Below are 212220 nucleotides of genomic sequence, written 5' to 3' on the forward strand. Positions count from 1 at the left end.
AGCAGTTTAAGACTTTTACTAGAGTGCCACCTTGTGGTGATCCAGGTTTCTTTGTGAAAGTCTCAAGTTCTGCATTTGCTGGTTTCTGCTTTGAGTTGTGCAACTCAAGTCTCACAAGCATCCAAACCCACAATCGCTGCAGTAAAGCAGTTTATCAACGACCCCAGAAAAAACATACTCCAGCATCATGTAGGACGCTGGAGTATTTCTCTGATTTTAATTAGAGAAATGCAAATGGCATTTCTCTAATTAAAATCAGCTTTTGTATGATTTTCACTACAAAAAATTTATCTGAAACAGACCTGAAAATGCAAGCCTGTTCATGGTTTTTAAGTTGCAATATTGCATTATTGTTGTGACAGTTAAGCAGCCAGCTGCAATTCTGACAATCATTTCCCAAAGAAGTCATAAATCATTGTATACAGATTTAAATACTTATAACCAAGGCATATTAAAAATGTTAAACATGTTCTCTAGTCTGTTACTTCCAACCACTTACATAATTTAGGGGTTTATTCAGCAAAATATCAGTAGTAACAGGAACCTTCATGTCTTAAATATTTTGTAAACCAAGTATTTACTTTGGGTTTTGCAAAAATACAATTAAAGTGACCAAAATATCTTATTGTTGTGACATTGTAGATGAACAGAGGAGTTCACTTGTGCTTAACCAATCCACTTAATAAGTTAAATACAACACTCCTGTCACCCAATAATACAAAGACCACCATATCTCATTTACAGTGAGATATCCATAAGAAATATCCAGTGAGAATGCTTGAAATCCAAAATATAATTTAACAAGACAAAAGTCCAACTGGCAATAAAAATAAGGTCATTTCTTGAAGTATAACACAGTTACAACATACTACCTTGGTAAATATTAATAATATCACATGCAGACAATGTGCTCATTATATAATGTTTGTATTAAGTTACCATGTCATTGTTTGCACAAACAGTGGTTTCACAGTGGACTCAAAGCATTATGGACCCATGAGAAAAGAAAATTCAAGTTGGCACTTCAAATTTTTATATATATATATAAATAGAAAAATGTGAACATCTGTTGAGAAATGGCAGCTGACAACACAATAAATAAGGCACTCTTGATGTTGCGATTTTGGCATCTCAGCAGATACTCTCCAATACATTCATTCACACACTGTATGACTCATAATTTTTAAATGCAATAAATTATGAATGACAGAGAGAGGAGAGCTGGTGGAGTCCATCTTGATTGGTGATGGGGTTCCTTTCAATAGTCCCATTTTATCTTATTGGGTCCAGCCATTAGGTCTCTCTGACAACTCCACGAACGAGGCGTCAGCAAGTCCAGGAATGAAGACTGGAACAGAAACAATTATAAATAGCTGCACTGAGTTCACACTTCAGCTAAACAACAACAGTGCCTCTAAAAACTGTTCATACTTCTGAAATTGCTTCTACTATAGTCAGGTAGCAAACCACAAACTTTAATATTTTTACTGGGATTTTAAGGAAGATAGACTAACACAAAGATGCCCAAAATAACTGCGTAAGGAAAATTATATATTCAGGTGTGTTGGAAAAGCTATGCATTTAAAAGTTGCAAGACATTATGCCTTGACTGGGGCACCCCTAGTTGAGATCAAAGCTTCTACATGTTAAAATACCCTAGTCAAAGTCCAGACCTAAAATCATTTTGAGGTAAGAATTATAAAATGGTGCTCACAGACACTCCCCATCAATCTAAATTGATGGAAAGCTTTGAAAATCATGTATATTTTTGGTCTACTTGGTCATATAAAATCCCATTAAAATTATTTATGGGCAATGTATACTGGGAAGGTAAAGTGTAAAATCTCAAAGTCCTGGTGTTACCTCTTTGAGTGGACAGTACTGTCTGGCATACCACTCTTGAGAGTACAGACACATTATGACCCCCTGACCCAGAAAGAGGGACGTCCACATTAATATGTTCCAAATGGGGCCTTTCCTTTGATCGTGCAAAATAAAGTTGAACATCACTGTTGAAAGAACAAAAATTAAGAAGAGGCTTGGAAACGACAAGATAAATGAGCCTTACACATTATTTTCCCCCTTACTTCCAAAGCACATAAAGAGGCAGAAAAGCACCGGATAGAAGAATCCGAAGCTAACTGCAAGAATGTACTCATGCACCACTGCAGACACAGTAAACACAAAAAACATAGCGGCTGGTCGGAAACGCTTCTGAGATATCTGGAAGGACAGTAACAGAACGAAAAGAAGTGAATACTCTTACATTTAATAAAAACATTAAAAAAAAAGAAAAAAGTATACTAAAATGTTCTGGATTTCAACATAAAACCCACTTACCGAAAGGAAGTCCTTGTACACATAGTAATACAGCCAGTCATGGACCACCACATTCCAAGTACGGTAGTAATTGGCATAAGATGTTGAGTTCCACCAGTCCTATAATGTGCAATAGTAAAATTAATGCACATTTTATTTGTAACTTGAGTAACATCTGTTGGAGTGACAGCAGTACCTTGTAGAACATTCGGTCTGCAAAGCGAAGCATCTCAGCAAAAGCATTGAGCCAGCAGTGGAGAAAGGCAAAAAAACCCAGCAAGAGAACCAAAACGCCTGCAAAAAAAAAAAAAAAAAAAAAAAAAACCAACAATTTATTATTTCAAGCCAATAGTTCATTAAAAAGTTTAATTCAATACAAATCTGATTAAAATTTACCTGGCAGTATAGAGTTAAAGACACAAAGGACCATGGCGCGCAGATTGAACAGCTGCAGACTGATGCTGCGAAACTGTGGGATGCACAACCTCACAAATATGTAGTAGGTATAAAAGAGACAGCCGAGTACCTGTGGAACATTGAAGGAAGGCGGAAATATTAGACAGTTATCTTTTACGTCAAATGTTATGCAACAGCAGTACCTGAAGTAACTTTGAGGCCACATAGCCCCATCTGGTCACCGGGTTTCTAGTGGAAGAGAAAATAATTTGTCTTATGCCCTAGAAGGAAGTCACAATTGAAACTAGACAAATAACTAAGAAAATCAGTTACCTAGGGTATTTGTCTCTATAGATAAGAGTTGGTGCAAACAAGAAGTAGAGATACTGGGAAATTTGAGGAACCACAGGTCCATTGCCTATAAATGACAGCAATTAGAATGACAAAGGGACAATAAGTCCAGTGCAAGTCCTTCTGAAGTCACCCAACTAGTAAACATTTCATCTTATTATAATATTAATAATTCACATTAGCATAAATATGTCTATACTGCAAGGTTAATACATAAATTACACAATAATAATTAAGTTTAAGTGAAATAGCAACATACTTGTCTTGTCTTTTTGCCAGGCTAACACTTTTGGCACATTCTCTCTGACAAAGGAGTGGGCTTTCATCATGAGGCGAACCTGAAACGAGAGAAATATTCCAAGATTAAAACATGCACATCGAAATATGAAACCAAAAGATGAAGGTAAACATTTCAGTCAAAATAAAAACAACCTTCACCAAAATACCAACCTGTTCTAAGGTGACGATGAAGCAAGAAGCAGGCGGCAAACTGTTGGTCACTACCACATATGTTGGTAGGAACCCCAAACACAGGCCTTGGTACAGCAGGAACGCAGAGCCAAACAACCAAGTGTACAGCCTCTGCTGACCATGGGAGCCCGACTGGCTTTGTGACCACAGATGGAATAAGATGTAGGGAACCAGCAGTACGGACAGGAACATGCAAAGCCATGTGCACACCACTAGAGGGAACTGTCCAAATGCATAGACTAGCAGGTCAAAGTCCAAGACCAGTCTAAGGCAGAAGAGATTAAGAGAACATGCAAATGATTTATTATGATGTCTAGAGAATAATAATAATAATAAAAAAGATAGTACAAAAGAAAGTGTCTTTCAACACAAATGCAAAGTGCTCACATTACTCAGTATTACCTGCCTTCATCAAGGAAATCTACCACGAATGTGCTGAGAATAAAGAGAATGAGCAGAGCAATAAACATGTGGTAGATGGTCCTGATGTGGTTGACCTCAAACAGCTCACTGTGGAAAAACACACATCATAAATCCAGTAGCTGTACAATGCAGCAGCGTGAAAAAGATGTTGCAGTCTTTAGGAAAACCAAATTACCATATAGCACTCAAATTACAGAGAATCTCATTCAAATGTCTCACGTAGTGAAGTATGAACTTACTCTAGCAGGGATCTCCGAGTAACAAAGTGCTTCCCGTGGCCGTGAGGAGGCTGAAAGTGCCTACGGAAGGGAAAGTGGGGAAGAAAGGGCTAAATGTGTATTTTCTTGTCAGAGGATTATCACCATGACAAGAAAATAGGCAAAAGTAGAGTGGTCTGCACATTTATACAGGTTCAGGGTTGATGAGGAAATGCAGTACCCAAGTTTGCTCCTCTCCTTGTCCGGCAGTGGTGATGAGAAGGCTGCAGGTAGAGGTGTGGACTCAAGGCTGGCTGATTCTTCAATAAGACTGTCCATAAAATCATGGACTTGGCTTTCAAATTGACGCATCAGGTCACTCTTCAGGCCCTGACCAAACAAAAAGCACCCATAAACAATCCTTTTTAGGTGCTTAATCTGATGAGGGATAATATTCTTCCATGGTATGTGTCACTGCAACTTTCACAAAGTAGGGCAGACATACTAAATCAGCATAGCTTGAAGTGTTTTGCAACAGATCAGTGTGTCATGGACTTTTTCAACCTTTAGCCAAACTGAACACATCTTTTGTAATCATCCTTCCAGTACCCCTTTCTGCTCTGGTTTGACATTAATCAAGCTGGTTTATATTAAAAAAAATGAGGCAGAAAACAGAAAATTAACTGAATGTTAGTTTATTTAAATGATCTCTTTCTGTTCTTTGTTTCAGTCACATAGCCTAACCAAATACTGCACCCATGTGGTCCTTTGGAATAGCAAAAAATTCCCCCATTGATGTTAATGTGGTGATTATGAATATATTGTGTAGTTCTGGAACCAACTAACCTCTGCCTTCCTTTTTAGTTGCAGCTTTTTGCTAATCACATGCTCCACTTCAATTTTCCCTGAAATTGAAATAACACATGATAATGCCGTTAAAAACAAACAAACAAACAAAACAAAAAAAGAACAGCATGAAACATTTGGTAATCACATTTGGAATATCAATGCAGCTTTGTGCTGTGGACAGACCTAAATTTGGCATGTTCAATCATCAACAAAGCCTCCAATGAGCAATCCTTCAAATCAGTTATCATCAAAGTCAGCTGAGCTAAAAGACCGTTCTGAGGAACAATGATTAATTTGAGTTGGGGAAACAAGCCGTAAAATAAATCATAACAAAAGCGGTAAATCCCAAAACATCACAACTTCTCCTAGTTAAGGTTACTGTAGGTCAATAGCATCTATAGATGCCTGATGACTGACACATTTGTTCTTTTATTGACGTCAGCTTTGGTGGAGTAGTACTACACCCATGTATGTCATGTGAAAACCTGGACAATATCTTTGAAAACGACATACATAAAAAAAAAATACAATGTTTTTAGTTTGTTGTTTTCACTGTACCAGGATAGTGTAACTATATTAGAATGACATACACAATGAGAACAGTTTCTTAATTTACTTGTTTCCACACAGGTAAAGTTTTGCCACATAACAGAAAAAAAGCTTTAAAGACTTCATTGTTGAAGTCGTTGCAAGGCAGTGCAGTGACTACTGTTGCTTCCTACTGTATGCTGCCACAAACTGTTCACTTAGGAACAGATCATCACAATTCAGTCTTTAAAAAAAACATTAACGGAAATATACAGATGCTAAAAAGAAGGATGTGAATCATCTAAAAATCTGCAACAGAGGTTAGTGTCCCCTTACGCAATGTGTGTGTGTGTGTGTGTGTGATATTTGCTCACCATTGCTTGTGATATGGTTATCGCCATTCCCATGCGGATGTCTCCCAGGACTAGATCCTCCATCCAAGTCTGGGAAGGTAGACAAACTGTTGACGGCTCGGCTGCGGGACCTGAGCAAACTTTCTCCTCCGGTTTCCATCCTACAGAAGCAAAAAGATTGAATTTATTTGAGCCAGCTTTGAAGCAGAGAGGTTAGATACCATGAAGAAGCCAAGTTAGCAAATATATCACCCTTCACATGTCAGTGAAAGGAATGAGGAGGATTTTAAATGACGGACAAAGCAAACTCAGTTCACAATGAAATCACTCTCACATGAGCAGCCTCTCAACAGCGGACAGAGAGATAGCTAACTAATTACCTCCCGCCAGCTTATCGAAGATAACATGCAGTTGAAAATGAACAACTACCATAACCTAGCTCACTGCTGCTGAAACAATATCGCTGCTGTATGAATGACAAAGCTAGTCAAATTAGCCTTCTATGGTCAACCACAGGAGACCTGACACCGATTAGAAATATAAAAATGTCGACTTCCTCAAGTACTTACTCGCTTCCGCAGTCTGGTCCTCTCTGTTAAGGCTTTCCCTGGCTACTAAACAGACAGGCAGCTGTCTTGGTCTAATATCGACAACGAGAGTTCACCTACTGCTCCACGGTGCAAACGCTGACCAGATGATGTACTGGACCCTCGATGGTGATTGGCCGAAACCTCTCCTCCTTTTTTACGTCACCAATAACGGCGGCGGGAGAGGAATGGGGTTTCAAAAGAAAAGTGAAAGAATACATTTTTATGCAACCCCAACTCTGTCACAGAGTATAATGGAACAAATATAAACATCATAAAAAAGACATTTATATTAAAGGCATTCATATTTTGCTACTGCATTTTTTAAAGCATGTGACCTAACACAGCAGTTTTATTCGAATAATAATTTTACGAACATAAATTTGTCTTTCGTCTGGACAAGTATTGGTCACCCAACAAGGTAAAGGTTTACTTTAAAATATTTAATTGAATATATTCCACAAAACCACTTTACTAAAAAGTCTAGAAAGGATTTTCATGAAGCATTTACCTTTTGTAAAACAGCGGCAGAAAGTTTCAAATCTTTTCTATGAATGTATGGATGTTTTACGGTTTTGGACTCGAAAGAAACACTTGTGGCAAAAAAATGAAGTTACAATATAAGGATATTATATTTTTAATGATTAAAAAAATACTAATTCTTTAATTAAAAAAAGAGATTTTAAACATCTACCCAATGAATTAGACAAAACCCTTTTAATACAATCAGATGTAACATGAGGTGGTTTATAGAAGCTAAAAACAGAATCAGCTTTATTGGACAAGATTGTGTGCACAAACAAGGAACAACTTCAAACAGTGAAATAAACATCAGAAAATAACATTAACTTGTCCAAGTACAGCATCTACTCTACATTGTGAGCACTGTCAATACATAAAATGTATATCCAGATTAAATATATTAATGTAAATAGGGAAAAATACATATAAAATAACTGTACACTATCAATCAAATATCAAACAATGATGTATTTGAGCAAATAATAGCTTTACGTCCAAATAAATACTTACGAAATATACAAAAACAGCTCAAACTAAATCATATCTAACAAAATTACCCTCCTGACACATACAGTATGGATTGTATACAATAACTTCCAGAATTTTATTGAACCACGAGGAATATAATCCTATACATAACATACTGCTCACAAGAAGCAGAGAGGTCCCAAAACTACAGAAATCTCAGAGATACTCCTGGGTGTACTGCTCAACTCTATTCCCAAATCTCTGAGAGGAAGTAACTCCATATTCCCTCGATGCAACTCTGTGCTTCCTCGAACCTTCACCACCATGTGCAGCTAGAAAAACAGATGGAAAGGAAAGATGTTGACTTTGTTCTTAAAACAAACATGTACACGGGGAAAAGTTTTCACAGCATTTCCAGATTGTTTTTTTCATGTTATAATAGTGACAAAAGAAAAAACTATTTAAGTTGTCTCAACCATTTATTCAAATATATCAAATGTGACCAAAAAGTCAATATAGACCAGGGGTCTCAAACTCCAGTCCTCGAGGGCCGCTGTCCTGCAACTTTTAGATGTGCCTCTGTTGCAGCACACCTGAATAGAATAATTAGGTCATGAGCAAGGCTCTGGAGAACTGATCTACACAAGGAGGAGGTAATTAAGCCATTTCATTCCAGCATTTTTTGTACCTGTGGCACATCTAAAAACTGCAGGACAGTGACCCTCGAGGACTGGAGTTTGACACCTCTATTATAGACATTGTGAACCATTTTTTTAAACTTATGAAGAAACTAATTGTTTCCTTCTGCACACACATTTACTTTTTGAGACTATTTATATTTATATTGAGACTATATATATTTAAATTTATATTTATATGTAAATATATGTATTTATAAGATGGCTTCACCCAATTTGATTACAAAATGAAGCTGGTCTTGGGGGATGTTATGATTCCAATCTTGATTCATCTCAGTATAATCAATCAGAATTGTAAAGAAGCCCACATAATGACACTAGAAACAGTCTGTACAATGATTGAGGAAAGACAATTCACTGCTCATGGTAACACAGACTTTTTCTTCTCCAGACACAGAAGGACAATTCCTCAGAGAAAATAACCTTTCACCAGTTTTCTTCAGTCCAGTCATGTACTTCAATGTGGGAAGTTCTAGTTTGTTTTTTTCCCAAGGACAGAAGTGGCTTCTTTGATGGTCTTCTTGTTTCAGTCTTTTTTCTGTGCATTCGGAACTATCTGTTACCAGTTCAAGTTCTGCACTAGTAGTGACCGTTCTGCAGCTCACTTTTCAGAAGGAGATGGTTCAGGCTTTTCTTCACTGCTATTGGATCTCTTATGTTCAAATTCTTGACAATCCAAAAAACTCATATTTTAATTACAATATCCTTATCCATCAGTTAGTCACATTTAAAGGTATTTTAAATTCATTACTGTAATTCTTTTAAATAGAAGCAACAAGAAACAGATGGATGCCTGTGTAGTCTATGCTCCTTGCATATCATTGAATGTTTTGTCTACCTTGACATGCATTTCTACAAAGAATGCCTTTACAACTGCAGCAATTGCAGATTTTTTCTCTCTCACCTCACAGGTTTTCCTGGAAACTGCAATGAAGCGTGTGTCGATGATTTTGCCAGAATCCCCCTGCAAGTTTACAATCCACTTGGCTAAACCTGCTGTGGCAGTGGGACTGGACTGGTTTCCTGCACATCTGATGGTGATGTGCTGGAAAGAAGTGTGACTGTGGAACCTCAAAAACCTCAGCTGTACTATATCCACAGTAGTATACTCGAACTGTCCAAAAACAGAGAACAAAAGAAATTTAGAGGAAAGAGACAGAAGAAGCAACTATTCATTTGTCCAGATTATTCAAGAAAATTTCTGAGACTTACTCCGTATTTGTTGTATTGAAGAGTAAACCACTGCACCGGCGTTCTTGACTTCATGTCTAGTTTCAAACTCATTTTGAGCTATGGAAATGACACTCATTTAAATGAATGTAAGGTAAATATTTAAACTTGTGCATATGTTTCACACACCTTTCATTGGTTAACACTTATTCCTCTGACGTACCTGTGAATGTTGAGGATCTATGCAGGTTGCTCCTCCAGCTGTGAAGTTGCAGAAGACTTTCACTGCATCGCACGCACAGCCTTGATTGGGGTCCATATAAAAATAACCTGGACGCTCAGAATAATTTGAAACAGAAAACCTCATCAGTCCTATAACAGATACATATTGCTGAATTTGATGACTCCAAAGACCTACAGGTGCTCACCATCTTCCAGATGTGGATAGATAAGTTTCAATTCATAGCAGGTCGTGCCTGGATCATCTTTTGTTCCCAAAAGCAAGCTGGAGGTTTCCTCAGCTTGCTCATCTGCAGACCGTGATATCAACCGGCTCTGCTGCAGAGGAGTCAGTAACCTTCTTACAAATTAAACTACAGTGACTGACAGACAGACAGAAATATCATTCAACACAGCATCTATATGACAAGAGAGCTTGTGCAACCTTTTGTTCATCTGTTTTTAGTGGATTAGGAGAATCCTGGGAATTTTTCAGTCTGTGCCTGGATCTGGGTTTGGACTTGTGCCTTTGCTCAGTTGGTAGATCAGGTCCTGACTCAGGTTGTATTTGTTTATGTCTTAGTCTGCCGGGTAATCCTGGTTGTCCCTGGGAAGAAAATAGGAAAATACAAACTAATTCAGCTGCATTACAATAAGATGTTTCTTGATCAGACTTAATTTTCAATCTGCAAAATTATTCATACCCCTTGAACTTTTCCCAATGTTGTGCTATAGTAACCAAAAACTGCAGCACATTTTAGTAGGAATTGGTTTTCGAATACTTCAGCAAAAAGTGAAAAGTGTGGCATGCATCTTTTCTAGAAACGCCTTTATCTTCAAATAGAGCTGCACGGCTTTTGAAGTATATTTATCAGCTTTAAATCTAGAAATGTAAAGTTTGTCATTCTTCTCAGTCAACTTAGAAAACCAGTAAACATCCCTCTCTAAGTCTAGCCACAGATTCTCAATTGGATTTATATCTGGACTTTGACTGGGCCATTGTAACTCGTTTTGATCGAAACCATTTCATTGTCCTTTGCAACCTCTCAGATATTCTTTTAGGATTTTGCTGTACTCATCTCTTACTAGCTTCCCCACAGCATGATGCTGCTACTACCATGTAGAACTGTGGGAATGGTGTGTTTATTGTGATGATTCAACTATTTTGAGTTGTACACTAACATTTGTGGTTGTACACCTACATAGGTTTAATGTTCAAAGTGCATGAAGTTTTTTTTGTGCCAGGAACAGTGCATATATTTGTATCATTACAATGTCTCTTACAGGAGGTCCGGGTTTGCCTTCAGCTCCCTTTGGTCCTCTTTTTCCTTCGACTCCTTTGATCCCCTTTAAATATCAGTTTAAGTTAATGGCGATGAAACAATTTTACATGTGCAAATGGTAACAATATAAGTACATATCCGACCTGAATAACAGAATGCAAATAAATATTTTAGAAAATTACCTTTTTTCCAAGATGACCCTGTGACAAAGATGGTTAGACAGTGTTATTGTAGAAATTACATTTAAAAAACAAAACAAAAACAAACAGTACATTATTTACTATGCATAAAGTCAAAATTTCACTTTTAAAGAGTGTGATATGTCAAGAACATACAGTTAATCCAGGAGAGCCTCTTTGCCCTGGTGGACCATAAGCACCCAGGTGTCCCTATAGAAAACAGATATTGATTTTTAACGTTCAACTACTTATTAAAACATTAGAAAACAAACCTAAACAACAACAACAAAAAAAACTTACACGAGGTCCTTTTTGACCAGTTTGGCCTTTTAGCCCCTGCAAACCAGGATTCCCCTGAAGACAAAGTTAGAAATTAATTAAGTCTGGATTAAAAAAAATCTTATAAAGGATGCACCTAAATTATTTTGCACTAAACTCAAATTACCTTTGGCCCTAGTGGACCAACCGGACCCAGCATCCCAATTTCACCCAAAAAACCCTGCAAATATTAATAATAAACTTGTGCATACTTTTATCTGGGTTCACAATAAAAGTCTAGAATCTATTCATGCACAATACACTGTTTTGTAAAAACAGTATTGACGTGTGAGTGTAAATAGTTTACCTTTCGCAGCACAAACAATACAGAAGTATATTGGAAATATTTTAGCCTATTGCTTGTGAGGTGATGATCATGTAAAATCTATATTTTATGTCTTCTACCTCAGTGCCCACGCTGCCTGTTTCACCCTTTTCTCCTCTCACCCCAGGAACTCCCTAAATAATAAGTGATCATTAGTGTTAAAGATGCTCAGAAATATCTCTTTATTTTTTTTAAAAATTAACAAGCTTACCTTTGGCCCAACTGGGCCAAGTGGTCCATTTGCTCCTTTTGAACCAGTTTTACCCTGAGAATAATAATAATAAAAAGAATAAAGACAAATATGTTTTTATATTGTTATTGCATTATCAAATTATTCTTAGCTGCAAATGTATGGATAAAATACCATAACCCCGATAGCTCCAGGGTGCCCTCTAATCCCAGGAGGTCCAGGTTTTCCCTATAATAAACATAAAACTATTTCTAGTTGGCAGAATCCCCTCCACACTTTTTTTTTTAATTCCAGATTCAACATTATCAAGAACTTACTGTCTCTCCAAGGCTGCCAGGAGCCCCGGGAGCTCCTCTCAAACCAATAGCCCCCTTTAGAATGAGCAGAAGAGAAGAATAGTGTTTGAACACATTAATCATCATCTGAAATAGAAATTTGAAAAGGGAAAAGCAAAAACCGTTCTCACCGGATACCCTTCATTTCCGTCAACCCCCAGCAAACCATCCAAGCCATTTAAGCCCTGACATGTAAAAAACAAGCTTTTACATTTGCATGACAAATCATGTAACGCTTTAAATTAATTTCTGCATGATGTCAGTTTAAAAGATGTGTGTTTGTGTTTTATTCGGTTGAGATACTTGCTGGTTTTCCAGGTGTTCCAGGAGGTCCAGGCCTCCCTTTTTGTCCATCAGATCCCTATAAGGCAATTTTCATATTTATATATTATGGAGTTTACCTCTCTATATCTAATTTGTTAAATCAGTCAGTCAAGTTTATTTGTATAGTACATTTCAGCAACAAGACAGTTCAAAATGCTTTACATCATAAAAACATAGCAACTGCATAGACACATCACATACTCTTCAGATAGGTCAAATAGATGGGTCATTGATTATGAACAATAATTTACCCTTCATATTCATCAATGATTGATTTGGGGAAGATAATATTCCCTGAAGATAATAAGATTTTGATGCGTAAACAACATTTACAAGTCTTAGCTTGTCTGTCTTTCACAGATTACATCTTTAATATAAAAATCACCAGACTGCATCACCATTATAATGCAACCAAAAACTTTCTGAAAGGCTAAACAGTTTGAAAAATTTGTAAACAAAATTATTTTTTCTTTAAGTCTGACCACAAACCTATACAGACACCTTTTAAAATGAACTTGAGCAGAGTAATCCTCCCATGAGCTAATAAGGCCAAAGTAATTATTAGTAATCATGGAGTTTCTCTGTTTGGCTTTAGGATTTCTTACAGACATATAGTTTCTTTATTGTTTTTTTTTGTAAAATATAAATTGTTGTACATTTTAGAGACTAAGATGAAACAGAGGATTGCCACAGGAACATGCTGCCACCACCTTCTTTCACTATGGAAAAATGTTTTATTAAGCTAATTTACAGTCTCTGATTTCATCCACACACTTTAAAAGAATAGAGCCTATGTAATTTGTTTAATACTCTTTAATGTGTGTACTGCACAACAAAAATATAAGGATTTTAAGAGACAAATTATTTCTTTCTGGATTTTATATTTCTGTTTCTGCCTGATTGTTGGGAGCAGCTGCTCAATGATTGTCTCTGTGATATTCTGCCATTTTTCCAAAGAAATGCCACATCTTACAGCTTTTACGTCTTGACATTTTAAATTAAGTCTAATAATTTTACCAAGATTGAAGTAAAATTGGGGGAATTATCCGAAGAACAAAGTATTTTAGAATCTCGCAGTTTACTCCGGTTCTGTGTTTTGGTAAGTTTCTCATTTTGTAACCAGTAGGATGCAACATAACTGTGTTCACAAGATCATTTTTAAGAAAAGACTGATGTCAATTTTAAGAACATAGATTTATTTTGATTTCCGGATCAGCTCAACTGGATGAGATCTCGTTTTTCCTCAGCAAAATGAAACTCACAGTTTTCCCAGGAGCTCCTTTCGTTCCCTTCCTTCCAGACTGGCCAATTTTTCCCTTTATATAAAAAAAAACACCACACAAACACATCCTTAAATATCAATCTTCAAACAGGATGAGAAAACCACATATGCTATACCAAACAGGTGAAATATAAACATTGATTTGCTAAACTATTTATTTTAAGTGTTATATATCTGTTTTACTTTAATTCAGGTTCACAATTGAAACTTTTCTTACTTTTGGTCCCTGGATTCCTTTGGGTCCAGGAGAACCAGGGAGACCAGCAGGTCCAGGTCGACCTTTAGATCCTGGAGACCCAACAAATCCTAACTTTCCTACAGTGCCCTGAAAGTGTATTATTGCACAAAAAGTGAGCACACTGTCACGTGGGTTGGGTTTCATGTTCACGGTTAAAAAGAAACAATTACCACTGCGCCATGTTTCCCAGTTTCACCCTTTGCACCTTGTTGGCCTCTTGCTCCCTTGCAAAGACACAATTACAGAATCATTGAACCAGTTTGTCATCATTCAGAACATAAAATAAGCCTGACCAGACCAAACAGTTGCCACAGGGGTAGAAATAATGAAAACCCACCATGTCTCCTTTAATGCCTGGAGGACCAGTTATGGCTTTCTCCCCATGACTGCCCTGAATTAAAGCAAAGGGCAGAGACACAATTAATCAGAAAACAGAAGACACATTCACAGAAGTAGGATTGTCATGTTTGTAGATTAACAAGTTCTACAAGATGTATGAGAATAAAAGGTGCATTTTACCTTTTGTCCAGGCTTTCCTGGTTTGCCCTCTTCTCCTTTTATGCCTGATAAACCCTGAAAACAAACAGCGTTATGTTTTTTTCTGTGCTAAGGAACTACAAGTAGATTATTCTATGAACATAAACATACATAGTGAGGAAGTTTACTAATCAGCCTGAAATCAGCATATACAGCTGAAACTAGGCTGTTACTATATAAATACATCCCTTTTCCTCTGTTTCACATTAAATCAGATCAAACTTTTTCTGTTTTAGGCAAGAGGATTACCAAATAATTTCGATTTGTTAAATTGCAGAGTAAGTTTTGTTTATCCTTCCACAAGCTGTTAATTAAACAACAGCTTGCTGGAGTTCAGCCCCATTGCTCCTGACAGAACTGGTGTAACTTTGTGAGATTTGTATTCAGTCTAGTTCTCATATATGCGCTCAACTGTGCACACAGATTTTCTATGGGACTGAGATGGCAGCTTTGTGACGGCCACACCAAAACATTGACTATGCTGTCCTTAAGCCATTTTGTGACTGATTTAGCATTATGATTAGGATCATTGTCAACTCTAGCCCAACCTTAAGCTCTCAAAGTCACGTATTGAGACGTTGCTTAAAATATTTCCACACAACACAATATCCTTTTATGATGGCTTCTCTTCTGTGAAGTGCACCAGTACATCCTGCAGCAAAATACCCACAAAACAGGATGCTGCCACCTTTGTACTTTCACAATTTGTTACAAATGAGTGGCAGACTGAAGTGCATAAAAGAGGTTGGCAGCCAAACTCTAAAACACTTACAGGTCAACTCAGGAAACTAAGGCACACTGGAGCCCATATGAGTGGATATAACAATGGTGCAGTTGAAAATATTTATACACACAGGGGTAATCAGAAAGGTGAGGCACAACTGGGAGTAATTATAGAGGAATGAATGTAGTGTTCTACAAATGAATGTAGAACACTAAAATACTAATGAAAATTTAAATGCACAAGGAATAAGAACAAACACAGAAACTAAATACAAGGAAATAAACAAAGGAGGCAAGATCTGTATTTAAGAAAAAATATAACAAATAAATAATCTAAATACATACACAGATGCAACCCAAACACCATGGAATTATGAAACACACTTCACAGCTGGGATAGTGTTCCTAGGGCTGTATTCAAAATTTAAAAATGATTATTATGACATACACTTCAAATCAACCTTTATCAGACTACATGACTCATTTTTAGAAAGTAGGATTTTTCTTTCTGAGTACTTTTCCATCCTTTAGACTGGTTTTTATGTTGCTTATAGGAGAAATGGATTCTTCCTCCTTGAGGAATCTGTCATCTTCATTAAAGTCACAATGGCTGAAGATCCCCTATGATGTTTATATTTGGGTGTAATCGTTTGAACCAATGATCAACCAGACCAGCTCCTCCATTCTCTTCCTGATATTTTTGCTGAATTTATTTTGGATTTTCTCATGATATCCCACAAGGAAGAAGTGGGTTTGATGCTTGTCTGACTTTAAAGATGTACTTCTAACAAACTCAAAATTAACCAATCTGGAGTCTACAAATTCATGACAACATCTCAGTTTCCCAAATAGTTTAAAGACATAGTACCTTAGAGTATATAAGCAACACAATATTTGAACAAAAAGGTTACTCCTTTTATTATTCTGATATTTACTGACCAGAAATTATTTTAATGACCCTATGATCAAAACAGAAAAGTTTAGTCTGAATTGACTTCAGGGTCTTACTTAATATAAACAATGCATGTAAATATCTGGCTTCAACTGCTTGTGTTGTTATTTGAGGCAGGTAATGGAAACATAATATACAGTTTAAAACTAATATTATTTCTGATATTATATTAATTTCCAAGTTCATGAATTAATTTATCTTTTATCTGTAAATGTTTTGTTACAAATGTCATTATGCCCTAGTAAAATTAAACTATGAGAGTAACTACGCATCATATACTTTAATGGGAGTACAAAATATAGCCATTATCTTATGTTGGCAATAAATCAATGATCATAAATAAAATCAATGTTACATACAGACGACGACGGTCCAATTTTCCCAGTGGGACCGGCCCTACCAGGAGGGCCCTAGAATAGAAAGAGACTGTGATTATTCTCTGCTGTGTCACAACTAAGCATGCATTTATGTTTCACATTGTGACAGATCATGCTAAATGTAACAGTAGTATGTAATGCTGTCTCTCTTAGTGTTTCCAACAACATAAATCATCACACTGACAGCCTGTCCCTGGGTCCCCTTCTGCCCTTTGGCCCCTGCTTCTCCAGTTTTGCCTCCAGGTCCAAACTGTCCAGGGATTCCTGATGAACCTCCGGTGCCTGCCTCTCCCTGTGAATGTATCATGTCAGATCTTTATCACTGACTTGATACACATGCAGCATTATTTATGAGGTTATAACACATAAACTGTCCAACCTTTGGACCTGGAAGACCTGGTTGTCCTCTGTCTCCTGAAGGACCCCTGTATCCCTGCAAAGGACAACACATGATGGCAAAACTGAAGAAACTACATAATTTAAACCTCATGCAATTATCCAGAGCACTACTCATAACAAATATGTCTGACATTGTGGCCTGAAAACTTTTGTATCGTGTGACAGGGATGTCAGGAGCAACAGGAGCATCAGTATCTTAACCTGCTTGCCCAGAGGGCCCTTTGGTCCTTGTGGTCCTCGGTTTCCTTTTTCGCCCTCGTCACCCTTTAGTCCATTTGGCCCTGTCAGTCCAGTTGTTCCCCTGTCACCCTAAACAGTTTATAAATTGGTTAATTAAAAGAACTTTAATTGTGATGGATTTTCAAATCTCAAAATATTATATCAGCCAAAAAAAAAAAAAAAAGTATAAGTGAATTAAAATTTGCATTCAGAAACTCACAGGGAGGCCTTTTTGACCAGCTGGTCCACTGGGTCCCATAAGTCCAATTTTACCCTGATCACAAAAGTAGTAAGTTGCTTTCATACAACAAGCATCAATATTTTTACCTCCCCAAATAAATACATGCTGTAGTATAATCTAGCTGTGAACAGGTGTGGTTCAGTATGCTATTTTACGGTCCGACGTCATTTGGAGAGTGTTTCCACCACCAGTTGGATTCTTACTGTATGGTGCTGCTTTATTATGGAAATAGACAAAGTTATGTAAAGAACTGCACCAAAGCGTGTACGTTTAGGAGAGCGACTGTTTTATAGCCATTTTCTGATTTATAAAGATTGTCAAATATATATCTCATATCATACACTTAAAAATGGCATGCACTTTTTTCTTTCCTGATTTGAATAAGTGGGTAATTGACATATCTGTCACATTATATTTATACACCAGAAAAAAAGAAGGTAATGAATTGATTATTTAAATTTGACTGCAATCAACTTAAATAAGGTATGAAATTTAGAAAATATGAAAAGGATTTGTAGGAATTGTTAATTTGTAGGAATTTGTTGGGTGAGCATGTGGAGGTGATTGTTTTGATAAAAAAACTAACAATTTATTCAGTTGCCTGCTGAATAAATTGACTAAAATTAAATGCTGAATTTTCCAATTTTTGTTTTTTCATTGTGGGATTATAGTACTGAAATAAAATCTGGATTCACTTTAAGATTTTAACAACTGAATCCCAACGGACTGGAGCACATCGAAAATACTCCGATTTTTCGTAATGGTTAAATTACCAGCACAATAAAAAGAAATCAGGTGATCAGCAGAGTTTTATTAATATACCTCCTCACCATCGAGACCAGAAACTCCCTCCTGACCCACAGCTCCTCTAATCCCCTAAAGATACAATGATTACAGACATTACTGTACATTACCCTGCTAGTCTTGTGTATAGGCAATAAAAACCAAAACAGAAACAGAAAAGGTGATAAAGGAGATTTTCTTTTATATTCCTGACCTTGTCACCTTTAAGACCAGATGATCCTATGAGTCCTAGAGGCCCATCTTTACCCTGTGGGGGAAGAATAACATTAATATGGCTTTGCAAAGATCTTGCTAACCCTAACACTATGACTAACTAAGATTAAGTAAAGCAATGACGATAAAAAAAAAAAAAAAAAGTTCTGCTTTTATTCAACCTCTCTCACACAACAGCCTCGAGGCTCTGAACTGATCTGGTGACTAACCAAGAGAAATCGTAGACTTTCAGCAGACTGACATGAAAGACGCATCCTGTTTTCTGGTCACATAAGATGCTGTCAGCAGATATCCTAGGAGATATTCTGTCAGTCAAAAGATTAAAAACATTTAAAGCTAATTAATGTTGCGTTATATGATATTTGACTTTCAACATTTCAGCTCCGAACTGAACGAGATTAGGTCTCAAACATATGGTGTGATTCTGCAAAGCACAGGGTGATTAAGTGATGAAGTTGACCGCTGTACACACTGGTTGTGTTTCTACATCATAGAAACACCTTCTTGCATATTTGAATAGAGTTTTGTTATTTAGTTCTAGCAATATTTTGGTCAACATCGTGACCTCTTAGGTTAAACAGACAAGCAGACATTTTGACTGGCAGAAAGAGAAAGAAACTAATGAAACCAAATAAATGAAGTCCAGCAGTAGATAATAAAGATTAAACTCACAAGATAACCAGTTTCTCCATCTGGCCCAACTGAACCTTGCAGTCCTTTGTCACCTGAAGGACCTCGTGGTCCTTCCTCACCCCAGCGCCCAATGTTACCCTGGATACCCTGTGAGAAAAAAAACAAAATTACGAAAACAGAGATTTAACAGAGAGATTGTGGTTTTTAATCATTATGGTAAATGTGATAATTTTGAAAAAAAAAAATGCTTTCACAACCCATAGATGTGGGTCAGTGATTGATTAGCAGTATTTATTTCATGTATACTATCTAATTAATGAAACTCCAATATCTTACAGGAGGTCCTGTGTATCCTTTTGGTCCAGGAGTGCCAATTTCTCCCTGAGGTATAAAATGTTAATTAATAAAAAATAAAATAAAATCAGAATCTCAAATAGACTTTCAATATTTGTCCTTTGAAAATACTTCAATGTTAAATAGCAGCAGCTAATTTACTCACTGGGGGCCCTTGCTTTCCTCTTGGCCCTTTCTCACCTCTTTTGCCCTTTAAAAATCAAAATTACTTGACATTAAAATGTATCTTATCTTCTGTGGCTGCAATATGTAATTGAATACCTAAAATATGAGTTCTTAATCCTTACCTTTGATCCCTCATTTCCTGCTTGCCCCCTGAGGCCTGGTTTACCTTTAACCCCCTGAAGAAACAAACATATGTATTTTTAAGTATTTCAACATAATTAATGGCACACACAAAATGTCAAAAATAATCTAATTTAGTTATGAGGGACAAGTGCTACGAATTAGCTGTTGCTATTGCACTATGACGCAAACATGGGACTGCTGTTCTGTTCTGTTTGTTTATGTCGATGTGTGACTGTTCCCATCAAATAATCTTAAAATAAAAAAAATAAAATAAATAATGTAGCTAACCAATGAGAGCTCAGATACTTAAAAAAACAATGGCCACTGCTTTTCATCATCTATAGATTCCCTATGGTGATGTTGGTCAGACGTACTCTGTCTCCAGGTCTTCCTGCTGTCCCCTTCAGTCCTGTGCTGCCAGGTTCCCCCTGGTTATCAAAACAAACACATTTAATTAATACATGATCTGTATTTTGATCTATAATTTCTCACGAAGAAAATAACTTCAGGTAATTCTGTTTCCAGTCAAATACTCACACTGTTTCCTACAGGCCCTTGAATGCCAGGAGACCCTATTTTTCCAGAAGATCCCTGTGGAAAACACCAAGTCATCAAACAATGATTTCAGTAACAGCTGAGCAGAAGTTTATCACTTGGAAGCCCAGAAAGAGGCCTTTCTTGTTTAAATCTAATATGTGATATTAAAAAACGATGTTTAATAATTTTAGGACTCACTACTTGGTGGATAATTAAAAGTTTGATGGACAAGTTTTAGGAAAAGTACAAAATCATTCTAAAGTGAGCATTTCCTCAAATTTGAAACACAGAAAAATATAAAAATGTAAAGAAAAAAAAAGTATATAATTTTATAAATTTTCTATATCATATTAAATCAATTTTGGGTTCTAGAAAGCCTGGTGTCTATGCCAGCAGTCACTGACTATAACTATGTAATTGCGCATTAATTTGTATTGTCCCATTTTTAAGAATAAACAAAACTGAAACTGAAACAAGAGTTGGCCACCACTCCATCGTAGGACCAAATGATGCTAAAACAGCTGTGAGTTTCCAGTTCACTATACGTACATGTTTTAGCACATTGAGAAAACCTACAATTACGTACACTGGAGCAAAATGCAGACTACACAGAGAAAGGTTAAGATTTAAACTCAATACCTTTTAGCTGCGATGCAAAACTATTAACATCACTCAGTAGTGCAGTGTAAACATTCATAGTACAGTTAATTCATGTTTTGAAGTGTCAGCATTTGCTGATGTTCTGTAATCATTTTGACTACTTGCAGCTAAAAATGTTCCAGCTGAGGAGGAAGCTGGAACATTTCAGCTTCCTCCTCATCTCTCTGCAGACCTTTGGTGGGTCTGCAGAGAGCCAGCCCCACAAAGGCCTCTAACCTTTCGACACATTAACAAGTGTAAATTAACATTAATGTTGTTGGGAGTGAGCTCACTTTTGGTCCTTGAGGTCCAGCATCCCCAGTCGTTCCACTTTCACCAACTGGTCCCTAAAATATAAAAAAGCCATTTAGCAGTTTATTACACAAAAGCCAAGTTCTCAATTTAAAACATAAATTGACTTAAAGGTAAGTCGTTTAGTGAATGGCTTACTTTTGCTCCAATTTCACCATCCTGCCCTCTGCTGCTTGAATGACCCTCAGAACCCTAAAATGGGACAGGACACCAACAATAAGCAATCTAACTAACTTTTCTATTTCTTATCTGTATTTAGTGGATGAAACTTGGCTTTTTACAAAAGTTGGATCTTCAGGTTAGATAGATACAGTACAGACAGTGCAGACAAACCTTTGGTCTGTACTGCAGATAGATAGATAGATAAATCTTTATTGTCATTGTCACAAGAACAACGAAATTTAAAAAGTGCCATCAGTCAGTGCATATGCTTAAAAAACTGTCTCAAAATTACGTGCAATGTAAGAAATACATAACAAATAACTGATAAAAAACTAATAGATAAGAATAGCCACATTCACACACACACATCATTCATGATGATTAATGGTTGTTTTTGATTGCATTTAGTTTTGTTATTGCTGTAGGGTAAAATCTGTCTGGTTACAGTTGTTGCTTCAAAAACTTTGCCAGGATATATTTTCTGTAGCTGATGAGTGTAGGAGCAAAAAAGTTTCAAATAAAAAAATTCTGAACACAGTTTTAAATTAAATAACCTTCATCCCTTTTGGTCCAGAAACCCCTGGAACGCCATCCCGTCCCTGCACAAACATGACAACATGACTTTTTAATTATTACATTTGCTCTAAATAAAAAAACATCTGTTAATGAATCTTTTCACATTTTCAGTGTAGAAATCTTCATGCTTATGGATAGCATGGATTATTATGATTTTCATAATAAACTTGGTCACATTTATTATGGAAGGCATATTTTTGAAAGCCTACTCTAAATATATGGAACACTATTCTTCATGTACCCCAGTTGGTGAATGCTTTTGGATGAAAAAAATGATCATAAATTCATCAAAAATAAAAAACAAAATAAAATCTGCTTCTGCAACCAAGTTGTTTAAGTTGTCTCATTAAAAACTATTTGACTATCCCCACTGAAAATTTATTTGCTATAATCTGAGGAAGGATTCCACCTGCACTTTGTGTAGATGAATGATGGTATTTGCATATTTGTAATAGTGCACAGACGTAATTGTCAGACCAAGGACATGCTATACCAGATGACGTCTGTATTTTGTTCTATTTTAGAGGACAGATATATGACAATATCTCCTGATTATATAAAATGCAACCTTTAATATTTAATCTTTAAAGCCTTCCTTAGGATTTTAGAAAAACAACAAAAGGAAACATACTTCAACTAAAATGAACTCGATGTTGACAACTGTGATGTCTTACATGGTTATCTTGGATTTTTGTGCTCTGCTGAATTACTCATCATTCAACCACAATTTCTACTTTGCAATAACATTCCTTTTACTTACGCATTTAAAATGATCAATTTTCCACTTCTTTTCATGCTTTTACATTGCATATTTAATGGAGGTTTAATAAAAACAGTTTATTCTTGGAAGTTATATATATATATAAAAAAACCAAGAGCAGATCTTTATCTTTAAGCTGAATATTGCTGTCAGGTGTGAGAACAGCTAAGGAAATATGGCCACACAGGAACCTTAATACCAGGTTCTCCTTCAGGTCCTCTCTCTCCTGATTTGCCCATCTCCCCCTGCAGGCAGAAAGCACAATCACAGCATCAGCTCAGCCATCAGCATTTAAATTAAACAAATCCTTCTCTTACTCTGACTCACAATGGGTCCAGGCAGTCCAGAAAATCCAGCTCGACCGCTTCGGCCCTAAAACACAGCAATAACCATAAGTCGCATGGATGTATTATTCACGCAGTAATCTCACTTTATATCAAAAGGCTCTGGGCTTGAATCAGATTAGATTTTTCTGCAGGGTGGCTCGGTCGGGTCATGCAGCTGTCCCCAGTAATGCATGGAAAGAAACCAAGAAATCCCATTTGCAGTTAGCTGAAAACCATGTAGGTGACAGATTCTGCAATCACTCTGAAAACACAATGAAACATGGCGGTGGCAGTATCATGCTGTCAGGAGGATTTTCTTTAGCAGTGACTGCTGTAGAATTTTGGGAATCTGTCTAAATAATAAGAAAAGGATTAATCTTTCTCTTTAAGTTTCTTTATTCAAAGGCAAAAGCTTTCGAAAACCCACCTCACTGAGTTAGGAGCAGAGTCCTGAATGACACGCATCACATCATTATATAGTCACAGCAAGGCAAAGACCCACCCAAAGTCTGATCTTATCTCTATTCCACAGAGAAGCTGATGGGGAGATGGATAAAGCTAATAACAGGGTTTATCTGGGTGAAAAATCATGTTGGGAAAAGACTGGAGTCTGAGGTGGAGATTCACTTCCTGTAGGTCTAAGACAATAAAGTCACAGCTAAACCTACAGTTGAATATTCAGTGTTCAATTGTTGATTCATGAGAAGTGAATACTTATGGCAGTTTTATAATTTTTCTTTTCAAATCATGTGTTGTTCTTTTTTCTACATCACATAAAAACACCAACAAAATATGTTAAACGTTGTAGTTGTATCTTGACAAAATGTGAGCACTTTACTGTATTAATATTACCATTAAATACAAACACTTCCTGAACAAATCATGATAGCTTAGCATACGTCTTTGTTCTACCTTGTCACCTCTTGAGCCAGGGCTTCCCTGATTGCCACTCTGTCCTTGATCTCCCTTTATTAGAGAACATAGATGCAGAGAAAAATAAAAATTATTTTTCATTTTTATTTTTCCACTTTAAGTGTGCAAATCCAGAGATTTGATTAAATTCACCTTGGATCCTTCTTTTCCTGGCCTCCCTTGCTCTCCCATAATGCCATCGGGTCCCTTAATCAGAGAAAGATTCAACTTTAGTATCAGAAGTGATTCTGGCTTCATTCATCTAATTTATTTCACTCACAGCGGGTCCAGGAAGTCCCATCAGTCCTCTTGGTCCTTCTGGTCCCTGTAGCCCTGTTGGGCCCTTATGCCCTTTCACTCCCTGTTTTCCTGGAGGCCCTGGAGGTCCCTGAACACAAACAAAAGTCCAAGAACAGAGTCACTGATCTGGTTGACCGTCTAAAAGGACCTGACCCGGGAGGATCAAACTTACAAGGTCTCCATTAAATCCCGTGCTTCCTTTCTCACCTTTCCGGGCTTTGGCACCCTGATTAAAACAAACACAAATATAAAACTCCACATTTAGATTTTTAGTTTCAAAAATGAATTGTTGCAGTTTCGCAGGAAGGAATTAAACATGCATGTTGGACCCATTTTAGCTACAGTAAAAAATGAAATGGCTTTATGTAATCTTACAGGATCACCTAAGGGCCCTGGCTTTCCTGATTCTCCAATGTCCCCCTAAAAAGGAAAATAAGACAATATTCTGGCAAGTTCATGGATAATGTTAGCACATTTTCACTTTTAAACATTGTCAAAGCTGTCCTACATTCAGTCCAGGAGGTCCAGGTTCACCAATTTCACCCTCATCTCCTTGATCTCCCTGGTAAAATAATAAAAATAATAAAACATCAAAGTATAAATCAATGACAACATTTTTTTGTTTCCACTCGCTTGTTTAGACATACTTACAGGATCACCTTTAGGTCCTATAGATCCAATTAATCCAGGGTTTCCCTTCGAAGAAACAAATATAAGTTGCCTTATATTTGTCTCATCACAGCCTTATTTTCAGTTACGGGGATCACTGATAAACATGTAGAAAAGCCTTAAAATATGTACATTTATTGCAGTTGCATCGTCTCACTGAAAACCTCTGAGAAATGAAACCTTTAATAAGCGTATAGTGACTTAGGACAACAAAAAAAAAGTAGCTGCTTTTAACAAAATCAATAATCAGTGGTCCTACCGTCATAGGTATTTTTGCTGTCAGTACTTGCTGGTAAGTACATTTCACAAACTTTCTAGATCATCCACAAGCCTCTGTTTTGCTCTTGTGGTTTCTTGTCTTCAGCTCATCAAACAAGTTTTCCGGAGTTTGATCACGTTTATCTTGTAGGGATTATTACGGGTGCTCTAAAGTGGGATAAACTGATCAATTTGAAATTATGTCCTAATTTGAGTTTTCCCCCTGCTGAAAAAATGTACTAAGATCAAAATAATGTTGAATGTTTCTTATGTTTTCAGTGTGAAATTATGTTACTACAATAAAACATGAAATGCTTTTCACACATTTTGATCAGAGATGCCGGTACCATTGAGTCAAAATTATATCTTATGCTTAATCAATTACTTGTTTTACAGATAGATAGTTTCTAATCAAATGTTTGGACATGTTGTACCTGAGGGCCCTGCACACCAGGAAACCCCACTGCCCCATCTGGACCAGGCTCTCCCTGAATAAAACCAGTCTTTTAGCAAATAACATTTCCTTAAACATTTGCCTGAAGAGCATGGATGTTAATGTCCCGCCACCTGTGGTCCAGCTGGTCCCCTGGAGCCCATTTGTCCTTGATGACCCTGAAAGCATAAACAGTTCTTGTGACGACTGTCTTTTTATTTTCATATCAACATTACCTGCTTTAAAACTTGTCTTACTCACAGGAGGCCCCTTAACTCCAGTGAGTCCCACAAATCCTCTGGGGCCAATTTTCCCCTGATGAGATAGAATATTGATTTACTGAATCTTACTGAGTTTACACAACTCAGATGATGGCTGGTGTGCGATGTGCCGAATCGATGCTGTTACTGACTTACAGGTGGACCAGGAGGACCGCTAAAGCCCGGAGCTCCAATTTCTCCCTAAAAAAAGCAACAGTGATTGTAATCAAGGTGTAAGTTTATGTGTGATTGAATTTTGATAAGTCACTGCGTCCTGTGAACGTTTTTGAAAGACACAAATCATTTACTTTGGTACTTTACTTTAGGTACTGTGTCGATAAGACCGATCCAGTCAGCTGTGTGACACTAACCAAAGTTCCTGGTGGTCCTGGGGAACCACGAGGTCCCCTGACTCCAGGTATGCCCTGAACATTGAACACAACATATTTACAGTCAGAGTACAGTCACGGATATTATTATGTAACGCAATAGCAAGGAAGGATGAAGTCTGTTCATTTCAAGCTAAAACTTACACTATAGCCGGGAATCCCATCAAACCCTTTGGCTCCCTTATTTCCCTGATGTAAACAAGAAACATAAATCAGACGACACGTCCACCTGGTGAGATTTAAAGGGTTGAATATTCAATCTGACCTTTTCTCCTTTTCTTCCTCTTTGCCCCTGAGCTCCAGCTTCTCCCTGATAGCCCTGCAGGAAGAGAACATTGTGTTAAAATGCAAAGAAAAGAATAAAATATCAATGGATATTTAGGGAAGAGTTGATATTTTTAAAATATGCAACAACCAAACATTTATACTTTGATTTTTTGTGTTATATTGAAAACACAATACTGCAATTTTGTAGTTTAATGTCTGTGAGACATAAAGTTCACTGTAATCTTACCCACTCACCCAGCTCCCCTTTGCTTCCCTTCTCTCCACCGTAACCTTTAAGACCCTGTATGAAAAAAACCCCCATACAGAACAATCAAAGTCATAACTAAACAAACACAGGTTTTATAAGTACATGATTTGAAGTTTTTTTTAGTTTAGATGAAACAGACTTGTGAAGGTGCACATTTGTTTTTCTTGGTTGATTTCTTTGGATTTTCTTTCTAAAATGCCACAGAAGGCAGCAGTGTGTTTGAGGGGTTGCCTTAAAAATCATCCATTTGCCGATACATTGTCATCTGGACATTCACAAACAAATTAATAAGCCAATGCAAGTAATTTTGAGAATTCTTAACCAACTTAAAACAGGAAAAGTTGATTTTAATTTTATGTCAAACAGTAAGTGAAACATGTTAATGGGTGTTTTTATACTGTGCATGTGACACAATTAACTGTAACTATTTATCATTTCACAGCAGCTCTTCCAGTGTGCCAAAGCATTTTTCTACTTATTATATGGAAAAGCGAAAACACAATCTAGAAACTTTATGTTTGTGGGCATCAGTACCTGTTCTCCAGGGAAGCCTGTAGGGCCTGATTCAGCATCTCGTCCTGGGGTGCCGTCTTCTCCAGGTCGACCCTGTGGACCCGGCATACCTTGTGGTCCAGGTCTCCCCTGTAGGAACATAATGTTTCAAGAGAAAATAGTCCCTAAAGTTTATTTTTAATATTGAACAACTGCCAAAACTAGACTTTTCTATTAACTTTACATGCGAAAACCACAACTCATTTCTTTATCATTTTTGATCTGAATTATTTGGAGCCAGAGGAGCTAAAGTGCCACTTGTAGCTCTGGATCTGCAGACTCTTTGGTTATGAATTAAAGCATCAGTCTCCAATAAGGAGTTGAACAACAGGTGCTTACAGTTTTCCCTGGATCTCCTTTGGGTCCTTGCTTTCCAGCAATACCAGGTGGCCCCTAAAAAACAGAAAAAAATTAATCCCTGTTTATTTTTCATTTGATATAATTTTATTAGGCAAAATGCACAAAATCCCACAGAATTCTTCACTATCAGTATATTTAGATATTCATTAGCATATGAGTGAATTTTATCATTTGTATTGTCTGCGCCATCATTATTGAGTTTATTTGTGCCACTCCTGTGTCTTGAAATTTCCCCTCGGAGGCAAATAAAGTTATTTGAGTGGAAGTGAATTATGTAATAAGGAGTTTTTAAAATTAAATTGTTTCCCTACAACTGGTCCCTCTTCTCCAGGAAGTCCAGGTGGGCCCGGAGATCCTTTACGTTTCTGCAAAAAAAAAAAAGGATCCAAAAATTATAAGCATAACATTTCTTTCCTTTTACTGAACATTTTAAATATGGTAAAAATCTGAATGTACTGATAAATAACATATTAATCCATAAAGTTGTACTAACTGTCACTACTTTAGAGGAAGATAGTAAAAAAAAACAAACATCGTTCTGTTAATTATCACATAATCTTTTGTAAACAATAAGCTCCTTTGAGATTTGCAGTTAGATGTAGGAAGGATGACATTTTGCTGGAGAAAATTTAGGCAAGACAGTAAAATGCTGCATCCTAATCTGCAAACTATTCAGTGGGATTGCTCTTATTTAAGACAGCAGCAGTGAGCAGTAAATCCAGACCTTAAATGGGATTAAAGGATACAGTGCAACGACAAATGTTTTAGACTAAAATACTATCTCACCAACCACCTAAATCAGCAGCTGAGCTGCTGCTGGACTAATTTATGGTAGACTGACAAATTTAAATAAGTACAATAAAAACAAAGCATTTCATGATGAAAAAAGGAAAGATTGCATTTGTACAGCACTAGGGTGCTTTTTATAAGGTAATATTTGTGGAAAAACATCTTCATGAAAGGCTTTAACAAGGAGGACAGATTTAAAATTAGCGCTTTAGCAGAAATAGTTGAATCATTTCACAGTTTCTGAAATTACTAAAACACACATGGATGTGTTTTAAAAGTCCAACAACACGGTACATTGCTTTAAATCTATTACATTCAGTTTATTGTGCATAGACATTCATACTGTCCAGTCCAAATTAACTTAAAAAAACAATGCTGAGTTCTTCTTCTGGATCAGTCAGTGGTGCTATAAAACTGCAAATAAAACTGGTTCCTTATCAGGATTTATCAGACAGTTCTCATCAAACCATCTTTTTTTTTCCCATACTTTGATTTTATTTTTGAGCACTAGCCACTTCACTGATAGTAGTATAACATAAATGCATCTCAGGGACAAAACAGTCACCTACCGGCCAAGAGGATACAAGCTTTTTGTAGATTTTTTGCTTCTGCAAGAGAATGAGACAAAAAACAGTTGTGAAAAACCATTTTTATTATCCAATGATCAAACAAAGTTAAGTAATGATATAGTTATCAAGGGCAGAAGAAGTGTGAAAAAGCATTGTAGAATCAATCTATAAATAAAATCTGTCAGACAACACAAAGTAGGCTAAAAGATCCCAAAAAAGTAAAAATTCAAGAACAGACTCTGGGAATCCAGTAAACCCCACTGAGAGTCATTATCCACACACGGAGAAAACAAGGGACAGGAGTGGCTGGCCTACCAAAATTATTCTAGAAGAGCATTAGCCCATCCACTGTAGCTGTAGCTTTGTGCCAGAGTAGTACTTTTGTACAGCAATTGAAAGGTTGTAGGTCTGATTTCAGCTTCAGCCTATTAAGTACCCATACGAATCTGCAAACAGGTGAATAAACATGTTTGTGAGAGAAAATGGGTGAATGTGGTGAGTATGACTGGAAAGGTGCCACATAAAATTACTTAATTTATCCAGCAGGTATAAAAAAACATCTGCAGCACAGCAGGTCTCACTTTTCTATTTCAAAATCAGTATTTGTGATTTAATATCAAAGAGACTGAGCAAACATTTTATCTCTTGGAGAACTGCAAGGTAAAACCCACTGCTGAAAAACAAAAGACCTTCCTCACATTTGTCTAAAATACCTCAATGATCCTTTGTTGATGTAATCTGCCAAATTAGGTTAGGATAAACTACAAGAAGTCAATTGTTTGTTCCCTGCAGTTTTATGACTGCAGGGCTGGCATCCTCAATCATATCATAAATCAGCAGGTGATATAAAATTCCCTCAAGATGTCCAACAGAACTGCAAAGATTGCTAAATGAATGCATCCTATGGCGATGTAGTAAATAGACATGAGCAGAACATTTGTTAGTTGTTTTATTTCTTCAATCTACTCTTCAGTAATTCAGTAGCTTCTACTGACCCGTTCACACTGCTGTATATTGTAGATCTTTATTATTTTACTTCAATTCATGTTCACTTAGTTCACAGCCTCGGTTTATCTGTTCTGTCCCAGACCATTTTCGCTGGCTGTTGTTTGTATTTATGGGGTTTGATTACTGCTGGTGGAAATCCACAGAGGACACTTACCTTGAAAGCCTCCCACTCTTCTTCAGAGGTTTTGAACACAACAATGGCGGACATCCCAGGTGGCCCAACAGGGCCTCTGTATCCGGTCTGCCCGGTCCTGCCCATGACGCCTTGGTAGCCCTTAGAAGCCAGAGAACAATGTGTTTCTTTGATGAGGAAAACATGTGTAATTTTAGATCATGTTGTCATCATTTAGATGAGCCTCTATTGAAAAAAAAAAAAAAAACAGCTGGATTTTTGGTGGATCAAAGATTCATTTTTATGTAAATTTATCCTGTAAAGTTTCAGATGGTACAACACAAGACTCCCAGACTCTAAATGATCCAGAGCCATTAACCCAGTGTTGATTTGCTTAGAATAAGGCTTGAAGAAAATACATTGCTATGAATATAAGCAAGCTGTTTAAAATGAACACATTACTTTGTCTCCTTTAGTTCCCGGTGGCCCTGGTAGTCCTGGTGAGCCCTGCTGTCCCTAAGGAAAGAATAAGGTACAAATTTTATTGCCAAAACTTTACAATAAAATTTTCACTTGTAACCTGGAAAAACAGGAAGAAAAATCTCCATCCTGCATAATTACTTTTCTCACAGCTGTTCATGGTTTGGTTTCATAAATGTTTCAGTTATACACTATTTTCAATATCTTTTTTATTTTAAAGTATGTGATAACTATTTTTTAATTGTATGCATACATATTTTGTTGTTTTTTTAAACTACAAAATCTTTCATTTCCAACACCAACAAAGTTAAAAAAGTGAATAAAGATTTTTTATGCATTTTAAAAATTATTTATAGATGTTTCCAAGAAGTGCAGATACTTCAAATATTATTTATGCAGATAAATAATATCCTCTTAAGACGTAAGAGGAAATCTTAGTCATTCAAACGCAAATGCAAAAACTGTCAGAATAATTTGTAATACCAAAGATTGACCACATGAGGGAGGCAAAACTTTTCAATCAAGATACAAATCCGACCTTTATTTGACAACGTCGAACCTTCAAAAGAAAAAGGTTTCGTCTGTCTTAGTCCCATTTGATTTTTATTTTCAAATGCTACAATGGAAATTTTCCGTAATGCATAAAAAAAGTAAATTAATTTTCTGCACACAAAATTCAACGAGCCACTTTTTAGGATCGTACATATTTTACAGCAGTTTTTTTTTCACAAAATATGAATATTTATTGTAGATTTATTAAGAGATGTTTGAACTTGATTGCTGTGTACAAACGTTTCTATTGGTAGATAAAATATCTATAGTTTTATTGTTTCTAATTATTTCTATTGTATGCAGGGCGATTCTAGGATCTGACTTTTAGGGGTGCTTAGCCCCCAGCATTTAAATTAATTTAAATTAATTTTTAATTTAAAAATTCATTAAATTAATTTTTATTAAAAATAAGACCCATGAAAAGATATTCGTTGGTGCAGTTTTCTAAACCTAACTGCTTATTTACATACATTCACAAACAAAATCAAGAGACATGTCAGTAATTCACAGAATAAAAGAACAGTGTTAATTTTACTCATACATATAGTTATACAGAGTAAAATCAGAGAAACTTTAAATTTTTTCCAGAGGTGTATAAACTCAGTTTGAAACAGAATTTCAAGACCCCATCATACCTGCCAATGCTGTACACAATTTCATTCATAAATATAAAAATAATTCTATATTAATTAAGTACTGCATTGCCCATTGCAAAAAATCACTAAGCATAATATTTTGGATTGCAAATTGTCATCTGAATAAAGGCACTGATGATACAAGCCTGACCTCATACAGCTGGTTAAAAATATATATAATGGTCTTTACTGTTTTTTTTAGAGGCTGGTTCTAGACCAAATTTACCACAAGGGCCAGAGCAGACAGTGTCTTTATGGAGACCCTTAAAAAAAGAAGAATTAAACAAAAACAGAGCAATATTTTATCATTTAATAATGTGAACAAAGAGCCACTTGCGTCTCCAGAGATTCGGGTTGCAGATCTCTGATTTAGTAGATGGAAAGTGTGATCCTATCTCCATATAGCAGTTAAAAGAGCAGTACCATAATTTTTAATTCATTAAATTAATTTTTATTAAAAATAATTTTAATGTATTTTCAATAATACCTTAAAAAGAAAATTGTGAAGAAAAAATATCTAACACTAAATATTTAAAAAAAGAGATTGATTTAGTATAATTTCTTTAGAACCCCTCTTCGCCCCCGTCTAGATCCACCCCTGAATTGCAGGTCTGGTGCACTTTTACTTAGCATGTTTTTTCTTCATTGATAGGAAGTCAGATTATCCAAAATGGTAAACCACATTAATAAAATATTAGTGAAATAATACATTAAGTGACCACTGGACAATTATTCATAAAATATATCAACATTTTTGAATAAAACACACAGAAAGTAATGTAATGTAGGAAATACTTATGTATTTACTGTTAATCTATTTGTATGATTCGTTCTTTAAATGGCCACTTATTTTGGCTATTGCTATTATTTGTTAAATATCATCCAAACCTGACATCTTAAGCAAAGAATCAAACCACAATAGTTAACTAAAGTCACAATAAGAAACTTTATCAATCATAACTAAATGTTCTGTACCATGTCAGCGTCAGGAGATGATTGAGGATGAAGAGACGCTGATTTCTGGTTCTTAAGGTTCTGATGGGTCTGCAGTTCCTCTCCTGATCCATTCTGTTTGATATACAGCAGCACACTGAGCCACGACGGACACTTTTTTTTGTCTTTTGATGTACACAGTATCCATCCTCTCTGAAATTGTTCAGCTTATAATGCGCGTCTTTTCACTCACGTCTGTATTTTTCAAAACGTTTTTGTTTCTAAGGACATGGAATCGGGTCGAGGACGTTTTAAAAAGACGCGGGTTGAGAGCAGCTCACCGCGGCTGCGTAGTGTCCGTCTCTAGGCAACCGTGACTGCAGCATCGGTGTGTAGCGTTCAAGGGGTCCTTTTAGCTCCCGCCACGACAATTTAGCTGACCTGTTTTAGGAACCCTAAACAGGGGGGTCCTAGATACGCCACTGCTCTCACCTCTTTCATGCTTTTATATTTAGAAGAAAAGATCATTTTTATCAGGTCTTCATAAGTCTATTTAGTCTCTGCACCTCATCAAAAATGCTGCTGCCAGAATCCCGGCCACAAAAAAATTAAATCAGTAAAAAAAATTTGTTACATTACAAGGGTCCTTTAATTTCTGCAGTGGCTGTTTTATAAATCATCTAGGCACTGAGTTAGCAGTGCCACGCATTTCAGAACTGCTTATCAAGATGAACTTTGCAGGTCAGGTCATCTAAGGCCTGTTCATTCAGTGTTCATAAGGTTCATAAGGTGAGAACAAAACATTTCTGGTCAGCATCTACTTTCGATGATCCCTGACTCTGGAACAAATCCCCTGAAAGCCTAAAATGTGCAGAAACTGTTGGCTCTTTTAAATCCGTACTGAAAACATTGCTGTTTACTACATAAAGGTAAAGACTATAACCGTTACCAATGCATTAGTTATATATTTGTTTAAAATTTACATTTAATTTACACATTTATTTTTCTGTTAACAAGTTTGAATTTACCTTTGTATAAATGGTGACATATAAATTACATTTCTAAAGATTTCTTTTGAAAAGTTGTGTTAAAGTCTTACCCTTTGACCTCGGAGTCCTGGTCTGGGTTTTGCCTGTACTTCTCTGTATTTGATGTCTGAGGCCTGATTGGCTGCTTGAACAGCCTGTTGTGGTGTTTCAGTCTGGGATTGGACTCCAGAATTAAATTGAAAGATTAAATCAGACGAGGACTGATGGTGAGGTTTCACATCCTCATTGTCAAAGACTGTAGCTTCCATTGTTGGATGTTTCAAATGTTCCTCCTCCGTCTTTAACTCTTCACCACCATAATCTGTATCTTCACTTTCATTTCCTCCTGCTTGTGGAAGTTGCGTTGCATTCGCTTTAGGAGAAACAGCTTCTAGATGTTTACCCATTTTTACTTTTTCCCTTGTCTCACTGGCCGAAGTATTATCCAACTTGGTGTCAAAGTCAGTAGTGTTCAGTTCTTCTCCCTTTACTACTTTGGTAGTAATAAAGGTCAGGTTTGAAGCTGGATCTTTCTGGGGTGCAGATAAATCCTCTGATTCTGCCTTTTCTTTTTGCTCCTGCTCCTGTTTAGCTCTGCAGTCTTCTGGGGACGAGGTTGTGCCTGCAAAAAGTGCCGATGCGATAACTGATGATGGTGATTTCTTTCTTACTTCCTTCATTTCTCCTCCACCCTTATATGAGGGAAGTGAGTAGGAGACAAGAGGGCCTGATTCAGTGGTGGAAACAGAAGTAGAAAAGGGAGCAACATGCAGCCTGTTAGAAAAAGCTTCTGTCATAATTGTTTCTGTGGGATTTTCAGATTGAATATTAGGGCTTGAGAGAGTCGCCTCAACACTGTCTACGACAGACACAATATCACTTGTGAAGCTGCCATCGACTGCATGAAGCTCATACTGAGGATTTTCTGGAGTCGGGCTCCTGGTCTTGTCTTCAGAGCTCCACCGACTCCCTGGGTTCTCCACATCAGATTTAAAAAGCTCCTCCTCAGTTAAAGACACAGGATGTGGTTCAGGATTCCTGCCTTCATAATCTTTGTCTCTTTCACTGTCTGGTTTGTCTCCATCTCCGCTGGTTGAGCTTATAGATATTGTTTCCACAATGTTGTGGGTTTTTAGTAAAGCTTTTGTATGTTCATTATGAATGTGTGAAGCAGGGGACGTTCTCACGGTCAGCTCAGAGAAACCAGTCTGGTTTTCTGGGCTTGATTTAAATCCAGCTTGAGTGGTTATCCCGTGAAAAGATCCCACCTGTTTGGAATGTTTTTAACATAAAGAAGTTCAAGTTTTATTCATACATCTTCTGAGAACTGTAATCAAAGCAATAAGGACATTTTTCAAAACAGCTGTATGCAGAAATTACTATGTAGGTCAGAATTGTAAAGCCACAAATGAAAGTTTTCTCTGAAAAATATGATAGGATTGCATTCTCTTCTAATTCATTTGACTTTAAAATGATGAACATGAAATCCTTACTGTGCAGCAAGCATGACATTAAAATTTATGAATATACTGTGAATAAAACTCAATAATATAGGATAACAACAGTAGTTGACTTTAAGTTAAAAAGATAAGCGAGTATAGACAATTCACAAAAACCATGAAAACTGAAGAAAAATCAATTTAAACCAGGGATATAATCAAATAATAGATCATAAACCCAAAACAAATTCCTATCATAAATAGGTTAGACAAGCCAAAACTTACAGAAGAAAAAAGAAATGAGAAATATTGCTATGACGTCACTTGCTCCTGTTTACTCTTAGCCAGGTCTATTAATTACGTATTAGGGGAAAGGACAACAATGAGGAGATAGAATGGAAACACTGACATTAAAAAAAATGAGAAAAACAATTGATTGAGGATATAAACTCTCAACCTTCTTGGTTGTATGGGTTGTACTGTAATATTAAAACTAGGCTTCATTCATGCGTATTTAAAAATAATGTATCTAAATTATGGCAAAGGCAGATCAGTATCTTCTTTGATAAAATAACAATAACTAAGTTAGATTTGAATTGAAAACTGAGACGAAAATGTTCAATAGTGACATTCAGCATTTTGCTAATGCTACACGTGCAGGTAACATTACTTACATCTCATTTAGATATTCTAAATGAGACTCAGTGAGACAGAAATAAATATCAACAACAAGACTTACATAATTCAGAAGAAATATTAGCACCAAAACTTGAGCTGCAGACATGGCCTCTGGTGTGGATAAAAAATGGTTTCCTCTCTTGCAGTCGTTTGTGTCTGTAAGTCGGAGCTCCAACTACTCCACGTTTTACTTCAAAAACCCTGAAGTAAAACTTTGTCCGGCCTGACAAAGTCACAGCTCAAAGCAAAAAAAAATAAATAAAAAATGAGGAGACCAAAAGCACATTCAGACACATATTGATGCGGACGCCGTCTCGTCATTGTAGCATTTCTGTGCCAGACGGGCGGCTGTCCAGCAGTTTATGCTCTTCAACAAATCTGCAAGTGGCTCACGCCTGAGAGTGTGAGCAACACTTATGTGAGCATGCTGATAAACAGAAGGCGTGAATGCTTTTCTGTTTATTCAGCGCAGATTATTGGATGGGAGCATATGATCAGATGTGGTGAGAAACTCAACTGCTCTGCATGTGTGAGTGAGCATGAATGAGCAGGAGAAAGTTTGAAATAGCTAAAGTGTTTAAAGGAGCCTCCATAGAAGACTTGAATTGGCCCAGACATTAAATTAAAGACTTTCTTGATATGTAGCACAGGAGTTTTTTTTTTATATATACAATGTGTTTCATAAATCAACCCAAATTCTCATTAAATCACATTTTCTTGTTATTTTGTCAGGAGAGAGACGTGGAGCCATGATGTCCAGGTGAGAAATCTCACAAGACCATCAGAAGAGCAATAGGCGACTGTATAAAGAAGGGTGTGTAGGGTTGGGTTGGAGCTTACAGGAAAGCATGTGTGATGAGAGGAATCTTCTCCTCCCAGCAGGATCACACTTAAAAGCAAAATGTTCAGACAAGTCAGGAGTGAGTATGGTCAACATTTCATAAAGATCAACAGAGAAGAACTTACAAGGCACAGTGTCCAAACCCAAACCTCAACACACTGCTGTTGTTACCAATCAGACTGGCCAGCATTTATTCACCTCTGGTTGTCTTGATGAGATCCTTACTTGGACACTGATGCCAAGTTTTAAATGGTAATAAAAGTACAACTGGATTAGTTGGCTTTGGTCTTGATCGCTGACAAATTAATTGCAAAAACTATGGAATAGTATGGCTAATAGAAGAAGAAGCTGTAGTTACTGCCAATAAATATTGACTATTAAAAAGGATATAAATTATTGTGTTGAAACAAAAACTTAAAAACCCCCCAACTAATTTACATATCTGTGCATACTGTATTTATGCTAAAGGGCTGTGTTTAACATTTCCTACATGTTTCTTGGTAAAATAACTTTAAATGCTCCTAAGAGTATGAATAATTTTGGGCTCCACTATACTTTGATATGTATTCCCAGGTTTCTAAAAACAGTTAATCACAAAGGCTTCATGGCAACAGCATGTAGAATAAAAATATTTAACATAAATTAAGGCATTTTCAACAGTCTTGATAAGAGTAAAACATCTATAAAAAGACTTCTTAACATCTGATATTACCATAAGACAAAAGTCTTAAACATACAACTTCTTAAATGTTCCAAACTGGACCATGAATTTAAATGTTTAAAATAGGCCAGTGGATATGTGACGGATTGAGAACGCACATATTAATATGCTTCTGAGAAACTAAAGACCTTTCCCACATAGAGTCAACTCACAAGTGAATGTAAACTGTGTCACAAAGCTGACAGACTCAGACGGCAGTAGAGCTTTGTGTAAATAACCCAGGCCAGTTTTAAACCTTCTACAGGGAAAAAAGAAAGAAATTACTCTTTACTCCAGTTTGCAAACACTGCCATATGAAGATAATATTCCAGAGAGAAGATGTGGGTGAGAGCCTACTTTTCTTACATAATCGCATAACATGTGGGAGCCAGCCCCACAAATAAACTGAACCAACTTTATGGGGATGAATTTTCATCACTTGTGGTGGAACAAAACAAAATGCTCAGCGACTCAAGTTTTCTAAAAAAATATTAAAAAGGTGCTTAGTTTAAGTTAGCTAAAATTGGGTTGTGAGGAGTATTTTAGAGTTGATAATATCTTATTTTATTCCATCTTTCTTCAGAAATCTTCATTTTTAAGTTCCAAGGCTCAATTTCTTTTAATCTTTTCTTGTTTTTCTTCAGCAAACCAAGATGAACTAGCTTCCCACAAGCGCTAAAACACAGCTTGCTTAGGTCACAAAAAATTCAGTAAATGTCAATCTATTTTTGGATGTATTTAACTATTTTAGTACATTAAGGTTTTTCAGCCTGAAAAACCTTTGCCTATACATGACCAAAGGCTAGAATCTACAAATAAAATTATCGTTTGTTTACTTTGTAAAGTGCGAGTTTGTAAAATTGTTTCACAGGTTCATTGCTTTATATCTGTATATGTACTACGAAAATATTTACAAACATGCAAAAATTGTTGGTTCTACCACCACGAGCCGACCCCGGATAAGTGGAAGCAAATGGATGGATGGATTTCTAAATAAGTTAGCTCATTTATGACACAAATTAGACAAATTTTGCTTTACTGTTTTTTTTTGTTGTTTTTTTTCTTCAGTTTTATTTTGTAAGGGTCAATGCAAGACCTTAGTAAATCTGCATCCTAAAAGGTGTCACCATGATCTTAATTACAAAAGCACGTCAGCAGACCGATGTGTTAACAAATCATACTAATTTAATTTAACTCGGCACAGAAAAGACAGGGCATCTTTTTAATGTGTCTGTAAACAATCATAAACAGGCATGATAATTACAGTAGAAATCAAAAGATACTATAAATGAAAGATGGATTTTGTACATCTTATTCTACATATTTACCAGAGGGTTTTTCGATCTAAATAATCCAGCCTTGATAGGGAGCTTTCCCAGGCACAGATTAGGCTGTCTGTACAGACCGACATCCAAGTTAAGTCCTAAATTGAGCTGTACATGTGTAGGACATTTCTATGCGATGTATATACTACAGGGAGATTTTACAGTAAACCTATGTGGTTTACTGCAAAACACACTTCAGTGACTTTTCTGCTAAAACTCTTTTTTTTTTTTTTTTCAGAGAATTCCTGGGTCTCAATAGGCCCTGGGTTCACATTTCAAACTCATTATATTTTAACAACACAACAGCACATGATATAAATACTCATCTAAATCAGAGGGAACAACAAACCTTTTGAAGTTTTGCAATGCTCAAAGTATGTGGAAAGTGATTGCTGAGAAGGAGAAATAAATACACTATATTGCTGAAAGTATTGGGCCACCCAGCCCAGTCAGTGAGTTCTGATGTTTCAGTCGACTCTTTTGCTCGTAGGAGGATTAAACCCAGCATCAAGGCATTGAGACTGCTTCTACAAACAACTGGGAAATTCATGAATTCAACATGGCACAGAACGCAACCTGTGCAGTGAATCCAGTCATGACATTTTCACAAGAGTGACGTGACTGCAAACAACTGCAAAAACAGGCACAAAATTTGTGTGCATTGTGTTTTTTTCAGGAATTTGGGTCAGCTTCCTAATTCCATTTAAATTAATCTTTAATACTTCACCCTAACAAGACATATTGGACAATTTAACTTCATAGGAATGGTTTGGAGATGGCAAGATGATTATTGGGATTCACAAAGCAAGGTATGGAAATACATAAACTGTGACATAATGGTAGCAGATGAGAAATTAAGAAGCAGGCAGGTGAAAATAAATATCTTCTTTCTTTTTTCCTAGGAAAATTACAAACAAGAAACAAACCAGGCTGGTATCCATTACAGAGGACCTGACTCAGAATGAGAAAAAACAAGTAATATTTATGGTGGGGTGTTTGATTACTGGAAAGCAAGACAGATGAGTTAATGAGCAGATGAGCTATGGACAGCAGAAAGCCGAGGCACTGAGGGAAGGTACTGGCTAAATAAACAGTGAGCGCCAATAGAATGCAAACCAAAGAATGCACAAAAAATCAAAATACTACAGACATATGCAGAGAATCAGGGAAACCAACAATATAAAAACAAGTGAAATATGCAGTACAGAAAGCATGAAGAATCCTAAAGCTAAAAAATCACAATAAACCTATAAAACCAGAGCAAACTGAAAACAATTGTGACATGGTGAATGAGTGTGGTGTGGAAATATTGGTCAGCACAGACGGCAACAAATAAAACGCCTGCTGGATGAATTAGAGCAAAGAGCATGAGCCAGGCCTTCTCCTCCAACATCAGTGTCTGATCTCACTAATGCTCATTTGAAATAATGATTTAAAAATCCTGTAAACACACTCCTAAACTTTGAGGAAAGCTTTCCCAAAAAAAGTTCAAGCTGTTCCAGCTACAGAGAGTGGGCCAATATCATAACAATCGCTGTGAAATAAAAGTGAAATGCCTCTCACATTCATATTTTTAGGTAACAAGTGACTAAATACCTTAGGCAATATAGTGTACTTCTTTACATATTTGTTTTTTAATATTTTTTCTGTAAAAACCTCTTGAACACCAAAAATAACCAGGCAGTTTCAAGACATGATCATGCATGTGGAAATTACTAAAGCTCTCAAGCACAGAAAATACAATGACAATGTTTCTACAGATGAAACATGATGGGAACAATAAGTGGGTTAGAAATAAAAAAACACCACGGCTGTGAATTCTGCTAAAGCATCCATGTATGGCAGTATGACAATAATTTGTCATAAATTTCATCATCAAAGGAAAGGAGGCAGCACATCTCCAGCTCTGTATACAAAACAAATGGCTTAAATTAGCTCCCCGCCACGCCGTCAACAGTGGCGGTCCAGCACAGAGGCGTGGAGGTTGGACAAACATTTGGCTTGCTTCACATGGCAGCATCACTGGGACATGGCGGCTTCACCGGACGTTGTAGACGGCGAGTAAAGCAGATGAAATGAAATTTTCAGCTGTCTCAATGACTCTGTTTTGATGAAACTTAATTAAACATTTCAGTTCTTAGCTTTTCCTTGACTTCATGTCGGGTCCTTATAATACACACTGGATGCGCCCAGATCCTGAGACAAAACATCTCTCATCAAGCTTATACATTGTTTTCACATTTTAACAGAAAGATCAAGCTGTGTAATGCCCACAAATCATGTAGAAACTCTTACTGTAAACAGGAAAAAACAGGACTGGCTGCTCAATCACTGAATTTTCTCCTCCCACAACTATGCACTGTAAAGACTTAACAGCAACCCACCAAATAAACCCGAACATAAAACTAAAATACATTCATCTTATTACATGTGTATATGCTACCTCTATTTTTCACTTCCACAAAATGCACTTAATCAGATTTTTTTGGTGACATTTGGACATGTTGGACTTATCGTATTTTTGTTCTTTAACAAAACACTTGTTTGGGAAGGAGCTGCAACACATTGATTTGGGCGCAGGGGGCTACTTATATTTGTGTCTCCCCCTGCTTTTCACCTTTTTTTGGCACGTTCTTTATCAAAAGCACACACATGTAAACAGACATTCAGGTCCACACGTCTAGATTCCCTTCAGCTACTACAGATACGCACGGACATGTGAAGACGGACACAGGCGTCCAGATGAACAGCGGGGTTGCTCAGTCCTGGCTGTAATGCTACGGTGCTGAGAACATGAGGTTCTCTGAGCCACAGTGGAGATAAATCCACTCCCTCCAGTGCTGTGAAGCCGCCCTGGTGTGCCCCAAAGCACTGTGCATCGTTTGCATCTCTGTCTCTTGAGTTTTAGCAGCGGTCATCCTCATCTGTGTCACTTAGCAGCTCGCTGTTGTCAGTCGGGCTCCCCTGGACCAAGTGCTTCCGGACATGACCATTGGGAACCTGCCAGGAGTGTCTGAGCTGAGGGGCAGAGCTTATGGCATTGGCCCGTCCCAGACTGGTGGCCATGGCAGACTCAAAGGTCAGTGTTTCCTGTCTGTCACCTGAATCATCACCGCTGAAGTCCTCATGGAATGGGAGATAGGGCTCTGATATGTAGCGATGAGGCGATGGGTGGCTTGGTCCTGAAATCTGACCTCCAGATGAACAGTGACCCGCCGACAGAGGTCTGCTCTCCTTCTCAGCCCGCCATGAGGTTTCTGTGGAGCCACCGGCGGCGTCCTGAGGCTGGGACTGCCCTTCAGAGGAGAGGGGAGCAGCAGTGGGAGAGGTTGATGGTTTGCAGACGAGAGGAGAGTATGAGATATAAGGCCGCGGACGAGAAGGCGTCTGAGGCAGCTGGCGGCGGTTACGAGGGGTACTGGACTCTGAGGCTGAGTTTGCTGGGCTTCCTGTTGCCATTACCTGTAAAAGACATACGAGAGAAGTGGCAGAGAGAGTGCATTCAGGCCTTTTTAGTCTGCTTTAATCAAACTGTAGGTAAATTGCCTATAAAGTCTGATTTGTTTGATGAAGCTTGAATGTGAAATTAAACTCTGATGAGGATCAGAGAAACCAACTCTGGTCCTCCTAAAAACCTAGTACTTTATTCGGTTAGGATTAAGTGAACTCTGCGTTTGTGAATGTCAAGCGGACCGGAGACTGCTCCTAAAGCCGGAAGGGAACTATACCGCAGGGCATTATGGATACATACAACTGAAATTCACCTGTGTCTAGCGGTACTAGGAAAAATGGGTCGTGGTATTTTGCCAAAAACAAAAGAGAAATCGTACAATTGCTATAATCTCACATCACTTCCTTTCTGTTTACATTTTGTGAAGGAAATGCTTCAGAGGTTTTTTTGTTGCTTCCTTTAGTGGTTCTTGGTGTAGAGTCACCACAGGTTGGGTGTTGGGGGCATTCAAAGGTTTGGTTTGTTTTCTGTTCAGTGAGAAAAATAAAACGTATCAGCAGGAAATGTAACAAATGTTGCAATTTTGGTCCTCAATCAAAAAATGCTCTTCTTTACGATATTCAGAATTGTTAACAGATAAAAAGATTTCTAAAAGTCCTGAACAATGTCACAAATAAAACTGCTGCACCTCACAATACCACAACTGCTAAATAAGACTTATTGTACAAAACCCTGACCACTTAACCTGCATTATAAAAGGACTGTATAATCCTCCAAATTCCTGCAAAAAATAACAATAAATTACCTCTCTAGAAAATATTGAGAAAAATATTCAAAAACAAACTAAGACATGCAAAGATCTCCTTTTTGGGGGGCATCCTCATTGTGTGCTCTGGACTCCCACCTGTTTCTGGACGTTGTGCATGCGTCCTTCACTCGGTGAGCGGGACTGCCTCCTCTCACAGGAAGGCTCCCTGCTTCGCTCCTCTGAGTTACAGCGGGACACATCAGGAGACAGCAGGTGGCGCCGTTCTTTTGATCTCCCTCTCTCGTGACTGCTTGTTTCTCTAGGGCTGAGTTTGGGACCTAGAAGAGATAGTTCACATTTCACTCAAAATAAAAATTTGTACCTTTGAACAGTCATTAATTCACTATGACTTTCGGTCTCCAGTAATCAATAACATGTTTTTACTTCCAGGTAAATTTACAAATGCATAAAAGCACTAATGTCTACTTATCTGTGCATTTTTAAGAATACAAATTAGATTTTTTTCATAATAGAAATAATAAACTGAACTTAAAATAATTCATGAGGTGGAAGCTAAATTGAATACCTAATATGCATAAACTTTCAATTTTGTGTTAACAGCTTATGAAACATAAAAACTATGGTACTAGTGAAAAAATAACTGCATTTTTTAAAATGTCTTTTTAGTCAAGGTCAGCTCTCTTTATGTCTGATGTAATTCTTCTGAACAAAACATGAGAAACATAACAACGTTTTATCTGCGGGAAAAGGTTGAAGTGACCTCTGTAACTCCTTTGACGAGCTCTAAATGTGCCGTCAGGGCTGATTTTCTCCAGAGAGTGTTGCTCCTGCCACAGGCCGTTCACACACTGATCTCCGATGGTGGAGAAGGAGCGTTTCATCAGCCTCCCGTCTTCTGACACTGCAGCCTTTATGCATGTGAAACGACCCAAAGACAGACAGGTAACTGACAACAACACCAAACAATGATATTTTCGTTCTTGTTTTGAAAGCTGCTTCGATTTTACGGCCAATCATTTCTCATCAGTGCGGTGGGGCAGTAAATATGAAGGCAATAAATGCAGCTGGGGATTTTATTTGGCCACTGATTTTCACAGCACATATTTGGTCTGCACTGGATTTAGGACTGAATACAGGTGATTACTTTTCATTACCTGTGGATCAACAGCCAGCCTGGGCATGGAAGATGCTCTGATAGATGCAGTGTGCTGCGGTGATTTAATAACTGTTTGGTCCTGCCTGGCTTGCTGCATCAGATGGTTGTACTCCACTACCTCCGGCACCTACACAAACAGCACAAATAGAGTATTTCTTCAGAGGAGCTGCAGACGCTGCACACCTGCAACAAAAAAATCCCAGCCTCTTTGAGTCTAACCTAATATATGTCGCCTTACAGGAGTTTCCGTAAATCTTTATATTGTATTTTGTCACATTAGAATCATGTATTATAGTAGCATATTATAGGATAGGCCAACACAAAGCAGTCCGTTATTGTGAAGTGGAAAGAAGAGGATACATTTTTACAAATAAATACCATAATTACCATAATAACGGCTTATTGGTTGGAATTTTTCAGATAGTGCAAAGTGTGGCAGAATTACAGTACTGCAAATGTAGCTGGATCGCCGGCGCTCCGTTTAGGATTTATAGGGTCAAAGAAGATTTAGGTTAGAAAACCTAATCCCAAGCTGTGAACATGTAGAGGTTCAATCTCAATTTTAAGGGACTGTTTTACCTGAGGCACATCTGAACACCTACCAGTGCATGCAAATGATGATGATGATGTTGTTGGTGGTGGTGGTGATGTGGATGGGGGTACAGGCGGTATGGTGAATGATAGTCGTCATCCTCTTCCTCCACCTTCTGTTCTCTGGAGCGAGGTCGCGGCTGCAGGAACAGTTCTTGTGGAGAAATGGGGCTGAGCGCCACAAACCCTCCTCTGGTGCTGATGGGAACATAAAAAAATTAATTAACAGAGCAGAAGAGCTACCAGAGAAAGATACAGGACATCTAAAAGACGTTGCAGGAATGAAAGTTGAATATTTACAGAGCAGATTCAGCACTGTGTCGGAGAAATGACAGGGACTTGGCATTGCATAGAATTTCTTGAGGAAGAGAGGAAGCATCCATACGCTGAAACATGGGGGCGTGTTTCTAAGAAGAGACAGAAATACAAGTGGGACATGAAAATACCTACACCAAGGGCAAGATGTAATAAACAAGCTTATGTCCTTGCTTCATTGATTTGAACTGTGTTTCTTCATTACCGACTAACCTTACACTCAAAGTAGGGGGAAAGGAAAAAAATCCACAACAGAGAGGTTCATTTTTTAGCTCATTTAACAAATAGTGTACATAGTGTGTTTGAGCCTCAAAACGTTAGGATATTTCAACCATGTGCACCTGATTTTAGGAAAATTAACAGGAAATCTTGACTAAATTCTGTACTACACAATTTTTCACCTGCATTTGGGTCTTTTTATCTTTCTCATGACAAGGTCTGATTTGTGAATCCATGCACTCATTATTAACTTTAACATTTAAAAAGTTTTTTTCATCAGCTGTGTCCAAGTTAAGGTATAAGATTTACCCAAAATACTGATATTTTTACAAACGTAACTTGTCGAACCTGACCTCAGCAGGAAGTAGACTTCAATAATAACACGAAAATATAAACACAAATTCACATAGATGTTTAAACCAAATCTTAGAAAAAGATAAAAACAAATACTTGTTCCTCCAGTTGCTGGCGCAGCTTCTTGGCTTTGCTCTGCTTGTAATAATCCATGATCATCATGGCAGCATATATCTTTCCTATAGTCATGTCACTGGCTGTGGAAGAAGAAACAGAAACGATCACACAATAACAATTAACCATTCAGACAAATTTATTTAGAAGCATGTTTATTTGTCCAAGAAACAAAAATAAGTTGATGTTTTCTGACATACAGTGAAGTAGAGATTACTGTGAGAATTTTACCTTTGTGAATTGGAACCAGCAGATCCAGTGACTTCTGGGAGAGGTGAGGCCAGATAACTCCAATTTCCTTCTGCAGATCCAAATCCATTTGATTTCGATCTTCTCCTCCTGACAATGAAAAGACAGAAACAAAAGCTTAGAGATGAACTCAAGATTTTAAGCTTTATGTGATATTTTATTATGCAGGTGTAAGATTATGACCAACCTCTTGCTATTTTGATCTCGAGCGCAGTGCGAATGAGGGCCATGAGGGTGGATGTGAAGTGGACCGTCATGTCATCGTCCACAGGCATGTTCATCAGGACAAGTCTCTGATGGTAACAAAGAGTTTACTCAGTACATCGATATGGAACAACACCGCAACACCGCAAGGGCGACTAACGATAAATGCAGATTTATTAGTATTTTCTAAAGCTTGCTCTCCTTTTTCTAACAAAATGTTCACTTCTTTATAAAGGGGAACAATGACTTTTATTTCCTTGTGTAGGAGAAAAAAAAATCTAAAATCTTTTACTGGAAGGAAAATTTTAAGTTTTAAGTGTGCATCTATTTATATATACACACTCATATATACAGTAAATAGAGACGCATCAGGAAATTGGTTGGTGATAAGAGATTGATGGATTTTATCCCCAACCTGTCTTGATTAGGTAGAAGATAAAAATGTGATCAGTTGACTCCAGATCTCTGATCTCTAAAACAACACTTTCCAGTGCGGAAGTTATTACTGCAAGAAGAAGAGTATTTAAGTTATTTTTTGTATCAGTTGAGTGTCTAAATATCAAGCTTTAAACAACTGTTGTTTATTTTTAGATGATTTTGCTCCATAAATAATATTTTGTGCTCTCACTACATTTTGTAGTGCAAAAAAATAAATAAATAAATAAAAAAGTGAGCTCTGTGTTGTGAAAAGCAAATGCTATGCTGCATAAACACCACAGTACTTGTATATTTTTATTAAGGTAAAAACCATATAAAACATTATCACTTTCAAAGTAGAAATGTTTTTGTAGAATCAAATAAAATTTGGCTGACTTGAGCTTTGCAAAACTGGTGATTGAAAATCGACCATCAGTCAAATTATGATTTTAAGGCAACCAGCTTAAAATTTCTAAGTGGTCAAATATTTAACATTTAATACAATTATTTTCTTAATATCAATTCGTGAGACGCATGGTGAGCAATTTAAATTAAATAGCTAAAACTCTATTTTGGTGATTACTACTTTATAGGGTCAGAAAAGCTATCTGAATAAAATACTTGCTGCAGATAATTTGTGATTTTACACTATATCAAATAAAATGTTGCATTCCTAGAAAGCTATGTTATGTTTTCCCAGGTCCCTCTTGAAAATGAGATCCAGATCTCAATGGGGTTTACCTAGATAAATAAATAAAATAAAATAAAACAAAATGTTACAAAATGTATCAAGACAGTTTAGAGATAATTTCCTTTTTTCTCTTGTAATTTGTAAAACAAAATCTAGCTTGGTGCAAGCTTTGTTCCATAAAAGAGATAAATCTGCAATTGAAAATGCATCTATATAATCCACACAGCAACACATTGGAACAACAAACAAACTAATGCAACACAGTTGTAGCATGCACATGCAGACTTGGCAATGCATGAGGCTGAGGAGTATGTAGGAAAGGCGAGAGGACAGCTGACTATGGCATCAGGCATGTAGATGTTTAACAACTTTTCTCTTTCATGACCTCAAACTGCCTCAGAGCTAACATGGATAGTCTCTCATCAGAAACCAGCAAACAGATATGATGTTTTATTTTTCTGCCAAGATGCAAAGCAAACAGGCATATTATCGCTGATGGACAAATACTTTGACAAGCAAATCTTTGTATTACAATTCACACCAAAGATGCTTTACTTTTCTGATGTCTGACACACAAAATGAAGATTCACTGCGCTTATTTCTGGTGACTGAAATACATGGCAGCACCCTTTCTCTGGTGTTTGATCTACCTTATAAGCCACTTTGGAGGGGCATTTCTTGCCCAGGCCTAGAGGTGGCGACATGTTGGTCAACATCTCATACATGTCAGTGTAATGGATACGACCACTGGGGGCGCCAGGTAGCCATGAGGATGTGGATGAGAAAGAAGGGGTTAAAAAAAAAAACAGAGGGTGGGAGAGGAAGAGGAGGGAGAAGGGACAGAGATGGTGTTGGAGGGGAAATTTAATAAAAGTGTGGAGCAATCAGAGGAGTGCATTCCCAAAGGATGGTGGAGGAAAGTAGCACAGGAGAGGGTGAAGGGTGGCAAGAGAGGAAGAGGAATGGAGGATATAAAAGAGAAAAAAATATTTTAAGGCATCACAAACACAGAGAGAGCAAAGTAGGATAAATAAACCGGATTGCATTCTTTCTATGCCAATCACACAGCATAGAAACATAGGAAACGAGGAGTCCTTCAACAGGATGAGCAAAGAAGTGACAGCCTCTCTGGATCTGGTCGAAAAAATTACATACTTACCTTCTGTAGTGCATGTGGCATTTAGGTGACACATAAACCCCAGATCCAAAAGGTAGAGAGAGACAAAATTCCCTCAGCTTGGATCAAAAGCCAACTTTGGGCATCTAGTCAAACCAAGATTGTTCCCACTGTGACTCCAAATGAGGGACATTTTGTGCCTTAATACCCTGACACTGAAGCACTGTCATTCTTTATCCTGAGTAACACATCCCTGAAGATTGAACAGGGGGGTGATAATCAGTGAAGGGATGTGAAGAAAGGAAAAGGAGGAAGTGAGGAAGGATTCTACGTAAAAGAGGCCAAAGGGACGCTTGCTGACATGGGGGAACCAAACCTTGCATGCCACCCTGTGGGGGCAGTTCTTTCCAAAGCCCAGAGGAGGTGAGATAGTGCGTACAACTTTGTACATCTCCTTATAATGGATCCTACCACTGGAGAGAGCACACGTGTCATTATAGAATACACAACAAGGATGGAAAAGGCTCTGTTCTTTAAGTTTAAACATTACATCCCGGATTTTAAAAAAATTATTAAAAATTTCACTTTAATTTCTGATCCATATTATTTTCCAATAAGGGAATTTGGGTAGATGTACAGTTACTTCGATTTAGATCAATTATCAGCTTTCACACTCAGAAAATATAGAAAACAAAAATAAAGAACAAACTGCCTTTCCATTTTTTTCAAAGCAAATATTTTAAGTTAAGACAATACCCAAAATGAGTTTTTAGAGATTGGCTGGTTAAAATAGAAAGAGCATTAAATTATGTGGAAGGGGACAATCACATGTAATTGTCAGAACATATTTTCTTGACATATGACAACACAGTAAGTGAGGAATAGAGCACTCTTCCTTTCCCCAAAGTTCTTCCACACAAGGAAATATAGATGAGATTTGTGAAAGCAAACGTGGATTATGAAACGATTCAAATTATGATTTTGAGAAGAGGAAAAACCAAGGCTAAGGAACAAGGACACACAGATCGTGCCACTGCTCTGACAGATTGCTCTACTGGAGTCAGCAGCCAGACCATCTGGACAAGTGAGTGTGTCAATTTATGAAAAAAAAAAAGAACTTTCTCTCTCAGAAAATGTGCTATTTCATTAAATGAAAACATCAAGCACTCTACCCAAATGTTCCTCCTTTATGCTTACCCATAACATTAAGCTACAGCAGCGACTTGTTTTCTTTCAGTGACTAAGCCAAATGAGCAGAAGACTGTGTAGCAGCATTTTGATTTCCCTTCCAACAATGATATGTGCAACATTAACTTGAAGTGAATTTTAGGGACCATCTGGTGTGTAATTGTGAGTAAACCAACTTTACATGGAAATACAGCGGCAAAACAGTGTCCGCAAACCAACATTTACTTACTGACATAGTGCAGGTGTAATGTCACAGGGGATTAATTTACTATCATAGCGAATTATAATGTAGACTAGGACAGAGAATGCTTTAAATTTCTGAGCTCGGTGCCAGTATGTTAGGTCTCCAAGTTAATACGTTTTTCCTGCTTTTGTCTTGCTTTGCAACATTAAACATTGTCACATTCTGGTAACTTTTCATTGCATGTTCAGCTGCTGTGCCCTGTGTTATTTTCTTTAATGCTTTTGACATATTTCTCATCTCGGAACATTGAAGGGGATGTAACTTTTCCTTATGACCAGATCTCAGTTCTTTGGAGATCAGCCGTGTGATGACCAAAAGACAAGAGAACCTGATTCAATACTATAATGTCTTTAATCAGTTCCTTCCAATCCTCTTTAAAAGTAAGATCTTTAGCTAAATTTTCATTTAAATAACTGCAGTGTAATGCACACTAATGCTTTAAGTTGTGAAAGAACAGCTTCACACATCCTGAGATGACAAACAGCTAATTCTGCTGTTGAGGATGTACACTGTCTTCAGGACAATGAATAAAGAAAACAAGAGAGAAACTGTATAAACCTTCATTGCTCTATTGCACCATTAGAGCAGATTATTTCACCTATAATTTGGGAAAATGTCTTAAATAATCTGTCAGTGGAACTAGTACTTTTTCATTGACATAAAGGAATTATTTACAGAAAACAAGCTCCTATATTTTGTAAGTTCATTTTGTCTTATTTCAAGTGTAATACGATATTTGCACTGAAAACTAGGCCAAAAACACTTTGTAAGTTTTTGAGTTTTCGCTGTGTAATTTGCTCATTTTCAAGTATGTTGCTGTGCCCAGCCCAATATTTATTATTGATACTTCTGACTTTCAGTAGGAACAATTCAAACATTTTGATGACTCATTCAGGGGCATTTTGTATCCAATTAAATTATTTATGGCAAATAAAATTTGAGCAAAGCTGATTAGGAGTAGAACTGTCCAAGGCAGCTGGAGATAATGAGAAAGACTCAGCTTGTAGGAGAAGAGAGGTTTCTGTAACTTCTTCTCTTTCAATAAAGTGGTACTCATGTAGTACGCCTCTGTGACTAACAATGCACTTCTTGCAGAGTTAAGTTTTACAGGAATGAATACATATTTTGAATAAGTTCAGTGTTTCTCTAACACATGAGAATGACTCAAGGACATTCTAAAGTGCAACCCTTTATGTGAAATCTATTTATTTTTGAATAAGACATTTGATTAATTTCTTTGCAGTTATCGTCTTGTTCAAATGATCTCTAGAAATATTAGAAAATGTATTTCAAAAACTCTAAAAAGTTTTTTTTCTAGCACTTTTTCCATTTAGAAATTGTTTAATAGGTTTAAGAAAAAATGAGGAGAGTTTAGAAAGAGTAAGAACGTTTCATCCTCATTAAATTGAAACTGCTACATTTTGTTGTCTTGCTTGAAGTTTCCAAAATCCACTTCCAGGGTTTTGGTTGTTGTCCATTTGCTCTTCCTGTCTTTGACACAAAGCAGATTGGTCAGAGCTTTTCCATCATATTGGATGGTTTTTCTGTGGCCGTCGTTTACATAGAGAGTTTTGAAAAGCAAGTGTTTGTTTCAGGACAACTTATGAGCATTAAATATGATTTGTCCATGGTTCATCAACCTACTTAAGATACAGAGGACTGTAAATTACAAGCGGACACCAATAATACAATTCCTTTATAACATTCTGAGAGGCTGAAAAAGTTATAGGTAAACTGTTTACTCAAAGTTATCGCTGCTAAAAATGGTAACTGAATAATTAGGTCTGCCACACAAACAAATTTTGCACTTGAGGTTTTGCACTCCAGAACTTAGATGTAAATTACAATAAAATCTGATTACTTGTATCAGCAAACCTTAGAACTGGAAATTCAGATTTTTTTAGAGGGTCTGCAGAAACTGGGAGCAAACAGGTAAATAATGCAAACTGACCTGGCAGCTCGATCGTATTCCCCCCAGATTCGGACAAACTCATCCAGGTGGTGTGGACCCAGGATAGACGAGTCTCTCGTAAGATACTCAAAGTTATCCATGATCACAGCCACAAACAAGTTCAGCATCTAGATGGAACAGGAGGAGATTAGAAGCTAATTGTACCAACATTTCATGGAAACTGAAAGTTTTCTGGTTGCCTCCACCCAAGAGAGCATACAAATGTCTCGACTTACCAAAAAAGAGCTGAAAAAGATGAAGGAGACAAAGTAGAAGTAGGCGAAGTCTGAGCCGCAGCTCTCCCTCTGGTCCGTCGTCAGGGCGGGAAGGGGAAGCGAGGGGTCCGTTTCACACTGCTGCCCCCCCAGACACGACAGCATGATCTCCTGCCACGACTCCCCCGTTGCACTCCTGGTTACATAAATCACAAAATATGAGGAGCTGTTTAGGTCCCACTGTATAAATCACAGATTGAGCAACGTTATCACGTCTGCCATCTGGAAAGTTCAACATCAAGGAAGATCCACATTACATCTATGATTCTAAATGTTAGGCTTGCAGTAGATGGTGCTTTAAAATAAAGATTTCGTACCTGAACAGCAGCATCAGGGCACCTAAGAAGGTTTTAAAGTTGTTGTGTTGGTTAATGTGAGTTTCTTCATTCAGTTTAATGTTCCCAAACACCTGATTTTTAACATAAATACACAAAAGACAAGGAGGTCATTGAAATTCAAGAGATGTCACATAAACGCTCCCATTTTACATTAGCATGAAACTGTGATTCGTTGGCTGATATTCGATAAAGCCTGTTTTCTTCTGACCTGCATGCCAATGATGGCGTAGATGAAGAAGAGCATTGCAATGAGCAGGCAGACGTAAGGCAACGCCTTGAAGGACTGAACAAAAGTCCAGAGGAGGATGCGGATGGTGTAACCCTGCCTCAGCAGTTTGATCAGACGAGCGGCTCGAAACAGCTTCAAGAAACTCATGTTGAATGTGTCAATCCTCTGGTAGCGGCGCAAAGGAAAGAGGAGACAACCTGTTAGCAGCACAAACATGACATTTATCTGACTCTTAAACTATAAGGTATAATGAAATCACCTGCAAGTCAACCACAATCTCAGTTATGCTGCCCAAGACGGTGATGAAGTCAAAAATGTTCCAAGTGTCTCGGAAGTAGTTCTTTCGAAACAGAAATCAAGATGATGAGGCTTTTGCACAGAAAGTTTCATAAATTTTATGTCAGGCTACATTATCGTTCTTTCTCTCACCAGAAAACCAAAAGCCAGGATCTTCAAAACGCACTCGATCGAGAAGAGGATAGTAAAAGCTGTGTTTAGATGTTTCAGGAAGGCATCATATGCAGGCGGGGCAGAGTAATACTGCAAACACACAAAAAAGACAGAGGTCTTAATCCATAATTCAAGTCTTGTTGTACAACAAAGAAGACAAAGCTGGAGTATTCCCAAGCCAAATCCCCGCAGGTCAACCTTCCCACTGATATCTGGGTGAACTTCAGCCATGCACCCTGTTGATCTACAGTTTGATGGAAGATTCCTCCAGACCCATAAATAGCGCCTATGTCTCTGCACCTCTCATCTGAGGCGCTATAAAAGGAGTCATTCCTCCGGGGGCCGGCAGCCACAGTTAATGAGGCCATGTTAAATAGCAGCGCCTGGACATTATAGATCAATATTTAATGGAGGCTGAGTCACTGAGCGTTTGTCTGTCTGTGTGTCTGAGGGGCTCAGGAAAAGGCTAGAGCAGGAAATAAATACTGATGAGGGAAGTGTGGGAGTAAACATCAATCAGCCGCTCCAAATGCAATTATCACAATGTGGTGAGGTGAAACTCTGACACCAAAACATACAAGTTTGTCGATTTTCTGGAAACCTAAGTGCCAACCGTGGGAAGTTTAATGTAAGGAGTCAGAAAGAGAAAACAATAAGACGTCCCTTCATGTATCACCAGAACTGTGTTCTGGTTTAATTAACAATTTAAATAAAATAACTTTGTTCTTTGACTTCTTCCAAAGAAAGGCTTAAATGACAAAAGAATTAACAGAAATAAAAAAAATATCAAAGGGACAACTTTACAGCTCAAGACAAGATGAATGCAGAGCCCATTGCTGCTCATCCTGGTTCAATCCACGAATTATGTAGGAAATCTACCAAAACCCCCCAAAATAATCCATATTACACAATTTAACCAGATTAAGAATGTTGCAGCCTAAAGATGCTATCTAGTTGCATTGTAACCAAAATTGTTTCACACATTAGTTTTCATTTGATATCAATTGAATATTAATAATCATCTTGCATTGTAATCTATTTGATTCGGTTGAAAAAGGAAGAAGACAGATTGTTGTTCAACATAAAAAAATAATTGTCTTGTTTGTGGTTATTTATATCATTATATTTTAAGGATCTGGTGAGTGCAAAAAGATTTTGTAGGTTAGGGTTTACATATTAACAAAGCTTTTTAGTTTAAATATTCAGTATTTGGTCTGTGTAAGTTCCTATTATGTTCTTCCAACTTTCAATTCACTAAATAAAAAGCAACATAAACGTGTGTCATCCAAGAGTTTTAACTGTTTTTCCAAGATGCAACATGAAGTCACAAAGTGTGACCTGTTGTAACAAAAGAAATTTGTTGCATTCTCTTCCAATATGAACAGAATTTAACTTATTACATCAAAAATCCATGTTGCACCATAAATGTAGTAGCTTTTCTGTTATTCCATAACTTGATATGAAAACCACTTTATGCTTTACTACCGTTTTGACTAAAGTTGAGCCAAATGCTGATGAGATAAATTTTGTATTCTCCAAAAACATTTGAAGTTTAACCAGATTTTCTTCAGTAAATACATAATTGAAATAGTAAATAACTTGGGTCCTAGTACAGAGCCTTGTGAACGCCACTAATTATTCTGAGACTTAAATACAGACTTTAAATATTATTTAAATATTAAATAACTTCTTTGCCAACCATTTGTCACTGCAAAATGATTACACATAGTTGCTGCTTTATTTTCTCCATCTTTGGTACAGTTGGGAATTTTTCTCTGAATCTATACTGACACCCATCAATATCAGCATCCCCACAAGTAACTTTGACAACTGAGGCTCCGTTTTAGAAAGCAATCACTTGTTATTTTCTATGCTCACCTTCATCATCAGGACAATGGTGTTGAGAGCAATCATGGTCAAGACTGTGTATTCAAATGATGGGGACACCACAAAATGCCACAGACGGTACTGGAACGTGTGCCGGTTCTGTGGCATGTATCGAGTCAGGGGCTTTGCACTGATGGCAAAGTCTATGCATGCTCTCTGAAACCCAGGACAAAGAGAAATGTTGAAAAACAGAGAAAAACAAATGCAAGACTTGAAGTTAACGTTTGCATGTCAGGAAGCTCACTTCGTTTTTCTCAAGGCTGCACTCCTCCATCATCTTATCCCCCTGCTCTTGGAAGGTGATGATGATGAGAGCCACAAAGATGTTGACGAAGAAGAAGGGGAAGACAACAAAGTAGATGACATAGAAGATTGACATTTCCATCCTGTTGCCGTGACTTGGACCCCTGTCTTCTTCTGTCACATCTACAGAGTGCTGCAGAACCCTGCAGAAAGAAGAAGAACCGCTTACTATCAACTTCAATAATAATAATGCAAAAATAAATAAATAAATAAATGTTTACGGAAATAAAGACAAAAATAGAGACTCAGAGCTGTTGAAGAAGATATTCTTGTGCAACCTTCTTCAACTCCTGCATAAATGTTATCTTTATGTTGAATTAAACAGGCACAAGTTTCACACTGAGTAAGTAAATTGTAACCAGATATATTTCAATAAATTGTCTTTTTGTGACATTTCTGTTCTAACTTCCTTCTAACACGAAGCAAGTTAGAAGCAAGTTTGAGAAAGACTGCTCATATTTTCATAATCAAAGCCATATTTAATTGTTAATAAAAACATGTCCCAGATTGTTAAGGTTAAAACACATTGGCCAGCTTAGTAGGGAAAAGTGATGTGTGGGATTGCTCGTTTGTGAATTTGTGAATCAGCCAGAATCCAGTGGATCACTCACTGAGGCCAGCCTTCTCCGGTGGAAACAGTGAAGAGTGTGAGCAGAGCCCAGATGACGTTGTCGTAATGAAACTCGTGCCTCTTCCAGTCTCTCTTCTTCACCTCTTTTTTATCCTTCCCATAGTCAATGTAGTAACCCCTGAAGAGAGAGAACAAAATAGTTGAGCTTCTCATTGAAACTCGAGTAGAAATGTACTAAAATGTAAAAAAAAAAAAAAAAAAAAAAAAGAGAGTAGGCAAAGAGCCATAAAAGAAATTGTAGTAGTAAATTGGAAATTTGGATGTAAGGCGGAGAAATCTAAACTGTGATTACTGGCAGTCTTTCTCTGTGTCCTTTGAACTGTCGGTGCAATAGAAGAACTTCCCCTTGAAAAGCTGCACAGCGATGACGGCGAAGATGAACATGAAGAGTTTGTAGACAATCAAAATATTGAAGACGTTTTTCAGAGATGTCACCACACAGTCAAACACCGCCTGAAAGTAAAGGAAAAGAGGTGTTAAAAACATTTGTATCAAAGATGAACTTTGGTTCAGAGTTGCAGAAACTGACAACTTATTTTCACAATATTTCAAGTCTTTGACTTGATACTTAAAGCCTTTTAAAAAAAAAATCATCATTTCAAAGTTTTTCATTCATAGGTCCGATTTTAAATATATAAGCTTAAAATTCAGAAAAAAATAGAATAATGCATTTTATTTATCAGCGTCTTTTAAAACACCCAAGTACTCTTTATAATGTTAAAAATCTAATTAAACTGTAAAGAAATGGCTACGAGACACAAAACCACAAAATAACTACACCATTAAAGTGATTGGTAAAAACAAAAAATTATTGAGTTATTAACAATGCCTTCATACCTTGAGCTTAGGAAGTCGTTTGATGGTCTTCAGAGGTCTGAGGACGCGTAACACTCTCAGAGATTTGATGGTCTTTATGTCTCGTCCTTTGTTGTTTCTGAGCATAAAAATGCTGTGTTATCACACAACTTCTTTGTTGCACAAACGTTTCAGCTACTAAGGCATGTCTCAATTTGTGAAAGCCAGTATTTGCACAAAATTATTTGCTAAAAGTTACTTTTACCCCATCACGTTGCTATGGGTCGGTCCCACAGAGGGCATCATCAAAGAAAGAGAAAACCAAAAGTGGATTAACACAGCTACAGTTACAAAGCAATTAATAAATAGCAGTAGGCAAAAATGTTTTTGTGCAGAACTTAATATGGGTTAAAATTTTTCACATTATGCTGATTTGTATGTATTGTATGTTCAGAATTCTTGTCGGAAATTTTAAATACCTGGTTTACATACGATAATTAAAACGTTTCTTCTTTACACATTTATACTTTGATTTCTTGTACACTGATAGCATGAGTGAATAGGTCCTTTTAGCTATCCTAATGGATTCAATATAGATGCATACAGTCAGAGCGAGGGTTGATCTGTTCATTAGATAAAACTGTCAAATGGCAAGAATATTTCTCAAACGTCGTCAGAGATGCATCAAAAACCAATTGCCAGGACAATTATACAAGGCATTCCAGGCATGTTCGGCGATGACCTGATGCTGGGAATATATTATCCTTCAGAAAGGACTTTTGCATTTGTGACTTTCTTGTCTAACTTCATATAAAACAATAACAAAGTATAACCTCCTCAAAGACATGCAAACAAAGCTGGTTAACTCAGGAGGAGTACAGGAATAAATCATGTGACTTACGTGAGGGCAAAGGCCACCAGTGCTCCCACCACAACGATGAAGTCCAAGATGTTCCACAGATCTCTGAAGTAGGAGCCGTCATGGAGGATCAGACCCTGGTGAATCATCTAAAGACCACACACAATCACATGAATAGAGGTTACTCCAATCTTAGTGCCATGTATAAGTATTCAGAGTATTACATATGTTGCAATAAAAAAGTATTTATTCACAGTGAGATCGTGGTGATTTTTAGCCAAAAGCTGAATGGGATTTGATTTTTTTTAGACTAACTTTTTAAGTTATTAAGACAATTTAGCCTCATTTTGCCCAGAAAAAAATTGTTTTAAATTATTAGCTTGCTCACCTTTATGATCATTTCAAAGGTGAAGACTCCGGTGAATACGTAATCAAAATAACGTAGAACCTGTAAAAGTCAAGCAAAGATGAGAACAGATGAAAAGACTATCAGGAACATTTTAATTCAAGTTAATACCATAAGCCCAGTATTAACCTCAGTTTGGACAATTTTAAAATATTTTTTTTATTGAATACATTAATAATGTGTAAATTTTTCTTACAATATTCTGATCATCATATGATCTCTAGGATATGAATTCCTAATTTCAGCCATTACTTTGGTCTCTCTTTGCCACCTAGTTCAAAATACTGATGTTAGAATCAGATTTCGAGCAAAATGCATAAACACTATGTTTATGTCTCCCTGCAATGTTTCTCTTTACAATCTCAAAAGTCGTAACTCGCTTTTAAGCTAAAAACAGCGTAAACCTCAGATCTATTTTTCAAAGTTGTCCTCTTATAAACAAACCATACAAATACAGTTGGCATGCTGAGGTCCTTCAATGTCTGCAGCAAGCTCCTCTGGATGGTCTACCAGTCTGTCGTTGCCAGCGTCCTCTTCTAAGCTGTGACATGCTGGGGAGGAAGCATTAAGAAGAGGGATGCTGGACGACTAGACAGGCTGGTAAGGAAAGTCGGCTCTGTTGTGGGGTCTGAACTGGACTGCATTTTGTCAGTATCAGATAAAAGGACCCTGAATAAGTTACTCAACATCATGGACGACTGTCATCCACTCCACAGTACCATCATGCAGCAGAAGAGTCTGATCAGCTGGAGACTTCGCTCCCTGACATGCTCAACAGACAGACTCAGGAAGTCATTTGTACCAAGGGCCATACTATTGTACAATGCTTCACTGAAGGGCAGGGGAGAAGTGGACTTCTCTGCTTAGTACATTGACACAGCAGACTTCACCTCCACACTCCTTATAGTGTCATACAGACTGATGGACTGTACTCTGTCTGACTCTGTCGGCTACATTATAAGTCAATATGCACCAAATGAAAAACGTACCTACAGATAAATTTAAATTTAGCACTTAGGATTTTTAATGTTTCTGAGTATTTTTAGCTCTTAGTAATGTTGGTCTGGTAATTGTGTTAATTTGGTGATTTAGTGTTTTTGTGGTATATTGTGTGAATTGTAGTGTATGTTGTGTGTAATGTCTTGAGCTGCTGGGACTTTGAATTTCCCCTGTTGGGATCAATAAAGTATTCATCATCGTCATAGTACAAGCAAAAGTTTCAGGTGACTTCTTTTTAATTAACACGTAATCTATTTTTCAATGTTTTCATTACAAACACACCTAAGAATATTAAAAGTATTACAAATTATGTGTTAATATATTTCAGCTAAAAGAACTATTGGATCCATGTGAAATCTGCAGAGTGTCTCATAAAGAGGAGGGGTGCACTGAAGCGTCTCAAACCTTATTCCAGTCTGATGATGTGGCTACAGGGTCTTCCGCAGCCAGTGCTATGCTGCTAGCAGCTATCACCAGCAGGATGCACATTTCAAAGTACCTGAGGTTCACCACATAATGACATGCTCGACGCATTCTGGTGGTAAAAAGAGGAGACTGTTAGAGTACATCAACATCTTTAACTAATAGGGAACTCATCAAAAGGTACGGCAAAATTAAAGAGACAAAGATATAATTTAAAAAGGATCAACATGTATAATTCAAGATGAAAGTGATGATGATAACTTTATTAGTTCGGCAAATAAAAGGTAACCTGACCTGAAATAAAATGTTATATATCAGTTATTTACGTAAATAATTCATTCACTGATTCAGCTATGCCTATTTACCAGGAATTATGTTCGCTGCCAAGTTGCTTAGCAACCAATTAACACTCTGTGGCCTCTGTCCAATCGTCAGCTTTATTAACCTCCTCAATTAACTCTTCAAAGTCAAACGGACATATTTTTTTGATACGTGATAATTTTCTGTACAATTTATAAGTCTTTTTTTTTTTTTTACATTAAAAAAACAAAAAAATCATTTTTAAAGCACCACTATTTTTAATCCAAAACCAAAATGATCGAACTTGGAGCTCACGGGTTGTCAGGTTTAAAGATGAACATGCTGTCTGGGGTCACAGTGTTGACAGGTTTTGTCTCTTCTGCCTCTTCCTTCTCTGACTTGCAGGTTTCAGGATCCTTGTTGTTGACTAGAGAAGGTAAAAAAAAAAAAAAAAAAAAAAGAAAATTAAGGTAATCCTCTTACTACTTTTTCCATTTGGGAGGTTTTCTTGAGCTAACTAAAATAATGTGAAGTATTGAAGACCTTGACACTGGTCCTTGAGAAATAAAACTTCCTTTTGGCCAAAATGTGGCTAAATCATATCACCATGTTCTTGAAATAAAATAAAGGAATCTAACCACTAACCTGCCATTCCATCATTTTTATTTAATTACTTGACATTTTAACATATGAGAAAAAAAGATGTTTTTTTAAAATAATATATTTCCAAGCATCAAATAAATGTACTCTCCATCGTCTGATGGTGTGCTCCTACCTGTGATGGTGGAGAGTTCAAGAGACGACTGCACGCCAGGCACCTCGATGATGACACTGGAACTGAGCTTATTGTGGTCCAGCTCTGACTCCTTCTCTTCACTGTTATCCTCTGGTTTGCTGGGTACCAGCAGCTCAGACTGGTTCAGAGCATTGTCTTGCTTCAGAGGGCAGAGGTCACTAGAGAGGACGTCTTTCAAGTTAGAGTTTCCTCCCTCGTTACGGTTGGTCAGTCTGCAGTTGCAACAAAACAAACACAATGTGCACAGATGTGTGGAGGAGTGGACAACAACCCACATTCTGGTGTTGGCATTTAAATAAAAGTCACAAGGAAGAGCATTGTAGCAACAAAGCAGGAGAGAAAAGCAGGAGAAAAAAGTAAAACCAGCAACTACAGCAATTTGGTTTTAATCAACAGATGAAAAATAAAGGTCATCTATTGCCAGACCCTCATTTCAAGCTGAATGTATTTTGTAGTTAAGAATTAATTAATGCAAATAAATAATTGCTCATATAACATTGAATAAACATTTTTAGCTCATCTCTTATCTGAAGATTCTTACTTTAGAAAGATGAAGGTGGGTTAGGGTTAGGGTTAGATGCATGAAATTTTGTGCTTTATTAAGGGAAACAAAATAACTTATTGTGATTCATACCATCTGACATAAAATGAACGTAAGAATATCTCCATCCTCTGTCATTTAGATTTTCATACAATATAATTTATAAATAATCTGACTTTTTTTGTGGATAGTTTCAGGAACAATATCAGGTTATATGATAGATCTATTCTAAATGATGGCCGTCGCTCTGAACATTTCTCCCACCAAACAAGCTTTAATGCATCAGTTATTGAATGACTCACCTGCTCTCCTCGTGCTTGTGCACCTCTCCATCTTCGTTCTCAGGCTCTGGTCCCTTCTCCTCAACTATTCCCGAACTTGTTCTGCTTTCTCCAACATCATAGCTGCCGTCTAACTTTCCTTCATATCCAGGAGAGGACGCTTGATTTCTGGTGCCGCTCCGATGGTCACAATGATGGCCCCTTCGGCCCCTGATCTCAATGTGACCTCCTGTCTCAGGGGTCAGAGTGTCAACGTTATCAGGAGGTCTAAACTTTTTTACATGCCTGTGTTGACGTTCTACGTTCAGTCTCGGGCTTCGGCGCTCAGAAACGTGTTTGTGATTAAGACCTGGCTTTTTGTTTTCTTCGGTGGATTCGGATTCTGGAGGTTCTGGTAAGGTCAGGCATGGCACGTTTGTAGGATCCAGACACTCTGATTCCAGCACTGCCATAGGAGGCTGAGGAATGTCGCCAGGAACCGTGGCATCCAGTGGCACAGAGGAGGCCAGGGGCTGGGTCTGACCTGGTGAGGCTAGAGGGTCAGTCGGCTGCTTCATGCTCCCTGATGGCGTGTGCTGCACAGCTTTCCGGTGCAGCGACAGGGGACGTCCATGAACTGAAGCAGGGGGGCCATCTTTTTCCTCACTGGGACTGCTGAACAAGATCTCTCGGCTGGACATCTGCCGGTGTCTCCGTAGTTGACTGGTCCTCTGCTCCCAAACAGACATGGTCATCCTTTTCCTCCTCTCTCTCCTGGACATGAAAGAGTTAGAGGGTTTGAGTGGTGGCGGTGGGCGGCCCTCCCTCATACTGCCCTGGGCCTCCTCCAGGGAGTAGGAGTAGGTCGGCCGGCTGCGGTGAATGGCTCTTTTCCTGTACAGGTAGGGCCGCCTCCTCCGGCTTCCCCTGGGAAAAATTAGACAAGACATATTATCAATATAAATGGAATCAAACCGGCATTAAGATGCTTAATAGAACCACAACTTTATAATTTCATCCATGACATACCAGACAGTTTGATTCACCTTGATACTAGTCAGACACAGGCCGGCTTGCATGCAGTGTTTTTACCAATAAGTGTCACCCTAGTTTTGGTTAAATGAAACATCAATATTAAATTAAACATGTACACTGAATGTTAGTTTGTTCGAACCAAAGAGTTATTTTTGCTTCAGCATGAAGCCATTTACAGTGGAAAATGTTTAAGTCCAGGACCAGTTGGGTGTGGAAACTGAAGATTTCTGTCCCCACTATATTATTTTTCATGTTTTGCTGTTTTCTGGAAAAAGAATAAATTGCTTTGTTAATACAAAAAGTGGAAATCAACATCTCAGTATATATATATATATATATATATATATATATATATATATATATATATATATATATATATATATATATATATATATATATATATATATATATATATATATATATATATATATATAAAACTCTATTTCCCTTCACAGCTAGATATTATATATATATATATATATATAGTGTCTTAAAAACACACAGTTATTTATTTATTTATTTATTCATTTATTTATTTGTGTGTGTATTAAATGTCTTAATCTGGGCCTTGAGTCTGAATTTCGTACCACAAACAAGAAAACGTGATATGACAATAAAAAAATAATTGAATCCTTAAATTTCTGTCTCTTTGGTCCGCTGTTTCGTTTAACTGATGAGTAATTAGATTGTTGGGGCAAATAGTTATCGCTGTGTTTATTTACATATGTAGATGAGCTGTCATTCTAACTGAAATAATAAATGGATTTGAGCTGAAATATTGTGCCAAACCAAGTTGTTTTTGGACCATTTTTGTGTATTTTGTGTGCATGAATGCAATCTCCTCTGAGCAAATAATTTGTTATGACAAAAAAAATATTCTTTTTCTCATGACAATGAGATATTTTTCTCATTAGATGTGACTCTGTGACTGTAATAACATAAATAAACAGAGTGATGCAGAATGAAATTGGCTGAGTTGATTTGAGACACTTTTATGGACTGAAATAAGGTTGGAGAGGTGGACAGGACAGCATAGGACAGAGCATGGACAGATGACGGACTGAGGGACTTGGTTTAGCAAATCAAACACAGGTGAGTGAGAGATTCAGAGAGCTGAACAGACAGTGTTACTTACTGGAGTGTGGATTCTCGTGCGGTCCGTGTTACCAATGAGCGATTGGTTGAAAACAAGACATTAGTGCTTTTGTGAGCAGAGACAAAACAGGCCAGGAGACACACAGCAAAAATGGCATCTTACTCAAAGACTGGTGGCTGCAAACAAAAAAATCTCCACACCAGCCGCTTTTAGTCTTTATCCATCACCAGAGGATAAAACCGCTCTCCTTAGAGCAACACATAAATAATTAATCCAAACTTATAACACAATGTTATTTAATCTGTTTAATGCTGCTTGTAACTAAGACTTGGGGATTTTGGAGTGTGTCTCCTCTGGAGCCAAGCAAGCACATTGACCAACATGATGGTTACAGCATCAGAGAAACATTTAAAAAACATTTATAAACATCAACATAAGAGCAACATTGATAGAAAGACACTCAAACAGTATGAGAACACACATATGGGCTCCATCAGCAAAAACACAGGAAAGAATAATTCATTTTTGAGAAAAACCAACCAAGCTGGGATGCAGCTCAGAACACCACTCTATTCAGACATGCGGATAAATTTAAATAAGGAAATTCATGTGCAGAGCATCTCCATGTCAGATTAAAGAGGTTAAACAGTGTTTGTCGGGGGAGTTAAAGGCATAATAATGGAAGAAAAATAACACATGCACACTGAAAACACCTGCTTTGCTTTGAATGAGAAGGGTTTTTAGTAACTGTGTATTTCTGGTAATTTTTTTTTCTTTCTTTGATCATGCAGACCTTACGACATGCAGCTCCACATGAAAACCATTATCCGACTTCGACATGCAGGGCTCTTTGAGTTCAGCAGCTGGTGTCATGCAAGTTTCTCCAACACCTTCAGGGCAAAGCGTGTTTAACTTTTTGTTTACATCTTAGATCAAAACCCTAAAGGTTCAGAGAATGACCTTAAAATTTAGATGCCAACCCTGATGACCTCTTGATAATCTCACCATTCCTTTAGACTCTGACAGAAAAAGCTAATTCTTTGTATTTTTCAGTTTAGCTTTTCTTCCTTTGGCTAGCTTTGAAGCAAAAAGCAAGGAAGTATACAGTGCCATACTGTATACATGCATACTACATACGTATTCATACCTCTTAAACTGTTCTACATTTTTTTGTTATGTTACAACCAGGAATATATTCATTTTTTTTCATACACCAGCAAGTTAGATTATAGTCTGAAACTAGAAAATAATGGAAACATAATTTTCTAAATCTTTTACAAATGAAAATTTGAGAAGTTTGACTTTTTGGATTTTAAATCTCATTTACAGTGATATTCCTAAATAAATTCTAATACAATCATTTAGTGATTAAGTGACTTCTGAGGCTCCTGTCCCTCCTGAGCTAAAGCCTCCCCACAGCATAATGCTGCCACCACCATTTTAATATCAGCCAAAAAGTAAAATGATGTTTGTAGTGTCTACTGGCAAATTATTTATGATTCTTCATGACTGACGCTCTTGAAATTGTGCCATATTCTTTTCATTTTCAGATGATGTGTTGAATGGTGCTCTGTGAGAAGTTTAATGTTTCTGCTCAACTTTGCTCCGACTTATCTGCTCTGCTCTTTGGTCTTTGTGATGCTATTTGCTCACTAATTTTTTCTTACAAATGTTTCATAAAATAGGTGAACTCCATTTGTGCACAACATGCTTTTCAGATTTTTTTATTTTTTATTTTTTTGCAAAATCTTTTGAAAACCCTGAGGTTTTGACTTGTAATATAACAAAATATAGAAAATTAAAGTGTTTGAGGACTTTAGCAAATCCTTGTAGGAAAGAGGGAATAAAACCGTAATTATCCCAGGGAACAACACAATTTCACCAGAGAGTTTAGATGGAGCTCAGTGGGTCATGTTGATAAACTCTGTGCAAGCTCTTTCACATGCCCATGCAAAAAAAAAAAGCTCCTTGTTTCACAGCGTGCATACAGAGTTTTCCACTTCTGTTCATGCACATGCACTTCCAGGATGTATGACAAGGCAAAGTGCAATCAGATACTGAGAAACAAAATCTATTCTGCAAGTAGAAAAGACAAAATCGTGTTACTAGACCAATCAAATTATCCACATGTTTATCCAGCATTGCCCAGCTCTGTAAACTGGCTTATAAGCAGTTCTAAATAAAAACACAGTGGTCAGTTTGTTATGCCGTTTTCACACAACAACCCAGAGGAAACAAAACAACCAAAAACTCTTAAAGGATGTTTTCCCTGTTCAGCACAGTGTATTTCTTCAGTAATTCAAACGAAACAATCAAAACTAGATAGCTGAGTCCTTGGCACACATTACCCAGCGAGGAAAAGGAGAGAGAGATAAATGAGTATGGAGGAGGTCAAGCAGAAAGAGCTGCATACAGAACTTACTCTGAAGACATGAAGGAGGAAAGCGGTCCGACCTCCTTTGCTTTCTGCAGAGCATGCTTCTGGTTGAAAGCTGCCTCTGCTTCTTCTTCATCCTGATCAACAAATAATAAAGACACCTGAGCAACTCGACCATATGCACATTTAAATAACTGATCAGAATCGAAGAGATGGGGCTGAGGAACGACAGAAAACACATCAGACCAGGTATGTTCTGTTTAGTTGTATTACCTTGGTAAGTTCCTGTGCATTGGCGAGGTTATCCACAGCAATGGCCAAGAAGACATTCAGAAGAGTATCTGGTCACATATATGTTAAGGAGGCTCAATCCATCAGCTAATATTTATTAAAACAAAACTGGAAAAAAACAAACAAAAAAAAAAAACGTTGAAATTGAGAGGTTGCAGCTGTAATTGCACAGAAATAAAGTTCATCAAAGAGTTGACTCATTGAGAACTGAATGCAAATTCAAGCCACACCTGTTCCAATTTTCACCTTTTTATGTGCAACGAAATTTTAGTCTTTTTCTTCACAACTATGCACCAGTTTGTGCACATAAAGCCCCAATAAAATACATCAAAGTGTGTGGATGTAACGTGACAAAATGTGCAGAAGTTGAAGAGGTACAAACGCTTTAGTGAGGCACAGTAATAAATCCTCACAATTAGTGAAAAATTACAAGTAAAGATGGCAACAAAATTGATTGTGAATGGCAAAAAGTGGATACAGTTTCCAAAAAGAGTAAGAACTATAAAATAGATGGAGGACCACATCCCCGACTTCACTCCTCCTTGGGAGCGAATACCGTCATACATGACCTCATTCCAGTCCTCTCCTGTCAGGATCTGTACAAACATGCCCACACAAAACGACAAAACATCTGTACAACCACCCTGAACTCTGATGAGCTCAGCTGCAGATTTACTGTCAGTAGTAATTTGTCACTTTTATTTCCAGACCTGAAACACAGTCATAATGGCTGCAGGAAAGGTGTCAAAGTTTGTTGGTGTGTAGTCTTCAAAGATGAACCTGTAGAAAAGACAACATATGTCTGGTGCTGTACGTGAGGATCCATCGTAATCAGTTCATTTAGAAAGCATTTTCTCTTCTCCCTACAGAGGAAAGTTTATCACAAGAACATGCTTGTCTATTTCTGCCAGTTTTATGAACGTGTCAGCCAGAGAGAAACAACTCGGGAAAACAAAGAGCAAAACATGTGGGCCACAAAGGTCTCAAATCTTCACTCAGCGAGTTGGTGTAGTAAAAACAAAATTTCCAATGTCAATATGTTAACCTTTACTTCGAATCTACGCAACCAAGAATAATTACATTTTTGGCGATTTAACATATTTTCTGATATTTCACAGAAGCATTCCAATGAGTTGATATTTAAGCTTAGTGAAAGGTGTTGTGAAGTTACCTGCCACCAAAAAGCTGCATGCCAAGGAGTGCGAAGACAACAATGAAGAGAAAGAGAAGGAAGATCAGGGAGATGATGGACTTCATGGAGTTCATCAGAGACACAACCAGGTTTCTCAGAGACGCCCAATACCTTGACAGTAACCAAATATCAAATTTAAGTTAAAATCTAAAACACAGCATTTCTGATTCAAGCTGTGTGTAGCAGAAAGACATTGAAATTAAATGCATTTACTAAATCTACACAAAATGGTCACTGCACAACTCTATCCATGGGGAAGAAACGTCTTAAAGCCTTTTTTGTTGTTTACAAGAAGCATTGATTTTAATTTTAATTTAATTAATTTATTATCACAAGTAATGCATGCATCCAAAAAACATGGCAACACACTTTAGAGGTAAACATGTAAAGTGACTACAACTTCCTTTTGACCATCATTAATAAAAAAATGTTAGTGTAAATTATGTTAGTTGGGACTGAGCATGATGAGATTTTTTCCCCTTGGCATGAATAGAGTCAGTCCTGATACAAATTTAAACAGCTCTTGACAAACCGCAGAATACCTCTTCAAAATCTTGGAAATGCAATTCCAGTTTGGACTGATTTTAATGTCCTTTGATCAGTGTGAAGGAAACCTATCAATGGGAAAAAAGTGAAACGAGCCGATGACTAACTTGGTGATTTTGAAGATCCTGAGCAGGCGGAGAGCGCGAAGGACGCTGATACCAAATGAAGTTCCTGGTCTGAAGAATCCCCACAGCACCTCAAAGATACTGCCAATGATTACCTACAGTAAGCAAAAGATGTGAACAGATTCATAAAAATGAGCATTTTTACTTAAACCACAGCATCTTAACTGTGTGAACTACATATGACAAAGGAAGATGAGGCACTAACACTGCAGTCAAAGCAGTTAAATGAGGAGTGAAAATAGAGACGTGGTCCCAAGCTGTACATCTTCAGGAACATCTCTGTCAGGAACAGAGCGAGGAACAGGAACTCTGCATAGTCTTAGAAAACAGAAACACATATTAACTACTTCCAATGTTGCTAGTAGACAGTTTCCTCACATTGTGTGGTCTTGCTGAACTTACAAAGAAAATTGGACAGCCAGGAGGGCTGGTTGTGGTGCACAATGGCGACACACAGCGTGTTGAGAGCCACAAGGCCGAGCACTGTCCAGTAGAAAGTGTGTGTCTTCACCACGCGGCGAATGGAAATCCGCAGGAGACGCTCTTTACGTCGAAAATAGGCTGTTGGACCTCGCTTTGCACTCCGAACGCTGGCTCTGGCCATGGGCATGCCTTACAGGAGGGACAGTGGGTAGATGCAGAGAAAAGCTGTGGTCTAGCAGCACTTACACAGCATGGCGCTAACAACAGTGACAAATCCATTTTAAACCCCTGCAAAGTTCAAGTCGAATGGAGTTTAACTTCCAGTTAAACCGCAAATATTTCAGATTATATCCACTCACCCACAGAAGAGATATCTCCATAATGTTCCTCCCCTGACTGGCCCTGACGCACATCCATGCCTCTCCTCTTTATGGTGGTTGCTCGCTTCAACACTAAAGACATAAAAGGGTCCAGTGGCAGACTGTTCAACATTTAAACCAACATATTGTAGGTGAAACACAAGCTTAAAGGTAAAATCATTTTGAGCTCTTGGTTGTAAGGAATGTTTGTTCAATTTATTTTTTAAAATCCATTGCAACAAAACCGTCTTTTGTAAGCCCACCTTCATGTGTACAACATGTAACACTCTCTGAACAAGGCAAAAAATCTGATTACTGAATGAATGTAAAACAACAAAGCAAATAAAATGGCCCGAGCCCAACATGCTAAAGGGAATATGGAGTTCATTAATGTTGCTGCTAAATGAGACAAAAATGATCATCTAATTTTAAAGCAATGGGCTAATTGCCTTCCTTTCAGCAAAATCCTAAAATATCTGTCAGGAGGAAAGCAGTGGTTCCAGACAACTTAACTGTGTGTTGCCTTTTCTTTTTTTAGTCAGTGTTTACATAGTGGCAAGCCAAGCAGGACACAAACGCTAAAGCTTCTTACTGACAAATGTGTATACGATTACCTCTCATCTTATGAAATCTCGACGAACACCTTCCTGCTACCTCTGGATCTACTTGCAGTCAATATTTGCTCAAGTTCTTTTTAATAGGCCCCTGATCAAACACAAACATATGCAAAAATCCTGCTGCCGTTTCCCACATAGCGGTGTTTGCTGAGGGCAGGAAGATTCAGTCCTGTCAACACAAACACACATCCAGGCTGCTGCCTTTTCGGACCAGCGGTTGCTAAGGCAACAGCAAAGTGCCACCTTTCTTTATAATCAAAGCTATCAGAGCATCCACATTTATTTCCATCGCCACTGAAGACAGTTTCAATGTGCACAAATGATTTAAACTTCAGGGTTTTTTTTACTTTACAGTGTCGGAGTGACCAGGTTGCATAGAGTTCTTTGTAGCAGTTACAGTGGGTCACAAATTGGCAATTTAAAACATCAGATTATACACATATGTGACCATTTGTTGTAAGGCTTTTGCAAAGAAGCAAAAACACAACAGAGACTAGTTACAAGATCAGGAAAGATCCTGTAATTTGCTCAATAACGTATCTTTTTGAATGGAATAGTTGTTGATGCTTCCTGCTCTGTGAGGCTTTGTGCTTAGACACAATACATTAGGTCCAAAAAAAAAAATCATAATAAAGTCATTAGTTGACCCACTTTGTCAGATAAAAAAAATTGAGTGACTCCTTTTAGCTCCATCAAGCTGTTTTCAGAGATGACTGAAAGTATGGATGGTTGATGCAAATGGAATAACAAGACAACATTTATGATCAAATTATTCACTCCAGCTGCAAATATCACTTGATTTTTCAATCTGCACAACAGAAAGGAATCGCCTAACCTCTACCCCTTAATCTTAAGAGATTCAGTTTGATTACCAAGAATGCAAGCCAGCCTATAATTAACAACTGATGCATGAGCAGCTATTTAAATTAAATCTTGTGGGGGATATAACTGAAAGTGCATCTTAAGATTTATGGTACGCAGCAAAACTGAATAAAAAAACATCCCTGCTAACTCACCATCAAGTGCAGAAGGTCCTGTATTCCTGTTCTCCTCTGCAAGCATAACTTCCTCTGGAAAGAAAATAAAATATTGAATCAGAAGTGAGAATCTTGACTCTGATGACAGAGATAGCCTCACATCATTTCTAACCACATCTCCAACTCGGATGCAGCAAAACAAAAAGTCGACATGCTGCATGAAATAGTCTACAGAGGACAGGGTTAATCATACAAAAAATATCTATTAATGTTCCCATCGTTGTTGAGAAGAAGCATTTCCATAACTTGGACTAGACCCACCAGCTCGGTCAATCCAAGCGCGGTAGCCGTTCAGCTCTCTTTCAATCTGCTGCTGGCGTCTCAGCTTCATGAAGGCTCTGCGATTTTCCACTCTCTCCCTCTCTTTGGCAAATTCTCTGAAATAACCAAAACAATAATTGTTGAGGGCAAGAAACCTTTGCAGCCTTGAAACAAATAAACCCTTTCTTGTTTTGTTCTTTACAATAAGCCCCTCTTACTGCTCAACCAAATGCAGGACAGGAAGAAAGTTAAAGGAGGCGATAAAAGCAAAAGGATTGTTTATCGCTCTTTATATTTTTCTTTCAAGATTTCATGATTTTAAAATCTAAAAGTTCTTGTTATATTTTCTCCAAACTGGGTGGTTCTGTCTTGCAGTCTGACTTCTGGCTACTGATTAAGGAATAAACACAACAGAAGTCATAGAAGTGAAGGCACTCAGTTAATTTCTTTGACTTCTTGGTGTGAAGTAGGATCTACCCAGAAAGGACTCCCAGCACCAGGTTCAGGACGAAGAAGGAGCCGATGATGATGAGAGGGATGAAGTAAAGCCAGTTCCAGGTGGGACCCAAAGCATCATTGGTCTGAAATATCAAAATAAGATCAAAACTCCATCAAGTGCAAAACAATCCCAAAGGTACGTAGCTAGTAGCCATTGAACAGTCCTTTTAAGTGATGGCAGGGAAAAGTACGCAGACATTTTTCTTTCCTCAATCTCTGCGTGCAAAAACTGAAAACAAACTGCTTAACCTTTCCTGCTCGTCCTTTTAACTGATTTTGATATGAAAATTTGTAAAATAATGACACCTCACACATTATAGATAAATTAAATTTAAACATATATTTAAAATTGCAGTTCTCACAAAAAAAGTGTGAGATTTTAGGAAGTTGCCGCTGTCTAGCAACTTCCTAAAATTCTCCACATCTTAGGACATTTTTAAAACAAAGGCAAATTCTCTTGGCAGCTTTCAGAGAGTCATGGTAAATTTACTACCTTCTTACCTTTCTCTGAAGAGAACACACACTCCACTGCAGATATACAAAACTACTGGAGCTAGTAATTTTGCATATCTCTGTATATTTATAAATATTCAAACACGAACGGAGGTGAGTGCTGAGCCAGCACAAAGCAATGAAAATCAAAGAAACCTTTTTTATTTAGTTAATTTGTAAGCAGTTCTTGTTTCACTCTGAAAGAAACATAAAATATATTAGCATCAAATTATTAGAGACTGATAATCATTCAGTACCCATTCATGCGGTATAGCCTTTATTTCCCCGTGAATCGGATTTTATGGATCCTTCTTGTAAGAATCCTCAAAGAATTTGAAGCTAGCCAAAATAGTATCATGAAGAAGCATTTACATAACATGTGACCTTACATTGTAGAGCACGGTGGTCCATCCCTCCATGGTGATGCACTGGAAGACAGTGAGGACTGCAAAGAGGATGTTGTCAAACTGGGTGATGCCGTCATTAGGTCCAATCCAGGTCTCTGAGCAGGCGTACTTGGCTGGACATTGACGCACGCCACACGGGAAGATGTACTCAGAAGAGTCCACTGTCTCATTTTCTGAACAGAAAGGACAAAGTCAGATGCTGAAGAGTTATCTTTTTGTGCCGTAAATGGTGCTCTGCAGTAAACTGACATCTTTTACAAAGAAAATAAAAACGTTTTACATCTCACAGCCTTTAAAACGCAGCATGTTATATGAAAAAGGCTTTACTTCAGTGACAGGAAATATTCATTTCAGTCCATTTTTTTTCCATAGCTGTCAATTCAGCTCAAGTGAAATTGGGGGCAGCTTGGAGGTTAATAACAGCTATGAACTGAACAATAACTCATTGTGCTGCACTACGTTGTTCGTTTTGTTTATAAAGGCCGTTTTGGCTCGGTGGAGTCTCCAGGTGCAGCCTTAAACGTTATGTGTGCTTCTGCTTTTCTGGATGTGACATCACCGTAGAGAAGCTGCTTATTGAGTTGCTCAAACCTGCACAGCCAGAGATACTTGAATAATAACAAAAAACAGCTACAGACAGAGCTCAGGTCTTCTTTTAAGATCTGAGACTACAGACAGACAGAAACCGTTCAGCTCTTTCATCTCTTTACATGCATGCATAATACAAAACTTTAAATTTCCTTCAACATATTAATTTGTTTCATCATAACAACAAGGCTGTGTCATACACTTGTCTGGATCTGAGAAAACCGGATTCAGCTTATTGACACAAACATCTCCTACCATCTTTGAAGCCAGGCACATGCAGAGGGGGTATTGAGGGGGCTTGAGCCCCTGCCTCTTTTATCCTTGATGCCCCTAGTGCCCTTTTTGAGTTTTTTCCCCCCAAAATTAAAAAAAAACAACAACTTTGTATTGTTTTTAATCTGTATGTCAGAAGGCCTGCTTGTGTCCCTCAGGAATAATACTTAGCTAAATATAATAATTTAGCAAAATAAACTTTGAGCTTTTTTGATTTATAACTCAGTCTGCAGCCAAGTTGTTCTAGACGTTAAATAGATATTATTAGGGCTTAATTAGTAAAATGGCATCAAATTTGCTTATTTCATAACTTCATAACCAGCAACCATCTTTCCTCTGGTCTGTTTAACAGCTCCAGTCTCAGATCAGCTGAGCCTCCAGATCTGTCAGCAGCAAAAACAGAAACTTTATACCTGTTGGGGAAAATATACAACATTTGCTTTGCATTGTCCCCACATGATAGCAATGATATAATAAGATCCACTTAGATTCTTGGTTAATATGGGTTGTTGCTATGTTGCTGTATGGTCTTGTTCAATGTGCCTCTTTTTTAACTTTGAGCCCCTGTCCTTCCAAAGGTCTCTGCACGGCCCTGTTTGAAGCACAGTGGAGAATGCACACAACGTATCTGTTCATATCAAATAAACCAGCATGTGTCCAGTGTACCCAGTATTCCTAGCTGTGGTGTGCAAGTCTTGTGCAGTTTTCCGCTGTAAAACTCCAGGCCGATGATTGCGAACATGAGGATGGCAAAGAACAGCAACAGACCGATCTGCAGAAGAGGTACCATGGCCTTCATTATGGACTTCAGGACAATCTGCAGACCTGGAGATAAAAGTGAACATTAACCAGTTGAGTAAAGGTTGCAACCTATGAGCAGCTGTAGAAACAAAAGATTTGGTGGAAAATCTTTGGTTTGCTCTTAGAGGAGAATGATAATTTGAAATGTAGATCTGAAAATAAAAACTAATATTTTATGATTGTATAATTTTTTTTGTACACGGGTAGTTATTCTATTAATCCTATTCATGATTACAATGTTAGCTTTCAAACAATTTATTCATTCTTTGACCAAGTTAAAATAAAAGTCTGTTCAACATTTAGTTGATCAATCATCTTACTATGTTTAAATGGACTGCTGGTGCAAAAAATTCAAGAAACAGAAGATAGGAGCACTTTACAAACAGACAAAAGTTCAAATGTAAAAAAACAACAACTATTATTCCATTTACTTAAGCATGCCTAGCAAGAGTGTCCATAAATATGTTGTCAAATTACAAAAACTTCAATGAATCTCATTGGGATATTATGTTATGTAGACCAACAAAACGTGGTTCATCATGGTCATGTGCAAAGCTTCAATAAAAATCTTAAGTTGACTTGCTTGACCTGTATTCTGATATCCCTAAATCAGATGAAGTGCAAGCAGCTGGCTTAAATTAAATCTGTGTGTAACTATCAAAACAGCAGAGCAAACCAAGCAGGTCAGGAATAAAGTTGTGGTAAAGTCTAAAATATTATTGCGTTATAAAACAAAATCTCCAGTTTTGAACATCTGTTCAAACCATCATCTAAAACTGGAAATCATTTCAGAAAACTGAAAAACTGTCAAGACATTTCCTTCACTTAACCTGACATAAAGGACAGGGAGATCTGGCCAATACACAAAACCCTGCACACCACCTGAAATACACCAAAGTGAAACATGGTGGTGGCAGCGGCATGTTGTGGGGATGCAGGCATAGGGAAGCTGGTCACAGGACCACTTCAGAAGAAACCGGTTGGAAGTTTACCTACCAACAGAACGACAATAAACATGCAGACAGAGTTATATTGACCTCTGTCTGCATAGTTTAGAGCAAAGCACATTCATTTATGGATGGCCTAGTCAAATCAAATCATAATCTGTGGCAAAAAGAACAGTCGCTCTGTTCATCTAATCCGACTGAGCTTGAGGGATTTGCAAAAACAGACAGGCAAAAATGATGATGTAGAATAATAATCGCCACAAAGTATTGACTCAGACAAATGCAACAATTTTCAGATTTTTATTCAAAAAAATCTTTAAAACCACAAATTGCTTTTCCTCCATTTCCTAATCATGTACTGCACTGTGTTGGTATTTGATACTGTGCTGTGGAAATGTTGAAAGGAAATACGCATGTTAACAAAACTCTCTGTCAATTTGTAAAAGCTTCAAATTTGGTAAATGGTAAATTTCCCATAATTTCTGTTTTTAGTTTATGCATGCAGGTATGAAAATGTGACTTAAATGTGTCTAAAGAAAACTGATACAACAAAAACTGGAACAAAACAACTTTCAAACCCTGATAAAAAAAAGGTGCATGACGATGTATTTTTTAGTCTACAATTACTTTTTTGTTAGAAAAGTTTATGTATTCAACACAAAAAATTAAAAAGAAAAAATATTGAACAAATACTGAAAAATATACGACACTCACTCGGTATGCCTGAGACCAGTTTGAGGGGCCGCAGTACTCTCACAGCCCTCAGCGTCCTCAGATCCACTGAGATGTTCATATGAGCCCCTGCTGCAGCCAGGATCCTAAAAAAACACACACAAACAGAACACACAACAGGATTGACACATGAATACCACAATTTTTATGCTTTATAAGCTGTGTGGAGCTGCAGACACACGTAAACACACATATTGTTGGAGGACGGCTGCAGCGCTTAGATATCGGAGGAGATGATGTGAGGTTCTGCAGCGAAGCCAAGATCACAGAACACAAGTGTTTTTTTTTTTGTTTTTTGGGGGGGGAAGTGAAGAGAGGAGGGAACTTTTGCGTGTGTTCTTGTGTGTGGGAGGATGGCGGTGACAACTGCTGTTTAGGAGGAGAACAAAGAATAGCTCCATCATGGGTGGGCAGGATACCCCTAAGCTGGAGAGGCATCATGTTTCTGGACAAACACATCACACAAATATGGGATTTTTTCTCATCTGCCATGCAAACCGAAAGTCCATCCAAAGTTATAGTTTTGCTTTGTTGATCTTGTGTTGTCTGTTCTGCTCTTCAGACGCACCTCTGTGGCCTTTAGCTCTCGGAGTGATGGCTAAAGAAAACATTGTCTGGTGATCTGAGCCCCTGCTCCCTCATTAGTCTGCCCTCCTGTCTCTGTTTTCACCAAATTCTCTGATGTTGCTTTTCATCCCTTAACCTCCCTCTGGTTATCTCTCCCTTCCTCCACTTTTTTTTTTTTATCAAACCCCTTTCCAATTATATCTTCTCTGTGACTTTATTCCCCACTGCTTTTTCCATTTTGCACTTGAGCTTGCATACAAACTGAAAAACAAAGATAAATGGAGAAAGATGCTTATGAAATCAAGTAGAAGAGCATTGAAGCCAAGGAATCTCCAAACTGAGCTTCTTAAAAACCTAAAACTTTAGCAAAGCTTGCATTTGAAATTAGAAGTGGTGTTTTTCTGAATAATGCTGGGCAATGATTTGAATCTTACAATTAAATTAGGGATCACAGGTATCATTAGCTCTGTAAAATATATTGCATATTTATCACTATTTCAATATCACTGTAAATAATATCAATCTTGGAAAAAAAAACCCTGCTAGGACTGCAAAAACAATGTGCTAAGTAAGAATATTAATATTTCATTATCACAAGTCAAAGCACTATCTCGACATATGGTATTGGATATGGTGTGTTTTCCTAAAATCACTTAATACAAATCAGTTCGCTGACTAAAATGTCTGCACCACAAACTGTTTGGCATTTTCAGAGAATATTTCTCATGTTTTTCATGAGAACAATATAGAAACTCAGCTTTACTGCTAGACCCAGAAATGCATTTTAATTATATGCAGGACTGGATAAAGGGAAATAAAACAAGCATACTTATGGAATGAAGTAGGAAAATCCAGTAAGAAGACATTTTCTTAATTTTCTTGCCAAATTTCGTTTAGGAAATTAACTTTTTCAGATTTCACTTGCTGAGTTTGAACTTGGCACTACATGCCATTCTCAAAACTGACAAAGTGTCTCGTTTTTGTCCTGTGTAGGAGTTTGCCGTCAAAGGTCAAGTGTTAGTTCAATAGTTATAGCAGAGCAATTTTAAGCCACTGATGCAGATAAGCGGATGTTACCTGGGTAAATACACAATCATTATAGTACAGTTGTCCTATTTGCATTCACCACAGTATCCAAGCTACATTGTAAACAGTCTGGTAATTGAAGATAACTCATCAATAGATTGTACAAAATGATTATTATCCAGGATTTATGTACACAACAGTGCTTAAGTGCCCTCTTTATGCACTCTAATTTTCCCAACAGAGATTTCACATTTAATCGTATAACAAAGCACCACAAAAGCAATTATATTTCTAGGATGTAGCAGTGAGAATTAGTCTCATCTGTAGTTCTAGCAGAATAAGAACGTCATCTGTTTTAATTAGAAGAATAAAAAGGGAAGGAGAGAAGAACGAGAGAAGATGAGAAAAAGATTAAAATAGCTCATCGTCGTCGATGCACGTGCAGAAATAGAAACATCTTCATGAGCTTCACACCTGCGATCTCTCTCTCTGCCTCGTCTTTTCGTCACATCAAATTGTTCAGCTATTGTCTTTGTTTATTTTACTCAAAGAGTTTGTTCTGCTGCCACATGAAAACTCTGGCATTTACTTTTTCCACTTGTTTTACTGTTTTATTTACACATCACCACATTATCCCTGTATTTTTACTGAATTACACATAATAGACCACTTCAAAAAACAACTGCAGAGGATTATTTAGAGGGTCATCACATCATTTCTGCAGGGTATACTATTTGGATTTTTATTTGGAAACAATAAAAACACAAATTACTTCCTTCCACTTCACAAATAAGGTCAAAGTTTTGTGAACTTTTCAAAATAAAACAGGAGGTCAAACTTCAATAAAACTTAACTAGGCTTTGTGTCTAAAATGAGAAGTAAACAGCAAACTAATGTAAGCTTAAACTTTATATCTTAGTAGCATAAACCATCCAATCAACGCATCGGAACACAGAGGCTAATGGATGAACTATCTCTATTTTACCCTCTTTAAGTTGCTGTGTCGAATTTCTTTGTGAGACTTTCAAAGAGCCTCTGAGAAAATAAAACACAAACTTGATAGATTTGATGAAAAGAATTACATATCATCTCCACGAGGAGTCAAGAATACATAAATACAAGCTGAAACACTCTGCAAAGGGCTGTTCTCGCACTCGTTACTACGGCAAATATGAAACACTAAGCCCGTCTGGACCTTGGCACCTCCTCTCTGTCAGAGACGGGGAAGGTGAAGGTTGGCCACAGAATCTGGCAGATTTTAATCTGCCGGGGGAAGCACGACACATGGCTGATTTGGCGCAAGAAATCAGTTTGGACCACCATTTATTTCCTCCCTGTCGCCTTCCCTCTGCCTCACAAAAAGATGTTCATTTATTATTTTACAGTAGGTTTATTTGGCTAATCAAAATGAAATATCTAATAATATCAGACACTGTTTTGCTCATATTCGACATCCTGATGTTACAGTCCAAGCATAAAGTGTACCACAGATAAATAATAGACAGTGTCAGCAGCTAGTAATTCAGCATACTAGCAAAATACAGTTACATTTTCCTCTGAAAGTGCATTTAAACAATTAAACAGAGCATTACTGAGCTCTGCTAAAGGAAGGTCAGACAAAAGAATTTGCTGTCAGGCTGAAAAGGCCAGTGAAGACACCATAGAGGCATTTAAAATGTCACACAGCAAGGAGGGATAATGTCACTTAACAGGAACCTAATGAGTACACTATTTCAGGTGAGCACGAAGGCACCAATAGACAAATAAACCAGTCAAATTAGTCTATGATGTTGCTGTAGTTTCTCTTTTATGCATTTTGAGTTTTCCAGCATATCAGCTTCTCTCCTAAATGAGTAAATATGTCTCTTTCAGACATATTTTGCTCAAACAGCTTTTTGCTTTTAAACGCTGAAGTCTTGTAAACTCAAGCATCTCGTGTTTTAAAACATTTTGTAGAGCTGTTTTTAAATTAAGGATAAGTTTATGTCCGTCACTATCAAGTAAAAATGTCATAATTCATTCCTACTTATCCATGTCATGTCTTGCCAAGTAAAGTGTTGTCTCGAGTCTCTTTACAGCACTAAACTTTTTTACACCTTAAACTTAAATAGAGAGTTAATTATCTTGTTTCCTTGTGAAATGTGATACTCCTTTCAGAAATCTTCAGATATTCAGGCAATACATACTTTTACATAAAGTACAGATGTTGAGATGAGGTCTGCTAAAACATGTCTAAAATAATTTTTTATTCAGAATCAGCTTTATTGGGCATGTTGTATAAGTGTGAACAGACATTATTTTTAAGCAAATACAAAAAAATTAAAAAGCAAAAATCAAATAGAAAGAGATATAGATCACAATAATGCAAATATACATATTTTTATTCCACATTTGAGTAGCTGACTAATCTAGCTCCAAAGTGTTTATTGTGTTAATATAAGAGGCAACGTCTTTGATCTCTGTCTCTGGTGATTGCAAAAGCTGTAAAAGTCTTAACAGTTTGCATGTTTCTATCTGCTGTTTGAGTGAAAGGGAGAACAGCTGCAAACAAAGCAATCTGTACAAATTTCCTCCCTCTGCAGGACATGTTGTTCAACTGTTGAGTGTATTTGAACCTACATATATTTTGTGTGATATGCTTTATGAATGCAGCGCACAGAAAGCCACAGTGGGGTTACAATAAACAGAGATCGCACCATTTATGAATGGTACGAATACAAATAAAATAGAATTAGAAACTCTTATTTGAAAGCACAAAATGTGGACAGGAGTATAAAGTGCTGATGTTTTAGGATAACTGGGGAATAATGAGAGTCAAATACTTGGGAATTTTCTTAACGTAAGTACAGAAGTATGTAAAAAAGTCAAAGTTGGGATCCACTTCTGAAGGTTGGACCGACCAACCAGATAGTGTTCACTTTAATTGATCTCATTTTCAACATATCCAACAGGTTTTTCACAAGTTAATAACGTAACTTTTATTCAGAGGGAGCTGTCAAACAGATGATGCCCTGCTTGGAGGTGTCAGCCATGAAAAGTGAGTACTGATGACAAACCCTGCTGAGGCGACAGCTTCACACCGCCTGACAAATCTGCTGTGACACTCGTCAGAGCCCGATACTGACAACGTTGTGACTTATGCTCCATGTCACCGTCCAGCCACACATTTATTAATAGGAGCACACCTGATCATTGGAACAAATTTACCTACTCGTCTTACGTGGTTAGCGCTGCAAGTATCTCTCGGTAATAAACAAAACCATGTTTTGGAATCAAATCTAATTTCACAAATAAACAGTAGGAAAAAAAAACATCTGAAAACTTAACAGCTTGAAAAAAGTGACTGTACAAATGGTCTGAGTAAATTATGCTAGTTGAAAGTCTTCAGGTAGGTAACAATAGTCATCAAGCACAGTACAAATATCAGAACTTGTTGGACTATATTTGTGCAACAAGTTATGAGATTTTTTCTTTTACTTTGTTTCTATTGGGCTTTTGTTTTTATAGAAATCGAACTGACTTTCAGCGCCTTTTAGAGCAGCTAAATTTTTACCATATTATGTTATTTAGAAGCATTTCTTCAGAAAGATTAAGAGTATCTTGGAACAATTGTGAGTGCAAAAAGAGCATGGAAAGAACGGCTGCTTCTTTATAAGGTCACATGATGTGAACTGCATGTTGCACTACAGCTTTAACTCGAAACATAATAATGTAAAATAAATAATAATTACTGGTGCAAAGTGATGTTGCATGACTTTGTACAAACTGATTTATCAGAAAAAATAAGGGATTTGGGTAAGAAAGTTAAAATAAGTTTCTTTTTTTTTTTTAGCAATAAACAAAAATGGGTGGGCAAATTAAATGTTATGCATATTGCATGACTGGTTGCCTCTGCTTTACTTTTATTTTGTGTATACCAGTGCACTAAAACCTAAACAATGCATGCCACAGAATCAGCTTCTTAAACAAAGCATATTGGGAACAAGAACACTGAAAGCTAAAATGGACACACACAGAATAAGCCGGGCATTCATTTTGGATTACACTGCCGTGCTGAATTAGTGTTGATGCTAACCTATTTTTGTTTGCTAAATGTATTTCTTCAGAGCAACTAAAGGACATTAATTATCAAAGCACAATATACCAGTGAATAAAATGTCATAACAGGAAGTAGTGTAATGGTTTGTTGGACTTTGTATTTATTCTGTTATCTAGTTAAGTTTCATTAGTAGATTTCTGATTTAGCTTGGTTAATCTGGACCTTTCTATTTACGAGTTTCTCTTCTTAGTTTGGAGTCAATCTCATGTTGACTTTTCTTCTGTCGATGTTTTGTTACTCTACTAGGTTCTCAACACACCAAACAGAATCAATTATCAATCCAATTCTAAGAACATCTGTCCATCAGGACTTCTGCCTCTTGTCTAGTTATTCTTTTTCTTCACAGTTAGTAAAGGCCAAGAAAAGAGACTCAGTTCATATTGTCATTTAGGCAGTAGATTCCATGTTTGTTGTTCTGCTGCAGGTTTAAATATTTTTAGAGAACATATTTATTGTCGAGTCAAGCAATAACAGTGCAAGCATCTCAGTATATGTTGTGTGTGTTGCTGATTGTCTTGACAGAATAAAGAATTGTGTGGAGGAACCTCCTACAGCACTGCTCTGGTCGATTTAGTTAATATAAGCTTCTCTGCCTCCCACAGAGTACTCTGTCCTTTTTTAACTCCCCCTGATCCATCGTTTATTCTCTCCCGCTTTACGTTTGTGCACACAAATCATTGATATTCAGCGTGTTGCATACAATCAAATCATGCTGCTCATTAAAACAACAGGCGTGGATTTGATCATGTTTTCCACAAACTGGTTATCAGCCGAGTGTCAGAGACACCTGTTTGTGTTATGACAACAGCTCTGATCTATCAAAACAACAAACAGTGATACTTCCAAATGCAAACAACATATATATTTTATTATCTGTACTTAGAATCAATAAATATCAAAATATGTGAAACTATTGGTGACTGCGCGTATTGTGTGCTTTAGCAGAACAAATGTACAACATAATGTAACCGGTGTACTGAGCTTGCTTTTGCACAATGGGTACATTATGGAGTTTTCTATGATCTGTTACCAGTAGCAGTCTTTTATCATTTTCACAATAAATCCTGAAAAATATTGTCATAAAATTATTATTAAGTATGTTTTTTAATCTGCTTTCTAGTACAGACCCTTGATAAAGATGGAGCTGCAATGGCCCTGAGGTACAAACCATCAAAATCAGAATAAAAATAATTTGCCAGGTTAAACACGAAGGTCGACAATACTGGATTTATAAAACCTGATAATAAGCTTTAAATCAGAAATCTCAAATCAACACAGATATAAAAATGGTTCATCCTAACAGGCTTACCATTCAAAGCAGAAAGCCTGAGTTATTTTACAAAAGTTACCTTGAAACATGATAATAATATAAAATTTGTTGTTTGCTTTAGGTTTTCCAACATTTTCTGCTTTTGCCCTTGACTTTAAAGAGCAGAACACTGAAACTATTTCAAACTACCTGCAACCTTCAGAGCATCTCTCTCCAATGCTTCGACTCAACTACTTATTCATACAATATACACTCCCAAAAACACTCAAGCATCTTTTCCTTTAAGCAGATGCAAAAAGGGACATGAGACTTAGGCTGTAATGGTAATTTTATCAATAAAGAACCTTATTTGTTTCTTTAAAGTGACTTTTGCTGAATAGCTTAAATAATACAAATGCTGCCTCTTCCAAAAAAGGCAACTATATGTAAACACAAAAACTCTTTGGTATCACTCAGTAGAATAAAAGGGGTTACGTTCCATTATGGATCCACGCAGATGCAAACAGGCACAAGCAATGCAAAGATTTACAGCTCAGGAGACTTTAGAGAGACTAGTGAACTTGACATGTATGCTTTTAGAGAGAGAGGAACCACATCATGCATGTGGAAAACATGCAAACACAATGCACAAATTACCTCCTTTAGCTGCATGGCAACAGAGTTAGCTACACCAACATGGAGACCTTAACTGGAATCAAATTGACACAATTGCACATTTAGTCTTCGAGGTCACTCAATTTGAAGTATGAAAAAGATTCTGGATTAAATTAGAAGCTCCTTGCTGGAAATGAGCAAGTTCACATCAATACTGAAGAAGCCGTTTTACAGAGAAAGGGTGGAATATGTTCAGACATGCATGTGAAGAGAGATTTAAAGAAGGTATTAGGAAAATACTCAGTATTTTTAAGTGAACAAGATCTGAATATGTATTTTTAAAACAATATTCTGCCATTTCTGTTGGCTCTACATCAACAATCTGTCATGAGTTTCTTCTGGAAGGATCAAAATGCAGACTGGAGCTGGAAATGTGGATGATGTTAAGTGTTTAATAACAAAAAAAAATAAAAAAATAAAAACATTTTTACAAAAAAACGCAGGGAATACAGGGAGCCAGAGCAGAACAAAAACAGGAATCCAGTAGCAAAAACAGCAGGGAATCAACAGGGAGATAACAGGATTAGATGGGAGGAACCAGCAAGGAGTGACTGAGAATGAGTTGAATATATACTGGGGAAGTTGATTACTGAACAAAGAACAGATGGATGATTAGAAACGGGTTGCAGGTGTGAGGGGACAAAGCAGAAGGCAGGATGAGGAGAGAAAAAGTGGAACAGGGAGTGAGGGAGTGAACACAGGGGACTAGGAAATAAATCTAACACTAAAGACTTTTTAGACCTAAAAAACATAATTAAACTAGAGTAAAAAAAAACAAACAAAAAACTAAGCACATGAAATAAACAAACAACAATCAGTAAGGAAGGAGTGAACTAAAGTAAAATTCAAACAAGACTGATCTAACAAAGAAACTAAAAGAACCTCAAAAACTTTTCAGGCTCCTAAACATAAACATGAAATTGGATGAGGAAAAACTTGTTATGAATTATTGATATAGCCATAAAACTGACCTAATTATGGATGCATTCATCTTTAAATTTTACTTTTGATCAGCAGTTTACTGTAAACATAATTTATTGCCTATATTAAGTCACTGACATTGCATCAGAAGTTACAGTGTCACACATTATATAACAGTTGCTATAGAAACTTAACAAGGTCTTCATCACTCATTTATGGTGTGAAGAGTGTACAGACAACCTGCTTTGACTCCATCTCTGTCTCTAAACTCTGTTCTTTTATTGAGTCGTGGCTGAAATGCATCAACAATAAATCGGTTCTAGAGCATATTGAGTTGAATTTTGCTCATTACATGTTTCACCTCAGTCGATTCAGACTGAATACTAATAAACTTCAGGCATTAATTAAATTCCCACACAGGCCCTGTTCATCTCAGACTGAATTTGCAGACAAATTGAAAAGTCATAATTGAGAAATATCCATCATCTTCCCTCAGAGCTGGTTACTTTTGCTAGTAAAAAGAATTTAATTTGACAAGAGTCCCAGCAACCAGTACGGCCACTTTGGTCTTGGCATATCACCTCATCTTTTCTAATCAGCCTGCATAAAAGGCCCGCTAAACACTCTTTGTATCACAGGATGTTTTTTTTTTTTACAATGGCTACAAGTGAGGAGAGACAGACGAAGGGAGAAGTGGAGGTTCAGGGACGCAGGTGAGTGGATTTTCATCAGTATGACAATTTTTCAGTGTTCAGATTTAAGATCACAGTTAAAATGCATCATTTAACCAGAGGATCTCAATCTGACTAATCACATTTGAACAAGCTTTTTACTCATGGCGGTCATTTAAAAACCCCTAAAATATAGTAGTACCCCTACAGAAGTTCACTCTAAAAATACATTTTAGTTCAAGTTATGGACTTATTTACATTACTCTCACTTAATTCAATTGGTTTAGTGATGACAGCTTACTTTTTGTGTGGAATTAACTTAAAAGTTACATTTTTAACTTAAAAGAACTTTTTACTTTCACTTTACTTGAAACAGTTAAGTTTAATGATGCGTTTGTATCCTATGTCTGACTTCATGACGCAACCTTCAGGCTGTGTGAGCAAAAACAAAAACCTTTAAAAGAAAGATCCTGTAATAGTTTACTTCACTTGAAGTAAACTAAATGATCTGAGTAAAACTGACTTAAATTTGTCAAATTAAATGAACTTGATAAATTAAGTTAGATAAACTTAATTGAATCACTTGTTACCAATTGAAGCAATTTAATTAAGTTAGTTCCAACTATTTTCTTTTTTTTTTAGTGTACTGCATGCTTAGGTAGAATGACACACAGTTTCTAAATTAAAACATAAATTAAAAATGAAAATGAAACATGCTGTACATATGTATTAAATCTCCCCGACCTGGCTCCGGATTGTTCATTGTAGTTCTATCTAGACTTTAACTAGACCACTTTAGCATTAAAATGTGCTGATGTAAACAGTCCTCGTGTAGCTCAAGATGAACTTTTAGTCTTCCTAAACCCTCAGAAGGGTTTTTTTTTTTTTTCAGGTTTGACTAATTTTTAGTTCATTCAAAGTCTGACCAGCTTCCTTGTAGACACTTAAGAAAAGAATCCACAAAGCATGAAACTTTCACAGCACAGCTGGATTTACACTGAGATTAGGTTACATGCTGATCTACTAGATACCACTAGATACAATCTAGTGTAACAGAGGCTATTTATAAATTTTTTTAGAAAATATCTATAGTTTTCGTTCCACTTCCACTATGCACTGCTTTTACTGCTCTGATGTAAAATCCCAATTAATTGCCCTGATGTTTATTTTTTTTTTATCAATGTGGACATGTTGAAGAGAAATGTATAGTTTTGAAATGCACAGCCCACATTCGACTTTGCTTTGCTTGTGATAAAGAGATATGACAGAAAACAACCCTTGAACTATTCTTCTATTTGTTTGATTTAGATAAACACAGCCCACAAGCTGCAGGTACATTTTCCCCTGGCAAATTATCAGAAAGAAACAAATCTTTCCTGATCCAAACTAATTGTAGAGACGTTAACCAGAGAAGCAGGAGAACTGGAGCCTGTGACAGCCTGACCTGAGGCCGGGTCCTCAGTCACCACAGCAGCAGCTCGAAGGGACATATCCACTCCTGCTGTGTCTGATCTCATCAATCCATCAGACAGCAGATGGGAAAAAAGACCGGAGAGGGTGCATCTGTCTGAATGTCTCTCTGTGTGTGTGTGTGTGTTTGTGTGTGTGTGAGAGAGGCTGATTTGGTTACTACTAACAGGTGCATGAATGCCAAGCAGACATAAGGTGTAGCTGGCTATAGCACATTTGGTTTGTACACGTGACTCCGAAGAACACATGCAAAACACCAAATACAGCATCTTCAAGTTCAGTTCAACCACATGTCAAACTTAAGGCCCGTGGGCCAAATCCGACAAATACTGCAAATATTTCCAAATTAGTGCCACAAACACTGTGATTTTTGTTGCAAAAAAAACACAAAAAGAATCACAAAATCCTGCAGGGACTGAAAAGATGTTCAATATTATTATTTAATTTTAAGAATTTAACTAGATTTTAACAGTTTGTGAACAGGTTTTATCAATACATTTTGGCACAATCGCTCTAGGGCCAAAACAAAATGTAAAAGTTTAAACTGTTTAAAGTGGCAGCAAGAAAATATGCAGCCTTAAAAATATGTGATTTATATACTGTTATCTTTACCGTGATAGTGCAAAATCTCATAGTAAGCTGCTATATTTGTGTTGTGCTGTGTAATTTGCCTAATTTTACAATAACATATATTTCTCAGTTGCAGACTTTCTCTTGCTTTATGGTCACAATATATTAGTGGGCTGTGGATCCTTTGGTTTAATGAAAACATAAAAAGACAATAAGGAACCACAGAAAGCAGGGAAAATATGGACAATTATAAGAAATAATTTGATTACTGCAAGAAACTCTGAAAGAAAACTATATTATGGCTCAGATATAATGTTATTATGTCCTGCTGACTAGTGCTGCAGATGCTGTGATTGATATGAAGCTCTTTGTGTTGACTTTGGCTTCCGGTGTGAAATGTCAAACTGAAAGTACAGAATAAAGCTTGATGACAGCAGCACTGAACTCATCACAAAGCAGAAGGAGTTTTGATTAATGCAAAAAGCCTTCGTATCTCGGTTACTTAATGGGACATAAATCTGAACTAACAATTTCAAAGAATAAACCCAACATGTGACTGGAGCGTTATTTTACTGTTTAAATTGATTTTTTTTAAATTATAAAGATCAATTTCTAAAAGCCAGAGATCCTATTGACAGGGCAACATCTCTTCTTAAATGTAACATTCTTCTACGTCTTGCCTCTGCGCAAATAAAACCGAAATAAATAAAATGAAGAGATGAGAATATGTATAGTCCTGCACTCTACAAATCTTGTGTTTATCGAAGAGTGACAAGAAGAAAAGCGCTGAAATAACGTCGAAATAATTCATATTCAGGAAGAACCAAATATGTGGGAGAAGATGCTCTGGTTAGATGAGATTTTGTAGTTATGCAAAATGTCACATGTATTGGATATCCAACACCATGTTATCCAATCGATCCCTAACTACTAACAGTAGTGGCAGCATCATGCTGTGGAGAGGGTTTTATTCTGCACAGACAGGAAATAAAAGCTCTTATCTAAACCTAACTCATTCATTCTGAAACTAAAATTATAAATAATTAAATCATCAAAGAAACAAAACATACAAGCAAATACTTCAGGCACAAGATGAGCCAAGAATATCGTCACCATGTCTCCAACATGTCAAATAACATAAATAATGCAAACTGCTGTGAAGGATGTCTCGTTTTCCTTCTTTAAAATGTTATCAACAACCAAAGCAAACAGCAGAAACTCGTCGATCTCATCAACTCCCTTTGCACCAAATCTTTGCCCGAGTGTCTGGCACTTTATGGTGACACAAAGCCTCAGTGGGCGTTGCCCTGCGTCTAATGTTGCCAGTCTAATGGAGGGCTTGCCAGCGAGTGAAACTGCCAGGGTGCCAATTAAGACATACGATTACGCACTGAGGCGTCCTTCTCATTTCCTCCTACTACATTCTTTCCTTTTGTTTTTTTTGTGGGTTTTTTCCACAACAATTGCCGTCATACCTCACTGCTCTTGAGCCAGTTTCTCTCCTGCTCTGCTTCATCACCTGCTTGATTCTCTTTTCTGACTCTGCCTCACAGCTTGGCTCTTTAGCAGAAATAATAGGCTGGTGACCTGAGAAAACCCGTCATCCCTCTACGGTCCTCAACTACACAAAAAGACGCCTTTGAGGAAGTGCCATCTGGTTTTTCACATCTCCCTCCCACTCACTCTCTCAGGCCATCTTGAAACACTGAGGAAGCTTGCTGAGGTAATCACGGCCTCCAGCGTTGACACAGTAAGCAAACGCTTCCCATAATTATACATGTTCGCTCATGATGCGGAGTGAGTTAGGGGTATTCACCGAGGAAAGGTTCGCAGGCTTTTGTAATCTGAGCTAACAGTTGAGTAAAGCCTCCACAGGCAGAGATTTCAACACAACTGTTAAATTAGGCTTCCCGCTTGTGTGAATAAAAAGCTTTAAAGGATTTCCAGATGAGCACCTGATGTGTTGTTACATTGCATTAGATTTTAATAAACAAAAAGGCCAGTGAATTTTAAAGTGGCAGTTCTGAGTGAGTTTTGTAATTATTTGCAACACAACAGGAGGGGGGGAAATAAACAAGTGAGGAGAGTAACCTGAATTCAGCAGTTATTGAGTTATTACAAATTGTGGCTATGCAAAAACACTGACACCTAACAGGTTACATTTTTTGTCTATAAAAATGATTTTTGATTTTGTAATTTTTATTGCTGCATTTATAATAATTTTTTTCTAGAGTCAAGGTGGTACAGTCTGGACAAGTGGATTTTTTCATGAAAACAAAACAAAAGAAAAAACGACACAATTATACTTTCTCAAACAAATTTGTGGAAATGTACAGCGGCTAATTAATCTAAGATCAATATTTTTGGATGGTTAGAGGCATTGGGAGGATCAACATGTCTATGTGGAAAACAAACACAAAGATCAAAACTTAAACCCAGTTTTGCAGAAACAACTTTTTCCAATGTGAGGTCTAATTCAGCTCACAGCAGCTATTGTCTTGTAGCTGCAATAATTTAATAAATACACATTATGAACTTTTTAAAAACTTTTCTCTAAAAATCTCAATCCAAAATTTATTTTGTAAAATGTAAAACTGAATATTGGAAAACTGAATCTAGAAAAAAAAAAAAAGAGATTTCAGTATTAGGAACAAGACTTTTTTAACTAGATTGCATTGTTTTATAATCAAGATAAATAATACGCTAAATTAAAGTTGTTCCACGATGAGAGCAGCTCATTTGATGTGTGGGAGGCTGGTCAAGGTTTCACCATTACAAAGTGATCAACAGCTCCGATTATGAATCTAATACTATCAACGCTTCTCATCTAATCTAACTAGTCACTCAACTAAAATTACAAACCTTGAATGATGGCCCACAGGTGAGGTAATGTTTCCATGTGCGTCAATGTTGAATGAACTAAGCGTGGGAGAAAGAAAGAGATGGACCGTCTGCATTCATCTATCCTTACTGAGGCCAAAATGATAATTTAGAGAGCAATCTATCAGGAGCTCACTTCATCATGCTGAATATTATTAAGAAGAAACCTGGAAGGCTGTGTTATTCAGATCAAACACGTCTACTGACTAATTCAAAATTGGTTGTTAAAATTCAGATCATGAACAGATGAGTGGAACAGACACATTTGGGAGCTCGTTGTTTTTGAGATCATGTCTTTCATTGCGACTTCAATTAACAAATAAAAAGAAATTGGGGAAAGTGAAAAGTGACGACTGAATGATCTCTCAAGGAACCACAAAATACAACCCCATTCCCAGCCCTCAAATGAAAATAAATAAAGAATGAAAAAGTCGTTTCTCTTTCTCTTCCTGGTTCTCATTCAGGCAGGTGATATTAGAAATGCATTAGCATGCACCTGTCTTTTAATTAGGCTGCTAATTTAGTCTGGGGTTGACTGTCCTCATCAGCATGTGTGACATCAGCATCAGCTGACCTACAGGAACCCTCAGCCATCGTTCTCCTCGTTTTTCCAAACACCTCATATCCCTTCTCTACCCAGCAGTGAGCAGACCATCATTAAGAAGGCCTGGCTCGACTCATCAATAATTAAAGAGCCAAAATCATGTAGAATTCACTAAGAACCCTTTCTGCCTCGTGTTGTACTTATGAGCCGTGAACTGATTAATATTTCATCTGTGCACGTGTACGGCAGTGTGTACGTGAGAAACAAAGAGAGAAAGAGAGACATGTGTCAAGGTTAATTCGTTCTCTCATCAAGCGAGTTCTTTCGCAGTCAAACACGTCTCCACTTTCTGCTCCACTGGTGACACACATAGCGCTCCTAACAAAGTAGGAGACGTAAAATGTCCTGTAAGAGAACAGCCTGTTAAAGGTAAGCACTTGTATCTGGACTGCTGTGCTCTGCTAAGAGAGAATGAAACCATGACAGATCACAACTGTCTTTAAAAGGGTATTTTGCGGTTCTTAATAAAAATAAAATAAAATAAAACCTCAAGTTCTGCTTAACTTAAACAGGACATGGAGATTGGAACAAGAAACAGGCAAAAGGGCAGAATAATCTAACAATGAGCAAGGAAAACCCAGGAGCTCAAATACAGAGAAACTAACTGATCAGAGGAAATGTGGTACAGCTGTGACAAAGAGACAGCGGGGAACCTGAGGGAATAGATGAATTAACACAAAGGGAGTTCAGGGTATACAGAACAAAATAAAAAGTCTGACAATAATCTAAGAGAATTAAGTTCAAATGTACAAGGAACAGATTAGAAGAATAGACTAACAAACGAAACACAAATATGAACTAGCGAAAGTAAATAAACACTAAGAAAATTATCAAAACACCAAGACAAAAGAAAGCAAAAACCCAAATATCATGACAAACAGAGTCTGTTTCTCAGTTACACACTAATAAATATTCTTCATTGTGTTGTTTGTCTTTAATCATCTTACCTGCTATTGTTTTATGTCAGTATTACTCCCTGTCATGGTGCTGCCACACTGATTAAGTTTTTATGAAAGTTTACTTTATGTCACAATCACCTTCTTTGTACTCGTACCCTTGTGACAGTAAAGCACTCACTGCACTGCTTTTGGCCCTGATCTTAAACTAAACAAACCTTCAACAGAATTTATTGACAGAATAAAATTTAATAAATTCAGCTCAGTGAGAGCTTTGAAAAATTGGATGAATGCAACAAAGTTTGCTTAAAATATGACTAAAGTGGATTCAAATGTTTCAGATCAACAAATATCTGCAGGAAACCCATAAATATGTAAGCTGATGCTAAACCTTACAACAACAGGCAGTTAAATAAAAGTCAAAGAATGAGTTGTTGTACTCGTTCATAACATCTCTCAGAACAATTATTCAGTTCAGTTCAAAATGCTAATCCCATTTCATCGACCACACAGTTGTACAAGCATGATAACGGACTCACCCGCTGAGGACTACAATAAAATCCATGACGTTCCAGCCGTTCCTGAGGTAGGACCCTTTATGAAGCACAAAGCCCAGAGCGATGATCTTTATCCCAGCCTCAAAACAGAACATCCCTATGAAGTAAGGCTCTGTCTTCTCCTGTTGGTGTGAAACAAAGTCAGACAAGCATAAAGAGCTCAAACGTAAAAGCAGCACACTTGCGACGTCTGTCTGCGTTTTAGTTTTCATGTCTGAGTGTCTCACCAGTCTCTTGGACATGGGGGTTTTGTCCTCACCAGGGAGGTGCTGCTCCAGAGCCAAGACAATGCAGTTGGCAATGATGGTGGCGAGGATCATGTATTCGAAAGGAGTGAAAGATTGAAGTTAAGGAGCTCAGCGTTGTGGATGATGACAAAATTCAATTACAGTAAAGTAACACACAGACTGACAAAAACAATAGAAATAGAGGTGATTATTTTTTTAATTACCAATTCTTATCTAAAAGAGGAGGGATTTTAAACTACAGTCCTAGAGAGCTGATCATTTTCGACTTGTTCCCTGGACTAACTCAGCTGAATGTAACGGCTGAACCAATAAATTTCTGCAGACGCATCTAAAAGTTGGAGTTTAACACCAATGATATAGAGTCTATCAGTACAAACACTGCTCCCTTCTTCACTCAATTAACAAAAAGATCATTTTGCAATATAAAACCAACAGTATAAAGTAATCTAACATAGTCAACCTGCTGATTTATAAGTTTTGGGTCTGAGAGGAGGCAGTAATAAACAGCCTGTGCCTTATCTGGGATAAGCTGCAGCGCAAAAAGATGCAGAAATAGACAAAAAGAAAGTCGCTATTAGAGAGGGATGAGAGAGAGGTCCTGAGAAATGATTGTATAAACAGGGTCAGTCCTACTATAAACGGCTCATTGCATCTATTATGAGAGCTGTGCGGGTTGTTGGTTAAAATCTGGCTGGCCTTTATCTAATACTTTGTGTGGGTACTTTCCTCTCACCTGGTTATGTGCAGAAGGCAGCTTAAAGAAAGAAGAACAGAGCAGAGAGAAGAATGCACCAAGAGGAAGTGATAAACAAGAGAAGTAAGCCGATCACTGAAGGAGAAGATTATGTTATACAGACAGTAAGATGCTTGAGAAGCAGCACAGTGAGGAGGAGGCGAGTGGAGCTGGACAGATCGATGTTGTGTTGGCAGTTTTATCCAGCAGGGTCACTCAGGAACAAATGAGTGATGAGAAGTTAAATAAAAAGAGCAAACAAAATACTCCTACAAGCCTATAGGGGCCATGAGATAAAACAGGGTTGCACTTCAGATTGGCTGCTGGGAGGACAAACAACAGTAAACAACAGAAACAAGAAAATAAGTGTGAAAAGAGTCCCAGTGACCTGCCGCTGTAGAAATTCTCACATGAAAGGTATTTTTGATTCTTTTGCTACAGATGTTCATTTTAAGAAGCCTTTTAAATTTGATATTTGGTCCAATGCAACAAAATAAGGAAGGGGAAAGGAAAGTGAAGAAATGAAGATGGAAAGACAGGGGAGGAGGGTATCCAAGCAACAGCATCCTCTTCCAGCCACCGAAAGTCAGCGTTACAAAACTGTTACCGGGCAGCTGACGTGTGCCTGTGGAGGCATCTCATGTGCAGCCACACTGAAGCTAGACTTTGACACTATGCATCGCACTAAACAACAGCAAAGAATTGGTGAGAAATAAATGACAAAATCACTACTAACCATGACTGAAAACACTAATTATTCTTTCCCAGGTAGAACAATTAAAGGATTTCAATTACACCCTTTATTTTTTATTTATTTCTTTGTTGTTGCTATTTGTGGCTTAATCCAAATGTGCAATGCAGAGGTGATTTTTTATTATTATTGTGAAGGAAGTAAAGAATAAATTGACAACTTGTCAAAGAGGAGAAGAGTTCTAAACAATTTTGGGGGGAGGAAGTCTGCTGACTGGACTGATCAGGCAAAAGATTGAACTTTAAGGCTGGGACATAAAGACACTATCAAGGCACAGCTTAGATATGCACAAAAATACCAACAGTGCTGCTTTCCTGCTCATGTTTATACCTTAAAAAACAGGATTTGTCTCATCAGGAACATGTCCATCTACAAGAAAGAGCTTACTGTGTTTTTGTTTTTGACCGTTTCCACACCACTACACCTCCATACCACAGGGTGTCATGATACTTCAGATTTTTGTTGAATTTTTACACATACAAGCTAAATGCTATTCTACTGCTGTAGAAAATTATTGAAACAAGTAACTACTACAGTATTAACACACAAAAAGTAATTCAAGAAGCACAAACAGAACTGATATGTCTGAACAAGAATCGTCAGCCTCTTCTAAACATTCATGATCTAATAATGTTAAAACGCCCACTTCTACAGGAAATGTGATGGATGCTGCTCCACTTTCCACTCGGCTTGCAGGAAAACCTTACTTTCTCATTATGCTCTGGGCATGAGAAATAAAATGTATTGTAATCATTTGTTTTTATGTATAAAATGCCAGAAATTGCTCATTACATGTGCTGGAAATCACCTAAAGTTTTATGTCTGTTGTATTAATAGTACTATAATGACATCAGAGGTCTACTTTTTATGTTTATATATTTATATTTTGGATCAAATCTGCAGATGTTGTCATCCTAATGACGACATACATTTCTTCCTCTCATCAACCATAAATGATGGCATGATTAATTATTAACTCGAGAATACATTTATATTAGCAGGTTGGGCTTCATAACTTATCAGACATTTTTCAATCTTTTCTGAGAAATTCTACACGTTATGGTTTTGAGGTTTTTCTTTGCCTTTTCAGCAGCTCCTGGGGGGAAATGTCTGACTTATTTTTGGTTGGCTATTCTTAGTGCTCCTATCTGACTTGCTTCCTATCTTTCCTGCATTTTCAGTAACTATTGGAAGTTTCCAGCTTCACCCTCAACAATTTCACTGCTTGTCCATCTGAAAAGTCTTTCCTAAACAGCCCTGCAATGCTGAGGATAATTTAAGTATTTATCACTGAAAATACTTTGCTGGTTCTTTACATAGAAAGCAGAGAAGTCATTTAACCTAATTATTATCCACTGAATGTTTTATCATAGTAAAACATTTACAATTTCCTTTACATACAGAAGTGACTTACTCATAACATCAGATAGAAATGCAGCTGATGCTCTCATTTCTCTTCTCCACTTTTTTCATTCTCATTAATCCTCGAAAAAAAAATAAACTTTACTCCCAGTTACAAACTTAACAAGTGTCTCATCAGCCCTTCTTGCTGTTCTGGGTGTCAGCTGACATGCAATATTTGTCGTGATTCGTCTACCAGCTTTAGGAGCGAGGCGTCTCGTGAGCTTTCTGAGTCACAGTGACGCTGGCGCTCTGCCTCGACTCCTCAAACATGCGTGTAAAAATAGACACAGAGACCAGAGTGTGATGCCCCATGCATCTGTGAAAATGCTTAAACACAGATTGGATCCAAACCCCAGTGATTATTGTGTTACGCCGAGGTGAAAATCAAAATGAAGCAAAGGCATCTGAGCCTGGCTTATTGGAAATCTGTAAATGATCTGAGCCATCTGTCGGAGTATGAGCTGGAGCCAGGACTGAATAAATATATACAGAAGAAAAGCCTTGTAATCTGAATTCCTAGGGAAATTGTTCTAAAAAAGAGCAAAGCTTAAATTTGAATTGAAATGGTAAAACACTTAGAAATATTGTGGAATAAATATAAATATAACATTAAAATGTCAGACTCGGCAGAGAGCCGTGATAAAGCTTAATAAATGCAGTAGTCCAGTTAACGCAGGGTCAAACAAGCACTTGTTAGGTGAACTGGTTTAAAGACCGCAGCTCATAGGAACGATGGTAACAACAGGGAGCTTAAGGCAACAAATGGGAGATTCTGATGATTAATGGATAAGGAACAAGATACATGAGCAGAAACCAAGACTTAAACTTTCGTTGAGTCACACAGTACTGTTTTATCATGAAGGACTCTTAGCAGTATGACAGGCTGGCTGTTTGCCAATGTAGCACTCTCACAACCAAAAAAAACAAATGTAAAACAGTGTATGCCACTTTCTGGCAAAGTGCTGTGGTGTAACTGCTGCTGCAACAACAAGTGTCTTGTTGTTGCCTGTTTTTCATATCTGTCTCGTTCTCTTCAACCTTCTCTACGTCTCTCACCAATATGAAAGCAAGCAGCCATAAGTAATTATCGTCTAGTATACATCAATCGATTTTCTAATATCAACTTCATATTGTGACATATTTAAGTGTTAAATTATTTTTTTAAAATCATGTTGTCTGTGGCAATTATTCTCAAAACAGAACATTTCATGCAGGAACTAAAAGCATCCAAACAAACATAAAACCTACCCAAAACCCAAACCCGAGTCATTCTTAAAGCAAAACATAAATATTAAACCCATGAGCAAAAACCCAGATTTAAGCCTGACTTTAAGAGCTTAGTCATGGGATGATTATGGAAAGTTATTTAGTTTCTCAAGTTTGAACCTTTTATACTGTTTTGAAGAGTCATCAGGATACCAGTGAATAAAAATAATAATAATAATAATAATAATAATAATAATAATAATAATAATAATAATAATAATAATAAGTTATTATTATAATAATAATATAATAAAATTATTATTATTATTATTATTATTATTATTATTATTATTATTATTTTGACATTTACAGAGAAATTAGTTTAGGACACAAGGAACACAGGGTCCATCAGGGTCATTTCCATCTTAATTGCCCCTTTTTATTTTCATGCAAGGATGCAATTTAGTTAGAGGAAAATTAATGATCCATCTCAACTCCAATGAGACTCCAGAGGAATATATATGGGTTTTACAACCTTAATGGAATTGTTATTACAATCTTCACCTGTGTAATTTTAATCCTCAGTGAAGCTTAACAAAAGAACAACATCCTGAAAATATAATTGAAGACCAGTGTGGTGACCTTGTTCCACTGTTTTAAACTTAAACCTCCATATCTCCTTATCTGCCTGCACTAATGATGAAACAAACTATTAAATCCAACAATCAATTATTTAGAGGTACATCTTCTCAATGGGAAACTTCCCACTGCAGGGGATCCCGGTGGGGATCAGACAAGAGGAGCAGCTGCCAGTCCTCAGCAGGCCTGCAAGTCTAACCTGAGCCTGAGTGCTTCATTAAGCCCTGGCTCTTCCTGCCAGGCCTCCATCAGCCTCCATCAGCTACGCCCTCAGGCAGCCAAGCTTGAGTCAGACTCAGGCGTGTACAAATGTAACCACGCCTTGCTCTAGTGAGCCACCACTGAGGTTGTTAGTGACAAGGTGCGCTCAAACAAATCCAGAAAGGTGTCATGTGATTGTATAAGCTCACCCACACCACTCAGCCAATCACAGGAGCCTCTGGATGTTCGTTGAATTGATCATCCTCTGTTAATTGAGCACTCAGAGAAGAAAAGAGGCTCTTACTGGGAAGCGACAGCTTCAAGTTGTGCTGCAAACACAAGTCTGACCTTTACCAGATGTCCTGCAGAGATAAGAGATTATAAGAGTGTGTGTGATAACCACTCTACCACTACTAATGTATGTTCATGATTTGCACGACTCTCACTTGAGACAAATGTCTATTGGATACCCTGATAAATAGCATGTATGTGCCAGTTTCTAGCTTTGAGGTAACAAAACTATTCAAAGGTAAAAGCCTCAGTGATATGGACAAATGGAACATTTTCAGGTAGCAAAAAAAAACAAACAAAAGTCCTATCTAAGCAGTGAGAGCAGGGGTGTCAAACTCCAGTCCTTAAGGGCCACTGTCCTGCATAATTTAGATGTGCCACAGGTAGAAAATACTGGAATGAAATGGATAAATTACCTCCTTCTTGTGTAGATCAGTTCTCCAGAGCCTTGCTAATGACCTAATTATTGTATTCAGGTGTGGTGCAGCAGAGGCACATCTAAAAGTTGCAGGGCAGCGGCCCTTTAGGACTGGAGTTTGAGACCCGTGAGTTAGAGGAATGCTATTCTTTACAAACGTGATGCTATGAAGAAACAAATTCTTACTAACAAATGTTTCTTACAGGCTTGGCAGTAAGTCAAACAGGTCATTCCAGGCTGGGCACTGAAGTAAAAATAAAACATAAAAAAAATTTATTTAAACAACAAATATTTTTAGTGTAGTACTATTCAGCTTGTTAGCTAAGCTATTATTTTGTTTCTGTTAAAAATATATAAACATTTTTGACAGCAGTCAGTTACTAAAACAAAGCATAAACCTTTTACCTGTCATTATCATAATTTGATATTCAATCAAAATTACGCCAGAATTTTGTTGATGGCTACATGAAGCATGTGGCTGAGATATAATTTGTATGGGATATTTAACCAAATATCAAAGAAGTGTATAATTGTTTATATGTATAATTTTGATCCAGTTTGATTTAGAGAAACTCCACAATAAATCCAGATTTGTACATCAAAAATTCTAGTTTTACTAAATCCTTGTAGCTGTATAATCCTGGAAGATGAGTGTTTTAAATGTATCATTAAAAGTCCAAGGTCAATGTGAATTTCATGACAATGAAAGCTATTAAGTGTCTGAGCGGATCTGTATCAGTGTGGTTAATCTAAAAGCCTTCTGTTAGCCTGGCAACAAAACAACGACAACAAAACACCAGGAAGTCACTGCACCAAGCTGAGAAAATGAAGATATTCCATAAAAAAAAAAACAAACACCTAAAATCTGCAAATCTATAATTTGGGTGGATTAATGCGAAGAAATTTGATGAAACATGTAAACTGGGGACTTTATCCTTGCACTGGTGAATGAAACATTTGGTCTGGCATGAGCTGCATCTTTCCCTCTCCTTTCCTCTTGGCTCCAGTTCATGATAAACAGACACCGCATCCAACACTCTACAAGGAGCAACTAACCATATTTGCCTAAATGTCAAGTATTCCCTGTAATCCCTGCTGAATATATTAGTCTTGCACTTGCATCTTTCAAGGCTTATGTTTTGCCCCTGAAGCTTCTTATAGGGACTGTGTTGATATCAGTTTGTTTACATGTTTTGTTAAGCTTAAATACATTGCATACGCTCATGTATGCATCTACTGTGGTTTATTGTTCTGATTTTTGATAAGAGCTCAGCACCACTCTCCTCAAAATCTTAATATCAAACAACAGAATATGACGTGGTGAGTTATGACTAGCCGTATGGCACGGCGATCAGACAATATTGCATATAATTCCTTTTAATGCCTGTTAATCAGATACAGTGGAGCTCATTCTACGTAACAGGACACTCCCTACACAGAGCAAATTAACCTGGAGGTTATTAAGCCTGGCCGCTTTCCTTCTGATCACAACAGCACCCACAGCTCTTTGATTTTGATTTGGAAAGGGAAATAAAATGTACCAGCAGGTGCAGTTCTAGTGCAGCTTGGTTAATAGACAAACCAGTGGTGAATTGGAAAATCTCTAGTGTGATTCACACGCAGATCCCAGATTAAAGATTTAAGGCCAGAAAAAAACAAAAAAAACAATGGGCAGCAGTCGTCAACAAAAGAAGGCTCCTTCTATTAGGTGTGTTTATAAGCTCAGGAGTGGAGCAGTCAGTCAGTCAGGAAGCCGCTGAATGGAGCAGAACAATAGTCTGTGAACAGGCCACACCTGGCCTGGACACCTGGTGAGCTGTGCAGCAGCAGCAGCAGCAGCAGCGGCAGCATAAACACGCCGCCAATCGACACTTGTGTGTGCCGCATCCCCTGCAACAGGCGGCGCGAAACAGTAAAACTGTTTTGAAAGTAAAGCAACAAGTTGGTTTCTATCAACACCAGGAACGTAATGGATGGGTTTCATTTCAAGCCTCATGAAAACAACAACAAATACACATAAACAACTGAATTATGTGTGAACATTTAATCTGGGCTGAATTAAACTATACAAAAAGGATTTGGATTGTAATGGACTCTACACCAAACAGGCACAAAATTATGACCAAGCATTGGCAATCTGGCCTGCAGCAGTATGACCCCTTAGCATAGCAATGTGGTTCTGATATCGCATCAGCAATAAAACTTCTTCAGCTCTTTGAACTACTTGTCTTTTGGATCGGCACATATGGGTCAGGCTTTGCTCCCCACATGCACCAGAAGCCCTGATGCATTTCCACTTCTGATGGCCGTCTACTACTGTAAACCTTGTTAAACATACTGAAATCCTGATCCTTGCCACTCATTTCCTGCTTCTAGCACCTCAACGCTGAGAACAAAATGTTCACTTGCTGCCAAAAATATCCAACTAACAGGTGCCATGACGAAAGGATGATCAGTGTTATTCACTTCACCTGTGAAGCCCTGAGCTGACCTTACAAAATAAACTGAAAACATAAACACATATTATGATTTCATTAATTTATCAATGCATAGTTGTGCTTAATTAGTACAATTATCAAGATTATGTTCATCTGCTGACAGGTGGAATCAGCAGCTCTTCATGACGTAACGCTGACAGAAAGGGTTTAAAGCCATGAACAGCAAAGCTCTTGTGTTGCTTTGCTTTGGCACGTTTTTCAGCATCAAAACAGAAGCAAATGACACGTGCATTACTCAGGGACAGTTTCCCATCTTCTATAATTTAACTTCATTACAAAACAAGAAGCTAAATACTTTTTAGTGATCAATCTTTTTAATAGAACAGATTTTGCATAATTAAGCAAAATTAAACACCTCTGTACCACAAGTGCTATCCATGGTGCTGAAACTTCATATGTTTGTTCTACAGGCCAAAAATGAAACAAACATTTCCAAGCAGCCACAACTTTCTGTTTGATAGGCTTTTCTTAAAAACCAGTAAAAGTTTGGTGGATTTTGGAATATATTTTAGGCTAGAAGATTTGCCATGGTCAAAACTTCAATATCAAAAGGACAAAACTAACAACAACAAAAAAAAACAAACAAACAAAAAAAAAACATATTATATGCCTTACTGTTGTGAAAGTTGTGAAAGCTACTTCAAAGGGAAAAAGGGCCTTATTTATTTTTAGATCGAGTGCTCCAGTTTGGATTTGGAGCACTTGATCCAAAACCAAGTGCTCTATAACTGATAAATGACATGTGCAAATGAATGAGATTAGGTAAATAATCCCTTTTATTTTTCTTAAAGGTGAAACTCTGCAGTATTGTGAAAGTAATTAGACGATTGTTATGCCAGGTTGGGTGTGGATAAACTCTTAAAATCAGACTTTGTTGCACAGTGAGTATTGGTGACAGTTTACCTACCTCTTATATTTTCCATTTAGACACTTTGAACAAACAAGGTTAGTGTGATACATCCGTGCAGAGCGAAAAGAAAGAGAAAAAAAGGATATGGCCACTCAGTGATTTTCTTAGCATACTTCCGGACCACGTTGTCCTCTCCGAAGATGAATAGCGACCTGTTGACGGTGAAGCAGTTCTCCCTAACCGGGATGGGGTTGTACAGGGCCATGGTGCGGGCGCGCTGCGCTTTGGTCTGCTTGAACGCCGGGGAGATCCCACCTGTGGACATGGCTGCTCCATCGCGGTTCCTGTTGCGCTCCGATCCTCCATCCCCAGAGCTCAACAAGCCCGGGACGTCGTCTCCAAAGCGGGCCATTCTATCGGGAAGACGGGGTTGAGGAGAGGAGAAGGAAAGCGGGTTATTGGGCTACAGTCCTCCACAAAGCAGGGCGCGGTGCCACGATCACAGCGCCAGCAGCGCGTTGAAGAGATCTTGTTTGGTTGCAGTATTTTGCGGGAACATAATTGCTGATTAACTTCAAAGTTGAGCAAACAAACCCCAGAAAAAATATTTTAAGTCACACAAATTAAAGAAAAAGTGAGTCAACTCCTCATTTAGCGATCCGCCGTTTAAAATGAACCTGTCGGCGGTGCTTCATTTCACTCCATTTGTATCCAGCCGACGACTAACGTCTGAAAAACAACATCTGCAACAGGTCACATCCCCAAACTGCAGGAGAGGCAGCTCGATCCGTGGATTTCGTTAAATAAACCAGCAACACTCCACCGTCTAACTGAGAGCGCATCTCTCCTCTCTCCTCTGCTCTGTTGACAACCTGATCACCATCCTACCACTGAGCACGACGGAAAAATGAACTCAAGTATTTTCCACAACATTTTTCCCTCGAAAACAAGGCGAACAAAAGCCACCTGTTAACAAAGAGGGGAAAGAAGAAAAAAGGGGGGGAAAGACTCAATCTATTGGGCTGCGGGAGGACCATAAAGGGAGCGTGTCCAGTTTCCCTGCAGTGTGTGAGAGCAGAAGGAAAGGACACAACTGCGACAGGATCAACACACCTCACCTAACCTCTGTCCAACCTAGATCTGACGGCACATAAAGAGAAGGAAAACAATTAACCATGCAAGCTGTAATCCACACTGAAATTATAAAACAAATAAGGTAGATTTTGTCCCCATATTTCAGCTAATTATCCATTGCTTAGAGAGTAATGCAAATCAAAGGATGTACAAGTTCTATGATTTCGCAGAACATCTAGTACGTTTTTAGAAAGTAAATATTCATGCGTTTCACTGGTGACCGGTCAGCTGCCATATAAATTGGTGTCACGCAATATTCGTTTGTTGAGCGTGCGTGGTCACGCGTCAGGGCAGACAGCTTCATGCTGGTCATGCATCAGAACTGAAGGTTGGGTGTGAAGGTGGAGGGAGTAAACACCTGTTGTGGAACATCGAGGGACAAAAAGCCACTATAAAGGAAGACAGCAGCAAGCACCTTTAACTAATTACAGGCTTCAACTCCAGTGAGCTGCTGCTGCTTCTGCGTGCTGGCTGCAGATGATTATGCTGGAATCATTTTTGAATGTTTCTCCAGTAGAAGGAATTATTTCAAAAAGAGAAAAAGGTTACTAAAGACAATTCTGGTGTAACATTATAGTCCTCTATCTGTAAAGTTGCTGCAAATAAATCTAATACAAAGGCCAAAATCAACCATAAACGGATTAAAGAGGCATCCGTTTCAAAAAGCTTCTTCCCGAATGTCATAAACTTCCACTACAGACACTAAAAGCTGCAGGCCATGAAGAATGAAATCATTATTTAACAAATCTACTGAAAATGATCTGGGGTTAGACATTATCCAGAATATGCATTTAGAGTAGGATGCCAATCATGAGTGGAGGAATAATAATTTCTTCAACTTTAAATGGTTTATAATAATGTAAGTCCTTTATTTGGAGAGTTTGGTTTACTTGTTACATGAAGAGCATAAATGTCCTCTGCAGATTGGTGACATTTACACAGAAAGTACAAATATGTATATAAAAAAACCTTTCAAATAAATTTCTGTTTTATTCCAGTAGTAAAACTCAAAACTTGGCAAAGACAACAAAAGCAATATTTTAATTTCAGTAGATTTAGTTAGACTGTGAACAAAATCTTGCATTAAAAATAATGCTTTTTAAGAAAAACAACATTTTTACAATTACCAGTCCTTCCCAATGGATGAAATACACTCATTCAAATCTGAGTGTTTTAAACATTGAATTTTTTATCTTGCAATTATGCATATGAATTTTGCTTTTTGCTTTAAATTTGGCACCATAAATTTCACCTGGAATAATTCAACTGCAGAAACCTTCTGGAAAAATTAACCTTAAAAAAAGTGCACTTGCAAATATTGTGACCTTGCGGTGACCCAAGCAAACATAATCAGCACCAGTAAGCAGAGGTGGTTTCTGATATGGGAAACATGGGCAACCGCCCAGGACGGCATCTCGTGGGGGTGGAACGAGACTCCCCCATTCTTCTGTGTTCAAATCAAAGTCAAATGTCTTTTATGATTTTTTTATACATAGTTATTTGATTGTTATGATTTGAGTCTTTTTAGATCTCATATCCATGAAACAAATTTACTAAAGAACAACATTCATTCTTTAAATGCGACAAGTCTCTTATGAACCACTGCATGCTGTGAATCATATGGGAGCAGATTTATAACTAGGCAACATTAGTCTTCCTCACGGGCTTCACTTTAATGGGATTACTAGGAGGGTGGAAGCAGAATACAATCCAGCAGCTATCAGCACTTCATTTAACTGGGAGAGAAAACTGGTGGTAATGGGTAAGAAGACAAGAAAAAAAGGGGAACTGAACCACAGGAGAGAGCGTGAACCAAAACACTGGCACTGATGAGGATTTTGTTGATGGCAGTATGACGAAGGCAGTGATCAATGGCGTGTGGCCTCCAACTCATTAGAGCTCGAACCTATTACAAGAAATAAAAATAGAACAGACGAAAAAGCATCAAGTTTGACATCCTCTGCACCCAATTCTAGAAGAGCTAGTTAATGTGAAAAGTGCTTCATGCCAAACCAGACAATTGTTAAACAATAAATGTGCCTTTCATTCTGTTTAATAGTAAGCATGTTACATACCGCTTCTGGCATGAGGAGAAGTGAAAGGTGAGTTACAATAACTACAAACTCTAGAAGGATAGAGGGTTTTGAAAACATTCAGATGAAAATCTAAAACAAACTATGAAATGGGTTTATGTGCAATAAATTGCCTTCTGAAGTTGTTCATCTATATTTCCATGTCAGTATAAACCCAGGTGTTCTATAAAGGCCTCAAGAGTTCGCTGGAGAAAATTAATGAGCAAACAACATCATGACAACCAACTAGCACAGACAGACAAGGAAGGAAGTTGTGAAGAAATGTAAGACATTTTTAGACTGTGAAACGATATACAAAAGGTTTGAAAATCCCAGAGAGCACAAAAATTGAAAGATTATGAAATAACTGCAAGAAATGGTAATCCACCAAAATTGGCAAGCTCTCAAAGGAGAGCATTAACAAAAGAAAACTGTGGTAACTCTGGAGGAGCTGCAGAGATCCAAATCAAAAGAGTGGTAGGAAGAAAGCCATTGTACAACACATCCAATGGTGACACACGTAAACAGCATCATGCTGTGGGGAAGCTTTTCTTCTCAGAGAACAGGGCAATCCTCAAGAAAGAAAAAAAAATGCAGAGAGGCTTCACTTTCTAGAAGGAAAATGCCACAAAACATACTGCCAGAGTTACAACGAAATATCTAAGATTAAGCCATATTATTGTACAAGAATTGTGAAGTCAAGGTCTAGACCAAAATCCAATCTATAAGACTTGGAAATAAATTCTTACAGATGACATCTATTCCGCTTGCGTGTCAAAAAACTACATTTTGAGGAATATATTTAAAGGTCACCCAAAGTTTTAGATTACACCTCATTTAACACAAGATTCAAGATTGTAATTCATTTATATAATAATTTTTCTATGCACACAGTCTCCCCAACATGACTGTTTCTGCTAGAAGAAGTAAAAGTTGGACCCATCAGCTAACGCGAGGCAAATAAAACACACAATTCACACTTTGCTTCAAGTCCAACAGAGAGACAGAGGTGAGGAATCTGAGTGTGTCTGAGCTCAACATGTCAACACATTTTCATCAGAGTGGAGAATGCTGCTGATGACGGCTATGGGAGGGCCTTTAATTGTGCAGTTACAAACGAGAAGACGAAAACACACTCGGGGAGCAGCAGGATCACACCACGTCAACATCCTTTGAGAGTTTCGCAATAGTTTCTCCAGTGGTGATCTTATTAGTTCATTCCCTTCATTACCACATTATCACAGAGCTTGAATCAGCTCACTTTTAATGAACTTCTCAAGGTTTATGTTGTTTGGTGTAGGAGAATTGAAAACTCAGAATATTATAACGTTTAGCCACAAGAGGACTGGATTTAGTCCTAGGTAGGTTTATGACATAAAAAAAAAAAAAAAAAAAAAAAAGATTAAATCAAGGAAACAATGCCACAGCAGATAAATATAGAGAACATCAACAGACAAAAGCACAGAGAAAACAAAAGATCGAAGAAATATACTGACATTCCAATGCTTCTTGTTGCTTCAGAAAACATTTAAGATGAGCCTTTGAAACGCAGTATGAAGTGAGGCTGCGACAATTCCTCAATCACTCGAATGATTTGATTTCAAAATCTTACCCTTCGGTTATTATGTTGTTTATTTCCCCACGCAGTTACGTGTTTCACGGGGTAAATGTATCCACAGTGTTTCACTGTTAAGATTAATTGTGATGCAATTCCTCAATCACTCGAATGATTTGATTTCAAAATCTTACCCTTCGGTTATTATGTTGTTTATTTCCCCACGCAGTTACGTGTTTCACGGGGTAAATGTATCCACAGTGTTTCACACCATGTTTCTGTTAAGATTAATTGTGATGAAGATAAACAGGAGATTGTAAGTCTCTATCAATAAAAGAGAAGCAAAGATCCTCTACAAGTTGCATTACACGACAACGTTAACAATGACTTTTGCAGATGGATGTATTTCTGTAGACAAAGTGATTCTGTCGTGATAGCTACAGGCAGAAGTATCATCTTGATTCATCTTGAACAAACCTGAGTGCAGATGTGAGTGAGTAAATCTTACATTGATGAGCTGTAATTATTCGCTTTGCAGAAACCTTGGAGAGAAAAAATAAGTTAGACGGTAATGATGCTGAGATAATCCATTATGATATGAAGAAGTTTCATGTCTGCCTTAATTTGTTCCTCTATTTGTTTACTTTTTGGTGTATTATTATGTGTTAGATTCTTTAGATTAATATTCATTTCTTCTCTTCTGGTTCTTTTGTTACTTCCAGCTCTCAAACAGAATTTAAGATCACCGGTCTGCATTGTTTTATTTTTGGTTCCTATGTTATTCTCCATCACTTTCCTCCATTATTACTCCTGTTCTCTGGTCGTCGTTCCATATCCTGTGCCAGTCGGTTGCAACCTCCTGCTAGTGTTTTGTTGTTTTTATCCTCTGCCATCATCTTTGTGCTTGAGTCCTCTTTTAAGACAAAACATAAAATATTCTTATTAAGAGATTATTTCATCTTAAATATGTAGGATGAGCCATCAAAGAAAGATTTTATAAATATTCAATTTTATAAATATTTGCATCCCTTTGCATGAGCCCTTATTGTCTAACTCATTTAAATCTTGTCATTTATCCTGCTTATCATTATATTACATCTTCAAACACACACACACACACACACATACACACACACGCACACGCACACACGCCCACACACACACCATAGCACTATTACATATCCTATTCAGTTTCACATTCTTTTGGATCAAAGTACATTATTTTTAATTTTGCCCTTATTATAAAGTATCATGTGGCCAAGTGGGCAGAACAGCTGCACCATGTACTGAGGCTGTCATCCGTCGGTGCAGCTGTCCCCAGTTTGACTCCCATCTGGGTTATTTACGCCATATTTTCTCTTTTTCCACCCCCTTTCCTTTCTAGTAGCTACTGTCAAATAAAAACCACCAGTGACACAAAATCTCTCTCTAACTCATATGGGGGGCAGTGATAAAAGGTAAATATGCAATTTCAATCAAATTGTTGGATTTTGCATTGATAACAACAACCGATAACATATATAATCCTCACACCTCTCTTACTTTTCCCCGTCGTCGCTGTCAGTGAGCTTAGGTATTCAGCCTACTGTCACCTGCGTCAAGTTTAGGTATGCAGGGTAATGAGTGTACGACTGGCCAAATATAAAGCTGGTGTGCAGAATGTGCATGCATGACAACTGAAAAATAAGCAAAAAAACTTGTTGAAAACCAAACCTTCTCTATAACCCAAACACTTCATATACAGCGGTGTGAAAATGTGTTTCCCCCCCTACCTGATTTTCTGTTTTATGTTTGTCACACTTCAGTGTTTCAGAACATCAAACTTATTTAAATATTAGTCAAGGACAACGCAAAAAAACTTCCATCCATCCATTTTCTAACACACCGTTGTCCCTAGCTGGGCCCGGAGGGGTGCTAGTGCCTATCTCCAGCGAACGGTTCGGGCGAGAGGCGGGGTACACACTGGACAAGTTGCCAATCCATCACAAATGCAAATAAACCAAAAAATTTAATTGTTGAATTAAAGTACTTAATTCAACAATTAAAAAAAATCCAAACCTATATTGCCTTATGTGAAAAATGTATCTTTGCTACATGGCTTGTACTAAACTTCAAACTAGACTACTTAAGATTTTTTCCCCATTCTGACATAAAGGACAGATTTGCAGAGTGCACAACTGATAGTCCTGCTGTCAACAGACCCTAATGTTTCCCCAAAAAGTTATTTCCTCTCCAACATGCCTCTAAATTAAATTAAACTCTACTTGCAGCAGAAGTTACTTCTGCCAACAACTGAATGCCCTGGATCTTTTTTAGAGTTATCAAACCACAAACTATAATGAGTGCACAGTTTTAAAGTGAACACTTTTGTATGTAATGTATCTAACATGTACATCCAAACAGAGTCCTCTGTTTTTAATAAATAGTTTGTGGATTCTGAATCCTGTCACATGTCCAAAACCTCAAAATAAAACCTAGTAAGTTGCCTAAAAATAACCGCAGTGTTGGGTCAGTGTGCTGTCGCCCAGAGTGCACATTTCAAGATGACACAGAAAAGTTTGGGGCAAACAAAGAGAGACCGACAGAGGACAAAGCCAGACCCATTGATGTCGGTGGATGAAGAGGCCATGGGATTGGACTATATTTAGCTTCATTGAGATGTTAATTGTAGAAACATGAGAAGAGCAGAGTGTGAGTGGCTGGTTGTGTGGTAACAATGCTCTATACACGCATCACCAATTGAAAATCTGGGCTTTGCACTGAGAAATGGTTTTTGATCACACAAACATGAGTTATTACCAGAAGGGTTTCTAAAATCAATACTCATCTGTCTGCAGCAATACACTGAAATAAGAGCATCTTTACTATCATGAGGACCAAAAGGGAATGATGATGAAACAAATTTAACCTGCACAATTTTTGCTTTTTGCCTGTCTTACCCTTCCTCTGTTGTCTTTCTCTCCCACGTCTTAACATCTCTCCTCCCCTCTTTACCCAACCCAGATTTCTGTCTTCGACTGTTGTCTTTCCCTTACTTGTTTCCTAGCAACAGAACTGACATGCCCCCTATTCGCAGCCCTGCAAAATCTGTGGTTGTAACTCTGGATTTTATAGCACAGCCTATATAAATCATGCTTCCCACAGGGGTTTGAGTTATGTTCATTGTTTGCAGACATACGAATCCATTCGTGGGCATGCTGCTGACCTGGTTTCTTTCACATTAAAAGTTTAAAGTTTTCGAAGCAACAGTTGGGCTGTGAACAATGTTCACTCGTCCATTGCTAAGGGAAACAAGGAGCTCTGTTGTGCTGAGATGTCACTTAATGTGAACCCAAAGCAAACAGCAAATCATTCCAGGAGGTCTCAGACAGATCCTGAAGCCAAATATAGTTGACATGAAAACACTGCAATGCAGTCATTGGCACTGACGCTGCCCAAATCATCCCTGCCGAAATTCACATTCCTCACCAGTGTGTTTCAAAAGGTCGCTGAAACAATTTCAAAGACGCAAATATTCCAAAACAGCATGTATGTAGTTATGTATAGATGGATTATTTGCATAGGTGTTGGATTTGTAGCTTAAATGCTTTTTATCATTTTATTTTTCTAAACTACTAGTTGACAACATTGTCCTGAATGCCTACACATTATCAGAGAAGCTTATGTTTAAAGAATGAACTACCACACTGCAATTTACACTTCATTTTTCTATTCCTACTAAAACCAGGGAAACTGAAAAATCTATAAATCCTCAAGGTACATAAGAAAACGTCTCTGTTAATCAAATTAAATCTGCAGAGATTCAGCTGTTTTAAAAGATTTGTCTTTGTGCTGTTGATGGTCTAAGTTAAATTTGAAGGCATTATCGTCACACTCATGATGTTTCCTGCCAATATGCAGTTATCTGAATTCCAAACTCTGCCCTACATTGTGTAAGTTTTTGCTTGGACTGAATTCAATTAAGAGCATCTCCTCGGAGAAGCTGAAATAATGATTTTGAAAGGCAGTAGCTACCATCTGCTGGCAGAGAAGAGCTACTGCAATATTTACTGAGCTGAAGATTTGATTAGTTTTATTTAGTATTTAGTAAGCGGGCTTTGCTGTCCGTCTTATTGTTTTCTTATGTTTGGACAGGCTGAAAACATATCTGCAGACATATTTGTGACCAGTTTCTGGGCTCTAGACCTGTGCAAGTCCTGGATGGAGGAAAGCTCAGCTCTCAAGATTGTCTTCATGGACCTGATTGTTCAATGCCATGTAGAAAATGATCACAACTCCTATGGCAACTTGTTCTTCTTGAGTTGTCGCACCCAATATGTAAAGTCTCTGCTGGGCTTTCTTCTGAACAGTGTCTGCACAGAAAGTTGTAAGTTTTAAGTCTAAGATTAAATCCATTTGACAGTCTGACCTTAATCGAGCCGTTCCTGCTTAAAAACTCTCCAATGTGATTAACATAATTATCACAGACACTGGATGGCAACTGTTATCACCAAGAGTTTAACAGCCATCTGATTTGTTTAGGATGTAATTCCTTTTTTTTTTTATTTTTATAGAGGACCAGGCTGATTGGAATAGCTTTACTCCATAGTAAATGAAACCATCATTTGAAAACTGAATTTTGCATTTACTCTGGTTATATTTGTCCAATCTTGAAATTTGTTTGATGTGTGGAAGGGAGGAAATACTCTTCCTCAGAAGTGTAGAAATAAGTAACCTGTTTCATAGGAATAACCTGAGATGACACACTACCATGTCCTTCCATGTTACATTTTTATTAATATTACTCATATTCCCCTTCCAACCTGTTCAAAACAAAGATAAAATTCGTCAGTCATTTATAAACTTCTAGATAATTTAATAAATAGAATTAGAAAAACACAAAACTTTGAGGTCGTCATTGCTCTCCCACATTAACCAGAGCATCAGTCTTTTTTCTATTAGTTCAAGGAAACTCACTGAATTTTTGTTGGTAATGGAACCGTCACTTTCATTCAATCATATTTAGAAATGAAAGTGGTTTTCTTTTTTACCCGAAAAGCAAACTTGTCAGAAATTCATATGAAGGTCCAGAAAGAAAATCTTAGGTGGCTTGTGAATGTGTTTTTTCTTTTTGCTGACAGGATAAAAGCTTGTAATAACCTGTAGGCAGTTTGAGGAATATTTCCATTAGTGCTTCATAGGCCAGTGGTTTGAAGTTATTTCATAAACAACACATGATGTAAAAGCACAAGAAGAAAAATTGGAACAGTGTACATTTAATATGCGATACAAAACAAACTGTTAACAAAATTAGCATTGAGATAATTAGAAATGCACAAAAATGTGGCATGTTATTGGTATTTAAGTTAATTTCTTTTTAAATCTAACCAGCCTTTTCAAATATCAAGTTGGATCAAGACTTGAGTGAAGAAAAGGAGTGATACTTATCACGCATGCGGCAACAGATCGATATAATCAACAGAGGTGGCTGTAAATTAACAACTATGGTTTTGCAAAAGCTGTTCAGTTATAATCCAAAAGGGATGGAAATGTGAAGAAAATAAGGGTGTCTAACAAGCCCAAACATGATTAAAACTAAATCAAAAATTCTCAGATTGTAGATTGTACTATCTAGATTGTAGTGTCTACAATCTAAATTGTAGATAGTCATCACCCGCATAATGAACACGCGAGTGTGTGTGCTTGATTTTGCTCTGATTAGACTCACTATCCCAGCAACTGCAGATTAATCAGGCTTGATTTTTCACTCCACAGGACATTGCATCCCACCATCATAACCTAATGGCTTCTTAAGTGGCAGCTGCCCCAAACTAGGAAACATACTGTGCAGACGAGCTCAACTCAAGCTGCACTGAATCACGCCGTCTGGTGGGTCACAAAATGTTAGTTTAACACAAGCAGGACAAAATCAAAGTCTAGCATGAGCTGGCAGAAATTTGATAGAGTGAATCATCTATTCTTTGTGAGGTTTTATCACTTCTTGTGAATGTACTTGTTACCTGTTGCAGGGTTCAGGTAAAGCAAGCCAAACAGGAGCTTCAAGACAAAAAACATGAAATGTCTTGTTCAGAGACAAAAACAAACAAGCAAAAAATCACTTTGTTATGTCAGCAGCAATGTGAATTTATTCTGTTAGAAGTTTTTCCAACATATTTACCTATTTTATAACAAATGTTTGCCTCGGAGGGAAGAACACAATTCATTTGCCTCATGAATGAATGCATGAGCTCCTGTGTGGGCAGTTCGCAGCAGCTCCACTAGAGTTCGCAGTAATTACACAGTGGACTCCGATCCTCCCACTGTGGATATTGATGACTTTTCAGTTTGCTTAGCCAGCATCATTCTTTCCATTTGTCAGAAAGCTCCCTCCTGGCACAACATAAGTCATGCAGCCGCAAAAGTTGGACTGCATTTGGTTTGTGGAGTGAATTGGATGTGATGAATATCTCACATGCACTTCAGGTGTGTATTTGGCTTGTTTTCCTGCACATTAGTCTCTAAAGTGTGGCTATTGGTGCTGACCACATAATTACTGCAGCCATCACTGAATTGTAATCTTAAAACAAGGGCCAAAAAGGCAATTTAGTAATAGCTGAAGCTCCACACAAACCCCAGTTTTGCTTGAAAGGAGCAGTGTCTGAAAGAAATCCTGCTGCACAACAAAGTAAGCTAACATCACTGAACTCTCAAAGCACAGCACGGCCATCTTTGATATTTTAATCAAGAGCTTTGAATGAGTGAATGGGGAGAAAATTCAAGGTCTGCAGCAGGGAGGACGTTCATTCATTCATACATTCATACCCCCACCCGCCCTGGTGTGTGAGGACTTTAATGTCCAGGGAAGGACACAACACCACAGTCACAGCATGTGTGCACATGTAAACACACATGCAGGAACAAGAAAAGTATATTTTGTTAAATATACATGAAAGTATGGAGAATCATTTATACATTTGAAACCTTTTGAGGTTTTTGAGAGAAAATTACATTTTAAAAATATGCTGGGAACGTGTTGTGCATTCAAATTACTTTGCTGTGGCGTTTTTCTACACCATGAATCATGCAAGTGAATATAGGAACAGGCTTTTCTAACTTCTATGCTAAATAGTCAACTGCTGTGACGGGTTTATAAATATACAAAGTTAAATAAATTTTTCTTATACAGAGAGGCCCCGACGAGCAATTTTATGGCTTATTTTTTAACAATTTTCTTTCACGATTTCTCCTGAAAAGTTACACAAGTAATAAAATATTGTTTTATACTTTTTGAATGACAAATGTACCTATGTAATCAATAAAAAAAATGCTTACAGTAAAATAAGACAGTTATCAAAAAGAGCTGAAATTGAAGAGTCAAATGTTTAGAAATCTACAATTACAGAAAAGAAATTCTCAGGGTTATGTTACAGAGACAACTCTAAATAAAGTTCAAATAAAAAGAACTACAGAATATCTTCTTTTCTTCCCAGCAAGACAAAATGTAGCAATGTAAAATTGCACCATACATTTACAAAGCATTTTTTTATAAGACATAAAAAGACAGAAGCTGTATAAGTTTAATATTTTAGAGGAAAAAGCTCTGATTTACTGCCATGTGTTAGCTTTTTTTTTATATAAATATTATTTTATTTATTGGAGCAATAAAGGGGCTTTAAGAAAATGTTCTGTCATGAAAAACAAGCAAGGCTCCCATTTTTTGTTTTGTTTTATGGGGGTATCAATAAATAAAAATCAAAAATTAAATTGGGATAGATGTTTCCAAACATAATTAATTATTCTGTGGTGTATTTGGCAAGACATGATTTTGATTTTAAAGCGGTGTTTGTTTTCTTGAGATTCAAACTGCCTTTTGAGAAAGATATAAAGTCAAAAACAGGGGGTGAATTTTAAAAATGCTATTTACAATCACATTTTTCATAATCACTGAAAATAACACAAAATGTGTTTTGATTAAACTGGAAGTCCATTTTACTGATAAGTACTTCTCGGTTTGATTTTACAAGGAGACACTCAGAATATACTCGCATATTGAAAAGGCTGAAAAATATAGGTTGTAAATTACTTTGGTTTCTGGTGTTCATTATGAAACGGAACATAAATGTCTTCCTTGGGTGCCTGAACTTAGGCACATAGCAAAATGTTTATTGGTAAGCATCGTATTGTTTTTGAACATGAATATGCACTAGAAAATCAAGAAGCATGTTGCTGTCATGTGATGTAAATGGAGGGAGGTAGAAGCCATATTTCACAGGGTTTTCTCAGGGGAGTGAGCTGCTTCCAGAAAAACAGGGCATGTGCCTGCAGAGATGCATGATAACAGATATGCTGCACTGCAACAACAGAGCTTAAAGAACGAGGACACAAGCAAAATGTTATTTTGGAAAGAGGAATATAGGCCATTACCATTTTGAATAACTTTATTTTATAGTTTAAGTACAAAAGCGCATAAAGGTTAATCGGTTTGCTGCTTTGGCTATGATGAAGGAGAACCTGAATTATGCAGACGTAGCTAAAGTGACTGGCTGATCAGTGATAGAAGCCTACAGCCCCCATTATGTTTTATAAAACCAAGAACATTAATTTGGACAGCTAGAGAGTTAGAGTAGAAATATGCAATGCCTTGTAAAAGTATTCAATCCCTTTGCTATATCAGATAAGGACTGTAGAACATCAAAGCAGAGTTAGGTATCAAATAATATCCCAAGTTTTGAGCAACTCACAGAGCACTGTTTTGTAAACCTGCATAGTCATGGTCATAGTAAAACACTTGGCAAGAAGAGCAATAACCAGAATAGCAGCCCAAGGTAACACTGGAGCAGCTGAAGAGATTTGCAGCTCAGGTGAGAAAATCATTCGATAGGACAACTGTTATTTGCCTATTCTCTAAATCTGGCATAAACAGAAGAGCAAGAATAAAGGCATTACTGAAGCCATAATTTACCACCAAGCATGTCAAGTTTGTGGTAGACTGCCTAAATAAAAAATCTGGAAGAAGATGTTCTGATCAGAGGAAACCACAACTGAAATATTTTGCTTCGTGGAAAATGATGTGCATGACAGAAAGCTGAACACACCATCACCACAAGTAAACAAGGTGGTGGCAGCATCATGCTGCAAACACGACAGACAGGGAAAAGTTGGTCAGTTCATGGAAAACTGACAAAGTAGAGGCTACTTTAGATTAAAATATATTAATTTTTGTTGATGGCCCAGTCAAAGCACAGATCTATGTCCATTTGAGAATAGGTGATAAAAAAGGCATTGATATATGGACAGCCTTGACTCGACAGGGTGAAACAAATCATAAATTTAGTTCAAGACCATGTTCTCAAACTAGAATTATTACAGCAATCAATGTAAAATCCTCCATGCTACAAAACAATCTGGAAACAATTCAGCTGTAACTAGACATAGCAAAAATATTATTGTTTCTCATGATGAATCCCAAGATCTCTATTCCATCACTGCATTGTTTCTGCTCAGCATGCTGAAGAAATATTTAGACATTGTCTCCTGACAGATCAGATATCTTTTGGAAATCTCTTCGTCTCTGTGACAGTCATCAGCAGTGTCAGCTTGCGACAAATTGTCATCCAAACGTAGAGAGACAGGGAGCAAAAATGGGAAAAACAAATAAAATTGGAGGGTAATTGGGAGCAAAAATGCAGGAATAGATCATTTCATCTCATAAATGCAGCAGAGACAGATAGATATACTTGGTCAAAAAAAAAAAACAACTTAACAGCTTGAATGAAGTGAAATGAATGCTGTGTAGACAGTGAGAAAACATGTTTTAAACAACTTTGTCTAATTGCCCTTAATGATGCTGCTGCTATCACTATTCTCTGTTTTTCTTAAGAGATGCACAGTTTTGTGGCAACCAAAGCCGCTATTCAGCGTGTCATCATTAATAATTCAAATGTGACAAACTGCTCTGACATTTACACTGCGCTGGGGTGTCTGTCTGACACTGACAGAGGGACAATAACGAAGTGAAGGGCTCTGCTGCTGCTGCTGTGTGCTGATGCAATTAGAAAGGTTTAGGCCTCAAAAAGTGTTCAACCTTCATTGGTAAAACACTAATGGTGGAAGCTGTGATGACCTTTAGAGAAATCATCCACTGTCCTTTAGTTGAGATTGAGCTGCTTACAGTAGATACAACAACTGGTCACATCCTGTCAGCCAAAGCAGCGTGGAAATGACTCACCAACCAGGTTTTCATGACATTTAGACTCTCGTAGTTTATTTTATTGGAGTGTCTCTGTTTGCAGTTTCACACACTTTTGAGAGATGAAAGTGAATGTGCAAATGAGCTGCAGACAAATTTGGGTTTTAAAAAGCTTGAGACCTGCAGTTCGGAGGGTTGAGAAGAACCGATGAGTGAAAGTCTCAGAGGACGGCAAAGTTCAGAAAATCTCGGAGCTGAAGATTTCTGCAGAGATGCAACAGATTGTGGTAAGAGGCCACGTCAGTGTTTCCCTGACTAAATTGGTACAGAGCCATATGTGGAGCCTATTGTGCAAAGGAGGTAGAAAGGAAACATGGAAAAATGAAAGAGGAAAAAAGAAAGAAAGAAGGGAATGAAAGAATGTGAAAAAGAACAAACATCTGAAGCCTATAACAGCTGACTCCAGATGTTCTGACTCCAGTGTTCTGACTCCAGTTCACTCCTTGTAAATCTCCTTCAAATCTTTGAATAGATTTTGCTATAAAATCCTCTCAAAGCTGCAGCTATTCATGCTCCCGCTTCACCTTTTCATTCCACACTTTTCCCTTCCACTCAGTTTTCTGTGAATAGGCTTGGATCCAGAACTCCCATGATCGTGCAGTCTACTGAACCCAAGTGAGAAACCATTTAGAGCAGGGGTCCCCAAAGTGGGTCCTCGAGGGCCGGCCTCCTGCATGTTTCAGTTCTCTCCCTAATTTAACACACCTGGATCAAATGATGGCTCGTTAGAAGGCCTAAGAAGAACATTGACATCCTGAAAAGGTTGTTGGTGCCACCAGGGAGAGAACTAAAACATGCAGGAAAATTACAAAAAAAAAGGCTTTAAATATTTCCTGCTGTGTGTAATTAATCCATACAGTATATGATGTTCACTTTCTGAAGCTTTTTCATAATTTTCTTATTTTTTCAGATGCACTTGAATGTGTTGATGGACGGAAAGGTGATGTGGGAACATTATTTTCTTATGTCATAATCCTCCCAATGCTTCCGAGAAAGGCAGATACACAATAGTTTATCTGGGGTATAGTACGAGTCCACTCAAATGACAAAATAAGAATCCCTGAATCACTCTTTTCTGCTGGGGGCTGCATGGCTAAATAATGAGGTCTGTGGAAAGGAACAGTTGTAAAAAGACACTATTATAATACCAGCTCCAAGCAGAGAAGTGAGATGTGAGGCTTTATGGATGGTCAGAGACACAGTTAGAGCGTTTGTGTCAGACAGAGATCACAAGACACCGGGATCACAAAGAGTTTATCCAAGCCTCTGAACACTCCTGTCAAAAGCTGTTCCAACAGAGACACACAGCTCTGCAAAGAGTCAACGATGACACAACCCACACACTGTACATAAAAACAGAGATGATGGCTTCACCATTGATCTGCTGCAATTCGTCTGCCATCTGTTTACCTCTGAAGACTGCAGCATTTTCTGAATCTGACTCCTGTGAGGTATTACACAGAATGCATAAGCAAGCATTTGAAGTTTAATGATATTTTTAAATAATTTGGTCCTCAACTTTGATATTTTTATTGTCGATAATCCACACTGGGTCAAAACTCTACGTGGAGACTTAAGCAAACATAGAAACAAATTTGGATAGATGTTGCTCAGCAGATTGCAGAGAAAACATAAACTTTTAGTCATTACCAGCAGGTCTTGAATACGATTCTGTCAGAATGTCTCTACTAGCAAGACTAGGTGGCACGCAATAGAATCGGTTGCTTTTCAGGAACAAAGACAACTTAGAAGCAAAGTGAATATACTTTCAATTGACCTAAGGATTGAGTGATTCCTGAAGCAGACTTTATCCAAGCAGGCTTTATCCATTGCAACACCGATTTCAAAGAATGTTTTTGATCATTGTTGTGTTAAAGCATCAACTGGGCTGAGCAAATTGATCAATTTAAATTAGTTTTTCATCTGAATTCTAACCAATTTGACATGTCAGCTGTCTTGTCTGCTCTGAAAGTGGTAGCCAGAGGGCCTGGTGGCGCCAATTGTTGAATGGCAGCCTCACTTCTGTCAGACTGCTGCATAATCATTTTACCCCGATCCAAATGCATGAATTATCTAAATCTAAATTAATATTAAATTAATCTCAGTTTATTTAAATAGCGTCAATTCATGAAATACTCATTTCAAAAGTATTCTAAGAAACCGTGCAGATTGCATGAAGTCACTGACTTGCAGCATTCACTCGTCCTGGATGAACAAGAGTACATTGTCACTTGCACTGTCGTTGACTTTTGTTTTGCTGTGCATTTCATCAATAGTGCAAAGAATTGTAGATGTATGTGTCGTGCTGTATCGGCCACTTGACTCACTGTAAGACATAGCAGCAATGATGGACAGTGTAAATATGTAAATATGTCTTTGACAATTGCTGGCCAGTAGATAATATAAAAGACAAAACATGAGACGAAAATAGAAACATCAGAGGTGCTATGGGAGAACAACATGCTGGACTCAGCTGTGTCTGCCCTGCAATGCTAATGATTTTTCTGGAAAGAGTCCATTTTTTAAATGAAAGTCTTGTTGCTTCCAGCTCACATCATAAACTGAAAGGCAAGTCAAGCAATTAATTGACTGTCCAACTCTGTGAATGCAGCTTTGTTTTTAGGGAGCCATTAAAACAAATGACAACTGTAGAGAAAATATTACACTTCTCTGCACTCTCATGTCACAATGGCTACACATTCATTCAGTTTAATTCAGACTGTTTTGTACTGCTTTGAGATAACATCATCACAATCAGATGCTGCAGAATCATTGTTCCCGTGTCTCTTTGCTTTAAAGATGAGCTGATAATTTGATAAGAACCTCTAGAGAAAACAAGAATAAAAACGAAAAGAACACAGGCATGACATCTGTGAACCAGGAAGGGTGAAAATCAATACAAATCAAATAATGCATTTATTAAGTAATCTCAGCCCAGCTTTAATTGTATCCACATTACATGAGATTAATATTATCGGTCTCCGACACTGATAGGCACTGGCGCCTAGAAATGGGTCTTGTGACAAAGCTGGAAAGCCCTGCTACTCCCTCAGTCTGCTCAGACTTAATTTCCAAGTTCAGTTTAATGACTCATAGATGTAACATATGCTGCTAGTGCTTCAACAGCCCTAACTGCTTTGAATTTCTGGCTGGCAGCATTTAAATGAACCACAACACACACACGCCTAGTAGCTTTCTTTTACTGATTTTCTCTCCAGTTTTTGTGAGACGATTCGGAGAATTGGACTTCTGTCAGCAGCACCTGCTGCAGGGCTGATGCAGAGTTTGATGTAATTTGCTGATCTTTGCTGCCAACTGGACCCTCCATGATTGTTGATAAGCCTGATCAACAAACAAAAAAACTTATAATAAAGTGTGATGGAGAATTGGCAACTCCAAAATACAATCATGCAGTTTTCTGGAATTCTCTGAAACAGTGTTGTAAGGATGCTTTTTATGCCCCTGTCACCATCCTTGTCTCTACAAAGTTGCATGATAAAACATTGTCCTGCAATGTTTGTTCCAGTTCCAGATGTTTTAAGCTTTTTAGACATTGCTCTGCCTGTAGTCATGGTAGCTTTACAAATCTGGCAGCCCCAATCCTAAAAAACATGCTTTTATTTTCCTAGCTACAAAACCATCAAACTACGAACTCCAACTGTAGTCTGTCATTGAATGCATAAACTGACAATATTAATTTTGATCTGGATATTCTGAGTTAAATAAAACTCAGACTAATTTTAGGGATATTAGTCTGAGCTAGTTGTCCCTCTGAAGCTTTAAGAGGGACAACTTTCAATTATCTTACTTGGTTTTAAAACGACTACCTCTATCAAAACTTTGCAGCAGTAGTGAGGATTTTTTATCGTGCTACTTTTTCACTGTTTACATGTATGCAAAACATAAAGGTCAAAGTAGATCAATAAGTTTTCTGCTGTTCTTGTCTGTTTGAGAATAATATCTTACAATAGTCAAACTGCTAGATTGATTCACCCTGATTACTGTAATTAGAGGCACAATAACGTCAACTCTAAACACAGCTATTTGATAAAATGCTTCCGAGAGGATATCGTAACTTAGATCCTACTGAGATGAATTCTGCAAATGCATTCAGCCTCTACAAATGTGAGGATACATCAGTCTCTTATCTCTTTGCATTCTTTGCTGATGAAGCATCAAAACCGAATGCTTGGACGCTTCGTTTCCAGAAGCTGAGGTTAAAATTCAGGATCCCAAAAGGATCCTCTTCTCAATGAGCATCAAATACTAAGCAAACAAAGGTCAACAAGAGCATGTAGGTAACCTTACATGCAACAATTACTGTGACACTAAAGGGAAAACAGCTAACAACGACTAACTCTCTTGGGATATCAAAGTATCCCAACCCAAATTTCACTTTGCTGTGTTATTTGCAGACAATAAGCAACAGTTTCTCCAAAATGTGTGATGATGAGCGGGTCGTTTGAAACCCACATGGAAGACAATTCCTCTTGGGTGCCTGAAAACAACGAATACATTCAATGACACATTTTTATAACTCTGACCCTGAAATGAAACCTTAGAAACCAGGGAATCATTAGGACTTTACTTATTGCCTTCAGGGAGTCATGGACACCCAAAGGAAATTCAAATGACGACCCTGTCAATTATTTTTAGAACCCAATTATTGACAAATTTCTTAATCAATTTCTGCTTTTACACTGATTGTGACGCATTTGTCACGCAGCAGAGCGGGGTCATGATAATTTCAGCAGCAGGCCATTGGGTGTCGTAATAAGACATTTTTACAAACTGCTCAAGCTTGTTTTCAAACAAAATATTCAGAAAGAGTAACCAAACCTGCAGAAAAACACAGTCAAGTTTTAATGTCACAGTGTATCAGACTGCCCTGCAATCAAGCAAATATTATTTGAAAACTCAAAACAGGTGCAACAATTGGCTCAAGGGCAAATGCTGATTCCCCCCCCCCCCTCCTGCCAGGTAGCTGAGGTCTGCTGTTAAATGGCAGTGAGAGGTGGATGTGCACGGTTGTAATGTCTTCTGACTCACTGTGGTCACTGTCCTCTCAGCAGCTTCAGTCTACATCTGTCATGACGTATTACGATAATTATATTGGACAGGGCGGAGAATAGCTATTTGGTCCATGGTCAAGCATCTCTACAGGCCTCTTGATCCACAAATCGCCCACTTGCAATCTACTGTCACATGAACCTAAATATCAAATGCAAATTAAAGCAGGAAAAGTTCTCATTCATCCTCTGTTTCCTCATTACCTCCCCTGCGTTCAGCGCACGTCATCTCCTCTCTCATCTCGCTTCCCACTCTCTCTGCAATTAGCCTCCCTAAACCTCCGTCTCTTTAGACGTAGCTTATGATAAGATGCGGCATCCTGTACCTGTGGTGAAAAAGGTTCGGAGGGGAGCACTGAGGGTGCCAGCTAGAGGTGAAGCTCTGGCTTCAGCAGGAAAAGACATAGAGGGGTGTCACTGCAATAAACAGCTAGAAACTTCCACCACACCACAGGACAGGAAGCTAATAAACACACACGCATACGCACAGGCTATTTAATATTCAGCACATGGAAAGAACATGGGAATGAGCGCACACACAGCAAGAATATGCTGAATGTATTTAATAGTTTATTGTTTGGTTTTATGTTGGATAAAACATAATTTTTTTGCTTCTAAATTGTTCTAAAAATGTTTCTTTTCTTTTTCTTTATGTTTTTTCTTTATCCTTTACTTTTTGGGGGAAAGGTTATTCTTAAACTTGAGACTAAATTTATTTTCACATTTCTTATTTACACATTCTGTACATAAAGAAGTTGTTGATTTCAATTTGTTTACCTATTAAATGACCTGAATTGATTTTTCCATTTCCATTTCAAGAAAGTATTCAGTCTGTTGAATAGGAGGTGATGATAAAATGTGATCAAGACATTGCATTATAAACTTTAGCAGGTTAAACTATGTGAGCTACTTTGATATTTCTAGTTATGACTCTTTGAAGTTTGTTTCTCTTGAGCGATGTTTTTATACATGAAAATCTGTGATTCACCTTGCATTTTTAGACCAAGCCTAACATAGCATATATACCTAAACTGAAATGATCATGTCGAAAGTTTGGCTTTCATTTGCAAGAGAATTGTGAATCGAATCTTGTTAATTCAACAGAAGAAATTTGGTTTTCAAAAAAAAAAAAAAAAAAACACACACACACAAAAAAAAACACAGAACTTTATGAGCCTAATTGCTTTTTTATGGTATAAAAATTTCCCTCTGTAATGTAAACTTTAGCTCCTGGGTAACATTTTTACCTTCAGGACTTCTAGCAGCAGCTGATGAAACAGAAATATCAGATATACCTGTATTTGTCATAGTGAAGCTAAATGGTAAAGTATGTACAATGTAACTCAATACCGACGTAGCTTAAACTACAAATTTGAAGTTATATTTTAAGAAATCACAATGTAGTATAAGAAATGTCATACTTACTCCCACTCTTTGCGTCGAGCCTGTGGTGTGCTCTGTATTTTGTGGGCCTGGTGTGCTTTGACAATGTCTTTCTGTTCAATCAGGCCTCCCCGTCGTCTCTTGATTACGTTGGGACTGACTACCAAATCTCCATCCACCCCAAGCATCCCACCTCCAACGTCAAATGTTGAGGCCACATCCAGAGAAAGGCCGAGGCGGTTCGGGTGGAGAGTTTGAGCCTGTCCAGTCATCTGTGGGAGGTAGAGGGTGTCGTAGCTGGTGGACAGACTCTGGGGTTCCAGGAGTGGGTGAGGCTCAGAGCAGGGGCTTGAACCTCCAGCCAGTCCTCCCCGATGCTTCTGCCAGCTCTCACAATCCGTTGGTGATGGGTGGAGGACGTGATGCCTGGGGCTACTGCTGCCACACATCTGTCCAAAACCAGCTGCTGGACTGTCAGGCCCTCCTGAGATGGGAGGTCGCCCCAAAGCATTGTGGTCATCTGTCAGAGACTGAGAGCTGACAGAACATGAGCCCAGTTCCAGCATGGTGGTAAGGCTGCCCGGGATCTTAGCATAGTGCTGCAGGAAGGAAAAGGAGCAGAGGTCAGATGGACTTAAAGTTTTATCACAATATTCTGTGGTACTATTTGGGTAACAATAAAATTGATGATAAGAACAATTTATTACTCCTTTTCTAGGTAATCGTATGCATGACACAGCAATCATAGCTTCACAAAAACAAATACTGCTCTTGAAAATCATTCTCATTTGTAACATGTTTCTTTAGGACATCAGTTGTATAAAGAAGTGTAACATATTATGAAAGTGAAGGCATATTTTCAAACTTATTGACATTTATTGGTACTCTCATTGAGAAAACAGTGAAAGAAAACAGCCAAACCAATAATATGGACAGTTTTGAGATTTTTAAACATTATTATCTGGAACTTATTATGAGAACAATAAACCAAAATACATATGATGATAAGAAATTTATCATGATGAGCAATATGATACATGGGAAGCAGCACATGAAGCGCTCACAGACATAAGAGTGATGCATCATTGCTAATTCCAAGTGGCATTCAGACTCAGCCAAAAACAATTTGCCTTAATAAAACGTATAAACTACAATATAATTATTAATATATGTTACACACAGAATTTAATAACAAATGTTCACTCCATTTTGCCACTATAAATAAAACAAAACACCACCTCATACTTTTGTCCTAGAATAGTTGAATGGTACTGCTCTGTGTGTTATCTCATCTCTCTCTAAGAGCCTTTGCATTGCTGTTTCTCACAATTTACACATGAAACACACGCACACACACACGCACATGCGGGCGCACACGCACAAACATGCCCACACACACATATGCATGCACACAATCTTGCCTTAAGGAGACTGCAGTAATTGAACAGGACAAAGATCAAACTGCCAGCCACGTTATTGATGAGCTACCTGAATCGCAGCTGCCTTCCACTACTGACAGAACTACCATGATCTGTTCAAGCTTTCCTTTAACTAAAAAAATCTAAATTCATTTGAATTATAGATGCTGTTTCGTAATTTTCTTAAAAATGTGTTTACAATTAAGTAATGTGTGTTATTTTAATGCTAGTATCTTGTATATAAGCAGACACAATGAGATGTGTCTGCTTACAGCCATTCACAGCCATTCAAAGAAATGTTATGCAGCAAAATTACAAAGTCCTACCAAATATTTTATCTCCCTGTACTCGAAAAAGAACAAAACTAACTTAAAATTAATGTTCTAGCAAGACATTTAAGTACTAGTTCAACTGGAAGATTTTTTCCCCCGTATAAAAATAAGAAGATAGGGTCACTCATTTCAGAAAGTGAAACTCATATAGATTCATTACATATAGAGTGAAATATTTCAGGCCTTTATTTGTTGCATTCTTTACTATAATGGCTGACAGATCCAAATATTTCTCTCAATAAATCATATTATAATTGAGCGTTGAAAAAAGGATATTTTATATATATATATATATATATTTATTAGGTTTTCAGAATATAACATACATAAATCATACATGAGAGTATAAGTAAATATATATGCACATATACACGCAGACTTATATATCCATGTATATACGGTATGTAACAAAATTCTGTATGAAAGCAGTATACTCTTATCAATCCAGTAACAAAAATATAAGAGAAAAAAAAACAAAAAACAAAAACAAACAAAAAAAAAACAACAAAAACAAATATTATAACAGCAAGTCAGGTTACACTGCATTGAGTACTATCTACAGTTAAGGAATGGTATTACCTGTCTATAAGGGCATAGGTGTGCATATATATATATAGACAGAGATATCAATGTTCATTTCTATATGAATCAATGCATCAATGCAGCATGACACGGAGGTGATCAGTGTGTGGCATTGAGGTGTAATGAAAACCCAGCTTGCTTCGATAGCTGCCTTTAGGTCATTCACAGAATATCCTAACATCTTGGTCTTGCCTTTATCAGCTTTTTTGATTTACGCTCTCCCCAGTCAGACTGTCAGCTTAGGTAGAACGGAAATAATATTGTGGGTTTACATTTGTGCTATGCTCTCTCTATGTTCAGAGGATTACTTGAGCAAAGTTCTGTGATATGTTCAAGGCTTTGCAAATACATTCAAATCCATTTTTCCACAACTTTATCCCTGACCTGCCTGGACTGTTCCTCGATCTGGTTTTCCACTGTTAGTCTATAATCTCTGAGACCTTCACAGAACAGTTTTCAATTTCATCCTGTCATGCACAAACACAATGTACAACTACATTTATGATGTGACAAGATACTGAAAGAAAAGTCCAAGACAGTCAACATTCATGAAAGCAGCCGTGCTGAGAATAAGGTGACAGCAAAACATCAGTAACAGATATTTTTTAAGATGTATATTTTTTTATAAAAATGTCAAACCCATGCGTTAACTTTGTACAGTGTGCATAGAATGTGTGGTGTGCAGTAAGTGAGCTGAATAAATGGGTGATTAGTATAAAGTGTGAAGACCTGAGATCCACTCTGCAGCCAGAAATTTGATATGCAAACCCATTCTTGCAGTGTGCAGTGTTGTTCTCTCTCACTGGCCTCAGTCTGTTCAAAATATCCCCAGTCCTCTGAGCATCAAAACCAATTATATAAGCTGTAACCCAGCCCCTCAACACAAATGAGCACATAATACTGCCAGAGCTATGCTTAATTATGCAGTTAGGAAGAAGAAAAACTAACACTGACACCTTATTTAATTATCTTTATGTCTCCCTTATCAGATCTGAGAATTAGTGACAACTTATTTGGTTTTGGTGATGTGTTAAGCAAGCGATAGAATGGAGAGATTTAATTTCCAAATGTGCTGCAGAACAGTGTATACGACTGCTCCTCCTGAAGTCCATTTCAGTTACCTGAATGATGGATTTCTGGTTTTACAGCCCCTCGGAGAGGAAAGCTCCTAAGTAACGTCAGAGCAAAGATAGCGAGCTGTGAAAATAAAGTCCTGCAGTTCACAAAGCTGTAAGGTGGGGGAAGCTGAAGTTAGGCCACTCGGTTCTCTTGCATATGCATACCCAAAAGTCCATCAGGGGACTTCAAGTCATTACATTTTTGGTTGTTAATAAATGAATGTACGCCTATGAATGGAACACTAATGACTAGGGATCTTCTACACCTCATGCTAAAGATGAGAGCTTTACTTTTACATTATTGTGTCCCTCACCTCCACTAAGGCGTTCTTTTATCAAATAAAACAGGCATGGAAAAAGTGTCTGACTTAATGTTCTTTACTTTGTCAGAGCCAGAGCGAAAGCTTTTACGTATTATTCTCTTGTATTATGTAAAGACAGAAAATTACTCTGTTTTCTGTTAATAAGCAGCCACAGGAATGATGCATAGAAAGCCTTAAAACAAATTCTTTTTGACTTGAGTTACATTTTATTGACAAATATAGTCAATATGCTGAGTTTGATATCACAAACACATCAAATCAAATACTGCATCCAAACAGCACTTTGTGACAGCAGTGTTGCACTTACTGCACTTGTAACGGTGACAATTCAATATATTTTGCAGCACTATTTTCAACATTATCATATTTTTCCATTTAAAGTTCCAACAAAGTTTTCTCAACAACATATGTTTACATTTCCGATAAAGGGACAGAAAAGGCTTTTCCTAGCATGCCTCCCCAGAAAAGGTTGACAACTATTAGTGTTTAATAGTTGTTACAAAGACTATGTCACCACAAGAAGCCACTCATTGCTGCAGTTTGCTGAGAATTTATTTTGGAGATTTTTTGATACAGCTCTTTCCATGCATGACAGGAAGATAAACCAAAGTCCTTGCCTGAACTTGTTTGTCATAATTCAGTTGTCTTAATTTTCTCTGACTGCTGGCATGTTTAGTAGTGTAGCATCTCTTGATCACATTAAGTTGTGAATTTAAATACATTTTTGAAAATGAGCTTGTGATTTAATTCAACCACTTTTAAAGATGATGCAGGGCAACTAGATTAATCTGCTTAAATCATCTTATTCATCTTCTCATTCTGAAGTTGCTTAACAAAGGGATAAAGCCTATCATTGCTGGACTCGCACTACAGTTGGATCTTTATCTATAAAGTTATTCAATAGGAATATAAATAAACATCCAATGTTTCATTAACACATCTTCTTTACCAGAATCGCTGATGTAAGAAGGGATTGATCAGAAAACATAAATAAGATTGCAGCGACACATGAATGAAAGGAATCTAAAATTGAAACTGAGAGTCTTACTGTTTGGAAAAACTGATAAGAGATAAATCGAAATCAATTTTACACAACAATTTTTACTATTTGTCTGAGACAAACTGTTGTGTTTTTCTAACTGACTGTGAAATTAAACTGGTTTAAATTGCATAAATTTAATGAAAAGATTTTAAGAAAAAGGAAAAAACAAGTAATTTTTCACATCACTCTAATCCGCCCACATAAATCCCTCCATTCTTTCCCTTCAGTAAACAAAACTACCGTCCAGACTGAGACTGTGAGTACAAGGCCAACCAAAAACAAACAAACATAAAAACACAGTGAGCTTGCACAGGGAATCATATGTTGCGTGATTCCTGGCAGGATTAGAAAAAAATATCGAGGGAACTCTCATTGATCTGGTGTTTATCGAATCTTACCCTATCCATTTGCAGAATTATGTTTTCAAAGTGCCTGGACAGAAATGCCAACACAATTAGATGATCTCTAAGTTCAGACAAATGGATCTGAGCATGATCCTCCCAGATTACAGAGCCTGCCACATAAAAGTGAAAACACAACAAAACAGAGAAACTTTCATCAATAAAACAGAATCAAAGTTTGTGGCCAAACTTGGAAAGTGAGGAGATGTTTCTTTATGATCAGAGAAAAAGCAGAGTAAACAAAGAGGCCCAATCTAAAAAGTTAGAAATCTTGATCAGTGATGGTTGTTGACTTTAAATTACCATCTATATACAACAACTAGTGCAAATATAATGTCATGTAAAGACTGCGATTGTCTGTACACACAGTACAGTTATTAATCCTACTGTGTGCTCAGGCAGATAACGATTTATGATCATCAGCTGTTATTTATGTGGAAAAACAGACAAAGTTCACTTAATATGCAAAGGGTGTTTTTCCTTCTCTTATTGTTTTTTCACAGCTGTACTCTAGTGCCTCACAAAAATAGTCATAGCCCTTGAACTATCTTACATTTTACATATTACCTGCTTAACTGTCCTAATTTCTTACAACAAATTATCGTTTGTTTTGTTGTGATTCCAAAATAACAATGTTTGCCAAAGAAAACTGACTTTTTAGCATAGCCAAGCAAAACATTTTACTGTTAAAGTGGAAAAGCAATGTCAAAATCAGATGGTTATCATGATGGCAGAAACTCAGCATGCAACAGCGATGAATTTTGAGAACAAAAAAGAAAAGGAAATATAAAACCATGGGGGCAAATGCCTAGATGCTGAAGTTGTGGCATTCAGATGTGACCCAAAGAGAAGATGAGACAACTGTGTTACAAACCAGTAACATAATTTCATATTGATATGTCATCAGAATCTTATTTAATTGATCTTTTAGACTCATTATTGAGTCATAGTTGAACAACTTTGTCTTTTTCTCCCCAGACATGCAAGACTGACTGCAAAGGGTCTGATCACATCTGCTTAAGCTAAACATTTTTATATTTTTTCCAAATACGTAAATTGCTCTTGAGTATTATTTTACTATTATCATCAATACTGCTCTGCGCCTTATGTGTGTGGTTTTAATTTCATTTAATTTTATTACTTTTAGAGTGCATGGAGCACTGTTGCCAAGCAATTTCCCCCCCTTGGTTTAATAACATCTGGGACTAAATCTGAATTGCCCCTGTGTGTGCGTTTGTGTGTGTTTGTGGGGTGTGTGTGTGTGTGTGCATGTGTTGGTGTGCATGTGTGTGCACAGATCACAGTTGTCTGACCCTGCTGTAGACTGACAAACTATCCTGCTTCCTGAACAGAGACTGCTTAGTGAACCTTCACAGAGTTTGAACAATGTGATGCAGGAAAAGAAGATGAGTGGATGAACTTAATTTGTTATTTGCTTTTTGTGTGTTTGTCTGACGTAGCTGTTTCAGATAATCAACGACATACTGATAACAAAACAAGGCAGCCTAAGGAAATACATGTTCTGTGATTAACCTCTTCTTATTGGGTTAAATTTCACAAGCAACATTCAGACCTGATAACAACTAGATCCGAAGAAAGCTTCTGAAAGAATGACGTAAGCAAAAAATTGTGGAAAAAGCAAAATGTCAGAACTTCAAAAAGAGAAAGTCATCCATGTCTATCAGCCTGGAAAACATTACAATCTTATTTCTGAGGCTGTTAAACTTTATAGACCACAATCAGAGTCATTCTCAACAAATGTAGAAACATGTTAGAGTGGTGAGACTTTCCATGTGGGCAGTCTAGTAAAATTGCTCCCAGACGTCATTGAGGACTCTTCTCAAAAGAACCCAGAGCAGCTTTTAAGGCACAACAGGCTTTTCTGGCCTTTGTTGAGGTCAGCCATCATGATTCAACAATGAGAAGGAAACTAGGCAAATATGGCATTGATGGGATGATTCTCAAGACTTTAGGGAAAATTTTCAGAGGACTGATGACAAGAATTGGAACGTTTGGGAATTTTTTTTGTCCGGTTACAAAGACTTTCATCAAATGAAGATCATTCCTGGTGGTGAACTGTGGTTCTAATGGTTTCCAAGACCAGGATGTCTTGCCATAACTAATGAAGCTATGAGTTCTCCTTTCTACCAGAAAATCCAGAGGAAAAGTGCCTGATCATCCATTCATGACCATCAGCTAGTATGTGGCACAACATCCAAAGGACACCAGCTAGTCCACCTCTGAATGGCTCAAAAATATCCATAAATTACAATTTTTAAATTCGGCACATAAATTAGATTGAATTGCAGTAGTCCATCCTTTTTATTGCTAACAGAAGCTCAGAAAGCTTCGGTTAGTTGGAACCTCAGCGCCTTGTAAAATGATTCAGTCATTAAACCTTTCCTCATTTTATTAATTTATGCAGATACATTTTAAATGTGATTGCTTTGTCATTTCAGTCTTACCATGTTTAATTGGTATTTGTATAGTTTTTTTTTTCTCCGACGTTTTTCTTACTAACGTTTTCCACTGACGTTTATGGTTTTTATGTATTCCAGCTGTGAGCTGGTCTTTTTATTCTGCAGCATGTTCTCAATGTTCTTTACCCATTTCCTCAAAGTCGCAACCACTCTAATTTCCTCCACAGTGACATTAATGAGTTCATGACTGACAAAGTCATCACAAAAACTTGATGATGGATGTTGCTGAAAAGGGTGGCGCAACCATTTATTAGGTTAAGGGGGGTTAGAAGATTTAAAATAATAATGTATTTATAAAGCTTATATGTGTCTGATATTAAATTGGTTTGATAACCTCAGACATGTCAGTGCAACAAAAAAAGAAAAATAATTTAATAACTGTAAGGGAGAAAATACTTTTTAACAATAAAGTTGGATTAACTGGTGCTACTCATATTTACACTCCTCAACTTTTACCTAGAGAAGTCAAATTAACATTTTATATCTTATTTGACTTCAGAAATACTGGTGGGATGAATCCGGTGACCTTTTTACACAGAATTCACTTTTCTGCTTCTTGAACATTTTAAAGTGTGTATAAATCTGCTGATGGCTCATTTAATAAAATGTCAAACCTGCCATTCCAAGGGTTTATAAAGATTGAAATGAAAAGAAAAATAGATTAATGAGGTAGAATAAAAGGCAATTTGTATAATCTGACATAGATATGAACCATCTGTGCACTAATCTGGCTACTTTCTGGACATTTATTACAGACACCAGCACTCTGAAAACACACCACAACCTCAAAGCTTCATAAAAATCCGTCTCAGAGTCAGACATCAAGGCCCCCTCACTCTCCTGTGGAGGCTCCTCACAATTATCAGAATCATACAGTCAAGAAGGTCAACAATGGTTTGTTCTAATTCTCCTCATTAGCTTTTAAGAGGCCGTTTGCTGATTAGCCCTGGTTGCTTTCCGAACTTTCTCTACCATTACCTGGAATTACTCATAAATATCCAACCCACAGCCTCGCAGTAACTCCTCTGAGTCACTTTGGGTCAAACGAAAAGAAACGAAGAATATGGGTCTTCATTTAAATTAGATCACTGGATTGCAGGAGCCAAATGCTATTTCACGCTCTTCGCTGGACAGCCAGGTGTTTGCAAAGTTAATAACGAGGAGTGAAAGCGAGGCTGAGGCAGGCGAAAGCACCTCCTCGCACCTGCTGGGGCCCTACTAACAGGCCGCATGACTGCCTAATTACACATCATACTGCAGCCATCCGCCGCCCAGCCTGGATGTCAACCTGGTGAGTGGCCAAACACGTGTCAGGAGGGGTTATGTCACCTGAAGCTAATAGATAATGTATTTGAAGACAAGTCAGGTGTGAAATTTCAGCCTGCTGAAAATAACAACGTTGTTTTTAGAGACGTCAAATAGATTCAGGAAACCCCTGAGGTTCAACTTTAATATTCTAGGAGGGAAGTCAAGGAAATATCGCTCATAATAAAGATGGCAAGTTAATCTGCAGCAGTGATAAAAAAAATACAGTCTGAGGATGTCTGAAAATGTTAAAATGGGAACGAAAGGCAATAAAGGCAGAGTAAAAATTCTTATCAACTGAAAATAATATCTTCTTTTCTATTTGTCAGACAGTTTAATGTTTTGCGCATAGCTCACAATAAAGAAGAGAAACAGGAGAAACTTTTCAGTTCATTAGAATACTGTAGTTACTATATGCACTTCAACTTAAAATAAATAACAAATTCTAGACATTGTACAAACAAAATGGTCTCTTTTTGTTAATTAATACATTCAGTCTCACATTATGAAGTCCAATACAAATAAAACAATTTGAAATTTCCATAAACTGCACTGTATCTACTATCAGAACCTTTTTCATGCATGAATTACTGCATCAGTCCAGAGTGACATGAAGAGATTAGGCGGTGGCTCTGTTTAAATTGTAAAGAAGGCCTTATTGCTTTAATAGTTTCCTTCAGCTCATCTGCGTTGTTGATTCTGCTGCCTTTCGGCTTCCTCTTGATAATAACCTACAGATTATCTGTGGGGTTTACGTCAGACAGACTTTCTGGCCAATCGTGCACTGAATTTGGGCATTTTGTTTTTAGCTGTAAACCATAATCACCCAAATTAACTAACACAGATATTTAAGATACATTAATTTATCTGTATATTTATTTTACTTCTTGAATCAATGAAAAATAGAGTGTTTGATGACGTTTTAATTCATTGAGATACACCAAAGCCTCAGTGGTGTCAAAGTTTTAACCTTTGCTCTATCAGATTCAGCGATTTTCTGTATGGGTTTGTCATTTTTTTAACCTTGTTTTGCCCAACAAGGGGACCGAATGAACATTTAGGTCAATAGTAACAAAAATTGACTGTTGCAGATTAGAGACTGAGAAGGCTACATTAAAAGAGTGAGCAGATGCAGAAGTCTAATTTTCCCCTTGCTCAGCTAAGGCCCCCGGACGCTGAGCAGTTACTCTCTGTAAAATACAATCACTTGATATTACTCAACTGTGTTATATGGAGTGCATTAAGCGGTGCCAGAATCTATATAATAAATTTAGAGCTTTCAATAACACACTGTTTCCATTTTAATGAACAGACAGACGCTGCAAAATATGCAAATGATGAAATGTTATGGTTGAGACTTCGGTTCGTTCCGCCCACCGTCACATTCCTGTTGCTATTGTTATCTCTTAATCATTAATTTCCTTCCTTTGTATCTTAAAGTAATCAGATGGTTTTAATGACAGACATACTGAATTTTCCCTGAAGGGCCCTATTTGTGTCACTTCTAATAATTTCTGCAAATTGCAAAGAAAGGGTAGATTTCCTTTATATCTTGCATTTATCTTTAAATAACCTGTACAATTTTGCTACAATTTTTTTCTATTTTATGGTTGGCAAATGCTGTGAAAACCTCTCCACGCAGCTTTTCATTCAGGGGTTTTAACCTTTGTGACGAGCTGAACATTGGATATATAATTCATTTACCACATCCTTTTGATGCTATATTATTTTTATTTGTTTGATAGCTTTATTCCAGTGCTGTGATATTATTCTGCAGAAGCAACAACCCCATGTTCCTGCAGGCTTCATTAAATTTTTATACCATCATTATGTAAGTATTGTGCAGTAAACTGTGAGCAACCATGAGTTTGAATAGATCAAAGTGTTTGACAGTAAACATACTGGGGAACTGTTTCTGTGGATTTATTTCAAATTGAGTTCTTAGACTCTTCTTTTACGGCACATCTTAGCACAAAGTCAGACTGCAAGATTACACTATATGGTTTTGAATTTACTGGATTTATGTGTTTGCTACATTTGCTAAAAAATGTAAATGAATAGAAGCCAGTATTTCTTTTTCATGCTCCAATTAATCCCGCTTTAACTAAAAATGCTTAAAAAGTCTTAAAATGCTCAGACTGAAAGAAAATGAAATGGCAAAAATTTCCCTAATTTGTCAGTTTTTTAATTTAGATATTTTTTTTGCATTTCACATATTAAAATTTATCTCAAATATTTTACAGCAAAGGATTGTCCACTACTTGCTGCCTTGTATGTGTCAATTTTTAAATGAAGTCTGAATTATGTCTAGACACATGGTGAACTAGAATACCGATAAAGATTTGACATCCCATCTCTCATCAGGCTTTGTCTGCATGGGATTATAAGAAAACAAAGCGCTCAAGGTAAACTTACCTTTACCACACAAATCACATTTTACAGCTTGCACAACACACTGTACGTGTTTTTGGTTTTCCCCACTTTATCCCCTTAAAGGTTGTGTTCTTGATGCCCAAGGCAACTACATTCAGAGAAATGAGAAATGGTTTTTTGTTATAACCTATCCACTTGCAAAATTCAAGTGTTTGCAGGACTGATGGTTGTCTGTTCAACAATAACTTCATACTGGAGAAGACTGAAATAAATATGCAGGAATTAGTCATCATCCAACGTAAAAGAGACCAACTCCTGTTTTCAACAAGAGCAGACTGAGTCTCATTTCTTCACCAAGGCTGAATGAAAGGTTTCAAAAACTTGATTATTTTTAAGGTGACTGAAGGTATTACTGTTGATTATTTTTATATGAATCTAACCCTATGAGAAACACTGTTTACAAAACAAATAATTAGAAAGAGCTTATGACTTTCTAGGCTCAGTCGTGCCAATATAACAATATATCCTCTACCCTTACACCACCTAATTTCATATACTCCTTCACTACATCCATAAATCTACATTTTGGTCTTCCTTGTTGCCTCCTCTCCTGTGGCTACAACATTATTCTACTGATATAATCACTGTTTTTCGTCTAAACATGTTTAAACCATTTCAGCCAGGTCTGTCTGACTTTATCTCCAAAGCATAAAACCTGAGGTGTCCCACTGATGTGCTCGTTCCTGATCCCATCCATCCCCCTTGTTCTTAAAAAGATGGAACTAGAAAATGCCTTCCTTACTAATTCTAACTTCGTCCCAATCCACAGCAAGTACCTCTTCTACTCTACGTTCTTTATCTTTTTTTCTTATTCATCAGCTCTTTAAAGTACTATTTCCATCTTTCCATCTAACACTTATCCCTATCTCTCTGATAGCCACTCCTGGTCTATCATTGCCACGTGATTGATTGTCCCCGTAGGCAGATTTGTATGTATTATTTCCCTCTACCTTCCCATGCAGTCACACCAGTGTACCTATACCTGTCAAAGAAAAGCACAGCACCAGCAGAGTAATGTTCTTTTCACTCTGCCTGTTTGTTAGATAGTCTGCCATGTTTTAGTAGGTTTGCTTTTCATTTTCTAATGATGGAATTAACAGAGTTCTATGATGAAAGCCTGGAATATTGTTTTACAGTTTAACTCTGATTTAAACTCATTCACAGATTTCTCCCTCACCTGTCTGGCTTTAAGCTGTTTGTCCACTAATGTTTTCCAACAAACCTCACAAACATTCACACATTGAAGGAGGACGGTAAATTCACGTCTATGTAAAAAGAAAAAACAGGTTTCTGTTGTTTGTTGCCATTATTTCCAGGTATGTAGTACTTTGTGTTGGTTTGTCACATTAAGAAATACATTGAAGTTTGAGTTTGTAATGTGACAATATGTAACAAAGTTCCAGGGTTAGGAATGTGTTTGCAATGTGAAATGATAAATAGTATTTGAGAGCAAATTGATCACAATCTTTATCTGGCATTGAACAGAGCACAGTCAACGAACATAGAATCTGTTCTTAAAATGGGCTTTAAGAAGTGCACTGCCGTTGACTCTTCAGCTGAACAGCTGCACTAATTTATACACCATGAAAAGCAATTTACACCCCTGTCAGGGAGAACGGTGTTATTTAGTCTGGCCAATCAGAGCACTCAACAAGAAACGATTAATAAAACAGGAAATAAAGACACCGGGGGTGGTAACTGGTAAGTGTTCATATGATTAAATAATTAACAAGGCAGTCCAGAAAAGGGAATCGATCAGAGCCAAGATCCATTTTCTCCTTGCAAAAAAAAAAAAAAATAAAAGATCACTAGATTAATTCTAGTTAAAGCCCATTATCCTACAGGGTAGATGAGAAAAAGAAATGTGAGGTGACAAAATCATCTGGAAAGCCGCTGTTTTTCTTCCCTGTCTTGACATCTGAATCACAGACACTCCTCAAACTGTTTTACTTTAAAAAATAGATGTATGGGTGATTAGTTCATCTAGTTTGGATTGATTTTTTAAAGATAATTATGAAAACACCCAATTTATTTAAACCCAGACCATGATAATAAACAGGAAATCTGAAAATGATGTTATTTCATTGACAACTAGTCAAACTAACACTGAAAAAAAAAACTCTCTGTGAAGCTCACTCTTAACAGTCAGAATCTCCTGTCTGAAGGCTGATTTTGCAGAGCTCAAACAGTGCCGACCAGCTCTGTCACTTTGAGTACAAGTCAGACTATAAAGACCTAAAAGATGCAGTGAAGAATGACTTATGCACTTTCAATGGCTGAACATGTTATGCACAATAAGAATGCAGTAAGAAAATGTGAGTAAAGTCTTAATTTCTGAATGGTCTGAAGTGTTAACAATACAAAACAAGAATTTCTTTCCTTACTCCTTCCCTCTTCCCTCTTCAATAATAATAATAATAATAATAATAATAATAATAATAATAATAATAATAATAATAATAATAATACTAATAATAATAATAATAGTAACATTTTAGTTGTGTGCAGTTGCAAAACTGCAAAAATATTTAGAACTAACTATCTAATTTTATTAGAAAGGCAGAATTTCTTACCTAAAAAGCAACAACTGTCCATTCCTGTCCTCTGTCCACAAAATAAATGAAAATGTGTCTGTAGAAACGACCAGCTCCGCGGTAGTATTTCCTCTTCGAGTCCTTAGAGGAAAAGAGAGAGAATGAGGGAGGAGAGTAGGGGGAGTCGGGGTTATAGCAGGTTATTAAAATCCGAGAAAAATCATGACTTGCCTATTTAGCTGCACCATTAAAGGAACACTATAGCTTTAGGTTTAAATTAAATTTAAACTCAAAGGTTGTGATATAATCCAGGCTACAGGCTGAAGCGTTTTTGCTGTTTCACAATAAAACACCAGACCAAAAACCTACTTGTTGCCTTCTGTATGGTTCAACAGGGATCCATAACCTGGAAACCTGAGGGTCTGCCTTCATAACGGACTGCTGCACTGCGGTTTATATATTTATGACTCACCTGTGAACACTGAGCGCACATGCTGCCAAAAAAAGTCTTTCACCGTGAACATTTATTGCCATTAAGACTAATCTAAGCTATGTAAATAACTACGTTTGGATCAGTGGGAAAACAAAAAAAGAAAACTGTTGCGTTGAAAATTGCATAAATTAACCAGATGCTAGCTTATGCGATGACTGTCAGGAAACAAACAAACTAATGCCGTGCAGGCTTCTATGTTTCCACACATCTGTGGTATTTTTCTATGCAATACTAATTGTGACCACAAGAGGGTAGTAAAGCCTAAAGGTCGTTCTTTTTTGTTGTCGCTCATGAGCGTGGGGTAAATGTGTTTTACATTGTTTTACCAATCTTATAGCTTCTTTCATACTTGTGTCATTTCAACTAAACCGTAAATGTGTAGATCACACGCTTTACTAAATTTATTTACGCAAATTGCTAAAAATATCTGAAGAATTTTATAATAAAAACAATTATTAAAGTTATTTAATAAAATATTTTAAAAATATAACTAACCAACTAAACTAACTGAGAAATCTGACCAAACTTTGCTGTTAATTTCGTATTTGCAGAAGGGGAGTGTCACAAATGACGCAGGCCAACTATCGCGCTATTTCGGTGTCAGTTACCTACCCGTCTTGGATACTAGTTTCACCGTTGAAAAACATCAACATAGTAACCCGGGAAAGGCGACCTCTGAAAGACAAGACGACACATTTCTTTAAGGAAACTCCACAGCTGCTTTGGATACGATGGCTTTTTCTAAGGAAAGTTGAAATAATGGATATATGTCGCTGGAAAAAGTTGATAGTTTAGTTGGTGTAGCTTTTGGCTAGTTGACTAGCTAACGTTAGCTGGCTAACGCTAACGGTAGCAAACAGATCGCTAAAGGAAATCAAAAGAGAACTGTGGAGATTTTAGGAGTTTCGTATTATGAGTTCGTCGGCGTAAATGTGGACAATTAGACACACCGGGTCGTCCTCCTAAAGGTATGTGTTTTAAGTGTTGACAAATAAGTTGCTAGGCTAAGTTAATGATTTTCCTGCCACCTAGCGAAACTCTTTCGAGTTTGCGGCACCGACTATTGCTTGGATTGAATTTATACCAATTGAAGTCCGCAGCCAGCTGAGCAGTAGTTACCGTTTTGTTTTAGTTTTTCATACGTGCAGCAATTTATTAGAAAATCTCGAATGCATTTTTAAAATAAAAAATTATTGAAAGTGAATCTGTTTAAATGACAATGTATTCAAACCCGACTCTTTTGTTAGTTCTTAACTATACCCTTAATCAATTTTAGATACTGACCTGTAGATTAAAACAAGAAGTATTTTCCCACTAACTTTAGCTTTAATGTTGTTTTAAAGTCGTAAGTTTTTAATGTAACTAGCAAGTTGCATGTTTTAGCTGCTTGTGTTATGCTAAATACATTTGAATTAAGTAAAATAAGTGTACCTTGTTGTGAATGAATTTTCTGTTGATTTGGTAGGTACACAGTAATAGTTCAGTTATTAACATTAAAATGAAAACAATGGTTACTCTTCCTGTAAAAAGGAAACCCCAACCTCTAGTTCCTCTTCATAAGCTTAGGTGAAGTTGTGTTTTGCATATTATGCCATTTGTGGTTTGCATTTAGATTGCAACAGTTTTCTCTATGCATGTCTATCCAAATGTGAGAGCATTTAACTACTGCTTGGACTGAGTTGCATATTTCTCGTAACTGTTTTGCCACAGTATGTTAGCATATGAAATATTATTTAAAAATAGTACATAATTGACAACTGAATGATGCACTACAACTGAATCTTTGTTTGACACATTCATTTGTGTCAAACAAAGCAGTAGATTGGAGTTGTTATAGATGGTCATGTCAAATAAACCCACCGCTCCCTCGTGTATTACACTGAAAGTAACACATATACGTTATTGTTTGGCCTTAGTTCCAACAGTTAGGAGAAGAGTGGTTTACATTTGACACAGACACCTGAATTTCCACCACATTAATAGAATGTGTAGCATGTGTAAAAGGTTTTAATAAAACACAGAACTTGCATTTCCCTTCTGCCTATGCATTTAAGGGATTCACCTCCTTTATTCACTTTATCTGCTTAATAAGCTGTACATGATCGGACAAGTTGGCATCGCATGCAAGACTTTTCCTAAAAGAAACTCTAGATGTTTGATGAAGTCATAGACATTTACCATTTCATAGTAATTGTTAACTAACTCTAAGAAGAAAATGCACTGCATTTATTCTTGAAGCAACCAGGATGGTGTTTTAGTTGCTCAACAAGAAGTGTTAGACAATGCAGACGTATGCACTTTCAGTTCACATCTTAGCCAAAATGAGTCAGTTTTAATATTTCAGGGAACAACATGAGTATTTCAGTTCTAGTGAATGAACCTATTGGTTTTTGTTTGGTCATATCCCACATCTTAAAAGAAAAAGCTGTCACAAAGAGACCAAAAGTAGTTGTTTTCCTTCCACTGGTTTCACCTCTTGGCTGTGTCACTTGATTGGTATGAGTAAAAGGCATGACTTATAAAAAAAATCACATGACTCTGGGTAGTTTAATGGATTGACAATAAACTAACCAGTAGTGACTTTATTAGAGAGTTGTGTTTATATTGGATTATATTTACAAATTTATCAACACAAAATTTTTATTATTTTATGTAAAAGAGGTTCCCTAATTAGAGCTAAATAATAAGCATCTCTTATGTGATTAAAAACAGTACGTGGGTTGAACCGGTCATCTGACTCAGCTGTTCAGGTGCTTTCAGTTTTGGCTTTGGTGATGATTGCTTTCATCAACAGGGAGTGCTCTGTTTTTTTTTTTGTTTTTTTTTTGTTTGTTTTTTTTTCTTTTTTACAAATTATGTGTTTTTTGTTGATTTATTTGAATTTATTTTGTAAAAAGTTTATAAGGCTGTCTGCCTTGAAGCCTAGCATATATATTTTGTGTCATGATTTCAGTTATTTTTTTTATTTTTTAATTTTTTAATCCAATCTACTAAATAAATTGAATTTGTAACTTTTTAAAAAGTGTTAATATTGACTGCAGGTGAGTGGGAGAGATGAGGAGCAGCAGGAGGACTGAAGTACCCCATACAAGATCTGCTCAACTGCTTACTGATCACAATATTGGCACAGGTGTGTTGGGGAATTGTAGATGTAATTTATGTTAGTAGTCCTACAGTAATATTTGATCTGTTTGTCTTTGGGATTAAAAAAAAAATGTTTTTCAGAGCTGACAACTGCATGGAAAACTTTGGCCCAATCCAAAGCTGCTGTAAGTAAACATAACAGTGATATTTGTTTGTCATTTATTCTTTGATTGTCGCTGTTACCTTGGACTACAGTGTTTCCTACCTGCTCCTGTTTTGTAGCTGCGGCATATAGAAAATCGCTTGGAGGCCACTCCAGGAACTGCTGCTCTTCTGGACTCCATCCCTATCTCCCCCAAGAAGAAAACATCAAGTTCATCTCGCAGCAGGGGTGAGTTACTTCAAAATGTATCAGCTGCATTCTGACACGTGGTTTTTAGAGTTGTGATTACTTGTTCCAACCTCTTTTTTTTTTTTTTTTTTAATAGATGGGCAACAAGGTGATGAATCTAGAGGTACTTCAAAACCCAGAGGTGGAAATCAGCAGAGTCCAGCGAAGAGCAGCTCACGCAGCCCTTTGAGAAATGCCACTCAGGACAGCAATGTACGGAAGAACAGCAATGTGGAGTTCAGAGAACCTCTGGCCTCATACAGGTGAGCTAAAGAGAGTTAACAACAATTATTGCCTGAATTACTGTTACATTGCTGTATTTGAGTTTGGTGTTGACTAATGTTAAATATCTTAATAGATTCCCCTGGTTTCACACTGACTTTAAGTTTAATGGTGGCGAAAATGGCTTTAGTAAATGTGACATATTTTAAAACTTGGAAAGCAGCCGTACATTTATTCATGCCAGACATTTTCAGTCCACTCCTGTCGGTTCAGGGGGCACCTGTACCAAAGGATTGATGATTTAAATCTACACACCTGCAGAACATTTGGTTTCTTGAGCTAAAGTACAGAGATATATACATTTGTGCCACACAACCTTTAAAAGCTATAGCTAAACATGAAGTTTGAGCACTCCCTGTTGTCATTGAAGTATGCTGTTTGAAAACATCGTTTCCCTGTTAACTACAGCAAGTCAACAGGGAACTTGCTGTAGTTAACAGCAAGTTCATTGCAGCAACTTGCTGTTAGTTTTGCCCATTAGTTTTGACTGATGGGGAAAAGTAAAGCTGTATATCAGTGAAGTGTAACAACAATAAAGCATCCAGCTAATTCTAAGTTGAACTTGCCGGTAATGATTCACTTACCAAATGTTACGTAACTTGTGCAAAGTAAAGCAGATCTGAAGTAGATGCCTGTAGCAATGTAGCCAAACCTATTAATCAGCTGATGTTTTATTTGGATGTGAAAAAATGGGGTATATTTGGAAAATGGTTCATGTGATTGGGTGACTGTGTGTGAAAAGCATTTTTGTGTGACAAATTATTTTCAAATATAAGCTGAGGCAAACTCTGATAACTTGTAAAGGTTTTTTTTATTGAGTTCTCAAGGACCATTCATGGCCTTAATCTTCAGCGTGCAATGGGGAATGTATTTTCTTTCACAAAACTCTGAGAGTTTGAATTTGATGGGGTTTTTTTTTTTCAAATTTAGTTTTATTCCTGCCTTTTCTCTCCTACACACTGAAATAATTTTAAACTCTGCTTCATTTGTAAGCTCACTGAGCTGTAAATTAAAACTAAATCTTGTTTCTCTTCTTGATCCCATGTAATCTGGTGTACGTCCAGAGAGGCCACCCCGCCTTCACATCCCTTTTCTCAGCTGGAGCCCTACAATCTGCAGTCTGTGCCAGGGTCTTCATACACATCCTTTCTGCCTAGCTCAGATCCTCTGCCCAGCCAGCTGATCTACCAGAGAGACACCAGGGACAAGCAGACTGACGGGGACTTGGACAGCACACGCTCCTCTGCACTGGAGAGTGCTGAGGTGCGCTACCTCAATGACCAGCCGGTCTTGGACAGCCTGAAGACAGAGCACAAAGCACAACTTGTCATGGATAGTCGTGAATCAAAGAGTTTTGCTCAGACACCCAGCTCTTCACGCCAAGGGGAGAGCACTCCTTCCTCAAGTCCGGGCTCAGTTTCCCAACGGCTGGAAAACCTGAGGCGACATCAGCCGGATGATAAATTAGAAAAACTAAAGGAGCGCATTCGAAGACAGAGGCAACATTTGGAGGAGACAGCAGACAAGGAAAAGTCTAAGCGTTGTCTTGAGAAGCCTATTGTTGCATTTGTAGAGAGTGACAATGTTGGTTCAAGCAGCATGCCAGCAGCAAAGATACGGAAAGTCACAGCAGCACCGCCAGCGCCTATATACAAAGGTATTTTAATAAATGCATTTTTCTCATTCCTTAAGCTTTTATGTTTTGACTGCCTACATTAGCATAATGTTTGTACTTTTCAGTAACAAGTAAAGTTTTGCAATGTATTTCTTTTATTTTTATCCACAGGTTTCAACAGTGCAGAGACAAAGGTCAAGATTCCTGATGGTAAAGTTTCGAAAGAGGAGGAATTTCATAACTTCAACAGAAAAGTTTACAGAGACATATCTCACCAATTTCCTGGTAAATATATTTACAAGGCCACTCAGTGTTTTAGTTTACCTTACTATAACCGTCAAGACCCCAAAAACCTAGTCCTGATTAATTGGACAGGTTTGCAACTTTGTTGTTTTTGTGTTTTGATTAGGATTCTGTGGTGGGTTTTAATATATTTGAGATGAATATGTCTATTAAATCAATGATTGGTTAGGATATTTTTAATTTTGAAACGCCTTTGAATGTTAGAGTTTAATAAAAGAAATGTCTTTAAAAAAACCTTACTATACCTTGGTACAAGTTATCTGGTTATGGCTAGCTGGAAATGTTGTGCTGTTTTTTGTACACAAATAGTATGCAAAATAAGAAATTCTATTTTATTCAGTCTGTTGGGTATTTTCTTTATTTGTCCTTTCTGTATAGAGAGCAGCAAATTCAGGCATCAGCATCAGAGAACCGAACGGTCCAAGGAGAAGAGGCCATCCAAACCAGTCAGGAAGGTCCAAAAAGTTGCCCCGGTAGAGCAGAATTTTAAACCAGGTATAGTTCTATTTACTATTCAGTATGTAGGCTAACACAGTATTTAATCTACATTTAATTATGATGAAAAGTGGAAAGCCACCAGACTTCTGCTTTATGCTTCTCTTCTATTCTGGCTTTCATTTCTTGCTAGAAACATTTTAGGTGAGCTTCTGCTGAATCCAAAGCAGACTTCCATTAATGTCTATAAAATGAGTCCTGCCACATGCCAATGTTTAAAAATACGAAGTGCCAGTTTGCACTTTACATAGAAGTGGTCTGCGTACTTTTGAAATACCATTAGGGAAAGTATTAACAATTTTAGGAAGCAAAAATAAATACAAGCTTAAAGATCAAATCAGTATGTTAACATGGACAAACAAACGATAAAACCCTATAAATGGAGGAATCAGAGGGATCTTTCAGATGCACAGGGATAGTGCAGCTGTGCATCTGTTATATAGATGCACAGTATATTTGAGTATATACTCAGCTATAGACCTTTTAATACAACTCTGTGAATTAATGAGCTACAACAACATTTAATTTTCCTTTGGGATCAATAAATTTTTTTTAATTGACTTGATAATGTCTTATTTTAGTCTTCAACTGTTCTGGTTGTGTGTTGTGTGTAAAAGCTATCCCTCAGTCTGCTCTGCACTTCACCCTTTTGAGGACCTGAATGTGAAAAGTCTGTACTCATATCAGATGAGTTCATAGATTAAACGATGGGCTCTGGGATCTATCCTGCTGACCTAGATTTGTCTTACATGCAATTTTCCAAACACAACATTATTTTAACCGGGGATACTGCTCTACTGACACAGAGTTATGACCCTAATCCCCATAGATTTGTTTTCTATTATGCATTATATGTGCTTTAAAACCAACAAGAGACACAACCAGGCTTCAGCCATGTGATTATTTACCATCTTCATCGGTTTTTGTGCTTCTTTGTGCTGCTTTTGTTCATTTTGTTTCCCCTGGTGTTAACACTTTCAGAGTTTTGGAATCTATGAGTAAAGTGCCTCCCTTGAGTAGCTTTTGTCAGACTAGAGCGTTTGGCAAATTGACATGAACATTTCTGAATACAGCTTCACATTTAAAGGATTAACAAAAGAAAATCTTTGAATCTTTGTTGGTTAAACACCAACTGCCTCTGCATGGCTGGAAACACGACAGACAGTTGTTGGAAATAGATTGCATACAATATTCTGGCTCCTTATTTCAACTTCTGTCGCTGTTTAGTGTGTGTTTGACAAAAGTGGATTATTTGTGATTTAAAATCCCCTTATTTTCATTTTATCAGAAAAGAGCAAAGACTGCTAGGAAGCTAACTGGTTTCTACTGGTTGTAAAGGTCTCACTCAACAGGAAGAAGTCAGATTTTGTTTTTCTCTTATGTTGTTAGACCAGGCGGTTAGGGTGCATAGTGTGCTGTCATGTTTGTAAAAACCTGCTGTGAACAATCTCTTCTGTTGTTCTTGTCATCTACGCCGTGTTTGGTGATTCCTTGTCTTTCTGTTCACCTGAGTTTCACTATTTGTTTAGCAGCTACACAGAGCACATCATATAAGGGAGTTCTAAAGCAAGAATAGTCAGGTCCAAGTTAAATCTAGCCACATAAAGTTCGAGTAAATGAAATTATAACCAAAGTTACTTTGCTGTGTTAGTAATTCTAAACATATGTTAGTACGAAACTGACAGTTATCTTTTGGAGAAATCCAACAGATTGCTCTGAAATATGTGTGCAGTCCTTCAAGTCTGACTGGTCTGTGTTTCATGTTGGGACGCTACTATAAATAGACGTCTGCGATCTGTGGCCAGGTTCACTTGGCTCATCAACTCTGCTCAAACAGCTGCTTGGTTATTTGATGTAGAATACTTGGAACTGTTCTGAATATTTTGTGCACAAGACATTGCAATGCATTGAGTCATCCTTCAGAGCAGGTGAACCATGTCAAAGGAAGTCCTATTAGACAGGACAAAGGTGTTAGGTTGTCAACAAGGCGACCTAACAAATCTAATTTCTACATAAAAAAATATAAAAAACTTCATTTTATTTTAGCTTTTTTCTAGCCACTTTACCTTAAATGCTAATGATCTTTATAGAGCTATACACTTATGTTTTGTTTTACCTTTGTCATTCTGCTTTATCATAATGCCATTTTTAGCACTCCCATCTGAACTGTGTATGTTGTTCCTTTTGCAGTGATTAGTCCTGCATCATGGCGTGAGGGCCAAAAACTGGTAAAGATGGTACTAGGTCCTGCTCCAAAGCTTCCCAGTGAAGAGCACAGTTCCCATCCAGCTGGCAGACAGACCCGAACAGGTGGGGCTCAGGAACATGAACTGTTAACCCGCTATACATACCAGCACATAATGTTCTGTCATGAGCTGCTGTTTGAAGTGGTTACAGGCAAACATCAGACAGTGTGTGTGGTTTCAACAATTCAGAACGGCTTTCTCGATCCAACTTATTGCTAAGTGTTGGCCTTAGCAATAATGTCTGTGTTAATTGTACTAAGAGGTAGAAGGTTTATTGCTTAAGTATTTTATAAACCTTGTGAATAAACTAGCTAGCTGTAATTGTTTCTAAAAATTGTTCCCATGCATATTGCATCTGGATATCAGTAAAATTCTATTTTATTAAGTGCGATCTTGTCAAAAGTCGTGCATCAAAAACTGGCTGAGATAATTAAAACACTGCAGTACAGATACAGATACTTTGGAGTGCATTGGGCATGAGTGCTTATGTCATAAATTCTGTCACATTTTCCCCCGTAGAGCCCTGGGTTAGCCCTCAGTTTATTCCTCCTTTTAGTACAGATGCTCTTAGGTTTTTAAAACAGAACTTTCCTTGTTCTTGGTAAAACGTTGACCTCTTAATACTTTAAGTCAGCTCAGAATTCTCTTTGAGGGCTACTATGAAAAATGACTCATGTTTTTTTTTAATCTAAAAATATATAATTTTTTTTCCCAATCATTATTTCTTATTTTAAGAACAAAGTTATATATGGGAGAAGACATGCTGTAACACAAGGTTTTACAATTTAAAGCAAGAAGTTGGCATTTGGCATTATACTATCTACCAGGACAGATTGTCCTGGATTGTTTATTAAATTGGGAACTTACTTTATATATCATTATTTATTATGTTAAGCATAAATTTTAAATTTAATTTACACTAAATTATGCAGGTTTGGCATTGGTTTTCAACAAAATAAGCCAAAATGACATGAGAAAAAAATCCAGAGCTGTTTCAGGTCTGACTCAGTGTTAGTGTTGCACTCACACACTCTGAGCCGTTGCCTTCCATTTTATTTTGAATATGCCTGCAGTGCGTGTCACTGACCGGAACAAATGCAGATTGACTGGCTTGTCAAGTTGAATGCACAATGATACATGGATTGATATTTATTGACTGCCCAAGTGCATGTGCCATCTAGTGTGTGTGAAGTCCAGTAAAGCTCTTCACAGACATGCTCTAAAAAAATCTATCTGGATTAGATGGTCCATGGGAATGTTCAATTTGGCCTGGATTAAAGTCGCTCCTGTTAACCCTCTGGCCATGCCTCATTCATTATGTTGATCCTTTCTGGATCTGTGCTACTGTTCAGATCATTTTGTTTTAGAATCTAGTCATTTGTTTGAGCATTCAGGTGTAGAGGCCATGTAGGCTTCATCAAACACTGTTTAAATTTCAATAATTTTACATTTCTAAGCAATAAATAAAGTTTTCTTCTAACTTTTTAATTCCATATTTGAATTCAAACTCAGAACTAAACTGATTTAAACAGTATCCTGTTTGTTTTTGTGGTAGGTGTATCATTCTGGATAGGGATGTACTGACATGAACATTTGTGCACTGTTCACTTACGCATCTGACCTCTTTCCTTTTTTTCCCCCCTCACATTTTTCACCAGCTTCCCATCACCACTCAGACTCGCATTCAGAACAGAGGAGACGCTCTCGGCCAGACAGCACAGAGAGGTCTCGCAGTGCTTTCCAGGAGCAAACGGCCAGCCGCCCTACAGCCTCATACACGCCCTCTTCTTCAGCTCAGGACAAGAAGCCAAGGGGAGTGAAGACAGATGTTTTGTCAGTAGACATCCAGGGGATTCTTAATGACCTTCAGCTGGATCGCAAATCAGCTGAAATGGAAGAGCGTGCTCGTAAAAGATCCCGGGGTGTCAGTGGTAGTAGAAGAGGAAGAGGAGGGTCAGGTTCTCGGACGAGGGCCCCAGTCTCTGCTTGGGGATCTACGGGAGTGGCAGACACCACGTCCAGGGTCTGCCGGAGTGCCAGCCCCACCACACGCCAGCCTGAGAATACTGACAAAACAAGCAAAAGTGTCAAGAACCGGCACTACGACGCAGATACAGTTCGCCAATACATTGCACAACAACAAGAGGAGCGAAAGAGGCGACGGGCAGAAGAGAAGAGAGCAGTAAAAGAGGAGACAGCAAAAAGAAATCAGAGATTGCAGGAGCTGTACAAGAAACAAAAAGAAGTAGTTAGAACTGCGACCCTTTCCTCTGAGGCAGTTGTGGCTCCTGTTCAAAAGAGACTGCAGGAGACCTACACCAGACTGCTTCTGGAGGATGCCCGATTCAGCGAGGCAACACCTGAACAACATTCTGCACCTTTCATTCAAATGGTATTAGGCTTTCAGATAAGAAAGCTTCTCTTTTTTATATTTCAAAGCTAATTTGAGGACAAAAAATTGTGAAAGTATGACTAACAATGATTATTTTCCAGAGACCCATGTACCAGCCTTCAGGAGAGTCGGATAAAGAAAACAAAAGAATCGGGGTTTCACAAAGCCCCTCAAGCAGTGACAAGTCTTTAAATGAGCAGCCACCACTGCCATTATTCAGGTACTGACATGCTGCAAAATGTTTGGTAATCTGAGTATGAACTTCCTTTACATTGTAGAGTAAGAAATTTTCATATTGAGTAATAGTCATAATGTATGTGTTTGAACTGGTTTTCTTGCGTTTTGTTTGATTTATTTTTGTTCTGATTATTTGTGAGCCGTCTTTCTTTTCTAATCCCTCGCAGGAATGATCTTGAGTTTACCTCTGTGCTTCATCCTGATCATCTGAATCCAGCTGTTCAACCCACCAGCGGTGTACAAGTAGCTTCTAATCAGCATCTTCTCTCTCAGCTTTTAAGGCTGGAGGCAGCATTGGCCTCTAGTAACAGAAAGTACACTGAACAGCCGGCTGCAGCGTCTCACCTCCTGTCCCCGACCAGAATGTCTCGAATTGAAGCCCTGAAGGCAAAGGCCACATCCCTCTCAAACCGTATCGAAACGGAGGCCCGAAGGTTTGCAGGACAAGGGATCAACTATGGTGCAGCAACTTCCATGGATGTTGACACGGTTTTGCAACCCAGAACCTCTAGCCTTGATGTTGATCACTGGACAGGAACCGTTGCTCATGGTACAGAAAATGGCGACTTCTCCTTTAGGGCGCAGAAAGCGTTCACAAATGCAGCTAATACTTCCTATACTGGCGCAGTTCTTCCAGGAGCAGGGAATCTGCACGACTTAGATGAAAAGACACACACCAGTTTGACAAATCCACATACTGGTTCTCCTGGTGTAAATGGGTTGCCTTTAAACACTTACACCCAAGAAGACAGGAGGATTTTTGGTGACTTGGACATGGAAGAGAGAACAGAAAAACTAGTACAAAGAATAAAAACAAAAAAACCGGAGAATCTGGTGTATCCGTATCAGACTGATCTCCACGATTCAAGTGCTGGTTCCATTAGTGAGGGTCCTCTTCTTAGTGAAGGAAGTTTTTCTGAGGAAGATGAAAGTCCTCCTCACTACACCAGTAACCATGGGTGTAATTCAGATTACTTGGAGGCTGAGGACTACAGCTCAGGTAAAAGAAGTCATAACAAGCGTCTGTTTGAGTTCCAGAGGGAGGCAGCACAGTATACAGCCCTCAGCCCACCCTTTACACAACTTAATGGCAGCAAAGCACCATGGGAAGAGCTGAACAAAGGAAGTCCTCTGAGCGTAATCAATATTTTCACAAAAAATGTGCAAGGCCATGTTCAAGGTAAATTCATCCATCAGTGGTTTCTGTTGTAGGATGATTTCACTGTAAAATCCAGTTTATTTATGAGACGCGCACAGTTGGAAGTGACACGATATCTTCTTTTCTCCACTTTATATTTTAGTGAGTGAGAGAGCTTCAGGGGATAATTCTCCACTTCCTCATTCTTCACACTCCGAAAACAGCCAAGTTGAAGCAGCGGTCTATGAGGATGACTTTGTTTCATCACATAGCAGCAAAACCAGCAGCCATCTAAAGAGAGGCCCCAAGTCACCCAGGTAACAGGAAAAACTGAGGCGTCTTTAGCATGACCACTGGGTGGCATCCATGTCACACAGCTGGAAAGAATGAAAACTTTGCACATATAAATATTTCCTTGAGTTTTAAAAGCGTTATTAGATATATTGTTTCTGTATTTTGGTGTTTGCACATGTATCAGAAAGTGTTGGCTGGTTGTTATAGCGAGTTGCGTATTATAATGCAAATGACGTTTCCATGTGGCCACATATAGGTTTGAGTTTGGGTAATGACATAAATTATATTCATTAATAATATACATCTTATTTAAAATATAATTTAATTTGATCATTTATATAGATATCTATCCTAATTGTCGTGGCAAATGTTTCTTGGTTTTACCTGTGTTGTGTTAGCATGATCACTTTAAAAAGCTGATCAATTGTTGAAGTCATATTAGAACATAAATGATTTATTGCTAACAATAATCTTTTTATTCATCCAGTCAGTCACAGCGCATTTCCCCTGGTTCAACACCTGGCTCCTCACCGCTTTCCAGGCACTCCACCAGTAAAAGAGGTAGAATTGGTTTTTGGCTTCTTTCTGATTTGACCAAATTGGAAATCAATCATTATATAATTAGCAAAGTTTAAGCATCTGTTTTAACAACAAATTAAACTGAGCTGAATTTTTTAAGCTTAGTTTTATCTTTTACTTGTAAAGTTTGGTGCAGAGTCGTCCATAACGAGGGCTCACAAAAGATGGGTTTGAAAAGTTGGGTTGAAACAACAAGTGGTGTGGATTGAGGCAACCTTAAAGAAATTGAAATAGAATTTTGTCTTAGCATTAGTAACAAAGCATAAAAATTACATTTTGCTGTCTTTAATCACTGTGCCCATTTTTAAATGCTTAACAGAGTTTCTATGATATAAAATAAACTGTTTTATGTATCCACAGCAACTATTTCAGACCAGAGTGACGCAACTCTTGTAGAAGAACAGAGGAGTTCACCGCTTTTAGAAACTCTCTCCTCTGACCACAAAAAGAGAACTTCCGACAGAAGTTTGAGTCAAGCTCAGGCCAAAATTGCAGATTCTGACACATTAGGAGAACCTTCAGCCTATTCTCCTCAAAGGTAAAGTCCCATGCAGATTACAATTAAGAAATCAGTTTGTTTAATTTGTTATTGTACAACATGCGCCTTAAATCATTCACACGCTTCTTCAAGGAGACCTTTAGTTCTTGAAAACTCATCCACCTTGTGTTGTAGTAGACTTACTGCCTTCCTCCAGACCGATAAACACACAGTTTCCTCTTGTTAAACACATAATCACATTCACAATGGACTGCTGTGAGAGACATTGTACGACTCTTCAGTGTATTATTCTGATCTTTATGAGGTGTTCTGTACAGTGTCTTGGGAGTGGGCCATTCATGAAAATTGAGTGTTAACATGAGTTTGCTTTTATTGTAGTTAGCTTTCTAGGCTATTAATTTTTTTAAGTATTGCTCCAAATATATGTATTTCTATTAGAATCATTCGAAGTTCTTAAAGAGATGTTTTAGGAAACAGTGGAATCGCTGGTATTTCATTTGAGAAAACATTTGGTGGGAAAACCAGTTTGACTTCATCGTAAACCTGAAACATGAGCTACTACCAAAACTCTATGCCACCATAGAATATAATAAGACCTCAGTGCTTCTAGGAACAGCAGCGTCTGAAAAGCAGGAGTCATCTAATTAGCCGACATTCCTGAAATTACTCAAATTTAGTTTCATGTTGTAAACAAGTCAAATTCAAAAGTTTGGAATATAGTTAAATAGCGGCCTCAAAAAAGGATGATGTTGCTCATCGGAAGAAACAATTATGCTTATTCAGCTGAATTAGAGCAACTCAACCACTATACACAAACCTAAACTTCAGTTTGAGTTTAAAGAAAACATTTATTTTGAAATGCTTTCTTGCTTTATTCTTAAGTTTAAATGCATAAAGCTTCCTCATAGAGTAATATGGCTTATTGCCATATGTATGTATATATAGATTGAACTGTTTTGTTTAAAATTACTTGATTTTTCTTTTTATCATTGATGTAGTCCAGATGGTAAAGTATGCAAGCGTTGTGTCAGGCCTCCTCAATCTATTTTTATTAAAATACCTCCCTACAGTTTTCAAAATTCTTTGCTGCTCTGTAGAGTGACAAGCTGCTACACAATCAAATTAATTGATTACATGAATAAGTTGTAATTTTAATTTTATGTACAAGTAAAATATTCATTTTATGTGGAAAAATTCTAAAAAATTGTGAACACTACCAGATCTGTTGCGACAGTGTAATCTAATAACCAAGGTTGTGTATTGATCCCTTGTGCTAAAGAGGGTAGAGTCCAGTCTAATGCAGCTGTGTCTCTGTGTGTGTGTTTGTTCTTGAATTTATGCTTGTATTTGTGTGTGTGTGTGTGTGTGTGTGTGTGTGTGTGTGTGTGTGTGTGTGTGTGTGTGTGTGTGTGTGACAAAGAAAAAAGGTTCAGGGACAGAATCGAAGGTCTGCATTCAGATCTGCAGCGATAGACTTAACTATTTTTGATAGTTAATAGACAGAAACACTGGTGCTGTAATTTCCCTTATATTTGGACTTTCGCAAAGTATTTATAGTGTTTGGAAACAGCCAAAAGTACAACAAATATTTGACTGTTTACTTCCACATGTAACAGCTGGTCAGTCAGGAAACCTCCTATGTTGTTGCTAGAGATTTGAACTTGATATGTAAATCAAGCTGTTGTAAATAAAAGTCTAACTTCCTTTTCTACTTTCCTAAGCTAAAATAGGCTTCCCTGTGCACTCAGGTTAAATTGATTTTAAAGTTGTTCCAGGCTCTCCACAATCTCTTCTTGGTAAATATTATTTGCCACCAAAGTGAAATTTACAAAAGCACGGCTAATTACTAAAATGCACTTAAACAGGGATGTGTTTGTTTAGCAGCTATTGCCAAGCAACACGAGCAAGCAGCAGTTCAACACAAGTGTAGCAAACAGTGGCCACTTTGTTTTGCAGGTTGGGCGGTATGCCAAAGAGAAGGAGTTTTTTTTCCTCTTAATCTGTCTTCATGAACCCATACTGGTACCATGAAACCCAGGTGGCAGATTCTTTGAATTCTGGGGTGTGTCTGTATTTTCTGTGATGTGAAGGCTTTAAATTCTGGCAAGATTCTGACATTATGACAACCAGCTGTTAAATTTGTCTCTGATTAAAAGGTTTTACATATAAGTTGTACGTTCTCTGACATATTATCTAATGTTTGCTTTTACAAATGGCTTCTTCATTTGCTAATGGTAAATTGCATCTAAATTTGATGAACACTAGCCTGGTAAAAACCAGGCCGTTGTTCTGTGCTTTGCTTTATCCAGGGGGTTTGGAGCCTCGGCCATTGAAAAACTATTTGTTCCGGGAGGCTTGGGCTCTTTTTACTACAATTCTAAAACTGCGCGGAAAATCAGTGTCATCGTTCACAACTTCCCCTTTGGTTCTGTTTGGGCCGGTAAAAAGAAATCTAAAGGAAACTAAGTGAATCAGAGAAAGTCTACACTGAGCTGTGAATAGAGCGGAATAGGACAGGAAGGCAATGGCCAGGCTAGAAAAACACATGAAAGATGCATTTTATTAGTAATTTGAAAGCAAAATAACTAAATAATTTATAAAATGCTAAAGCAACAAGAGCAAAAGTAATGTGTTAAAGACTGAGAATTGATTCATTGTCAGCAATAAACAATATCTGTTCAACTTAATTATATTTTTTCACAATTTGAATATTAAATTATCCATCTGTAGTTCTATTCTTTCATTGGAACATTGTTACATTTTCTTGTTTCCTTTTTCTCTGCTGTGTGCCTGAAAGTGTTTATGGCATTCCTGTCATTCTTTTCACCTCCGAGCTGCTTTTAACCAACCAGATCATTTCTGCAAAGACTTGGTGTCAAATTTAGAAAGTATGTAGTGGTGTTTTAAATTTAATTCAAATCTATAATTTTAAAAAAGATTGATTGAATCTGCTGTGTAACCACAGAAAACATCTTTTAAAATATATAACTGATGTTGTTTTGTTTCCTATATTATTTCTTAGAAGATCTCTGTGGATTAAAAATGTAAAATTGATTCACCTCATGTTGAGGAATTGCCATCAAACACCTGCAAGTTACTTATATGGTTTCCTAAGATGAGCAATAACAGATTTTTGATTTGCTGTTTTCACAGATCCAAACTGGTTTCCTTGTCCTGCTCTCCAGACCGCAGTTCTTCTCTGACGGCAGACTCTCTCAGTGAGCACGTGAGAAGAAGCTCTCATAATCCACAAACATCCAGCAGAGGAGAGTCATGGTCCACAGGTACATGAAAAGCACAAAAATGTTTTATGGATTTTTATTTTCAACCAAATGAAAGATAAATATATTTCAGATATTTCTCATCTTGTGTCTCTTTGTCCTTCTTCTAGGTGAGCTACAATATTCACCTGCTGTCTTGCAGCAGCGCATGGCAGCAGAACTGCATTACTTGGATTCCATTGAAGAGTCAATCAAGCAGCTGGGAGACGTGGAGAAGCTGATGGGTGTGTCCATGGCACAACAGGAGAGTGCATCACTGACCCAAATGCTCAAGGTAATAAAGAACATTTGCCAGTTGGAGAAGATAAGGAGGGGAATCTCTATTGTGTAATTACCTGCATCATTAATGTATAGATAATAGTCATTACGTACAATAGTTTTATCAATAAAATAGTGGCTCCTTGTAGACTGTTGCCTCAACTCAGCTATGCTGTATTCAGAGAATAGTAGGGTATAGATTTAAGTATAATAGCTGAAAAAAATCCCAACAAAGCATTTTTTGCTATTTTGATTTTGCACACATTAATATTGCAGTGGTGTTTTTGATACAATGGATCTTTTGGCTCTTGATTTAGCTATTTTGTTTAGTAAAATAATCACAGCCTTTCAAAAGCTGCAAAAAATCTGTTGTCCCTTGAAGACATTTTGTTTTAATGTTACTGTACTTGTGCTCGTTCCTTGTACTTTAACCTTTAGGCCAAGCAGCACCGCCATGAGCAGGAGCTTTATGAGCTGAAGATCAAGACTGAAAGAGAAGCTCTCGAGACAAAACTCCAACTAGAAGAAAACAGACAGAGGGTTGCCAGAGTAATACTCCCTTTTTCCATTATACATATTTTCTTTGAAGATTCACTCTTATTTTTCATGTTTTCAATTCCAAAATGTAGATGTTTATATTGATGTGTGTGCAATGTTCATGTGTGACTTTTGTCTAGGCTCATTTAGAGCTGCAGGAAAACTTGGCAACATCACAAAAGCAAACTTTGGAAGGTCTCCAAGAGTCAACTTCTAAGATGATGAGCCAACAGACTGAAGCAGCACGATACACAGCAGATGCTGCCCGACACATTAAGGAGGTTAGCAGTTTCTTCCTTCCTCTTTGCCCGAAAACATCTTATGTTCCAGTTTTTCATCAAAAGCTGATTGTTCATATCACATAAAAAAAAGTCAGAGGAGAGACAGAAGAATGTTATGTAAACAGTTGAATGTTTACTTAATGATTGGTTTCTCGTTTTGTTTCTGGCTTGTCAGATGACAGACCTGGCACGGTCCCAGATTGCGGGGCATTTGATAATCCCACCCGTTGCCATTGATTCTGCGATGTTGGTCCAGCAGGAAGAACTAAATAGTTCCTACACAAAGCAACAAGACAAGTCGGACTCCAGCAGGTAAACCACAACATTCTTCGGAGTTCATGCAGACCCTCAACTGAAAATATTTATCTTTACACATTTCCACATTTGTATTGCTAGTTTAAAATGACAGTATTATGCAAAATCAACTTTTTTTTTAGGTTTGCGTGTTCTAACGTTATTTCCTCATTAAAAACATACCTGGAGTGTTACCTTGATTATTTTATGCATATTTGAGAAATCCTTTAATCTCCCATTGCGACCATTTAGCTGTGCAAAGCGCCCGGCGGGTGTGAGGCTCAAAGTTGTTGTTTCCAAGCCTCTGAGCTTCAGCCTTACAGTGCAGTTCTCCCCTGCGACTCCCTCGCTCAGCTCCTTCAGATTAGCCAGCAGCAATTAGCAAACACCTAGTGGATCTGCGCATCAAATCTATATATATGTAGATAGCATTTTTATAACAGATGAAGTTAAGATAGTTTCTTGATAGTGCTTTAAAATGGAAAACACTTAATACTAGAGGTGCACCAATCGCAGTTTCTGGCCAAACGCCGATTACTGATCTTTAAAAAGCCTGACCTGTTGTTTTTGATTTTGCAGATTTTATTTTATTTTTTTCTCTGAAATCTCGCTAGAAATAGCAAGAAAGTCGCTGAACTGGCAACAGTGGGGTGACTATTGTTAACTGTAGACATGAACTGGTGGGCCGGACTATCAGTTGAATTTCTCTTACTGCAGAGCAAAAGAGGCAGAGGTTGATTTTTAGACCTTTGCTGAGGTATATAAGATTAGCTACACGTGTAAGTATCGGTCGATCACCGATCTCCCAAATTTAAGGGAATTAGCACGGATAACTCATCTGGACAATAAATAGGTGCACCTGTACAAAATACTGCACTTTTAAAGTCATGCTGCATCTATACTTACATCTAGGCTAAACTAAATTCTAAATTGAGTAAATGATTCTAAGAATTGTTCAACAAGTTGCACAATTTTTCCTAAATTGTTCCAACCATCTCACAAACTTAACTTTGATGCAGTAAATAGGTTTTTGTTTAACAAATTTTCCTTTTTGGATATTATTTTAGATTTAAAAGTGAGGTTTCAGACCTCAGGACCAAGTCTGGAGAGCCCTCTGCTTCACAAAACAGCCTCAGTCAGTCTGACTCTCCATCTTTCAGAAGACCAAACATCAGGTACCGAACACCTTCCTTCTGTAGCTCTCCATCAAAAAGCAACAAAATACACTAAACCTGCTTAATTCTCCATCCTCAGTGGGTCTCCATATGGAAGCATCCACACCAGTCCATCACACGCTCCATTTGACCACACAGAACGGCCAAACACACAGTCTAGTGAGAGAAAACAGAACAATGAGAGAGTTGAGGAGAGGATAAATGCGGAAGCAGCCAGCAGCTCTGTTGAGGAGGATGTTATAACAGCAGCAAATGACTCACTCTGCAGCGAAAGTATCGCCTCTGCAGGGGACGAGAAAGGTACTGAACAACAGGCACAGCCTGTAGGTCCACACATCCACTTGGTAATCAAAAGCTAATGAATCTCTACCACCAGCATAAAATCCCCCAACGGAAAAGCACTGTTGCCCTTAATATATAATATGTACAAATCTTGTCTGGTCCGTCAGGAGACACTACATCTGTGGCCACTGAGTACTCTCTAAAGTTTGATGAGTCCATGACAGAGGACGAGATAGAGGAGCGCTCTTTCCGTTCTCTGCTGCCATCCGAAGCTCATCGTCGGGGAACCATCGAGAAGAAGTCACATCATCAGAAGGAGGGGGGCGCAGTCTGCCCCAATGAAACGTTGGTCCCAGAGACGGGGTCATGCAGTTCCTTCAAGGTGAGAAGATGCTGCAGACGTCCATATAAACTCTTGTTCTTCCGTTATCAATAAAAATCACTGCAAATAATTACCATTCTGTTTATTTTAAAAACCTAAATTGTGTTTTTGAACATGTTTTAATTTATTTTAACCCCAAACAATAACATTTCTTCCTACTCTTGGGCCTTCTGTAGTCTCACGATGCACACATAGCCTTTTCTGGTGGGCAGGACAGCTTTTCTCAGTTCACAATGGAAATGGTGCGTCAGTACATGAAGGATGAAGAGGTTAGATTGCAGCACCAGAGCTCTCTGCTCCATCTACGGCGGAAAGCTCTTAAGGAAAAGACGAGGACAGAAGTAGCCTGGCTTGAGCACCAAAAGAAAAAGCTGAGAGATAAAGGAGAGGATGACAAAATGCCACCAATCAGGAAGAAGCAGAGGGGACTTCTGCTGAAACTCCAACAGGAGCAGGTATGTTGGGATAAAAATGGTGCTTTGGCTATTACTCCTCTTTCTCTTATAAGGGGCCAGTGTTTTATCTTATTATGCACCATAATGTTTTCACAGGCTGAGATCAGGAGACTCCAGGAAGCCAACAGAGCAGCTAGAAAAGAAAGGCAGTTGTTGCTGAAACAGCAGGAAGAGATTGAACGGATGAGAAGCTCAACACTTAGACTGAAGGAGCGTCTCAAGTGTGCAGAGGGAGACATTCCCCCTGTAAGTACTCAATTACCCTCAGCAGAGGGAAGAAAGAACGTATAGAAAATATGTTTGTATAGTATTAATTCGTATAGTATTTGCTCTACAGAAGTAAGAGTCTAAAGCAATAAAGGAATTCCCTTTGTGTGTCTCTTGTAACATCTGCAGGAGATGCCGGTGTCAGAGCCTTCAGGGTCTGAACTCTCCTCACAGAGACTTCCTGTTGAAGTCCGCACGCCCTCTCCTTCGCTCTCCATTTCTGGAAGTGAGACCAGCAGCATCATGCAGAAGCTTAGGAAAATGCAATCTCACATGGATGAAAAGTAAAGATTTTGTTTTCAATTCTATACTTTTATTGGTACCATTTATCAAGATTTTATTTATATATTATGGAATAGTCCACTACCTATAATTTATGTTTTTCATATAATTTTTTTCCATCTTATCACAACTTTAACATTTCATTTGTGCTTTACTGTGCTTTACTTTAGTGTGCTGATATTGCTCTATTCTTGCACTTATACTGCTGCAGTTAACTTTAGCTTTTACAGCTTTTCATATAAAAAAAAAAAAAGCTTTGTGAGAGATTATGAATATGTCTTAAAATATGAGCAATTAATATTAATTGCTCATATTTTAAAAACAGATAAAGATCAAAACGAATCCCATAGTTTCTTCTGGGCACAGGGATCAAACTTTTACATATAACTCTGCTTCCACACAGAATTCAAGGTGTGACGAATTGAAGGTGTGTGACTAAATCACTTTGTGTTTAAGTCACTAACAAACATAAATACTTGCACAGTTTTTAGTTGAACCGTGTTGGATCAGGGACACAGCTAAAGGTTTTATACCCCTGCGATAGGGTTTAGTCTTGTTTAAGACCTTGCAGTCTGAACTATTGCATTTTTTAAAGTTTTCACATTTAGACCTCTGCTATAAAGGCTAAAGGCCTTGTTGCCAGTTTGTGCTAAAGCAAAACCATTTCTCACATAATACCTGGATTTAATTCTATTTTCAAATATATGTTTACTTATCAATGATGTCATGGAGTCAACAGTGGAGAAGAAAATGGTAAAAGTAATGATTCCAACCATACTGGTAGTTTTCTAGTATTTAAACACATCAGTTAAAAGATTTATCAGATTGTTATAACATTAACTCACGATTCCTACCACAATAACATTTTTCCCAATAATAATAATAATAATAAACAATAGTGACTGCCGTTCCCCAGTCTGAAGCTGATGCTAGCTGAATATTTGTTTTTACCAAAGAAATATTAATAAATCTCTTTACACTTAGCTGTAATGACACATAACCATTTCCTCAACACGTTCTGTGCAATAGAACCACATTTACTCATATTACTCTCTCCCTTTCTCTCTACATGTTCTTTCCCCTTTTTATCTCTTCACAATCTGTGTGTGCGTGCGTGCGTGCGTGTGTGTTTCTGTACCTTTACGTGGCTCTTTTGACTTTGTCTGTTGCGTGCTTGTGTGTTGTAGACACTGTTCCCCTGTCCACTACTTCTTCTCTGTGTTCACGGCCCACCACTGGGCCTCCCTCAGTGTCTGTCTTCCCAACCTCCACCCTAAATTCCAGCTCTTTATCTACAACCAGTTGGTCAGGTACTGTACAGTGCTCTCTTTCTCTACGTAGCTCTGCTTGGCTCCACTCCCTCTCCCACCCCCCACTCCAGGGAACATGCTTGTGTGATCCACTGGGACTTTGTGGAGGGTGGGCTGCTGGTTAATGCCTGATTGAATGTGTGCGAGTGTGTGTGTTTTTCTTCTTTGTGGGGTCTTAGGAGGGTCTTTGGGAAAAGAGTTGAAATGAAAGCTACAAAGGTGCCCATGGAAAGCTGCTAGAATAAAAAAAGCTAATCTTCTGACAGTTTCAACTTTGAGTAAAATTATTTATGTTTATTTTGAGTATTTCAGCATTTACTGAGAAGGGAATCCTTAAGTTTTATTTTGTATGTCTAATATACATGAAAGTACAAATTAATTGCTGCTTTTGATGGTCTGTGGTTATGTTTATCTAATAGGATTCTTCCTTGTTGGATGGGAACTTCACTTATTTCTTTTCTTCAATTTAAGTATTTTCCCCTTTTTTCCTCTATTTATATGAATTATGTTTAAAAAAAATCTGAGGCCCTTTCTAGTTGCTACACATCAATGGGTTGTTCAGCTGCGGCCCAGTTATCGATGACAGACACATTTTGCAATGAAACACTTTGGCTCACAAGTGAAAGATGTTATAGAAACCAGATCCAAGATGGTGTCCTCCATCTCTGTAATGAGCTCTGTAAATCTTATCCTGCTCCTTTACTATCCAACTGTTGCATCGAATGGATAATAAGTACAGATGGTGCCTGGCTGTAATGGAGTTTAGTGTCCGAGTTGTCATCAGTATGCATTAGGTCAAGAGAAAAGCTTCCTAATTAGATTACGGCTAAATAATACTGCATTGTAATAGCATCCACAGCTGTGGTAGATAACACTGCAAACACATCTATACTTGACTTCTGCCTTTATCTACAGTTGCAATGTTTTGCATGTAGCGCTTATAGAGTATAACATGGTTTGGGAGAAAAGGACACATTTTCAGAACAGATAATAAAATATTAGAACGCAGGCGTTTTTCAAAAAGACAAAACTGTCAGTGAGTTCCATATATTTTCATTTCATCTTCCAGTAATTGCTAAATATACCTGATGTGTGTGAGAGAACAGCAACCAATCCCTAGGTTTGAGTTGATGCATGAATTTGAAATCTACACCCTTATTTTTCAACTCCTCTTTCAAACTGAGCAACATTTCATCACTTTTTTACTTTCTGGGTATATTATTTTTATTTGGAGAAATATTTTAGGCATGTATTGAATGTGTGTGTTTTTTTGTTTTTTTTCCTGTGTGTGTTGCACAAAGGTTTGAGGTGAGTTTGCAGTAATAACTGGGATGCATTTGTGATTTGGGTGTTTTTGATTCATTCGAGGTCCTGATTAACATTTATTCTCTTTGTCTCGTTTCTTCTTTTTACCTCGTTTTATGCTGCTATTTTTAATTCATTTTCTTCTTTCACTCTACTCCCATCTTCATTTTATCTTTTCTCCTTACATTTCCATCCTCTTTCTAAATCTATTTATTCACTTCCTCTTCATCCTTTGGTTCTGTTGCTTTTTGTTTCAACCCTGCGCCTCTGCAGGTTTCTGACCAAGCGCGAGCAGCAGCTGATGCAAAGGCGACACCATGCAGAGGAGCTGCTCCAGTGGAAACAGCAACTGGATAAGGAGGAGGCGGAGGTTCGAAGGATGGAGAAAGAGGCCTTGGCTGCCTGGGACCAGAGAAGACCCCGGGAGAAGGACCATAAAACACCTGAGAGCATTGGAAAAGAGATCAGTGAAACTGGACCGCAGGCCTCTCACAACCAAAGCTTAGAGGCCAGATTTGACAGTGAGAAGGGTGAGGCTGCGCTTTCAATCAGTTTATTTCCTGGTTCTTATTGGAGGAGTTTGATTTGTATGACAACTTTGTAATTTTTTTTTTTTTTACAACTTTTCAACCCTAAAGCAGTTAGTTTATTTCCTCTATTCATTACCATAAAACAAGCTTATCTTTGATTCTGAAACAATAAATTCTGCAGCTTTGCTTAACAGTTTCAGGTGTGAATTTAGAACCCATAAATTTATTTTCTAAAATTCATATACATATCTTTAAAATTTAAATTTGTTTACTTTTCAGAGCTTGCAAGCGAGGACAATTGCTCCTCAATTACGACCGAGTCCAGTATACACACAGATGCGCCGACTTCTCAGCACCCACTCAGTGCGTCCTCAGCACAGCCAGCCTCAGTTGCTGAAACTCCTCTGGCCTCAGTTCAGAGCAGCCATCCTGCCTACACACAGGACTTTTACACTGAGTCACAGTTACCTGCTGTAGAGGTAAAAGAAATATTTTGTGGCCACACTTGTAAGTTTAAAAATGTTAAGAATGTTTTGTTCACACACACACACACACATCAGTAATTGATGCACATATTTTATCTGTAGTAAATGTCCCTCTTTCCATTCTTCCTCTTCCTGTTTGTTCTTTGCAGTCCTCTTCAGTCGAAGGCAGCCGCAGCCCTGCTGCCTCTCCATTAAACAGCAGCAGTAAGACCAAGATGCAACCCCGCTCCACCTCACGGACGCACAGTGAGGTTCTCCCTGAGGTCCTTGGAGCCGCCACAGCTATGCCGTCTGGTAAGTTACTCTTCAGAAAGAAACACATTTTAGAGATTTGGTGTTTTTTAAACTTGTCTTTAGATAAATATGGGAGAGATTAAGCACAGAGCGGACATATTGCAGCCTATTCCTGGCACCATGTTGTTGAATGTGATGTGATGCTGCCAGAAGTACATTATGCGAGCACTTTACTGATGCCTAACTGCTTCGCTCTGGGATAGGAGAGGCAAAAACTACATTTTGCTTAATGTACAACTGAAGTTTTGCTGGCTCAGTTTTGCAGTTAAATGTTTTATTCATTTAATTCACCGTCAGGCCACAAGCATAAACCTTTAAGCTGCATAATTCTCTTTGTTCATTGTGTTTATGAAAATGAACTTTACTCTCTCTCAGTAAAGAAAAGGTACACTAATACCCCCAAACATCTGTTCTAGTTTCTCTGAGCGAAATGTGATTGTTTACATCTGAATTTTCTTGTAGAAAACATTTCAGACCAGAGTGACATTGAGAGTCGTATCAAGGCACTGAGGGAAGAGCTGAAGAAACGTAAGATCATGGCCCACCAGCTGAAAAAAGAGCAGAAGAAGCGGCACCAGGAGCGCCTGAAGGCACAGGAGGCTACTCTGTTGAAGAAACTGGAGGTAAATATGTTTGAATAATCTTATATACATTTGAAATAATCTCTAACTCTTTTAATTGTTTTGGCAAATTCTTAAAAATTACACCCAATTCATTTGTGCTTTGTCCTTTTTTTTCCCTCTAAGAACTACAACAACTTTATTGAGAAAACAAAGGCGGAACTGAACAAAGAGCCAGACTCAACCCCTGAGACGACGTCACACATAAACGATTCCAACTACATTTTGGAGCAGTCATCTGTTAAACCCTCTCCACTCAGGTACAGGAACAAAATGTAGGAGCTGCCTTCAGTATAGTTTTGTATAAAATGCAACAACATACAGAATCCTGCATAAATATTTGTACTTTGTGTTGATGCTATTTTTCATGTAATCTGGTGAATTCCGACCACAACTAGTTGCACTGAAGTTTATTCAGGAATGTCTGAGTGAATGCAGACTGAAAGCAAATTTACATCATAATTTTCAGCATTGTATTTGTAAAAAACCATGTATAATCTCCTACGTCACATTAGAATGAAATATAAATGCCTTTGAAAGCCACCCTATGTACATTATATTTTAAAAAAAACATGGGATTCATTTTAATGCAAACTCCTTCCCAGGTCTGACGCAATCAAAAGCTCCACCTCTGACCGGACGCTTATCGATGCATCATTAGATCACAGTGAGTAGTTTATCGATGAGTTGCTTCCATATGAAATCTATTTAAAAAGTAGATCCTGCAATAATGCTGTTTTCCTGTTGTGGCAGATGGCATTCCTCAGCCGAACCACAGCAGAACCGCATCCAGAGATTTGCCCAAAGATTCTCCCAGTGTCGTCGTGTACAGCAGACCAGAGAGCGATCATCTATCAAAGCCTCTCTCAACATCGTTTTTCAAGCCAGAGTCTGAGGAGGAGAAGGCTTTGTCTGATCACAGATCTGACATTGAGGAAGAGTTGGATGTGGAAGTGAACTCCAGGTCTGAGGATGAACAGCCTCACCACCTTCTCAGACTCGACACTCAGGAGAACTTAACTGCATCTGAACGCCTTCCGCCTTTCGCTAAGGAGGAACATGAGCGGTCTCTGTCTGGCAGCTTAGATCAGGAAGAGCTGAAGAAACAAAACAAAATACCCGAGGCGGAGGAAGCCGTGACGTTAAATAATATTACACCCGGAGCTCCTTTTTCAGCTGTTGTCAACATGGAAGCTTCACCACATTTAAGCCGCAGCCCTTCACCCACTGAGCACCTTCTCCCCCCACACTCAGTGGGTTTCTCGCTCAATAAAGATCCACTCATAAAGGATGTTGAGGCTTCTGTTGGAACAGACGGTTACCAGGAGGACTTTGAATCAGCTAACTCTTCCCCTAGGGACGAACATATTTCTAAGCATGAGTCTCAAACCTCCATTCCCCACACAGAAACTAAGCAGTCATCCAGGGCAACCCCTCCATTTGGCCATCAAGGTGATGAAGAAGAAGAAATACCTGAGGAGATGAGTCAGCATTCTGGCATCGATGAAAAAAGCCACCATTCAGAAAAGTTACTGGAACTCCAGCAGAAGGAAGAAGATATAAAATTAGACAATAAGACAGAGTTTTCCAGCCATGCACCTGCTTCTTCTCCTCCCATGGAAGATGAAATGCCAGGTTTCCACGTTGGAGACCGGGTTCTTGTCGGAGGTGTTCAGCCGGGCACACTGAGATTTAAAGGTCTGACCAGCTTTGCCAATGGCTTCTGGGCTGGCGTGGAGTTGGACAAATCTGAGGGGAGCAACAATGGCACTTATGATGGAGTTGTTTACTTTGAATGTGAGGAATCGCACGGCATCTTTGCCCCTCCAGACAAAGTCTCCCACCTCCCAGACAAGTTTGAGCTCTATGCAGATACCACAGAAGATGAGGACTCTTTCTTTGACGACTTATCTGATAAAGGCGGGAAAAAGCACGAAAAGGTTAAAGACGGTTCTCATAAACGGGAAGATCCAGAAATGCAAAATGAACAAACATCTGACAGGGAAACTAAATCTAAAGATGAAATGGTTTTGGATGAGAACGATCAGATTCCACTCAAGACCAAAGCCCAGCTCAATTCACAGCACCAGAAAGAACCTGAGCATCAGATTTGTAACGGCAACATGAAGGACATCATTTTGGACTTTACTGATGAATCCCGCACATTCCTCATCCCGGACGAAGATAGAATGGAGGAGAAGAATGAGAAGACGACCGCCATTATTGAGAGAAACGATGTTGGTATCGAGAAGGATTTGATTCCTACGGATGGAATCAAGACTGATAAGAGAGAACAGAAGAACAAGGATCTGGTGGAGACATTCACAGATGAGCTCATCAACAACTTTATCAAAGATTCCTTTATGAAATGTGCTGAAATAAAGAGGGCTAAAGAAGAAAAGATCAAAAATGCCAACCAGTTAAATGGACCTTTGTTTGTTGAAAATAACGACGAAAAGTGGATCTCTTCAGTGGAGCAAAAAGACAACCTACCCTTCTTTCTGCCAGCTGAGAAGGAGGAGCTGTCTTCTCCTGAACTGTGCAACAGATCAGTGAGTGTGTTTCTGAAACTTGTTTAAGAAGCATTTTAAAACACTTGAAGTAAATCTCAAATAACCTGCGATGATGTAAGTTTTGGATAATGACCTCTGGCAAATCAGTGAGAAAACACAGCTGGGATATGACTTCTAGTTCTGGCAAATAGAAGTTGTTTATTTGAGCTGGAGGTTTTTTAATGTGTACAGTCAAAGTCCAGCCTTGTGTTGACGGACTATTGATACGCTGGTAAAACTGAAAGTTGTTTTATCTTTGGAAGCAGAAAGCACAGTAACGATTAAACTGTAAAAGTATCAAATACATGGATATGATTGGACCAGTGCTGACCTGTTACTTGTGCTTACAAAAAATCTTTGATATTCTCTAATTTGAAAGTATTTTCTTCCCCCCAGGAGAGTCCAGTGTTTGGCCCCAGTGGTCAAGAGAAGCTTGCTAAGCGTCTGGCTGAGCTGGAGCTGAGTCGTGAGCTGCTGGAGGATGTCGGTGATGATCAGGACTGGTTCGATGAGGACTTTGGGCTCAGCTCACGGAGACAGCAGCAGAGACTCAAACAGAAAGAAGAGCTGGGAGGTGAACTTGGGAGGTCAGCCTCATCGTCAGGGCCGCACATGGGGGGGATGGTTTCATCGTTAGGTGGGGAATCACAGGTGAAGACCCCACCGAGACCTGAGCTACCCCTCCCCTTACCTCCCAAACTACCTGAGCAGCCCGCCATGGTTGTGCCCCACTCGGCCACAGAGGTGGAGAAAATGGTCCATTCTGCCACAAAGGAGATCTGGGAGACCTTTGACCTGGGAAGGGAGGGGTCTCTTATCCTTGAACATCTTCCAAAGCCGACGCCTTCTCTGGAGTATTTAGGTAAAGAGTCCAGCAGCCAGGACCAGGAAGCCCTGTCCATCAGCAGCTACAAAAAGGTAAAACTAACACTAAGTTTATTTTAAAAAGTCTCCTGCTTAGTACAGCTCAGAATTATTCCTGTTCATAGCAGATGTTTACTAATTTACTAATGAGTCCGTAAAGAATAGTGTTTTGGATTGGCCCTGCCAGAGTTGTGATTTGGATCTCTTCAATAATCTGTGAACGGAGCTAAATGTTAGTCACATTAAAGAGACTTTCCAACTTCAAAGACTCACCACCAAAAATAGTCAAAATACCAATGGAAGCATGCAAAAGTTGGTCACCAATTATAATGAAGGTTGGCTTGCAGTAGTGACAGTAAAGATTTTTCCATATAATTTTTTTCTATGTTGGTACCCCTTTTATACATTTCCATTATATTTTGAGAGTTGAAGCTTTATGAAGCGCACTCTTGGAAATGGCCCACGACTTTTAAAAACAAATTGTGCAAAAGCAACTACATGGATCGGTGTGGGATCATATAAAATCAAACAACAGGAACCAGGAGTTCAGCGTAATTAGGAACTCTGATCAAGATCATTTAAAGCAACCTTTAAATGATCTGGTGGATCCAGGAATTACATGCCTCTCTCTTTGGGTAATTAAAATAATAGCAGCTGAGCCACTTTAAGGTTCACTGGAGTTTTAGTGACACATTTAAGCGTCTTTATCTGGTCATTTCTTTTCCGTAGGCTGTATATGACCTGACATGGGAGATACTGAAGGAGATTTTTGCTGAAGACCCAAATACTGATCAGCCTCAGTGGGTCAAACCACGCCAAGTCAAGTCCTCCTCCATTCACAGAGTCAAGACATCTGGAGACATCAACAAAATTCAGGTAAAGTTCTGCAGCAGATACCAAATATCCTGTGTGACTTTTCAATACAAGATTGTTTAATTAGACCACTTTAGGACCCATATTAGTGTTTATAAGTAATAACACACTTTATCATGCATTAATTCTGATCTATTGTAAATGGGTTTGTTTTTTTTTCCTTTTTTAATAATGAGTGATCTGTCGGAGGTGAGCTATACTACTGTATTGCTTATGCAGCCTTTTGCACAGCACCAAACCACAGCACCACCCAGTCTGACTTTTCATATATTTTGAGTGACACTTATTTTGATCTATTTTTTGCTTATTTTGCAGTTTGAGACTTTTAGACCTGAGGTAACCTAAGACGATTTTTATTCCCACTTTATTATGCTGCACAGGAATTTGTCACAGAAGAAGTGTTGAAACTGTACGGTCTGAGACAAGATGAGAATCAAAAGACTGACTGGCAGAAAATGCTCAAATTTGGCAGGAAGAAGCGGGACAGAGTCGATCACATACTGGTAGGACCTAAATATTTTACATTTCTGTGTTGTTTGAAATTGTGGGTGTTTGAAACATAAAATATTACATTCAATTTAAAAAGCCTTTTTATGTTCTGCTCTGGGTTGAAACCAGTTTGCCTCTCATGTGTTGTTAATTTAACTTCTTAAAAGTGTCTCTAAAAAGGATTACCTATTTTATGTTTTGCTATTTTGTACAAATTTAAATTTGATATCAAAATGTTTCTAAATTTAAAAGTAGAGCCTTTAATCCTTATTGATTAAGTTAAATTGTGGAACATAATTTGGTCACAAACTTTTTCTTCATTGTTTGAAATCGTTGTACTGCTGTTATGCAAATTAGTGAAATAGTTATGCTTCCATCAGCAGCTTTTCAACTTGTTCAGAAGACAGGCCAAAGCTTTTGTTTAAACCTTTTCACACTCAGCTCTAAAAGGGGAAAAGTGGCAAAAAATGTTTTATTATTGACAGCATTTTGTAAGCTCAGCAGTTGAATTAAAAATGAAGGAAGCTTATGTTCTGGTTTTCCCTCTTCGTCTTTCAAGTTGAGCCTGTTTTTGTCTGTCAGGTCCAGGAGCTCCACGAGGAAGAGGCCCAGTGGGTGAACTACGACGAGGACGAACTGTTTGTCAAGATTCAGCTGGCAGACAGCATCTTTGAGGCTTTGCTGAAGGACACTGTAAACACTTTCACACTAATTTCTGACAAGAGAGCCAAAAGAGGAGCTCTCTCCTGACCGCCTGGATTTTAAAACATGACTTCCTGCTCAGTCCTGGTGTCTCCTCGCCACTGTGAAATTCAAACCTAACTCTAAGACTTCATCTGATCATCTTCCAATAGGAACTCTCTGCTCAGCTGTTTTCTTACTGCTGCGCAGACTGCGACTGTAGCTTTTACTTGCTGAATTTTCCTCAACTGTAGTTTTTGGTTTAATTTGTTTCACACACAGAATGCCTCTTAAGCAACCCCTGCCTTCCTAAACCACAGAGCCACCCAGTCTCAGTTCTCACCTCATTAACTGGTCATTTTATTCCTCCCAGTTCAGATTAATTGGGGTGGACTGTGCCATGAGAAACTCCATGAGTGCTGCTAAAGTGGTTGTTCCACCGTGGATCTAAATGTACTCTCCACGTAGAAGAACTATGCATTAACTGAACTTGTGTGGAATATAAGAAAAAAAAAATAGCAATAGATTAATAATTGAATTAATAAAATTGCATAGCGCAGTCGGTTATTTGATGATAAGCTTTGGTTTTTCAAGTCCATATGAAAGTATTTGTCTGAATATTGTGGGAAGTTTTGATCTGCACTGCTCCCACTGTAGTGTAATTTACTCCATGCCTGGACTTGGGCAAAACCAGCACATGCTCAGTTGCACTGAAGACAGCAGAAAATGGTTGGAAGGTTTTAGAGTTACGGTAAAAACAGTGCAACACACCACGGATGTGAAAACCCTTACACGTCTCCGATCAGACTGCATTGTTTTGGCACATTAAAAAAACAAAACAAAAAAACAATCTGATCTATTAAGTGTTTTTTGCCTTCTTAATTATTTATTTTAAGGAAATGCTTGATTGGTGGAGAAAACGAAATCTGAAATGTAAATGGTTGTCAACATGCAGAGAGGACATATTTTTAACGTTGTATAAAGAGAATCTAAAGTTGTTGTTGAAGCACAATTGAAAATGTGAATGTGAATATAGCAATACATTATGTTAGAGGAACCAGAAGAAGAACGGAGAGAAACTGTTTTAATCCTTGAAGCTGTAATGTTACTAATTAACTAAGGCTGTCTGACTGACTGCTGTCCAGTTACTTAGTGCAATCACTGTGCCCCACCTTCATACTGGATGTAAATATTTGGTGTGGATTTCGACCTTGAATGAAAATGCCTCTCTATGGAGTCTTTTTTGCTTTATTATAATAGGTTTTTGTGGAAGTTAATAAAGCTGTAAAATATGCAAGTGGGACACAGACGACTGGCAGCAGGCTTGACTTGATAATTGATCAATTATGGAGGAGTACTGAAATGCTGGATATGTGAACCTTTCTTCTTCCTTCAGCCGATTTGTTTTCTCCAAACATAGAGAAACCTCTCCCGCCACAAATAACTTGTGATTTTGTAGCATCATGTGTTTTCCTGCAAAATTACTGCATCTCCGGACGAGCCTTATAAAGCACCCTGTTTGTTTGCTCAGAGAAAATTCTCCATTTTCCATTTAAGTGCCTCCTTGCGTTTAGTACTCTGTGTGTTGATCCCTCAACATCCTCTGGACCTGTTTTCTTTGAATGTGTCGTTTCTCATCTGTATTCTACCATTTTTGCTAAAGAAACCTCCAAATGCTCTTCCTAGTTTCCCGTCCTAAACGTTCTGCCTTACCAAGAACATTTTTCATATCCCTGTCATTCCCCTGCGCCTCAACATGAGCCAAGCGCGCGATCTGAGGAAGCCTAAAAGTCGCCGTCTTTTTGTCGACTCACTCTTACTGACGTAACTTAAGAAATGAGCCGACAGTCCACTCATGAGTGACTCCAAACAACAGCACGAGTCGCTGCGCTGATGCCTCTGAGCACATCCAAGGGCTTATTTGTATTCTCCGGCTTTGATCAAACAAAACTCTGTACAGGCTGTGTGTGGCGTGTGATGCAGAGCTCTCTAATCCTCATTGACTGTTTAGAGTGGAAGTGACCTTAAACTGAGTTTTCTATCTTTTTTTATTTTATTTTTTTTGTTCAATTGGTGTATAGTTAATGTATTAAAAAGACCAAAACCGTTTGATACCAGAATTGCCATGCTGTAAAGGTCCTTATCTGCTCTAAAGGAATGTTATTTAATTTTGACACCTGCAGGATGTTCTGGAAAACCCTGGAATTGTCCCTTTTAATTGATTGTGTTTGGGATGAAGTTAATTTCCCGTCTGTATCTATGCAGTATTTGGTCATCTTCAGTAGTTTTGATGTACAAACCAAGCAGATTTTAAACCCCTGATGAAGTTGTAGCGTCTGTTTTGGTCTGAGGTCAGTTTTCTTCATAACAATGTCGCTTTAACCCTTAGAAAATGAAATTGGTTTCACAACAGTAAAAATAAAAACAATTACATTGATTCAACATATTTATCACAGTGACTTAGCATAGTTCCTCCCCCCCCGCCCTACCTTTGGAAATGTTTGTGAATATTTGTAATGTCTTGCAAGACGCTGATGGGTGTAAATATTCTATCGATCCAGTTTGACCCACTGTTACTGTAACCTGAACGAGTGTTGTAAAATACTGTTTACTTTGCAAATATGTACATAGTATATATTTGTTAACTAAATAAAATTTGGAAGTGTAAATAAAGCTTTCACTGGTTTCTACATGAACCAGTCGTGCCGTCGTGTTTTCTGCTGGGTGCAAAAGTAATTACCTCAAGTTCTCTCAGTGCCGACAGCCAGCGCAGGGCTTTCCCCTCCATGTTTACTTTCGCAACTTAAGTCGGATGTTGTAGTTTGTCTGCTGGTTTCTGTAAAACCCAGGATTATATGTTGTCATTGTGGCATTATACCGAGTTGTTTTAAAACCACATAACAGATCATCTTATGTGGAAATGGAGCATCAGTTAGTTGAGTTAAGCGTTATAAATGGATTTTATTTAAGTTTCCCCTTTTTGTGTGAGACAATGAACATGTTATATTTTTTCTTTCTAAATTAAAATTGCATTTCACTGACAAACATCAAGTGTCTTTTTATGGTACAGTATGGATACTACAAGTACGTTTGCTGCAGGAGTTTGTCTAAGCTTGAGTTAATACTTTAAAATTGGGTTTGTATAAAGAAAAAATAAGATTTTAAAATGAACCCTGCTGTGTTGTGTACATGTGAAAGCAGACTGAACTGAATTAGCTGATATGCAGTTCAAACTGCACAGCTGTAAATAGATTGAAACTGGCTTTAAAATAATGAAAACTATCTTTTTTTTTTTTTTTTTTTAATGAAAACCAGCAAAAACTACATTTTGGCATCTTACACAACCTTAGGCAGAAGCTAGCATGAAAACGTCAACATATCCCAAGGTCAAACCCAGTCTGAGTTTTTCTGTATGAACCTTGGAGCGTTGAAAACTTTGTTTGGGATTTCAAAACCTGTGGAGAAAAGTTATTGAAATTATCTAATGTCTTTCCAGTTTCTCAGGCATAGAAGGAGACACTGGCACAGGCTGGCATTTATGCAAGAACCAGTAATGGTCGAGCCTCTTCATTAACTTGAACTTCTCCAAATATGTAAATCAACATTCTTGAGGTTCGCCTTACACCTCTCTGCCTCCACAGGGGTTTGAGATTTCACTGGTTCTGGCTCATTTTGAACTCCATGTTGTTTTTCTTGTCTGGTACGTAGTTTCATGTTTATATTTCTGAAGAGAGAGCGACACGGGAACTTGGTTATTTGAGATGTACTAGTGGTATGACTTCCTCCTTGTGCAATTCTTTGCATCATTTGTGTTGGGTAGAATGAGTGACAGTGTTTTGTCTGAGTAATTGTGGTGATATTGATCTCTGTGACATGATACTCATGCAAATCAACCAGGGGGGTCCAAGAGTCCCACGTGTTCAACAGCAGTTCTTGGTCACGGACATTTTGCCACACTGTTTCACATTTTTATAATATGCATTTTTACATTGCTTGTTTTTCCTGTTTTCATCGTGGGTCTGGCACAAATGGCACAGGGTGGAAAGAGACCAAGATTTAAAGAAAAAATATATATATGTTAGCTGTTTGAACAGGTTTTCTGTTGCTTTGTTGAATGCACTGCAAATGTTTTCCAGGTATTTCTGATAATTTAGTACATTAAATTATCAGAAGAAGGTTAAGATCAACCCAAAATAAACATCTTGTCCAGATTACTAATGCACCAGCACAGACGTATACAAAAGCTTAGGATTTATTGAGTTTTGTTAACTTCTGCAATAAATTGCGTTCCATCTGAGTAAACTTAATAGCAACATAAAGTCATGCGAATTGGTAGCATGAAAACTGAATTTCTGTGTGTCAAGAAAAGTGTTCAAACCTTTTAGTTTAACAATACATGCAGGTATTTTGTGCTATTGGTTTCCTACTCTTAGTCACCGAGCACCTGAAACAGATTCTTGGGTAAAACATGTTATTTTTAATAATAATAATAATAACAAAATCTGCTGCGACGTCAGTCTTTACAGTGTGCTTCCTGTGTGCGTGAAGCACTGTGTTTCTTCCACGTCGGTTTCACAGCGCCTTCACCTCATAGTTTATCTCCGTTTTATCAGAGACGAGTGGAAGGGGAGAGCTTGTGTCTGCTGCGCTGTGGGTTTTGGCACTTCGCTCGGCAGTGGGAGGGCCCACTCAGGGTTCTGACCTTAAACAAACAGTGGGCAGAACAAGTTGAGTGAAGTTTGGGACAGTGGTTCAGAGACTGTCGCAGCTCAGACTCGCGGCTAGCGGTGCAGCTGTTGCTCGGATGGGGAAGATGGCGCGGCGCTGCGGCCGTGCCACGTCTCGGTTTAGTGCAGAACACGAGAGTCCTGTCAGCATGACAGCGGCTGCAGCCTTTTTCATCTGCTTGTGTCTCGCTTTTCCTCCCGCCGCCGAGGCCGGACTGTACACGGCTTCAGACCAGATCGTGCTCTTGTCAGAGCAGAATGTGGGCTCGGTTCTGGTTAACTCCTCCGCTGCTATGGTCGTGGAGTTTTACGCTTCGTGGTGCGGACACTGCATCTCATTTTCTCCCACTTATAAAAAGCTGGCCAGAGACATCAAAGGTGGGTCTGCTGCTTGTTTCACCCGGATGCACAGAATGTTTACACAATTATATTATTCTGACTGCCTGGTGTAATGGGCTAATGAGCTTTCATGTAACTTTTTCCTAAATAGTTTTTAGTAGTAAGTGCACAAAATTAAACTAGACATACTTTGGGATATTAAATGAACGAACATTAATGCAATCCTGTTTAGATGTCGAAAATACTATTAGAATACAAATAATGTTCTACATTTACCTACAGGGTGATACAAAGCCAGCCGAAGGTATATGCGGAATAGGAGGCTGTTTGCGATCCCTTTATCAACAGGGGGCAATTAGACATTTTTCTACACAGCATGTTAAAAATGTGCACACTTTTAACATGCTGTGTAGAAAAATTAAGTGCAGTGCAGACATAGCAGCGGTTTATGTAATAGTATTCTCACAAATCAATACAAAATTAGAGTTGGCAGTTTTCTTTTTTTAAGGTGGTAAATGTCCATTTTGATCCTGGAACAGCTTCGATTACTGAATAGCTTCTACTTGATTCATACTAAATAGAAGCACATAGAAAGTTAGGTCTATGTACCAGAAGTAAGATATTAACTGCTCACAACTTCACCATACAACTCCATTTAAAAGAAAAAAAAAGTGGACCCTGGTTCTTGAGAACTGGGGTTTGAGATTAAGTGTTGATTATCTTTCAGTCATTTCTTAACTTCTCCATGCACAAGCCAAAAAAGAAAAACACTTCTGAAAAAATAACACAAGAAATAGATCAACAATATGTAAATTCTTGTCAATGGCAAGAAAAATCTTGTTTTGACTCTTAGATTTAAAAAACAACAACAATGATTCAGCACAAGGTGATATAAAGATGGTGTGTTGGCTGTTGGATGATGAGGTTAACTTGAAGTAAATCACATTCTGCTTGTGGTTCATTCAGCCATGGCCCTTGGCAATGAGGTGGATACTATAAAAGCAGTAAACTAAAAGCAGAGGCAGGCCAAAGTTAAATGAGATCCTGAGTTAAATGATATATATATATATATATAGTACAGACCAAAAGTTTGGACACACTTTCTAATTGAATTCAATGAGAAGGTGTGTCCAAACGTTTGGTCTGTACTATATATTTGATATGTCTCTGTCATATGTGAAGATATGTGTACAACTTTTGTCAGCAAGTCCAGGGAGAATTTAGTTTATCTTTGCCTTAAGTAGCAGCAGCAAATTTTTCTTATTTCATGTATCGGCTCTGCTGTTGGTCATTTTGTTCCTAAGCAACGACTCCCATGTCCTTGAAATAGAAAGTTGACAATGTTTCTTTCAGCTCCCAACTTTACCATTTGGATAATGACCTTCTCTGCTGCTTCAGATTTCTTATTGAGAAGATTCTTTCAAGTGTATTTTTAGTCAGATAAGCTATTGGAAAGTTTCAGTGAACTATTTAGTGTTAAAAATGCATAATTCATTCTTTCAGTCTTTCTTTGGACTGGATTTTCTTCTACCAGCATGGCATCTGCTGGTGCAGCAAGCTGTTGTTGTCTGTCTGTTAAGTAGAGCATGTGATCTAATTAAATAGTTTTTATTCTGGGCTCTATTGTGGCTCTAAATAACATCCTGTCAGGACTGTTTCTGTAGCTCATTTACAGAAGAGTGAGAGCAAATAATAATAGAATTACAGTAAAGGATAAAGAATCTGATGAGGCTGGAGTTAGTGTGTTGTCACTGACAACTTGGTTTGTAGGAATGAATATTGACATGTAGGCATTATTAAATATCTGAATGTTATCCTACTACTTTACATTGTTTTACTATTTGGCTACATTTATGTCAATGTATAAAGTAGAAAATATATTGCTAGACCAATGTTCAGGCTAATGTTACCAATGTGCTGGTTATTGATACAGTCTTTCATTCATTTGGCTCAGACGCAAAAATAAAAAAAAGTTACTACATCATTTGACTTTTTTTTTAGTCAAAGTCGATACACTAAAACTAAAATGGAAATGGTTAAACACATTTTAGGAAAAACTTTATGCTGACAAAGTCCTCCAGTCAGCTTTAGGTCCTGACTCCATCTGTGTTTTCTCCTCATACCTCCAACTTTGGATTGATTCTTTACCTAACACAGAGAGATTTTCTTTCTGTCCACACTCCAGTGTTATGCAGAAATCTGGGTGGAAGTAGGATTTCTCACTCATCCATCTGTTGTCTGCATTTCCAAAAAGCAGCCTTGCATCCGTTTGACATATCCCCCCTCTCTAAAAGTCATTTATTAATCAGGAAAAAAAAACAAAAAAACTTGCAAATGCTGTTCCAGACAACATATCATCACCAATATATGATAATGGGGTTTCCTTTCTAGAGAGATGTGGCTCCAGTGCTTATTCTTACATAAGAAAAGTGCACTTTAAGGTCATTTGCCCTGAAAAAGAGCAGAGAAACCTGATTGTGATCTTCTGAGTTATTTATTTCTGACATTTTATCTGAAGTTTTATAGTGTAAGCTATGTTTTCATGCATTTAGTACTTTTTTTTTTTTCAAATGTAGGAAGTGTGGAAAGGTCAGTTGCACTCAGTGATTGGATCATTTCTCAGCATGTCTTATCAGCTCCTGTGCAAACGTACAGAGTCAACACTGCACAGTGACTCCGCACTAAATGTTTACTGTTCCTCTCTCATTTTCTGTCTCTTGTTCAGAGTGGAAACCAGCAGTGAACATGGCTGCTATAGACTGTGCTGCTGACGAAAATGTAGAAATTTGCACGAAGTACAAAATCAGAGGATATCCCACCATAAAGGTATTTAAACTGCCAGCACACAGCCACACAAAGTGCTTCTTTACTTGGTTTATTTTTTGTTTTTTTTAGTAAAACTACAATCATGTCTGGTTTGCAGAAGTATACAGAACCCATGCGAGACGTCAATACATCTTGTTTTTATTTATGTATTCATCTAAGACTCACAAAACACCATACAATACAACTATTGTAACTAAAGGCGTTAAGGAACAAAATGTCTACAGAGGATCAGAGCAAAAGGAGTAAGACGCTTCCAGCAGGTGTGTCTGTTCCAAGAGATGCAAAAGATGCAGAATGTTGGATGCATGGAGGATTAGAGAAAATTAAAAAAGTCAACCAACCAGATGTAAAATTAATCAAAGCTAAAAAAAAAAAAAAAAAAAAAAAAAAAAAACAGAAAAAACAACTGCAGAATTGGTTGTATAAATACAAACATAAAGACCTGAATTAATCATTGGCACCTTTTAAATGATAGAATACCCAGTTAGAGCTACGTTCAAAATTTAAGGAAAATTTGATAAATTATTTTAAAATGAAAAAAGCAGATCTACAAGAGAAGCAGTCAGTCGAAAAAACTAGCTTACTGGCATTTCCTGCATTTGTGTCTTGCTGTGATATGATGCATTATTTTGGTACTAAAGTATTTAGAATGCCTCAGTACATTTCCTTTTTGTTTTTCAAAGCAGTCATAAAATCATTAATTTCCACATTTAGTTTTTTACTTTCTTGTGAGCTCCCCTTTTTAAACATTCATGTCTTGAATTTTCCAGATTTTCTCTGCAAATAATCTGCATTCCACATCATTTTAGAAAATATTTTTTATATCAGATACAGAAAGTGTGTAGTTTTTATTTTTCTGTATTGTTAGGATTTTTGGGGGATATTTATTGTCATATCTCTTGGACAGATAGTGCTCTGTTGATTATCTTTACAGTCTTACTTGAGAAATGAGAGACAGTTGTGTGGTGATTAGGATCAGATTGTTTATGCAGGATTTACAGATTTGTGGTGATTTGGAACAGAAACAGTCCCACCTGCAGCAGTGTGTTATAAAGCCTCTGCTCTGCGTTGTCCAGTGAAAACCAATGAAACAAAGAAGTCCTGTTTGTGCTCACGGTGCAGCTTTAACATCTGCGACTCATTTTAAGCAGGAGGGATTTGGGGGTCAAGGCAGGCAGCGGGAGAAGCCCCTCCTCCTTTGTAAAACTTCAGCTAGGATCTCTTGTGGTCACATGCGAGGGTCGTCTAATCTGCTCTAACTTTTTTTCAACTTCACAGTTCTTCCATGTCAACTCATCTGCAAATTCATTAGGGAAGCCCTACAGAGGTACCTGTACTCACACTGAAACAAATAAAGGAGCATTTCTTTGAATCTACTTTTAACCTTGAATAGTCCATTACATATTGTATAAGTACCATATTAAGATAAAACAGATTAGCCTTTACATGTTTTTGTATTATGTGCAGTATTTATGATATTGTCGCCTAACAGGAGAGTCGTTTGTTAGTCTTTTTGTTCAGGGAGTCTCCTCTGTGTCTCAGTGAATTATAATCCAGCTGGAGTGCCTGCAGAAAACCTTCACGGCTTGTCGATTTCAGGTTTTTCCCGTGATGTTCAAGAACTCCGCCACATGATCATAGACAGTCTGGAGTCTCCTGGTGATCCCTGGCCCCCCGCCTGCCCCCCGCTGGAGCCCACCAGGTAAGGAAAAACAGTGTTTTTCTTTGGCCTACATGCAAAATGTAGGCCATTTTGCATGATAGAAACCTAACATCACTTACAGGTGTACCTTAATAATGACATCAAAGCATGTTCAACAATATCAAGCATCTCCAGTTGCTGTTAACTTTGTGGTTTCTTTTTGAAACAACTGCGTGACAATAATAACAAAAGAGAGGAAAACATATGTCAGACATGGTTGTATAATTTCTCCATTTTATCATTCTCAACTTTATTTTCTATATATTTTGTTTTATTATTATTATTTTTAAGCTACAGAAACCAGACTTCCCCTTTTTATATTTTATATTTATTACTGCCAGACCTAGTTTGCTAAAACCATAGAAAAACCATGACACATGATTTTGTCGTTTATCTTTAAAAATAAATTTTACGGTCTTGAGAGTTGGAATAAGCTAGAAGTCGATCAACAAGTTTCCTCTCAGCAGAGTTTTCGTTTGTTTATTTCTGCTACAAAGGCCCCCTGCCCTGCCTGGACACTCTTCTGCACAAATACAGACACAAGCCCTGCAGCCTGTGTGCAGCTCATTGTGACGATTCAGCAGGAAAACCAAGCAGGAAGTGGAGTTTATTTCTGTTCTGTCCATTAACGAGAAACATCATTGCTCCATCTTTGTTTTCTCTTTCTGGATTTGAGCTGACTTAGTGTCTGATGTTTTCCTCAAAGGGACATTTGTTCATAGCAGGCCTCAAGACACTGTTTCCTTTCTCAGTGACTGTTGTGTGAGGATGTGGCAGTAAGAAAAGGGTTTTTACAAGATATGTGACTGAATCACATACAGTGCACAGGTACATGTGGAGCTGATCAGAAACCCTTCAGGGTTTTAGCCGTGATGTTATCGGTGTATTTTACTGACGACCAGATCTCTTTTGTTTTCTCTGTTTTTCTCAGCGAAGCAGAGATCGACAACTTCTTTGAAACCAACACGGTTCAACACCTGGCCTTAATCTTTGAAAATGAAAAGTCCTACGTTGGCAGAGAGGTAACAAATTGTGATGAATCGATTTAGTTTTGAGCTCATGAACATGTGTTATGCAGAGAAATGAATCATTAAACCACTTGTTCTTCAATGAATCATATATAGGCATAAATATTATGGTAATTTTGAATCTTTAAGGCGCATTTGAACTTGTCTTTTTCAGTGTGGTATAATTATTGAAATTCAATAATTTTTCTAAAACTACAAATGACAAATTAAAATTTTCTCTTTGCCCACCAAGATCTAAATCATACTTCCAGCCTCATTTACCTCCACTAACCTTTTTGGTTATATGTTTTATTGCAAGTTGCAAAAAATCCACATGATTTGTGCACCCATGAATATTTTTTGTAGAAATAATTTAAAGTTGCTGGTTTCCTGCCGTTGATCTGGTTTTTGAGGAGAATCCAGACATTTTAAACGGAGTCGAGGATTTAACCTTTTGTACACTTTGTCCTTCTAAAACCATATTTGATATCTGTTTTGGATATTTGCTGCCCCTGCTGCTGCATTGCATAAAGTATACAAATGAAGGACTGCATAACAATGTTTCCATATATAATTGAAACCCGTACAGCAGTGGGATTTCTAACAAAAACAAAACAAAACAAATTGATACATCAAGTCAGAAATGTCCTTATAGATACTAAGTCTGCGTTTTTCCTGCAACTTGCTAAGGTACATTTTAGAAAAAATTCTAAATTAATTCAAACTGGTTCATTCAATTATTATTTTTTTGAAAGTCTTTGCAATTATTTTCTGTATGTGTCCATTAATAGCAGCAACAAGAACAGCTCAAATAAATCACAAATATTCCTGAGCTAATACAATACAATATAACTGCATGTAAATAAAAACTAATTCAGTGCATGTGTTGTATACTTCAGGTGACCCTTGACCTGCTGCAGTTTGAGAACATTACTGTGAGGAGGGTTCTGAACACGGAGAAGCGTCTGGTGTCCAAACTGGGAGTGACAGAGTTTCCCTCCTGCTACCTCTACTATCCAGATGGGAGGTTCCAGAGACTCGTGGTGTAAGTGTTTGTGCAGAGTTCCTTTTACGCAACATGCTGTTTTGTAATCACGTTGGACCTCAGTTTACCTGACAGGGTCTAGTGTCATTGTGAGCCTACATGAAGCACAGTGCACATTGTGGCTAAAACACACATTTGATTCTGTCCTTTAGTCCTCAGCAAGCTCAACAATCTTACTAAATGCATCTCATTTCTGCTTCTATGTAACAAAATGTCATGAATGTATTAAACAATACATTTGAATAGCCTTTTTTAAGCCATTTTTAAAAATTGAATAGTGAAACTGAACAACTTGGTTCCTGCACATGTGCAACATGAAACCATTTAAGGATTTTTCAAATATTTAAGAAGAACGTCAGCAGAAGTATATTTGTCCAAAACATTTTGGAGAAAATCTACTCAACTTTTAACCAGAATTATTGGCATCTTTTAGCTTTATATCCGAGAGTAATTTATAACTAAAAGCAGGCCAGTGATAACGCTGGAGGAGTTGAAGAGGAAACTCTGCAGGGAGAATCCGGTAACTGGAAACAATCAAATCAGGCTTTCAGAAGAATTTTAAAAAAGGTTCATGTTTCTCATGTTTCTCATGTTTCTCATGTTTCTCATGTGCAGTTTGCTGCAGAAAATGTAGGACACACAACAAATATGTGGAAGAAGGTAATCAGGGACGACGAGACTAAAAACAATGTTTTTCTTTGGCCTACATGTTCTTTGCATGATAGAAACCTAGCATCACTTACAAGTCTTTTATTAGAGATTAGGAAAGACTTGAAACTGGCCTAGTTCACCTTCTATAAAGACAACGTCACTAAATTCAGCCACTGGATCAAATCCTATTCATGTGATGCAATGTCTTGGATAGAAATATTCTTCCCTAATCTCTTGAGTGATTTGTGAAGAATGGGCAAAGCATTAAATCTCTAGATGTGCAAAGCAGGTGGAAACATAACTCAAAAGAGTTACAGCTGTCATATAAAGAGAGTCTTCATAGTAATTATTCAGGTGGACTGAAAACAAATGAACAAAACACTTTTTTCATTAGTAAAAATCATTGAAAACCATGTGTCATATTTTACATGCACTACTTTGTGTTGGTCTACCTTAATCAATCCAAATAAAATATGTTAAAGTTTGTTGTGAGGCGACCATATGTGAAAATTTAAGAGCCGCACTCTGTTGAGAACCCAAAATAAAATGTTAAAGGCTGTATAAACAGTTTTACTGCCCATCTGCACCCACTTACTCCTTGTTAGCTCTCCACCAATGTAAATAATGTTTTTAAATCATCTGAGTTTCTTGGATATTCAAGACAAGATGTCCTCCATCAAAAGTGTAAGCTAGAGAGGAGCTTTGTTTTTCTTTTTTTTTTTTTTGCAGATATTCCATTTTGTTTAAATCATTTTCACACATATAAACGACTCCAACATCTTCAACTTTTTTTTCTAAGTTGCACAAACATCAATAGTTTTACATGAAGCAGCCTTGCTTTCTGCTGAAAAGCTTTGTTGCGAGCTCTTTAGCTGAACCCTATTCATGAAAATACTTTTAAACATCTGGCCTCTTAATGGGATCAGAACATCAAAATTGCTGCCATTATTCACCATCATAAAGCGGCTCTGATCGTTCCTCACCCTGCAAATTCATCTGCTGTTTATGCCTCTTTGTTTGGCCGTTTCAATAACTTGGCATGCAAAGAGGACTCCTTTTTAGTTGACAAATGCAAAAAGGAAATGATTTATTGCTGATTTATTTATTCACCCTCCATCTCCCACCCCCCTCATCTCGATCACTGTACAGAAGGGAGGGTTTTTAATTTCTTGCATAAAAACAATGCCATTGCTTTTCCTGGCTTCACCTGCCAAACAAGACCCGGCTGCTCACGGCGACAGATGGCCTCCCATCATCGCTGAATATCTGATTGATCTTGGGAGAGCAGAGTTCGTCTTTGTGTGTGTGTGTGTGTGTGTGTTATCTTGATGTGTGTGTTCATCACATTCGTCATGCATGTAATGCGTGCTGCTCCCAGGTGAATCTGTTCGCTCTCGGCCGACCCTGACGCCTGCCTGCCCGCTGGCCCTGGGGATCAGTGGATGAATGGCTCTCCCTCCACATCTCTACACTCCCACCAGACAAGCAGGTGTAATTGAGTCCCTGGCTGGCATGAGTGAGCGTAGGGCCAGAGTATCCATCCTCCTTATTACCATCCAGCCCGAGGTTTACCGCGCTCCTTCTCTCCCTCTCTCGGCTTGTGACGAGGAGAGAAAGCAAATGGGATGGAGGGATGTGGAGCATAACACAATAACGGCCCGGCTTCCAGTTTGCAGGGGTAGCACATGGCAAAAATAATCAGCAATCTCTCTCAGTACCACCAGCACCATCTGCTCAGTGCTCAGAAACTAATCTCATAAGTGAGAAAAATGTCTGGCTGTAAATTTATGAAATGTAAGGTTAAATTAAAGATAACAGCATGTGTTTTACAGTTTAAGACATGTTCATAACAACAAGTGTTGGAACTCCTTGAGTCCTCAGATCTCAGTTTCTCTACGTCTACGGCAGCCTGCAGGTTCCGGATTTCAGATGTTTTCGGGAGTCTGACTGTAAGAATTTATCCTAAAGCCGAGTTTTGAGTAGAAAGGATTGTATGACTTCAACCTAATAAGTATTGAATTGTGTTTTCACACTTTCCCTTCTGTGTTGGGTGCTAAAGATTAGGGTGATGATGAAGAGGCCTTCCAGCCTCATGGACTAGCAGTAAAAATAAATCCAAAATACAGTGGAAACCCAATGCTGATCAGTAATTATAAGAATAGCTTGGAGGCTGGATGTTTTTTCCACTGATTCTTGAGGGTTGTAAATGGTTCATAATTTGTCATTTATTTAATAAAATGTACATTAAAATGACTCTTTTCCTTTTTTCAAAACTTCTCCTGCTTTTAATTGTTTTTTCTTTTCCTTTTCTCATTTCAGAAAAATTATTAGCAGAAGGAAAACAATTAGGATTTATATTTGTTGGGGGTGTGAATAGATTCAGGTTTTATCACACATAAGTGATAAAACCTTCAATGTGTTAGAATGAAACGGAGTCGATTTGTGTATTTCAAAGACATTCATTTTCCTCTAGCAGAGCTTCCTGCTGAGGTGTACTTACTTACTTACTTACTTTGTTGTAATAAGGAAGTTTCTATGAAGCGCTATCATTTGCAGATTTTGTCCTCTTTGTCTCCCCACACTTTTCCAGCTGGTTTTGTCACCGTTTCACCCAAGGTGTTAGTTTCACTTAACCTCTTTCACCCACAGCAAGTTTGAAGTACGATCCTTCTACTTCTACGCCCTCCAGAGGCTGCCGGGTGTGGTGCGCTCAGGGAAACCTCCACCCGTCTTCCTAGCGCTCCTTAAGAACCGCACAGAAGAGCCCTGGAGAGATTTCAACAGGTGTGAACAAGACACTCCTGGTTCATTCTTATTATTTGCAGGTGTTACTTCATCTTTTCCTGTCTGTGTGTGTGTGTCTGGTGTTTGCACATCCAGTTCCCGGGTGTACATGGCAGATCTGGAGTCGGCGCTGCATCATTCGCTGCGTGTGGAGCTGGCTCTCCAAAGTGTCATCAAAGGAGATGCTCTGACTGCTCTGAAAGATTACGTCTCTGTCCTGGCAAAGGTAGTCACAGCACACAGCACTTATGATCAGAGATGGCAGCATTCTGTACAAAAATATTCAATAAAACACCAGTGTGGGTGATGTTTTTATTGAATCAAGATATGAGAAACCCAAATTATATCAGGACTTTTATTTGACATCCTGCAGCAGAAATAAAATGTGACACTAATTATTCAAAGTGTAAGTATACGTACATAGGTTCTACTGAACTAGAAAGCGGTCATCTTAAAGGAAAGTTAAAATAATTATTAAACCTGCATGGGCAAATTATTTTATACTTTGTTGCCTTCAAGGACTTACAATATTTTTCCTCACAGCAAGCAAAAGATTAAACAACATTTCCCATTTAAATAAATTGCATTAAGTTTTAAAACATTTCTCACTATTTCTATTTTAAAGTAAAAACTTTATTAAAAAGCAACTCTTATCCACTCTTATTTTCTTATTTTCAAATGCTGTAGGAGTGTAAGACACAGTTCTGTTTTTACTCTTCAATAACCTTTTTTTTTTTTTTTTTTTAAATTTACAAGAATGATAGTACAAATTCTGGTGTATTTAAAAAAAATAAAAAAGAACATACACAAAGTTTGTTTTTAAATGCTTAATTTGGACATTTAAAATTGTCTTCACAAATGCATGTTTACCCATTAAGCAGTTGCAGCAGGTCACCACTAGATGGAGAGTGAGACAGCACAATGTGTAGATGTGAGCTTCATGTTCCCCCTTTATAAGCTACTGTTGTTTTAATCCTCCTCTGTCTAATTTGTGTTTGTTTAGCTTTGCCTAAATACTGTTGCCTAGGATGTTGTGTTTTTGTGTGCTTTTTATTGCCGCTGTTGCGACACTTTGACTCGCCCTTTTGAAATCAGAAGTGGATGCCTTTCAGTGGGGAAGGAGCACAAAGACTCCTGTGGGGATGGTTGGCCCTCTTTATGCTGGATCCCAGTGGGATTGAAGCGTGGCTGCCACCCACATGCAGCCCACAGCGACTTGTTAGTCTAAACAGGATAAACCAGCCAACACGCCCCCTCCTCATGTCTACGCAGCAGCTATGATTTTTTAATGTCGCTGTATAAACACAAGTTGTGTGGTTTAAAGAAAACTGTTTTTATATTTCATTTCTTTTCTTTGTTATGGCGTAAACATTTTTCCTTACTACACATCACACACTCCTGCTTTACCTCTTTCCTCAGTGTGTGTGTGTGTGTGTGTGTGCCCACCAAGCCAGCATGTTGTGATGATGAGGCCTGACCTGCTAGCCGTGTCCCTGTTGGCTGCGCACCAGGCTGCTTCACTGCTCCAGTCTGCCACCAATCTCTCTGATTATATCCCACTCTCTTGGGAGGCGTTGCAGTAAGCCAGCTTCAGTCAGTGTCTGCGTGTGGGTGCGTGTGTGTGTGTGGAGGGCAGAGCGCCGTGGCCTCCCATTAGCTCCGGTTTGTTTAGTCATTGGTAGCAGGTCCCAGTGGTATTTTTAGCCTGTCTCTCCCCCCCCACAAGAATAGAGCGGCCGCGGCTCAGCGGGGCTTTGTGTAGCTGAGGAGGATGTCATTGTTACGGCTGAACGCGACTTCTGACCGTCCTTGTTGACTTCTGACTGAGCGCTCTAAACCTCAAACAGGCTTTGTTGTGAGCAGATCAGATGCCAAGTAGATTATGAAACAAAGATCTGATATCCAGGCCATTTTTTATAAGATGCAAAGATGTCTGGTGTTAAAATGAAGCTAAATTATTCATACCTCTGGCAAGTTTAGATTTAAAATGCTTTTCAGGGGACCAAGAAGTTTGTTTCTGATTGGAAATGAGTCGATGTAAAAAGAGTATTACCTGGGAAATTTGTCTTTTTTTATTTACATTTTATATCTCGAAAATCTTTCATTCTAATAATCAATGAGAAAATCTCATTGATTCAAAACATCCACACTTCTGTTTGAAAGAAAGAAAGTTGATAAAATTAGGATTACTTTAAATCTTTACAGCAGATTTTATGATTTTCATGGTCCGTGGTAAAGCGCTTCCTAGCAGGTTAATTTTTTCATATAATATGAAGTTGAAATAAAACTTCAAAAGCTTGTTGTTGATTGTGGTGATGTGGTGATCCTGTACTCTGTGATTTCATCTGGGCACCTCAAATCTGATACAAGCTGACAAAAACCTCGTGACAAAAACATTTCAAAACATTTCAGAATAAGAGGTGTTCGTCATCTTTCTCTACAAATAATTCATACTGGCAGAAGAGTGAGCACTACGTGATGGTAAATGATGATACTTTTCTCAACAACTGATGCCCTCATAAGCCAATTTATGCTTTTGGCTCTAACCTTGTAGTGAGCGCAGAACATGGAGCTTCCTATCTAAAAGCAGCCAATGGTTACAAAGTATGACACACACACAGAATTGAAAGCAATAAACTATTTATTAGTTAATTAAATTATCTCATTTTAAAGCTGTATGCATTTGTAAAACCCGACACCTGAACTTCCTGAGTGACTCATCTGGTTGGATTAGAGAGAAAGTGACTCGTAACGGTTTGACTTCAGGATTTGTGTCGCCGTTTCACTCCAGCGTCACGCTCGCTAATTACGACATGTCTTGACGCTGTTTTCTACTGAAACAAGCGAGTCATCAAAATTGTATTTGAATAACTTACTTCACATGTCATGTTGTTTCTAGAGCAGAAGTGTAGTTTTTGTCTTGCCCATTAATTTTGTTTCTCCAAAATGCTTGTTTTAAGATAACAGTCACTATTACTGCTAAGCTAATAAGATGCTTCTCATTTTATCTATTAACAAAATACTGACAAACCTGAAAACCCAAGAAATGAATCCTGCTGCTTAATATACTTGAGCTCTTTGGAGTAGACATTTGCATTAGCAAGTAAATAGTGCTGTTGCTTTGTTTGGCTGCTTGGAGCCAAACAAAGCAATGACAGCTTTATTGCTGAAGCCACAACCCCCGACATTAACACTGCAGAGGTAGAAGTTAGAAGATGTAATCCAGATTTAAATTAAACAGAAACAACTGCTATTAAGAATGGACAAATTCAGGATGTGCTGTGGTGGCGCAGGGGTTAAGCACAACCCACATAAGGAGGCCTTAGTCCTCGACGTGGCCATCGCAGGTTCGATTCCCGGCCTGGTAACCTTTGCCTTCCCCCTTCTCTCATTACCCAATTTCCTGTCACTTAACTATCAAATAAAGGTCACTAGAGCCAATAAAATCTTTTAAAAAAAGAATGGACATATTCAGAGCCAAATGGTCTTTAATAACTTTATAAATTGTTAAATTGTAATAGTGTGATTTGAAGGGATGCAGAGGGTTTTTTTTGTCTTTATATTCAACTTGTTTGCTGTTTGTTTTACCCTTTTGATGTTTTGTATTTTTTGCCCTTTTTGTTTTGCATCACACACACACACACACGCACACACACACACCTCCCTCCCTTCTCCACCACAGGAGCGTTTTCTTAATGTTTCAATAACTGATTGTTTTAAGTCAATTTCTGTAATCTATTTATGTCCAACAAAAAGGACAAATAAACAATATCCCTCAACAGGAGGTCAGAGAAGTTTTGTCTACATCATTAGTCATATCGAGTCCAAATCAGCATCAATAGAAGTAGGATAAAATACAAAATCAACTTTAAAAATGTTAATACAATAAATTGTTCGACTTGATCATTTTTTTTGATTACTTGTTGACTAATTAATGCTAAAATAGAGAAATGAATCAAGTGACTATGTATCAGTTTTTGTGTTTATGAGTTTAAAATAATACAACTATGTTAAAGAGGTGAATCGCCTCAGTCACTCAGCTACAAGCAAGCAAACAACAACAACAACAACAACAACAACAACAAAATCATTGACAGTTAAGACCAGGCTATTAGAAAGTTATTTTAAAATCTAACTGGGAATGTCTTGATTTTCTGTAAATTGCCAGAAACTGAATTAATAGAGTTCCAGTTGCTGACACACTGGCAGTAAAACTGAGTTTTATCACAAAGGTCTTTGGGTCATATATTGAAGCCCTCATTGCTCCAACAGGACCTCATTTGTGGGATTTTGTTGCTGTGTTTGTGTATATGTGTGTGTAAATGATTGTGCAGCACAAAGAGCTCTGAGTGCAGCCAGTTTATGGCTGATTGAATGAGTAATCAGCTGTTGCGTTTTGGCTCATCTCAAAGACACATAAATTTGATTTCTGTCATCATCTTCTTTTGTCCAATCCGCAGAAATGCTCCTAATACTCGTGTTTGTAATTCTGCTGTGTCCAGGAACTACAGTACTCCCTATTATAGTATCTGCTGCTGTGGTCTTGTAGTGTTTTTCTGACCAAATCGTGATATTTCTCGATTTACATGTCTTGTCGGGGTGAATCCGGATTTTTTGAATGCGCTACATGTTTATGAGGATTTAGAAAAGTGGATCTCGGGAGGCATCAGGAGCATTACAGCAAGGTTTTTAAGGATTACACCTCCATCCTGCTTTTCTTGAAAGAAGCCCTTCAGCTCAGAGGGGAGACAAAGGGACAGGGGAATAAAACGGAGAATTAGGAGGGAGGGGGGAAGGCCGGGTCTGAAATGCTTCCGCCGTCTCACGCCTCCCAAGTCCAGGGCGGACACGCTCTACCTAAATCAGCTGTCAATGCAAGTATGAGCAACTACTAGAAAATATTTCCCCTACTTTTTACAACTGTAGGACTCTTGAACCTATTTGAACCTATTTCCCCTACCTTCCACCAGCAGGGCGACAGGCCAGGTCGCTCTGCTGCAGCCAACAGATGCGACCCTCTCAGGACCTTCTCACCACAAACAGCCTGTGGTTTCTCAAGTGCTGCTGATACTAATCGGATGAGGGATGACATATTGCCGGGGTGAATGGGATTGTCATGGTCCAACTGGGATGGGATGGTGGGGGCAGTAGGGGTATATGGTTAAAGGAGGTGAAGTTTGTGTGTGTTTTCAGTTTTCTTGAACGACATCAGACATGGATGGTGCTTTCTTCTGTAGAGCAGAGAGATTGTGGCAATGATAAAAGCAGCAGCAGGGAAAAAACCTGATAATCAGAAAGGATCCCTAATAAAGAATTTAACCACAAATGAATCATTTTAATGGTCCTGTCAGCTGAATATTTTTCATGTTTTGTTAAATATTGCTTCGCTTAATGTTTATCTACAACTATGATAGTTGATGCAGATGCATATCAGTGTAAACTTCTATTAGTGTAAATGGAAATATTCTGGATTAATGTTTGCAGTGACTTTTGCAGCTCTGGCGATTAAGACTTGACTGTTGACATTAATGCCTGCAGACTATAATATAACTTTGCTTGGGCACCAAATGTCAGATTTAAAATACTGTGCATCTGCTAAAACTGCTCCTGCTTCCCCTTTTAGTAAATGACGGAGAGGTTTATTAGACAAATTTAGATAACACTGTTTTCTTCTTCAAGAAAGTCGGTGGTGGTTATATCCTCATGAATATTGTTGCTTGGTGAGCCAGACTTAAGCCTGTTAGTGGAAAACACCTGCGTTTTCTGGTCTGCTTAAATTCATATGGATGTTAAAGGACGTTTTCTGACTGGTTGGCACGCAGACATCTAATGCTCACCCAAACCTATTATATTACTGCAACAAGTGAGCTGCAAACATCACTAGTCATGCTGTGAGCTTCACATCCCAACTTCACCCTTGTGTTTATTATCATTTCAGGCATTATATTATGAACACTGATCATTTCTTAGTTACAACACCTGTGGCTGTATGAGGATTAGAAAATCTGGGTTCACTGATTTTTAAGGGTTATTTAAACACTCTGCATAGATTTGGGGTAAAATAAAGGATCAATCTGTAGTGAAACTCCAGATACTGTCTGTTGAGTAAAGTAGAGGACTGGTGATGCTCTTTTTTCTTCCAAAGGCCCTAAAAACATTGACATTGTAAGCTTATAAAACTACCTGTAGAATAAATTCCGTTTTATCTGGATTAACTCAATATCTCGGTGTGAGTTTATGCTAATATGGAAGAAGATTAGTTTCATTGATATGCAAAAAAAAAAAAAAAATCTATACTTCTTTTTGTCTGAATTCTGAGAAATATCTGATGTTAAAGTCATAATTCTGAAAACAAAGTTCATTTTTGTTTAGGGTTCTGCCATTTTATCTGGGATTAAAAAAAACATGTTTGGTGAAAACGTTACCAAGCAAGTGATTCTATTTGGGGAACAAACACTGGATCCTTGCAGTCAGTCCAATTGTGCAAAAACAGAACACCTCTTACTATAAGACTATAAAAGGCATTTAGCTGAATTCATAAAAGCTGTCCACCTTTTTACTCTGTATGTTTTTAGCAGAAGGCATGAGCTGTTCTCTTTGTTACGTTGTTCGTTTGAAGACTTGCATGTCTCAGTCTGTCATCAGTGGTCTCAGGCGCCCATCAGCTGGATTTCCTCTCTCTGTTTTCGCTCCCTTCTCGCTAGATGCCCTCTCGTGTTTCCTCCAGCTGTGGTAGTTACTGTGGTGACCGTGGCTAGGAGTAAACACGCACCAGGGGAAAGCTTGCTGAGGGCGCGTCTAAGTGGTTGTTAGTGGCTTAGGAGGTGAATCTTAATGAAGGAAGAGGCTTAAGCTCGGCTTTTGTCACACTTACTTACGTTGTTTTTAAAGGTGCGGAGAAGAAAACCGCTCGACCCTCATTGTCTGAGCAGTGTGCAAGCCCGACAAAACATTATTGGACACATGATGTAATCCAGGTGTTCAAATAGTGATGTAAGTCTGAAGTAAATAGATGAATTATGGGGGAAAATATCCAAGCGATGAGTGAAAGATGCAGGTGGAGTCATCAGGCTAGAAAAAACCGGCATGTTATTCAATTTCATAAAAACGGACAAGTTCTCTGATTTGTAAAATTTAGTAAACGAGAAGAAAATCCTGTTTCACAAACGTTAACTTGTGCATTTCTTTGCCATGGTAGTTTTACCTTCACGATTGTGATTATGACATGACGAAATATGGAACACAAGGCATGAATATATTTTCAAGGCGCTGTTTGTTTCAGAGATTACCGCTATATTAATCTGATTTTGATTTGACAGTTGGTTGTTAAACTATCTGCTCACTCATTGGAGCTGAATACAAAAATTATGTTTGAATGTTGTTTGCAAATATTAACAAGTATTCCTGCGAAATGACTGGAACCCAAAAGGCTAAACTCTTCTCACCCTCTGGTTGGCATAAAAGCCGCACTGCTCTCCAGTCCAGAGTTGTTGTCGTTTATAAAGGAAAGCAAATTGTAGGCCAGGTTAGTAGAAAGCTGTTCACTGCAGCAATATCAGTGACTAGCTTGTGCATTCACTGCTTTTCACCATGAGTCTGTTTTCATTTGCTTAATAAATGTGTTTTATTGTGAAGAAAAGAATATTTTAGCTGCTTCTTGTCCGCCTACCTCGGCTGCTCAGTGACGCATCCTTCAGATCACAGCATGTAGAGCCTGTTGGGCGTGTGGTGTAAATAAAATAAGATTTAAAATATTTAGCCGTTTTCAGCGTATTCTGATTAAACCAAAAATAATTGCAAGTTCCAGTGGATATAGTTATAAACAGTTTGGAACCTATAGTGCTTCTTAAGGTATATTTAGTTCGGTGTGTTGCAGAGATTACTACGGTATAAAGCTATTTGTCTGCTTGCTAACAATAAAAACTACAACTTAGTAGCTTCTCAGAAATACAAGACTGACAATAAATCTATGATAGGCACATCAGTTCATGAGACCTCAGTTCTCTGAAACTTTAAAATAAAACATCCCTTATAATTGCCCCCAATGAAAAGCTATTGAAGACTCAAAGTGTTTCTAAATCTACAGTCTCCTATGTATTAAGTCACACATTGTGGTAAATGTATAACCTTGTGCTAATATAGTTCTCTCCTGGTTTCTCCCAACAAAATTACAAAATAGTTCTGAATATAAACCTTTGTTGATATGTGATTGGTTGCAGTGCTCCTCTTGCATTGTTTTTCTCCCAGAATCAGAAATACTCAGGGTATTAGATTATGTTTTTTATTCAGGGTAGCATAAAAAAAATAACATAATCTAAAATAAGAAAAAGTAAGATGGCTAATGTCTGCTTTTATTGTTCTGTTTGTCTCTCCAGTACTTCCCTGGCCGTCCTGTGGTGATGAACTTGTTGAAGTCTCTGAACTCTTGGCTACGAAACCAGAATGAAGGTCCCATTTCCTACGAAGCTTTTAGAGAAAGAGTGGATAACACAGCACAGGTATAGAAACACTTTGCTACTAACAGAAGCATAAAGCACACCATTTATGTTGTAAATTGTGCTTTGTATTGTTACAAAGTGAAGTGTCAGATTGCTAATTGTCACAAAATGAGCCCAGACTGTAAAGTCAAATATCTGTGAGAAGGCTTTTCATTTCTCAGAGAAAATACTTAAACCCTAAACCTATCATATTTGAAATATCAAGAAGTCTTTCTATGCAGGATCAGAACAAAATCTAGATTTCTGAAGATAAATTTGTGTCCTTAATTCCTTTTAATTTCTGAGAATCTGTTGTCTTTAGAGAGAAGCCTGCATGCCTCCAGTGTGCAGCCCCTTGCAAATTGAAAGAGTCACTTACTTACATCATTAGCTTTTAGCAGACGAATCAATGGATCAATGAATCAATGGGAAGGTATGAATAGACTTCACCTCAGTGGAAATGGATTGTGCATGAACACGCAAGCGTCCACACACAAAATCTTTACTATTGACAAGAGAGTAATCCTGTCAGTCACTGCAGTGATGGCGATGCAGCACAGTGAGTGAAACGACTTTGTGTCAGAGAAAATATGTTGTTTGATTCAGCTGCAGCTCTTGGTTAGAGAACTGGATAGCCTCTGTTCATTAGTGGTGGGTCGAGCCATTAACCTGAGTCTGACTTTTCATTGATTGGGAAAACTGCGTGGAACGGCCTTCATTAAGTCGAACAGGTTGGGAGTTCCTGGAGAGACGCTTTAATTGGTAGAGGATTCTCGTAATTCTGTGGAAACCGTAAATTCCCAATGTTCTGAAGAAGACACCTTTTTGACATGTCAAAGCAACAATCAGCAATGAACTCACTTAAAAAACTCAACTTTTACTTTTAAATTATAGATTGTTTAAATCTGTAGCAACATATACAAGTGAAATAAGATGTGTTTTGTATCTTGTATCTCATTGTATCTTGGTTGCACATCTGCCTTGTGTTGCAGCAGTGGAGGAAGATGCACTTTTAGAAAATTACGGTACATTCCAACATCTCTGTTGTACACACCTAACCCTGTATCATACCACCTAACCCTGTATCATACTTAATTTCATCACCAGCTGCCGATGTTTTGGACATGTTGGAAAAATTGTGCTGCATGAGGGCCACAGTCAGTCATAGCATACAAGTGCACCACAACTAGATTATTTACAGAGTTGCAGCAGTGACACAATTATGACATTACTTAATCTCATGCAACATCATGCAAATGCTCTGTCTGCATTGATGAAGAGTCCTCCACCTCAGCATGCTGGATGCTGGAAACTGGTGAGATAACATGATTTGAATAATAATTATTTGAACACTTTATGGCACTCAGGACATTGAAAATTAGATCTCAGATGATTGGGTCATGTGTAAATATGGAGAAAAAATGAGATGGGGATGTTATGACAAAACTGACGTACTCTTTGATTGCTTTGAACGTCATGATCATGATCACAATACAAACATGTTATTCACATTCGGAGCATATCAAAAGTTATAAACATACTCTTATGAAATAACTTGATTTTTCAACAAATCTTGTTCATTTCCTCACATTTAGACCTGCATAGCAAGTTTACAAACGCTAACAAAATAGAAATATTTGCAAATTTGCTAATTACTGCAACGTGACATTTTGAACTCCTTTATCATATTTAATTTATTAAACGTTATCACTGTAGATTGTTTTTCTTATTCCGTTTCTCCTTTTTTCCTTGTGTTTCCTTTCTGTCAGGTTCCAGACGCTGCATTGCCTGAGGGAGTGAGGTGGGTGGGCTGCCAGGGTTCGCAACCCCACTTCAGACGTTACCCTTGTGGGGTCTGGACCCTCTTCCACGTTCTCACTGTCCAGGCCAGCAACACTGGAGGCTCAGGTGCAAAACATTTTGCATTGTTGTGAATAACAAGTTTCTGTTTTTAATGCTTGTGGGAGCTGAACAAACAGCACCTCAGGAAGCATGAAGATTTATTGGGGTTTATATTTTATGCTTATTAAAATTTTCCTATGTTGTGTCATTTTATAACATCTGAAATTGAGCCTAATTGGGACTGTGTGAAAAGAGATTATATTAGATTAGAGGAATGTGAGTGGGTAATAAAACGGGCAGATGACCAGAGGCTCTGCTCCTGGCAGGGACCTTAATCTCCCACTAAACAAACACACACACACGCCGACGCCTCCCCCCTCCACACACACACACATACACATGAGTTGCACGTAGAGGTTAATCCCGAGGTTTATAGACCATCATGCAACTTGCAGATGGACCGGTCAAAAGGGGTGTCCATCTGGACCCCCAAAGACCACGATCCTAATGAGCCCATGTGCTCAGTTCCTCCACATGTTGTTACCATTTGAGGGTTTTTCTATCAACACTTTGCAAATGATACAAAGGTGCCCATACTGTCTTTATTTTCTATGCACCTGATAAACACACGCAGGTGTCTTTGCACACCCCAACCTGTGGCTAAGTTCATCTAAAGAGCCTGCTAAGCTCAGAACAAAAGCAAATGACAAAGGGAAAATATGTTTCTGGACTGTTGAGGTCCTGAGACAGCAGCCCGGGCACCATTCACACAGAGTGTTAACGACATTTAATCTGCAGATTGGGTTATCCCATTCTCAGAGATTATTCACCTCAATATGGTGTTAACCCAGCTGCATGTCACTGTGGGCCCACAGATTCATGGGAAGACTCACTGTTGTTCAGGCCGTAGTAATTAATTTCTTAAAAAATAGCGGATGCTAAGTTAGAAGGCTAAAATTGGTCTCTAAAACCAAAGTACTCATCTTGATCTCACTGAGTAAACTCATTATTCTCCTCCAGATCCAAAGGAGGTGCTAAATGCAATGAGAAACTACATCCACAACTTCTTCGGCTGCAGATATTGCGCAGAGCACTTTGAGAACATGGCGAGGGAGGACCTGGAGGATGTGACTACGCTGACGTCAGCAGTCCTGTGGCTGTGGTACCGTCACAATCGAGTCAATAACAGAATTGCAGGTAAGAGTCGCCACAGCAGCTGAACTGTTAATGCCAGAGCTCCTCTGGTCCTTGGAAGACGATGTCCTCTATATTTTAGCTGTATTTTTGCACCAACAAAACTGAGTGAGCTGAATTCACACCACCTGCTGGAGAATCCATTCGAACTAGAGGTGATTCAAATCAGGAACGCATCTTTAAAACCATTTAACTCCTGCTTTAGAGGACCAGAAACCCCCTACCATGTTTTAGATGGTTTTAATGCCCAGCCTGCACTGATCTTGTGTTAAGATTGTACTTTAACAAATTTATGAGTTTAAACACATTAACTTATCCATACAATGATTGTTTTCAGGTTCACGCATGAAAAAAAAAAGAGTAATATGTCATGAAGTGAAAGGAAAATGACACATTTTCAAATTTTCTCTAATTCCATTTGAAGCCAACTAGTTGTACTTAATTTTAGGCATATCATAACTGAATAGAGATGCCACAGTTTTCATATTTTTATTTGTAAACATTTTCAAGTATAATTTTCCTCAATTTCTCAAGTGTTCACTACATTGTGCATAAGGTTTCTACACGGTACACTAAAGTTTTTGCATATAATGTGACAAATATACCTTTACAAGACACACGTGATTAAATATCTCAGATATACAGGTGGCTTTTTGCTGTCTCAGAAAACTTTGTGATTGCAGAGTTCATCATAACTGTATAAAATGGAGCAAGTATAGATTTCTGGGCTTTAGCATTGTGGAAACCTTCTTTGTTTTATGCATTTTAATTATTCTTAGGTTTAAAGTAGTTTGACAAATATGAAAGCTAAAAGAGGTTGCCTACACTTTTTAGAAAATCTAATGTTTCTTTATGATCTCAACTCTTCACTAACAGATTATTAGTGGAAAACACCGGTCTCTGGTTTATAGCTGTAAAGAAAAGTAGACACTTAAAACTAATGTTGCACTTGTTTTCACCAATTCACCTCCTGCCTTTTCATTTTCCCATCCTGTATTTCCCTGTTTCCAACACCAATTGGGATCAGAAGTTTTACCTTCCAATATTTCGGGTTGTTCTTCAGATGACTGGGTCCTAATTGGATTAAAGGAGGGTGAGGGGAAGGAGGATGGATCCCCAGATCAGACACCAGCTGTCATCCCGTCTTAGTCCTCCAACTTTTAGCTGCTGCAGCCACCCCCATTTTCTCCTGACCCCCTCTTGGGCTTCTTCTGCCTTTGCTTTGCCCCTGCATTGAGCAGACCCCCACTACTGTTTGAAAACTTTTCAACCATTTCTTACTCATCTGCCAGAATTTGCCCTAGCTATCTGTGCAGGAATGTAAGTGTTAGTCCTTCAGTTAATTAATATGAAATTATTTATATGTTTGCATGAGAAGTTTCCTCATCTATAAAGATGCACAAGTCAGAATTTTGTAGTTCATTTCCAATAAGGATTTTTTTGTGGTACTTTAATGTCTTTTTTTAAAGCAAATTTTCCAGATTTCTCTTTTAAAATCAAATGACACAAACAGCATTAAAAATATGTTATTTTAGTGTTCCTGATTTGACCAGTTATTAATTATTAGTATTGGGAACAGGTGATGTCACACCATTCATGTGTGAGATGGCACTATAAAAAAACATGGTTTTTCTAATGTTTTAATGTAAATGTTTCATAATTGCAAAGTTCAGCACAACAGTATAAAATAGAGCAATTTTCTTGTAGAAGCCTTCTTGTTATCACCTTGAAGTCTCACTCTCTCTCACTGTCATTTACCCTGCAGGAACACACACACTTATCTCAACATGCTGCAGAAATTCAGTTGCCATTTAAATGGCGTCTTGTATTTCCTCTAACTTCATTTTTAACACACTTCACAGATTTAAAGTAGCTTAGCTGGAAATAATGGTACCAGTTTGTCTTTTTATTTTACTTAGTTTCTGACTGGTCCACCTGCTATTGCTAATCATTCTAATAATTTATCTGGTCACCAGCAGATTTCTTTGTATCTCTATTTATCTGTATTTAATGTCCCCTCTATATACTTTTCATATTAACTACTTGTGCTCTTCCAGCAAATTATTCTTCATTATAAAAGTGGACTTTGATAAGTATCCCTTCCTGTCTGCCTGTGTGTGATTTCATTAAGAACAACTATGTCATTAACAGCCTACTTTGTTAAATCATGATCTTTTGTTTGTGTGCTGCTGTCCCCCTCTCTGGGACAATTTGTGTCCTGGACAGCAGGACACAGAAGGACACCCGTCCCTTTGAGTGTCTCCTCCCCTGACACTGAAACACCATGCAGCTCGTCCCCCTTCCACCCATCCATCTTTCTTTGGCTGTCGTTCCTCTCTCTTTCCACTCACCGTCCCCTGGGACTCATAGCCTCCGCTTGACAAGCAATAGAGCTGCATCCCTGCTGGATAGCTCCCTGAGGAGAGACAGATCTGCCCACACACACAAACACACTCACTATTCCCAAGTTATTATATGACTGCAGGTGGCAACCACCCTGACACACGCCACACACGCTTCCCCTGCTGTACCCCGCCCCGCCCACCGACAAAGCAGCTCATGAACATCCTCTCTGCCTTTGTGAGGCGGGTCAGCTGTGAGGTCCGCAGCAGAGAGGCTGTGGGAATTACAGAATTGGTTGCATTTGTTTCAGTGAGTGGCGGCGTCTTCCCTGAGGACAAGCACACTCCATCTCCCTATCCAGGCAACCCCTCCTCTTCCGTTGTTCCTGAAGTGGAGCTCTTTAGCACGGCTCCCCGCCCCTCCTTTTACAAGCAGCCATGCATGAAAGATCAGCCATTTGTAAAGCAGCCGGACAATTAATTTAGCTGGCAGCAAAGAGGCCCCAGGGCCCTGGGCCTTGCAGCAGCTGAGTTAAGACTAGTGGCAGCTCCGTCCTGTTGCTGCATGTCAACAGCTGAGACCGAGACACATTTCTGCAGACAGACCAGCTCTGCAGCAGCAGGATCGGCTGCCTTCGCTGGCGGGGTTCAGTGAGTCCGGAAAGTATTCACAGCTCTTCACTTTCCACATTTTGTTATGTTACGGCCTTATTATATATTGTATTAAGATAATGTTTTCCCTAAAAACTTTTTCAACAATGTGGGAAAAAGTTTCAGATTTTGCAAATTGAAAACATGTAAATCACATTTAGGTAAGTCTTCATATCCTTTGCTACGAAGTTCAACATTGAGCTCTTTCCACTTATTATCCGTACAACTTAAATGAAGACCACCTGTGGTAAATTCAGTTGATTGGACTTAATTTGGAAAGGCACACACCTGTCTATATATGGTCAGAAGGAGCACAAACACCACATTTTCATGTCATATTTAAGGATTGTATAACTTCTGCGCTGATTCTTTCACGTAATAGAAAAATAGAGACGCCTTAAAGTTTTTGCTCTGGACATCAGTCAGACATCCTGGCAGTCATCTACATTACTATGCATTACTCTGTGGTATAATTGATTCCTGTTCACTAGTTTAGTGCTGATGAAGCTGGTTCAACAATGCATATTTATAAAAACGTTTGCCTGGATCTGACGGCCGCTCGGCAACAGGCTCCTGTTGTATCGGTGCAGCTGGAGTCACTGAAGTCACTCTGTTCCCAAACACGGCGCCTCATTAGAATAAAGGAGGAGGTGGGGAGGCTTATGAAACGTTCACTAACACCAGCTAAGAAGCAGCACACACACACACACACACACACACACACACATGCCTACTAGCAGCCGTCAATCCAAGATACTATAAAATTGATGTATTCTTTATGTAAAGCACTGTATGCAGAGTACGTACACACATGACTGAGATTAATCTGGAGGTGGTGGAGGATGTAAATTGACAGCGCTGTAAAGTGACAAACCTGCTGCTGCTCTGCTTATTCTCTTTTCACACACACACACACACGCACACACCCAATACACACAATGGCCTGCTGGTGACAAGCAATTTATTACTGGATGCTCCCCTCATTGTGTGTGTTTCTGTGTCCTTGTGGACAGTGGCATCTTTTTAAGCTTGATTTTTGCGTACATGTGCTCATGTTTGTTCTGCCAATCTGGTTGTAGGTGTGCAGCAGCTACAAACAAGAACACATTTAAGGAGAAAGTTTCCAATTCATTAGAAGGGCAGCTCCCGCCTGAGTTTCTGTCGCTCCCATCTTCAATTTGGAGATTAGGGTTTGCTTTCAGGGGTCTGTGGAGAAACATGACAGGTGGTTCGGAGCACAGAGGTCTGCCGCCTGAAAACAGCAGAGCTGTGTGTTTGTTTGAGGGGAGAAGCTGTCCACTTTGGTAACATCTATTATCTCACCATCCCTCCCACTGGGACACCCCCAGAAGCCCATCGATCATTGTTAGACCCTGTCATATGAACACACTCGCAGACGTGCACACAAACACACACAATATCAATCCATAGATTACATGCAGACAAACGCTGACGGGTGATTTACATATACACACTCAAACGGATACATTCACATATGCATATGGGCACTTAGTTTTTACGAGCACTGGGATAAGATGTAATGGGTTCACCACAGATTGCATCCCGTCCTCAATGCACTTAAATCCTTCAGTCAACAAGGAGAGGAGAAGAGGTGACAATAGAGGAAGCGGCTATCTGGAAACAAAACTTTGGTTTTTTTTTCTGATCTGCTGTAGTTATTGAAATAATTTAGTTTTTTTAGAGTAAAAGTAGAATTAGATGTATCACTTAAAACATTAAATTAAGATGCTGCGTATCAAAAATATTTTACATTTTGTTTTATACGGATTATATCTGTATAGAAGGTAAGGTGTTCTGTAGTAATTCTTAAATATTTCTCATTCCTAAGCTGTTAATTCAGAAAGACTGTCTTTAACTAAAAGTGCAAATTGACCTGTTCTTTGCAGTTTGTCACATTTCGTCAAAATTCTTCAACAAGACTTAAGCAAGAAAAAAAATTAAACAGGAACTTGTCACTGATGGTGCAATTATTAGCAACGTTGCCTCTTGGCAAGAAAGTCATCTCTGTGCAGATTTTGCCTCTGTGCATGTGTGGATTTTTTTCCACAGTCTAAAAACATGCATTTTAGTTTAGCTGAATTGCTCTTGAGTCTAAGTTTGTGCCGGCAGACTTGTCTGTCTGTGTGTTACCCTGTGATGAATTGTCGACCTGTCCAGAGAAAAGCTTAAGTTCCAAGGATTCAGCAGGTGTGGAAAATGGACAAATGACTAAAACCAAGTGCACATTTTAAAACCCTGATGAATGAACTTATTGCTCCTCAAGTAAATATAGAAAAGAATCCATCACTGCATAAATTATGGGACCGGACACACACACATCCAGAAACAAATAATGTAAAAAGATAACATTGTCAGAGTTTAACTTCTGTAAAGCTTCAAATACTGTAAAACATCAGAAGCTCTTAGCAGCCGGCAACAAGAGGACTTCATTGTTAATTAAATGTTTAAATCCATATTCTTGACGTAAGCAGTCTGTCTTTTTGTTTTGCTACTGTTTGTATTCGAAGTCTATTTTAAAATATGTGGAACATTTTGACCAGTTAATAAAATTATTTAAAAAAATGCTCACATGGGCTATCACAATATAACCATGTTGATTAAAAAAATAGCAAAAATAAGCAATAAGAAACTGATGATAAGCAGATTAATGTGATATTTGTGAAATTTAAAGAAAAATACACACAACATTCTCCCAAATTTCAGGTCTTTCTTTTGTCAATGCATTTATTTCTTAGCTATTGCTCCTCTTTTTTCTCCTGTGTGACTGAGATTATGATAAGCTTTAATCCTGTGTGTCTGTGATCGTCCCCACCAGGTGATTTGAGTGAAGACCCTTACTTCCCAAAGATCCAGTGGCCGTCCCCGGAAATGTGTCCATCCTGCCACACGGTGAAGGACAACGGAGAGCACAGCTGGAACAAGGCGCAGGTTATTCGCTTCCTCGAGTCGTACTTCTCCTCGAGCCACATCCTAACAGGTACTGTTTAATCTAGTGGTGTCTTTTTTAGGAAAGAACAAAAACGTTGAAGTCTTTTACATTCAAGAGCTTCAGAAAGTCACAGCTGTACATATGGACTGATCAGAGTGTGTTTAAGTCTGTTCAAACCATCAGCCTTATCATAGAAACAGGATGCATATTGAAGTGTTTAAAACTACTGCAAGGCAGTAATTATTGAAATTTCTTTGTGTTTCAGATTATCTTGAGAATGAAAGCAAGATTTTGGAAAAGCAAAGGGCAAAACATTCCCATCAACTACGAGAGTCACTGGCTCAAAGACATGCAGAGAGAATAGTTAGGGAAGCCTCAAACGCCTTTACTTCTCTTCCACCATCATCTGTGCAAGAAGGGGAGGAAGTCGAGGGACCCCAAAAAGAAGAAGAAGAGGAAGAAGAGGGACCACAGGATGAAGCGGAGGCTTATGAGGAGGACAACGAAGGCGGGGAGGAAAATCCAGTGCCTGCAGCTAGCGACCGCGGCCACCAGCGGGCTCACCGAATACCGAGCATCATTGGGATGAGGCTGCGTCCGCGGAGGGAAGACATCGTGGATCTCGACTCGTTCGTGAACCAGCATTTTAAGGCCAAGGCTCTGCAACTGGCTGCTTCCAGCCTGATTAAGCAACGCACCCTGCAAACAAAGGTAGAGCAGGAGCCCCGCCCAGCGTTCAGCCTCGGCATGGAGCTGGACGCAGGACTCGGCATGGTGGGCCTGGAGCCATTGGATGAATTCAATCAGATGAATTCAATTCACCAAGGAAAGGGGCTGCAAAAGCGAGAACTGGCAGGGCAATATTTCAGGAGGGAGGTTGAGTTGAACCATAGAGGCCACTGGATGTCTGTGATTAGCGTCGGTTTCTCAAAACTAGACATTAGCCTGTGTGTCATTCTTTATGCCCTTTCTTTCACGTGTCTTCTAGCCATGTGCCTTTTCTTTAGAAACCGCCTCAGGAGACGTAGGTTTAAATTCGCTCTGCCTTGAACTAAACGTCTAAAATTTCACCCTAGCATCTCACTTTCACTGGGTTAAAAGGGAATTTGTCAACCTGTGGGAACATGACTTATTTTTAAAACTTTGTAAGTGTGGATGTCTTGGGATAGTGGCGAATTGCTTTAATTAAAAAAAAATCAAGACAGTACTTTAGGTAGCTTCCAGATTCATTCCAGAGAGATGGTTAGTGGTGTAAAATTTGTGCAGATACAGTAAATATATACTTCCACATATTCCTGTTTGGGGCGTTGAAACTCTTTCAGAGATAACTTGTTTTTGTCCTTTTTTTTCCTCCACTAGTTGAGAAAAATCAGATCCACTTTTTTTTTTTTTTTTAGCTAAAATGTTCTCCCTTCTTTCCATGCTTTTTGATTATTTTACATCTTTATAATGCTTCTATAACCCCTTTAAGATTACTTATAAACATGTTTATAAGCCATGCGAATAGTAAACTGTCTTGAACAATAGCCACCTTAAAACTATTTATCTTTCAAAGTGTTTATTTAAAATTAATTGTATTACGACAGCCTTCTCAATGCTTAATTTGGTTTATGTCGTCTCGTACTGTAAGAGGACCAGTCAGTCTTTGAGCTGAGGAGATCAGTGCGGTACGTCTCTCTGCTTTTCAATGATATTTATCAGATGTCTTGGAATTAAAGATTACACTTCCTAGTCCACATGGTGGGATAAACTGGTTGCTGCTGTGCTGTGGAATGATAAAAGTTCACACTGGAAAATGTTTCAGAAAAAACTTGATTTGTTGGTCATCTCACATAAAATTTATATTTACCACTCTGAATCAATAAAATTATTTTTGATATGTTTCTTGCTTTTTTTGTGCTTCATGTCTTAATAGTTAAACTGAATTATTTGCACAGTTTTTGGGCTATATTACTAATTCTAAGACTATATTACCATTTTTCATAAGTTACTCTTTTATAGATATAAAATCTTTGTATCAATAATAATAAGTAAGGACTGATCCATACTGGTGTCAAAATTATGACGGGACTTTTTGACCACAATCGGAGAAGTGAAACACTGGACTCTCAAATGATACCTTTTTCCATATATTTTTGAAATCCTTTCAAATCTCGTCTTATGACAAATGATTTTAACAAACTTGAGAGGGCATTTCCTCATTTTATGTGGATCATAAAACCGTCTAGATTGATAATCCTCACAGTAAAACTGCATTTGTTTTCTCCAGATCTAAAAACCTTCTTGTTCAAATTCACAGTTTTGTGGAAATAGTCAGCATCTTAACACACAGTTTCTGAACCGCTCATGTCACCGGGCATATCCTATCCTCTGAAGTGAGTTTTACTCATACTGACCGCAAAGCTTGTGGTTATTGCAATTGCAACATCCAGGTATTGCTACAAAAAATGTTTTGCAAACTAACAATATGTAGCTTTTCTTCAGTCTTTGCCAGTCAATTTGAACAGTTCTTGGACTGTTTCAACTTTTTAATTTAATTCTTTATGCCTTGGTGTCAAAAATACCCCTGAAATCAAAACAGTTGCGACAACGTGTCATCAACTGGTCAATGAAGTGTTGCTGAGCATATTCAGGAACACCAGATCTTGTTTTTGTTTTGACCAAGACTACAGGAACAAGAGGCAAGGAGGATCGGGGTGTTACATGTAGAAATGGGGGCTTAAACCATCCAAGGTTGAAGGAAAAAGCCTGTTGCCATCTGTTGTAGACTGCAAGCTAAATCCTAACAATTTCATTGGGATTATAGCAAGTGAGTAATCCAGCTTTCCTTTAGGACTGGAGAGGAGAGATTACCCTTGAGGATTAGCTTCCTGCACATAATAAACTTTATTAAAACGCAATCGGCTTTCATGGGGCCTCTTCCATCCTCACACGTACACTTGGAAGTGGGCACTTGTCGAGGGCCCCCACAGGACTGGAAGGAGGGGATCAGATGAGGGGGATGAAAGACGAATCGTGAGCTGGGCGGGGGATAAAAGAATGGATCGACATGTTGAAAAAATGGGTTTGATGTCGTGTTTACAACAAGCTCAACTGAAGGACAAGTGATCCTTGATCTTGAGCTTTGTGCTCTTTGAAACTTTGCCTTGAATTCCCTGGACTCGTGGCCTTCTCTTTATCAAAACCACACGCTCAGCCCTCACTGTGTGACAGATTTTTATGCTACAATAGTTAAAGCAGTCGCTTCCACTACACACAATGCTGATTAATAGCCTCTTATTAAAGCAGACAGGCATCAAGGCAGAGAAGATTCAGGTTGACTGAATCAAATCTCTGATACTTTCCTGAGTGATGCACATACTAGGTGGGTTTTTTCTTTCTTCTTTGCTTTCTTAAGCAAACATTATATCTGCATTTTTAGGTAGAAAATTATAAAGTAAAAATACATATTCTTTTGGTTGCATCAATTGCATATTTGGTCAATGCATCACATTTGACTTTGCTACTTTCCTCTCACACATCTGAGCTCTTAATCTGTTTAAATGGTAGCCTGCGTTTGGTACAGGATTGGAGAGGGCACTGCTTTCTGCTGCTTACTCTACATTAGCTTTTTATCAGGTACCTTGAGCCTCAGTGAGCTGCAGGTTGTGATGGTTCAGACTAATGAGAAAGTTGGCTGCATTGTTGTAAGTGTCTGCAGTGCCTGGCCAAGGCGGTTAACTTAGACCAGGATGTGCACACATGGAAAATTTCCAAAAATACAGACTATCAAAACAAATGCCTGGAAAAATCTTATTGTGGTCGCATTGGCTGCTTTCATTAGGTCATATTGTAGTGGATGGGGCATATTTGGGTCTGAGGTAGAATCTGTTGGTGTTTTTTTAATGTTGCAGTCCATCACTGGGGTACACCTGCTGCAGTGTCCATCCGTGACAAATCTGGAGTCTGTAGAGTATATTTTACACTTTAAAACAATCTTTTTGTTTTTGGACGAGGGCTCACTCTTCCTCTACGTCAGTAAATTATTGCATTTTGATCAGAAAGTTACTTTCCTTGATTCACGTTAAAGTCATTGTGGTTACATTTACACTCTGCTTCTACACTTTCACTTGATTTTTGGTAAAAAAAAATTTTAAAAAGTGCCAAGTAGGTAACATCAAGAGATTAATCAGTACTTTAACAAAATGTTTGCATTGCCGAAAGCTTTTCTGTTGTGTGATGAAACCTCTGCCTAAGGAGTGGAAACCTCACCTTGTTACCCTCTTTATGTCTTTCATAAATTAGACAATGCAGAGTTTTATAGTCACTCTTCTCCTGTGAGCTCTCTGCCTCGGTGTTTATTACCGTATTGATATTAAAATGCAGGGGGGCCGTGATGCATTTTTCTGTCATCTCTCCTTTTGACTTTAATAATACTATAAAGCTTCCTGGTGTGGACAGATGGAGAAGGTGGGAGTTGGGGTAAATAAATTATGAAGAAGAGTTTAATATATGGTAACAGTGTGTAGCACAGCCAAACTAAGCCAGATCCTCTTTCAGGTTTTAAACATGCATCCTTTTAAAGGCAGGAGTCAAGACGGGTCAGCTCCATCTCATTTTACTGCTTCAGTCCCTCCTCCATTCATCTAGGTGCATCTCTTTAAGGTGAGAAGGTTTTTCTGACAACCAGCCGAGGCATCAGATCCAGTCTGGTGGCTGGAAAACAGAGACATGTGATCTGTTTCTTTTGTCCCACTGAGTGTTTTGCATCATTTGGCATCACAGTGGATTTTATTAACTTTACCATCACCAGAAAGTCCTGAAGGAACTGTGTTTCATCCATCCATCCATCCGTCCAGCCGTCCATCCATCCATCCGTCCTGCGGTTCCAGAGTTGCAAGTGGATTTTTAGACCTTCTGCAATGACTTAATAAAATCATAAAGAATCAATTAACGTTTCTTTAAATTTAGACATAATAACAGAAGCAAGTTTAAGCAGTTTTTCTCTTTTTTTCATGAGTTAATTATAGTATTTTCTTTTTTAAATAGACACTAAACGAACAAGTAATACTTTGGAAATCTGCTTTTGTCATTAGTTTAAACTATGTGCTCCACTTTACACGATGTTCTACAAATATCAGCAAACATTGGAAGAAAATGTATCCACACTCTTTTCTGCACATTTTTTTCTTCATTTCTTATATAAAACAAAAACACAAATGTAAAGTAAATCCAATGCAATGATTAATCATTTGAGTTGGCCTTTTTTTAAGGATCATGTAACATTTGCAGCTCCAAACTGGTTTTATTTATCTGTAAAGAGGGCCAAAGTAGCTTTTTGAAATATAAAGATTGCAGACCCCTGACTTGAAGAGTAGCTTGTCTCCTCTTGGGTCTTTTCCAAGTCAAATATGCTGAGAAAACCTCCAAACTAAGACATTGAGGAATCAGGTCCACTTTGAGGCTCCTCCAGCAGTCTTTCAGCACTTAACAGCATCTTTATACACCTTTTATAACCACTTCAGTAGGTACGCATTGGTGGTAAAGGACTGGAACTCTGAGTGGTTGATCCTGTTAAAATAACTGGCTTAAGGTGGATTATTTATATCACGCTAAACTGATATTAAATGGTCCAAAGTCATGGAGATATCTCCAATACCAGCCTGAACTCCCATATTCTTCCTTTTGGTTATGGTCTGATCATATGTGAAAAGCATATGTGAAGCTGTGTGAGCTGAGAGGATTTGAAGTCTCAATGTCTTGGTCATAATAAATTGTTATCTGAGCTCCTGTCTGTCCTCTCTGACACCAACAACGTTGTGTCATCCACAGGAAATGTTCTATTTTTCCACCATTCTCTAAAAACATGACAAAAAAAAAAATGTGAATGAAAATCCCACATCAGCATTTCCCGAAATTGTCAGATCATCTTGCTCAGCATCCAAAACCCATAAATCTTCTTTCCTCCCTGTCCTGCACTTCAGTAAATCGTAGGCACCTCTTCTAGCGGCCTGGATGTTTTAAGTTGCTGACGATTTGCTATTTGTGTTAAGCAACTGAACAAGTGTAGCTAATGAAATGAAGTAGAAGTTTCCTTCAATATGAATTAAAAAAAAGTCTGTGGTTTATTAAAATGAAAGAAAAAAAAACCTGTTTTGTTTTGTCATTTTAAAATAGCTTCTTTATAAACCAATACACTGAGAAAACGGACCTAATTTGAAGAAACATCAACATCCCCTTTTTCTCAAATGTTCTTTTGTTTTCATTAAGAGGTTAAAGGAATCTCTAATAATCATCTACCTCATATGATTACCGCAATTTCTCTAAATATCACAGTGAGAATATCTCCCAGCGGGACCTCGGTCACCTTAACACTTCAGATGCTTTTGGGAAACGGGTCCCTGCTGGTCAAAATGAGCAAACAGCTTACAGGAAGTGTCTGGGTAATGAAGCTGGAGTAGAACCAACAGCCGTCACTCACTCTGCTGTAATTCACTCAGCTGGCATCGCTCCTGTCATTCAGTTTCCTGTGAAAATTCACTCCTACTTTCCCCCTGAATGAGTGTGTTTGTGAGGTTTAAACAGGAGCCCTTTAGTCGCAGAAGTCCGGAGCGGGAAAATAATCAGAGTTTATTATTGATTTGGAATTATCTGATTGATAATATTTCACAGCCAAATAAGTTTATGGAAACAATGACGGGCAGATTTTATTTGATTCATGATAATGTGCAATATGCAAACAACAAGCTTCGCCCTTTCACTATAGCTTTAATAGACTTAGATGTCTTTTTAAAATCTACTAACTCGTTTGTTTCGCACTTTAGCCCCATTATTGAGCTGACGTTTTGGTGCCAGAGTAAAATTTTAAAATCTCAAGAGCCTTAAAAGTATAGTGGGCGATGTGGCTTTCTGATAAAGGTAACAAGACCTGGGATTGTGACCGGAAAGAGTTTTCTAAGCCTTATGTAGGTCATGTAACTTGATGCTAAATTTATAGGGGCTGTTTCTATAGTCTGGACTAATATGTCTAGTTCAACTTCATATATAGACTCATCACACCTTAAGTGAATTATTCTACAGAATAAAACTAATTTTGAGATTTATAAATAATTTATTTCATTTATAAACAGATAAAACTGAGTTTGTTTAATGTTATTCCTCCATCGCTAGCTTGTAAAAAAAAAAAACCTGATTAGTGAAACTGTAGCGATTAAGCGTTTTGAAAAAAAAAAACCACTAAAAAAAAATAAGGTTCTTAATTTTTCCAGACTTGTTCTTGAAATGAATGCTCGAATTTCTCAATGTAGATAAATGATCAGGACTACAGCTGCAACTAACAATATAATAGTTGACCCTAAGACGCCTAAAATTGTGTTAAAATGAACAAGGAATCTTCATATTTGCATTATCCAAGTTTGTTTTTACTCCATGATAAACTTATGTGAAAATAAAATCACAGCATAGACATTCAAGACTGTCATTCAGCCATAACCATGAATTTATTCCCTTATGTGTAATGTGAGAAAGCTGGACAAAAAAATCCGACAGACCAACACCTTGGGAAGGTACCAATCAGAATGCTGGTCCAGATACATGAAGAGTTTTCTGTTAAAGTCTATTATTATTATTATTATTATTATTATTATTATTATTATTATTATTATTATTATTATTATTATTATTATTATTATTATTATTATTATTATTATTATTATTATTATTATTATTATTATTGTTGTTGTTGTTGTTGTTGTTGTTGTTATTGTTGTCGTCGTCTCTGTTGTTCCTCTTCCAGCCTGTATTTGACGTCCTCCCGTTTGTTGTCAAACGAGCCTATTACCGCCTCGCCTCAATACAACAGGGTCAGGTTCAATCAGGGAATTGGAAAATATCATTTCTGACGGGGGGAATAGATTCCGTTTGTTCTACCAATCTCTCCTACTAATTACCCAAATGGACAGGAGCTGTCAGGAGACAATAACTATTCCCTAATAGAATTTGCCCCCCAAGTGCAATTTAATTTTCTCCTCGGTGCTCTCTCCTCTAAGGTTTTTTTCCCCCCTCGCGTGTGTTTTTTTTTCTGCCTCTCTCTCTCTGTTCCTCTCCTGTTTTCGGACCAAATGCTTGGGGACACACGGTGCCTTCGCTGCCCGCGATGTTGTTGGAAGGAAGCCGGAAAAAAGTGCGGAGTTTCTGTTTCTGCTGCCGCCGCCGCTTATAGACGAGCGTCCACCTGCAACATGCGTCGGAGGGGAAGAAGAAGAAGAAGAAGAGGAGGAGGAGGAGGAGGAGCAGTAAAGATGGGAGAGGAGACACCCTGGATGGAACCTCATGACCACCCATGACGAGGTAGGTTTGCATGATAAGGAGCAATTCATCTTTGCAGAGAGGAAAAATCCCTTACGTTGTTGACCCGAAGCATCAACAACAAAACTCTGAGGCAATTTGTTCTCAAACTAACACATCAATCTCAGAAATACTTGGAAAATGTCACGCTTGTTTTCAGATTTTGATCTCATGTTATCTCTAAGCATGACTGACCCTTATTAGAATGATGTAATACAAAATAAAAGTTTTATGCACAAATCCTCGCAGAGCATAATAAATTTAGTCCTTAGGGTTTCTCTTTAAGATCACAGCAAAGCCGGCCTCCTGTACCGTTTTATGACTGATGGCACCCACAGTTGCACGCATTCATTATGTGCTCCATAAAAAGCTGCTCACCCGGCGAGTTTCGGGATGCTGTGTGTTTCTGACCCCCCCAGTAAGATGGATCTGTGAATCCCAGTTGTCAATGAACTCGTCCCTTGAAATATTAGATCTAATTAGAGGTGGCTGGGTCACTGCGGTGGCAAAGGAGTTGCCCTCTGTTTGAGTTATTGCCCGAGAGCTGCTTCCTCAACAAATTATTCCCCCTTCTTCGCTTTTTTTTCCTTTTTTTTTTCCAGCAAACAAAACATTTTGTGCTCCAGCATCAATTCAGGTTATTTTCTCTCCTTCTGTCTTTTGACAGAGAATAGAAGTTTTAGAATGAAAAAAGATGAAATTCTTTATAAAATATCCCCTATTTTTCATTTATTTGTCGTATGTATGTATGTATGTATGTATGGGTAGAATATTTCGTGGCCTTTAAAAATTTACTTATTTATTTCTGTATTTATTTTTATTATTTATTTATTTATTAAAATCATGTAATGGTCAAATTCTTGGGCATGTCATTTTAAAGATGAGGGTGGGAATAAAAACATCCCAACAAAGCCGGTGTGCGTGCTCACATCTTTTTCTCGTTCTGGATCCTCAATTATTCTAATTGCATTGCTTTTAGCTGATAAGAGCATTTTTTTCCCCTCATCTCCATTGTTTTTCAGGACAGCTGGGTGGCCTCGATCGCAACAATCAGAATAATTGAATTGATGGTATGCATATTTTATATAATGTGTTGAAGGATTTCTGCGGTAAAAGTGCAGTTTTGGATAGATGGACGGACGGACATGGACGGATGGACGGATGGATGGGTGGATGGGTGGACGGATGGATTAGACACCTGCAGAAAATTTCTAAAAACCTACATATAGCCTACGCCTTCTTAAACAGGCTGATGTCTGCTTACTGAACTACATCTGAGTATTCAGATGAAAGAGACTGAAGATCTCAACAATATGATGTATAAAGCGATTTAAAGAATAAGTGGTATACATGCTGTGGCGAAGATAAAGCTGCTGCACAAGGGAAATCTGCAGATTTACTAAAAGGCAAATCAGATTTCTCTATTTTCGTGCACATAATCTGAAGCAGAAAATCCTTACATTAGCATAATTTTGAAAAATTTAGACTTAATGAGGTCAAATATCTTTATTTTAGGTTTTAGTCAACAGCCATATGTATTAGTTATTTTATAATCTTGTTTAATTTTTATTTTAATGTATTTTTTAATTTTTTTTTTTGTTGCATAGTTTTCAGTGAAATACTTGAATAAACACATTAATATGTTGTTGCCCAAGATTACCAATGGGCCAATGATTATTTGAGCCGTAATCCACTTGAATGCTAAACAAATGTATTTAAGCGTGTTGGGGAAAAAAAAATACAATTTATTATCAAAACAGTCAAAGGAAGCAGATATTTGCGTGGCTTCTAGCATCTGGCTGCAGATGGTTTGGGTGAAGCGAACGGGCAGCCAGGCGCCTCGCATTGGGCGCTTTTCTTTCCGCGCTTGAAGCAAATTGGAAGTGAAGATTGAGTTCATCCAGCTTGAACTAGCCACCCTCCGGAGGGACCATCCTCTCTGGAAGAGCGGCCTCAGACGACGCGCGGTGAAATGCAGAGTGTCAGGAGGAACTGCGTCCAGACTCGTAATCCTGTCACTGCCGGCGGACAGGAGCAGCTCATCCAGGTGATCCGGGTCCTGTGAATTTGACTCAGACACGGTTCCAATATCATCCTCTCTGTGTGATGCGGCTCAATTTCTGCTCCGGAGATTCCGTTTTCCATTGCAACCAATTTTTCAGAAACAGAAAAATAAATTACAAATCTGATGTGGTGTGTGTGCGTGTGTGGGTGTGTGTGCGTGCGTGTGTGTGTGTGTGTGTGTGTGTGTGTGTGTGTGTGTGTTTACAGGGGCGCTTCTAGAATAGCATAAAGGTGGAGTGCAGATGGGGGCCATTGATCATTTGGGACTTTTACCCAAATCCGAAAGACAAAATATAATTTCAGTTTTTTTCTATTTATTTATTTTACTATGCTCCAGGAGTTAGTTGAGAGGAAATATTAATTCAATATTTATTTATTCAACACAACTGTTTATTTGTAATATTTTTAAAGTATTTATAATTAAAGTGAATTAACTTGCTGTTTTTTTTTATTTTTTATATGTTTAGTGTTTACAAATTCCAACTTTACCTCTGTCAAAGTATGATATAGATCAGTAATCCTGGTATAATTTAAAATATGACTTGAAGGTCTTTGAGATTAAATAATTCGCATCATTTAGATGTGAAGTAATACATTGATGTGAATAAATAAATAACTGCTGTAACCTATGATTATGTCATGGATGACTGTCTCGCTCGGGGGCAACAGTGTGGTAAGATGGTGGTGGACGTCGCACCTTCTATACTGGTTTTGTAGACGTACATCCTTCTCTATATCTGGTGAGATTATTCTTTCCAAATGGAGAAACTTTCTGAAGCATCATGCTACAAAACGCGTTTGTTTATGTTGCAATGGTACAAGTAAAGTTTGGATGAGTATACCCCTCAAAAAAAGCAAAAAAGCAAAAGCAAACTTGGGCTCCTTGTCAGCATGGAGCCCCAATGAGAAATACGTTCACAAAGTTCTACACATCCTCAGAAAAACAGTTTGAACATTATTCCCACAGAGTCATCATCTAAAACTGATTTCCCAAAAAATATCCTGCTTGTTGTTGGAGCTGGGATACATTTTTATCCACATTTTAGATGTTTACATATCACCAAGTAATAGCTGTGGGCTTGCAATGAAAAATAATCATATAAGGATAAAAGACAAAAAAGAAATGGGCAAAAGACCTGCACTGACAGTATAAAAAGTAGCCGAATTAAATTCTGCATGTGGCGTTGTAAAACCCTGGGTCGGCTCTGACTATTTCTAACAACAACAAAAAAAATAACGCTCGTTTGTTCTCATAAATTTGCTTAAATGAGGTTTAATTTAAGCAAGCCAAACTGATGCTCATTTGTCTTGCTGGGTTCTCCTCTTCAGGAGCTCCTGCTGGCCCGGGGCCCCTCAGAGAGTCACTGCAGTGAGCTATTTATGGTCTCCACAGGAGCAAGGTTCCGCCTCTCCGGAGACATTTTCATATACCATCTTAAACGCCCCTATTCCTCTCTCCTCTA

General features: G+C 37.9%; 5 protein-coding genes across 10 annotated transcripts; 2 read left to right on the top strand and 3 right to left on the bottom strand.

Moving 5' to 3' along the window:
* Positions 1 to 558: 558 nt before the first annotated feature.
* soat1 (sterol O-acyltransferase 1) lies at positions 559 to 6612 on the bottom strand. The gene is made up of 16 exons (XM_044128352.1): positions 6457 to 6612; positions 5909 to 6048; positions 5004 to 5062; positions 4399 to 4547; positions 4200 to 4259; positions 3940 to 4047; positions 3517 to 3802; positions 3326 to 3404; positions 3049 to 3133; positions 2919 to 2964; positions 2716 to 2845; positions 2516 to 2613; positions 2341 to 2439; positions 2088 to 2223; positions 1864 to 2009; positions 559 to 1348 (listed from the first exon to the last, which is right to left on the bottom strand). Exons 2-16 carry the CDS (start codon positions 6045 to 6047, stop codon positions 1259 to 1261), a joined length of 1710 nt encoding a protein of 569 aa, XP_043984287.1. The 5' UTR covers position 6048; positions 6457 to 6612; the 3' UTR covers positions 559 to 1258.
* Positions 6613 to 7222: 610 nt separating this feature from the next.
* Positions 7223 to 33983, bottom strand: si:dkey-21p1.3 (collagen alpha-1(I) chain). The gene is made up of 63 exons (XM_044128351.1): positions 33923 to 33983; positions 32866 to 32958; positions 30686 to 30739; positions 30266 to 30385; positions 29104 to 29142; positions 28057 to 28110; positions 27725 to 27778; positions 27368 to 27475; positions 26821 to 26866; positions 26564 to 26617; positions 26443 to 26487; positions 26281 to 26334; positions 26066 to 26110; positions 25911 to 25964; positions 25784 to 25828; positions 25651 to 25704; positions 24941 to 24985; positions 24798 to 24851; positions 24665 to 24709; positions 24462 to 24515; positions 24270 to 24377; positions 24143 to 24196; positions 23990 to 24043; positions 23079 to 23123; positions 22943 to 22996; positions 21970 to 22014; positions 21392 to 21445; positions 21235 to 21288; positions 20303 to 20356; positions 20140 to 20193; positions 19765 to 19818; positions 19623 to 19667; positions 19460 to 19504; positions 19163 to 19270; positions 18471 to 18524; positions 18296 to 18349; positions 17453 to 17506; positions 17215 to 17322; positions 16994 to 17047; positions 16799 to 16906; positions 16597 to 16647; positions 14545 to 14598; positions 14363 to 14416; positions 14196 to 14249; positions 14005 to 14112; positions 13768 to 13821; positions 12489 to 12542; positions 12313 to 12366; positions 12164 to 12217; positions 12021 to 12074; positions 11868 to 11921; positions 11737 to 11790; positions 11459 to 11512; positions 11314 to 11367; positions 11170 to 11223; positions 11017 to 11034; positions 10836 to 10898; positions 9997 to 10158; positions 9761 to 9890; positions 9556 to 9662; positions 9375 to 9452; positions 9067 to 9276; positions 7223 to 7796 (listed from the first exon to the last, which is right to left on the bottom strand). Exons 2-63 carry the CDS (start codon positions 32955 to 32957, stop codon positions 7644 to 7646), a joined length of 4158 nt encoding a protein of 1385 aa, XP_043984286.1. The 5' UTR covers position 32958; positions 33923 to 33983; the 3' UTR covers positions 7223 to 7643.
* Positions 33984 to 38572: 4589 nt separating this feature from the next.
* Positions 38573 to 136826, bottom strand: LOC122838482 (voltage-dependent R-type calcium channel subunit alpha-1E). Of its 5 annotated transcripts, none has more exons than XM_044129160.1 (49): positions 136759 to 136816; positions 136326 to 136427; positions 122361 to 122917; positions 101024 to 101290; positions 91866 to 91971; positions 91621 to 91760; positions 75436 to 75539; positions 73640 to 73798; positions 72095 to 72285; positions 71193 to 71296; positions 70716 to 70831; positions 70434 to 70487; positions 68801 to 68893; positions 68421 to 68630; positions 68224 to 68336; positions 68001 to 68113; positions 67327 to 67458; positions 66866 to 66935; positions 66634 to 66751; positions 66138 to 66205; positions 65910 to 66001; positions 61399 to 62283; positions 60535 to 60767; positions 60075 to 60186; positions 59442 to 59571; positions 58020 to 58079; positions 57674 to 57780; positions 57038 to 57049; positions 56815 to 56911; positions 56270 to 56430; positions 55958 to 56095; positions 55288 to 55489; positions 55035 to 55199; positions 53136 to 53246; positions 52966 to 53046; positions 52686 to 52871; positions 52457 to 52548; positions 52101 to 52275; positions 51865 to 51992; positions 48858 to 48954; positions 46240 to 46345; positions 46035 to 46142; positions 45786 to 45886; positions 45102 to 45208; positions 44813 to 44999; positions 44209 to 44337; positions 43815 to 43962; positions 43190 to 43371; positions 38573 to 42296 (listed from the first exon to the last, which is right to left on the bottom strand). In XM_044129160.1, the coding sequence occupies exons 3-49, from the start codon at positions 122882 to 122884 to the stop codon at positions 41739 to 41741; spliced, it is 7572 nt and encodes a 2523-aa protein (XP_043985095.1). In that variant the 5' UTR covers positions 122885 to 122917; positions 136326 to 136427; positions 136759 to 136816; the 3' UTR covers positions 38573 to 41738. The 5 variants fall into 5 exon arrangements, 4 of the variants coding, with proteins under 4 accessions (XP_043985095.1, XP_043985096.1, XP_043985094.1 ...); XM_044129161.1 differs by lacking the exon at positions 48858 to 48954 and adding an exon at positions 48015 to 48111 and having other exon boundaries at positions 61399 to 62130; positions 136759 to 136815; XM_044129159.1 differs by lacking the exon at positions 48858 to 48954 and adding an exon at positions 48015 to 48111 and having other exon boundaries at positions 136759 to 136815.
* Positions 136827 to 137377: 551 nt separating this feature from the next.
* On the top strand, positions 137378 to 170527 carry cep350 (centrosomal protein 350). 2 transcript variants are annotated; one of them, XM_044129183.1, is made up of 38 exons: positions 137378 to 137747; positions 139821 to 139909; positions 140005 to 140048; positions 140146 to 140254; positions 140352 to 140517; positions 141601 to 142193; positions 142323 to 142436; positions 142833 to 142949; positions 145140 to 145259; positions 146854 to 147587; positions 147689 to 147807; positions 147992 to 149004; positions 149126 to 149279; positions 149744 to 149817; positions 150196 to 150373; positions 153488 to 153618; positions 153726 to 153889; positions 154312 to 154422; positions 154551 to 154691; positions 154867 to 155003; positions 156053 to 156160; positions 156240 to 156460; positions 156610 to 156824; positions 157001 to 157279; positions 157376 to 157525; positions 157676 to 157830; positions 159016 to 159138; positions 160717 to 160973; positions 161253 to 161452; positions 161608 to 161752; positions 162215 to 162375; positions 162499 to 162632; positions 162978 to 163039; positions 163126 to 164924; positions 165321 to 165842; positions 166518 to 166664; positions 167042 to 167164; positions 167733 to 170527. In XM_044129183.1, exons 2-38 carry the CDS (start codon positions 139834 to 139836, stop codon positions 167898 to 167900), a joined length of 9264 nt encoding a protein of 3087 aa, XP_043985118.1. In that variant the 5' UTR covers positions 137378 to 137747; positions 139821 to 139833; the 3' UTR covers positions 167901 to 170527. The 2 variants fall into 2 exon arrangements, with proteins under 2 accessions (XP_043985118.1, XP_043985119.1); XM_044129184.1 differs by lacking the exon at positions 159016 to 159138.
* Positions 170528 to 172388: 1861 nt separating this feature from the next.
* Positions 172389 to 202247, top strand: qsox1 (quiescin Q6 sulfhydryl oxidase 1). The gene is made up of 13 exons (XM_044129356.1): positions 172389 to 172936; positions 175623 to 175723; positions 177002 to 177050; positions 177323 to 177425; positions 178357 to 178447; positions 179332 to 179477; positions 182778 to 182912; positions 183009 to 183138; positions 191288 to 191410; positions 193159 to 193297; positions 194252 to 194428; positions 200255 to 200416; positions 200634 to 202247. The coding sequence occupies exons 1-13, from the start codon at positions 172636 to 172638 to the stop codon at positions 201416 to 201418; spliced, it is 2442 nt and encodes an 813-aa protein (XP_043985291.1). The 5' UTR covers positions 172389 to 172635; the 3' UTR covers positions 201419 to 202247.
* The last annotated feature ends 9973 nt before the right edge of the window (positions 202248 to 212220 follow it).

Source organism: Gambusia affinis, linkage group LG10, assembly GCF_019740435.1.
Source record: "Gambusia affinis linkage group LG10, SWU_Gaff_1.0, whole genome shotgun sequence".
NCBI lineage: Eukaryota > Metazoa > Chordata > Actinopteri > Cyprinodontiformes > Poeciliidae > Gambusia > Gambusia affinis.

Coding starts and splice junctions, on each gene's coding strand:
- cep350 (XM_044129183.1), top strand. CDS start 139,834: ATGAGGAGCAGCAGGAGGACTGAAGTACCCCATACAAGATCTGCTCAA. Junction 162,633..162,977: donor GTTAAACCCTCTCCACTCAG/GTACAGGAACAA, acceptor ACTCCTTCCCAG/GTCTGACGCAATCAAAAGCT. Junction 165,843..166,517: donor CCATCAGCAGCTACAAAAAG/GTAAAACTAACA, acceptor TCTTTTCCGTAG/GCTGTATATGACCTGACATG.
- soat1 (XM_044128352.1), bottom strand. CDS start 6,047: ATGGAAACCGGAGGAGAAAGTTTGCTCAGGTCCCGCAGCCGAGCCGTC. Junction 3,405..3,516: donor TCATCGTCACCTTAGAACAG/GTTGGTATTTTG, acceptor CTCTCGTTTCAG/GTTCGCCTCATGATGAAAGC. Junction 3,134..3,325: donor CTGGCAAAAAGACAAGACAA/GTATGTTGCTAT, acceptor TGTCATTTATAG/GCAATGGACCTGTGGTTCCT.
- qsox1 (XM_044129356.1), top strand. CDS start 172,636: ATGGGGAAGATGGCGCGGCGCTGCGGCCGTGCCACGTCTCGGTTTAGT. Junction 182,913..183,008: donor CCCTGGAGAGATTTCAACAG/GTGTGAACAAGA, acceptor TTGCACATCCAG/TTCCCGGGTGTACATGGCAG. Junction 200,417..200,633: donor CTCGAGCCACATCCTAACAG/GTACTGTTTAAT, acceptor TTTGTGTTTCAG/ATTATCTTGAGAATGAAAGC.
- si:dkey-21p1.3 (XM_044128351.1), bottom strand. CDS start 32,957: ATGGATCAGGAGAGGAACTGCAGACCCATCAGAACCTTAAGAACCAGA. Junction 11,224..11,313: donor CTGGTCAAAAAGGACCTCGT/GTAAGTTTTTTT, acceptor TGTTTTCTATAG/GGACACCTGGGTGCTTATGG. Junction 9,891..9,996: donor TAAAAACAGATGAACAAAAG/GTTGCACAAGCT, acceptor ACTCCTCTGCAG/CAGAGCCGGTTGATATCACG.
- LOC122838482 (XM_044129160.1), bottom strand. CDS start 122,884: ATGCTGGAACTGGGCTCATGTTCTGTCAGCTCTCAGTCTCTGACAGAT. Junction 91,972..101,023: donor AAGAAAATCACTGAGTGGCC/ATATCCTTTTTT, acceptor TCAATCTTTCAC/TCCTTTCGAATACATGATCC. Junction 53,247..55,034: donor CCATTGTCCTGATGATGAAG/GTGAGCATAGAA, acceptor GTGTGTTTGCAG/TATTACTCTGCCCCGCCTGC.